General features: G+C 48.6%; 1 protein-coding gene across 2 annotated transcripts; it reads left to right on the top strand.

Moving 5' to 3' along the window:
* The first annotated feature begins 22,098 nt into the window (after window positions 1–22,098).
* On the top strand, window positions 22,099–160,928 carry PAX5 (paired box 5). Of its 2 annotated transcripts, XM_059492109.1 has the most exons (11): window positions 22,099–22,764; window positions 29,711–29,876; window positions 34,199–34,396; window positions 38,639–38,703; window positions 40,636–40,764; window positions 71,150–71,325; window positions 92,872–92,928; window positions 96,884–97,013; window positions 124,618–124,719; window positions 152,187–152,273; window positions 160,533–160,928. In XM_059492109.1, the coding sequence occupies exons 1-11, from the start codon at window positions 22,719–22,721 to the stop codon at window positions 160,607–160,609; spliced, it is 1,233 nt and encodes a 410-aa protein (XP_059348092.1). In that variant the 5' UTR covers window positions 22,099–22,718; the 3' UTR covers window positions 160,610–160,928. The 2 variants fall into 2 exon arrangements, with proteins under 2 accessions (XP_059348092.1, XP_059348093.1); XM_059492110.1 differs by lacking the exon at window positions 92,872–92,928.
* The last annotated feature ends 65,810 nt before the right edge of the window (window positions 160,929–226,738 follow it).

Here is a 226,738-nt window from a genome sequence, read left to right as displayed (position 1 = left end):
CATCATAGCAACTGCCTCTGAGCCACCCATTGCCAGTCACCTGTCCTGAGGGACTGTGTCCCACATTGCCCTAGGGCCACCACAGCTCAGGGGACATCATTCCCCCTGGGTGGCAGTGCCACAGCTCCAGTCCAGCCTTGCTGCAGGGCACTTGGCTGCTGCAGAGGAGCAGACAGAGGTGCCTGCATTCAATCCCGCGGGACTCAGGAGTGATCCTCAGGGCCTGGCACTTTCACCCTTGCACCCCTTTGTCTGTCAAGGCAGCTGGGTCGGGCTGCTGCCTTTGCTTCCGAGCACTATTTCATGGTAGGAGTGACAAACTTCACCTGCCACACACCAAAGTGTCCCGCTGCTCCCCTGAACACGCTGCCTTTGGTGAGCCAGAGATTCATCCATGGGGGGAGAGGAGCTTGGCACAGAGCCTGAGGCCGGGGTGCCCATGCGTGGCCGGGAGATGAGGCGGTGTCACTGCCTGGCACCCCGTTGGAAGTGCTGAGCCCGGAGAACGTCCCCTCTTCCGCACAGCTCCCAGCTTCCTGAGCTGTCCAGGGTGGCCGGAGGCATCTCCCGGGCCGCAAGGCTGCAGGACGGCTTCGCAACAGCTTTCTCTGCCTGCCAGCCTCTGCTGTGAGCTGGAGGTCTCGTCCGGGCTGCGCGGCACCCGGCTCGGGACAGCGGGGTCCCCGGGGAGGGCCGGGGGTGGTGTGACCGCTGGATGTGCTCGGAGCCACCAGGAGCCCTGTCAGCGCAGGGAAAGGAGCGTCCATCCTCACGGGACCCTTGCCCGTGCCCTGCCGTGAGCAGCGCGCCGTGGCCGCACCAATTGGCCCCGCGGGCAGGAGCGGGCCCGCCGCCGTGCTGCACCATGCCTGCTGCAGGGACAGGTGGCTTTGCAGCAGCCTCCGTGCCTGGCGACAGAGCTGAATCTCCTGCAGCCTTCCAGATTGCAGGAGTCGGGTGGAGAGCGTCGTTCTTCCCGCCGAAAACTGTACGTGCTCAAAAAAAGGAAAAGGAAGGAAGAGGGGCATTTCCCCGGGGTGTACCCTGTCAGGTCGCGGTCCAGGTGCCGGCAGGTGGCACCCCAGAATGCGCGGCTTTTCTGGAGCCCGATGCTGCTCCCCGCAGCGTCTTCAGCCTCGGCTCGGCTCCCAGCATCGGGGGATCCTCGGTGGCTCTGAGCTGGGGCCAACAGCCGTCAGAAACGACCCCGAAATTGTATTTTCGATTCGATTCTTTCCAAAGTATTTTTCTAAATGCTGAGGAAGACAGCGTGAAAGTTCTGAGGGTAACAGCACAAAAAAGCACCCAGAATATGCCTCGGAGGTTTTAAACATCAATAAAGTGTCTGTGTCAGGATGCTGGCTCCTGCTCCTCTAACTTTGCTGGACACCAGCCCTATGAGATGAAAGGCTTATGAGAGATACAGCTTCACCTGGCATTCCTAGGAGAGTTCACAGCTGGAAGGTGATGCCCTGTCCAAGGGGGTTGCTGAGGAAAGTCTCAGGGCACTTGGCCATGGTGGAAATATTGGGTGATGTTTCTTCCACTCTGGAACAACATGAAGACGTGATTGAAAATTGTAGGCAAGCAAGGAGTTAATTAAATCTATTGGGGCAACGATTTTCTTTTTAGGAGCCTAATTTTATGGTCTTGTCAAACACACTTTTTACCTAGACTTGTTGAATTGAGTGGGCTGTACTTGCTTCTGGCCACCTCTGCCCAGGGGAGTTGTCTTTGACTTGCATAGACTGTGTCCTGACAGTCACATTGTTTTCATCTGGAAGCTGCAACTGATGGGCTGTTGTGTGTCTGGGCACATGAACTCCCTTTTCATCGGTCCTGATCCAGTAAAAGAGGTGAGCTTTGAGGTGATGAGCCACTCATCCTCCTTGAAGATCAAAGATGGACCTGCCCCACTCTGCCAGGCAGGAGCAGGCAGGATTCTCTGCGCTGGCCTTATGTGGAACCAATACTGGGGAGGTGGCAGGTGCAGGAGGGCTGAAACCGCTCAGGAAACGCTGGGCAAGAAGGCAGGGAGAGGCAGGGCAGAGCCCCAGGCCATGAGAGGAGGACCTGAACCAGGACAGGGAGGAGGTGGCTGACATTTCCCTCTGCAGATAACATTTACCCACCTTGCCTCCCACTTCATCAGCAGCAAATTGCTTTGCCCATGTCACAGGAATGATGCTTTAAAAGGCCTTTCCTGTGAAATGACTTGAAAATCATCACTGTGGTACCCTGGCAGACCTCAGGTGCTGTGCCCTGACAGGGTCTCCCTTCATCACAGTGTGGAAGTGATGTGCAGCTCCCAAAGCCACTGGGTCTGGGCACAGACCACAGGGACATCAGTCACCACATGGTGTTCGGACCTCTGCAACCTCCTGAGCCACAGCCCATCATCATCCTCAGCTGTCTGCAGCAGGAACAGGAGCACTTCAGAAGTTAATTAAATTCCCACCCCCCACCTGATCCGCTCCTCCTCTTCCCAGTGCTCCACTTTGCTGCTTCAAACCGAGCAGCGGGAGAGAGGAGGGAGTGTAATTATTTAGCTCCTTAGAGCCAGCTCTACAGTGCTTCAAAGCTTGTTAATTACAGTTTCAGCCGTTTGAGTCGGTGGAGGACGAGAGGAGCATGTGGGGAGTGGGGGGCACGGGTTGAGGGAGGGGAAGGACTCTGTGAAGTCACAGCCACCAAAGCTGACAGTCAGGAGAACCAGGGTGAAACTGGGCAGAGAGCCAGAGGCTCGGGCATTTAGGAACCTGAGAAAGGCACAGGGAGTGGGGGCAGCGGGCACGCAGAGGGAGGTGGAGAGAAGAGGGTGAAGATGGAGCTGTGTGTAGGGGAGCCGCGCGGAGTGTCCATGGAGGGTGACAGCGACACAGATTAGGCTCCAAGGGATGTTGTGCACTGGTGTCACGGCAGCGTGTCCTTTGTGCCCACCTGCCTTCTCTGGCAGAGCAGGTAACTGCCGGGCACTGCGTCAAAGCGCTGACAGTGCCATTGGGTAGGGCATGCTTGCTGGAGGACAGAATGAATTTTACAACGTATTGACCCTTGTCAGAGAAAATATTTCCTTTCCTCAATCACTTTAATTTTCTCACTAAATGAGCAAAATAATTGCAACAATGTTCTGTCTCTCTCCCAATTCCATTAGATAAGAATCCCCAGCATTTTAAGGGCAAAACCTGTAACATCACTCCTCTGATGAAAAGAGCAGATAATAGTCCTGAGCTCCTCTCATTCCTGAGCCAGCCTCTCCTAGAGAACAACACTTCTGCTGTAGTTCCTGGGCTGAGGGTCCTGGGGTTAAGGGGAGAGCTTAGCTTTCTGAACATTCACAATTTATGAATGTAAGTTATTGAAGGCGGTGCTAGTGGTAAGAATGTTCAGATCCTCCATGGGAAACCATTTAGGGCTTATCTGCAGCTTCTGAAATGAATCTATGTGTATTTCATCTTTGACAGAAGTGAAAAAATTCAAAGTCAGAAAAGGTTCTGTGCTTGAGGACTTGGTGCTGCACTGCCAATAGTTCTTAGCTTTGACTTAATGATTTAGTTTTTCTTTTGGCTGGGCCCAGTCTCTATTTCTCTCTTTTACTGGAAAATTTCCCTTAAGGAACCACTGGTGATGGCCCAAGAGACAATGTGTGAATGCTTTGCATTATGTACTGCTTTGACATTTGGCATTCCCATGGCATTTTCCCCATTATCCCCCATCAATGTGAAATAAGCTGTCAGAGCATGAAATTGGTACTTTTACATATTCTTAATGTACAGATGTCAGTCTGAAAGCCATGCACAAGCGTTATGAATAAATTCTCTGTTTCATCCCTTCGCTTATGCATGGATCTCTTTGGAAGACTTCCTTCCTTTTGGGGGGTTGTTGCAAAAAAGGCACAACCTTAAAAAGCAATAATCCTGCTTAGTAGCACTATCAGGAGGTGAAAGATAAGTTTAAGACATTGTACACTGAATGCACTATAGACATATAAATGCAGAGCAGTAGTGTTCAAATTTTAGCACCTGTGTTCCTGGCATGGCAGCAGAAAGTGAACAACAGATACCAGATGCATAGAGGGAATATAATCAGTGACCCACTTTCTGATGCCAAATGCATCAACATGTTCCAAATCAAATCTGCTCATAGTTTACAAGTTTGTTATTCTGTGTTAATTAAAATGTAAGAATGGCAGTGCCTTATGGGAGGATGATTATGCCTAAACATAATGTACATGGAGAGAGAAGAAGGGCATTACAGAAGACCCACCCAGGACTCCAGATTGCTTGATTTTGTTGGTTTGATCACAAATACAAAACAAAGAGGAGTAAAGTCACCTGCCTGAAAGTAAATCAGCTGCTCCACCCTCTGCTCTCAGCTGGTCTCAAGGATTTGCTCTGCAGCAGCGGCAGCTAATATTGGTGCTAAATGAGAGCAGAATGGTGGTGTTCCCATCGTTAGGAGCTCCCAAGAACAGGATGGGTAAAGAGCACAGCATGCTGATCTGGTCTCATAGCTGGCCCTTCTGTGAGCAGAGGATTGTTTAGAGAGTGCTTGAGGTCCCTTACACCTGATTTGTCCTGTGACCCCATTCTCTGTTAGGCAGAAGGTTGGAGCAGGAGGATTTGGCTTCTGTTGACCTTTCTGCTGGAGTTGTGTGAGTTTGTCCAAAGAGTCCTGAAGGCTGTGTGGAAGTGTACCCTGGATCTCTGCTCGCCATGCCTGTAGGTGTGGCAGGAGTCCCCAAGCATCAGCAGGGTAACATGCTGCTCCCCCAGATTTCTGGTTTGCAGTCAAATAAGGCGAGAGGCCAAAAGTCTGGTTTTTCTTCATGTAAACCCAAAACCAGCCCATGGACTATTTTTAGCTGAATTTCCCTAAACAATGAGTTATGCAACTGTGTCATCAGTCTTTGTTTGCTCCTCTTCCCTGTCTTGCTTTCCTCCCTACCAGAAGCTTGTGGTGTACAAGGCACCAGCTCCAGCCAGATGCAGCCAAATGGCTGGTGACAGCCCGTGCAACTGCTGCAAGGGCTGCCACATGGCCACTGCAGGGGCTCCAGTGCCTGGCCTTTGCATTGTCTGCAGTCACCATGAAACCTCTGTCGCAGTCAGTGGAAAGTCTGCTGTGGTCTCTTGTGCTGACAGACAAGCACTTTCAGTATGGGGTGTTCACCCCTCCCAGGTGCATAGCACCTTCCACAGCTCACCTGTTCATTTGGAAGGTGATGGAACATTTTTCGCTTTCTGTAGGAATTTCTGAACCCTAAATTTCTGAAATTAAGGGTTGAGCAGGGACTTCATGGAAGCATGAAGAGGACTTGTCCCAGGAAAGTCACTTCTTCCCCCAGAATTAGTATTTCTCTTCCTCAGCTCAGCTGCCAGCCTGAACATCAGTCTGACTGGGTAATGCAGCTGCCAGTTTTCCATCTGGACGAGTTCCATCAGGTGTGTGGGGCCCCCCAGCTGCATCCAGCTGCAGAGTCCTTTGGGCAGGCACGGTGCCTGTGGGGCACCCTGCCCTCGAGGGCATAGGGAGCAGAGCAGGATGGTCTGCAGGCAGAACCTCTGTTCTGCTGCTAAAGGCAGCCTAACACCAAGGCTGTCAATAAGTCTCTGCTGGGAAATGAGCCGAAGCCAAGCAGTTTCTGTGATGCCTAGGCAGTGCCCCGGGACTGTGGCAAGATCACTCCCTTGCACATTTTGTCCAGGAAACTACAGGCAGGACAGCCCTTCACTGTGAGCATGAGAGACAGTGATCCACTGTACAACCACAGGCTACCCTCCAGTGCACTTCACGGGACTGCAGGTCTCCTTAACCAGAACAAGACGTAGATATGAGCATATGTTATTTTTTATGGGAAAAAAAGGCAGTCTGGAGCTGATGCATGCAGAAGTCTTTCACTTCCAGGACCCTGGGGCCTTGTGACCCAAGGGGTTGCAGGTCCAGCTACAAATATGTGTATTGTCAGGAATAGGCCAGCAGAGGACAAAGTAATCTAGCAGTGATGGTAAAAGGCTATCCTGAGCTGGAGGACCACTTTCATTTACTGCAGAAAATGTTTGTTTTTCTAAACAGGGGCATGAAGTTAATCCTCATAAGGAGAAATCTAAGTCCTGTGCTGCTCTCTGCAGGATTTCTCCTACTTCATTAAACTCTGACATCTCAAAGGGCAAATCCACATTGTCATGTGCCACTTGTGCTTGAATAAAATGTGCGTATCAGTGCTTAATACAAGCTTATTTTTCCTTCTTATTTTGCAAGTGTAATTGCATAGTAAATGGAGCCACAGGCTTCTATTTACTTGTTAACATTAAGAGTGTGTCAGGCCGTATGTAAACAAGGGTATTAGCACAGATCTGGAGCAGAGTCAGTCTGTGCCAGCTGGAGACATGGTGCCTGTCTCTCCATTTACTGTGAGCATTTGAGGCGCCGGGAAGGAGTGATGACTTTAGGCTAGTAAATACCCTCACTAGCAAACACAGCTGTAGGATATTCCTGTCTGGTTATTTTACCACCAAGATTTTGGTGTTTTCTAATGTTGCTTTTTCTACAAGTTTTCTGTCTCAGATGATGAAATTTTAAGTGCTTGCAGAATAAATTTTCCAGGAAGTCTTGGAGCACAGTTCCCTGATGCAAGGTGTCCAGAGGTGTGCACAGCCAACTTGAGACATGTGCAGCCTTTGGTGAGAAATGGACTGTTCCTGCTGGGTGCCTGTGGAAGAGATTACTGCTTCAGACTGACTTAGCCTTGGCCTGAAATGCTCCAGATTCTGGGTCATGCTCTGAGGGTGTCAGCTGCACTGAGCAGCCCCCTCTGTGAAATTTCTTTTCTCCAAGAAGGTGCCTATAGATAGCATTTTCAATCTCTTGGACAGCTCCAGCAACCCACGCAGGCTGGGCCCACAGGTTTTCCAGCCCTTTACACCCTGTGTGGCTCCCCCCTGAGTGCCTTTCCCCGATCCCTGTCTGGCCTGGGCAGGAGGGCAGGACGGGACCTGGTGAGGTGGCACAATGCCAGTGCCAGCCCTCTGCTTCCGAGGCACTGCCCAGAGCTCTGTGCTCCCTCAGCAGGACACTCTGAGGTGTCTGCACGGCCCCAGTGCAGAGCACCCCTCCACCCCATTCTCCCCTTTTCACCTTGCTGTGTGACCCTGTTGGGAGAGGGTCTGGGCTGCCAGCCGCAGGGTCTCTCTGGCTGTGTCTCAGCTTTGTTTCTCACCCCCAGGTGATTCACCTAGCTCTTCCACTGCCTGTCTTCCAGGGATTCACAGATGTGCTCATCGCTCTCACCTTGGGAAGAGCATCTGCAGAGATTTTACCCTGTTTTGTCACAAATCTGGAACACACATCATCAATACATCTGCAGGAATGAATCACAGAGGTCTCACTCCTGGTAGGTGTAGGTCTACTTTTCATAGTCCAGATGACCTTCCTTTGGTGCATGAGAATTTGCAGTAAAATCCAGCCTGGCTAGTTTTCCACCTTACCCCATGGTTACTTCTGCAGCAAGGTGAGCCCCTGTTCTGTTTTCCTAGCCCCACCTGAGCCCTCAGTTTGGTCCTGAGCCCTGGCTAGCCAGGAGCTGTCGCTGTGGGAGGACAGACCCTGGGCAGCCCTGCCAGCCTTGGTGGGTGCCACAGCCTCTGCCATGAGCTGGCAGCAACCAGAGCAGTGCTGGTGTGGGGCTGAAGGTGGGGGTCCTCCAGAATGCAGATCAGGCAGCGCCCAGGGAGTGAAACACACTCTGCTCAGGCTGGGGATGTAAGCCACATGCCCCATTCCATACAATGCAGAACCTGCTCCCACACCGTGTTTCTTCTTGGCGGTCTTTGCAGTGCTTGTGTATGGGAAGAAGGTCCCAGCAGAGGCTGCTCCTCTTGCTCCAAGGATGGGTAGACCAGGAGAGTGATGCTGGGAGTTCAGGAGGGCAAAGTGAGCTCCCGGGTTCTGCTCTCTCCTGAGTGCTGTGGATGTTCAGGACTGACAACCCCCAGGGGCTATGTGGTCTGCATCCCCAGGTGGAACAGCAACTCAGACAGAGACACCTGCACAAACCCTCTTGCCTCTGGTATGTCACAGCTCATGGCATGTGAAGCCTCACCCCTGCAGCACCCCGAAGAGCTTGGTAACTGTTCCCCTGGGCATTTGTGAAGCCATGGCTGATCTGAAGGGCCTTTGGGGGCAGCTGGCTGGGCACAGGACCAAGCCCTAGATGTCTCCTGCAAGGCTTGCAGGAGGGAAGGGTAACACAGACTGTGCAGCCAGTGCAGGGGGAAAACCACCAAAAGCAGCCCAAGCTGAGCCAATGTGACAGCTGGAGCCAACAGTTGTTAGGACAGATGCGGCAACATTAGCCATGAGGCCACCACACATCCCACTGCCTCTTTCACTTTTCCCTTCTGGAGGAAAACCAGAAAAGGAATTGTGTGGTTAAAGTGTCCAGTTAGTCTCAGCCTGGCTTCATTCCTCCTGCCTTAGTCTGTGCAGATGCCTTCCAGGAGAACTCCTGCCCATCACCACAGAGCTGTGGGAGGGGCAGCCCATGGTGGCATGTCCAGACACCGCTGTTTGGGCACAGTCTGTGGCCCTTGTCACTGGAGATCTCTGGATTCACCGGGTCTATGCTGGTTGTGAACCAAAGAAGCTGCCATGCAAGTGTGTTTACTGGGCAGAGAGGAGCCTTCTGAGGAGGTGAGGCACCCACGTGAGAGCTGCTCTGTGAGGTGTTCACTGGGTCTGCCTTGGGGTAGTTGGTCCCTCTCTTAGGACTGGAGAAGCCCATCCCTGGGGGCCCTGCAGGAGCAGAACACCGTGTCTCCAGTGCAAGGACATATTAAGCCTAGGCAAAGCAGGCTCAGGGCAGCACGTCTCTGGGGAGGCAAAGCTCTGTGCCCTTTGCCAGGGCAATGGAAGGCCAGCCTGTGGTGGCTGCTGACCTGGCAGGAGACACTGGGGGCACAGGGCTGGCACCCCTCCTGAGCTGAAGGAAGCAGGGTGGCAAAGACCTCTGCCAACACAGGAGTGTCATGGTCATGGTGATCTGCATGGAGCAATTTTTAAACATTGCGATTTCAGCTAATTCCATCGCAAGCATAGGTAGTAGATAACTAGCTCAACATCTCGTGTCGCATCCAGCTGAGCTGCTACTTATTTCAGCAATGGAACTAGCAAAAATTGCTGATCTCTGCATGGTGACCGGGGCTGTCCAGGTATTGCACACAGTGGGAACAGAGTGGGCCAGAAGAACACAAGTGGCAGGGTTTCATATGGCAGTGGTGGAGTAAGGGGAGGAGTTTTCTCTACTTGGTTCTAGTAAGGGTCTTTTCTGACCTAAATGATGCTATAAGTCTAGGAGAAGGTGGAGGAAGCAAATAGTGGTTCTGTTTAGTTGAATTCCCCTCACACAGCAGACAAGAAATGTCTCAGAAAGCCTCTTAGGCTGCTCCTGTGGTGTAGGGAGGCAGACTGGTTGCTTGTCAGTGGGCAGACAGGCTGCACTATGTGTTCAGAATATGACAGCCCCTTGTTTAGGGAAGGATCTAAATTCCCTTGGCTGCCAGGCCTTGTTTCCTTCCCTGGGAGGCCAGAGCCTAAGCTGAAGGGCTCCCCATTCAGACCAGGCTGAAACACACTCCTCACCAACCTCATGAAGCCAACACAGCTGGGCTGGCGAGAAGTAGGAGGTGGAATATGAGATGCTGCTCAATGTGTGTGAGAATCTGGGGATTTGAACAGCCAGTGATCTAATGTCCATAGATCACACAGGAACCTGCAGTTCACAGTGTCCTCAAGCATGTACAGCTTTCTGTGGGGAAAGGTAGATTTGTCACCTGGAAGAGTCCCCAAGCCCAAAAAGGTGAAGTTCTCATGACAAAAATGGTCAAAGCAGTGTTCTGAAACGAACTTATTGTGAAAAATAAGTTGTCTTAGGATTGCACCAGTGAATGTCAGGAGCTGGACTTTACTGAGCCTTGTGGGTCTGTTCCAGCTTAGGATAATCTGTGATTCTGTGGTTGTTATATCATTAAGACATGACTAGTTGTAATCAAAACCTTTTCTAAAACAAACAGACAAGCAAACAGGAACCCCAAGAGGCAAGCTATGGTCTGCATCACATACACGATGTGGAAAATCTCAGCCCAGACTTTTAAAATCTCGTGAAGGCATCAGCAGCTGAAGATCTTGTGGGAAGTGATGGCCGTGCAGTTGGGCAGTGAACCTTGAGTCACCTATAATTAGGCAAGGAAACAAATGTACCGGAAATGATACAAACAAGTTATTAATAGCTGCCTCATTTTCACCACTCTCCATCTGCAGGCTAGGCTGGGCTGTCCTCGGGCCGTGCTGGGTGCCCTGGCGCCACAGCTGGGCTCACTTTGGCCCGCTTGCCCTGGGAAGAGGTGCAGGCTTTGCCTGGTGACAGGGGCTCCATCTGTGCAGGAGGTTTCCAGGTACCTGCCAGGTACCCACGCTGCAGTGGGCAGCGCTCAGCTGCCTTGGCTGTGAAACCAGGGGCTCCTGCCCTAGCGTCAGTACATAAACACTCGGGGATGAAGTGTCTGGGAGATGTGAGCTTAGCTGGGAGTCCTGGAAAAAGGGCTGTTAGGCCAAATCCTGGAGGTTTAGTTTCAGACAGGCACTGCAGAGTATTGGAGCGCTGGCTCTCCCATGAATATCCATCTCTAGAAAAAGCTACAAATGTCCCTAGTGTTTGTCCTGCTTAGTTAGAATTCACTAGTTTTGGCTACTGTTTCAATATTTTACTGATAGGAAAGCAAATTTCCCAGTTTGATTGACAAAAACAAGATAATTTGAGAGATGCATGTTATATGGGCAGGTCTTTTAAAATAAAGCATTTAAGAATTAGTTTGAAATCAGGCCGTGGGGGTGTCAGCTTTCTCTCTGTGGGGAGTTCACACAGTGAGGCCTCCTATTTAGCATACTGTCCGTTGAATCACCCTATAGCTTCCTGGATGTTTTCTGAGGTATTTAGATTTATTTCAATGTTTACAATGTATTTGTTGTTCATCAAACATATTTACCCAGGCTAACCCAACATGAAAGAAATTATCTTGTTTACAGTGGAACTTTGACAAAAATCATGCAGGAAAGATAGACAAACACACATAAACTTGGATTGCTGAGTGGAACATTGATTTGCTGCCACTTCCAATTTTTCTCATTAGAACTTATTTTATTTGAACATAACTCAGTACTCCGTGTAAATGTGAAGTTGTTAATCTTATTACTATACAGAAAACAAATTAATTATTATGCATGATATTGGAAATGGGTTGTTAGGTTGGCATTGTGAAAATTAGAAAAATACACTCATTACTTCAAATGATATCTGATATACACGTACAACTCTGTTTTTAAAATCATTTGCAATATTCAGATAGCAAATACAGCAAGTAGGAAAGTCACTTTTTTTTTTTCCTGTGTGGTTTTAAAATTTCAGGCCTCCATCCTGAAGGTTGGATTAAAGACTGCAGTACGCAGATGGAATTTTATATTTTGAAACGCTGGTATTGAACCAGACAAAATGAAGTTGTTAGGATTCACCATGTTCATACAATTAATTAGTATGAGAGCTGGGTGGCTTACCTGTACAGGACAAGGATCTGCATTTCAGGTCTGCTGTCTCACCATGACTGCTTCTTGAGAACACTTTGATGGGCGGAGAAAGCCTACTAGTGGTATTCTTTTGGGGAAAAAGCCAACGCACAGTGTTAGGAGCAGGAGAAGGAGTGTCTCTGTTGGCAAAGCTGGCACGGCTGCCGGAGTGCCAGGAAGGCAGGCTGTGGCCGAGCCCTGTCCTGCTGTGGCACCTCTGTGAGCCAGTGTGGATGTGAGGAGGGCTGGGAGGAAAGGGGCCAGGCTGCGCCCCTTGTGCTCTGTCTCTCTGAGCACGGCATATCCCTGCTGTTGGGGCACTGACAGGGCACACAGTGGGTCTGCTCCCTCACCCTGGCGCAGTCTGATGCCAGGGACAGGCACAGACAGGCTGGGCTCGCTCTGCCCTTAGGATGCCTGTGCTCCCTCCCGATGTCCCTAGCCATGGCAGTCATCAAAACTCCTGCCATGTGTAAGTGCCACCTTTATAGATAAGGAGGAGCCCTCAGCAGACAGAACTGTCAAGTCATCAGCTACAGCGTGTCAATGTAGTTAGCAAAAGTCAGTTTTCCCTTCCAAAATGGAGCCCCCTTACTTACTGTTAGCTTGGCGTGCCCAGAAGCTGCCACTTGAATCTTTTCTCTGCAGTCCTGCCCATGTGAAATGCATTGGTCTCTCTGTGGAGAGCTGGCAGTCTGAGGAGCCTCACAGGAGCCAAAGTGGCAGGATTTTCAGAAAAAGTGTCTCAAAATCTGAGACAAAAGGGTAAAATAATAGCACTGGAAGGCTTCTGATCTTTACCTTGCTCATTGCCTAGTTCATCCTGGAGTCTTTTTTTTGCCCTGATCACATGTACCTGGCAGACCTTAGCATGCATATAACCCTGCCCTCCATCGCAAATGCCCACCAACACCCTTTTCCATGCTAGACCCTATTTCTCCAGGCTGAACCCATTATTCTCCTTTAATTTCCCTCACTGTCCATCTGGTACAACCACACTTCTCTTCTGAGGCTGAGAGCTACTTTTGAGGAGTGGCACTGTGGTAGTTCTGCTGTCCTCTCTGCTGGACCAGGCAGTGAGACAGAGAGATGGGAAAGCACCCACTGATCCCCCATGCTAAGCTGCTCTGCACATACCAGCTGGACTCACAGGCCTCTGACCAGGTGACAAGTTCCACCTGTCCTGTGCTGTGGGAGCAGTTTGGACTGTGGTTTCTGTGTGCAATTTCTTTGGAAACTCCTACAGGCAGGGACGGAAAGGCAAAAAGGCAACCCTATCAAAAAACCAAGATCTTTGTCACAATTGGAGCATCCAGAGAGGACTTTCAGCAGGGCAACTGGCAGCTGGCAACAACTTGTCCTTTGGGAAACAAGTGTTTAATGACATCCCATGTGCCTTGCTGCAAAATTTCTGAAAAACCTTCTCCCAGATTGGTCACAATACTCAAAATAATGCATACCCCACAGGGCAAGAAATAGAGACAGAACTAAAATAGCAGCACTAATGAGCGAAGTAAATATCAGAGCAGAACGGTAAAAGCAGTGAGGAAATTCCCCTAAAGAATGTTTTGTTCCGCTTTAGTGACGCTAAATACGAGGGTTTATCTTCAGTGTCTCTCATGCCATGAGCCATGTGGAGAGGAACACACCTGGGCATTTTTTGGACACTGTTTCATCCCTGGAACCACAGTTCAAACAAATCTCTGAGACTGAGAAACAGAGGTGGTGGAAAGTGAATAATTTCTTGCAGTTTGAGCAGCTGAGTGGGCAGTGATACAGCACTCTCCAGGCAGCAATGTGGAATCACACAACCGTTTTGGTTGGGGATGATTTTAAGAACCATCCCATGCCACTCCTGCCATGGCAGGGACGCCTTCCCCTGTCCCAGTGCCCAGCCTGGCCTCGGGCACTGCCAGGGACGCAGGGGCAGCCCCAGCTGCTCTGGGCACCCTGTGCCAGGGCCTGCCCACCCTGCCAGGGAACAATTCCTCATTGCCAAGATCCCAGCCAGCCCTGCCCTCTGGCGCTGGGAGCCACTCCCTGTGTCCTGTTATATCATCCCCTTGTCTAAAGTGCCTCTCCAGATCTGTTCAGCATCCTTTCCTGCAGAACATATCATGAAGTAAATGGCTTTTCATGGTGGTTATAGATATATATTGAGCAAACAGGGTGTTATCAAACCACTCCTTTTTAATTTTGTTCCTATTGATTTCAAAATTTGCCTAAAAAAAGGTTTCAATTACAAGACAACATTTTTATATTTCACACTTGGTAATTTTCATAGAGCTGTATAATTGGAGGTAAGCAGAATCTGGAGTTAATGAAATAGATTTCTGCATTGTTCTTAAAGTCCCAGCTAATGACCATTTACAGTGTGATGAGAAAAAGCAGAGCTCTTTGTCATCTGCTCCAAACACAGCCCCCACCCCTGCAGAATCAAAGTGAATGCAAATAAAGAAAGAGAAATCACACCAAAAATACCTAAGGAGAGGAGAAAAACAGTCTTGTGTGGTGATTATTCTCAAAGGAATGCAAGAACTGAAAGCACCCTGACCTGTTGCTGTGTGCAGCAGGACCAATAAGAGTGGCTCCCGCTCTGCACACCCCGCATGCACCTTCCCCTTGCAGGCCCCTTGTGGGATGGATTCCATGGAGAAGTTCCATGCGTAGTTCCATGCTCGTGTGGGGGGAGCAGCTCCCGGCTTTGCAAGCAATGAAGGTGAAGGGCTGGGAGATGCCAGGACACAGCAGGATTGGGGCCCTCTGGAAGCTGTTGCTGCCACCTGGGACATTCTCCAAGGCCCAGGGGATTGAAATAGTACTCAGAAGCATTTCCATGGGAAGAAAGTGCTTTGTTTTATTGCATGGCAATGTATAAGATGCTAATAGCTTTGGAACAGGTGAGAGAAATGCTGCAGAAGCAAAAAGGGGAGTTAATTCTTGACATAAAAAGGCAAGAAACCTTCCCAACCTGTTAAAGTAAAATCACCGATAAAGTATAAATAATAAATGCCCCTTTCCCTTTTTTTTTTTTTTCATTTCCATGTAACAGGTATTTTTCTGACCCAGGTGGCAGGCAGAGGAGTGCCCTGCCAAACAATGCTGTGCCCTGCCAAGCAATGCTGTGCAACAGAACAGCCTGAGGGGCAAAAATCAGAGTTCAGCAGGGGTGGGAGAGGACCAGCAAGGAGGAGAGGTCTGGCCTGGACTGTGAGTACCTTGGCGGAATGCAGAACGGAGGAAATGGTCCCCAGAAACATGCTGGTGCTGGGCAGAGGTGGTGTTGTTGTGGAAGAAGCTGCCAGGCTGGCACTGACCAGTGCTGTGAGTGCTGTGTCCAGCTGTGGGCCCCCAGTTTAGGAAGGCCATGGAGGGGCTGGAGCGGCTCCAGAGAAGGGCAGCAAGGCTGGGGAGGGCTCTGCCGCACAGCTCCTGTGGGCAGCAGCTGAGGGAGCTGGGGCTGTGTGTCCTGCACAAGAGGAGGCCCAGGGGACACCTCCTCACCCTCTGCAGCTCCTGAAAGGTGCCTGTGCCCAGCTGGGGCTGGGCTCTGCTCCCAGGTGACATGGGCAGAACCAGGGCTGTGCCAGGGGAGGGCCAGGCTGGGCATCAGGGACAATTCTCACTGAAAGAGGGGCTGGGCACTGGGATGGGCTGAGCTGTGCCAGGGGAGGGCCAGGCTGGGCATCAGGGACAATTCTCACTGAAAGAGGGGCTGGGTGCTGGGATGGGGCTGAGCTGTGCCAGGGGAGGGCCAGGCTGGGCATCAGGGACAATTCTCACTGAAAGAGGGGCTGGGTGCTGGGATGGGGCTGAGCTGTGCCAGGGGAGGGCCAGGCTGGGCATCAGGGACAATTCTCACTGAAAGAGGGGCTGGGTGCTGGGATGGGCTGAGCTGTGCCAGGGGAGGGCCAGGCTGGGCATCAGGGACAATTCTCACTGAAAGAGGGGCTGGGCACTGGGATGGGCTGAGCTGTGCCAGGGGAGGGCCAGGCTGGGCATCAGGGACAATTCTCACTGAAAGAGGGGCTGGGCACTGGGATGGGGCTGAGCTGTGCCAGGGGAGGGCCAGGCTGGGCATCAGGGACAATTCTCACTGAAAGAGGGGCTGGGTGCTGGGATGGGCTGCCCAGGCAGGTGTGGAGTGACCGGCCCTGGAGGGGTTTAACAGAGCCTGGACGTGGCACTCGGTGCCATGGTTTAGCTGATGAGGAGCTGTTGGGTCACAGCTGGGACTTGATGGTCCCAAAGGTCTTTTCCAACCTGGGTCATGCTGTGATTGTGTGACCAGACTTTGTGGAGTCACCCAAATGATGATGCAATTCACAGGGCCTGTCCCACTGTCACGATTTGGCCATTTCCCCTTGGTCAGAGACCATTCCAGCTGGGTCTGAGGACGATGTGCTGGTGGAAAGCCTGAGCATCAGAACCAGAGAATGTGACCTCTGTGCATGCCTGCCTGACACTTGCTTCTTCCTGGCATCTGAGTGGGCCTGGCTGCAGGTGCTGTGTGGGAAATCCCCTGGCTGCCCCTGTGAGCTGCTCTGCCACAGCCCTGCACAATGTGTCACTGATGTCACACATCCCCTCCCATCCCTGCAGCACCTTGCTGGTCCTGGTCCCCAGCCACACGATCCCATAGGGTCCCTTCCAGCCACATGCCCTTTCCACCAGGGTCTGTGCTCATGGGCCATTTCCCACAGGACAGCCTCCTGTCTAAGGGTCATTTGATTGCCCACATAGTGAGATGAATATCCCAGTTGTTTCTGGTCCACATTGTGAAAATCTAGCAAAGTGCTGTTAGGGAGTGTGTGCTGCCCCAGTCCCTTATCACAAAACCCATTTCAGAGACAAACTGGCACCCCAGGGTGTACAGCCCCCTCATGCAGCCCAAACCCTCCCCCGACCGGGTGTCTAGTGGGGCTTCTACCCAGGGCTGCTGTGAATGGGAAACTTCCTGGGCTTTAGCAGCATGGTCTGGGGGTTGAAAATGTACAAACGTTTTCATCCCTCTTTCACGTACTTCTCTTCTTCTGAATATGTGCTGTGGACATGCACAAAGGCCCTCCCGACTAGCATGATTAAATGCATGTTTGCACATTCTTGCATCGTCAGACTTGTTTCCTAAAACCATGGATGGAAACCTTTCTATAGGCCAATGAAAAATGATGGTTAAAACACCTATCTAAAGCAGCTGATACGAGGTTTGTGGTAAATTCTCAAGTGGAAATTCAAAAACTCTTTGAAAGCAGAATATTGTAGGATGAAAAATCCTTTAGCAGCTGGGATTTATGGCGGCATCTATTTGTGTGTGTGGCAGAATGTCAACAAAGGGATGTGCTTACTTAACAATCAACCTCTGGCTAACTAAGGAGGATCAGGAGAATATTGTACTGTGCTTCTGTAGGCATTAAGCACCTGATCTGGAAAGATTCTAGACCCTGTTGGACTCTGATGCTACCCAGTTTCTGATCCTCTCCATTTATTTGATTAGAGTTAATTACATGTTTGGAGACTGTGACCCACCAACCTTTTTTAAAATAAGTAGAGGAGAATTACTTTAATAATAGGAAACCGAATCTAGGAAAGGTAATAGCTAATATATTGAATATGTCTGCTTTTGAGCTCTGAGAAATTTAGCATCCTGTCTTCTGCTTGCACTTTCAGAACACATCTATGTCTAGCGATGGGCTCACTTAATACACTGTATTTTCTTCTTGGTGGGTAATTTTTGGAAGCAGACTATTCAGTGATTTAAATTCTGGTCTTCCAAGCTATCTCTTCTCCCAGAAATTATCAAAAGCAAAGGAATCAATTTGACCTTTTTCAATGTTTTAATAGCAGCAAACACAGAAGTTACAGCAGGACATGGACCTGAGGGGATTCTTTAAAGTTTCTCAAGAGAGACTGGAAAAGCAAGCATTATGTAGTGAAGTCGTCTATTTCCAGCTAGAGACCCCATAAAAAGCCCCAAACCAAACGAATTATTGGTTTGTTTACTTTGCAACATGGCTATAACGGACCCCTCCTCTTAAAATGTCCATGGGAGGATGCTTTTAGGCTGTGGGAAGCGAGGCTTACAGCTTAGCGAGCTGTTCCGCCGAGCACAGCGGCCCGCAGCCAGAATCTCTGTTGTGTTTGAAGTAGAAGAGAGGCGACAGTCTGCCCCTCCGGGCACCCACTTGGATGAGGCACCCAGGGTGAACTCCGCGCACGGTGACAAAGGGGGGACCCCGAGGGTGCTGTTCCAGGAGGTCCCCCACCTACAGCGGCCACGATGCGATTCCTGCTGTGTGCTCTGCCCAGAGCTCTGCAGTCCCTAGGCGCTCCGCGGCACCTTCCCACTAGCCAAGGAATCAGCAGTTTGGCCCCTCTGCCCCTTTTCCCAGGGCCGCTCTCTGTCCGCAGAGCCCCGCAGAGCCTCAGGAGCCTCTTTCCCCCGCCGTGCGTTTGGTCACACAGGCAGCGCTCAATCCCACCGCTGCCACCGCAGCCGAGCGAGCGCATTTCCTCCGGGGGGCTGCCCCGAGGCCGCCCCAGCTGCCTCGCCCTTCCCCGCTGTGCAGGGGCCGGGGAAGCCCGAGCTGCCGGCCCTCCGATGGCCCGAGCATCCCGCTGTGCTCCCTGGAGGCCAGGCCCTCGCTCCGCCGCCTTCCTGCGGCAATCTCAGAGCATGCCGTGGGGCTCCACACTGAGCTCTCCGGAAGACATAGAAGCCTGCACCTGCTGGGGCTTGGCCTCCCTTGGATCCTGGCTCATTTTCAGCTGTGTATGCAAGCATTTCACCGGGCAGAAGGTTCTGCAAAGCTGACTTTTAAAACCGTGTCTTTTTAACTATCAAAACAACCACATTCGAGATCAGTGAAAGTGACTGAGGGAGGAGACTGAAGTGTTCACTGCAGCCCTGAGACCTTCCACATTAGGCTGATGAAATAGGTTTGGGCTATTCATTGCTATGATAAACAAGGTTAGCCTTCTGCTTCGACACAGGTTTATATCCAAAACCAGGCAGGCCCCAGTCAGAATGGTGGTGGACTGAAGAAAAAAAGTTGCTAAGGGCCAGCAAGGGGAGCAGGCCTCCGAGTGCCAGACAGAAAAGCTGCGTGCAGGTCTTTCAGAAAAGCATTTCACTCAGTCATGGTGCTGGGAGTGACTCTCCGCGGACTACGCCACAGAAAGACCCCTGGGAATACACCAACGAGAATGAGGCAACTGGCAGCACAGCTGAGACAGAACTTACTGGTAGGCGAGGGGAAAGAAAAATAGTTATGAATATTGGCTGAAAAAGAGAAGTCTCCCATCATTTCCTGCCCTCCTCTCATGCTCTCAAAAATAAAACCCGCTGCTTTTTTCAGCTGTGCCGCCTCGGCTCTGGCTTCTCTCTGTACTGACTAGGCAGGACAGGGGCACGGAGTCCTGGCAGGACACTCAGCACCTCCCGTCGTTCATGTCTAGCGGCAAAATCACTGTCTGAGGGCACAGCACACTTCCTCCGTGTGGACCAGCTCCTCTTTCAAACCTCTTTCTGATGGCTTTCCGTGCACAGCTCTAGTAAAGATCACTCACGATATTAGAGTACCTAAGTGCTCTCAACTTTACAGCACTGCCCACCGAACACCTTTTAAATTGCTTCGGTCTAATTATCATGCGCATCTCAGATGTGACTTTTTCTCCAGGAACACACTGGGCCAGGATCGCTGATAGATCTCCTCTGCTTTGAATTTAAAACGACCGACATCGGAGGAAAAAGAGACTGTAGTGCTGCAGAGGAGCACTGGCAATTTCCAAATCAGCAGCACTCCCCGCCGCGCCTTCCTTCCTCCCTCCCCCCTTCCCCTAATTCTGCCAAACCGAACCTGTATTGGTAGAATCTGTAGCAGCGCTCCCCGTCTCCCGTCTTTGGTGTAGATGTGCTTTACACAAATATGAGAAAATGCAGGTAACTGTTAAAGTGGTGCGGGTCTTGGAGTGCTCCCTGCAACCTGTGCCACTCCAACCCCCTGCAATGCGGGGAGAGGAGACGTCTCTCGGAGCAGCTGAGGCCGGTACCTGGGGAAGCGAGGCGCTCTGCTCCGGCCGCTCCAGGTGTTTTGGGTGACAGGTGTTAGGCCAAGCCCCCCGCAGTCTCGGGCGTCGCAGGACGAGTGCGAGCGTTGAGGGACGGGAAGACAACACTTCACGTCCTAACGTTATGCATCAGATATAAAAGGACAAAAGGTTGGCCCGGGTTCGCGATCTCCCTTCTTCAGTGGGGGCAGGAAACAATAACTGTCCTAGGAAAACTCCAAACCCAGAATTCTGCTGAGCCACGTTTTTCTTTTTTTTTTTTTTTTTTTTTTTTTTTTCCCTCTCTGCTGTGCTTTTACCCTTCCGGGTGCAGAAAGCACAGCGTCGCTCCAAAGTGTGCTCCGGGACATGCCAACATCGGGGGCCCTCGGCTGCGGCCGCAGCGTCGCGGTGCTCTGACCCCGAGACCCTCTTCCCCGGGGATTTGTGCCGTGGCACGGCTCTGTGCCCCCTCAGAGCTGCTCTGGTGAGAGCGGAGCATTTTCCGGGGGCTGTCCTGGGGGGCTCCTGGCAGCCCCCAGCCCTGCCGGCTCCCGAGGCAGTGCCCCTGCCCGGACGCAGCAGCGGCTGCTTCCCGGCGTCCGTGAGCCGCCGGCTCCCGCGCCGGGCCTCGGCTGCCGCCCCGGTCACGGCGCCGCGGGGTCGGGGCTGGGCGCGCCGGGGTCCCGCAGCCGCGCTCCGGGGGTCACGGCGGGGCGGGCAGAGCGGGTCGCAGCCCTGCCCGCTGGCCAGGGGCGAGGAGGGTCGCTCCCCGCCGCAGCCGCCGCCTTGCTTTCGTTAGCGCGGCGGCGGGGATGGCCGAGGGGAGCGGGGGCGGCCCGCGCGGCCCCGGCCCGCGGCCCCGCGGCTGGCGACGGCTCCTTCTCCTCCATCCCGCAGAGCTGCGCACCCCGCAGAGCTGCTCAGCCCGCGGGCCCACGCGGGCCGGTGCTCGCACGTCTCCGCAGCCACGGCCGCGCTGGCACACGCGTGGGGCCTGGCCTGCCCCGCTGCGGCCCCGCCGCCGCTCCCCCATGGTCTCTCTCAGGCCGTGCGGGGCGGCGGGAGGGGAGGCGGGAGCCCTGCAGCCTGTTTTTAGGACAATAAACTGGTTTTCGTTCCTTTCCCTACGTGAGGTCAGAGGAGCTCTCCCGTGCTGCTCGCGTTGCCGAGGCCGGCTCGGCCGGGAGAGGCGATGCGAGCGCCTGAAGGGACCAGAAATGGACTCGGGGTCTGCCCTGCATTTGCGCCGCTTCTGTGGGGGCACCTCCCTCAGGGAAGAGCCCCCTGCCCCGGAGCGGCAGGTCGCGTTTCAGGGCGAGCCGGCAGAAAGCTCCGCCGAGGCTATTTCCGTGTAAGAAAATGAGAGCGAAGAGAGCTTGGTGGGAAGGGAAGCAAAAGGGAGAGAGGCCACAGTCGGCCTCACTTTGTAGCTGGGCGGCCGGGGGTCCCGTAGGGCCGGGTCCGGCCCAGCCGCGAAACCCCGCGAGGCCGCCGGGCTTAGGATGCCACTGCGACGAAGGCAGAAGGATGGCCGGGAGGGAAGAGACAGAATTTGGAAACAGAGTTGTGTCCCGGTTAGCGCTCAGCGGGGCCGGCGTGTGGGGTGGCAAGGCTGTGCCGGGCGAGTCAGCGGGAGAGAGCCCCTTCGTCGGCCTCGCGTCTCTACCCCCGGCACATCCCCCGGAGCGGCAGCACCCGGAGCGGGGCTCCCCGGGCCGCTCCGCGCACGGGCACCGGCCGTGTCCCCGCTCCCGAGCCCCGCTGCCCCTTGCTCGACATCACGGCGCCCGTGGGCCAGAGGGGGAAGCTCGGGCAGGGGAGCAGAGCGGAGCCCACCTGCGCCCACGCCAGCGGATCGGTTCCGTGTCGCGGCGGGTTCCGCGGGAGAGGGGCTGCAGGCGCCGGAGGGCGCGAGAAGCGGGACTGCCCGCCGCGCTTGGGGCCGAAATTTGTTTCGGCCTTTGGGAAAGGCCACTATTTCCCGCTTTCCCCCACAGTCGTTTTGCTGAAAAATAAACCAGTAAACTAGGGAGCGGTCGAAGCCGAGTGATTTTTTTCCCTTTAACTCTCCCCACCCTCACTCGCGGCCATGGGTCTGCATCCGCCACGTGAACGGGAGGTACGGGGGGAGGAAGCCGGAGTGAAGCCCCCCGGGCCGGGAAAATCCTGCCAGGGCCCCCGCGCTTCCACTGGGCCGCTGCTCCCCGGTCCCCGGCGCAGTGCAGGGGCTGTCCCTGCTCGGGGGGCGCGGGGCAGGGCAGGCCCGGAGGGATGCGGGGCTCTCTCCCGCAGACGGCTCCCTGTCCCGCCCCTGCGGCAGCCCGGCCCGGCGGGGAGCACTGCCCCGGGGGCGGCAGCGTCACCCCGGCCCGGGAAGGGGAAGTCGGTCTGCTGAAAAGTTGGTGACAGGTTGGGGCAGCGGAGGCAGAACGGGCAGGTGCCGCCGCCGCTGCCGGGGCGGCGGAGCGCTCGGGGGGCGGCCGGTTGCGAGCAAACTTTGATTCCTGCTACAGAACATGTCAGAGTTTTCCTGGGTTTTGGCTGCGTCTGGGGACATCTTGTGATGTTTTAGAGAACAGGACATGATCTCACATGGCGAGGAGCTCTTTAGTTTCTTAATCATTTCACGGTTCCTTCAGAGGCTTTTTTCCACCTAAAACGTTTAGTTTCAGCTCAGTGATCAGCTGCAAAAGCTCGGCGGGGAGCGGAAGAGTTGAATTATTCCAACCTGAGAGAGCCCCTCACCAAAAAAAAAAAAAAAAAAAAAAAAAAAAAAAAAAAAAAAAAAAAAAAAAAAAAAAAAAAGGAAAGGAAAAAAAGAGAAAAAATAAAGAAGGAAAATAAAGAAAAGAAAGAAGGGAAAAAAAAGAAAATAAAGAAGAAAAGACAAGAAAACAGAAAGGAGGAAAAGGAAAACGGAAAATACAAGAAAAGAGAAAAGAATACAAAACAATAAAAAGAAAAGAAAAAAAGAAAGCGGGAAAAGGAAGAGGTTGCAAAACGACGTGCAAACTTTTTCTTGCCTCCGTTTCCCCAAGTCCTGAAGAGCCGGAATGGAGCTGGAGAAAACCTACGCGACACCCCGAGCCGGCCGCACAGGTGGGACTCGGGCCGGGGGCTGCGGGGAGCCCGGCGGCTCCGCGGACAAGGGGGGGTGAGCCCGCGTGAGCGGGGACGCGAGGCGGACCGGGCGGGGTGGGAGCAGCTCCCAGCGAGCCCGTCGGGGCGGCGGCGGGCTGCCGAGTGCTCCGCCGGCCGTGGAGAGGCACCCTGGTGTCCGTGTGCCCCGGGCTGCGGCCAGGCGGGCAGCGGCACAGGCACCGGGCACGGCCGGAGGCTGCGGAGCCCCGTCACGGCGTCCCCGCGGGCGGCGCGGCGGCGGCGCGGGCGGCGGAGGGCGCGGAGGCGGCCTGGCGGCTCGGTGCCGGAATGCAATTTCGAAGCGATCGATGGGGCCTTTTATTAGTTAAATCGCCTGAATAATCGTTTAATCGATAAAGCATTTCATGGCGCGGCGGAGGCGGCCGGGAGCGGGGGTGGCCGCAGGGGCAGCAGCACGGACAGCGCTGCCTGGGCCGGGCAGGATGACGAGGATGGGCCGGGGCCCGTGACAAGGCGCTCCAAAGCCTCTGCGCCTCTGGCCCCTGTAGAGAGCAGGGCCGAGGGGGCTTCACCTCAGTACCGGGTGAGCGACAAGCAGGAGGAGGACGGGGGGATCACGGCAGGAACGGGGGCCGGGCAGGATGTGAGCCCGTCTTGCCTGCCCGCTCGTCCCCTCCGCGCCGGGCCCAGCATGCCCGCCGTCCCCGACGGCCGCCCCGAGCCGAGGAGCCGAGCGGCAGCAGGGGGAGCCGCCCGACGGCCCGGGCTGGGCTGCGGGGCTGCGCGGCGATCGGCCCTCGCCGTGCTTCGGCCGGACTCCGTGCCGGCTCCGCGCTGCGCCTCGGCCGCGCCCCGCAGTTTCGACTTCAACGAAAACTCGGCCCGCGCCCGCCCGTCGGCAGCGGATACCGGCCCCGCGCGGCCCAAGGACGGGCCGGGGCACGGCCGAGCTGCCGCCGTGACCTGAAGGGTTCAGCGGGGCCGAAAGGTCTCGCCCCGGCTGGGGCTGAGCTCTCCCGCACCCTCGTCCCCACAAAGATCCCCGTGGGGAGAACATGCGGGCGGCGGGGCCGAGGGCAGGCCGCCGGTGCAGCGGGCTGTGCCCCGCCGCCAGGGTCACCGTGAGGCGAGGCAGACTGCCAGGGCCTCCGTCAGGGGCTCGGCCGGGGCAGCACCGCCGTGGGGCGAGACCCGCGGGCGCGGCGGCCTGAGGGGGATCTCGCCGCTGCTGGGCGCGGCGCCGCCGAGCCCCGGCGCGACCACGGGCAGGACGAGCCGGCCGAGAACCTCCCTGACCGCGGCCTCGGCCCGGGGCTCCCACGGATTCCGGGACCCACGGACCCGACACGCGCCGTCCGGGCGTCGGGGAGACCAACGGCCACGGGGAGCGGCGTCGGACGCACGGGCCGGGCCGTCGAAGGTCCCGGGCCCGCACCCCAGCGGGACCCACCCACGGCTCAGTCACGAGTGGCTGCGCCCCCGCCGCCCCGCGGCCACGCCCCCCGCCCTTTATTGGCCCGCGGCCCGCCAATAGGCAGCGCCGGCGCTCGGCGGCCAATGCGGGACGCCGGCAGGTTAACTTTGCGATTGGCCGCGGCGCTGAGTGACGGGCGGGCCCCGCCCCCGCCGCTGTCCGCCCGCGCGGTGCTGAAGCGCCGCCCGCCGCCCCCTCCGCGCGCGCTGCGCGGGCCGCGGGGCCGCGGGGCGGGGCCGGTCCCGCGCCCCCCCGCCGCGCCCGGCCCCGCCCCCGCCGGCCCGGCCCCGCCCCCGCCGGCCCGGCCCCGCCCCCGCCGCCCGCCACAACCCCCGCGGCCGCCGGCGGCCGGCAGCGCGCCGGGCGCACCGCCCGAGCCAGCCAGGCGCCGCCGCCCCGGCGGCCCACGGCGGGCGAGGGGAGGGACGGACGGACACACGGAGGGGAGGGGGCGCCGCGGCCCCGGCGGGCGGGCAGCGATGGTCGCGCCGCGCCGGCGCCCCAGGTCGGACGGCGGCCGCTGACGGGGCGGCCCGGTCCCGCGGGGCCGCGGCGAGCCCGGCCCCCATTCACGCTCCCCGCCCTCTCGCACACCTTCCCCCGCCGCTCCCCTCGCCCACCGCCGCCGCCCCGCCCGGCGCCGCGAGTTGCTGCGAGCGGCGCGGCGGGGGGCGGCACAGGCGGAGCAGCGCCGCCGCCCCGGGACCGAGCCCCGCGGACGGGGCGCCCGCCCCCGCCGCCGCCCGCCTCGGCCGCCGCCGCCGCCGCGCAGCCGCCGGCACCGCCAGCACAAAGAGCCGTCGGGCGGGCAGCGCTGGGCTCCGGTCCGCCGGACAGAGGCGCTCGCCCCTCTCCGCGCCCAGTAACGCCCCGGAGCCCGGCGGCGGGTGCTGCGCATCGGCAGCCGCCCGCGGAGCGGCTGAGGCCAGGGGCTGAGCCCGGGGCGGCCGCTCCGCGCCCCCCCGACGGAGCCTCCGGAGGCTGCGAGCGGCTCGGGAGCTGCGTTCGACCGGCGCTCTTGGATACCGCGACCCGTCACGCGGCAGGACTCTTCGCTTTTTGAGGGATTTTGTTCTATTTTATTTTTCACCCCTTTTTGGTTGTCTTTCTTTTTTCCCTTTTTTTTTCTTTTTTCTTTTTTTTTTTTTCCTTTTTTTCTTTTTTCTTTTTTTTTTTTTTTTTGGTTTCGTTCCGTTTGATTTTTTTTTTTTTTTTTCGTTTTTGGATTTTTGGCTTGTTTTGTTTTATGCGTTGGTTTGGGTTTTTTCTATTTGTTTGTTCGGTTCTGGTCGATTTCCGTCCTTTTTCGCGGGCTCCCTCCCTCAGCCCGAAACCCGAGCGCCGCCGGCGAATCGAGATCAGCTCAGCGAGGTCGCCCGGCCCCGGACCGCTCCGATGGAAATACACTGTAAGCACGACCCGTTCGCAGCGATGCACAGTAAGTGCCTGCCCTTCAACTTGTCTGAGCGGGCGCGACGGGCTCCGCGCGATCCTCTCCGTCCGCGGCCGCGCCGGGCCGGGCTGCCCGCCCACGTTCAGCCCCGGCGGGAGCGGGGCGCCGGTGCCGGGGGGCTGCGGGAGCGGCCGGTGCGAGGCTGCTTTCCCGCGGAGAGAGAGCCGATGTCGCCGCGCGTGTGTGCGTCTGTACGGATGGGTGTATAAACACGTCTCTGGACGCAGGCACAGCCATCAGTACATACGGACGCGCGCTGGTGTACATGGATGAATACACAGATGTTACATGTATGTGCGTATGCTTGTTTCTCTCCGTAAATCAAATATCCGGGGAAAAAGCCGCCAGGTATTTCCGACGAACGGAAAAGTTTGCTGCACGATATTCTTTCTTTCTTTCAACATTTTGAAATTCGTTAATTGGAAATAAAGAAAAAAAACCCCAAAAACCAAAAACAAACCCTCAAGAACTAAAACCCCTAAACAAACAAATAGAAGTCCCCCCAAACCCCGAACAAATTGAACTGATGCGAAATGCGAGGAGCTGGGCTGCAGGGAAGATTTTTGTCTTTTTAAACCCCGAAGAATGGCGTCACGATCGCGGCGTGGGGCGGCGGAGCGGGCAGCCGGTGAAGTTAACAGGTCGTGCGCGATAGGTTCGCCCGAGATTTGTTGTGCTTGAGAGGTCGGGGAAGACTTATCCATTAGCACAGTGTTATGTGAAATGACATCTTCTCTCACGGCGAGTTAAACGCTGCATTACGGCGAGAGATTGCGAGGGAATTTAAGGTAGAACTAATCTCATTTCCCGGTGCACCGCAGCCTTTCGGCTCAAAGAAATTTGTTAGCAAAATAAACCACCGAGCTCCGGAGCTGCAGATTCCCTCCCTCTCTCCCTTGTCCTCTCCGCGCTCGCCGTTCATCGGCCCATTTCCCGTCCCCTCTTGCCGCCGCTCCATTTCTGGGGTCGTGCGGGGCTGGGACGCTGGCGCTCTGCCGCCCCCGTTAAATCGTACTTTCCCTCTCAGGCAGCGAAGCGCTCGACCTCCGCGCTTATTCATTTCTCTGCCAGCATCAAACCGAATCGCTTTTTTCCAAAGGCGAACTTTGGGGTCGGGAAGCGCGCGGGGGGCGGGCGCGGAGTCCCCACCGCCGAGCGCCCCTTGCCCCGCCGGGCTGCGAGCGGGCACGCAGGCCACGGGAGCCCACGGGAGCCCACGGGAGCCCACGGAGCACGGGCCGGACAGCCCAGGCGGCAGCGGCCGCGGCGGGTCTCAGCCGCGCCTCTGCCGGCACTCGCGGCTCTGGAAAATCCATGCCGTCCTCAGGAATTTCTGGGCAAACAGAAGGAATAAAACCAAAACGCCCGTGCCTTTTTTCCGGTCCGGACCGCGGCCGGGAAGCCTCCGAGGTCATTTGCTGCCAAGCGATCTCCGGACCCGCGGCTCCTCGGGGGCGTGAGGGTGGACGTGGGGTCGGGACCCCATTGAAAAAAAAAGCAGAGGAGGACGGGGAGCCGGCCGCAGCGGAAGGAGCGAGGGGGCAGCACGGCGCGGGGAACGGTGGCCGGGGCAGTCCGGAGCGAGATTTCGGTACCTCCTGGCGCCGGTCCCGCTGCTTCCTCGTCCCGCGTGGGCAGAGCCGCCGGCCGCCTCCGTCCGGGCTACGCGGGGACGGCGAGGCGGGCTGGGCATGGCCGGAGCGGCCCCGACCCGCTGGCTCGGCGGGTCCCCGGGACGGCCTCCCTTCGCTTCCCCCCGCTGCCCGGCTGCGCCGCGGCTCTGGGTTGGGCCCCGCGGAGCCCTCCTCGCGGCTCCCGCTCCCGAAACGGCCCCCGAGTCTCTGCCCGTCCCCCCTCCCTGCGCAGGGCAGGGGCGGCCGCCTCATCCCGCACCGAGGCGCGGGCGGAGCTCGGCTTCCCCGCCGCTCCCGCAGCCCCCGGCCCGACGGGACCCCCGGTCCGCAGCTGCCGGGGAGCGCGACCCCGGCGGGGAGGCCCCGGCGGGCAGGAGCCGCGCTCGGCGCCGGGGCCGCTGCCCGGGGCTGGGGCAGGTTTGAGCAAGGGGCGGCCGGGGCCCCAGCCTTTGTCTCCGGCGCCTGGAGGGTCGATGCTCCCGGCCTGGGCAGGCCCGGTTCCCGCCGGTCTCCGGGGACTGGGGACGGGCTCCAGGGATAGAGTCGGCCCCTTCCTTGAGGAAGGCACGTCTTAATGACGCCTTCTCTACCATCTTCTTCCTGTTCTTTCCCTTTCTTTTTGTTTATTTTTATTTTTCTCTAATTTCCTTCCTTCCTTCCTTCCTTCCTTCCTTCCTTCCTTCCTTCCTTCCTTCCTTCCTTCCTTCCTTCCTTCCTTCCTTCCTTCCTTCCTTCCTTCCTTCCTTCCCTTCCTTCCCTTCCTTCCCTTCCTTCCCTTCCTTCCCTTCCTTCCCTTCCTTCCCTTCCTTCCCTTCCTTCCCTTCCTTCCCTTCCTTTCCTTCCTTTCCTTCCTTCCTCTCTTTCCTCTCCCCCCTTGCCGGACCACCGCCACTCCAGGACCTTCCCACTCAACCTGTGCGCGATTCCTCGCACTCAGAGCCCTGCGGGGCGGAGGTCCCGTTGCGGGCAGGTCGCGTTGGCCTCGGCGGCCGCGGAGCTGTCTCACCGAGTCTCGGTGTCCCGGGCGCGCAGCGGGGCAGGCTCCCAGCGCGGCTGTGCGCTCCCGGGCGCGCAGCGAGGCCGCGGGCACAGTCCGCCTCTCCCGCTCCGCTGAGCGCACAGCCGGCTCCGGTCTGCTCGCCACAGCCCTGAACATCGCCTGTTTCATGCGGGTTCATTACGTGCCCTTACAATGGTAAAAGGTGCTTGCGAAGTTTGACGGCAGTTTGTCAATAGTGAAGTGACAAGGTTAAAATAAAAATAGTGCTGTATAAATTGTTTTTAAACACTGAGGCGTTTGGCTTGCGAGCTTAGTCAGTAGACTTCCGATCCTGCTTAAACAGAGACATTTTCTGTATTACTTTTGTTCCAGAATTGGCATCTGTACTATGTCTATGGCTTGTTTTTAGCTTCTCTATCCCTCTGTAATATAAGTAGTCGGATGAATAACAACATAAGGGTTAATTATATTACCTTCTGGTACGGGGGATTAATGTGTCTTCATGGGGTTGACACAGCTTCGCTGCTATTCCTCCAAGTGGGTCCTGGATCCCATCAGATATATAATTCACTTTTTTAAACGTGAACAGTGAAAATCTGCTCAAAAAGGAGTCATACGCCGGGCTTGCCCAAGTGTTCATGTTTTATTTGTGGGGTCACAGCATTAGCCAAGAGAGCAGAATCTTTCTTTCTTTCTTTCTTTCTTTCTTTCTTTCTTTCTTTCTTTCTTTCTTTCTTTCTTTCTTTCTTTCTTTCTTTCTTTCTTTCTTTCTTTCTTTCTTTCTTTCTTTCTTTCTTTCTTTCTTTCTTTCTTTCTTTCTTTCTTTCTTTCTTTCTTTCTTTCTTTCTTTCTTTCTTTCTTTCTTTCTTTCTTTCTTTCTGTCTTTCTTTCTGTCTTTCTTTCTGTCTTTCTTTCTGTCTTTCTTTCTGTCTTTCTTTCTGTCTTTCTTTCTGTCTTTCTGTCTCTCTGCCTCTCCTCCTTCTCTCCCTTTTTTTCTCTTTCTCTCTCTCTTTTCCCCTTCCCCCACCTGATTAATTCAAGGCATCTGGGGAAAGCCAAAACCGAAACACGGCGTGTTTAATTTCAGGTGTCTCTCTGTGCTTAGGCAGAGGCAGTACGTGGGCTGAGGGACCCCCAGCCCCATTTGCGGCTCCGAGGAGCCTCCGCTGCCCGGGCCGGCTCCGGGCCTGGCAGCGGCTCCGGGCGGCACCGAGCGCTGCCCCGTGCCCGCTCCATTGCGGCGCCGAGGGCACCTGCGCGCTGCTGCGGGGAAACCGGGCCGGTTCTGGGGAGGCGGCTCGGGGGAGGCTCTGCCCTGCCGGGACTGCCGGAACTCTCTCACCGCTCTTGTCCTGCCCTTCTCCCCTGCCCGTGTGTTGCAGGACACGGAGGCGTGAATCAGCTGGGGGGTGTTTTTGTGAACGGCCGCCCTCTCCCCGACGTCGTTCGCCAAAGGATCGTGGAGCTCGCCCACCAAGGGGTCCGGCCGTGTGACATCTCCCGGCAGCTCCGCGTCAGCCACGGCTGTGTCAGCAAAATCCTCGGCAGGTAAAGGGGACGGCGAATCCTCCCGCGTCCGTCACAAGTGTCGGGGCCAGCCCCAGGGCCAGGGGCTGCAAACAAACGGGGAGGGGAGCGACTTCCCGAGGAGTCGTGTTTCGTGTGTCTGATCTGCAAAGAAACAGCCAATATCCGTGGGTCTTGTTAGCCCCTGTTACAGCTTCTAATCCTGACGCAAAGTGCAGAACGCCATGAGTATTTGCTGTATATATATATAGATATAGATATACACAGCGTATATCCTGCACCTGTCTGCTCTGAACAGGAAGGGAAATCTGGGAGTAATATTCAGCAAAATGTGAAGAAAAAGTAGAAGTTGTGGAAATTACTTGTTTTGCTTCCTGAGTAGAACTCCTTTTAAACAATGTTATCATGATATATTTCATCAGTGTTACGGCACGTGGGTTCATGCAAGCTATTCTGCAATCTATCCCGCTGTTTATAGTCAAACATATTTTTCCAGTCTTCTACTGGATTAAGGGAGAGCTGAACACCATGAGTAACTAGTAACCCTCTTAAAGGTATTTTGGCTACTTTGGGAGTAGCTCTCTGTTTGGCCGAAAGCTGCTCCAAACACTATGGCAACAGAATATTAAACTCTGAATTAATATTATTTCCTGATGCTGCTTAAAATGTGGCATAAATTCAGCTAAAAAATGTCAAGCTTGCTTTTTCCCTTTTTGATTTCTTAAACTTCTGTGCAAACCTAAACTTAATTTGTGTAAATTACCATTTTTAAATGGTTTTGAACCCCAGGTATTCTTACGGACTTGGGCAACTTATATTAAGGTTTTTTTTTGTTTTTTTTTAAGTCTTTTTCTTTATGATCTGGAAAAGTTATTATTGAGTTGTTTGTTGTGATTTCACAGTTAATTTCATTGTTTAGCATTTTACTATTTTTATTTGAAATTGTTTTGCAGTTCCTTACAAACATAGCATAGCTGCAAAGACAATTGAAGGTATTTAATTTAGAGCAGCACACAGGGGATGTGTTGGTCGATCAGTGCCCGTGTCAGTGTCCAGGTCTGTCAGGATCACGGGTCCCAGTTTTGCACAGTTTTGTTGCTGTTCTCCCCACAAGCCTCTCACTCTGCCTGCCCCGGCTGGCGAGCAGCAGCTCCAGTGCTGGGGCTGCCCTCGGTGCTCCTGCTTCCCCTCTCCTCCCTCCTCGCAGGGATGCGCCTTCCCTGCAGCCTACGTGCGCTTCTGGGCTTTGGGAACACAAACGCCTTGAGCTGGTGTAGGGAGGAGAGCTTCCCATGGGCTTTGTGCTGCCCACCACGGGCTGTTTCACTCAGCTACAGCTCCTGCTCCTGCCTGGCTGCTGTGGTTTGGCTGGTGGTGCTCACTGTTGCACTGGAGCTGCCACCAATCCCATCAAACTAACACACAGCTTGGAAACAGGCAATGTATTCATCCACCAGGCAGAAGTCGGATGGTTTTACTCCTGGCAGTTAGGTCTGCTGTTAGATATATTTGCACTATGGAGCTCAGAGTGAGGTTCCAGAGCTCTGTCATTAAAGTTGTCAGCAATAAATTGGAATTTCATAGCTCATTATTTTCTTAACTAATAATTACAGTGGGTAAAATGTCTCTGTAATTGCATCTCTGCGTGTGTATGTTTTCTTGCATGTGTGCATGTATGTGAAAAGTGGGAATCCTTAAGATAGATCCTTGCGTTTGGAATTTTATTATCGGAATTTTTCAGTACTAGATGCAGTTTAAAAAATCCATCCAGAAGCAGGTAACCAGCTGTTGCAGGGCAAGTGAAGCCCTTAACCCTCAGAGGAGGGTGCTGTGGTGGTGCCCACCCTACACCTGCCTTTGCAGCTCTCTGGAGCAAAAGGCCCTGACCTGGTGCACATGGAACAGTGCTGGCTGCAGCAACCCCTGCCCTTAAAATGAGGATGGGAGTCAGAAATGCTGGAGCCATGCACCCTGCAGGCTTTGTGACTGTGCAGTTTAGTGCAGTACAACACGACTACGCCCAGATCCATTGCCGGGGAGAGGAGGGGGATGCCTGCGACACAGGGCAGGGTGAGCACTGTCCCCACGTGTCCCCAGCGTGGTGCAGGGAGGGATGTGGGCTCAATCCTGCGCCTCCCTTCGGGTGAGTGCACCTTCCTGGGGCTCCCCCGTGCCTGGGCCGAGCCATGAGAGCGGGCAGGCGGGCAGAGCCCCAAGGCTCACAGAGGGCAGGGCTGGCTGCTCTGAGCCCCCCAGTGACCCACCACAGCTGCAGCACTGCGTGGCAGGGCCCTCTCTGGCTCTCCTGCGTGGCCCAGCCATGAGAAAGCCGTGGCTGGTCTGCACAGGCACAGCACCCTGTCCTGTTGGGAGTGCTCCTCTTGGCCAGGCTGCCCTGGACTGCAGGGCGCTGGCCCTGGGCTCTGTCGCAAGAAAGTGCTAAGAAACATTTGTGAAATCCACAATTTTGACTAGATCTCAGAAAATTGTGGGTTGCTGTCTGGTAGCATCTGTAGTGTTGCCTGGCTGCATTCTACATCCTCCTCAAAAAAGCAGTGCCAGCAACCTCAGCCTCAAGGTTTTGAGGGAAGAGGTGCAAGCTTTTAGAAGGTTTATGGGCCATGTTTGCCATTATTTTGTCATGTCCTCATGGAAGTGCAAGGGGAGCTAAATTTTCCCCCTCTGCCTTAAAGCTCACAGCATTTAGGGGCAGAAGGAGGGTTAGTCCATCTCTAACACTCAACACTTGCCATTATTGATATTGCATGAATGGCCCATGGAGACTGGTGTTCAACATTTGCACACAAAGTATCTGAGAACACATGTGAGCAATTTGGTGTGAGTCTCTTAAGAGGAGCTTTAGGCCCTGCACACAGAGCTCTCCCAGAAACACTGAGAACAGGTAGCCAGGCAAAAATTTGATGAACATGATTGCATGTTTCAGGGAGGCAGGGAGGCAGACTTTGGCTGTGCAGACTGTTTGTGCTCTGCTCAGGCTCAAAAGATGGGAGAAATTTTTTTTTTTTTTTTTGTATAATGGTTGTGTCAGACAGTTGCAGGGAAAATACATAAATAAGCATTCTTATCTTCCAGCTTGTGAGTTTTTCCTGAGGTAGGAATGGGGGCACAGGGCAGTGATCAGTGGTGACTGAGCTGCTGCAGGCGCAGCTCGGTGGGCACCTGGTGGGTGAGAGGCTGCTCCGTGTGAAAGGGGGCGCAGGATTAGGGCAGCTGGGGTGGCAGCTTATTGTTGGGGTTTATTTTTCACTCGGTCATGTGAAAATTCACAAGATGCAAATAAGTTGAGGGCTGTGAGAGAGCTCCTGTGTGGAATGCCCTGACTGCAGCACGGAGGAGCAGAGTCTCACTCTGGGCTCCGTTCTGGCCCTTGGCACGCGAGGTGTGACTGCTGCTCCTCACAGCGTGGGCAAGACTGCACTAAAGGGGGACACTGGCAGGGCCCCCGGATCCCAGCTGCCAGGTGTTGTGGCAAAGCTACCAAAAGCTGCTGATCTTGCGTGATGTACATGTGGAAAACCGGTCAGATTTATATTGCTTTGGGGATCTCATTCTTCACCTTTTCTGGGTGGAGAGGGGTGGTACCAGAAAGGTGGTACCTTTTGTGGCATCAGCAGAGCTGCTGGTAGTGGGGAAGATGCTGCACCCGAGGAAGGGCTGGTCACAGAAACCAACCCTGCCTCAGCTGGACCCCTCTGCAGCGTGAGCAGCTCCCTTTCCCTCAAAATTTGTTATTGAAACTACTGAAAACATAATGATGAAAAGAATACATTTTGAAAAATATGAACGATTAAAACCATAATATGCATATTGAAATCGTAAAATAGGAAAAAGATATCCTGGTGTATTTATTCCAGAGGTGCAAATAAAATATAACATCTAGCCTTCATTTCACTTTGAATCATAACAAACTGTAGATATTAATGACAGCATTTCTGTAAAAACAGTAATTTGCTACAAAAGAGTCCACTGCAAAAAGTGGTCTTTGGTGTGATTTGTTTCTATTATTGCCAGCACTGCTGATTAATAACACACATTTTCAGTTAATTTTGGATCTCAGCATGCCCTTTAATCTTGCGTTGTTTCTTTTGTCTTGCTATTACAGAAAAATATATATTGTATCCTGAGGCCAAATTCCAATTACTATAAGTTAATCTATTAGGTGATAAAGAACCACACGGGCAGGAAATGTGTATGTGAAAGTGAAGATGTATCTCAGGATTTGCTGGGGTTTGGTTACCTTGAGATGATGTTCTCTATAAATCTCAGAGCATGTTCTCTGTCTGTGTGTGATAACCAAAGCTTTGTTTTGGATGTTGTCCCAGGTATTATGAAACCGGGAGTATTAAGCCTGGAGTGATTGGAGGATCAAAACCAAAGGTCGCCACACCCAAAGTCGTTGAAAAAATTGCAGAGTACAAACGCCAAAATCCCACCATGTTTGCCTGGGAGATCAGGGACAGACTCCTTGCTGAGCGAGTGTGTGACAACGACACCGTGCCCAGTGTCAGCTCCATCAACAGGTAAAGCTGGTGGCTCTGGGGTGGGATGCTCCGTGTCACCATGGCTTTGTCTTTGATAGCACTGGGGGTTTGGGGCTGTTTGTAAGAAAAGCAGCCTCACCTGTTTGCCCAGGGCACTTGGGCCTGGGAGCAGCTTAGGCTGACCTGAGTGCTGAAGCACCACGGGTGAGGAGGGTTTCCTAGGAGTGGGCAGGTTCTTCTGCCAGCCTTGGCTTCTTTTCCCTGCTTTCCCCTGTTTGTGAGTCCGAGTACCTTGCTGGGAATGACCCTATGTGTTTGCAGCAGAGCAAAGCCCCTGCTCTGCTCTGCTCTGTGGGGTGAGGGTCCGGTGGGACAGGCCTTGCCCAGGGGGGAAGATCAGATGGCCATTGAGTAGGGTGGCAGTCATCTGGGTAAGAAAGAGACCCAAGGCATGGGGCTGAGGTTCCATTTTGTCACCTGACACCCGATTGGTGACATTGGCCCAGGCCTGTGTTCAGTGTGAATATCAATGGGGGAATTCAGTTGGTAGCGTCTGAGGGCCTCCACTGTCTGCTTTTTGCCTTGGAGAACTTGAGTGGCCTGGAATTGCTTTTGTGAAAATGCAGGGGAATCTCATTTGGAGACAGAGTCCCGCGTTTGGGTGCTTTGCCATGGCTTTGCAAGTCAGGGCTGGGCTCATGGAAGGCCTGGTTTTAGGGGCTCTGACCTGCTGCCTTGTCCATTACACCTTCTGCGGCCACGGTTTCCCCCTGAGTCAAGCGATGCATAAGGCTGGAAAAACCCAGTAAAATACCACGTGGCATCTCCAGCCCTGCCAGAGCAACAGTGAGAGATGAATACTTGAGCAGCAGAGCTTTTGGGCACCCACGGCCCTTGCAAGCAGGGTTTGTTAATTTTCACTCTGTTCTGGGCTTCCTCCTCACCACGCCGGTGAGGTGATTTTCACTTGTGCAACTGCATGCAAATTCTTTGAATGCAGCTCGCTATAAAATCTCTCATTTGCGTCCAGACGTGAAATAAATTGATGCAATATTCCTTTATTGGCTATCCCAACCTGATTTGCATTCATGGAGTTGCCGCTTGAGTAGCTGGAGTGGCTTCCCCAGCGTTGGGGGAAAGTGCAGCCTCTGCCCTGATGGGCTGAGTGTCGAGTCATGGGTTGGTGGAATTGAAAGAAAAAATGGGTCAGTTCATGTGCAGCCTTGCTGGCTCCAGAGCACCATGCAGTAACTCTGTGGGCATGGTGTCTTTAAAGAGAGTTTGAGAAATATTACAGACATTAGGAAAACCAAAGGAAAATATCAAATACCTAAGGAAAAGCTCTACTTCCGTTAACATCAACGAGTCATGAGAGAAGCATGGCTGTTACAAGCAGTCTTCTGCTTGTGTAGGAGGATGTCACATGTCCTCCAAAAAACTACCGAAAAGGCAGTCATAGCTCTAGCTAAAAGGGAGATTTAGGTAGCTTCCAGTCATATTTTGAGCCAGTTTCTGTGTTCCTCTTGCTGTGTCCTTGTATGCTTCCACACTCATAATGCCCACACCGCTGCTGCCCTTGTTCAGAAACCCAGTTCATAATCTGTCACCAAGTTTTGGCTGTAAATCTAATTCTTTCTCATCTGCTTGTGACTCTGGCTAAGATCTTCTCCTTTCCTCAAAGGTTTGCAATCCCTTTTAAGAAATGCATGCAATCTGTTTGAGTCAATCTGTTTACCCAGAGAATTGTTTTTGCCAGCTTAGGAGCTCACTGTGAAAACCCAGACTGAGCAATAATGTGACAAAGAACCTGGAATTCACATCAAAACATTTGGCTTTAATGCTAAATCCTACAGTTTCATCAGTCTGTGGGGTTTATCCTCACATTTAACACTGAGTGTGTACTTTGGGGCTTTGCTGGAGGGAAAGGATGCAGCCCCTGCCCCAGTACCCTTGTTCACCACTGAGGTACCAATGAGGGGCTGCCTGGTCAGCACAAACCCAAGCCTTGCTCTCGCTCAGTGGTTCCTGCCCTGCTGCAGCTGGGTTTCTGCATGGGGAGGACAGAGGCCCTGAGCTGGCTCCCTGTTCTCTGTGCCCACGGTGTGGAAGTGTTCTTTGTCCCTGTCCCCACAGTGCCAGGTGTGTGCTCTCTGTCCCTGAACCCACAGTGCCAGGTGTGCTCTCTGTCCCTGTCCCCACGGTGCCAGGTGTGCTCTCTGTCCCTGTCCCCACAGTGCCAGGTGTGTGCTCTCTGTCCCTGAACCCACAGTGCCAGGTGTGCTCTCTGTCCCTGTCCCCACGGTGCCAGGTGTGCTCTCTGTCCCTGTCCCCACGGTGCCAGGTGTGCTCTCTGTCCCTGTCCCCACGGTGTCAGGGCTCCATTGTTCCCTCCCATGGTGCTGATGCTGCTCCTGTGGAGCATTGGGGTTTATGGGGATGGACTCCTGCAGCTCATCCCTCCTATTGAGGGGGCCTTCCAGCAGACAAATCTGAGCTGCTGCCTCCATGTAAGAGTGAATAATAATAATAATTATTAATTAATAACATTAATTTTAATAATAGGTCACTCTTCAATAGCAGAAGCAAGTCTGTGCGGTTAAGACTTAATTAATCATTGTGATTAGCTTTGCTCAAATCAGCTGAGAGCTGTCCAGCAGCTTTCAAGTGCTCCAGTCTCCATTCCTGCAGGGATAAAGATGTTTACGTGTCAGAAGGCCCTGGACACCCTTTCTTCACCATGGCAGCCGTGTTCAGTGGGCCGCTGGACCCTGCAGGGTCTGTCTCTTCGGTGTGCTCCTGCCCCTCTCACTGGGCTGGCGGCTCTGGGTGCGTGGCTGACACCATCCCCTGGCTGTGCCTGACACCCAGCAGCTCCGCTCTGGGGCTGGCAGCTGGGAGATGCCTTGTGGACAGACCAGACCTCTGCAGCCTCCATCAGACTCCTCCAAGGATGGGAGGGGAAGGGGAAGGCAGTGCATCCTTCCCTGGGGTGGAGCTGGGTGTCCCTGGGCCTGCTTATGGGGGGCTCCTCTCCTCTCCTCTCCTCTCCTCTCCTCTCCTCTCCTCTCCTCTCCTCTCCTCTCCTCTCCTCTCCTCTCCTCTCCTCTCCTCTCCTCTCCTCTCCTCTCCTCTCCTCTCCTCTCCTCTCCTCTCCTCTCCTCTCCTCTCCTCTCCTCTCCTCTCCTCTCCTCTCCTCTCCTCTCCTCTCCTCTCCTCTCCTCTCCTCTCCTCTCCTCTCCTCTCCTCTCCTCTCCTCTCCTCTCCTCTCCTCTCCTCTCCTCTCCTCTCCTCTCCTCTCCTCTCCTCTCCTCTCCTCTCCTCTCCTCTCCTCTCCTCTCCTCTCCTCTCCTCTCCTCTCCTCTCCTCTCCTCTCCTCTCCTCTCCTCTCCTCTCCTCTCCTCTCCTCTCCTCTCCTCTCCTCTCCTCTCCTCTCCTCTCCTCTCCTCTCCTCTCCTCTCCTCTCCTCTCCTCTCCTCTCCTCTCCTCTCCTCTCCTCTCCTCTCCTCTCCTCTCCTCTCCTCTCCTCTCCTCTCCTCTCCTCTCCTCTCCTCTCCTCTCCTCTCCTCTCCTCTCCTCTCCTCTCCTCTCCTCTCCTCTCCTCTCCTCTCCTCTCCTCTCCTCTCCTCTCCTCTCCTCTCCTCTCCTCTCCTCTCCTCTCCTCTCCTCTCCTCTCCTCTCCTCTCCTCTCCTCTCCTCTCCTCTCCTCTCCTCTCCTCTCCTCTCCTCTCCTCTCCTCTCCTCTCCTCTCCTCTCCTCTCCTCTCCTCGTGTCCCAGGGCTGCAGACCACAGCCGGCTGGGCCTTTGGGCTCAGAAGGTTCTGGCTCCCTGGGGAGGGGGCACTGGCCTGCAGGCTGCCCACACAGAGTGGGTTTCTCTTTCCTGGCAGTGAGGACTGGATGCTCAAAGCCACCAAACACCAGGCTCTGGAGCATGCTGAGAGCCATGCAGGTGCAATCCTGTTTGGTTGCTCTGGGATGACCTTGCTTGAGCAGGGAGGTCGGACAGGTGACCTGCTGTCAACTCTTGTGTCTTCCAACCCAAACCATTCTGTGACTCTGTGGAATGTCACCCTGATGACTCTAACAGCAGGGGCTGGGGACACAAATGTGCCACTGGGTCCACCTGCCAAACTTTGGTCTTTCAGCGAGTGGTGAGGGGAACATATGCAGAAAGGCATTTTTTGTGTTGATGTTGGTGTCCTGCACCGAACAAATAGTGTCTAATGCCTCCTGCCATTGCACGGCTAATGCTAAGTGGTCATGTTTCTCCATTACTCACAGGATCATAAGGACCAAGGTGCAGCAGCCACCCAATCAGCAGGTCCCAGCTTCCAGTCACAGCATAGGTAAGGAAAACTTTTTTAAAAATACATTAAAAAATAATAATGGATTACAAATATTCTGAAGAACTTTTAATCATTCTTATGGACAGATAATTCTGCATAAAACACTTCAGCACACGTGCTAATGTGCCTTCTTTGTCATTCTCCAAGGGCTGAACATAGTAAATGAATTTTATAAATACTGCTAAAAGGTTTTGAATTTTACTGATTATTATGATAAATAGCTTTCACCATGAGACAGAAAATTGAAATCTAAACCAAAAAACCCCCACTAATAGGGGTCTATAGAATGTCAGATAATTAAAGTAATAAATCAAGAAAGGGATACTTATTCATAACATTTTCTGCATCATTAGTCAGTAAGTAGTTTTGAATGTGTTTTTTCCATCTATCAACCATCCCTTCCATAGTTCTTTGTGCACTTGCAGTCTTGAGTGAAGAGGTAGCAAAACTTTGTGAAACTTTTAATTCATCCTCAGAGCAGTGATGCTGCAGCCTGAGGGAGGTGATGCTGGTGGGGGGTGACCCAGAGGGGACCCCCAGGCTGCTGAGACCCCTCAGCCCTGCTCGTGGCTGAGTGTCTCTGTGAGGAGGGTGGGTGTTTGTGTGCTGCAATGCAGCAGGGATGCAGGAGGGGCTCGCTCAGGGCTCGGGGCTGCTCTCCTCTTGTCCCTGTTCCGTCAAACCCATCGGGGCACTGGTCAGCCCTTGCTCCCTAGGAAGTGCTGGGGGGCCCTAGTTTCTCTCTGCCTTTGTGTTGTCACCTGTGATACGGTGAGATGCTTGCTGCTTCTCTCTTGGCAAGGGTGTGCTGGCACTGGGAGAAAGGGAGGGGAGATGCAGAGCAGCCTTTTTCAGCTGCCCTTTTTCAGCTGGTCAGAGGAGTCATGCTGCTGACCCTGTGCCCTTAGACCTTTCTCTCCAGAAAATGCCGACACAATCTTGGGGAAGAAAACCTCCCTTTATCTCACTGTGCTGGCTTAAGTGTTTCTCTTCCTGAAAAAGTCAAGAACAGAGAAGAAGAATCTTTTTTCTCAGGAGTTGATAGAGGGAGCATGGATTCCCGACATGGCTTTGCTCCGTGTGAGTCCTGTCTGGGGATCTTTGGTGTGGTCCCACATGTGTAACCCCCATCCTGTCCTTGGGGTCTATGGGGACTTCTAGGATGTAGGGACATGGCAAGGCAGGCTCAGCCTGTAAGCTGATGGAGCTGATGGTGGTGCTCCCTCCTCTGCCTGTTCCTGTGAAGCCATGGACACCCACAGCATCACAGGGGCAGTGTTTGCTGTGCAGTCTGGCACATCCACACTGCCCTTGATTGACTGCCCTTGCTGGACACAAACAGGACCCTGTTCTGAGGGCTCTTCCAGAGCAAAAAGGATTTGGGTCATTTTTCTGGGAACCTCAGGGTCTTTCAGCCATCCATCGCTAGGCAGCTGCAGGTGTGCAAGGTCTCCGTGGCCAGAGGCCTGTGGTGTGGTCTGACAGGATGCAGAGAGCACAGTGCAGCAGGTGTAGGGTGCCCTGCTCTCAGGAGGGTCCTGACCCGGGTACCCTCTGTGCCAGCTCCTCTCTCTGCGTGACTGTGCTCCCAGCAAGCTCTGCCCACCTCGCTGGGCTGCTGTGTCACTGGAGGGCCTCTGCTGTCCCAGGCAATGGGCTTTTGTGTGACATGGGGCGTCTGACTGCTAAGGAAAAGCATCTGCTGTCCCTCAGCACACAGAGCCAGCCCCTTGTGATGGGGCAAGGGCTGGCCGTGCCTCTCCTGCCACCCTGCACTGCTGCGGCATGCTGCTGTGGGGATGGGCATGGCGGGGGTGGGCGAGGGCTCTTCCTGAGCTGCAGGGGCCACGATGGCCAGCTGAGCCCCAGCCCTCCTCCTTCACACCGTGGGGGCCATTGGTGGCTGACTGAGTGCCTGTCCTTGCCTTGCAGCCTCCACGGGATCAGTGACCCAGGTGTCCTCTGTGAGCACGGACTCTGCCGGCTCGTCCTACTCCATCAGCGGGATCCTGGGCATCGCCTCGCCGGGCGCCGAGAGCAGCAAGCGCAAGCGGGACGAAGGTAGCGGGGCTGGCTCTGGGGAGGGCGGTGCTCGGCACGGCGCTGGGCACTGGGGGCTGGGGGTGTGCTCTGCGCAGCCCCTTGGCGCGTGCCACGGTCACGGACGGGCCAGGGCCCGTCCCAGTGCTGCCTCCAGTGCTGACGGCCCAATGGCCGCATGCAGGACCTTCTCCCGGTGCTATGGAAAGCTATGGCAGTGTGTCAGTTTGGAGCCAGGCCTTCCTCCACACCGTGGAACTTTTCCCTCCTGCCAGCAAACAGGGGAAGAGACACAGTTGTGCTGACTCTGTGGCCACCTGAATTAGGAAATATCTGCAAAGTGACAGAAAATTAACTGCATGGACATCTGCTGTGCTGCTTCTCCCAGGACTTGCTTCACCAGGGACATTTGTCAGTCTTGAAGGGTAGGAGTAAGCACAGTCCAGCTGGGGTTGGATATTGCTGATATACTCCTCAGATCCACAGGGTGTTTTGTTCTGCATCCCGCTGAAAACAATGTTTTGGACAGAAAGACACCAGAGGTGGAGTGGAAGGTACAAGAGGAGAAATTCTCTGCTGGTGTCTTTTTTAAGTACCTTTAGTTTAAGGCATTACTTTCATTTTGGAAGAACCTACATAGAGAAACTGAGGCCATGGCTGTGGACACAATTTGTATAGCAGTGGGGACGCCAGAACTGCAGTGGGGCTTTTTCAGCTGAGGATGCAGAGGGCATGTGAGGAGGGGTGACTGCCTTTCCTGCTGAATCAGCCCCCTGCCTCTTGCTGAGGAGCATCCACGTTCCCCAGCTCCTGCTGCTGGTGCCGGTCCAGCAGTGCCCTGCAAGCAGAGCAGGTGCAGATCCCCGTGCTGCCCAAACCCTGCTGGAGGCAGGGAGGGGTGGTGGGGGTAGGCTGGAGCTGCAGGGGCACCCCCAACCCACCCCATCCCCTGGGGGACACACAGCTGAAATCAGCAGCCGGGTGCCTGAGCTGTGCAAACAGGGTCAGTGCCAGTGCATCCTTTGGTGGAAACACATGGTCAGGTTGCAGAGTAGACCCAGATTTACTGAACTGGGAGAAAAACTGCAAGAGGCTGGGGGGTCAATGTCAGCCACATGGGAACTAATTTGATGGTGGAAGTATAAAGCTCTTTGTGCTCAGGTTCCTGCTAAATATTCCATTGTTACTTAACTCTGTGATTATACACATGCCTTTTTTTTTTTTTTTTTCCAAATCCAGGTTATAAATGCATAGTTAAATGTATGCATTAAAGCAGGTAGGGTAGAAGTTTTATGTTTTATCAGCCAGGTCAGGACACAGGCTGTCTCTACTGATACCACATGGCTCCTCTGCCACTGAGACATTTTTTGGGTGTCTGTCAGAAGACACTGCTTTAACTGCAGAGAAAAGGATTAAGTGTTTTGTTGGAAAGCAAAAGCAGTTCCAGAAGGAGAGCTGAGAACCTTCTCAGCTTTTCTCAGCTCATGTTCAGAAATGTGCATGTGATTGCTGAAGCAACCCCCCTCAGTTTGGCAGGATGAGTCATGGGGTTTGAGCTCTTGGGCTGGACAATAATGCTGTCCTCAGCAGGCTGCTTAAACTGCTTTTGTAATAGGCTCAGGGCTGCAGGTTTGGAGAGGCACAGTCAGGAACATCTTTGTCTGTTAGAGGGGAGCCCCAGGAGCATCCATAGCACCCTCCTTACTGTCCTGCTTACCACAGGGTCCTTCTGCGTGGGTCTGGGTGGGGGCATGGTGCTCCTGGAGGAGTCCCAAGGCTCTGTGCGTGCCACACTTCCCTCTGATATAAGGAGGAGCATGTCACCCGAGTTTGGCCTGTGTGACGATGTGGGTGCCCAGGCGGCAGAGCTAATTTAGCCATTTCCTGGCTTTGGGGGGCTCTGTGTCCTTTGTCTGCAGCTGTGGAAGGTGAGTGCTCTGCCTCCCTGCACACGCTCCTGGAGCCCCTGGCTGTGCAGATGTCCTGGCTGCCCTCGGCCTGGGGCTGAGGTGCGGGGGACTTGCCCTTCCAGCTGCACCCAGCACTTGATATAATTCAGTAATCAGTTTTGTTCTCCTCACTCGTGACATTTTATTAGCAGATGTCACCAGTATTTAACCCAGTGGGAAGCTTGCTGGGTAGCAACAGGGGCAAACCAAATCAGACAGTCTTTATTGGTTTTTATAGCTGAAGGTGTCATTTTTCCCCCCGTTGCAATAGGGACTTGGAGCAGATGTGCCTTGGTGGGGGATCAGTTGCTTTCACTTTTGGTTAAAGGACAGGCTACTGGAGACTGGCATGCGGAGCAGGCTGTCCTGCAGGGAGCCCAGGCAGCTGCTGCAGCCCCAGCAGCGGAGGATGCCATGCAGCCTCCTTGCTGCCCTGCCTGCCAATTGCCTGCTCAGGGGCACTGGGGCAGGTTTGCCCGGCCCCGCGCCTCAGGGAGGCTCGCAGAGGGGCGGGTGGGCAGCAGGAGCGCACAGAGTGACCGTGGCGGGGGGCCTGCTCTCAGCAGGGTCTGCCTTCAGGGCAGCAGGACCCCTGGTCAGAGCAAGCTGAGTGCTGCATCCACGGCTGACAGCCAGCCTGTGTGTGGGGCTGGTTTCACTGCACCAGCAGCAGCTGCTCGGGGGAGCAGTGCTGATGTCAGGATGGACGCTTGACGCATCTTGGCAAGTGCTGAGCATCTCCTGTCTGAAAGTTAGAGCTTTCTGAAGTGGGGCTAAACAATCCTTGTCGAGCACTGAGAAAAGAGCAAAAGACACTTCTGTCCACAGGTGGGTGCGTGGGAGACTGGGGTCAGGACCTGTTTTGGGGACAAGAGAGGTTGCTGGGCCATAAGTGCTCTGGGGGATTCACTGAGGATGATGGGGGAAGAAGGGCCAGGCAGAGCCCAACCCTCCTTCTCCCTTCACTGCTCCCTTTGCTAGCCCTGGTCTCCATCCTGCAGAGCTGTGCAGGTGTGGAAGAGGTGTCACAAGGGCTCGCGCCCAAGAGCAAGCCTAACTGTGTTTGTGCCATGCCAGCTGAGAGGGATGCTGCAGCAAGAATGCAGGCCTGAGGCATGAGATGTGCTTCTCACCTGGATCTCCTCGTGTGCTGCGCCCGCCTCAGTGGGAGAGTGCCACCTCTCCAGCAAAGGACTCTGGCATCTCAGGGAGCCTGTGCTCTGTGGGAGCCTTGCTGTGCCTGCTGGCTCCTGCCAAGAGGGTTCACGGAGCAAGGGGAGGGTGTGGGGGGGTGCTGGCACCGACATGTTGGGTGCAGTGATGCTGCACCCTGTGCAGAGCCCTCTGCTTGCTGGTGCCAGAGGGCTCGAGCTGCTCGGCCTGGCCATGCCTGGGCTCAGCTTGGGCTCAGCCTGGGCTCGAGCTGCTCAGCCTGGCCATGCGTGGGCACAAATTCTGCCCTCGGTGCAGGCAGCTGCTGTCTGTGCTCTGCTGCAGCTGGGGCTGCTGTCAGGGCTGGCCTGGGGCTGCAGGAAGAATCTTGATCCTGCACTCTTGCAGAGAGATGAGACTGGCCGCTGGTGGGCTTGTGAGCACAGTTGGAGCACTTACAAGAGTTTTTGGCACCTCCTTTGTTTATGCAAAGCACTGTTTCCCACAGGGCAATAATGCCTTTTTGGAGCAATTGCTTCAGGTTGTGTCGGGGTAGGAGTGCCTGACCTACCAGAAGGATGCTTGTGCTTCACTTCTGACACAGAAATGTGCAGAAACCTTCAATACCAACAGGTAATAGGGGCAGCAGCTGCATTAACAGCAGCTAAGTCAGTCTGGAATCTGTTTGCATACAGTAGTTTCTCTGGAAGTGCAGGACTCTGTCATGTCCCTAACATTACCTGTATGCTGTTAAAATAGAGACTATCAATGGGCACAAGTGTCCCATGGCCCATCCTGCTGTGGCTAAAATCACAGAATGCCCTGAGCTGAAAGGAACCCACAAGGATCACCAAAGTCCAACTCATGGAAAAAAGAAACACAAACCCAGAATCCCACTCCAGGGCTATCAGTGCCCTGGCACAGTGCTGCAGTGTGCAAGCTGGCACCTTCCAGCCCGTGTCAGGTAATGCAGGGGCTGGCACACAGACCAGCTGGGCTGTGTGCTTCCCTTTTAGAGATGCAGCTGATTCAAAAGGCCCTGTGCAACCATGAGCAAACTGTCCGTGGCCTGGTCTGCCCAAGCTCAGCAGAGCATCCTCAACAAAGTGCCACTCAGGGTGCAAGTGTCTGCTCCTTGCTGCAGGGAAGGTTAGGCAGATTTAGATACATGCAGCCAAGAGCTGCAGGGAATCTAATATTCAGTCTTAACAGGGACTTCCCAGCAGTGGAGGAGTTTGGGGAATTGAAAGCATTGTGGCAGGAAATCTCCTCTTGTACCAGTTGTTGTGTTTTGTTTCCATTCTCACCAGCTATAGTCCAACATTGCTGTCAGCATCTGGTGTGATGATGTAAGTGCTGGCGCTTTCTTCCCTTGACTGAACTCTTTGAGAAACTCCTTTAATCACAGATATGGTGTGCTCCTAGGTGTTTGGGTCACAGCCTTCTGTCTGAGAGAATAGGGCTCCAAGAGGGGCTGGGACACTAACAGAAATGAGAAGTAAATGAGAAGGATTGCACACGGTGGTGGATTGTACATGAAGGATTACACACAGCATCTGTAAGGCATTGCAGAACCGTCCCATTCTGCAGTCACTGTGTTTTCAGGAAGGGATGCCCTGGGTCAGGCATGTCTGGGTTCCAAGCAGGGCTGGCCAGTGCATGGAAGCTGATGTGGGATATAACACAGGGATATTTCCAATGACACCAGCACCACAGCCGCTGTGGAGATCAGCTGGAGAAGTGCTTGGCAGTGACAAAGGTGGACAAGAGCTCACCAAGTCAGTGACATGTCAGCGACAGAGAGACAGAGAAAAGCAAAGCATACCACTCAGAATGAGTGAGTGTTTCTGTATTTTGTGTCTTTGCTCCATAAGAGGGCCCATGAGCTGTGTTTTCCCAGATGGACAGAAATAAGAAAATACGCTCACAGCTAGGCAGTGGTTTGAAGGGCTGCGAGCACAAATGCCTTGGAGGCTGCCTGCCCACACTCTCAGCATCAGCAGGTGATGGAGTTCAGTGCACAAATTAGCCACTGATGAGGTCCAGTGCTGACATAAGTCCCTATTATTCAGCTCACTTCAGGCAGTGACCAGAGCCTGCTGGTATTGGGGATTGAGGGTATCCTGCCCAGAACTTTCTTGGGGTCTTCTGCACCATGCAAGTGATGTGCAAAGGACTGAACCCTTTGGGAATCTTAACTGCAAGGGAAACAATTAAAGCAGACAAACACTGAAGGGAAAAATGCAGGAGGTTATGGAAGGAAAAAATCACCTGCCAATAGAAACTGCAGGTTTATTACATCAAAAGAGTTAAGTGTCAGTCTGGGCAGTGGTGAGTAGGAAGGACACATGGAGAGAATTCCCTAAGGAATAGAAAGGGGCTGACTAGGCCTCCAGGCTCCCTGGCACACTGGGGAGATGCCTATGTGGAGCACCTGGGATGCAAAATCCCACTGCTGAGTTAGCAATAGCTGAAAAGAGGCAGTGGGAAAATACATAGAAATCAAAAAACTCACTCCGTGCTGCAATCAGGTTAAACAAGTGGAGATGTCCAAGCCCACACAGAGGTGAAAGAGAAAGAAACACCCTCCAGAGTCCTCAGGAAGTGCTGGGGTCCCCTTTAATGACTTCTGGCCCCACTTCAGCAGCACTAACTCACTGGCGCTGCTTTACCCCAAGGAATGAGTCCAGGGTGAGATGAAGCTTGTGGAGGGCAGGAGGTTTTGCAGGGCTGGCAAGTACTGATCTGAATTTCTCCCGCTGATGTAGACTGTCCTTATCGTTCAGGGCTCCATTCCTGGGCTTGCACAGTGGCTTGGGCTATTTGTCCCATTATTTCTTTTTCTCTTCAGAAGAAATGGTTTTCCCTCACCACACCGACACTGACATCATCATTTTAAGTAGGGTTTCATGTGGGCCTTGCTGTTACATTGCAATGATGGCTTCATCTATGCTATATCCAAAGGAATCTGCTTTTGGGGGAAGTTTTATTTATTTTTTTTATATTTCATTGGAAGCTAATTTTTCAGTTCTTGGACATAATTTCTGAGAACCGTTGTAGTTGTCTTTCAGCTTTTGCATTTGCCTTTTGTGTACCTTACATGGTCCATCCTGAATGTGCTGACATGGCAGCAGGCTCTGGCCATGCTGGTGATTTGACACCAGCAGTGATGGTGTCGCACGTAGGTGCTTGTGGATGTCTGAAGGAGGAGTTTAATTTAAGAATTAAGCCCTTGAGTGTTCCACGACACCCTTGAGTGCATCTGGGGGCTCATTGATGATGGTCCAGCCATCCCAAACATTAGCAGGAGCAGCTCAGCTAGCACAGGATTTCTCCTTGAAATTTCATTCCTCATGAAATTCTAGGGAAGAGAAAAAAAATGTAGGTCAGCTCAGATCTCCACTATAGCAGCATTAAAATAATGTAGCCTCAGTTTCTGAAAAAGTTCTGCACGTCTAGATTCACAGAAATTAAGCAAAAAGCCATTTCAGCCTCCAACTGGAGCTGTTCTGATGTTTGAGGGCAAAGTGTTTGCCAGAATTCTGGGGAGGGAAATTCCAGGCTCTGCCGAGACAGATGATGGAGCATGTGGGCTGAGATCCTCCTCGTGCCACCTTCAGTTCTGCCAGACAGGGGAGCATTCCATGTTCTTCACTGTCAGTGTGAGTCCCAGCCTCCCTGGCAGGCTGGACACGGGGTTTGCCTGAGCTCTGTGCACCCCTGAGCTCTGGGCTCTGGGCACGGGGTGTGCCTGCATCCCTGAGCTCTGGGCTCTGGGCACGGGGTGTGCCTGCATCCCTGAGCTCTGGGCTCTGGGCACGGGGTGTGCCTGCATCCCTGAGCTCTGGGCACGGGGTGTGCCTGCATCCCTGAGCTCTGGGCACGGGGTGTGCCTGCACCCCTGAGCTCTGGGCACGGGGTGTGCCTGCATCCCTGAGCTCTGGGCACGGGGTGTGCCTGCATCCCTGGGCTCTGGGCACGGGGTGTGCCTGCATCCCTGAGCTCTGGGCACGGGGTGTGCCTGCACCCCTGAGCTCTGGGCACAGGGTGTGCCTGCACCCCTGGGCTCTGGGCTCTGGGCACGGGGTGTGCCTGCATCCCTGAGCTCTGGGCTCTGGGCACGGGGTGTGCCTGCACCCCTGGGCTCTGGGCACGGGGTGTGCCTGCACCCCTGAGCTCTGGGCACAGGGTGTGCCTGCACCCCTGGGCTCTGGGCTCTGGGCACGGGGTGTGCCTGCATCCCTGAGCTCTGGGCTCTGGGCACGGGGTGTGCCTGCATCCCTGAGCTCTGGGCACGGGGTGTGCCTGCATCCCTGGGCTCTGGGCACGGGGTGTGCCTGCACCCCTGGGCTCTGGGCTCTGGGCACGGGGTGTGCCTGCATCCCTGAGCTCTGGGCTCTGGGCACGGGGTGTGCCTGCACCCCTGGGCTCTGGGCACGGGGTGTGCCTGCACCCCTGGGCTCTGGGCACGGGGTGTGCCTGCATCCCTGAGCTCTGGGCTCTGGGCACGGGGTGTGCCTGCATCCCTGAGCTCTGGGCTCTGGGCACAGGGTGTGCCTGCATCCCTGAGCTCTGGGCACGGGGTGTGCCTGCATCCCTGAGCTTGGGGCTCTGCTGCCAGCTCACGGCCTCTGTGGGAGCCCAGTGCACATGGCCACAGCTGGCTAGAGGGCAGTGCCTGGTGGGCAGCTGTTTGCAGGTGGGGCTGTCCCCATGCCTCCTGTCTGAGGGGTTTGAGGGATGAGCTGGTGCTGTCCTGGCCATCAGTGGTGCTCACCTGCTCACAGCTGAGCACAGGAAAACTCCCTGCCAGCGCAGCTGCCCTCTCTGAGCACACAGGTTACCAGCTGTCTGGTGTGCACATCAAGCATGTTTGTCACTCCTCTCCTAATGTGGTCCCCGGGGCCCCTGTTTTCTGTAGAGCTCTCCTCTGGCTCTGAGGTGAAGCCCTGCCGGTTTGCGACTGGCTTCAGTGGAGCAGGGATTTTCTCAGAGCTGTGTTAATGAAAAGCCCAGACTTCCACCACTCCTTACAGCCCTGCTGTAGCTCCAGCTGTTCTCATCAGGAGCTGTCAACTGCTAGATGCTTTTCAAGGAACAACCTCTTCATATAAATTTAGCTGAGATTCAGTTTAGGGGTAGGTGACTTGTCAGATCATCCTGATGGTGCCAGTGCTGGGGCTGGCCAGGATTCTTTCACAGGAATGCATTTTTGAAAGAAGAAGCAGTTTTGTGGAAAAGCAGGACTTGTCAGTTTTGATGGATGTTTGTTATAAATGCTAATATAAAGTAAGTAGAAAAGTCATGAGCAAGATGAACAATTCTCATTCATCAAGGAATCAATAGAATCCAGAGAGGAGGAAATGCTGAGGTGCAGTCACAATGCATGTATGTATCTATGTATCTGTACAGAGCATGTATCTGTGTGCCTCTGATGCATCTGCCACATATATGTATAAGCAGAGAGGTGACCAAAGTTTTGCCTTAAAATGGGTAAATTATATTACTCAAAAACATTCACAATTAGTACTCCATTTTTTAAATTATGGCAGGGCTTTCTGAGAGATCTGAAGAACAAAATCAAGAAAAGATTGTTTGGCTCTTTGGTGGTTAGTTTCCTTCATGTGCCACTCTTGAACAAGGTGCTTCTGTGAGAGGAGGGTCACACACTTCAGATGACGGTGTGTGATTTTCCCCCTTTTCCCTGTCTGTACCTCAGTGCCTCTTGGGTCAGCATACATCTGCACTGTTAAAACAAATGCTTGATTTTCAAACGTGTTTGGGATGAGGGGAGCTTAGAGGAGCTGCAGTGTCTCAGCCTCGTTAGCCTGGAAGAGAGATTTGGCCAGTCACAGGTGGTGGTTGGAAGGAGGCAGGGCGCTATTCCTACACAAAAGGTCCGACCCCAGAGCATAAGGTAAATGATTTGGCAGCTCTGTGACATCAAGAGCTCTCCAAGCATCGTGTGTTTCTGTGTCAGGCTTTCTCTGTGTCCAAAGCAGTGATGGGTTTTCCATTGCATTGTTCCATCTGTAAGGTGGGGTGACCACCACGGCGAGGGTGTGGCTAGGCCAGGGTCTCCCTGCGCCCCCAAGTGTGCTTCTGCCCCTAGGGAAGAAGTAAGGAGTTGTGCAGGTCGTGTCAGGTCAGCTGCCTTCCCACAAAGTGCAGCCCTACTACCAGGACTGTCATGTAGAGACTGAGATTCGCTGCTGTTGCAGCGGGTTCAAGCAATTCAAGCTTACTGGAATTTTAAAATCAGAATTATTTCCTTGACTGAAATGAGAGCCTCATGAAATCCTGAATGACAGTGGAAAACCAGTTTGTGTTGGTGCTTTGGGAAGCTCTGGAGTTCATATTGTAAGCTGTAATTGCTGTTGTTGCCGGTCGCCGAGTCCCCCGTGAGCATTCAGAGCAAAAGCAGGGAGAGGCAGAGAAGGGAGGTGTCCTGGGACTGGCAGCTCTCTCCAGGTCCGTTTGTGTGACCGTGGTCACAAGGGTTTTCAGGATGAGAGAGAGGCAAGAATGTCGATTCCATGTTCAGAAGGCTTGATTTGTTATTTTGTGATATATACATTACATTGTGACTATACTAAAAGAAATAGAAGGAAAGGTTCTCAGAAGGCTAGCTAAGCTAAGAACAGAAAAGAATGAATAACAAAGATCTGTGTCTCAGACAGAGAGCGAGAGCAGCTCTGCCGTGAGTGGTCAGTAAATCCAAACATCCACAGGAGACCAATCACGGATCCACCTGTTGCATTCCACAGCAGCAGATAACCATTGTTTACATTTGTTGCTGAAACTGCAGCTTCTCACAAGGAAAAATCCTAAGAAAGGATTTTCCACAAAAGACGTCTACGACACATGTCCTTTTTGTGTCTTCTTCACATTGAGGCCTTTGCATTGCCGGAGGTGGTTGTGCAGTGTTGATTGAATCCTGCCCATTTTGCCCTCTCCTGGTATTTGCAGAATGGTCCCATTGGGGATTATCTGCATCAGGCTTGGTGACTGCATTTTGCAGTCACTTGGTGTAGGTTTTAGCTAATTATATGAATAGCTGGACATACCTGTGTGCAGGAGTATTGGATTCATACCTGCAGGCTGTCTGTATTTCCTGGATGTGCCAGCCCTTGAGAAGAGCCCCTTGAGGAGTTTGTCATGGCATAGTGATGGGTATGGCAGAGCTCAGGGAGAGCCGTGGTGCCCACCAGAGGTGGTGGTGTCCTTGCTGGGTCCTGTGCTGAGGGCTCGCTGTGCCGTGGGGTGGCAGATGGGCACGGGGAGGATGTGAAGATGTGTGAGGATGGGCACAGGGGAAGATGTGCTTCTCAGCAGTCACACAGTGGCTGAAGCACGTGCAGGGCATGCAATGTGCCATCAGCCCTGTGCTCAGGCTGTGTGCATCCCTGCACGTCCTGAGGCTCAGGCAGCCTGTGCCTGCCCAGTGAGGCTCTAGGTATCCAACAGCTCAGGCAGAGCAGCAACAGCCATCGTCAGCAGCACCAAAGGATGTATTTTAGCTCCACCCAGATGTGCTGAAAAGAGCCAAATCCCTATTTTTATTCTTTTTTTCCTTGAAAAGATTTTGCAGATGGAAAAGGAAGTCCTAATTGGGAAAATCTAGAGATGGGTGTCCCTACCTGCTCCAGTAGGACTTATAAGTGTCTGATAGATGAAGTATTGCGCTGGTGTTTTCCTGAACTTCCACAACAAGACCGATTTCAGCTTGTTTCCCCATTTCATGTCCGTACAATCACACACTCTTGGAATGGTTTGAGTGGGAAGGATCCTCAGAGGACACCTAGTTCCAGCCCCCTGCCATGGGCAGGAACCTTCAACTGCACCTGGTATTCACCTAGATACTCAGCTAGACCCTGTCTGTTTTGTGTGTACTTGTGTGCAGTCTGCCCCAAGTGGTCTGAGGTCTGTTTCTCTGTACTCCAGCTCTTCTGTCATGACAGGAGTGCACTCATGCCACTGCACTCCACCTATAACGCTGGAGCAACTTTTCTTGAGCTGGGAGTTAGTTTCAGAGCCGTGGCCTTTGTTGTCTCCATTTCCTTCATGAGCCCTATCTAGGGAGGTGCCTCCACAACTTTTTCCTTGGTCTTGTGGGCTGTTCCTTCTGGAGCAGTGGCTGTCCCCACGATGGTGCCCATGACTTCAGAGATGCAAACAGCAGCTGCTCCTCTGAAAGCAAACAAGGTCTTCTCTTCAGATGACTGTGAGGTGAGTGTAGAGCTTGCCAATGTTTTATCTCATCTGAGATTCTGCTAAGAGATATTTGTAGTCAATGTGTACCTATGATAATTCCTGTAAGATAACAGTTCTAGCTGGAGACTGATTATCCTTTGCTCCTGCAGATCCATATTGCCAGTGGAGGTTAGGAACCAATGATTCTTGCCTGAGATGTCTTATAGTGAAAGGAAATCCAGTTAAAATCCATAAGCTGGGCACTGATCTGGCTGATTTGAGCATGGCAAAAAGGATGTCTACAGTGGAGGTCAGGTATTGAAATTCTGTCAGATGTCAACATCAGTGCAATGTGATGGTTTTCTGATCACAAGGACACTCCATCTTCATAAAACTGCTTCCCTGTAGCTCTGTAACGGGGTGCTGGCTGCAGTGACACATTTGTAGACTGCATCAGCTGCTGTCTGGTTTTCTTTGGTGGCAGACTGAGTAGGGATGTGCATCCACCATCAGCGCCTTATTTGTTTAGAAACTTCCTGCAGCCTGTCATTATGGTTCTCTGACATCTCACAAAATGTCTCAGAGGCAGGGAAAGTACATCCCTCACAGGACATGGAATGATAGAATCACAGAATGGTTTGGTTTGGTTTGGTTTGGAAGGCCATCTCTAAAGGCCATCTAGTCTGACCCCCCTGCTATGGGCAGGGACACCTTTCTCTAGATCAGGACTTCAGAGATGCTGATTAGCAGAGCAGACAAGGTCTGTAGAATGCTGCTTTTGTGGGAATGATGCCATCACAAGGTTCTTCTTTCAGGTGCTTTACATGATTCACATCAACTTTTAGTCAACAAAATATGAAGAAAGCAAACTTGCAGTGAGGAAACATCTGTAAGAACAGCTTTGGTTGAGTGGTGGCCATCTCACACGGCAGAGCCTCATTTCCCTTTGATGCTGCAGTAACTGCTGGGCTGCTGGTTTTGCCTGATGAGCTGTCACAGAGCTCTGCTGGAGTGGGCACTGCTCACCCCCACGCTGCTGCATCTAATGGCCAGGATACATATCCTCCTTCTGCATTTCTGTGCTTCAGGAGGGAGAGAAGCACAGCCCTAAGGGACAAGCTGTGAGCAGTTGATGCACAAGTGTGCACATCAAAGGCTTCCTGGTGACTGAGCATTTCAGGTGAAGACAACAGAATATCTTATATTGGCTAAACTGGCTTCAGCCTCCCCCCTTATAATTCTGAACAATTATTGTTGAACTTTGCAGTCAAGGTACTCCTTCTGTGTTCACTTTCCCTGCAATGCAATTTTCTGCACCTGCTGTCCCTGGGACATTTGACTGTCAGACTATTCTTTGGAAGGTGTCCAAATTATCAGTTTCAGGGCTTATTGGACTCAGCTGCCACACTGCTCTGTATGCAATTCCTTTGAGTTAGACAGATTTGGTGGTGGAGGCTTTTAAAAACTCAGACCTTTCAGAAGTGGTTTCTCAGCAGTCTGATAACAGGGCTCAGAGTGCCTCAGGCAGGCAGATGGTCCAATATCTTGCATCTTGCCTGGAAATAGTTAAGCAATACCGTCTGGCTGGATGTCAGAGCCTACAGTGTGAGGAGCACGGCCCTGCTCCCTCTTTCCCACCTTTTTTTGGCTGGAGGTGATGGGAAGCCCTCAAACCCACAGGCAAATCATCTCTCAGAGACAATGTTTGCAATGTGCTTTGGCTGCAGAGCACTCAGGAGCCTCCTGCTGTGCCCGCTGGGCTCCTCTGCGTTTCCTTCCATCCACCTGTAATGGATTTTACACCTGAGAGGTTGTTTTTGGTGGTACAACTCCTATCTGTCCCAAATGGGATATTTTGCTCTTGTTACAATTCGCAGAGCTAGATGGGGCTGCTGGTTTCATGCTGTGCAGCATCGACGCATCATGCCCTTGTAAACATTGCTGTCAGCAGTAGCAATTCCATCTCTATTGTCCCAACAAGATTTCATGCTTGACAGTGCCTGACTTTTTTTGTCTGAACGTCAACTAATAAGAAATAGTCATGCAGCAGTCTTTTTCTTCTCTGGTTCCTTGGGTTTCCAGTTGGTTCCTTGAGAATGAGCACCTACCTATCCTCTCCCCATTCTCACACTGATTTTCTCTCGGGCAGGAGGACGCAGGAGTTGGCATTTCTGGAAGAGGGAGGTTTTTGGTAGAGCAGAGCCTGTGTTTTTCTGCCTAGCACCAGTTAGGGGACAAAGAACAGTCCCCATCTCTCGTGGCCTTGGATGGCAATGGGGAGTGGCCCAGAAATGCTATGAGTGCTCAGAGATGGGAGGAACATAATTATAGGCATGCCTGAATCCAAGGAGGATTGTTTTGGTACAGTTTAGGTGTGTGTCTTCGAGTTTTAAATTTGTGCGACTGTTCAATTTACCTGTGCTCCCTCTCTTACACCTGCATGTTACTTGTTGCAGCAGCACTTGTTACCTGATGGTTTGAGCACCACAGCACCTTACAGGGCCAGTTTACTCCAAAGAAGGATGTGGGGATGCTGGAATCTGTCGTGGTTCCACATGAAGTTAGTATCTGGTGTGTCCAATCAGAGTAAACCTCTGGAACTCCTTGCTCTTGTTTCTGAATGCTGAGTTGCACTTCCAGATCCTTGTCACAGCTGAATCAAATTCCCAAGAATGCTTCCTCTTGGAGGCTATGGATGAAAATGGAGCTGTTGAGCTGATGATTTGACTCCAGAGTGTGAATGAAGCTGGTGCCACTTCACCCCTCAGAGAAGTGGAAATTTATTCGCAGTGGGGTATCCATGTGTGGTTCCCCTGGTCACCACAGGGGCAGAAGCCTCTGGCCACCAAGGACAAGCTCTTGCCAAGCCTTCCAAGGAGCTCATGCCCTCTGTCCTGCCCCTCTCTGGGCAGAGCCGGGGAGCTGGCACAGGCTGGGGGCTGCCCTCAGCACAGCCACCAGGAGGAGTGGAGCTCTCAGGCAGCAGAGGCGTTGGGCAGCTCCAGCCAAGCCAGTCTCACCCAGCAGAGGCTGCTGGCACTGTCCTCACCCCAGGAGTGACAGATCTTCCCCTGCAAGCTGTGAGCTTCAGCATCATTTTGCACCACCAGCCATGACCTGCTGTGTACCTGTTTGCCACCCTGGAGATGAAAACAAGCCAAAATTGTTAATCTCTGCTCTGTCCTGTGACTTGCCCAACCAGGAGCCTTTCCTCGCCCGTGATATTTAAAAACAGTAATGGTGGTACTTGAATTTGCTTCCTGACACCCATGCTGAGTTTGTAAGCTGGTCACATCTAACCAGTTACCACAAAATTGATTCTGGAGCCTTCAGTTTAGAAACCTGCAAGGTACATTCCAGGCAATCACACTATCTCCATCAGGAACTGAATGAACCAGTCAATAATCAACACTGCCAAGGGTGAAGAGGTCTTTTCTAGTACCCTTGATTTTTTCTTTATGAACATCTCTACACAGGTAATAGCTATATAGATGGACAGATGGAATATAAATGGTCACTATGCCTACATATACATACAGAGTATGTATGCTTTAACTGAAGACACAGTTGTAGGTGTGTATGTGCTCATTGGTGCATTCCTCACTGTTTGTTCTCCTGCTCTCTGACTGCAGTGTTCAAATACATGGGCCCAGGTTTTTAAAGCTCGCTAAACCTTTACAAAAAGGTCCAAAACCTTGTTGCAAAGATAATTGGCAATGATGTGATAATCACCCTGATACCTGGCAAGCCCAGAATAAACTTACCCGCATTTTTCTAAATTGCCAAAGATTTTTTCACTCATTTCAGACAGTTGTAAGAGGTAGGACTTGGCTGATAGGAGATTACAATGTGTTCAGTGCGTGGCAATGTGTGTGCTGTCATGCTGTGCCCCTTCCTCTGCCCCCGCTCGAGGGCCCAGTGTGTGAGCACAGCGCAGGTAAAGGCAGAAAGGCTGCCTCTGCATCTGGAGAGGCTGTAGATGAGTTTTCTTGGACTTGGGATCTGATTTTTCCCTTGGTGAACCCATGCACTCTGGGGAGTCAGAGGCAGTGTGCTGCTGGGTTAGCTGTGGTCTACACCTGAAGGTCCCTCATTCGTGGTTGGTGTTCTTCTTCCCATCCTGGTTGCATTTCAGCTGTCCTTACCCTTCTTGGTCCCCCTCCAATTCTCAGTGCTGCTGTGAGTCTCTGCCTGCCAGAGATACTTGATTTGGTCACTGATGCTCCCCTCAAGGCGTGCAGCCCCATCAGTGTGATGTGGTGCCATTCCCTGTCTGTGTCCCACTCTAGAGGTGCTCTAGACGCTGTGGTGGGCCGTGTGTTTGCCCGTGAGCTGGGGTGCTCTGGGCCGTGTGCCAGAGCTCTCCATGGGCTCTGGAGGGTCGCAGCACTGAGAGTGTGAGGTCTAACACATCGCCTTGGGGCCAGCAGGTCCCGTGCCTGGGTTAGCCTTTCCCCAGGTGCTGCCCCAGGTGCAGCCCCCAAGGCCACGGCAAAGTCAGGTGAGCCCACCTGCAGCCCCTGGATAGGTTCCTGCTCCCGGTGCTCACCACGTGTGAGTGCCCGCTGTGCAGCTGTTTGTCACGGTACAGCTTACAGGCCCTGGCAGCTCGGGCCACCCTGTCACCTCGTGAGACACAGCAGCCTGAGCCAGCAAGGGCTCTGACAGTGGGACAAGCAGAAAGCTGCATCAGCAAGATGATAAACGTCTTGGGACAGGAGCGGGCTGTGGCAGGAAGGGGTGGGCACCCTCTGTGGGATCTGAAACCCATTCATCTGGTGGGTACTGGCAGCTGTTAAAAACAAATCATAAATGGAAATACCAGATACAATTGCATTGGAATGGCAGAGGTCTGAGGAGTCCTGATGGGCTGGTGATAGTCGGCTGAAACAAATTGCCCACTGCTGTGATACCTCAGCTCCCAATAACAAAGGGCAAATGGCCTTCCAGGGGGAGATATAGATTTTCCTTTGAGATATGGAAAGGGAAATAAACTAAATTATGTTTGAACATAGGGTTCTCTGGTTCTCTTTCCCTCTCTCTCTCCCCCTCTAAGAAAAGGAAGGGGAAAGAGAGAGAGAGAGAGAGAGAGAGAGAGAGAGAGAAAGGAAGGAAGGAAGGAAGGAAGGAAGGAAGGAAGGAAGGAAGGAAGGAAGGAAGGAAGGAAGGAAGGAAGGAAGGAAGGAAGGAAGGAAGGAAGGAAGGAAGGAAGGAAGGAAGGAAGGAAGGAAGGAAGGAAGGAAGGAAGGAAGGAAGGAAGGAAGGAAGGAAGGAAGGAAGGAAGGAAGGAAGGAAGGAAGGAAGGAAGGAAGGAAGGAAGGAAGGAAGGAGAAAGGAGAAAGGAGAAAGGAAGAAAGGAAGAGAGGAAGAGAGGAAGAGAGGAAGAGAGGAAGAGAGAAAGAGAGAAAGAGAGAAAGAGAGAAGAGAGAGAAAGAGAGAAAGAAAGAAAGAAAGAAAGAAAGAAAGAAAGAAAGAAAGAAAGAAAGAAAGAAAGAAAGAAAGAAAGAAAGAAAGAAAGAAAGAAAGAAAGAAAGAGAAAAGGGAAATGAGCAAAAATAGACATAAAGTAAGCTTCAGCAGGCATTTGCAATTTAATTGATATTTGGCGGCAGGAAGCCAATCAGTATAAGTAAATTGACGTTATAAGATAAAAGTGATGGCCTAATGGCGTGCCTTCCCCCACGGCTGAGCAGGCCAAATAAATAAACACGGTATCGCGTGTCAGAGCAGCGTGGCGGCCGCTGCGGGCGCAGAGCCGGCGGCGCTGGCGCGGGCTGCGCATCATTTTTATGGCATCTGTCTCTGCTCCCCGAGAGCAGGCAATGAGGGGTTGCACGCTGATTGCTGCTCCAGCCAACAGCGGCTCAGGGAAAGGCTGTAATTAATGGCTTTATTTGCCGGAGCACTGCTGAGAACAATTGAGCGCGTTACGGCAACAACTGGTGCCCGCGTTCCGGGCGCGCAGGGAGGCGTTGGAGCCGGCGGGCAGCCCGGGCACACAGGCTGCCCTCCGGGGCCCGGGCACAGGGCGGGACAGGCATTCCCCGGGGCCTGAGGGGCTCGCTGGTGCAGGTGGGCATCGGGCAGCGGTGCAGGCGCTCCCCGGCAACCCCAGCGCTGCGCGGGCCCTCGGCCATTGCTTGCCACAGCAGCCGCCAGGGACGGGAAAAGTGGCATGCGTGACCCGGCAGGCACCCCTCGGCTCCTACGGGGGCAGCTAGCAGCCCCCTGTGCCAGCCCCTGGCCGCCCTTTTGCAGCAGTAGCAGAGTCGCATGTTACGAGTTTTCTCTTTTTCTTTTTCTTTTTCTTTTTCTTTTTCTTTTTCTTTTTCTTTTTCTTTTTCTTTTTCTTTTTCTTTTTCTTTTTCTTTTTCTTTTTCTTTTTCTTTTTCTTTTTCTTTTTCTTTTTCTTTTTCTTTTTCTTTTTCTTTTTCTTTTTTCTTTTTTTTTCTTTCCCTTCTCCTTCTCCTTCTCCTTCTCCTTCTCCTTCTCCTTCTCCTTCTCCTTCTCCTTCTCCTTCTCCTTCTCCTTCTCCTTCTCCTTCTCCTTCTCCTTCTCCTTCTCCTTCTCCTTCTCCTTCTCCTTCTCCTTCTCCTTCTCCTTCTCCTTTTTTCTTAGAAAAGGTCTCTTTCAGAGATTTTACCTAAAAGTACCGTAGTGCAATCCAGTAATTTTTGTGAATCCTGTGTGGTTTTGTCTTGCCCTCTGGGCTGCCTTTGGCTGGGATGTGGGGAAATGGACATGGTCCTGCATGGTTCTGTGAAGAACACATGGCTGCATGTAAATGTTTATGTATACACATGTGTCTTGTAGGTAAGGAAGAAACATTTTAGGCAGTGTGCATCCTCAGTGTGCTGCCTTCCTTTCTAAAGAGAATAAAGTCAAAAAGAGATGGGGAAATGAAACCGTGAAAAATAATAATGAACCTCTCTTAAAGATTTCGTAAACCTTTCTAAAGGAAAAGTTTTTGTCTTTTACATAAATAGCAGGAGTAGCTGGTGGGTGAGGACAGACTGGTGCTTGCCCAGGCTTGGTTAGTCATGAGAAGTGATGGCTTGTTTACCTTCAAATACTTCTAAGTGTAGATGATAGATAGATAGATAGATAGATAGATAGATAGATAGATAGATAGATAGAGCACAGGGGGTGATGTCTTCAGACTCACAGAGAGCAGAGTTAGACGGGACCTTGGCAATGAGGAATTGTTCCCTGGCAGGGTGGGCAGGCCCTGGCACAGGGTGCCCAGAGCAGCTGGGGCTGCCCCTGCATCCCTGGCAGTGCCCGAGGCCAGGCTGGACACTGGGACAGGGGAAGGTGGAATGAGAGGAGCTTTAAGGTCCCTTCCAACCCAAAGCAGTTTGGGATTCTGTGACAGGGTGAGAGAAAATTACCTTCAGCTGTGGCTGGTTTAGATTAGATATTATGAAAAAATTATTCACAGAAATGGGTGCCAAACATTGAAACAGGCTGTCCAGGCCAGTGGTGCAGTCACCATGCCTAGTGGGATTTAAAATATCTGTAGACATGCTGCTTAGGAACACGGACTAGTGGTGGTCTTGGCAGACCTGGGTAAATGGCTGGTCTTGACAATCTTAGAAGACTTCTCCAATGTAATTGAATTTGTGATTCTATGATTCCATATAAGCTGACTTCTATTTAAGTGCTGAAATGATTTTGAACTGTAAAACTAAAATAAATTTCCTTATAAAGTCTCCGGATGAGGTCTACCCACATGTTCAGTATTTTCCCAGTAGGGCTTTGTGTCACACAGTTCTTCAGAAATGCTCTCTGCTTGAGAACAAGACTCAGTTTCAGTCTACAAGTGCTTTTGTATTGAATGAAAAGTCTTGACAATTTCCCCATTGCTGCAGCTTGGCAGGTGCTGTGAGAGTTGTGCCCTTGGCTCCTGTGGCACCATGCAAACACAGAGAGAGACAAGACTTTGTCTGCCAGGCCAGGCCACCTTCACTGAGTCATGGAAACCACTGGTTTGCAACGTCTGGCTGCTGGGAAACGTTGGATACAGTGGTCTTCCAAATTTATTTTCTGAGATCTAGCCATCTCTCTCTTTTTCTCTCTCTCTCCTTCTCCATATATATTTATATATATTTAAATTAAATTAGTTTTTTATATATATATATATATATATATATATATATATATATAAATAATTATTCTTTTCCTGGAGCAGTTATCTGATTAGATGATATGGAAATAATTCCTCACCTGCTGGTGTGATGAGGATGTTCCTGGAGTCTTTGTCTCAAGTGAAGCTGCAGGAATGAGCACAGATCTGTCTCTCCAGCTCAGGAGATCTTTGCAGGAATTTCTGTGATGTGGCCCAAACAGTGATGCCCTCAGCCTCCGAATGAATGAAATCAGGTTTTGAAATAGCACAAATACATGCAGGGTGATTCACCCACACGTGCTTAATAAGGGCTTCTGTGTGATAAGCACAGCATCAGGGGAGTTGTACTGTAGATTGCTAAGTTTACTGCAGGATAAATAATTAATGTTTAGGTGACACTAATTAATTGCAGCAATTAGAAAAGGGCTACACTGTTTTTCCTTAAAAGTAAAATCTTGGCTGTTCAATTTTGTTCAGTCTGCAGAGTGTCAGAGCATTTACAGCAGAACCATGAAACACAAGCATATACAGAGGCATGTTTTTGTTGGGTCACCATTGACCTTTTTCATGCAGAATCCTACAACACAGGCTGGAAGGGGCCTCAAGCACTGTCTGGTCCAAAGGTTATTGGCAAAAGCATGGTGTAGATGAGACAGTCCAGTACTCTGCCTGGCCACATCCTAGGAGTGCCCAGCATAGAGGAACCCAGCTCTTCCCTGCCCAGGTTATGCCAGTGGCTGCTTGCTCTCATTGCAAATCATTTTCTTTGTGTGTCCAGCTGGAATCTCCCCAGGACTCACTTGCACCCATTACCCCATACCTTTTCCATCTCATTCCTTGTAGAAAAGGGAGTCTTCATCTTTGCAGGCACACTTTTACAAGTGGAATGTGACCATAAGGTCTCCTGTAAACCTGCTTTTCCTAAGGCTGAGCAAACTCAGATCATTCAGCCTCTGCTCTTACGGCAGCTACCCAGCCCTCGGTTCATCTCTGTGCCCTTCTCCAGCCTGTCCACACCTGTTTGGCACAGTGCTGTCCAAAACCGAGCACAGCACTCCAGATACTGAGGGAAGAGTGGCGATGACTTCTCTCTCTCTGTTGGCAGCACCTTTGTGGATGCAGCCCAGCATCCTGCTCATTCTCACTGAGCTGGGGGCCGCCAGGGCCCTCAGGGCCCCTTCAACAGACCTGCTTCCCAGCCAGGCTGGTCCCCCTCGGGATGCACTCCTGGGTTCTGCTTTCCCAAGCGCCAGACTTGGCATTTGTCTTTGCTGAATTTCAGGGGGCTGCTGCGAGCCCGCTTTTCCTCCTACCAGCTCCTCCAGGAGGAGGTGGTGGGAAACCACGTCAAAAACCTCAGAGACGTCGGGAGAGACCGTGTCCACCGCTCATGCCCGCAGATTCTGCTCCGCACGCCCGTTAACCCTCAGCACCTGCCGTGCCAGCGGGCGAGCGCGAGCCGGGCTGGCGGCAGCAGCGCGGTGCCCTCGCTCCCGCCGGCGGCCGCTGGGGCTGCGGGGTGCCAGGGGCTGCCCGGCACACGCGGGGGCACCGGGGGCACCTCCCGTCAGGGCCGCGGCTCGGGCGCTGCCGCTGCCCTCCGTGGCCCTGGCAGCTGCAGCAAACTGCGCGGGTGCCTCGGGCCCTCCCAGCCCGGGTCTCCTACCTGCGCTCAGGTGGGCAGGAAATGAAGCCAAAGAGCAGCACTGGCTCCTAGGCCTAACAGGTACACAGAAATTTAAGTGTTAGAGCCGCATTATACAGCTGTGGAGGATTTTTAAAGCATAATTTCTCCCAGCTAATGCATGCAAATAAAATAAAATATCATTGCACTTCGTGTTTCTTGTAAAAATCTGTAGCTGTATATTACATTTCATAACGATGGTTTTTCCTGTGTATTGCATTATGGCTGCAAACCATTGTGGTGGTGTCATCTGTGCTTTTGGTTCATTCTGTGTTTCAACACTTGAAGGCTTGAGACCGCTGTTTGTGATTTTGTAAAATCAGGTGATATCTCATTTATGCTCAAGAAAAGCCTGCAGGTATTAAGAACTCCTTATAGGTCCTTGTGGATAATTGCCCAGGAAATGTGCAAGGACACCCCTCATTTGTGAGACAATGCAGAACACTGCTGCTCGTAGACCAAACTGCATCTTCCATGGGCTTTTTCTCTCCTTTGCTTTTAGTAAATCTCATCTCACCAGCCTCATCATATCTTGGTGGTACAGCTTCAATGTTCTGCTAGGAATTTGCATTTTAGGAGGAGTAGCATAGCTGTTTGGGAGTCCTCTGCATTTCTTAGGAGGTTTGCCTTGCTTGAAGGCTTCCCACCTGCAGCAGAGCTCCAGAGCTGGTCACTGCTTGTGCAGACCCCATCGGGCTGCCTCTCCTAATATCACTTTTCCTTCGGCTGTCAAATTTCTGTCTCCTAGTATTTTTCAGAGCTGTAAATCCTCTCCTGCTCGTTTGAAACGAGAGGCCATTTTAGCATTTCCAGGCCTACACAGAGCACAGTTTCATCTGCAACTTGCATTAGCCCTTGTCACCCAGGCATATATAGAAAATATTTTTTTGAAAGAAGTGACAAAAATATATGCTATGACATGGTATGGAAGTAGGCATAAACTATGTTAAAATTGTTTAATTAAGCTTTTAACAACCTTTTAAAAATGCCCTTTGAGCTGGGAGTACATGATGTAAAGTGCATGTCTCTAAAGCTGAACACAGGTGACAAAAATGGATTAGGAAAATAGTCAGTTTCACATAATGATTTTTTAAGGAACTTGTCATGGCATTTTGTGTATAACTATTGGAGTTACAGCTCACCTCAGTTACTACAGAAATCACAGAAATACAAGCATGTTTCCATGTCTCACTGCAGCTGGCCAAGGGGTGCCTGAACCTGGAGGCTTTTCCAGGTGGCCGCAGTCTCCTGTGGCCCAGGAGCCACGGAGGGATGCACATTCCCACTCTCTGTGCCAGGCGTGGGTGCCTGCTCTGCTCTGCTCAGCCTCTTCCTCTCGATCCTCATCTCTGCACTTCTAAATTCCCCACCATGCAGGGGGCTGTCACTGACATGATTTTTGCTGTTGTTTAAATATGAAACGGTGGCAGAAGAGCAGTCACAAAACTTGCAGTGGTTCCATCAGTCCCCCAGCCACTGCTCTCAGGTAGATGCTGCCGTCTGGCGGGGCTGGTGCCCATGGGCATCCCTGTGGCTCCCTGAGGATGCTGCTCGGAGGCGGAGGAGCTGCCAGGCGGGGGATGGCCGCGGCCCGTGCTGCTCCACACATTGCTGCTGGTGCCTGTGCCCGGATCCGCGCGGGGTGGGCACCTGTGCAGCAGGGCAGGGCGCAGTGCAGCTGCTTGCTGCAGCAGCCAGCAGAGCTCCTCGCTGGAGCTGTGGGGCAGCACAGCAATCCCAGCCTGCTCTCCGGGGAGGGCCCCAACCCAGGGGCACTCTCTGCACCCTGGTGCCAGCTGTGCACGGTGCAGGGCTGTGTCCTGAGTGTGCAAAGTCCATCCCGATGGTATCTGGGCAGGTGCACAAGCAATCCAGCTCCACTCAGTGGCACTATTTGCACAGATGTTTGCTCAGATGTATGTGCTGTCAGATTCACAAGCATCAGGGCTGCTGAGGTGTGAGGCCCCACCATATCTTTGTGGAATGTGGGACGGTGGAGATCGCAGGTTTTCCTTGGAGATACGTAAAAGCTTTTCCATATATGGCTACAGTGGGATTAAAATAACTGTAGGAGGAGGACAGCTGTAATCTCATGGGAAATGTGTTCAATAAATAAAGCCCACTTTGTTGGTGAGTCCCATAACCAGCTTTGCTGTGCAGATGGGCAGCAATGCTGTGGGTGGCAGCTCGAGAGTGCACTGGCACAGCTCCAACTCATGTGTCTGGTGGGCACACAGCCTGACTGCACCTTGTGCACCAGGGAGGACCTTCAGAGAAGACACAAATGTTCCCTTGGAGGAGAAGGGCTGTGTCACTCACCAGTGAAGGGCCAGAAGTGTCTGGTGACACAAGTGCTAGTTGCTGTGCCGCTGAGCATTTCAGGAAGAGCAGCACTGGCAGGCCAGTGGCTGGCAGAGCTCCTTTTGTGTCGCTTCTTCCATTGCCCAGAGCCAGCGCAAGCCTGGTGCCGGAGGCACAGCGCCGGCTGGGCCTGCTCTGCAGCCAGAGGGGAGCTCTGGAAGGAGCGCGGTGTGCTGAGGGCTCCCTCGGGGGGCTGCAGGGCTGTGCATGGCGGGAGGCAGCCTGGGGAGGGCCAGGGCCCTGCAGCTCCTGCTGGCTGGGGTACGGGCAGCTGGGAGCAAGGTGCAGCAGGATCCACAGGGTGCCTGTCTGCAGCAGTGCCGGGACTCTGCAGGAGCAAAGGGCAGGAGGGAGGCCAGCTCAGTGAGACGTGGGACGCACTCAGGCCGGCTGTGCGGTTACATGGCAGATGGAACACCCTGAGCAGCCCTTAGCGCGCGGGGCTAGCCGCAGGCGCGGCGAGCTGTGAGCAGCCTGTGCCTCGGTGTGCCGGCAGCGCTCTGCTGGGGCTGCTCGGGGCAGCCTGCCTGGGTGCTGGGAGTGTGCTCCACCTGGGCTGTACTCAAGGCCACAAACTGGCACTGCCCGTGCTTGTCCAAGCGCTGACAAGAGGGCACTGGGTTTGGGCCGTTCAGATTCCTCGTGCCCTCACACATCCTGACTGCAAATTTGGTAGAATACCTGCAAAAACAGAATATGAGAGTGTTCAGCAGTGCTCCCCGGAGTTTTCCTGTGCTTGGAGGCAGGACAACGCACTGCTGCTAGCAGATGTGGGTCTCCGTGTCTCCAGAAGGAGCTGAGCTGGTCCAAGTATATCTAACAGGTCAAGGCTTGAAATGAAGAAGCAATAAGCCACTGAAATGGTACTATCACCGAAACATGATTGATCAATTGAATTCTATCAGAGACAGTGGGCAGTGAGATTAACTCAGGCCTGATGGGTTCAATGAGTTAAAGCATGATGTTCATTTCAGCTTCATTTCACCAGTCTTTGCTTGTGAAATTGGTCAATCAATAGAGGTTGAAGATCAGATATATATATATTGGTGACCATCTTATAGGGAATATAATCTAGCGTAGTCAGCTCCTGACTCCGGCTGCCTTCAGGGGTAATGGAGACAGAGCAGAGACTCTATCAGTGCCACAGAAATGGCCTGATATCTCCTCCAAATGAAAAGTATTTTTGGATCTCTGATGATTTATCATTTTTTTTCCCTTCTTTCTCACTTTGATCTACGATAGAACTCATACCTACCTTTGTGAAATACAGTGATTTCTCTTAAAAATATTTGCCCAGTGATCAGCTATATACTTCAAAATATATAGACCCTTTTTAGTGATATTGTCCTTCAGAAAAGAAAAAAACCCAGGACTTAGAAAATTTGAAAAGTGTAAATACAAAGATCTCTCTTCACATATGTGGTCCTGAAACTAATGCTTTGCTGGGAAGAGCATTCTGGGGCAGCTGTCTGCCAAATGTATGCAATTCTGAGGAGGTGGTGTGAAAATTCAGCTTACGTTTCAAACAAAACCTTCCATGTGGTAATTAAACAGAGTCTTTATCTTCTCTGGACTAATTTACAGGCATGCTACAAGAAAACAAATCACCTTTTTGCCTCCTGGTAATATTTCATTTGCTTCATAATGTTTTAAATGTGGTGAATAACATCCTCCCTAATTAGCCTGCATTTCCCTATGAGGTGGAGTAATTAGGTATGATAACAGGTAATGAAGTTGGACAGTACAAATTAGAGGCAGAAATCATGTCCTTTATGAATGTAGGTTGTTCATGGCACTAGCTATGTATTTCCTTGATTTGCCCTGTATAAGCATATTGCTCAAAAAAAGAAAACAAACAACCCGAAAATCTGAAGCCAGTAGATTCCTTTTATCTTCAGAAGAGCACTGCATCAGATGAATGTACCATGGAGGTGCACACCTCATGGCACACCTTTATTATTAATAGCATTGGAAATACTAGTCCAGCTGGGTTTGTGGTTGGCATCTGTTTCTCAGCTACAGTCACCTTGCTGACACTCTCAAGTGGAACTGCACCAGGGCAAGGTCTGTCCCAAACTATAACACAGTATTTAAACAGATTCATAGAATCATAAAGCACTTTGTGTCGAAGTGGGCCTTTAGGACCACCTTGTTCCATACCCTGCCATGGCAGGGACACGTCCCACTGTCCCAGCGCCCAGCCTGGCCTCGGGCAGTGCCAGGGACGCAGGGGCAGCCCCAGCTGTGCCAGGGCCTGCCCACCCTGCCAGGGAAGGATTTCTTCCCAACATCTAATATAAACTCTCTTTTTTCAGGTTAAAACCATTCCCCCTTGTTCTATCACTATCTGAAATTGTGATGACGTCCTTATCAGTATAAAAAAAAGGTGAAGCTGAACCATTTCTATATTTCAGAGCTTTTTGCTGGTCTTTCTATATTTTGCCTTGTTTTCATACTAAGCTTTAAGGCTTTTAAATATGCTTTAGTATTTTGTGAAGATAGTGTCTTTTGTAGTCTTAGAAATAGTATTTTAAATCAAGTGAATTGTCTGGTGAGGGTTGCTAAAATTCCGATTTCCTTGTATTTAGCAATTTCAAATATTCTCCTGCTGTCTCAGAAGGCGTGTCATGGACGAGTATCTAACCACAGAAATGAATCAGAAAAATGGTATCTCAATTTATCAAATCCTTTAGACTGATCTTGCTATTTGCTTAGGTCCTTGGAAAATAATTTGCTCTTAATTAACAAAGATGGTTTAGGTGAAGTGTCCAAGGACAGGTCAGACGGGACTTTAGGCAGCCTGAGTTGTGGAAGGTGTCCCTGCCCGTGGCAGCTGCCTGGAAATGGATGGAATGTAAGGTCCTTTCCAACCCAAACCATGCAGTGAGTCCATCTTTTCAGGGTGATTTTCACATCGCCTGGGCAGACTTTTGTCAGCAGGACTGTGGATGGTATCTCTCCTCAGAGGCAGATGTCTTCTGTGACTAACTCTTCCCAGACTTCTGGTGGCTTGTTCAGACTTTGAGTAGCCACAGAAAATCTTTGCTTGTGTTTAATACCTAAATTATGTCCAAGGCAGTCCAGTTTCTATAGCGGCATGTCTGCCTTTGGTTGTGAAACCACAGGTCAGTTTTTCTGGGCAAGGTGTGAACAGAAGGTGTCCGTGCACTTCAGAGTGGGAAAGGATTGCGTTTTCCCTGCCAAGAAAATGCCTGTCAGTGAGTTGGGAACCGGGGAGGGTGCTGTGCAGACCTGGAAAATGCTGATCAGTAACTGTTTTGCAGAATGGGTAGGTATACACGTACTGCTATTGTCAATAAAATATGTGAATGCAACTCTATGTGGATGCACTGATTATATGAAAAATGTTTTTATCGCTCCCTGGAGCCTACTTATAATTAAAATTGTTTCAAGCCTTCCAACAGTACTTTAATTATCAAAGATATTCTAGTTAAACAATGTATAATGTTAATGGTATTATTTATATAATGTCAAACAGCCAAACACATCCTGAAGACCTTCACGAACTCCTGTGTGTTATATGCCATGTACAGGAAGTCCTTTAGTTCTACAATGGAATCCAGGACTTGGTGGAAATTAGTCTGAACTTGGTGCAAATTCCCACAGTGCGAAGGCAGAAGCTTTTCCTGTGCTCGCGGGGAGCAGAGAGCAGTGCTAGCCGCAGTGAGGGGGCTGGGGGGCTCCTTTGGGGCAGCCCCTGCCCTCCCTCCCTGGCAGCAGTGCTGCGTGCACTGTTCCTCATCCCAGGGCAGCCTGGCTGCTCTGATCCCGTCTCTTGTCCTCGCGACACTGAGTGGAGGTGTTGGCAAGCAGGGATGTGCAAGTGGTGTGAGCTGGCAGCCCGTTGTGGCTGCAGCAGATGTTGTGCTTCCAGCAGCACACCAGTGCTGACTTTGAGACCAAACCCCTCCGGAGCCCCTCTGCCTTCATCCTTTCTTTGCTTTGAAATACGCTCCTCTTCCTCGTGCTTTGGGGGCAGTGCCTGAGGGCCATCCCTGCCCCAGTGCCCCCGGACGAGGGGACAGACGCTGGGACGGACGCATGGGAGTGATGGCACAGGCGCACGATGCTGCCTTTACTCCTGGATTCACACTCTGGGGTGGGAGACCCTTCCCAGCACCGGCCCCGGGCCTCTCTCTGCCTGGGCCTGCTGCCCAGCATTTCCTTCATCGGCCTCCTCTTCTCCAAGGTGCTCACTCCCGAACATGTGCATAATGAAAGGGCTGCTGGTGAAAGGTGGGACTACTGCTCCACCTTCAAACACGAGGGGATCTCATTGAACTTCTCTGGATGCACAATCAGTGCACAGACTGTACTGGCATCTCCAAGAACAGTTTTCAGGTCATGACCGTCTTGTATCATTTCACTCCCTTTTGCCATCCCCTTTATCCCAAATCTGCATAAGGCTTTAACTTTGATGCCAAATTGTGAATATCAGTTTAACTTGAAATTTAAAGCGAGCATCAAGCATTTCCATGCTCGAGAGACAGGGTCTCCCTGGCCCTGTGATACCATATACCTACCAAACAGATTTTTAATTCCATAAGCCACGGTTGACTAAACTCAGCACAGGGTCTATTAGATACTATTTGATTTAGAATAGTAAAAAAAAAAAAAAAAAAAAAGAATACACTGCTTTCTTGTATCCCTCTGTACCTTTTCACACTTGGACATCCTACTCAGACCACAGCTTCAGGTTTTTGTTTCCCTTCCTGTGTGGAGTAAACTGATCCTTCCACTTCACAGAAGCCATAATCTACCCTTGATAAAATTGCATTACTTTCTCCAGGAAGGGTATATATAATGTTGTTGTCTTTGAAATTGCTGAGCTCAAATTGAGAAGGGAGTTTCCAGCATTAACCGCTAACATCAAATGTCTGTTCAGTATAAGGAGAGTTTGGCTTAAATTCAGCATTAGCAACTGAGGTTGAAAGCTATTTCCCTGTGTTGGTTCCCCAGTCCAAGGACTCTGCCTTAAAGAAGCCTCGTTTTCTGGATAGACAGCATTTTCTGCAAAATCCATCTCTGCTGAAGGATGATCTTAAATCAATAGTCCTTTGTAAAAAATCTTGTCCACCAAGCATCCCTTGTATTCCTGGCGGCCAGCACGTGCTTGTGGTCACAACTGATGTCTACAGCAATGAGCTGTTTTTGTGCAGATCGCCTCTCTCAGATCTCCTCTCTACTTGCAACCAAAAAACTTGATGCAGAATCTGCCAGAGGAGGTCTTGGTGATGTTATTCCTCTGCAGACTTCTTGGACTGTAAGCAGCTGCAGCACTCATGAAAATCTTGCTGTTAAGGATGCATTTAAATTCTGCTCCTCAGAACTACTCTGGCAGCTAGATGCTATTTTTAAAACATTTCCTCCCTCTGTCTAGTTCAATGTTGCCATCTGGAGAAGAAATCTGATATTTACTGTTGTTCTTGGAGTTCCACCTCCTGGAGTCCTGGGAATACTGCAGATCTCAGTTTTCTGTGCATAAAATACGTATTTCCAGCACTGACAGGTGAAGAGAAAGTAGGAAACCACTGTGAATCTGCAAAAAGCAAATTGGAACAAGTCCATGCAAGATCCTTTTCAGACTGCCAATCAAACATTTTCTGAACTTGTCTCATGGCTTTTCAGCCATGGTCAGTCACTTGTGACTCCTGCTAAAAACCTCTGCCAAAGGGGAGAAGGAGGAAAATGTGCTTTGGAGCCCAGGTTTGAGTCCTGCCACTAAGCCGGAGAAACACAAAGTGAATTGGAGGGTCGGGAGTGCATCTTGGGCTGGCTGAGGATGCTGCAGTGGGGACTCAGCCCAGGGGTTCCCCACCTTAGCACAGCACAGCACAGCACAGCACAGCACAGCACAGCACAGCACAGCACAGCACAGGCTGGTGCTGCTGACAGAGCTGCACAGAGAGTCCGTGCCAGAGCCAGGGCTCAGAGCTCAGGGCTCAGAGCTCAGAGCTCAGGGCTCAGGGCTCAGGGCTCAGGCTCAGGGCTCAGGGCTCAGAGCTCAGGGCTCAGAGCTCAGGGCTCAGGGCTCAGGGCTCAGAGCTCAGAGCTCAGGGCTCAGGGCTCAGGGCTCAGGGCTCAGGGCTCAGAGCTCAGGGCTCAGGGCTCAGAGCTCAGGGCTCAGAGCTCAGGGCTCAGAGCTCAGGGCTCAGAGCTCAGGGCTCAGAGCTCAGGGCTCAGGGCTCAGGGCTCAGGGCTCAGGGCTCAGAGCTCAGGGCTCAGGGCTCAGGGCTCAGGGCTCAGAGCTCAGAGCTCAGGGCTCAGGGCTCAGGGCTCAGAGCTCAGGGCTCAGGGCTCAGGGCTCAGGGCTCAGGGCTCAGGGCTCAGGGCTCAGGGCTCAGGGCTCAGAGCTCAGGGCTCAGGGCTCAGAGCTCAGAGCTCAGAGCTCAGGGCTCAGGGCTCAGAGCTCAGAGCTCAGGGCTCAGGGCTCAGGGCTCAGGGCTCAGGGCTCAGGGCTCAGGGCTCAGGGCTCAGCGTGGATGGAGCTGCTCAGGACGTGCAGGTGGCACAGGAGGGGGACAGAGAGTGTGGGTGCTGACTGCACAGAGCATTCTGCAAGCTGACCATGGCTGTCAGCATCAGGCCATCCACTCATCCTCTGTGTTCTCTTACACGCAGACCATGAGCCAGACGGCTTCCCAGGTGGTACAGGAAACGTGAAGCAGGAAAAATGGGATTGTTATCCTGCATGCTGCCTTTAAATATTGTGTGAAGCTGTTGATGGGTTAAAGGTTGCCTGTAATGCAAGACTGTACAGTGTATTTTCCAGCAAACTGTAACCTCTCAAAAAGTCTTCATGACTTCACCGTATTGGTACCTACATCTGTTCAAGGGATAAAATAAGACACTCTGCTGTAGGCTGTAGGTCACATCATGAGACTACTCATTTTTCCTCTTCTCTCTCCTCTTTGAAAGGTATTCAGGAATCTCCAGTACCAAACGGCCATTCTCTACCAAGCAGAGATTTTCTTCGGAAGCAGATGCGAGGAGACCTTTTCACCCAGCAGCAGCTAGAAGTGTTGGATCGTGTCTTTGAGAGGCAACATTATTCTGACATTTTCACAACAACTGAGCCCATCAAACCAGAGCAGGTACCAGTGCAAATATTTCATGTTTTCCTGATCTGCTTTCCAGAGATCTGTTTGGTGTACATGACCAAAGGCGTTTCAGTTTCAGTTGACAAATATGGAGACATGTCTTGTCAAGTTCATTTCAGCCAAGCCCATGTTAGCAACTAAAACCTATTAGAAAATTAAGGTAAACACTCACTGTGCAATCATCAGCAAGTGTTTGGCTATGAAATGACACCGGATCTGGACCAGTGGCATCAAAAGAATCTCTAAAGAGCACCACAGCTTCTGATGTTTTTTATTAGATCAAGAGCAGGCAGTGCAGGTAACAAAGAGAAGACTTGCAAAACTCAGTGCCTAATTTTGGTACACAGTGAGCATGACTGTGGACACAAATCAAATTTTTGTATCCAGAAGTGGCTTATTAGACATGTAACTGGCTATTTGCTGCAGCATCCGATTAGTATGTGAAGATAAATTAATTGCACCTATGGATCTAGAGTGTGTTTGAGGAGGACTTGGCACTAATATTTTGGAAAAATTCAATTTTTGCAGGCATAGTATAGAAGCACATGAAAAAACTGATTAGCTATGTCTCTCTGTGTTCTTCTTCTTAGGTGGCAGTATTTAATTTAGCTCTGAGAAGGAGGTAGAAATTAATATATTGCTCTCAACACCGATATTGGTCTAGCTTGCTACTTAATGATGTATTCAGCCATTAATCTTCAGTGTTCTTAATATCAAACATGCTTTTTAGCAAGGTGGATGGACTTTTCTAACACTGATTCCCCTTGGAAGAGTCTATACATTTGAGGGCCATTGGAGACGCTCTCATGGCTGCCTACTGCCATTGTGGCTTCAGTTAAGGAATGCGCATACTTTTTTAAAAATGATTTACCTATGCTGCAAGTGCTGTGGTAGAGTAGGAGTTGCTGATGCCTTGGAGCTCGGGCCGTGGCTGTGTCGGGAAGGTGAAGTGGCCTTCCCGTGCCACTAGATGGTGGTTATCCCATCCGAACCCAGGGATGCTGGCCAGGGCAGGCTCCGTGCCCTGGGCCTTCCCAGCACGGGGCACCTGGCAGCTGTGCCTTGTTAGATCTGTTCCTGCAAAACTCCAGGGGCCAGAACAGCAAAGGCAGCGGCGATGGGAGGGGGCTTTTGATTTGTTTTTCTGCTCTGGAGCCTCGTAGTCATGGCCAGCTGCAGCTCATGGGAGACCGTCCAGCAGTGAGTGAACATTTATTCAGACATAAACTTTTACTGGTTTTATAGGAAGAATGGGAGATTTGAATAAATTTCATCAACAAGTGGATTAAGGGTTGGTGTCATCGGCAAAATTTTGGATTCTTTGATCATGGGGAAACTTTTACAGCATCTTCTCTGCTGGAACCAAATGGGGTACACCTCTCTGTTAAGGGCAAAAGGTTTTTAGCTTACGAACTGGCAGACCTCATTGAGAGAGCTTTAAACCAGGATTGAAGGGGGAAGGGGAACCAGCTGAGTTATCTGGAAACAGGCCCAAGAATTGCAAGGCTAAGATAGGGGTGAACTTAGTAGCCCAGCTGAGGTGCATGTGTACCAATGCACGCAGTTTGGGCAATAAACAAGAAGAGCTGGAGGCCATGGTGCAACTGCAGAGCTATGATGTAGTTGCCATCACGGAAACGTGGTGGGATGACTCACATAACTGGAGTACTGCACTGGGTGGATACAAGCTCTTCAGAAGAGATAGGAAAGGAAGAAGAGGAGGAGGGGTGGCCCTTTATATTAAGCAAACTTTTGATGCCATCGAAATTGAAACAAAGGAAGGTGGAGTTGAATGTCTATGGGTAAGAATTAAGGGGAAGGCCAACAAGGCTGACACCATACTGGCAGTCTGTTATCGTCGACCCGACCAGGAAGAAGAAGTAGATGACTTATTCTATAAGCAGCTAGGTAATGTCTCAAGATCATCAGCCCTTGCTCTTGTGGGTGACTTCAACCTACCAGACATCTGCTGGGAACTTAATACAGCAATAAAGAGGCAGTCCAGGAAATTCTTAGAATGTATGGAGGACAACTTTTTGTTGCAGCTGGTGGATGAACACACCAGGGGAGGGACTATGTTAGATCTGCTATTTGCAAATAGAGATGGGCTGGTGGGAGATGTGGTGGTTGGAGGTCACTTGGGGCAGAGTGATCACGAAATAATAGGGTTCTCAATATTTGGTGAAGTCAGGAAGAGCACCAGTAAAACTCTTGCATTGGACTTGCGGAGGGCAGACTTTGGCCTGTTTAGGAGACTTATTCAGAGCATCCCTTGGGAAGCAGCCCTTAAAAACAAAGGAGTTCAGGAAGGGTGGGCATACCTCAAAACAGAGATCTTGAGGGCGCAGGAACAGACCATCCCTGTGTGCCGAAAGATCAGTCAACGGGGTAAACGTCCAGCCTGGCTGGGCAAGGAGGTTTTGGAGGAACTTAAGAATAAAAAGAGGATGTATCAGCATTGGAAGAAGGGTCAGGTCTCTAAGGAAGTATTCAAGAAGGCTGCTAGAGCATGCAGAAAAAAAATTACGGAGGCCAAAGCTCAGTTTGAACTTAGAATGGCGACTTCTGTAAAGGATAATAAAAACTGTTTTTACAAATACATTAATGGTAGAAAGAAAGGTAAGACCAGCCTTTGTTCTTTATTGGACAAAAGAGGGAACTTAGTATCTGCAGATGAGGAAAAGGCAGAAGTGCTTAATGCCTATTTTGCCTCAGTTTTTAGTGGGAAGATGACTTGCCCTCAAGACACCTGCCCTCCTGGACTGGTTGATGGTGTCAGGGAGCAGAATGGTCCCCACATTATCCAAGAGGAGGCTGTCATAGAACTACTGAAATGCTTGGATATTCATAAATCTATGGGACCAGACGGGATCCACCCCAGGGTAATGAGAGAGCTGGCAAATGAGTTTGCAAAGCCACTCTCCATCATTTACCAACAGTCATGGCTTACTGGTGAGGTTCTGGATGACTGGAAGCTGGCCAATGTGATACCCATTCACAAAAAAGGTGCAAAGGAGGATCCTGGTAATTATAGACCAGTCAGCCTGACCTCAGTACCTGGCAAAATAATGGAACAGTTTATATTATGCGACATCACGCAAAATTTGCAGGATGGCCAGGGTATCAGACCCAGCCAGCATGGATTTAGGAGGGGTAGGTCATGTTTGACCAACCTGCTCACCTTTTATGACCAGGTAACCCGCCTAGTGGATGCAGGGAAGGCTGTAGAAGTTGTTTACTTGGATTTCAGCAAGGCCTTTGACACTGTCTCCCACAGCATACTCCTAGACAAACTCGCAGGCCGTGGCTTGGACAGGAGCACTCTTTGCTGGGTTCAGAACTGTCTGGATGGCCGGGCCCAGAGAGTGCTGGTGAATGGTGCTGCATCCAGCTGGGGACCAGTCACCAGTGGTGTCCCTCAGGGGTCTGTGCTGGGGCCAGTTCTGTTTAATATTTTTATTGATGACATGGATGAGGGTTTAGAGTCTTTTATCAGCAAATTTGCAGGTGACACTAAACTGGCAACGTGTGTTGATCTGTTAGAGGGACGTAGGGCTTTGCAGAGGGACTTGGAACGGTTGGATGGATGGGCAGAATCTAATGGGATGAAGTTCAATAAGTCCAAGTGCTGAGTCCTGCACTTTAGCCAAAATAACCCCCTGCAACGATATAAGCTAGGGACGGTGTGGCTGGACAGTGCTCAGGTGGAAAGGGACCTGGGGGTGCTGGCTGACAGTCGGCTGAACAGGAGCCAGCAGTGTGCCCAGGTGGCCAAGAAGGCCAATGGCATCCTGGCCAGTATCAGGAACGGTGTGGCCAGCAGGAGCAGGGAGGTCATTCTTCCCCTGTACTCAGCACTGGTGAGGCCTCACCTGGAGTATTGCATCCAGTTCTGGGCCCCTCACCTTAGGAGGGATGTTGAGATGCTTGAGCGTGTCCAAAGGAGAGCAACAAGGCTGGTGAGGGGCTTGGAGCACAAGGCGTATGAGGAACGACTGAGGGAGTTGGGGTTGTTCAGCCTGGAGAAAAGGAGACTCAGAGGTGACTTTATCACTCTCTTCAACTTCCTGAAGGGTGGCTGTGGTGAGCTGGGGGTCGGTTTCTTTCTCCGGGCAACAACAGACAGAACAAGAGGACACAGTCTCAAGCTGCGCCAAGGGAGATGCAAGCTAGAATTAAGGAGGAAGTATTTTACAGAAAGAGTGGTCAAATACTGGAATCATCTACCCAGGGAGGTGGTAGAGTCACCATCCCTTGAAGAGTTTAAAAAAGGACTGGATGTGGCACTTGGTGCCATGATCTAGTTGGGGTGTTAGAACATGGGTTGGACTTGATGATCTTAAAGGTCTCTTCCAACCTAGAATTTCTGTGATTCTGTGATTCTGTGAATAAGGATATTGCTGAAGTGCTATCCTAATTATCAAATATGGGATATTTGTATTTGCTCTTGATGGAGAAATGATCTCCCAGGGCCACATAAGGAGTTGTGACTAGAATGGCTCAAAGCAGCCAGATTATTAAAATAGGAGATATGCTGATATTAATATGATGAACAGGATACTCCTTGCATGCTCATCAAGTAAGATGCTGAGAAATCTGACATTATGAGATCCAAAATGTGCTTTGTAGAACCATGTTGCCGGGCATTTTTACATGTAATTACAAAAGAAATCTTTAGTTGTTTGTTTTCATATTTCTTGGAGTATGGTCTTTGCTTTTCGAAGGCTGGACCATGGTTAAGGTCTTGTGGCTATTTGGGGTCAGTTTCTGCTTTTTGATGGTATGTGAAGGGTAACATTCAGCATGACCAGATGTGATCTGTATGACTTGCTGTGGTTCACAGAGATGCTGTGTGAGCCCCAGTTCTTGCAGAAACAGCCTTGTCTCACCTCCTTGGTGAGTCAAGCAAAGCTGGTATGATGCTCAGCCAAAGTGCAGAAGCTGTCTGCATCAATTAGTAAGGCCAAAGAAATCAATGAGAAATCAAATACTGAGGATATTAATGACATGCCTTGGAAAACCAGAGTTGTCCCTGGATTAGATGCTGTAGTAAAGCAAGATCTGCCGGTGACATTTGTCTGTCTAAAATGCTGCTGGACCCCAAAGTGGTGTTTTAGGAGCTAAATCAGTGGTGGATGTATGGAGCTTTAGGCTCTTTCTGTAGAGGAAAGTACAGAAAAGATACTCCTTCCCATGGAGACAGGATGTGGGAAGAAGACTGGTATGAGCTGCTGACCCACTTTACCCATTTTATTAGAGATGTGATCCAGCAGCAGCCAGCTGAACACCACTAATTTTGCTTTGGCACAAAACTTACTGATGCACCAGTACTATTAACTTGGGGAGGAGCCCAGGTATTTTATTGGAATAACTGTTACTCTATACACCCTGTAGATCCCTTTTCCTTCCTGTTTTGTGGCTCCTCACGTGCGTGCTGGTGGCAGGCCCTTGGCAATGGTGAGGGAGAGAGAAGTCCCTCCTGCACAGCACAGTATTTGCAACCTCATCAGGCTTGGCTCCCAGGTGCTGCCCAAAGCCTTCCCGGTGCATTTTCTGCGCAAAATTTGTCCTTGCCTTTTTTGGGCCCATTGCCCTTTATGTAGGTAGAGGGGCTGATGGGCTGTGTGGGAGTAATTGCTCAGCAGTGTGTAACCCTCTGCTTTGAGTTCTTCCAATCCACTTCCTTCAATTCCCCATCTTGATGTTTCCCTCAGTTAACCTGAATAAAATGGGGGCTCTTGAGTTATTTATCATCTTATGACACGGCGAGACTATGATGCTAATAACACCAAGACTGTGGGCTCAATTCCTTAAGAGTTGGAGTCAATTATCCTTGTGGGTCCCTTCCAACTCAGAATATTCTGTGAATCTGCGAATCTATGCTGTACTGTTGAAAACAGTCATATTAACTTTCACATCTGCTGTAGACTGTGGTATCTAGAGAGAGACTGATGATGAATGGATAGTTGTATTTGGGGAAGGGCTCATACTGTGTTGGGAGAGAAGGCAACCACTGGACAGTGACAGGGAAATAAAGCATCAGACAGTGCTTTGAGAGAGACAGTGGTGGTTGTGTGTGCTGGGTGAGGCAGGGATCCCACCGTGTGCTCCTACCATTGGACTGTCAGAGGTTGTGCATCAAGGGGCAGCAGTAAGGCATCAGCCGTTCCTTGCCTTGCCCTGCCGGTAGTGCAGCTGGGCACAGGTACACGTGTGCTCTGCAGCACAGGTGTGTTCCCTGCCTGTGCGGGACATGAAAAACATGCAGTTTTCATGGCAGAGGGAGCCAGGGGCTGAGGGGTGTCTGTGCAAACAGCACCAAGTCCTTTCATGTCTATGTGTCGTGGGGAGGAACCGTGACATAAAGCCAGTACTGAGAAGCACTCTGGCCCACCTCCCCTAACAGAGCCCTGCTATAAAAATGAATGCTTCTGTTAAGGGAATTCATAAGAATGAAGGACTTTCTCTTATGTTTATGCCCTTTTGTGCTAATTTTCTGCAAACAGGCCATTATTACATTGCACAGGCTGCAAATGCTCACATAAGAGTGATTTCACTTATTTCTGGGCACAGGTATGGAAAGGCACATAGTGGTATGTTTGCAACACCAGGGTTGCACTGCCACTCTGTACACGGCTGCTGTGTGCCAGCTCTGTGTGTCTCATGCCTCTGCAGGAACAGTGCCTGCCAGCTTGTGATGCCAGACCTTGTAATTGTTAGACCCTGGGAAAGGCGAGCCTTCACAGCAGCTCCCACTCTGTGCTCTGTGCTCTGTGCTCTGTGCTCTGTGTGTGTGCATGGGCCCTGTGCTCCGCAGTGCGCTGGCTCTGCAGTGCCCGCAGGGAGGGCTGTTGGTTGTGCCAACACCCCAGATTCCCTTGGAACAAACCAAACCAGGAGTGGCTTTTCCCCGTCTGCCTGGCCCGGGGTTGTGCTCTGCACCTATACCTGTGTCAGACCAGCACACTTCAGCCTGGCCTCTACTGCAGGCAACCCCCATTGTTCATGGTCAGACTTTATCTGCAACTGGCACTCATCCTGTGCAGAGAGTTGCAACACTGAGTGGCAAATTTTCCAGTGCTTATTGTCCATGAAGACCTGGAGGAACGGGAAGCAGTGGCTGTCCTCAGCAAACCCCTCTGTGTGACTGTGTGGGGAGGATTATCCTCCAATGGCTTCCTGTGGTTCCAGCCAGAAGGAACCTTTGGGAAATTGTCCCGGACTGCCAAGGCTGTGCCATCTGTTTTGTGAACTGTTGACTCAGGCAGTTCTCCAGTCAAAGCACTGACAAAGACAGGAGATGTTCTTGGAGACCCAGGGCAGTCAGGGGGACCTGCGGCCCTCAGGTCTGTGGGGCTGGACAAGTGCAGGAAAGCCCCATTGGAGCAGGCAGGGGGCAGGCCCAGGGCCAGTGGACCAGTGTGCTTGTGAAGGCTGTGAGACTGGGATTAATGCATCTACAGGTGAAAAATGCAGGGTGAAGGATATGCAGCTGCATTGGCTCAATGGGAGAGACAGTGCGTTAATTTTCTCAGAATAAAGAAAGGAATTATCCATGCTGGATTTCTGCCCACAACAGAAATGGATTCTTTTGTACTTTCAGTTTCTCACATGGGTCCAATCGAATACTCATTGAAGCCAAGAGGAATATTTCTATTGACTCCAATAAAGTTTAGATCAGGGCCATAATGAGGCATAACATGATGTGACCAGATTCAACACTATGTAGGTCACCAGCTAAGAAGATAACTGCTTGCTGCTAATAGCAAATAATTCCTAGGCCTGTGCTGGTGCTTTCCCACTTCTTTAAGCTTGAACTAAACAGAATATCTGTTCTCAGATTGATTTCTGGATAAAATTTTTGGTATTTTCACATATCCTGTGCTCACACAGAAACCAGTAACCTGGCAAACACATAGTAACACAGGTATTCATGACACAGAGTGTAGATAAATGTGACTCTGGAGACAGGCAGATGGAATTTGGGTAACTAATGAAATTTAGATAGCCAAGGAATCCCCCCAGAATTACTTATGATTTGGAAGAAGTGGAAGAACTGTATGAAGTTGAAACCTGCTGCAGAGAGAGCTGCACCAAAGAAGTTCTCTGAATTGACCAAGAGAGGGGCATAAACTTCTTTTGAAAATCTTCATGTTTTGCTTTCTGCCTAAGTACACTCCAACTTCGAAAGAGGAATCTTGGGTTTTTTGCTAGGAGCAGCTGGAATGCAACTTCTGAGAGGAGTGAGATCTACAATCCTCATTACAGTACAGGAGTTTGATCTTTGGGAATAATGGAAAATTCTAGTGAAGCCAGAAAATATAAGGCATTTCTGTTTTAGGAGGACTCACTCCCAAAGTGCAGCTATTGGACAAGCAGAAGGAAGGAATTAATCCACTAAAATGAGTCCCTGCCTATGCCAGGGGTATTGAAATAAGATGATCTTGCTCCCAGTGCAATCCATGCAATGATTCTGTGAGCTGCAGGACTGCATGCCGGATCCTGGTCCCCAGAGCATGAGAAATATGCTTTTTCTTGGGAAACCTTTGGGTAGATAGAGGCTGTTGAGCATCTGAAAATACTCTGACACTTTTATTGAGAAATGCAGAGCTATGATTTGTTTGTGTCTTCCCAAAACTTCGTGTTGTCCAGAAACACTGAAAATTATGAAAATTATTCATGGATAGTTTGAGGAACTAAATATTTTCTCAACCTGCCACTTGCCGGAATGACTTGAGCATTCCGAGGCAAGCTCTTCACCATGGCTGCATTACATGGTGTGCTACATGAAAAGCAAGTTGAAAAGGAAAAGGAAACAATAATATGTGGCTCAATAAATGTACACAAATATAAAATTGAGAAACAATGAAGACAAAGAAGGGTGAAGCAGCAGCTGGCAATGCTCTGCCCACTCTCCAGGAGTGCAGGCTGCAGTGGGGAGGAGGACACGGCGCTGCAGGGGCAGCACCCTGGGCCATGGTGGGATGCAGCCCAGCATTCAGGAGTGGTTCTGGGTGGTGACAGGGGCTGAGGGATGCAGGATGGGTCTGTGGGTGGTGACAGGGGCTGAGGGATGCAGGATGGGTCTGTGGGTGCTGAGGGATGCAGGATGGGTTTGTGGAGGGCTGCGTTGCCCCTGTGCCTTCCCTTCTCTCAGGCCATCCTGCTGGCAGCCCTGGCTGCTGGTGCTGGGCCAGGGGCTGCCTGCTCATCCCCAGTCTGCTGACTCTGTGATCCTCTGTACCCACAGAAGAGAGAATGAGAGGGAGGGTGGAGAGGAGTAAGGGCAGTTCTATGGCTTTTGCAGCTGAAATCTCCCTTGTTCCAGGCTGCAGCCTTACTGGTGGGAGGGGAAGAAAATCCCAGCTCTAAAATCAAGCCTAGGAGAGCACATCAGGAGGCAAAAAACCTTCCCATATTTACTCTCAGTAGGCTATCAAACAACACCAGGCTATTAATTTGGCTTTTGAGTCTTCACTAAAGGCCATAAAAGCGCAGTTGTCAAATGGAGTTCATTTTAATTTCCTTTCAATCACAGTAAATTATTCAGGTGATAAATCAGCTGGGGCAGCCTCCTGGCTGTAATAGAAACCCTAATTCCTGGCTAATTATCCAGGCCATTGCTGCCAGCAGATCAATAGCTCTCCCGAATGGAAAGGGCGTGGGGCGCGGGCGGGCAGGAGGGCGCGGGGACCGCAGCTGGAGCGCCGGTACCGTGACCCCTGGGGACGCGTGGGGACGCGTGGGGACAGAGCCGCGCTCCCGCTGGCCGCAGGACGGGCCCCTCGCCGCCGTCGCTGGGGCCCCGGGCGCTGGGCTGGTGCCGTGCCGGGGCAGCGAGCCGCTCCCGCCGGGTAATGCACGGCCGGGTGTGCTGTGGGAGCGTGCCCGCGCCCACCGAGCCCTCTCTGCCGGCCGGCTGTGCCCTCTGAAGGAAATGTCAGGCTGGCAATAGCTTTTCTTGTCCAGTAGAACCTTTCAATAACAGTAAAAACTAAACAGGTAAAAGATGAGAGGGCCAGTACTGAGCTGCAAAACGGAGTGCTTCACTGTGACACTGCAGCAACGTCAGGAAGATGACAGTGGCACTTACCCCATCTCCTTGCAGGAGGTGTTTTCCTAGAGCTGCTCCATGCACAAAGCACTTTGAGCCTGAGGGCTGTGCTGTCAGCTGCTGTCTCCAGCTCAGCATCGTCGAGTTATTCTGCAAAAGTGTCTGATAGAGCTCCACCGTCTGTCTCAGATGCTTCCATGCAACCCCTGTGCTGCTGTGGAGGCTGAAGGCTCCTCAGGACAGTGTCTTCTCTGAGCCCTATGTCCCTTCATTGCACTGCTGGGGATGCAGAGGGGTGCACCACCTTCTTTGGCTCTGCTCTGGTTTACATTGAAAAAGGAGAAAGAAGCCCGCCATAGTGTTTCTTACTGCTAAAATCAACTTTTTTTTTTCTTTCTTTCTTTTTGAGTGAGTGAAAAGGCTTTTCTTCTAAAATAGCAGCAGAAAGCACAGCTCCTTTGGCCAGTCCCTCCTCTTTGCACACCTACTCCTTCGCCCTTCCTTGTGAGCATATTTTGTGCATGAGCTGCTGAAGACCGCAAGGATTTCTGTGCGTGTGCCACCGCGTTATGTCAGGCTGTGCTGGGCGGTGACAGTCACAGCAGATTCTGTGGTATGACACCTGTGTGTATTCTGCGTGACGGTAGGGCTGTGGAGGCAGAGTTTTCTGGGGAAGGAGCATGACAGGAGCCGTGTACCCAGCAAACGTCTTCCTGCATCAACATGATCCTTGTGAAAAGCAGCCCTGCCGCTTTCGGGGCAGCTGAGGATGTTGAGGGGGTCTGCAATTGAAATGGCTGGTCTGGGAGTGAGCAGGAGAGGTGGGAAGAAGGGCAGGTGGGCAGTCCGGGGGTTGCCCACTCTCCTGTCTGGCACAGAGACAGGGGTACCCTTCTCCCCAGAGCACACTCCTGGTGGGACCAGGTGCTGACCAACTTCCCCACTTGGTCTGGAAGTAATGGGAATCCTGGGGTCAGGATTTCTCCTGCGGACCTTTCCAGAAGGTGACAGGGAGCATTTCCTGCTGTCTGCAATGCCTTGGGAGCATGACCATGCTGAAGAGAAGCTCTGGAAGAGGAGAGAGCTGGGGTTTCATTGCACACAGCCTGCTGTGGTGGCAGCCAGCTGGGGAAGAGTAACAGCACGCACGTTTCCGGGATTTCAGGGTGAATTTGAAAGGCTGGATCTCTCAAAGTGCCTGTTAGGTGTTAGGGAAGCCTTAGTGACAGCTGGAGCTGATGCAAATGATGCTTCTCTCCTAGTGTGAGCAATGGGGTTGCTGGGCTACATCCCCCAGCTTACATGGCTTTTTCTGGGGACTGCCGCTGTCCCCAGGGTTGCTAAGTTTGAGTTCTTTTCTTACACAGGGGAGTCCTTGTCACCTCCTCCTCCCTTTGACCCATCAAAGAGGAGGAATCCCAAAATACCAAGGTAGACAGCTCCTTTGAGAATTGCATTGTATTCCTGGTTATTACCTTGCCCTTTTTTCCTCCTGACTGCTCTCAAATATGACTATATGTAAAAATACAAATTTGTAAGTTAAAGGAAAGGCCAGCCTTGCTGTGGCTTGAGCTCCCACATCTCCTTTGTCCTTGTCTCTTTTCTCTTTAGTCTGCATTAATTGGAGGGATGTCTTCTCCCCCTGGCAGGCTCCCACATTGTGCAGAGGGAATGTGGGTGGCATGTGACATGGTCAGCAGCTGGCAAAGGCACACCAGCTCTCCCCTGCTCTGGAAGCTCCTCAGGGATGAGGATGCTGCTCAGGAGGACAGCTTTTTCCCTGAGAGCCTGGTGTCTTGGTTTGAAATACAGGTGTTTGCAAGGAAGGCAGAAACCTCCTTCAGAATAGAAATAATATTACCTCCTTCCCTCCAAAGTGTTAAAACTTTGAAATTAAGGGGCTTTCAGACAAAGATATGAGAAGAGGAATAGCAGTTCCTTTATGTGTATAACAAGGCAAAGCAGTTCTATGTATGTGTATAACAAAGTGAACAAACAACCCTGACAACAATAATGAAAAGAACCAGACACACAGTCCCAGCAAAAATGTCAGACCCACTGACACAGAACCTCAGACCCAGTCCCATTCCCAGTCCCATTCCCATTCCCAGTCCCATTCCCATTCCCAGGCCCAGTCCCAGTCCCATTCACATTCCCATTCCCAGTCCCAGTCCCAGTCCCATTCCCATTCCCATTCCCACTCCCAGTCCCATTCCCATTCCCATTTCCATTCCCATTCCCAGTCCCATTCCCATTCCCATTCCCATTCCTAGTCCCATTCCCATTCCCAGTCCCATTCCCATTCCCATTCCCATTCTCAGTCCCATTCCCATTCCCATTCCCATTCCCATTCCCATTCCCAGTCCCATTCCCATTCCCAGTCCCAGTCCCATTCCCATTCCCATTCCCATTCTCAGTCCCATTCCCATTCCCAGTCCCGTTCCCATTCCCATTCCCAGTCCCATTCCCATTCCCAGTCCCGTTCCCAGTCCCATTCCCAGTCCCATTCCCATTCCCATTCCCAGTCACATTCCCATTCCCATTCCCACTCCCAGTCCCATTCCCATTCCCATTCCCATTTCCATTCCCATTCCCAGTCCCATTCCCATTCCCAGTCCCATTCCCATTCCCATTCTCAGTCCCATTCCCATTCCCAGTCCCAGTCCCATTCCCAGTCCCATTCCCAGTCCCATTCCCATTCCCATTCCCATTCCCTTTCCCATTCTCAGTCCCATTCCCATTCCCATTCCCATTCCCATTCCCATTCCCATTCCCTTTCCCATTCTCAGTCCCATTCCCAGTCCCATTCCCATTCCCATTCCCATTCCCAGTCCCATTCCCATTCCCATTCCCAGTCCCAGTCCCATTCCCATTCCCAGTCACATTCCCATTCCCATTCCCAGTCCCATTCCCATTCCCATTCCCATTCCCATTCCCATTCCCAGTCCCAGTCCCATTCCCATTCCCATTCCCATTCCCAGTCCCATTCCCATTCCCAGTCACATTCCCATTCCCATTCCCAGTCCCATTCCCAGTCCCATTCCCATTCCCATTCCCATTCCCAGTCCCATTCCCATTCCCAGTCCCAATCCCATTCCCATTCCCATTCCCATTCCCATTCCCATTCCCAGTCTCGTTCCCAGTCCCATTCCCATTCCCATTCCCATTCCCAGTCCCAGTCCCATTCCCATTCCCAGTCCCGTTCCCAGTCCCATTCCCAGTCCCATTCCCATTCCCAGTCCCGTTCCCAGTCCCATTCCCAGTCCCATTCCCATTCCCATTCCCATTCCCAGTCCCAGTCCCATTCCCAGTCCCATTCCCATTCCCATTCCCATTCCCATTCCCAGTTTCCGCCTCTCTCGGCCCTTTCCCCCCCTTGCAGTTCCGGCCACGGCCAGCAGGGGCGCCGGTGGCTCCCGGCCGGCAGGGGGCGCCGTGATTGCCCCGCGCCTGCAGGGGGCGCTGTGGCGCCAGCTCGGCCGCTTCTCCCTCATGGGGTAATGGCGGGCAGGCTGGATAGAGGAAGGGAGTGCAGCAGAGCCTCGTGGCAGCTGGTGGGACGGCATGGAAGAGCTCACTCCAGAGTAGCAAATGAAATGTATCAGGTGTTGGGTTACACTGTAGTGAGAAACCCGGAGCGGGGCTGGGCTGCCGCAGCTGCGCTCGCAAAGAGGGCAGGGAGAGGCTCCCTGGGAGGCCTCAGGGTCCCCGGGTTTCCCCTGAGGCGCTAAGTGGGTGGTGAGGGTCTGTTCTTTAGTGAGGTTTGGTGTTAATGAGGTCCCAGTGCAATGGCTGTTCTTTTGAGCAGCGCTTCCCTCACGGTAGGAGAACCCCGTGCGAGCGGTGAATTCTCCCCACAGCAAGCAGGGCCTGTCTCCCCTCCAGTGTTGAGAGTGAGAGGGGCTGAGCCCAGTCCCCAGCCCCCTGCCAAAATCTCACATTTCTGCCCTCCTAAGAAAAACATCCCCCCCCCACCCCAGGTAAGAAAGTAGCCAGCCACACTCTCCCCCACCTTGGCCATTTCTTTTGTTTCTTAAATACCACTCGTTATTCTCTCTTAGCAACAGTTGGGGTAAAATTCCATGAAAGAAACAAAAGGAAAAAATCCTAACCCCCAACACCTCGAAAAAATGTTTGGAAATTGCAGCCACAGCACTGTTCTTGTTGGGTAATGCTGGAAGGGGAGGTTTTTCAAGACACAAAGTTTCATCTCAGCACCTTCCACCAGTTTTACAGTCAGAGCTTAGTGACTGCATAGAAGACGACATCTTGCAAAGGCAGCAGGTGATCTCCTCCAGAAGATTTTCTGTGTCTTCTAAGTGTGATAGAGAGGTAGGAAATCTAAAAAAAGCTTTCCCCACTTGTTATCTTGATAGAAGTGTTCACATTGGTATGAAATTTGGGAACTGGCATTGAGCAATTTCATCTCTTTGTTTATTATGTGTTTCGCAATAAATACTTTTTTCTTTTTTAGTTTAGAGAGATAAACAAGGTCCTTCACCAATCTCAGACAATGCCATGTAACGGCACTAGTTGGCCAGTTATGTCAAAATGGACCAACCTATCTATGTTTATGTTAGCCTCATAAAGAAGGAAGGACAACTCTGGGAGTTTTGAGGGATCTCAAAGGGTGGTAGCATTCCCTTTCTGCTCACCCACTGTGTTCGTTCCAGTTGTTATTATGTGTTTAAGGAAAACTTTGGTGTGCCCTCAATGAAAACTGTGGTTAGAGGAAGAGCAGCAGGGTATAGGATGAGATGGAGAATTGTTTTGCATGCAGTGCCAAGGAGTCTGAGAAACTTGCACAGTGCAGAGGCTGGGTTTTCAGAAGAGTGCCATAGTTTTGGGGTGCCTTTTTTTTTTAGTATGGGGTTGAACAAAACAACCTACACTAGTGTCTGAATGATGACAAAAAGCAGCTGCAGAGCTAAGCCAGTTCCAGACAAAAGGGACTGATTCAAAATTCCTCTCTGCCCATATGAATAGTGGCTGCTTAGATTTTGTTTTTTGCAGCAGATTTTCCCAAACAAAAAACAAACAAACAAATAAACAAACCCCAAGCCCCAAACCTGAAAGGAGAGAGCTCCTGCACTAAGAGAGTAGATTAACATGTAGGGGCATGATTTCAGCTCTGCTCCTCTCACCCTGAAAATGGAATGAAATAAGGGCAACATGGGAGAGGCAAGGGTTTCTCTTGCAAAATCCCCTTCAGGCTCAAGGCTGACCTCAGGTCCCTGTCAGTCCAGACAAGTCACTTACAAAGGGCTGAGGGAGAACGAAGTGCTGGAGGTGAGGAGTGCATTTGTGGAATAGGAGTTAGGGATTGGAGCCAGGCATAAGAACTGCACTTGTCAGATGCTCTATTAGGCTTGGAGTATTTCACTGCTTGTTAGGACCTCTCCAAATAATTGCAACACAGGACTAAGTAATGAATTAAATTATGTTACACAACAGATTGTCATCAGATTATGTACCTGATGAATTACTTTCAGGCATTGTCAAACTGTGAGGCTTGATAACAGTGGGAGATTTTGTTGACTGCACAGCTCCTGTGTCTGTCTTTTTGTTCAAGTTCTGCTTCATGCGACTGGAGAGGAAATTTTGAAAATATATATATTAAAAAAAAAAAATTTTTTTGAAAAATATATATTTGAAAATATAACCCTAAATACCTCTCTGGCATAAGAGCTGAAGTAGCTTTTCGGGTGGAAGAGGTGCTCAGGTCATACCGGCGGTGAGTTCCCTTCTGGTTGCCTGATGCTGTCTGCTCGTGGTGATTCTCCACGGCGTGTGTGGTGCCCAGGTGTCTTCTGCAGTTTTAGCACAAGAATAGTGACTTTTACAACGCCAGTGTCTTTGCAATAGAAAATGCTTTGATAGCAACTGAAATGTTTCACTAAAATGTGTTGTCTTTGATGATACTTCTGTATAGAGGGTCCATCACTGAAGCCTGTCATGCTGATGGGGTATCCAGCAGCAATAGCTCTGTGTGCCATCAGACAGTGTCTTTACTTGGAACCAGCACCTCATGGGTACCCTGACTTGTCAGCTTGTCTCCGTTTTGCTTAATTTTTCATACCAATATGCGAAAAATTTCTGTTGTTCATAGGTGTATTTCTGAGGGTGAGGAGCCCATTTCCCTGCCCAAAGCAAGCACTGCATCACTCCCCTGATGCTCCCTTGCCCGGGGCCTCCATTTGCATGAGGCATGCCTGCAGCATGCATGAAGGGCAAGGGGCATCTCCCCCACTCCACATTCCTAGCAGCCATCATGGCACTTTCTGTTTTCAGGACAAAACACTCTGGTTAAGATATCCAAGCCAGTCACTTTGCCTGCTGTCAGTGCCTGGTTTGTTCAGTTCCTGCTGCCTTTCTAATCCCATGCCTTCAAGGACATATAATCAGAAAGTGATGCCTAAGGCTTCTGAAAACAACATTTGCACTTATAGAATCACAGACTTGTTAAGGTTGGAAAAGACCTTTAGGATCAAATGCATCTGTCAGCCCAGTGGCACCACCATATTCGTCACTGAACCCTGTCCTCACCCATACCCACATGTTTTTGAGCACTTCTGGAGATAGTGACACCACTACTTCCCTTGGCAGCCTGTTCCAATGACTTATAAACCTTTCTGTCATATTTTTTTCCCCTAATATCCTACTTTTTCCTATATTTCCTACCTCCCCAGACACAGAACCACACAATCATGCAGATTGGAAAAGATCTTTAAGATTTCTGTCTTTTCCATAAACACACTGTACTGGAAACTGGCCTGCAATACTGTGGCCCTTTACTATTCTAGTTCAGGTGAAGGTGAAGAAATGAAAGGAAAGCTTTGGAAAACTATGGGGGTTTTGTTTAATGTGGTTTTTTTTTTGTTTGTTTGTTTTTGCCTTTTTTTAGAAAATAAGATCAGTTCTATATTGATGAATTTGATGGGGATTTAATGGGGGAATTCAGCATGGTAGGGAAAGTTTACCCCCCCCAAAAATCGAAGGCAGAAGGCTCCTGACCCCCACGGGATGATGAGACTCCAAGGAGCACCAACAGGAAAAGCAAAAGTCTTTTGGAGAACGAAGAATGTGTGTTGGCTTAGTGTTTGGCTTTGAAATACAGGAGTTCATGGGTTGACGTGGATTAGTTGAGCTTGGACTTTGTGACGTGCCACAAAACAGCAAAGTCTGTGGCTTTCTCTGTTGGCTTTCCCCTGCGTAAGGGTTTGGTGCCTTTGTAGGTACAGTGACTGCAGGGGCTTGGCTGCCTGTGAGGCTTGGACCCTGGTAATCTACCACTTTGAGACCAGTTTATTGTACACAATGCTTAGCATGATACAAAAAATACTATAACAGGATTCTCAGATGGCATTTGTGAAACACATTTGGGTAGTTCATGTGAAAGCATTACACAAATACCAAGTGTTCTTGAAAGGCTTCTCAAGTGTCAAGAGCCATCAGTGGGATGGATTGAAGGTCTGGCAATATTGGTGCCAGCCTCATGCATTCTCAGAGGGCATTCACATTTCTGATTCATATTTCTCCATGAGGAAATAATTCACTGTGCTGAGGGTTGTGTTTTCTTTTCTGCACAGTCAAGCTTAGTGCCTTCAGTGGAAGTAAGTAGAGGGACCACCATGATCGAGGATTGTACCTTTTCCTTCCTCCTCTGGCTGAAAATGTTAGTATTGAGAGGGAAAGTGTCCAGTTCCCGTCCTGACAAAAAACATTTTTTGGACAATATCTTGTAGCAAGTAGCAGCATAAAAGCCTGAATTTTGTGCTGGGTTTACAAAAAGTAAACTACTTTTCCACCAGGGTGGGTTGTTCTACGCTTATTTCAGTTGTGTGTCTCACCTCTTGCTTAGGTGCCTCATTTTTAGCATTGCACATAGGGTGGTGGAGGCTGCTGAGAAATTTCAGTTTGTGCTGGGCTGAGAACAGGTGCAGGGAAAGGGCAGGTGCTGAGGAGAGGGCAGGAAACAGGGGAAGAAGAGAAATGCCCCATGTAAGTTTACCGGGAAAGCAGGAGAGGGTAGCTGAGGGAGGAAGAGGAAGGCTGGAGAGAGGAGGACTGGAGGGAAGAAATTGGAGGGCCTTGGGGCAGTTGCGGCACTGGTGTTGCAACACTGAAACTGGGAGCAGGCTTCTACAAAATCTGGAGTTTCTGCTTTTCTCAGCAGAAACTGAACTGGGAGACTCTGGCATGGAGACAGAAATGAAGGGCCTATGCAGGATTGGGCAGTGCTGATAAGGATGGGTGGAGGCTTGGGTGAGTCATCCTATCATTTTGTGTCCTGCAGGAGACCCAGCAATTTTTGGTGTTATACAGAGAGGTGCTGGAGTTGTTGAGAATAAATATGTGATGTTGAAACTAGTAAATCCTGGTAGAAACAGAGGTTGGCTTTGGCACTGTTGTGGTGTTGCTGTTTCTGTTCATCCAGGTGCTTGTTAGTGATGAGGTGAGGCTGAAATCTGGAAAGCCACCTCAGCTCATTGTGTACATTTACCACTCTTGGGCTGGCCTTACATGGTTTTCAGTGGAGGCTTCAGTTTGGAACCAAAGGAAGTTTATGGCTCTTGAGGACATAGTTTAGTGGCAGCCTTGGCAGTGTTAACAGTGGGACTCAATGATCTTAGAGGGCGTTTCATCCTCAGTGATTCTGAGAGAGTCCACTGGGCATTTCTGCCCCTGCTGGGCATTGGGGACTGCAATGGCCCATGGAGGGCTTGCTTGGAAAACACCCACATAGGCATCTGCAGGTCGGAGCTCTCTTCCCATCAGACTTTCCCAGAGATCCAAGGACAGCAGGCCTGAGGCATTGCCCAGCAGGGATTTGGCAGACTGACAGGTCCATCGAGCACATGCCCAGGCACTGCACACACTACTCAGGCATTGCTTTTGTTCAGCCTGCTACCTCTGACTAAGAAACAATATTAAAAACATATCCAGCAGCCAGCACGGGCAGTGTTCTGTGCTGCTGCTCCACGGGGTTTTGCTGTTCACTGTGGGCAGCCTCACTGGCACGTGTGTGTGCGTGACTGTGCGCGTGGGTGTGATTTACTGGCCTGTGCAGTGCCACATGTCTTTAAAATTATAGTGCCCGTTTCCTGCTGAAATAATTTCTACGTGGAGAGGCTCCTATTACAGCAAGAGGAGCATGGACGTCATGATTTATTATTATTTATGGTCCCAGGGTCTTGTTTATGCACGATGGGTTAGGTGCTCAGGATAGAAATGCCATTATGCAAATGACATTGAATGTCCTTACTGAGCCTAAATAATTTTTGTGTTGGACGATTAAACCTCATCTGTTATTGATATGGGCTGCAGTCGGGCTATTAAAGAGTCCCAACAGTACTTACTCCCAGTAATGGGAAAATTGAGAGGAAGAGGCTAAACAATTGCCTCAAGTGTGCTGTGATTGTCTGGTAGGAGTGGAACATAACGAACCCCCTGAATGGAAATTGTGTTTACTACTTAGGGATAAATAAAAAGAGAGAACATGCAATAAATTGTGCTTTGTGATCTGAATTGGCGCACCAGAGAATTTGCGTACTTTCAATTTACTTATTTATTTGATTTTTTTTTTCAGGAGTGGAGAGGGCAGTGTGATTGGGATGTAGATACTGCAGGCAGCTGGGAAGGATTCCTGCAGAGTGTGCCCCTGGCTGAGTGGCTGGGGAGAGCTGTCCTCGGAGCTGCGCCGGTGCTGCGCTGTCCGCTTTGACACAGCTGTGCAGTCACATTTTGATCAGTGTTGATAGCTTATGAATTCCAAAATTGACAAAATTTACAGAAAAATGAGGATAATCCATCTTCCTTAGCAGCCTGTCAGGAGCTGGCTATACTTCATAATCTTCAATTACAGATGCTATTTTCAGACATTTACATGCAGATATTAGAACAAAATGAAAATGAGAAACAAAGAGTGAATGGAAATGCAGCTATTTATATGTATAAAAGAAAAACAACAGGTAAATTCTTGGCATTTAGATTGGATTTGGGTGTCCCTTTGGAAAATCTGAGAATATCTGCACCCACTTATGAATTGTACTGTGGAAATGTAAAATGTATTATACCGTTTCCCTTATGCAGATAATGTGAAGATTGGGTCAAAAACAGGTCAGTTATTTTGAAGTATGAGGGTAAATGTGTTCATGGCAGGGTGCACAAGCTAATTCTCACTGCCTTCAAAGGAATGTCTGGGGATGTGTACAATCCTAATTGGATTTGGGCTAAAATGAAGCACAGCTGTTAACTTTTTATAAACATATATGTATTGTGAAAAGGAGGTTCAGAAATACCCTGTTTAAACTTAGGGAAAAAGGTTGAAATCAAACTTCCATGTTCTGTGAGACAGCAATGAGCTCAATGTGGCTGAAAACAAAGAGGAACTGGGGTTTGGTCCCAGTTAGACATGTAAATAACATTTGTTCCAAAGTAGGATTGGGTTTGGTGTCAGCAGTGCTCAGTACATGGAATGTAATGTAAATTATTAAATGGGGTGGTGGTTGGAAGGCAGCAGTGGTGAGACTTTGATGTATAGGTTTCCAGGAGCCTTTCCCACCCATATCTTAGGTGGCTGAGTAGGAGGGCATTAGGCTGGATTTCCCATTCCCATGAAATTCCAGGCAGAGCAGCAGTGGTGCCTGCAGCTGCAAGCGCTGCTGGGTTTCTGAAAGCCTGGGGAGATTAATTACAGCTGCTTTGGATTAAACTCTTCGAACCATATCTAACATTACAAATTTTTTCCCGTTTTTTCCCTTTCAGGCTGCTGTGTGGGTTTCTGTGGACAGCCTGCCTGGCATGTGCCACTTTTGCCTCTATTTATTAATTAATTTTAAAATATTAAGATGTGATAACTTGGAAATATTTGTTGTGAGGTCTGGCTTGCTGCTGCCATCAGGGATGACCAGGGGATGTGGTGGATGTGATTTGGGGGACAACATTGTGCCTTTCAGGGACCTCAGGGTTTTCTTTGGCAATGAAGGCTCTTGATGCACCACCTCTATCAGGAAGGAGGCAGAGACATGGTCAGTGAGGAGGCAGACTAAGCCCTGAAACCCCAAGGTGGCACCTTGCACTGATGGTCTCAGCTCCTGTTGAGCTGCTGCTGTTGCTGCTGCTGCATCCTGGGCAGCCCTGTGGGCCTGGGGGCAGCTGTGCCAGGGGCAGGAGAACACAGAAGGTGTTATTTCATGCCTGCCTGGTGTTCTGATTTGGAATATATAGCAGATGCAAAAAAGCAACATGTGCAAGTCCCAGTGGACCCCAGCTGGCTCATTTTAATGGCCATTTGCCCTGTGCAGCAGACAGCTCTTCTCTGTCTTTGCTTGGTCCGCCAGAGCTGAGCCAGAGCACAGTCGGATAGGGCAGGGGAACACACAAGATCTGGTCTTGCCCCTCCTTTCAGTTTGTCCTTCTCAGTCTCTCTTTTATATATACCTCGTTTCACATGTCTGTGTTTTCTCTCCTCCATGCTATGGCAGTGGTGCTCCATGCTGATGAGACAGTGCGTGGTACAACCGCAGGCAGTCATTTTTCAGGTAATTTCTAGGGTAATGAACACCCGTCTCTTGCTTTTTCACCTACCAAGCAGAAGGTCAGGCATCCTGGCTGTGCAAGGAGGGACCCCTGGCCATGATGGTCATTCCGGGCTGTTTCTCAACAGCAGCAGTGAGAGCACACTAGTGCAGGAGCCAAATCAGATATCCCTTCTGCTGCTCCCACCCCAATTAGCTGGAGAAGCTCTTGGAAAGGGTCAGCAGAAGGGTTCAGCAGAGGGGTCTCAGTGAGGCCGTGGGGTGAGGGGCTGCTCCATGAGTGCTGCCTTCCCCTGGGGTTTCCTCTCCTCTCCAGATGGGATGCCTGAAAGGAAGAGATCTGCCTGGGAGGAATGGGAAGAGGGGTCACCACTGTACCCCTCATGAGTGGTTCAACACCAAACACTGTGACTCCACAGTGTAAGAGAGGGTTTTGCTTTTTCAGGGGGTTTTAGAGTCTCCTGGTCCCTCCATGGGACTGAGGAGAGCTGCGGACAGTACCCATAGTGTGGTTTTAGGGTGAAGGCTTCTCTGCTCTGCACTCCTGATGCCCCACTCCTTGAGGGCCAGAAGATGCCTCTGCTGATCATCACCTCTTGCAGCACCTTGCTGTTGGCAGCACTATGTTTCCTTTTCTGCCCACAGGCAAGTGCTGGTCACGGCCACTCTGCCAGCCCAGTGCTGGCCCTGACCCCGCAGCTTTGTGGTGCAAACTATAACTGCAGAGGTGGATGTGATGTGATGGGGTTGCTCCTCCACTGGGAATGCATGATGAGAGGGGAGTCAGCAATCAGAAGGGCTGCCCCTCAGCCTGCACTTCTGCCTCAGTGCTGGAAGCGGTGGTCAGTGCTTGCTCCCTGTGGCTGTTAACTGATGCTCGTTCCAAGAAGGGAACTGGGCACAGCAAAGTAGTTGGGAAATCCCTTAAAATCAGAAAATCCTTTACAATCCCGCTATTCTTACCTCTGAGAAAAGTTGCTGGGCCATGGCAAAAGACATGGCAAAAGACTTCCTGCAGCTCCCATCTGCAGGAAGTTATTGGGACCAAAAGCAGGGAAGGACCCCAAATCTCCATTTTGCACATCTTCAGCTCATTCCTACCACAGTGCTGCTTGTCTATGGGCTCTCCATCCACACTATGCTGAGCAACCATAATGCTTCCAGTCCCTCCTGCAGATGTTCCATGGTTTGGGACTGTGGCCCTGTATATTGCACCAACTCACTATGGTGCAGTGACATGGAAGAGCACAGGCTACCTGTGCCACAGTCTGGTTACTGCTTGGTTGACACTAGAAATGGTCACTTTCTCCAAGCTCAGAGGGCTACTCATAGCTCATTTGCATGGTGCTTCCAGGTCTTTCCAGGTTAAAAGTCCTAACTCTGGTCCCATTTCTCCCAGGGTCAGTTCCTTGAACTCCTGAAGGGAAGCAAGCTATGGAGTTATGTATTCCTGTGTCTGAGAATTGCAGTTGAGGGCTTAGGCTAGTTCCAGTTGGGTTTGTAGTTTGAGATGTGCACCTCCTTCCTCAGTCCCCTCATGTGACCCGTGGCAAGGGTCCCATTCCAGCTAGGTGCTTCCTCCCAAACTACATGTGTGCAGCTCTCACGTAATTGGGAAACCACATTCACTGTCTGCCTGTTGGAAGGGGTGGATCTTCCTCATGAGAGGATCCAAAGAGATTTTCTAGTCTTCATAGAGCAACATGGGTGAATTCAGGCATCCCTCCCCAGGGATTTGTGTGCGCTCTTCTAGAGATACCGGAAATTCCAAACAGCAGCATGCAAGGACAGGTTTTTCCTCTGCTGTGCTGCCAGCCCATCCATGCTTGTGCATCCCCAGCTGCTTGGGTTGTCTCTGCAGGGCTATTGTTTCTGTGATGTTTTGCCAGATTAGGGTTTTGGGTAAAGGAAAAATCTAGCAGTGCCTCCATATGTGCATGTACCCTGCATAGGGGAGAGGTGGGGTTGGAGACTCAGGAAAACATGGAATGGTGTGGGAAGGCTGAGAAATGCATTATAGTGGCATGTTGAATGAGAAGAAGGAGCTTTGATTACACTTCCAGGGAGAAGGAAGGCTGGGACCATTATCAGCATCCACTGCAGAGGAGGGAGGTTCCCAGGGCTGTCCTCTCCCAGGAGCAGAAGTGGGGATGAGTCAGAGGTGTGGGAGTCTTTGAAGCAGTGGTGGTAGGCAGGACAGTCTAGGTGAATGATGGCAAGGCAAAAGTGAGGGCACAGAGGGTGTTGGAGGAAGCGTGAGCTGAAAGAACTGAGGAACAATGCAACTTTAATGCAAAGGTTATGTAGGATCCTAGGAGACAAGTCAAGGGACTCTGATGCATGGACTGGGTGCGGGACAATGGTGGCCAGCAGCTAGTCCCTGGTAAAATGTATTTAGCTTGCTCATTTGCAAGAGGTTTGTATGGGGGATCCTTCAATGTGACAGGCTGTACTCCTAACTCATGCAAATGGTGTCTGCAGAAAAAACATATTTATTACACAGAACTGTTAATACAGGATTATCCATGTAAATTACCTTCTGTTTGAGTGAGACCTAAGCTACAGAGATACCAGCATGTATTCCTGGCTAAAGTACTGAGTTAGTGGCAAGCACCAGATTATGTGCTGGGTTGTCCGAGAAACTTGTGGGAAGGAGGAGGATGTATTCCCTCAGATCAGCTTTTGTTTCCTTAAAAAAAAAAAAAAAGAATTAACTTATTTTGATGTCACATCCCTGGGGCTGTACAAGGCCTGGTTGGAGGGGGCCTTGAACAGCCTGGTCTAGTGGAAAGTGTCCCTGCACAGTAGAGGGCATATATAGTAAGCTTTAAGGTACCTTCCAGTCCAAAACAGTCTGGGATTCTGTGTTTTTCTGAGTTTTGTTTTGGTTACCCAAAAAACCCCCATGTGATCCTGGGTTCATCTGCATTTCTTCACCTCTGCACGGCTTCTGCATAGACTTAATCGTCAGGAATTCATTAGAGACTGGCATCACAGTGGCTGCTCTTCAGTTTACCTGTTCCCACTGTAGTTCTTTATTTGAAGTCAATCTCCAGTTGATATGGGCATGACTGCCGTCTCACAAATAAGGGAATAAAACTTAAAGGGCAGATAGCAGGGAACAGAGAGCTTTGAAAGAGAACTTCACAGATTTGTGGGAATGATCCTGACAATAAGAAATCATTGAAAAAGGGCAAATGAAGATAAGCTTTGTGCCATATGCATATACATCCTTTAGATACATGCATTGGCCTCATTGGCTATAGAGTGCTGTAGCAATGGAGACTTAAACAGGGTTATAGGACACAAACACTCTGATTTCTGAGATCTGTGCTTGCTTACCATAGCCTCTTTCAGGTAATGAGATTAGGAAATTATTTGGAAATGACACAGTGTTCTTACTACAGTCAGGTGCTTTATTTTTAAATAACTTGGATTTAGAAACAGTTATCTACAAATGCATCCATTAAGCAAACTCTTTGTATATACATACCTTTTTCCTGTAATGATGAAGAAATGCAACATTCCTCAGAAAAGAGGAATGGAAAACCTGTTCCCACCTTCTCATTAGTGCATGTCCCCTCAAGTGCCAGCACTGAAATGTGGAGGTTAAGAGGCATGACCATTTTCCTAACAAGAAAGTAGCTTGTACTTGGCAGGTAATCTACAAATTTTCCTCTTTCAGGAATGCCTTGTTACATATTAATGAGTTTGTCTTTGGTTTTATAAAGAAAACCTATTTTTGTGTTCTCTGAGAACACTGGTGATAAGCACAGACCTGCTTATTGAACAGTTTGAATGTTGAAAAGCCCAGAGTAAATGAGCAGTGCCTTTAACACTGGCTGAACAAAGGATTTTTGAGTTCTGTATTGCATCTACTTTCTGTTGGCACAGGCAAAAAAAAGCTCTTGATTAGTGAATTTATTTAAACTGAAATGTCTTTTGTTTCTTTTTCCAGGCAACAGAATACTCAGCCATGGCCTCACTAGCTGGTGGATTGGATGACATGAAGGCCAATATAACCAGCCCTACTTCGGCAGATTTGGGAGCAAGTGTTCCTGGGCCTCAGTCCTATCCTATTGTCACAGGTAAATGATTTTCAAACACTGGTAAGTAGTGTGAATTGTCTGTACCTTCATATTGCATGATGAGGTCCTTTATGGAAGAATTGTGTCATATGTGGAGTAATTTGCTCAAAAAGTCTCTTTTTGAATGTGATTTCATAGGAGCTCTTGTTGAAAGAGAGCTGAATGGCTTGTGTAAATCGTTTGTGTATGTTTGTAGCTGACAGATGGAGCCTCCATACCTCTTGTTCAGGAAAGGATGTGCCCCTCCACCCCAAAAGTACATCTTGAATATCACCGCATCACTGAAAAGCAGAATGCTTGCCTCTGCTTTTGGGCTTTGGAGCTATTTTTTCATAAATGCACCTGGTATGTTTGACTGGATGGAGTTTTTATGACAGTTCAAACTGGCCTGAATTTTGGAAGCTCAATTTATACCATTTCTGAAGTGTACCCGTGCACTAAAGTTGAGCATTTAAATGAAAACCAAAGGCTGTTTGCTCAAGGAATGCCAAATCATCTGCATTTATTCAGCAGGTGTAGAGCAGGAGTTAAGGAACAGCTAGGGTCTGATAAATGCTTTGGTCACCTATTTATTTGGGATTGACCCCATTGCTTGCAAGGGAATTGTCCAAAGGGTAATCTAATTATTAAATTGTATCCCAAATTAGTTGTGCAAGCCAGAAAAAAGGAGGACTTTTAAAATTTAAGGCTCTGTGTTTCATAGGAATGTTAGCTCAGTGTGTTACTTCTATGTCCAATTGGTGCAAATTTCATTGGATAGTCTCTGTTTTGACAAAGATTGGATGTAATGCTTTATTTTGTAGCTACTGTGGAAGATTATACTGTTTTTTATAAAGTATTACTATGTCTTTAATGCCTTAAAATCTCATCCAGCAGAGGAGAAGTTTTGAAAACAAGTGTTGTTACAAAGTTGTTTTAACCCAGTAAAGTATCAGTCTTCAGCTTTTCTTGACAAAGTTTAGGAGAATTCAGAAGAGATTAGAGAGTGAAAGAAAAACATGTGTAGCTTGAAGTGGGACGGGAGAGACTTCTTTCAATATCTGTCTGGTTCTGAATGGATGGTTTGAGTGTTGGACTCATAGATAAGAAAGGTGTCTAGGGATGGATGGATGGATGGATGGATGGATGGATGGATGGATGGATGGACAGAAAGAGGGACTTCTGGAGGTGTGTGGCTTGTAAGATGTGAGGAGATATAGCATTGATACAGATATATCTATATGTCCATCAGGGGTCTGTGCTGGAACCAGCATTATCTAATATCTTCATCAATGACACAGACAGAGGGATCATGGGCACCCTCAGCAGATTTGCAGGTGACACCAGGCTGAGAGTGTCATGACACCCCTGAAAGACAGAGCCATCCAAGAGGGACTTGGAAAATGCCTAGAAGTGGCCCATGGGAATCTCATGAAGTTTAAAAAGGCCAGATGCTGATGCAGCACCTGGGGTGGGGCTATTCCCAGGACTGATCCAGCCAGAGGACAAACAGACTCAGAGCAGCCCTGGGAGGAGGGCTTTGGGTGCTGGTGGGTGAGAGCTGTCCCTGCCCTGGCCACGTGTGCTGGGAGCCAGAACCCCCCTGTGCTGCCTGAGCCCCCAGCGTGGGCATTCTGCCCCCCTGCCCCGCTCAGGTGAGACCCCACCTGCAGGGAGGGGCCGTTCTGCCCCCCTGCCCCGCTCAGGTGAGACCCCACCTGCAGGGAGGGGCCGTTCTGCCCCCCTGCCCCGCTCAGGTGAGACCCCACCTGCAGGGAGGGGCCGTTCTGCCCCCCTGCCCCGCTCAGGTGAGACCCCACCTGCAGGGAGGGGCCGTTCTGCCCCCCTGCCCCGCTCAGGTGAGACCCCACCTGCAGAGCTGCCTCCAGCGCTGAGGCCCAGCACAGGAAGGATGTGGAGCTGCTGCAGCCGGGCCAGAGCAGGCATCCTGTGTGATCAGAGGGCTGGAACACCTCTGCTGTGAGGAAAGGCTGACAGAGCTGGGATTGTTCAGGCTGGAGAAAGGAAGGCTTTGGAGAGACCTAACTGTAGCCTCTGTCATGTTCTAAGGGACTGCTCATCCAGGATTTACACCTGGCCAACATGAGGTTCAGCCAAAAGCTATTTTGGCTGGTAGTTCTTTCTTTACCCTGGTTTAAGCACTTACATGTCTCACATTGCTACTTGCTTAGAGTGTTGAGAGCTGACTGATCACATTTGTTAGAGTAAAACCTATTACAAAGGTGATGCTGCAGAATTCAGTATGGATTTCACAGAGGTTCTCCCTGTGATGTTACCTACACTTGAGCAAAGGTTCCAAATATTAAATTTGCTAGTTCTCCTCAAAAACATGGAGTGGGCTTTATGAACAGCAGCTTCTAGAAAAAAACCTGCCTTAGTCTTAAATGTGCCAGAGTGACAGCTACAACAGAACACAGTTTTCAAGACCTTGGGTATTTATATCTTTAATTTGAAAGTGCTGTAGAGTTTTCTATCAACAGCATTCATAAAATCTAGATTTACATGAGCATATCAGGAGTCTTCTAAAGCCTATGCCTTTTGTTAGGTTTGTGGAGGAAATTGTCTATCTGCTGTACTTTTGTATCCTCTTTCTAATAGCCATAGGAATTGTTTTGTGCAGGTCATGCACTGGAAGCACCCAGAAATCCTCATTACAGTCTGGGCCCGTATTGTATGCCTGAGTCATAGTGCCTGCTCTGAGGCTTCCTGAGGAGCTGAAAGGGCTGTGCAGGCTGTCAGGAACAGGAAGGATTCCGTAGCAAGCTACCCTTTGTAATGTGCAAGGCATGTCCATTACAGTACACTTGCTGGTACATTTCCCACTCTAGTTCTGGACAGATTCCTCTATCTTCTCCTGTAATATAAGTCATCTTTTCAGTCACAACTCTTTACCCAGCCTGTTTCCTTTGTGGGACAGCGGATTTGGAAAAGGACACACATTTATTGACCCTATTTCCCTTGTAAGCATAAGGTACATATTGCCATGGGACCTTAATCTGTGGTAGATATCTCTGAAAATCAGGAGCTGGGAAATGGTGCACAACAGTGGTTATAAGTGCTGGGTCCAACAAATGTCTACAAAACCACCACCTATTCTGCCTTCTCAGAGCTTTTTTGTGGTCTGTGGCCTGACCAAAGCTGTGGTAAAATCCAGTTACTGGTTTAGTGTTCTGTGGCTGGGATGGGCAGGGGATGATAGGCTATCAATAGGGTAACAATCTCTGGAGAAAGGTCAGCTTTGCATCAGCCCCACTTCAGTGGTAATGCCCTTATTCATCAGAGAAATCCTGCCAGAACCACCTCCTGGTCCTTGCTCCCCTCAGTTCAGAAGAGCCTCAGCCTCACAGATCTGTGATGGCATTTTCAATGGGAACTGCTCCTTACTGGAGGAGGAATGGCCAGCCTTACCTCTGGTCTTCTCTTGACATTCAGAAAGTTGCATTGCTTTTTTTTTTTTTTTGGGTGTTTCCACTCTTCCTTGTTTCATACAGGCTGTCCAGAGAATGAACTTGAAAGCCTTGGGGGCAACATATTTCATATATAACATATTTCAGTATGCCAGTGTGTTTTCTACTGGCATACTGAAAAGTAAAAGTGAGGGTTAATTGGATAAAAGTCCAGCAAATGTCCTAAGTTTGTGTTTGGTGCTGTTATTGCCTTGAGGTCGATCTCACTTCTGTGTTGACATTCCAAATTATAAACAATTTTGTAACAGCTTCAGTATAATGAGACCAAGAGCTGCTTAAAACATTGCCACATGAGTTATGGTATCCAGAGCAGCATTGGTGGGAAACATCTCTTCTACTGGGAACTCTTCTGGTTGTGTTTGTGGAGCAGAGCTGTGAACACAACTGCATGATATTTCAACACAGAATGGGGCTATTGGTAAGGCTGAAAAGTGGGTAAATAACTTAAAATATGAAAACCATGAGTTTGTGCCAGGAACACTTGTGCCTTTCTATAGCTGTATCTGCTGTTGAAGCTTAATCTTTATGAGAAGTTCTGAAGTAGTCTAGGCTGCCAGATGTGAAGAGAACTTTGTCTCTTTCATGGTGTCAGTCTTAAATCTGTAAGATTATAAAATAATTCATTGGAAATATGTCTGAGAACAGAACTATGATTACAGTTTTTCATTGCTCTTGTTACTAGGTTGTGGTGCGAATGGCAAAGCATTGTTGAGATTTAAGATGGCAAAGATCCTCTCTGCAGTTGTTTGTAGAAAATGTAACATTTCTCTCTCTTAGCCAGCTGGCAGATCCAAACATACGGGATAGATCTTGAAAATTAAGGGATTGCTTAAACATTGACACTCATGCTAGTACTTGCTGCTAAGGAGAAATGTAGTCACAACTCAGTACCACTTCATCCACCACCTCTGTTGTGCTGTGAATCACCAACGAAATCTCTGATTAGAGAACCATTTGCTTTCTTTGCATTGTTTTTATGCCACATTATACAGTAAGTTTAAAAAAACCCTTCACTCACTTCATGCTGCCACAGCCTGTAAGGGCTCTCTCCATTTACAAGCCAATGACATAGGCCCAGCACATTGCTGCTGTTGTCAGCAGTTTCCAAGCATCCTGTGATTGTTACTAATTAACTCCAGATGCATTTTTCCTGCTTTGACTTGCTGATTTCAGCATGGTTGGTGTCACTTTGAGAGGATAAAGCCATGTTAAACTGATATCTTTATATGGCTCTCCAATGCTGCGCTGGGGGTGGATTGATGAACCTGCAGCAGCCTGGCTGTGTCCAGCAGCAGGGTCAGTAAGTTCTTACAGAGCCAGGAGTGGCTGTTGACCAGGCTCACCTCTCCAGAGGTGAGAAGGGCACCTCAGGGCAGAGAAGCATCATTTACTGGACTGGGGTGTGATGGGAACTCTGTATCACTCCATTAAAAGAAGTGTCACAGGGCACAGTTTTGTCAGTGAGCTTTTTGTCTAGCAAATGATGGAGTAGAGGAGCCTGGTCTTCTTCCATGCTGGGACATCTCTATCACCCATGGCTCACCTGCTCTTCCTCACATGCAAGGGGAGACCAAGACTCTGCCAAGTATGGACAAGTTATGTCTTATCTTCTGCATTCAAATGTGCAGCCACAGCTTGTAGTGTTATGTTCCTGGTTTCTTTTTGTGGTCAGCCTTGTAGACAATGGCTCTGGAGAGCCAAATCCATGGACTTTCCTGCCTGTTTTGTATGCACATCAAAAAGGTGATAAAAAGAGAACAAGAGCAGGATCAGCATCCGTTTATTATTTGGAAGAGATGGAGAAGGAGAGACATTCCCAATGGCTGTCATCTCCATTACCTGCTCTGGCTTGCATTGCTGGACTCTGCCACTAGACATAAGTGATCCCAGATGTGAAGCTGAACTGAACATAAAGCAGACTCCTCCACCCCTGGGAAGATCAGCCTGACCTTTTCATTACTGTAGATGTATCCAACATCTTGGGTGTAGTACATTGTGCCAGGTAGTTAGTTATTCATATGTGGCACAGATCTGTGGCTAATGCAGGTAACAGGGATATGTTTAGCAATCCATATTCCTGCAATAATGTTCTGTTTTTTTTTAGTTAGGGAAAACAGTTGCTAAAATGGGATAAATGCAGGCCAAAAGATATTTCTTTCTACTGTTCTGTGGTGAAATGCAGTGCTCACTTAGCCTCTCAGTGTGTTTTTCCTTAGGAGTGCTCAGTCTCATCGGCTCACTGAGTCTTCATGCTACTTTGTTTGTGCCATCATGATGTAACAGCAATTTATGAGACAGGGTTTTGTTGAATGGAAGGTATTATTTGTCCCTTCTGAATCTACGTGTGAGATGGTGGAACTGCATGAATTCTGATGCCTTCAGTAGGAGGAAAGAAGTCACTACTCTAAAATCCCAGGCTGAGCTCTTGGTAGGATTAAAGACTAATGTATTTCAGCATTTAGCTCAATGCAATCCAAAAGGACTTGTTTATTTTAGCAAGAAAACTGGTGGCACTAGGATGCAGATCACTTCCAGAAAAGTGGTAACAGATCATTCTCAGTCTGTGGATAGAGGATTCATCTCTAGAAACCAGACTTTGGCTGGAGGGGTCTGGGGAAACCCCCCGATTCCACAGGCTAGAGTTTAGGTATTGAATTTGGACTCGACACCTACTTTTTTGCATAGCCAAGTTAGCTGGGCTGGGTGAACTCCAGAACTTCTTTCTAATCTCAGCTGCCCTGTGATCCTGTGGTCGACTCTGTGGTTCCATGCTTCTGGGTAGAGCTGTGTGTCATTTCTTCTTTGGTGGGATTGAGCCCAGGGTGGCTATGGGACAGCCTGCAGTCCATGTTACTAGGACCATGGTACCTTCTGGGTCTGCCTGTACCAGCCTGGGCATGAAAGTGGAGTAGATGGGTAAGGAAGCTTTCTTATATTTTATTTTGCTTTTTGTACATGATTTTAAGGGAACGTTTTAGAGATACCACAAAACATGGAAGGAACATATGGAGGTTTTGCTTTCCATTGTTTCATTTTTGGGGGTGGTGGTTTTGAATCTTTGTGTTCTTTTCCTTTTTTCAGTCAGAGAATCATTAATTTGGGAAAGGTCTCCAAGATCATCAAGTCCAACCATTAATCCAGCACTGCCAAGTCTATGATTAGCAATGTCTCCAAATGCCTACATGTCGTTTAAATCCCTCCAGGGACATCACTGCTGTGGACAGGCTGTTTCAGTGCCTGACAGCCCTTTCAGTGCAGACAATTTCCCTGATGTCCAATCTAAGGTTCCCCCCTGGTGCAATTTGAGGCCATTTCATCTCCTATTGCTTTCTAGTGAGCAGGAAAAAATACCTGCCTTCAAAATCCTTCCCTGGGATTCTTGACTTGATTGAACCTCTCTGATGAAGATTGTAAGGGCTGTGCTCCTCTGGAATGGCTGGGAGAGTGTAAGCAGAGGAGAGGACATTTGGGTTGTGTAAACATCTTGAAATGTGGCCTATTTCTTTTTATGGCTTTGGAAATTAGCAGTCTTAGGGGTACACAAGAAAAATTAAGAGTTCAGTCTTAAGAGTATGTGGTGAGGTGTGCACATCCAGGTAGAATTGTTGTGGTGCGATGTCATGGTTTGCCTCAGATACCCTGTGTTTCTCCCTGAAGATTTCTTCCCCAGGTGTGTCAACCACCTCTCTCTCCCCCTCCCAGCACTGTCTGTCACTCCTGGCATTCCAGAAGGGCGCTGAATTCCAAAGATGCCCTCCACCCCTGGAGGACCTTGGGCCATCCAGGTGTCCTTTGTCCCTTTGTCCCTCCCCTCCTGTCCCTGCTTGGTGGCTCCCTGCCCCTTCCCTGCCCCTCTGCCCAGGGTTAAAGGAGCAGCAACCACGGGCCCAGGGAGTTCTGCTGGAGCTGGTGCTGCATTCAGAGGCCTGTGGGCCAAACAAAAGCTCTGGATCCAAACCCTCCATCAGAACCGACTCCTTTCCTTCACCATGGCCTTGAAGCTTCTCCACCAAGGGAAACCTGAGCTCCTCAAGCCTGGACTTGTCTCCACGTGCTCAGCTGCAGCATCCAGCCAGCCAAAGGTGTCTGTGGGGTGAAACACCTCACACCCACCAGCCAAAGGTGTCTGTGGGGTGAAACACCACACACCCACCAGCCAAAGGTGTCTGTGGGGTGAAACACCTCACACCCACCAGCCAAAGGTGTCTGTGGGGTGAAACACCTCACACCCACCAGCCAAAGGTGTCTGTGATCTAAAACACCTCACACCCACCAGCCAAAGGTGTCTGTGGGGTGAAACACCACACACCCACCAGCCAAAGGTGTCTGTGGGGTGAAACACCTCACACCCACCAGCCAAAGGTGTCTGTGGGGTAAAACACCACACACCCAGCCAGCAAAAAGTCCCTATGGGGTAAAACACCACAGTGCTGCTGTTTGGTTCAGCAGCAAGGGCCAGACAAGCCATCGCACATCCCGTCTGGCTATATTGGTAATTATTCCAATATATAGAATATTTAACCAGTCTAGATAGGTGAGGTGGAATGTGGTCGCAGACTGAACTCTTTGGCCAACAAAAGAAGCAAAGGCTGACTTTCTGTGCTGGGTCTTAGCGGGGTTCTGCGTACTCATCCCACATCAGAGCAAAGTCACAACCTCTTTCCAAGTTCCACTTCTCTTTAATTTTTAGTTTCGCTGTGCTTAAGACTAAAGTTTAACTCTGCTTTATGAATGTAGTGCTGGCAGGAGCCAAGGAAGGAATGCTTTTCCTCTGTCTTGAGCTGTATTTGATCTGCCTTTTATGGAGCATTTTTTTTGGGCATCTGAGACAACTACGTATTTTTTGTGTCTAGTTGAAACAATAATGTGACATTTAGGGGCAAAAAAAGCTCTGAATAGATGCCTTTGAGGAATACATATTGAAACAGGACTTATCTTTCTTTCGTGCACACCTGATGTTTACAGTGAAGACTGCTATTATTTTAGAGGTGAAAAAGTGTGATACACGGTTAGTAGTTCATTAACAAGAAGTAAAAATATGCCTTAATAATGATGGGAAAAGCATTGTGAAATCTGCTGGTGGCAGTTCCTGGGGGAGAAAGGGGATGCTTATTTTAATTTGTACATTACGGTAGTCAAAAAGAATGAACCTAAGAATCTCCTATCTAGCTGATTCAGCAGTTGTAGGTTGTTTATTACCATGAATTCAGGTCTAAATCCAGATCTTGCTGACCACAATGAGAAACCCGGTTTCATTAGAAAATGCTATTTGTCCGTTAAACAAGTAGCGGTTACTACTTTGTATTTTAAGAGTGACTGAGGCAAAAGTGTTGTAAAAAGAAGATCTATTGAGGAGGATGATAATTTAGGTGGCTTTGCAACTGGAAATGCCAAGGTCTGGAGAATAACAGACCTTGGGAAAACAAACCTGTGGGAAAACATAAATTATCCTCTATCCTTTATACTCTGTCTTTTCTGAGAAGTAGAATTTCTGTGTAGAGATAACATAGATGTTTATAGAGATTTGAAGACCATCTCTCAGACATTTTTGAGCTGCCTGTCTTGGGAGAGAGAAAAAAGCAGAGATCATAAATGCACAGAGGAAATTCACACTGTTGTGAAGTGTTACACAGGCCTGTTGATATGTGAGGCTGGGAACAGCCCACACACTTTTTGTCTCTGCTAAGATGAAAGCTAGCAGTGTATTTGTCCCTGTAGTGCCAGCGTGGTGATGGAATAAATCTACTTTTTACACTTGAGCTGTGGATTCTGGCCCCCTTGGTTACCTGCATGTATTTGATTCTCACAGTGGCACAGCACTGGGCTGTCTTTGCTGATGTCTCGCCATTTAGGAGGTCTGTGACTGGTCATCCCTGTAGCAAGAGCTCCAGGTGGAAAGAAGAAAACACCTGCAGAAGGTGACTTGTCCAAAGAATTTCTGCATATATGGTTGGGGATTCTCATCAGATGTGCCTGTTTCTTTCCAATGGCTGTTGAGGGAAGGAGGAGTGCTTAGTTTAAGCTGGAGAGAGAAAGAAGGGTCACCTGAAGATACCGGGGAGAGTTGTTATCCAGCTGGTAGTCAGCAGCTGTTTTACAGTTGTGCTTTCACCAGCAGACTGAAAGGAATTGCATTATTTTGATTCAAGATTAAAGTTTTTTTTCAAAGAAAAGTTATTTCAGTTTGTACTTCCTGTTCCAACTCTCTGAAATAAGAGTAATGTAACTTTTCCACAACAACTTCTTTCCTTCTTTTTTTCCTCCCCTCCTGTCCCTATCATCAAATTAGCACAGTTTTGAAGAAAGTAAAAAGAAAATTTGGATTTGTTAATACTACGTTTTTCTTCTGGAAAAATGCTTTGGTGTTTTTTGTTATTGTTGTTGCCTAGTTGTAATAACAATAAAAAGTCTTCTTCTGAGGCTATATACAGGTCATATAACCTGTCATATAACCTGTCCCTACTTGGAAATGTTGACCTTGTTTAAACATGGAACATAATCACAGAATTGTACTTTAAGTTTTGCAGGACTGTTTTGAAGTGCAGATTGGTGTTGGGTGGATGGATGGTTTATAGTGAAGAGTTATGCTAAGAGTTACAGCTCAGTTTCTACATTTAATGGATAAAAGTGCAGATGCATTTCCCAATAATCTATTCCTCACTCACAATAGGATCTGCCATGTTAAAGACTTGAGAAAAGGCCACATAAACTCCTGTGTAAAGCAGGCAGTCTGAAAAACAAAAGTGTAATTTTTAATGAGAAGACAGAGTCTAACTGCGACACTGTTGAGTTTTTCCATTTTTATGAATCCTTATCTTGCTATTAAAGAAGAAGTGCATTTGAGAAAGCAAACGAGGGCACTTGTACCCCACTAAGACCCAGGCTATTAACTGCCTCTTTTGATGATGTACAGCCTGACTCTGTTGGGAGTTTGGCTGTGGATTTAAATGTTGAATTTAACTATGGTAAACATATTTTGGTGCAAAGCATGTATAATAACAATTTGCATTTACATAGCATTTTTTACTTAAGGATTTTGCAATGTCTAATTAATTAAATCTGTTTCCCCCTGCCCCAAATACCACTGTGGTATGGATAATAAATGCAATTTTAAATTGAGCAGCTATAGCAGGAGGATTAAGACAAGAGGGTTCTGGTGCCTTTGTGGTGGTCCTTATTGTGGCGGGCCTAGGGCTTGTTCTGCAGGCATGCTGAGCAGCCTCATCTTGTGCTCACAGCGGTCTGAAGCACCCTGAAAAGAAAAGGGTGTCAAGCCAGCTCCATATTGCTGGGTGCAAAGTGCTCTGCAGGCTTCATGCACAGTGTCTCATGCTGATGTTTGGGTCCTGGGGATGCTCACACGCAGCTGTGCCACCCACCCCATGGCAGCTGGGGGGCTCGGGTGCTCAGGGCTGGCTGGCAGCCTTGGCAATGGCTAGTTCAGCCGGCAGGTAGAATTTCTCACTGCCAGATAAATGCTGAAATCTGTTGTAGATCTCTAATTTGGAAATAATTTTTAAAAAAGAAAATAAATAAAGGAAAGCAGTCTAATTAGCTTAAATGCTTCCTGAATTGCTTTTTCTTTTGGCCCACAACAATAACAAAACATTTGAGAGTTTCTGTGCAAGCCACCAAAATGGTATTTCCAGGTGAGTAGCAGGATGCATTGACATCTGTGCCTCTGCACACTACAACAATGAAATCCAGTGGCAATCTGAGTGAGGCTGCAGAAGTTGTTTCTAGGACAAGGTAATTGTTTTGATGGCAGCTGTTGAAGACCTCTGAAAGATATTGAGGTGCTGGAATGTGTCCAGTGACAATTAATGGAGCCAGGAAGGGTCAGGCACTCAAGTGTTATTAGGTGTGGTGAGGGAGCTAAGGGGCTCATACTGGACAAGAGGAGACTTGGGGGGACCTTCTGTCTCTCTGCAGCCTCCTGACAGGAGGATGGAGCCAAGTCAGAGTCAGGTCCTGCCTCCAGGGAACGAGAACAGGACAAGAGAACACGGTCTCAAGATATGCTGGGGAAGGCTTACACCAGATTTGGGGAAAACATCTTCAGTGAAAGGGCTGTTCATCCCTGGCACAGGCTGCCCAGGACAGTAGTGGAGTTGCCATCCCTGGAAAGATTTAAAAGCCATGTGCATGTGGCACTTGGAGCACTGCTGGGGAATGGCTGGACTCGGTGATCCTAGAGAGCTTTCCTGATGTAAACAGCTCTGTTGTTCTGCCACTGATGATATGTGGCCTTTATTTGCTTCATAGCAATTAATTCTTGAATAATACCCGACCAGTTAGAGAGAGATTATGTATTTGCAGTGAATTGACTATGAGTTATCAGACCAGTAGTATTGGGAAGTGAGTAGAGGAAATCGTAAAAGAGACAATTCTGGGGTTTTGTGCACCCTGGAGCAATGGAGAGCATGCCAGGAGGATACCTGCTGTCTGCTGTGTCCTCACACCTTCCTACCATTAGCAAGGTGTGAGCATAATTTAATTTTTTAATCTAGGAGAAATCTGGGAGAAATCTAGGTGAAACTTAGGATGACTCAAGGAAGAAAACCTGCAAAGTGTAAAATGTTTGAAGTCGTGTTTTAATAATGCTGCAATGTATTTTTTGAGGAAAGTTCTTGCTTGCATTCTCTATTCTTTGAAAGAGCTCTTCCTGTACTTCTGTCCCTGGGAAACACTGTGTTAGCCAAGAATAGAGATTTTATAAGCCTACGGGTTTTTTGTTTTGTTTTGGTTGGTTTTTTTGTTGTTGTTTTTTGGTTTTGATTTGTTTTGTTTTGGGGGTTTTTGCAATGAACCATTATTTCTTTAGGATTTCATGTTACATTAAGGCAAAAAATTTGTGAATTTTGGGTTTTGTATAATTTCTCCTAAAAATGTTGAACTGTAATAAAAATATACACAAAAAGAAAAATCAAGTAGAAAAAAAGAAGAACGTCACTGGCACTTCATCAAAATACAAGTTGCCTGGCTTTGAGCTGCTTGATAGAATCGGCACATTTACCAGCAGTGAGGAATATCAGTTGTGGAAATCCCACAAGAATCAGCAGGGATGGGGACTGCCTGTGCTGCCAGAGACTTGACACCTGGCTTGGGATTTTCACACAGATGTGGCTCAAAAGTAAATTCAGTAAAGAGAGTGAAAGGAGTGTTGGGGTCCCTCTGGAATTTTCCTTCTTTTCTCTGTACATTCGTTACTATCTGAAATCCTTGAGCACAGCCCTGTGATGACATTATACCTTTTTTGAACACTAACTTCTGAAAAAGGCTCATGTATCAGCAGTATCCCTCTAAAGAGGGATGTGTGTGTTATCCCCTCCCCAGCTGGCTTAATCTCTGGCACTTTTGGGTCCAGGCCTTGTGGTCTCCCCAGATGTTAGCATCCTCCTGGGCAAGGGATGGTCCTTAACCCCTGGGACTTAAAGACTGCAAGAGTATGTAGTGTGTGGAAGAATGTGGTGGGGAGGCAGCAGCTGCTGCTACAGCTGCACTAATTGCAAGGTCCATAAGAGGTGGGGTGATGCCTGGGGCTGTGGATAAGGCTGTCAGCAAATCCGGTGTTCATTGCTAAACAGAGGCCTTGTTTTTGCTCCGTCTGTCCTTGTTAATATAGTTATGTGGCACATGGACACAAGCTATCCCCAGGCCTTGGTGTAGCCTTGAACAGGTCTGGTAGCTGTTCACACTGTAGGAAAATTGTGTCCTCTGCTAGCCAGTAAAAGCAGCTGCATCTGGCCCCGGAGTTCTCTGCAGAGCATTATCCTTCTCTCCCTGTGGGGCTGCACTAGGGATGGTCACGGTAGGAGTCAGGGAACACTGGCAGTAACAGAGACACACGGGACATGCATCACCCCTGCCGCATGAACATGCGGTACAGGGTTGCAGAGCACACTTCTGCTTTGTGTGTCTTCACTGCAGCTGCTGAGGCCATACCAGGAGGCGCTCCATGAATCCCTGTGTCCTGCCCCAGAGCATCCCAACGGCTTTGTCCACTCTAGAGAGACCAGTGTTCATTCTGCAGTCAAATTTTTGACCAAAAGAGGTACAGCTGCTGTGGCCTTCCACTCATCCATGAGTGCATCCTCCCTACTCAGGAGACAGATTTTATCCATCTCTTCTGGGGACTTCACTACCTTTGAGTCTTGATATTAATTCAGGTTTCCATGAGACATGATCTTAAGTTCTTAACATATGACTGGGATATCATTGGGCCCTACTGTGACATGCATAAAGCAGCTCTGTGGTGCTCTGTGTGACGTTGTCTCTCTGCCCTGACCAGCATGTGGTAGACAGGAGTGGCTATCTCCTGTACTTGACCCCTTGGAGAGATGGAAAGCCCCTGCTCCTGTGCATCATGTCACCCAAGGGCTTGTAGACCACAGAGTTATTTCTGTGCTTTCCTCTGCAAGACACTGCCTGCAGACCCTCAGCACAATTCTCCCCTTCTGTGGTGGCTGCTGTGAGCTCTTCTGGCTGCAGCAGAGGAGGTCCCTCCTGTTGGGTGGATACAGAACGAATTTGCAGTCCTCGTGGAGGAGAATGCACTGCCATGGTTGTGGGCATGGTGCTCCACCAGCACCAGCCGCTGTCGTCTCCTACATTCCTCTGTCCCCACTAAGTGGCATAAAGAGCTTGTAGGCAGCAGGGATCAGCAGTGGCACCACAGGTCTGGGAGAGGAGGGGAGTGAGTGTGAAATCTGGCTATCCCTCTGGGACACTGTCCCAGCCCCTCCTCCCCGTGGACCCATAGGAGTGGTAGGGGCACATCAGCTTTGCTCAGCATCACATACACCCTGCAGAGAATAGAGCAGCTCTGCCCCATCAACCAAAGTGCTGTCCTGAATGTACTCCTTTCTCTGACCTTTCTAATTATTCCTGCCCAATATTTCTTCCTGTTTTCTTTTAATTATTTTCCTCCTTTATTCTCTCCCCGTCTTTCTTCTCCCCTAAAACTCTGACACTCCTCTCTGGTGTATTGAGAATGTGAGTGAAATTGAAGGCTGGAATGTCTCAAGTCTTTATGATGATGAATTACTTTCACTGCCAAACCTTTTATTGTCTGTGATTTGGGAAGAAGGGAAGCTGATTTATTGTGGCCAACTGTCATGCCATTTAATACAGTTATAAATCCTGACACCACGATGGTCACTGTTGGCCAGGGACCCCCTCTGGCCACTCTCCTATCCTGTTTTTGTCCATGGTCGCTGTCTTCAGCTGAGAAGCAGGCAGGTCAAAATGTGAGCTGAGAGTTCTCACTCAAAGGATAATAGCTGAGGATCAAGCAGGCCCCAAGTGTCTCACCCAGACACAGGCAGGATGCACAGCCTCCAGGTCCTGGGGTGGGTGGAGATGTCCCATGGTCCTGGCCATCCCTACAGCATCCCCCCATCCTGGTGCTGGCCCTCATGGATTGCTTCAGTCCTGCTTGAATGCGGCAGGAGGGAAATATCACATGGGGCTTGGAGCAAGATGCCTTTCCACAATCCCTTCTGTTCTGTGGCCTGAACTCACTGGAGGATCCTTCCCATACAGTAATACACACGGTTGTTATTTTTAGCTACATGGTGCATCAGCTGAGATACATATCTCACTATGTTATGAGATGCTATCTACCCAATAGAAAGCTGGGAAAGAGATGGGACTTGGAAACACTAATTTGGTTCTGCTGCTTGATGGGCCAGATGAAAAATGCAGTTTTGTCTCAAAGTGATTTCAAATGAGATGTTTCAGGTTCCTTCAGCTAAACAGAGTAAAACATTTCAAACTTGACAACTGAGAATATTTGCTGGAAAATACTGAAACCGCCAATGTGTCAACATTTCCGTAGCTTCACTATTTCACAGCATCACAGAACCTAGGTAAAGTCCCTGATTTCAGCTTTTTCTCTTATTCAAGGATTTTAAAAAAAATTATTTCAATAGCAGAAAAATAGCATATAGGTTGTTGGCTTGGACTTTGTTGAACCCTAATGAAGATGTAAAAATTGAGGGTGTGCATATTTGTTCTGTGAGGAGTAGAAAAACACTCATGACATTAGCAATGATGCTTGGATTGGAAATGCCTCCATCTCAGATGAATTCCAGAATCAGATCATAAATATTGATCTTTGTGAGATGAAAAATTTCAGCATGAGTTTAATGGTTTAATGTCAGTGCAAAACAGACTGGTGGAAGCTGTTGGATTTTGTTTTCCTCTGTGCTTATCTAGCAAGCTGAATAGCCAGCTGTCAATATACTTATGTCTTCCCATTTCTGGATGCAGCAGCAGGCTGCTGGGTCCTGATCACCCATGTCAGCATTGACAGGGCTCACCTGCATAGGAGCAGGTAGGACAGTGGAGCCCCGGGTTGCCTGGCATCCGGCTGAGCATTGGCACTCCTGGCACAGCAGCACTGCACTGAGCCTGGCTGGACACACCGTGGTCCTGAGCAGGGATGCGATCTGCCAGAGCATCATCAGTCCTTGGATGCTGGCAAGGGGTGCAGTGGTGTGGCTTGGGACCAAAGGGATTCCCAGTGAGGCAGGGTTGCATGCTGTCTGGGCTTCTCCTGCTGCTCCCAAAAGCTCTCTGGGTGTCAGTGCTGTCCTTTACAAGGTCCCTGGAAAGTCATGTCCTCCCCTCTTTCCTGGTTGCTTGGCTGGATCAGCTTACCTGCTTTCCCACACAGGGCTGGGAATCATGAAGCTGGGGATCATCCCAGCCCACCAGGACGTGGCAGGGACGCAGGGCTCTGCAGCCTGAAGGCTTGCCTGGATACACCCTGTGTAGCTCTCAGACCTGGGTGCAGTGTCACCCCACCTGCCAGGGAGGTGGAGGTGGGCTGCCCTGCCCCTCCTGATATGACATAATATATCGTATCGTATCATATCAATCATAACATAACATAACATAACATAACATAATATAATATGTAATTATAGTATCATATCATAACCATATCATATCAATCATATAATATAATTAGTCATACAGATGCTCTGAAGCAGCACCTGTACCAGAGGGACCTTTTGATGCAGTTCATGTCACAGCAATCACAGCACAGCACATCCCGGGTAGTGGCAGCCCCACTCATGGTGGAGTGGGGTATCAGGTCATCAGCATTCTCAGTGCCCTTCATGGAGTGGCCATGGTGGCATCTGGTGCTTCAGAGGCCATCTCCATTTTCCCTTGCACACTTTCCCAGTGCCTGGGAAGGTCCCAGAGGTGGCTGCACAGTCTGGTATGAGCCCTCTGTGCTATCTATGGACAGCAGGGTCTTTTAGCAGGTGTGTGGGATGAATCCTGAAGATCTGAGCCCTGCTGAAGGAGGCCCTCCCTTGAGAGCACTGTCTCTGTCCCCAGGGCAGCTACCAGCCTGAGCCGAGGCTGTGCGCCCCAGTAATGTGCAGGACCGCTCCTCAGGGCTGGCATGTCCCTTTTTGTAACTGTTAAATGTTTGTTAAATGGGCTGAACATGTGGGGTTGGCAAAAGTCTGGATTTCCATCTTGTGATGAGGCAGAGGTTGGAGGCCAGCCACCTCTTCCTTTCCCCATACATGCCGTATTTGTGGTGCATGCCATTCATTTTTGGAAGCATCCATGCCACCACATGAAATGCTAACAATGCTACTTTTCGTACTACAGGTCCTACTGTTTGGTTTTTCCCTTGTACCTCCAAGGAGTTGTCTGGAGTCCTGTTACAGTGAGAGGAGTTCATAGTTCTTGACATACTGATGGAAGTTTCCTTCTAGTCTTCTTGACTGCAAAGAGAAGCTAGAAAACATCTTCTGGGCATTTGTAAAAATCCAAACAGTGGAAAAGAAGAAAAGGAAAAATGTTTTATTTAAATATCTCTTGGTAACTCAGTCCCCCTACTGATTTTTCTGGGGTGTTTAGCATGTAGCTGTGTATTTACATGAACAGGGATCCCCCAGACCACAAACTTTTCATGCTGCTGATCCTCTTGGTCATCCTGCATCTTTCCAGCAGCACAGTGATTACTGTGGAGACAGTCTCACCAAGCCTGCTGTGCTGCTCTTATTAGAAGTATTGCTGTGCTGCAGAAGGAAAACAACAATAAAGGGAATATGTTGCTTTTGCATGCGTTAAGAGCACTGATCAAACCACAAGAGATCCCATTTCAGATATAATGTGCATTGGAGGGCAAAATTAGATTGAGGAGTAAATGGAGCCTAAAATCTCCATAGCTTTATTTGTCAGAAAGCTGTTTCATTGCGTGGTTTAATTCTCCTATTTCTTTCATTCACTGCATGTAGCATGCTGGCTACAGTACATTTTAGAAATAAGGCAAAGAAAAAACCCTTCTTTAATTTGGCAGTGGTTGTGAGGTGTGTAAGGCTGTTCAGACCAAAGATGTGAGGTGATATGAAATGCAGAAGCATGTTACTCAACAGCAGAAAACCAGCCAAACTGGCACTTCCTACATTTTAGCAGGAAGAGGTATTTTGGTTTGGAATTGTTATTTTATATTTTGGCTTTTGAATTTGGTTTCTTTTGCATTTATTTAATTCTGAACTCTTTTGAGCTGGTTTTATTATTTCTATTTAAAAGTTTTATTTCATTGCTGCTTGTGAAATACACTGCATGATGAATGGCACTCAACCAAAATATAACATTTTGTAGGCTAAAGCCTGCCATGATGGTAAGCCCATTCTTTTTATGTGGGATTTCTTTTCTGTCTGCTTCAAACATGTCAGTTTGACAGGAGGAGGCTAACTGGTCTCTCAGATAAGTAGACATTTTTAAGGGTTTTTTTGCCTTTGTAGGCAACGCTTGATGTCGTTTTCACACTAATGCAAATTTCAAAGAAGAGCACTTGGTGTGCAGGGAATCCCTTCTGAAACACTGAAAACTGCAGATCAGTATAGCTGGCACCAGTGGAATGACCAGAGCAGAAGGACAAGCCCACGTGTGTCTTGGTCCTATACACACCTTTGTGTATCTGTGCTTCCAGTCCACATTCACTGCTCCATTTCTTTTCCAGAACCTCTGGAAGCTCCCTTGGCTTCCCTCACACTGCTTCAGCAGTTCCCACATCCTAACTGCCTGCAATTTTGGCTCTTCCTGCCTTGCATTGTGAACCATGGAAATAAGAAGGGGAAGAGTGAAACTTTGACCAGACCTGAAACTCAGTTGAAGAACTCCATCAGTTTCAGTGTTATGTAAGCAGAGTCTCATCTTTGAGATCTCGACTAACAGAAGATCCCATCTTGTGAGGGCCAGAATGAGCTGCCTTCCCCTGCTCTTTAAACTTGATATCCGTGAAGGTGCTTCTGTGCCACACTGGTGGAGGGACAGACCCCTGGACCAGGAACCAGTGGGGGTTTATTCAAGCTTAGGCTGTTGGGTCCTTGTGCCTCTGTAGCCTTTTCTGTGCATCCCTGCTGAGCTCATGAAGGTCCATCCTTTTGGCTGTGGCAGGGCCTTGCAGATCCAACAACTGTGAAAATATTCAAGATTTTTACTTTGTTCAGGTCTATTTCATATTTAAAAAAACCCAACAAAACCAAACCCACAACAAATAGACAAACAAAATACCTCCTTAAAGAAATCCAGATCTGAAGAAAGTTTAGCAACAGAAAGTATTAAAGGTACTTTTTTACCTTTTTAAGGTAAAACCAGCCCAGAGCAGTGTGCACTTCTTGGCTGTATTTGTGACGCCTTTTGTATCAGTCCTCACTATCTTAAATTTTACATAGCAAAGTAATTTTAATCTTGACATTAAGATTTAACTTCTTTTTAAAGAGGAAAATCAAATGTTGTAGCATCTTCAGAACTTTTTCAATACACACCCATTAACTTCTTGGCATTAAAATGGCAAATGAACAGCTCTCTGCTTGCATAAATGCCAGGTTTATACAATTCAAGTTGTTGGGGCATTTCTGTCTCTTGGTGTAAAGGTTTCATTATTAAAGTTCTTGTCTGGCACTGGCACAAAGGCAAATGTGACATGAGCTCTGTGGTGTGCCACCTCCACCTCCCTGTGCGTCTGTTTGGGCCCTCCTTTGGGAGGGACTGTGCTCTCCATTAGGGGAGCATTCCCAGCGTGTAGGCGTGCAGTAGCTGTGCAGGGACACGGACCTGTGTGGGCTTTGCAGGCTGTGCCAGGCAGACTCACCCTGCCCCAAAGAGCCTTCTTCTGCAGGGCTCTGCTGCAGCTGCTGCAGGGTGCCCACGCTGGCTGTGACCTGATGCTCCTCTGTTGTTCTCCAGGCAGGTGTGGGAGGGGAAGGGCCTCACTAAAGGAATTTAATGGATCCAGACCACCACGTGTCTGCCTACAAAATCTCATCACCCTGGCTCTCACCTCCATCTGCCTTTTGGTGTCCCCTTGATAGATGATAAAGTTGTGGTGGTGTGTATATGTAATGTGGTGGGATTGTTTCCATCATTCTGCCATGCATCCCATGCATACCGACACTTCCCCACATCCCTGCACACACAGAGCTCTGAGCACCTGAGACCCCTGCCCTGCCCCAACTGCTGGTGGGCCTGCTAGCCTCACCTGGGCTCAACAGAGAGAAACCGTGCAAGGCCTGAAGATGTCATTTATCATGGGTGAGGGAAAGGCTAAATTATGTGTGTGCATTTTAATGTGGCTAGTTGTTGGCCACAAAAGAATCAGGGTGAGAGTGGGTTCTTGCAAAGATGTTGTCTGCCTGGGGTATTTTTCCCTATTTTCCACGCAGATGCCCTCTCCAATGCATTGTGTGTGCATTGAATGAAGGAGTCAACCTGTGGAATTCTAACCTTGCATGTGTTACAGGAGGGATGAGAGAACCAGGTGGTCTTTGAAGATCAAGGTGGATTATGGTGCATCTCATATCTGCAGAAAAAGCTTTCTCATCCTAGCAACCCTAAAAAGAATGTGACAAGCTGGAATATTGAGTTGTTTATAGGGTGCAAGAGCTCTGTTGCTGCACAGAAGAAGAAACAGGAGTTTTATGCAGCAGCATAAAAGAGATTGTCCAGAGGAGATGGGACTGAGGGCAGAGCACTCTGTAGCTCCAGGACTCCTTCTTAGGAATCACAGAGAAAACATACTGGGGTATTCATCTGTACTTTCTCACTGCATTTTTGCTCTGACAGAAAGCATTGGTCTTCCTATCTCTTTTACCTGCCCTGGCTCTCTTTTAAAAGTGTAATTGGGTCAATGGAAAGAATAACAGAGACACCAGCTATGAAAGGCAGCTTTGGAGTCCTGTAAACATCTGCTGCTGCTTTGCAGATGAGGAGAAAAACAGACCCACATGTGCAGCCCCTGTTTCCGTGCAGTGTGCTTAATCTGAATTTTATGGCTGTGATAGCAGATTACAGTGCCACTGTCATGAGCCCTTGCAGCCCCAGTCACAGTGGACACTGCGCATTTCAATACCTCCCCCACTAATCTTTCCCCCACTGCTCCCATTCCCTGGCTGCTAATTTCACGCAGGCACTTAAACATGATGGATAATTGTGTTCTGCTTATCAATGTTTAATTTAAGGGCTGTTCCGTCTGACCTGAATGCCCTCTGCAAGAGCTGTGCCTCATTATTGATTTCATGGTCATACCTGTGACATTACCTGCTTTGTAGGAAGTAGACTTTGACGTTCCTGTGAGGCTTTGGCAGCCAGAGCTAATTGTCAGAAGAATAATCGAGTCAGCAAAATCATTACAGGTGATCTGTATGTTACCACTGTTTTATCTGCCTCTAATTAGGTGCAGGAGAGGTAACTCATCACGATAAGCACACCACACTGGTTTGATGTCCACAAATAGAGCAAGATGAGCACAGGAGGGGAGTTATTCATTAACAGCAGCGATTCAGTGTGTTGGAGTCCTGTGCTGGTGACATCTCCTTTCCCAGTGGAATGGCATGAAATGCTGTACTGCAGGCATCCATGGGATGCAGAGTCTGAGTGACTTTCGGGCAGGACTGAATGTTGGGGCATGTGCTCAGTGGCCTTGGACCCGAGGCAGTAATGAGTGTGCTGCTCTGTGGAGCAGTATTTTCTGTGTGAAAACCGGACAGCTCTTTCAGGACATGCTTTTCTCCTGTTTGGGTACTGCAATGCCCCATGCTGCTGCCTGGGCACACCCTGGGTGACGCACACACATCCCCAGGTGGCAAAGGGATCAAGAGCCAATTGATGGAACTCATCAGGTCTTTTCCTGATGACAGCCTTGTGCATTTGACCAAGACATTTTCTTTGTGGTAACAGCTGAAACAAGCAGGTTAGCATGATCAAGTTCTTCACTGGGCAGAAGAAAAAGAGCTTTTATAAGTGGGAACCAGATTTTTCAGAATAAAAGTCAGTGTTGGTAACCAGTTTCACTGAAATAGGTCAGAAATTTGGACTTGCTGCCCAGAGATGAAGTCGTACCTAAAAAGTATCTCTGCCAATTACTTTTTCTTTCTGGTGTTAAGCAATGACTTCCATTCCTGTAAGGCACCACAGCTTCTTCATATCTGGGGTAGCAGGTGCCTGCTGTGGTAGGACGGCTGCCAAAGCCACCAAAGAGAGAGCAACATGTGCAGGCACCTGGGGCCAGCAGCTCTCTGGGGTCCTAGCAGCAGAGCAGCACCAGTGCAGGTCCCTTCCTCTGCCAGCTATGTTTGAAGGCACCTGATGAGGGAGGACCAGGAACATGACCACATCGGGGGTGCCCTCCTCCTCCCACCACACTGAGGACTCTTAGACACCATGCAAGGTCATTTTGAAGAGAGCACAGTCTAAAGCCAAGTTAATCCATCTGGAAGGCCTTCTGGAAGTAGTTTATCAATTCTACTGGAGCCTTGCTGCAGCTGCTTCGTGGCATCCCTGCACGAAGCCAGCATAAGGATTCTTGCACACAGAGGCTGCCAGGCAAGGAGCTGTAGAACCCCACATTGAATGGGGTGGTGCTTGGAAGCACCTGCCCAGCTCATTGGGCAGCTCTGTGGGGTGGTGTGGTAGCATCTCTTCATTGCCAGTTTGCCTAGTGCAAACCTGCATCTTTAAGAATAGTTTTCTGGAAAGACACAAAGAGTCAGGTGAGGCAGCAGGCTCTGTGCAGATCTGGGAGGGAGGACTCTGATCTGTGCTGTGGACAGGTCTGTGGGGGACCTGGTTTGGGCAGGGATGCCTGAGGTGGAGCCTAGGGCAGTGCTGGTCTCTGCTGGGTGGTACCTTGTGTAATTCAGACAGGGCTGTGTGCTACCTTGGCTGACCATTTCATGTGCTCTGATGTCTTGTAATGGTACCTGCAAAGAGCGTGGGAGGATTCACCGACGCTGCTGGGCTGACTTTCTCTTGGTGTTGAACCTCTGACTCTGAAGAGGTGGCATTACCCCATTAACCCAAAGTGCTGCCTCAGTCTTGACCACGCTCCTGAGCTGGTGGCAATCACACACCTGCTGTGAGCACGGGGCAGAGGCAAATGCCTGGTTTCCCTCAGTGCAGACCGTGGTGCGTCGTGGAAAGGAAAATCACCAGCCCTGCTGGTGGTTGTGAGACAGTGGCAAAGGGGCTCTGTGAGCCCCCTTCCACCACCTGAACCCCATACATTTTCTGATGTATCCTTTGCTTTAATTAATTACATGTCCAGTGGGCTCATTTCTTTCATACTGTTACTGACAATCTGTTAGATAAAGGGAAAAAAATGCATTAGTGCCCTGTGGTATTGAAAGTGAAGGGTTTTCACACTGTCAGGGTAATGAATTCTGCACGGGTTTGAAGCACCTGAGCTTGGGGGAGTCCTTGTGTCATGTGTCTGGGAGTGACAACCCCCAGTGGTTAATTACTGCCATGGATGAGAGCTGAGCTGATAGCAAAACGAGATAATTTCATTAGTAGTTAAATTTGAAGTTAATTGGATTCACGTTTACACAAAGTAGTGTACAAAGACACACTTGGAAACACTCTTTGCTGCCTTTTGATTTTTTTTTAAGAAGGTGGATGGATTGAGGAATGCTTCTAAACTGCTCCCTTTTTTCCCCTGTGATTTGGAGGGAGGAGAGCCCTTTGCTGCTGCAGGCTGCTCTCTGCCCCAGCGCCTTTGTCCTGCAGCAGGGACATTTGCTGATGCCCAAGCGCTGCTTGCTTCACCTGTGCAGGGGTTGCTGCTGAGCTCTCCTGTAGCTGGTGGCAAAATTTCTTTTATGGAAGAAAATTACTTATTAACACTTTCTTTGCAAAATGATAATTTGCTTTCATTGTGGGTGTTGCCAGCTCCTAGTGAATGGAGGGATGGACATTTGTTGACTATCTTCTGTGTGCAGAGCCTTTGACATGTGCAGGCGTGTCCACAGCAGAGGTGTTCGCTCCTCTCTCCACAATGACAACACTTGTGCTCCCCCTAAGACAATTTCTCTCTGGAATTCAGATGAGTGTTGGGTCAGCATTGCCTTGCAGATGTTCACCAGGACCTGAAGGAGCCTGGTGAAGCAGTCTGGAGGAGGTGATGCAGTAAAGGAGATGTTAGAGTCCAGGCTGAATGGGCACTAGAGCTGCTGTGTGCTCCTTCTGTCATACAGGTGTGCCAGTTTCAGGTCAGCAGATACCACTGAAGGTACCAATGCTCCTGGGGCTACCAGCCTCTCCATGAGGAGGCCACTGTAGGACAGGCTCAGAAAGGTATTTCAGTACTTGGAGCTTAAAATTGTTGGCAGAGGCTGTTGGAAAAAGGTTGTTGGTTACCTTGGAAAATCCTGCTAGGCTCTGCTCTAGTTGAGCTTCTCTATAGGCTGGAGCTGGCAGCTGAGCTGCTCTGTCCTGCACAATACCAGCAAAGCAAGGCAAGGAGGCAGCTCTGCCCAAAGATACTTCTGCCCCATCTTTAACTCTGCACAGGACAAAGACATTCAGGAAAAAAAATGTCTTGAAGTGACCTAGGTTCCTATGTCTGTGTGGCCCACTGCTAAAATGCAGGTATTCATTTCCTCTTGAGTGCTTTACCTGTATGAGAAAGGCAGAACAGCCTGGAGCAGAGGCTGCTTCTTAATCTCTCTTTGTACTAGGTGGATTAGTGTTTTGCTCTTAAATCAATTGTTTTAGTGCAGTTGAAGCTTGCCAGCATGGGGGGAAAATCTTGTAGAGAATGGGATGGCTCTAGTCTTTCTTTCTGGTGAAAGCAAATTGGATGGAATCGACAGGATGAGGTTGGATTGCAGCACTTGCAGCTATGCCCTTGGTCACCTTTGGCCAGCCCCCTCAGCCTCCCCTCAGGCTCTGCCTGAGACCTGGCTGTGGGAACCCTGCAAGGAATGTTTGTTGACACATGACAGAACATTTCATTTGGAAATGGGACGCAGTGGAAACCAGCCCAAGCCTGTGGAATAGATCATGGGTGATATTTCTGTATTGACTGAGGAGCAGAGGTCCTACTTGTTATACTGTTGTTTGTGATGGCTATGTTGCTCAGTACCCTTGACAGTGATCCTGGTCATTCTGGGTGTGGCAGTGGTTTGGAGCAAGTGAATTATTTGTAATATTTCAAAGTACCGAAGTAAATGTCAAGGTTTTTAGGATAGCTATGGAAAGTGAGGAGTGGGGTGTTGTCGGTGTGGGGCAGCTTGGGAGGGGGAGCTTGCCCGCAGGTCAAGGCACCTTTGGGAGCAGACGTGTTGTGCCGTTCTCTAGTGACACCATACAACCAAGGAAGGGAGGAGCCCTGTTGTCCCTCCTGGGTCTCTGGAGGGCTCCTAGATGGCAGTAGTCAGCCTGTGAAATGTTCAATCTGCATTAGAGACAGCTGTTAGCTGAGTCCCTGCTAGCTCTGGCAGTGAACTTAGCTTCTGAGACTGACTTCATGTAGACTGCAGATACTTTTGTATTCTCCAGACTGTAGAGGTGACATAAAGCATTTAATTTTGTGTGGGAGAGAAGGAAGCAGGGCAGTGATGAGGGGAGAACATTTTAATCTAAAATAACCATTTTCTGCCTGCATTGAATAATTAGAATTCATTATGCCCGTCCGTAAGGGACGGGACTTCTCCCTAGCACTGGAGAACAAATTAATCAATTGTTTTGAAACTTAAATTCTTTTAGGATGTGAATGCACCATAAATATACTGTAGGAAGGGCCTGAGAGGAACAGCTTGCATCCTGATTTGCAGATACTGAGTGTGAAGGAAAGTGGGGCATGTGCTAAGAGATCACTGCAGCAATGCTAGAGTTTTGGCATGTACCCCTTCATCTGAGGGTAGGGGGAGGCAGTCTTTGTGGCCATGACCCAGAGATTGTGACCCACAATTTGAAATTACTTGTGTACCTGTCTCTTGTCTCATCAGATGAAGTCTCATTTCTTTAAAGATACCATAAAATGAAGATTTTTAAGTTTTAGTTTTAGATCAAAATTAATTTAGGACTCAAAATCTTTACCAAAAAAACCCCAACCAAACAAACAAACAAACAAAAAAAAAAAAACCCAAAAAAACCCACCCCAAAAACACTTTAAAAGGAATTGTTTTGGCTTTTGTAAAAATGTTCAGTTTCAATCTCTCCAAGCTCTGGAGACCTGAAAAAAGTTCTCTGTCTTAAAAACAATTGCCTACAGAACGCAATGTGAAAAAAAGAGAACCTGTGCTTTTTTTGCTTGTCAGTAGTGCTGAAATCAACAAAGTCACATAACTTTTGCTGATCCAAATGCTACCTTTTAAGGAAGGAACTTGATTTTTGCTAATGAGCTGTTTTGGGCCAACAGGATCTTGGGGCTGACTGGTGCCAGATGGTCCCTGTCCTGTAGAGGCTGGAAGAGGGGAAGGGCCAGGTGCTTCATGCAGCCCAGACTCCCTTTCTCTTAACTGAGGTGTACACTCAGCTTTTCAGAGATAACCTCTCGTGCATAGCCACTGCCTCTGAGCTGTGCTTTGGCTCCGAGGGACACTTTGTTTTTCCCTGCCCTGAAGGAGCCACTGGGCAGGCTGGCAGAGGTGGTGGCGGAGCCAGCAGGGCTGGTCTAAGGGGCAGGTCCCTGAACTAAAGTGGTGCCTGAGTAGTGCGGGTGATGCTCACCCTGGGAATGGATTGCAGGGCCCACGTCCAGCTGCTGACCAAGCCATGGTGCTGCAGGGTCAGTGCTACCAGGCACCTGTGTGTGTCTTGAAAGCAGCTTGTCCTTGGCTGAGTGTTCTACCCAAGGATGCCAAGGGAGCCCAGATGACCATGAGTGGGCTCCAGGATTTCCTCTGGGGTGAGGAAGGCATCCTGCCTGATGAGATCACAGGAGCATCCCTTTCTTCTGGAGGGTCTCTTGTTGCCACAGCTGACAGTGGTTTACCCAAAATCTCACTGCGGCAGCATGGTGACAGTTCCAGAAGCTCCACACGGGAGCAGAGTCCAGGCATGACTGAGGAAACACTTCTGTGGCTCTTTGTGAGCCATGATATCTGACCTTCTGTCTTTGCACTGCCAGCAGACACATGTCCTCAAAGGTGATAGGAGATGTGTCTGGGAGAGGGTGAAGGAAGGAAGAGGGGGTAGCCCAGACCCCTGGTCCAGGGGCAGAGAGAGATGGGAGACATCCCACTTTCTGCTTTTGTGGGGTTATTTCCATGGAAGTACTGTGGGTACTTGACTAAAACCCACATTTCTGTGGCTAAATGCAGAAATGCAGTGCAACAGGCTCTGTCTGTAAATCTAAACTCTTCCTCTGGCACTGTGACAAACTATATTTTAAACCATCTTCATGTCTCAATGCCTTGTGTTTGTTCCTTTTTTTTTCTTTAACAAGAGATAAAAATATGCTCTGCATTGTACTTAGATCTCAAACAGTCTCAGCCTTTGCATGTGATTTTCTAGGGAGTTTTCTGGCAAAATGTCATTAAGATCTGTGTTATTTCCCATTTCATTGCTTTTGACTTTACAAATCTAAGCTTTAGAGGAATTTGGGAGTAGGGGTGAGCTGCTGGAGTTCAGGCGGGTGTGTTCCTCTCCCTGCAGAACTCTGCTCTTCACCTTCCAGTCTTGCACTTCATTGGAGCTTTGTGGCAGCTTATAGAGAAAACAAAACTGTGCCTGCCCTCCCTGCCAGGCTGGAAATCTCACGCTGGTCCTCACAGAGCAGATGACGAATGCATGGCTGTGTTCTGGGTGTTTGGGGAGATGTAAAACCATGTCTGCTTGTCGTAATGCTCACGTGGTGATTTGTTGGTTTGATTCCTCAGGTCGCGAGCTGGCAAGTACAACCCTCCCAGGATACCCTCCACACGTCCCTCCTGCTGGACAGGGCAGCTACTCCGCTCCAGCACTGACAGGAATGGTGCCTGGTGAGTCTTCAGAGTAGGGGAGAAAGAAAATGTAAAAGGAAAACAAACAGTATTTCAGGAGAGAAATGCTGTGTGCTGTAAATGCTGTGTGCTGAGGTAGAAGCCACAGTGCCGAAGGGTAGGCATGGAGTGATCCTGAGTGAAGGAGGACCAGGCTCCCCAGCACAGGAGGCTGCATAACCTGCAGAGTGCCAAGGCAAAGTGTTGGCACTGGAATGCTGAAGGAGCTCCAGCCTCCCTTCTGTGGAGATTGCTCCATATTGGGCTGTGCCAGGCTCTGCTCACCTGGCTCAGGCTTTGCTCTAACTTGCCAGGCTTCTCCCAGCACTGTCCCTCTGTGCTGCCCCACTAGTGAGGCCATTGGGGCCTGGACATGTCCTGAGCTCAGACTTCCTCCATGCAAACCTGACTGATGGGGACACCAGGTTGTTCCCAGGACACTCTACTTCTGTAGTTTCCTTCCCATTTTGGAGCCTTGCAGTCAGAAATGCCAGCAGCTGCTACGGCTACTGCTACATGAGCCAGCTGCTGGCTACTGCTTGCCTGTGTGGCAGCAGAAGCAGAAGTTGTGCAGGTGCCTGGGGTGGGCAGAGCATGTTCTGCAGGTGTCACATCACTGATGCCATCCCTTAGCACTGTTGGCTGCAGATCCACACTCAGTTCAGAGTAGGACGGTGACTTCTGTGTACTGGCAGCAAGGAATGGTGGGGCAACAGCACTCCTGTCCTTTCTGGGCAGTTACCAATTCTTTGGGAGCACCTGCTAGGGTGGGTTGGCAGAGCGGCAGGATGTGGGGCTTAACGGTGCTCAGCCAGAGGAGGTGCAGTATAGGTTCAGTGATGTAGAGTCATCGGAGCTGATTTTCCCAGGTAATAGATTTTATTTTTAACTACATATAGGCTTGTGTGACCCGTTATATTGAATAACTGCACTGTTCCTCTCACTGGTTCCTTTAATAACAACCTTCTGCTCCAGCTAGTGTGAAGGTCAGCTGCAATTCCTGTAGGTTCTCCGTCTCATTTAAGTGAGAATTTGCTAACTAGCATCCAAAATGCCTTCTCAATCCTTCTTTGACTCCTGTCCTTTGCAGGACCAGTTTTAGAGCCTTGCTAGGGTAAGCACCACAGTCCCTGAGGGGCTGACAGTAAGGCAGGTGACAGACACACTCTGCTACCATTGGCACATCTCTGCTTGCTCCAAAATGGCCAAATTCTCATGCCCAAGCACTGGCATGTGTTTGTTCTGCTGGCTCTCAGGAATTCATCTCACGACCTGCCTTTTTCTAGTTTTTGGAGCCTTTGCTAGAAATGTGCTTCCTTGATAAGATTTTTAATCATTAGCCATGAATTTCTGCTTGTAATTAAGCAATTGTGTGAGTTAAGTGGTTAGAGACATGGGAAAAATGTATACATGATAACACATAAGCAGTGTTCTGTTGCATGCTTGTTGCTACTGCCGTTGCCCCTGCTGATGTGAGTAAAGCCAGGCCTGACCACGCTGGGTGTACCACAGCTGCTGGGGTCTGCAGCTTGCCTGTGGGACACGGGAGACCTTCACACTCCCTTGCAATTGCCAGATGTGTGGATTCAGCTTCATGTTCTGTCCTTATCTTTTCTCCAGCCCCCATCACAGCTCATCCTAGCAGGAGCACTTTTGCCTCCTGCCAGACCCAGGTCCTTCCTTATCTCTCCCACAGGAAAGGAGGTACATAGGAGCCTGTTTCTGCTGCATGTCCATGACTTGTTCAAACACATGCTCAAAATTTCACATTTCCTCCTTTCTTTCCTGCAAAACAAGGGACTTGCATATCAGCAGTGAATTTCCATTTTTATGTGGCTTGTCTGCTATGGCAGAGAATAAACTATTCAAATGCTTTTCTCTGAAGGAACCAAACAAGCAAACACGTGGTTTGATTTCAGTCTGGAGCTTTAGGGACTGACAGCTGGCATTGTTCGAGGCTCCCATGAATGTGTTTCCTCTGCAGGCCACTGGCCCTGCAAGCCTCTCCTGCCTTTTGGTGGCTGTCACCCTGTAGAATTGACTGGAGGGGAGCTGTCTGAGCTGTGCTGAGGTGCCAGCACCCACAGTGCTCTGATGTCACAGGGTGCAAGTGAAATGCCACGGTGGGGTCATGTAGGGGGAAAACAGCAGGCTGGGTGGTCAAGCTCACAGGCAGTGCCTAATGGCACACTCCAGGTGGGTGCTGGTACCATGCATAGAACTGCAAGGTACCGCTGGAGGTTTCATCCACAAACAGAAGAGAGCCCATCTTATCAAGGGTTCAGAGGCTGCCGACCTGCATGATGCTATCAGCAGGCTCTAGAGCAGAGCAGTGAAGTGGAGGCACATAGACAGGCTGGGGAGGAGCAGGAAACCCAGCAAGGACAAACCAAATCATCCTGCACCAGGACAAGGAGCACTTTGCTACAGGCTGAAAACTGTTTAGTTCCTGGAGGGGCTACAGGGATGAGGCAGACTGAGACCTGAGCATCAGTCTGTTATCTGCACTGCTTGTGAGAATGGTCGGCATTGTCCTGTGCAGGAGCTGGAGAGAAGAAATTATCCCCCCTCACCTGGAACTTATGGACCCACAATGGAAATAGTTCTGGTTTGAGTCCCCTTTACACAAATAAATGACTGGTAGAACTGAAAACAAGCAAGATGCAACTGGGCATGACAAAAGTCTCCAAACTTTTCCCCCAGGAGATGAGCCCAGTGGTGGAACAGGTTGCTGAGGGGTTGTGCAGTCTCCATGCTCGAGGATTTTCAAGGCCATGGTGGGTGAAGCCCTGAGTATTCTGCCCTGGCCTTATTGCTGATCCTGCACTGAGAATGGTATTGAGACTGCCAGAAGACCTTTCCATCTTGAAATGACTGGTCATTCCATGACTCAGTGTTTCAACTGAGGCACTGCTGGAAATGTGCTGCAGAAATTCATATGCTTCTGCCTGATACTGTGAGTAGGGATGGAGTCAGGAAGCTGTTTGAGGATGGAGATCAGGCCCCTCTCTGTAAAGGAGAGGTGCCAGCAGTCCACACACAAGAGACACTTTTGCTCTTGTTACCTTTAAATGACTAAACCACGAATCCCACTTTGAGGCTGGAGGGAGCCCTATAGACATCTTTTCTGTCATAGGGAAGATCCTAATGTCTACCCAGAGACTGGGAAAAATTTTCACATTGCTCTTCCATCCTGTGACCATGGTCTCACTCTGCAGCAGCACAGTGGAACCTTCTTCCAGCCCCTGGCTTGGCATCCTGTTTGCCTGTGCTCCATGCCCCACGCCTGACTTATTTTTTCCTCTGGGAGACTATTAATGATGGGAGGAAGGTGGGTAGATCCAGCATAAGGTTGGTGACTATTGCTATTCCTGGACATGCTGGGAGCAGGCATCAACATTGACTCTATCATGTGGTATGTCGTGGGAAGCCACAGGATCCCAGGAACAGCCACCAATCTCACCTGGGGAAGGGGACATAGAAGTGCCTGGAGCACCTTGCACAGAATGAACACTTCTCTTTAACCCTCATTTTCTGGTGGCTGATGCCTTGAACATGGAAGTTTATATTCCTTGTAAATGTTCATTTTGTCTAGTGCAGCTCTCTGTCTATTTTCATTATCTGTTTAAAGCTTTAATCCACTGTTGGTTCCTACAAGATCCATGCCCTCAGCATCATCTTGGGGCACAGGATACGACAGGTTACTAAGATGCTGTATGCAGAAATTATCCCAAATAATTTGGTACTGTGGGTACTATTTGTTCACATTGTGACTGTGCCCCTAAGGTGCCGTTGCTTTGGAAACATGGAGCAGTGTTTTCCCAGCAGCTTTTCCTTTCTGGAGGAAAATCTCTGGGGAAGAGCAGGCTGGAGCAAACCGCATCTTCTCCACCCAGTCATGTACTTACAACATGAAGCCTTGTGCCACCTGGCAGTGCTTGCTCCATTACAGAGATATGGTCCTGGGGCTGTTTTCTTCTTTGGATGGAGATGGTGCTGTCTTCTGCTTGCAGTTTCTGCCTCCTCTGCTCCTTTTACTGCCTCAGATCTCACTTTGGGAGCTCAGCAGAAGCAAGCTGGGTGCACACTAGGAAATGCAATATTTCCAGGGGGTTTACTCTGTGGCCAATGTGGGGCCCTCAGAGCCCTTTCCTGGGGTGAAGTGTTTGAATGAAGCACAGCTTCTGAAGCAGCTGTTGGCTGGTCACAGAGACCATACAATTGCCACATCTCCCTCACCTCTGGAAGGCTGGGCTTTCTCTCCAGTGCTGTTAGTCCTCCTTCATGGGCTCTGCTGTCCTGCTGATTGGAGCTGGCATGGTGACAGGGACCAGTGCTGCTTGCCTGGGGTCTTTTCTTGATCCTTTGTAGCTTCACAAACCACCAACTTGTTTCCAGCACCGGCTCAGGTCTCTCTTTCTTCACAGATCACTACTTGTGTCCATGGGTCTACTCCCAAGATGTATCTGAAAGTCAGTGTTCCTGCATGTGTGGGGTAGATGGTGGCCATCAGCAAGGGTACAGAGGGGAAACATGAGGGCTGGTGCAAGAGCCACAGTATGTGTGCCTGCTCCAAGCAGCCCATCCCAGAAGCTGTGCCCCATTTGAGTCCTGACGGCACTGGGGCAGAGGGGCTTGCAGCAATTTCATTGCAGTGACAGGGGTTTGGACAAACCACACCTGTGTTCACCAGCGTGTGTGTGCCCTTGCCATCATGCTTATAATGCTGCAGCTGAGCTGGACACTGGTAATATGCAAGTAGCCATGATAACTTGCTTAAATCCTTATTCCAGTTCTTGTCCCAGTTAGAAGTGCTGGGACAGCAACCCCTGTTTCCCCTCAGTTTCTGTCTCCTTTCCCCATTCCTTCTTCACCACTCCAGGGGTGAAGCCGCTGCTCTGCCACCCCTTTTCCTCTCCCCAGGGCTGCTGTTCACCCCCTCCCCTCCTCTCTTGGCAGGCTCTGCATACTGGGTGACAGGAAAGGGTAGACTCTCCAGAATAGTGATGCTGAGAATATAGTCATTAATGGGACTCTTGAAACCCAGATGTCCTTTCTGAACACCAGTAATTTGTTTTTAATGAAAAACCATGCAGTGACCCTGAACAAATGAATTTCCTTTATAAGAAGTCTATGTGCAATTACCCGACTAAAGGGACCTGAAAACACTGACATTCAAAACTGGGCTTTGAAAAGAAAGGCATAAAAAATAGCAATGCTGTCATTAGCAATCTTTTATCTAGGAGAAGATGCTTACTCTAACGTGTGAAGGGGAAGGAGATGATGTTGCCAACAAAACACGTGGCTTTCAAATGCATTTTTTAATTGTGGCTGGCAGGTATTGAGGCTGAGGAGCAGTAAGGCTGTGTTGACTTCTTCCTGTTTGGGTTGTTCCTCGTACTGAGTCTGCAAGGGATAATATCCTTCCTCAGTCCACTGGCAGCCAGCCTGCAGCAAGGGGTGCGGGGGGCCAGAATGCCAGCCTTGTGTCCTGGAGCGTTAGGAGGCAGACCTTTGGATGAGAGGGACTATCAGGATCCAGTCTGTAGAGACTGGTGGAATTTGGATACACTGGCACACTGAAGACTTTATTCATAGTTTTTTTTAGTTATTTTTAAACTATTTTTTAGGGTTTCTTAAGCTATGTTTTTTTAGTTATTTTTGATCTGGCTCTACCTTTGCCAAAGTTTGGCAACACCATGTTGTAATCTCGTGACAATATTTAGGAAAGAAATGAGAAGCAGCTGAGAGATAAAATGCCTAAAACCAGGGGCAGAGAACCAAATTGCAGTATGTGGGATGTCAGAGGGCATCAGAGAACCAGGTCCTCTTCTGTTGTCCAGCATAATGCTGGAACTGCTTGGTTACTTGAACGCTGACATTGTTCTGGCCAGTGAGAGTAAAAGGAGATTCTGGCCCCTTGTGTTAGATGGACCTGAAGCAAATGAGGAATAAACCTTAACAATTCTTTGCTGAAGCAGAAAGTTTGCAAGCTACCTCCTCAGAGCTTAGAAGTGACGCCCAAGTGTGCCATTGTTTCCACCTGCTCCATGCTGCTGTTGTGACTGGGATAAATATTTCTGTGTTTGGGTTATAGCCACCTGTACCTTTTTGAGAGTTCATGCAGCTCAAACCCAAACCCAGATGTCCCCTGGTGCATCCCTAAGACAACTTCAGCCCCTGCAGATGCTCACAAAAATATCCAAGGCTCCAATGTCACAGTCAGAAGGCCTGCTACCAAGGGGCAGAAGTGCTGATGTGGCTTTCTCTGGTTAAGCAACTTTTTGCATTTTTTCCCAAGTCTGAGGCTATTTCACAGAAGTGTCTCCCCACCCTTTTGTAGTTTTGGGAGAGAAATCTCAGAGAAGTTTCATCACCTATGATGGAGTATGCAATGTGCCATCACAAATATCTTGGGGCAAATCGCATACCATCTGATAAATTATTCCCTTAATTAATAATGAAACAGTCAGGTAAATGGTATATGTTTATACTCTGCTTGTGTACGTTTTGCATGAGGGTCTGCTGGAATCTTGGAAGTCTAGAGAAACGTTTTGGTTCTCATCTGTCAGGAATGTAATTACTGTTCTTGCACAGAATATAGATAAAATCTATATTGTTTTCAATATGATGTTGTCAAATATTATTTCATTGAATTAACTTAGAAATTATGCTGAAGAGGGCAGGCAGATGAAATGCTGGAAAGCCTACAGCCTTTGGATCTACTGATCCACTTTCCCCTTGCACAGCAATCCTCACCTGGGGTCACTTAGGCTCTCTGCTCTTTACTCTAGCTGAGGATGTGGTCCCCAGTGTCCCACACGTGGCAAAGGCAGACCACTCTGCTTTGCTGGCCCTCTCTGCTCTGTCCATAGTTTCTGCCTCCTCCTGTTGAGGTAAGACATTGTGCATATCTAAACATAAGTAAGCAAGGTGAAGTGTGTATAAACAAAGAGGTCTGTATTTAGGAGTGAGGAGGAGGAGAGAAAACATATTGTATTGCTCTACTCTTTGGAAATTTCTATGCATTTGTAATAACAAAATTACCATAATTTGCTCGTTAACGCAGCTAGATCAGTCAAGCATTGTTCCAAACATGCAGAGGCTGCCTCTCGCTCTAGGTCTGCCAGTGAGTAAAGCACGGTGGAAATTAGCATGCAAATAGCCCTAATTCGGCCGAGCTGTCAGATCCCCACTCAGCTGCTTGTTCCCTTTGAAATCCCTGACAGGAGGGGCTCAGGCAAGCCCATCCTCCAGTAGATCCAGCCAGAAGAGTACCGAGGGGGCACCTCCTGAGTGACAGTTTGGCTACCTTCAGTCAAATCCATCTATCTCGTCAGCCAGCAGTGGTGACACGGGGGGCTGTGGGCTGGGGTGCGTCTTCCAGCCAGACCTCCATGCCAAAACTGTCCCCTCCCCAGCCCAGGATGGTGCCAGGGTTTGGGGCTCCAGGAGCTGAATGACGCTCCCTTGGCATAGGGGAGTGCTCTGTTCAGATACCAGTGTTCAAGTTAAGCTGCGCTTTGGATCAGTGTTGAGGTTGGGGTTTTTTAGTATTGAGGGATGGAAACCAGGGCTTGTGGTAATTTCTTCTGGAGCCTCAGCCAAGACTTCTGGGTTGTCTGTGGCTGCGAAGCTCGGGGAGCATTGCTGCAGAGGAGGGTGCACTGGGCAGTGATGGGATGGTGCTGCACAATGTCTGCCCATGGTCCCTGAAGATGGGCGGAGAGAGAGGGGCATGCGGCTGGTGGCACAGGGCTCTGTCCTGCACCCCCAGAAGGGAGCCATGGCACCACTCCCTCTCCAAGGTACCCACAGAGGGACCCCGGTGGCAGCTGGGGGTCTGTTAATGATTGTTCAGTGTTACAGGTCCGATGTGTTGCCCACCTTTAAGCAAGATCGTGGTTATTAAAGCAATAGTGAGAATTTATGAAGTCTTTTGTTGCTGATTTGTTTCTTACCTTTTAAGGGGAGGTTATGTTACTAAACATTTTTCTGTCCTCTACAATACAGTAATTTTGAGACCCCTTGTGCTGGCAGCTACAGTAAACTGCCCCAAAATATCTAGAGGTGGAAATTTAAAGATGATGTGTTAAAAGCTCAGTAATATGCCGTGTAGGACCTGGCACATGGGTCTGATTTTAAGAGTTTGCCTTATGCAGGATCAGTTTGCCCCTACCCAGGCAGCTCCCAGGGTCCCCTCTGGGCACTAAGGACACTCTCCCTGTATGTAGAGGGTGGAGGGGCACTGCAATCCTCCTTTGCAAAGGCAGGAACAGCTTTACAGAGAGTTTACTAATAGATCATTGTTCCGCTGGCTCTCAAAGATAGCGCTCATAATGGCTGACCAGGTAATGCATCCCCAGTGTGCTGGCTGAGACAGCTTGGTGTCCTGCCAGATGTGGCATGCCAAGGGTGAGGCACACTGCTGCATCCTCTGCATTTCATGGGTCCACTCCTGTTTGGTCTTGTTTATTCATTACAGACAGCTGTCCTTTGGTGAAAACACGATAAGGAAAAGATAAGTGTAATCAGAAAGCCATGAGACCTACAGTAGTTCTGATTTTGGAAAGCTGCAGTTTGGATTAGTGTAGCAGAGCTATGAGAGTGGTAAGACATTGCACATGTTGCCCAGAGATGCTGTGGGCTGTCACATCCCTGGAACTGTCCAAGGCCAGGTTGGAGGGGTTGGAGCAATCTGATAGTGGAATGGTACAGTTCCTGGGGTAGTTCCATGCCAGGTGTTGGGACTGCATGAACTCTAGGTTCCATCCAACTCAAACCATTGTGTTATTCTGTGGTTCTATGAGTCAGGCACCACCTCACACAGGTGTTGCTTGTGAGCAAGGAAGGAACAGCTGGAGCTGACTGGGACTTGCAGGACTGAACTCAACTGCCTTGCACGTAGTGTGGTTTCTTAGAGAAGAGAAATAGCCATGTGAGATCACACAACACAGATTATGATTTCATTCTGTTTTTCATGCTTGTGTCTCCTTTGTGTTATGTCAGCACACAGAGTTTAAAAAAACTGGAGACTACAAAAGTGTCGGGGTGGAGCACACCAAGTTGTCAGAGCTTTGAGCCCTACAAAGTGCCCAGCATCTATCAGGGTTGCCAGCTGTGGCTCAGGCACCAGATGACCTTACGTGTGGGGTGTGTGAATCAGCCAGACTAGCTATCAAATCAATCAGGCAGTTCCCAGACAAATTGTGTTTGACAATGAGCAAATGCGGAGATCCCCAAAGTAAGCAGAGTGGAAAGCACTTCATGGCCCACTGTGTCCATGGCCAGGAATGTGACACGGCTGCACTTTTTCTGCCGTACCTCACAGCATGGCAACTGGTAACAGTGATGGGAGAGTAAAGTCTACGTTCCCATCACATCCAAGCTCAATGGCCCAACTGTCCAGTGCTTCTGTGTGGTGAGGGTTGGCATGATGTGTTTTCTTCCTCCTGAGCGTTAGACCCTGGCTAGCCTACCTCTTGCTGAGATTCTTGTCTCAGAGGGGGCTTCTCACACACCATCCCCAGCCTGGGTTTCTGTATGCACTGAGCAGTGTGCCTAGCCCGGGGTGATAGGAGTTCAGTATCTGCCCAGCTTCACGGTGTCAAGAAGTTATCCTGTAATGAGACGGAAGCCTCCTGCTTCCAGCATTTCTGTGGCCAAGGGAATGCTGCAGACTAGATCCTGAACCCAAGCATCCCCAGCTCCCTGAACGTTCCCCTCTGCCATGGGAGGATGATCCCTGTAGAGGTTTTGAGGGGACTTAGCAGCCATTTTCTTGCAGGCTGTTGTTTATGAATTCAGTATTTTTGCTACTTGCTGGACTTATTTTCTTAGATGGTAGGTTTGACTTCTTTATGATTGTTGCTGGAGAGGGGTTGCTTGCAGTTAGGACTGTCTGAACATAGAACATCTGCTGTGTGGCAAACTGCAGCTCTCAGAACTTATGCCTATGGCACAAATTGAAATGCTATGATAATAAAGTATTCTCTTCCCAGGATTTCCTGGATTCCTTGAGACTTTATCAAAACAAGTGAAAATGCTTGGACATTACAATAGATTGCAGTGTAGTGCAATTCAATGTAATGTGATCAGCGCAAAAGAAATAAAATGGGGTAACAGAAAGAAAGAAAATCAAGTGAGAACTTTTAATCAAAATTACATACTGTAGTAAAAAATGAAGGAAGGTGCTCCAAGAACTGCCCTTTTTCCACAGCAGAAATTTCCTCCGAAAACACAGTTTAAAGCAGAGGCTATTAATCTGTAGGAATCAGTGTTTGTATTGGAAACCTATTGTGTGGTCAGCTGTGTGAGGCAGGTGTGAGCCCCTGGACAGGAGATGCAGGAGCTGGGAGTTTGAGGATGTGTCTCCTACTCATGAGAGGCATGTTCTGGGCCAGGAGAAGAGAGACTGTCTGCATGAGGAAGTGAGAAGTCTCCAGAAAGAAATATGTGTTCATTTGTTTCTGTCAGCAAATATGGCACTGGCGCAGATGAGAAAAAGATGAGAAAAAGTCACCTGTCTCTTATGACCTCAGTAGGTTTGGGATAAGGCTCTGCAGTGACTGTAGAGTAAGCTGGGAAGTTTAAATATCACTTCCTCAATTACTACATAAGAAGACTAAAAGCTGCACTCTTGTACTGACTTGATGTCCCTCCAGCCTCAGTTGCATTAAATCCTGTCAGTCTTGGGAGCTTTACCCCACCAACAGTTTGTCTCAAGTGACTGCTGGTTGAACATGGGATGTCTTACTCATGTGGACAGGTGTGCACAGACTCCATGGTGGGACACACAATGCCCAGGTGGGAGAAGGCCTGCTTGCTTTGTCTGTTAAAGGTGTGGCTACAGGGTGTTGGTGTGTCCCCATCTTTTTCTCTTACCAGCCTTCTTCAGTGTGAAGGAGCCATGTCAGCTCAGGCTAGCTTGTCTTTGATTCTCGCACATTTACTAAAGTCAGGAAAAATAATGCCAGGCGGCAATGAGGAGCCTGGTCCTGGTAGGGTAAGCAGGGCTGTTGGGAGCCACGTGTCCCCTGGGGCATGCACCATGACAAATCATGATGCCCTCAAGAATTAACTTGCTAAGTGTGGAAGGAGACTTCCTTCTCCTCCTGTGTCTTCTCTTCCTTGGTGCCATTTTTGGCTGATTCAGCTGGATTCAAGTCAGGCTAAACAGCTGCAGACATTATTTGGAAATGGTGTACGCTACAAAGCATTTGCCAGCAAAATGTCCCATCCGTTGTGCCAGAGGACCGAGCTGCCACATTCCCAGACATCTGAGATTGACTGACAAGATTTTATTCTCTGCCTTTAATGGATGACTGTAATGTGGATGTGATGTAGAAGCAAAGCAGTGCAATGGAAATTAAGTGAGAAATTATCTGTCTTCTGTCACTTAGGCATTCATTTGCATCGTCTCTGGTGTCAGAAAGAAGACCTGACATCATCTCTTCTGGGGATGTGTGTCTGTATTTCAAGCTTCCCACAATCACAAAGTGGGGAAAGCAGACCCTGCTAGTGTGCTAAAGCCCCAGACCAGGCATAGATGAAGCCTGCAGTCCAGCTGAAAAGCTGGTATTGCAGATAGCTGAGATGCTGAGATTTGTGTGTCTCAGCTTGCAGAGTTTATCCACACAGGAGGTGAGCACAGGGGACTTTTCCATCTCTCAATGATGCTGCCACCTTGGCAGAAATGGCAGGACCTGGCCCTCTTCTGGTGCTGCTGTACCAGTGCCAGGTGAGCCATGGCCAGTCCCTGGTGGGCTCTGGGAGTCACTGAGGACTGGGGCACTAGAGGAATGCCTCAGACAGTGCTGATGTGGCAGGATGCTCCCTCAGTCATGCAGATGCTTTCCTGCTCATGTTCCCTGCATTGGAATATAATTGAAGACAGCCTCCATATCAGCAGCAATGTGCATGTATCACACTGCCAAAATGTTTAATTTCCAGGCTTTACAATATTTGTAGGCTATGTTACTATGGCGTGTGACATTATATCTTCTGCTATGAGGTAAATTATTGTGTAATTCCTGGAGGTGGCTGCACATTACAGTGTCATTATGAAGGTTGAAGTTATAGAAAAAGCTCAAGTCAGGATGAAGCATGGAGTGGAATGTTTTCACCTGATCCAGCTGCAATATTTCTGCTGCCTAGCTCAAATATTTTAATCCCGCAATATACTTCTTGTGACCTTTTGCACCAATTTGGGATGAAACCATATTGCAAAACTTACTTTCTCTGAGTCAGTTGTTTACCTTTCATCCCACCTGCATTACCAAGCTGGTAAGTCTGGAGCAAAGAAGGTAAAATGCTGCCTGCCCTGCTGTGCCACGGGGCTGCTTCTGCTCAGGTTGGGAGTGCATAGGCACAAAGGCATGGAGTGATGTTGTGTGTGGATGCATCCCCTGTGCTGCTCGTCTGCTCCATGGCCGTTGTCCCCTCTGTGCTTCACATCTGCCACATGTCCCTTGTCTGCTCTGTGACCCTCCTCTAGCCGGCCCCTTTGTGTACTCAGTGCCCTGCATTCTCTCTGTGGTGTTCATCCACCTTTTGCCACTCACCTGTACTTTGTGCAGGGTGCAAGGGGGCTTTGAGAGGATTGCAGCAGCCCCACCAACCAGGCTTAAGGAGAGACAGTGTGGTATGGGCAGCTGCAGCAACCAGACAGAACAGCAGTGTGTTCTCAGCCCCATTTCTGGCAGCACTGGTGCTGGTGCTCTGCACATGGCCAAGTGCGGCTTGCTGATCTTGATATCAGTGTTATCACTGACAGTTACCACAGTGCAGCTTCCTGATGCTAGGTCCACCTGGGATCCTAAGAGTCTGCAGGCTAGTGGCTGGTGGAGAGGGGAGATGACTCTGCAGGCAGCTGAGAGGCAAGGGGCAAATCCCTCATTGCAATTAATTGCAATGCCATCTTATATTCAGATGAGTTGGGCAATTGTCCTCCTGTATAAAGAAATGAATCTCTCCCAATGCAGTTCCAATATGGTTGCTCTGTGGCACCACCTACCTTTGTTGTATTAAAGTTAAATACCTTTGTGTACAAAAGTTTAAAGTGCATAGCCAAAACCTATGTGCTTGCAGTAATTGCAGATGTAAATCTTTTTGTCATCCTGCAAAGACTAGGTGAGGTATTTCATAAATATGTCAGAAGCAGCATTAAAATTTTATGGCAGGCAGCACGGGTCGAGAATACTACAGTGACTTCTCAGCAAGGTACGTCCACCTTAACCCACAACTCATTAGTCATTGATGGGATTTCTGTGCCTCACAGCTTCTTGGAAATGCAGTAGTGTTACAAAAATCTGCATGTTACTGTTTTCTTACAATATGGCAGCCCACTCAGAGCTGTTAAAATACTACATCTTTGACCAGTGTTGGCTAATGTAAAGATAAAATAAGGGAGAAAGACTGGCCAAACTGTGTAGTCACATAATTATATTCAAATGCATTAGAAGTTAATTGGCAGTCTTGTTGGGACTTGGAACTTTGGAGGGATGCTCTCTGAATGTAAGAGAATGTTTATTCTCAACTGTAATAAACTTCTCCTTGCCTGATGTGCAGTAGCAATTAGCCAAAGTAGGGACTAATTTCATTTTGAAATCACACGGGTGAAAATTTAGGAGATGGCTGCACCAGCCACTCTGTGAAGGGTTAATCAATGACTTCAAGATGGGACAGACATGGGCTTGATGTGCTTTTGGTCAGTGTGAGTGTATGAGGGATCAGAGATGATTATAAGTGATCTATTGATCCACTTACAGCAGATTTGCCAGTGGATTTACAAGCCTGCATGTGTAAGGAGCATGTACATGTCTGTGTGTCCATGTTGGCAAGTCTTGTTAGTGTGTGTGTGTGTGTCTGTCTGTCCTTATATGTGGGGTGTGTTTCTGTGTGTGCACCCTGCTGCTGCAGCCCCTGACATCCCAGGAAAAGCATGCCTGGTCCCCTTGCCAATGGCACTGTATGCAATACCCCCCTGCTATGGGAGCAGACCCTGGCTTTTGCCCCCAGCGTTTCTCCAGGGGGCATCCAGCTGGATTGCTGTGATAGTGTCTGTAGGTAAATGAACATGAAATGTATAGTTTTGTATATTTATTTATGTAAATGTATATATTGTAGCTTCTTGGGGAAAAAGAAAAGTGTGTTATTCCTCATGTTTTTAGGAGAGAAAATAGTTCTTACAAACAAAAGAATTCCTCTGTTTGTTCAGATTTGTTTAAGGAGGATGTTGCAGATGCTCAGCAGCCAAAGTAGAGTCTGGCTTGTACTACTGGCCCCTGTAATTAACAATTATTGCCACATTTTCTGGCAGTTATTCCTACAGGCAGAATGCTGTCTAATTATTAATACAGATTAGTGGCACTGCCTAGGATCCTGTGAATGCCAGTATCTCAGGGCTGGCCTGATGGTTGCAGCACATCACAGCTCCAGACACTCCATCTTGGCTAAAGGTGGATGAAATATTTGATGTAGTTTTGTCGTGTTGTGTTGAAAGAACATGGGTAAAGGGCTTACTGCTCTAAGGACTCACTGTTTGTCAGGGTTTTTTTCATGTCAGATCAACAAGTGAAGGTTTTGTCCTCTCTAAGAAAAGTTTTTCTTGAAAAACATCTGTGAGGGCTGTTCGTCTGCTGAAATCTATTCTTTTCAATTCCATCATTGGAATAAAAAAGGCTGATGGTGGGATATCAATTGTATAGAAAGCATTTCCACTTCTCCATTATAATGCTTTTTTCACTTCTTTCCTGTGAGAATAAATAGATTGCTCGATACAATGCCAGGTAAATGCAGGTTCAATCAGAGCAGCTTCCCATTTTGATGCAGAGGACCTCAGGTGTGTTGAAAAGCATCTCCCTTTTTTTGAATCTACTCAGTAAAGAGGTTTTCCAAAATGACATTTTTCAGCCCCCTTTGGAAACATTTCTTTTTACTAGAGGTTCTTTCCACCATGACCCATGCTAGCCCAAGTAGCATGTGAGCTCAGGGGATTCCATCATGCGTCACTCGGCTCAGAGTGAAGATGTGTCTCTTTGGGCTGGCGTTTGCATTGCTTGCAGGAATGGGCACAAGAGGGGCATCTGAAAGGGGTGTATTGGGCCCCCAGGCTGCCACAGCCTTCTGGGGGATCTGGCTGCAGCATCCATTGACAAATTCTGGATGTGTCATTCATTCTGGCATAGTTTCTGGTAACACAATCTTGAGAACATTCTCCAAGCCTGCCCTTCAAAGATTCATCTATGAATCCCACCAGCTTGTCCTGAGTGCTAGTTGGTTATGACCCTGAGTATTTTCATTGAAACAAATTGCTGGGATCATGGAAGGCTTTTGCTAGATACAGGGTATTTTTCTGCTCAGCTTCTTCCCGGCGGGGGGGAGAGGATGCTATTTCGGAAATACCTGCTTTGTTACAGTAGAAGTGTAGTTTGGCATTTTGCCCCATTTTTTGGCACTTCTGCAGCATGTCTACTGCTCGGTGTAGAGCAGGCAAGCGTGCCTGCTCTGCAGAGCTGAAAGCAGGGTGATCCATTTCCTTCCTCCAGTGGGACTTCTGCCCAAAGAGCAGGTGAGGGACCAGAACACCTGGCAGATGACTGGTGGCTGGCCTGTGGCATGCCCTGGGTTGCTACTCCCCCAGGTTAAATGCAGCTGATATTCTTGGATTAGAGCAATGTATATCTCTGGTCCTGCTATTTCCTAATGAAAGTTGAAGTTAGAAGAAAGTCCAAGATTCAATCAAAACAAAAACCAACAATAAAAATTACTGTGGTCTTTTCTTCAAAGGTAAAGTTCTTTCTTCCTTTCAAAGGTATGGTGAGTTTACCACTGGGACTTTTGGCTAAGTTTTCTTTTTTTTTTTTAGCCTCACTGACCTCAATTTGAAATTTAGTATTTAGTATTTCTCTGAATTTAAAAGGAAAATATTTGTTTGGAAAACAACTGATTAAAAAAAAAAAACAAACCCAAATCCATGACTCTCACTGAAGTATTTTGTCTGAATTGTCAAAAATATGTTAGTGATGTGAAATTACCTTTTTTACATGCGATGTGGAGTATCAACTGATCCCAGCTCTCCTGTTCATGGGGAAAACTTCTAATGGAGTGACTCCTGTGAGCTTCAGAGGCAGCAGCTTCCCACATAGGACTGCAAACCTCATTCTCTCTCACCCTAAACCACTGCAATAGCTTGATGTGGAGAGGAAAGTTTATTTCACTGAGGGAAAACCATGCTGTTGTTCTCTGCTGAAAGCCCAGACCCTTTTCCTGGTCTGTACAGTTGTTTGTCCCTCTGACTTTATGTGGGATGTTGCCTGAGCTGCTGGATCATGAAACTCTGGGGTGGTGTTGGCCCAGGGTGACAAGAAGCTTCTGCTTTGATTTATACCCTCCAGCTCAGGCAGTGACTGGCCCTGTGGCCAGCAGAACTTTGGTGTAACAGATTTCCAGGCTGTATTTGGATAGCTGCTGCCTCACAGAGTCAGCCAGGGATGTGTGGGTGTGAACACATGGCTCAGTGCAGTGCTTATGTCTGCTCCCCATGCATCCAAGCATGTCTTTGCTTACCAGGGTAATGACGGTTATTGGAATTTGCTGAAGAAATTTATGACCCATGTGATTACTTCCTCAAAATAAAACTATAGAAAACAAATAGAAGTCATGAGAATGTTAATTTTGAAAAGTAACAGTAAGATCCCTCAGCAGAAGAGAAAGGTAGAGGCAGCAGGAGTATAGACATACAGGGAGATGGGTTTGTCTGCAGAAAACCAACCTAGGGACAAATACAGCAGATAGTTTTTAAACTTATCCCAAACCCACAGAAGGAATGTTGAAGATATTGCTGCTCTGGCCTAACTCCGCATTTTGTCCCCGAACTTCTGTTCTTGTCTCTTAAACAGTTGTGTTTATTGAATACCATTTCTCCTGGTTTCTGTTCATTTCTTGCCAGATGGAAGGGCTGAGTAACACATTGTCCTAAATGCAGAGCTTGATTAATGAAAAGGCCCAGCAGTGGACACTAGTGGAGAAACCAGAGGCTGCAGCAGCTCTGGCTGGAGGGATGGCATGGCTGCCTGATCAGGGTCACTGTCCCTGTTGGTGACACCTAGGAGCCATCACATGGCTGTGGCAGGGAGCAGAGTCCATTGCATTCCTTCATGTTATAGCACCTGCAGTTGCATAACCTGCATTACTAGTAACTGTTACATGGAGAACAAACTTCTACCCCCATGTTCCTGATGGCTTCTCCATGTCCCAAATGCTTGCGCAGAAACCTGGCGTCTGAGAAAACTCAGCAAAAAGTGTCCAGACCTGTGTCTGTCTGCATGTAGCTGGTTCTGTCTTGGTTTGAAGGGCAGGTGCCTGCCAAGTAAGATGGGAACCTCCCTTGGAATGGAAAATATTACCTCCTACTCTTCAAGTTATTATGACTTTGAAATGATGGAGCTGTCAGGCAAAGATAAGGGAAAAGGAATAACAGTTTTTTAGACCCTGCCCCAGCCCCGAGCACAGTCCCAGTCCCATTCCCATTCCCAGTCCCATTCCCATTCCCATTCCCAGTCCCAGTCCCATTCCCAGTCCCAGTCCCAGTCCCATTCCCAGTCCCAGTCCCATTCCCAGTCCCAGTCCTAGTCCCAGTCCCATTCCCGTTCCCAGTCCCATTCCCATTCCTAGTCCCATTCCCATTCCCAGTCCCAGTCCCATTCCCATTCCCAGTCCCAGTCCCATTCCCGTTCCCAGTCCCAGTCCTAGTCCCATTCCCAGTCCCCTTCCCATTCCCATTCCCATTCCCGTTCCCAGTCCCATTCCCATTCCCAATACCAGTCCCAGTCCCATTCCCATTCCCAGTCCTAGTCCCATTCCCAGTCCCCTTCCCATTCCCATTCCCGTTCCCAGTCCCATTCCCATTCCCATTCCCAGTCCCATTCCCAGGCCAAGTCCCATTCCCAGTCCCATTCCCATTCCCAGTCCCATTCCCTTTCCCATTCCCATTCCCATTCCCATTCCCAGTCCCATTCCCATTCCCATTCCCAGTCCCAGTCCCATTCCCATTCCCATTCCCATTCCCAATACCATTCCCATTCCCATTCCCATTGCCAGTCCCATTCCCATTGCCAGTCCCATTCCCAGTCCCAGTCCCATTCCCAATCCCAGTCCCATTCCCATTCCTATCCCCATCCCCATTCCCAGTCCCATTCCCATTCCCATTCCCATTCCCAATACCATTCCCATTCCCATTCCCATTCCCAGTCCCATTCCCATTCCCAGTCTCAGTCCCAGTCCCAATTCCAGTCCCAGTCCCAGTCCCATTCCCAGTCCCATTCCCATTCCCATTCCCATTCCCATTCCCAGTCCCAGTCCCATTCCCATTCCCAGTCCCATTTCCCATTCCCAGTCCCAGTCCCATTTCCAGTCCCATTCCCAGTCCCAGTCCCAGTCCCATTCCCATTCCCATTCCCATTCCCATTCCCATTCCCATTCCCGTTCCCAGTCCCATTCCCAGTCCCATTCCCATTCGCAGTCCCATTTCCATTCCCATTCCCAGTCCCATTCCCATTCCCATTCCCATTCCCATTCCCATTCCCATTCCCAGTCCCATTCCCAGTCCCAGTTCCATTCCCATTCCCATTCCCAGTCCCAGTCCCAGTCCCAGTCCCATTCCCATTCCCATTCCCATTCCCATTCCCAGTCCCAGTCCCAGTCCCATTCCCATTCCCAGTCCCAGTCCCTGTCCCAGTCCCAGTCCCAGTCCCATTCCCATTCCCATTCCCATTCCCATTCCCAGTCCCAGTCCCATTCCCATTCCCATTCCCATTCCCGTTCCCAGTCCCATTCCCAGTCCCATTCCCATTCGCAGTCCCATTTCCATTCCCATTCCCATTCCCAGTCCCATTCCCATTCCCATTTCCATTCCCATTCCCATTCCCATTCCCATTCCCAGTCCCAGTTCCATTCCCATTCCCATTACCATTCCCAGTCCCAGTCCCATTCCCATTCCCAGTCCCATTTTCCATTCCCAGTTCCAGTCCCATTTCCATTCCCAGTCCCATTCGCAGTCCCATTCCCATTCCCATTCCCAGTCCCATTCCCATTCCCATTCCCATTCCCATTTCCATTCCCATTCCCATTCCCATTCCCAGTCCCATTCTCAGTCCCATTCCCATTCCCATTCCCATTCCCAGTCCCATTCTCAGTCCCAGTCCCATTCCCATTCCCATTCCCATTCCCATTCCCGTTCCCAGTCCCATTCCCAGTCCCATTCCCATTCGCAGTCCCATTTCCATTCCCATTCCCAGTCCCATTCCCATTCCCATTCCCATTCCCATTCCCATTCCCATTCCCAGTCCCAGTCCCATTCCCATTCCCAGTCCCATTTCCCATTCCCAGTCCCAGTCCCATTCCCATTCCCATTCCAAGTCCCAGTCCCAGTCCCATTCCAATTCCCATTCCCATTCCCATTCCCATTCCCGTTCCCAGTCCCATTCCCAGTCCCATTCCCATTCGCAGTCCCATTTCCATTCCCATTCCCAGTCCCATTCCCATTCCCATTCCCATTCCCAGTCCCAGTCCCATTCCCATTCCCAGTCCCATTTCCCATTCCCAGTCCCATTCCCATTCCCATTCCCATTCCAAGTCCCAGTCCCAGTCCCATTCCCATTCCCATTCCCATTCCCATTCCCATTCTCGTTCCCAGTCCCATTCCCAGTCCCATTCCCATTCCCAGTTCCATTCCCATTCCCTTTCCTATTCCCATTCCCAGTCCCATTCCCAGTCCCAGTCCCATTCCCATTCCCATTTCCATTCCCATTCCCATTCCCAGTCCCAGTTCCATTCCCATTCCCATTCCCATTCCCATTCCCATTCCCAGTCCCATTCCCAGTCCCATTCCCATTCCCATTCCCATTCCCAGTCCCAGTCCCATTCCCATTCCCATTCTCGTTCCCAGTCCCATTCCCAGTCCCATTCCCATTCCCATTCCCAGTCCCAGTCCCATTCCCATTCCCATTCCCAGTCCCATTCCCATTCCCAGTCCCATTCCCATTCCCATTTCCATTCCCATTCCCATTCCCATTCCCAGTCCCATTCCCATTCCCAGTCCCAGTCCCAGTCCCATTCCCATTCCCATTCCCAGTCCCATTCCCAGTCCCATTCCCATTCCCATTCCCATTCCCATTCCCATTCCCAGTCCCATTCCCAGTCCCAGTCCCATTCCCAGTCCCATTCCCAGTCCCAGTCCCATTCCCATTCCCATTCCCGTTCCCAGTCCCATTCCCAGTCCCATTCCCATTCCCATTCCCATTCCCAGTGCCAGTCCCATTCCCAGTCCCATTCCCAGTCCCATTCCCATTCCCATTCCCAGTCCCAGTCCCATTCCCAGGCCCAGTCCCACTCCCATTCCCAGTCCCAGTCCCATTCCCAGTCCCAGTCCCAGTTCCATTCAGAGTCCCAGTCCAATTCCCATTCCCAGTCCCATTCCCATTCCCAGTCCCATTCCCATTCCCATTCCCGTTCCCATTCCCAGTCCTAGTCCCATTCCCAGTCCCCTTCCCATTCCCATTCCCGTTCCCAGTCCCATTCCCATTCCCAGTCCCATTCCTATTCCCATTCCCATTCCCAATACCATTCCCATTCCCATTCCCATTCCCAGTCCCATTCCCATTCCCAGTCTCAGTCCCAGTCCCAATTCCAGTCCCAGTCCCAGTCCCATTCCCAGTCCCAGTCCCAGTCCCATTCCCATTCCCATTCCCAGTCCCAGTCCCAGTCCCAGTCCCAGTCCCATTCCCATTCCCACTCCCATTCCCAGTCCCATTCCCATTCCCAGTCCCAGTCCCATTCCCATTCCCAGTCCCATTTCCCATTCCCAGTCCCAGTCCCATTCCCATTCCCATTCGCAGTCCCATTTCCATTCCCATTCCCATTCCCAGTCCCATTCCCATTCCCATTCCCATTCCCATTCCCATTCCCATTCCCAGTCCCATTCCTAGTCCCAGTTCCATTCCCATTCCCATTCCCATTCCCATTCCCATTCCCAGTCCCATTTCCCATTCCCAGTCCCAGTCCCATTCCCATTCCCAGTCCCAGTCCCAGTCCCATTCCCATTCCCATTCCCATTCCCATTCCCATTCCCGTTCCCAGTCCCATTCCCAGTCCCATTCCCATTCGCAGTCCCATTTCCATTCCCATTCCCATTCCCAGTCCCATTCCCATTCGCATTTCAATTCCCATTCCCATTCCCATTCCCAGTCCCAGTTCTATTCCCATTCCCATTCCCATTTCCCATTCCCAGTTCCATTCCCATTCCCATTCCCAGTCCCATTCGCAGTCCCATTCCCATTCGCAGTCCCATTCCCATTCCCATTCCCATTCCCAGTCCCATTCGCAGTCCCATTCCCATTCGCAGTCCCATTCCCATTCCCATTCCCATTCCCATTCCCATTCCCAGTCCCATTCCCATTCCCATTCCCATTCCCAGTCCCCTTCCCATTCCCATTCCCATTCCCAGTCCCATTCCCATTCCCATTCCCATTCCCAGTCCCCTTCCCATTCCCATTCCCATTTCCATTCCCATTCCCATTCCCATTCCCATTCCCAGTCCCAGTCCCATTCCCATTCCCAGTCCCATTTCCCATTCCCAGTTCCAGTCCCATTCCCATTCCCAGCCCCAGTCCCATTCCCATTCCCAGTCCCATTCCCAGCCCCAGTCCCATTCCCATTCCCATTCCCATTCCCATTCCCATTCCCAGCCCCAGTCCCATTCCCATTCCCATTCCCATTCCCAGTCCCAGTCCCAGTCCCGTTCCCGTTCCCATTCCCATTCCCATTCCCAGTCCCAGTCCCAGTCCCATTCCCACTCCCATTCCCATTCCCATTCCCAGTCCCACTCCCATTCCCATTCCCAGTCCCATTCCCAGTCCCATTCCCAGTCCCATTCCCATTCCCAGTCCCATTCCCATTCCCATTCCCATTCCCAGTCCCAGTCCCATTCCCATTCCCAGTCCCGTTCCCAGTCCCATTCCCATTCCCAGTCCCATTCCCATTCCCATTCCCATTCCCAGTCCCGTTCCCAGTCCCATTCCCATTCCCATTCCCAGTCCCAGTCCCATTCCCATTCCCAGTCCCAGTCCCATTCCCATTCCCAGTCCCGTTCCCATTCCCATTCCCAGTCCCATTCCCATTCCCAGTCCCGTTCCCAGTCCCATTCCCATTCCCATTCCCATTCCCATTCCCAGTTTCCGCCTCTCTCGGCCCTTTCCCCCCCTTGCAGTTCCGGCCACGGCCAGCAGGGGCGCCGGTGGCTCCCGGCCGGCAGGGGGCGCCGTGATTGCCCCGCGCCTGCAGGGGGCGCTGTGGCGCCAGCTCGGCCGCCTCTCCCTCATGGGGTAATGGCGGGTGAGCCAGCGGCAGAGAGGGGAAAGGGGCTTCCAGAGACCGAGCTTCCCGAAAAGGGGCTTCCTTGGCAAATGCATGGGCAGCAGCCGGTCTTAGTGCCTGACTGGCTGGTGAAATGCACTGTAGCAGGAACCTCAGGCTGGAACAGCAGGGGTAATCATATCTAGGGTGGCAAAACAAAGTGTAGCAATAACTCGGAAGCCATGCCCGGAGCTGTGGGGGTCTCGGCGGACACAGGCTGTTGGGTAAAGTGTTGCACAAAGCCCAAAGCAGTGGCAGGAAACAGCGGGACTGTGCAGTGGCAGCCAGGCTCCTTCTGGAGGGGGGACGGGTTGGAGTCCCAGATTTTCCCCTGAGGCACCTGAGCAGATGGGAAGGATCATTTCCAGTGTTGAAAAAGTCCCACTTCAATGGCCGCTTCTACAAGCAAAGGCTTACCAAAGAAGAAGGAAGGAGAAGCAGTGAAGAACAGAACCCTGCAGTGGTGGCAAATTCTCCCCACAGCAGCAGCCTGGCACCAAGCCCATGACTGTCCCTGCTCTGATCCCGAGAGTGCGCGAGAGAGCTAAGGCCGGGCCCAGTCCCTCACCCCCAGCCAAAATCTTGCAATATCTGTGCACTTCCTGAGAGAAAGCCCGCCAGCTTAGAGGTGGTAGCAAACTGCACCTTCCTCCTCTTCCTCCCCCAAGCCACATCTTTTGTCTCTTAAGTATTGTAGTTATCATCTCAGAGGAAACAAATGGGAGAAAATTCCCTCAGAGAAGGAAGAAAAAAGGAAAAGTCCTAACCTCCAACATTTCTGTTGCACTGTACTGGCTCTGGAGCTTCTGATTCATGAGGTCTTTTGAGACTTATGTGTTATACTTAGAAATGGCATATGAAGCTCCTTTGCACTGTTTGCTCAAATTCTGCATTTCAATCCAAAAGTACCACCAGCTGGACAAAAACGTTTGACTAATCTGCTGTTTTCTGCTGGTGCTGTCACGCAGTCCCAGGACTCATGACTGCTGTGCTTCATAGGGCTGCAGCCAGATACTCTACATGTTGAATGATGAAGTGTAATGATAGTGGTCAGGCTTTTTCCATCCTGGGAAGTTTCCACACCTTGGCTGAACATGGCCTCTGTCTGAGCTGGTCATGCTTTGACATGTTTCTGCCTTTCTGCAGAGCAGGAAGTTTTTCCTTACCCTCCTGGCCCGTTCCCACTGCTGGTACATAATGTGCCTGCAGCAGCAGTTCTCTAAAGCCACAGGAGTATGAAAAACATGGTGATATCTTTTCATTCATCTCTTTGTTCTTGAAATTTTTATACTCATGCTTTTCAGCTTCTCTGCAAATCAGAAAGAAAACTTTCAGGAAGCTTACCTTAAAATCAAGAAGACTGGTAAAGATGAGTTGATGGTCCCCAGAGAAGGAATGCAGCAGAGTGGACAGTACTGTTCTGCAGCGGCAGAAGGCCCATCCACCACCATCCGACTGTCTATCTCTGTCCCACTGTCTCAGGGTGGAATGCATCTCCTGGGGCTTGCCACTGGTTTGTAGCAGCAGTGTTATTTGGAATCAGTCTTTGTTCTTTCCCCTCCTTACCTCTACTTCTGGGGGCATGATGGAACGGTCTGACTCCTTTAGGGCTAAAGCTGTATGTGGAGTGTAGAGACAGGTTTGTGGCAAAGAGGTGAGCTAACTCTCACAGCAATCCTTTGTTTTGTATCTTTGTGTTTCATGGAGGTGAGAACTACAGAGGAGAAAGCTTACTTCATATAACATGAAGGAGGGATGTGTGTGATTCCCACTCTTTCCTCATGTTGTGACAGTCAGTGTGCGCAGCATACTGCGCGCGTGTGCATCCTTGGATGGCTGATCCGTGGTGTTTGTTTTTGAATGGGGCGAGGGCTGTCTGCTAAGAAGTGCTGTCAAGAACTGTAGTTGATGGACGTTGGAATATCTGGTGAAATTTGTGAAGCAGTCATGCAATGTTCATTCATCTACCTTAGTTTCACTTAGGGCTATACCATTTGTCTGCCCAAGTCTTGTGGTGATAATAACAGGGCTTGAAATTTTCTCCCCCACTTTTTCCCCTCCCTTCTTCCATGTTTCTATGTTTCTTTCCTCTCATTTTCCTTCTTTCCCTCCTTCTCTCTCTCTCTCTCTCTCTCTCTCTCTCTTTCTTTTCCCCCTCCCCCCGCTCCAGCAAGGCTGATGGATATGCAGAGTATGTTAAGAAGCGAGCAATACTGTCACTGAGCTGATGGTGCTCAGTGACTCCTCGGGCTTCTGGCTGGTCTGTACTGCAGGAGCTTGACACCCTGACCACTGAGGCATAAAAAACAGAGAATTGGAAGCCTCAGCCTGACAGGCACTGGAGCATCCCCCAGAGAGGGTCCACGATGTGTGTCTGTGTGTGAGTGTGGGGAGGAGGGCAGTGGGGATGGTGGGGGAGGAGGGCAAGACAGGAGAGGATGAAACAATGAAATGTCAGCCCATTCCCACCCACAGCCCTGCTGCCGCAGTGATAAACGCTTGCAAAGTGCTGCTGCCCACTCCATGGCATGCACAGCATCAGCACGGAATGGACCGTGTCTGTGCAGCTCAGGGAGACTAGGACAGAGGAGGGAGAGAGGGATGGAAAAAGGGAGGAAAGGATCGAGGGAAAGGAGAGTGCTGGGAGAGCTGAAAATGAGGCGTCATGTTGTCCAAGGGGAGAATGCTTCCCCTTGGGATGAAGCTCTTGCAGGCATAAAACAGCTGATAGTGAGCTTTGTTTCAAGCCTGGAGTGCTCCTGGTGCAGGAATGACAGGACAAGCTTTTCTGTGCACTCTGTGCAAAGAGCCCACAGCAGCGATCTACATCTCCTGTCCTGTCCACTCTGTCCCTGGCTCCATGCACTGCACAGCGCTCAGGAAGGATGTAGCAGCAAGGCGCACTCCCATCTGCTTTTGTGTGTCACGTCAATCAGGCAGCAACTGTTCGGCGCAACTAAACCAGAGCTAAACCTTTGAAAATCTCACTTTCCTGTGGAAAGGAAGAAATGCGACCCCTGGGGAAGGTGGTGTGTGATAGCCTTCTTGTAGAACAGGCACCCAGCGAATGAAAGGATTTCAGTGTGCCACACATTGGCAGGAGAATGTGACTGCGACTTCAGGCCTGGGAAACGTTGTGACTCTCACAAGTGAAGTTCCCAGACAGACCTCTGCCTGTGTGCTTTGCAGGCTTGGGCAAATACCAGAAACACAGGCTGGGCCAGAGATGAGCAGGATGCCCAGGAGCTGTAGAAGCAGGGAAAAATCAGGGAGGACTCTGGGTCAAACAACAGCCTCAAGTGCTTTGATGCAGAGGCAGAAAGGACCTAAGAGAGGCTGCTGTGTCCTGCAGGAGAGAGATGGATTGCTGTCTGGTGGAAGGCAATGGGGATGCTCTTGTCACTGGCTGCAGTATGTCGAGTGGCTGCAGTATGTTGAGCATCTCTTTGGGCATTGTCAACTTTGCTATGCCTTACTCTTTTAGAATGAGCCCTCTGACAGAGGTAACCTTCAGGCACTGAAGTCATCCATCAGCCATAGGGACAGGAGCAGAGAACTGTAGGTACTGTGTACTTCCCTGTGAAGAAATGTTTGAAACAGCTCCATTTTTCCTGGCACAGGGTGAAATACTGCCATTCCTTAGAGGCAATAAGGAAAACTCTGAGCTTGGGAAGAGATGTTGGCACAGCAAGGTGTGCTAAGTGTGGAAGCACTTGCTGCTGCATATTTTGGAACTTCTCTCTATGGAAACTGTGTTGGGGGGAGAGAGAGCTCCTTGTAAGTGTCATGGGTCCAAAGGGCTGCAGAAAAGAAACAAGGAAGAGATGCTAAAAGAGACTTCCTGTAGCAGAAAAATGATGGGCTGGTCTGGCCGTCAGCACACTCGGTCTGTTCATCTCGTGATGCAGGCAGAGAGGCAGCTTGTTTTTCACTGAAGCAGAATCATGTGGAGATCAAGCCATCCTGGACCTTACCATATGTTTTGGTGACCAGAGCTTCATCCCCTCTTCCCTGGCACCAGTGTGCCAGCAAATGGCCTAAACCATGGCTACTGACTGGCCAGGAGACCCAGATGTGGTTTCCAGGCTGGATCTATAGATTGTACGGGACAAGGGTGCTTGAGCTGCTCAGGACACTGCCAGGGGTCCACTGCCTAGCTGGGGTTATGGCAGCTCCTGGATGTGGGGTCATGGCTATGCCAGTGCCGAGCACCAAAGCAGGCAAAGGTCATAGCAAGCATCTGCTGTGGCCTGTCAGCCCTCAAATCTTGCCTTAGGAAGCATGCCCTTTCTCCTGCTGTGCTGTGCTTTTATATATTTACATGTGGGAGAGGGAGAAGGGAAGGAGGAACAAAGAGAGAGAGGAGGAAATCTGTAATTCAAGGAACATTTCCTAATAAAACAGCAGCAGTGTTGGCATTTGTGTGGTGGAGGGGCCAGGTCAGAGCCCCATGGTGTAAGGCTCTGTTCTGAAGAGCTTGCAGCTGAAGTATGAAGCAGGTGACATATGAAGAGAACAAACAGATGGGAAGAATGGGAGCTGATGGGGAGATAAATAGCCATAATTTTTCAAGCTTTTTTTGTGCTTTTGTCTGGAGGGTTCAAATCTGTCTGAAACTAAAGCAAACATCCATCTCCTTGGGTTACAGTGTTGGAGAAATATCTGGGACCATGACAAGTTTTCCATGAAGGGTATCCAATATCTAGAAACTGTCTGGTACATCTTCTCCTGCAGCAGAGACCATCTGGACAGCCCTGTCCTTGTATTGTGCTTCTCTCCTGAGTCCTGTAGGGCTGGAGAGGCAAAGGCCAGCCCCATCAGTGTGTCCCAGAGGCCTGGGCTGCAGCACAAAAAAGCCATGTAAAAGATGTTTGCACCCATTTACTTAATCCTTTATTCCACATTCCCCTTCCTCAAGGCAGAGTGTCCACCAGTGCTTTTACTGTGGCTGTCGGTAGAGCAGAGCACACACTGGAGAGCCCTTTTACCTCAGAATGGTAACTGTCATCTCAAATCAAATGACCTTTTTTTCTGTCTTTGTCTCCTTAACTTAGGGAGCGAGTTTTCTGGGAGCCCATACAGCCACCCACAATATTCAACATACAACGACTCCTGGAGGTTTCCCAACCCTGGACTCCTGGGTAAGTGTTCACCCCTGTCTAGAGAGATCGTGCAAGGTGTGCAGTGTTTGTCCAGCCCTGGGATGGGCAGAATGCGTGTCCCAGCTTGTCCTCAGTCATGTTTACACCCAGAATGGGACTGCAGGTCCCCACTGGGATGCATGATTGCTCATGGTTCACTTTGCCAGCAAGATGGCCCAAATGTCTTGTCTTCCTGTTTCTGATAAAAATCCTTCCAGAGACATATGGCATGGCTGGAAAGCTGAATCACCGAGTTTTTTGAGGGTATGGGACCCTCTTCAGACAAAACTTGTGGTGCCAGTTTGCTTGCAGCCAATTGTAAGCTCCCCTGCTTCCTATGACATTGCTGCTGGCTTGTGTGTGTGCTTTGCATTTCTCCCTGATCTCATGTTGTGTTTGCTTCCCAGTTGTGTGTATGCCCACTCCATCTCTCCTCAGCAAGGGACCACTGGTACGGCCTCACTGATGCCAGCATGGTCCTTATGAGCAATGGGAGACAGAAGCCCTGTAACTCCTGCAGGATCATGGCCCTCATGTGAAGGATAAACATAATCTATTTTACACCCCGTCAAAAGCTGGCCCACTTTGACCTTATATACATGTAGCATGCAGTAATTAGAATTTTTCCCTGCATAATTTGCATGGATGAGGTAAGTAAAATACCAATTAATTGTCATCTCTCAACACAGGAGTAGCATGCCTTAGAGATTTCCAGATTTATGGATGACAGGGCTGTTATATGTGACCTCCAGCAGCGAAATAATTTTGAATTTTTGTCATACTTTTTTCATCCAGTTTCTTTGTTTTAAGTAATTGAGTCCCCATGTAATTGAACCACCCAGGCTGTATTCATCATGGTTCTTGTCCTTAAACAAATCCTTTGGGAGCAATAGACAGCCTCTGCCTCTCATGCCATGGTGCTGGTATAATGCTGTTATTTGCTGTGCCACATTTAAGGGTTTGTTAGCGCTTCCATCATAAATCAACAGACAGATCTTCAGCTAATATGGATGGGCATAGCTGCACAAAGCCAGGGGAGTCCCCGTGCTTAAACCCACTGTTTCCATGGCCACAGCCAGTGGTGCTGGCAGAATTTTGGTTGAGCAGCATGGGGAAGATGCTTTTGCCAGAGGCAAGAGCACACACCATGCTTTCTTCATTTCTCATTTTCAACTCCTTTCGAATCAGTAAAGCTGCTTCAGCAATGCTCTGCATCATGGATAGGCCTGGGAAGCCAGGTTTTGTGTAAAACAACAACAACAACAAAAACTTAAAAAAATAATTTCCTTCTGAAGTGTTAAAGAAATTGGCATGATACTAAAAGGAAATGACAACCCAACTCTCATCCTGCTCTTCTGCATGAAGACAGGACTTCTGGAGAGGCTCCTGGGCTGTTTACTGTGCTCCTGCCTGGGGATATTCACCTCCATTAGAAGGGTGTGCACTCTTTCTGGAGCCATGCCAAAGCCATTCCTGAGCCACCCCAGCAGTGCGGGCAGTGGCCCTTCCGCTCTGTCAGCAGTAGGTTGGAGCCATGGCCTGCTCAGCTCTTTATTGGAGGCGATGGACCTGTACCAGCTCTGAGCATGCTGTCCACAGTGCTGGGCAGGGCGGGTCCCTGTGATGCCTTGAAGATGCTGAACATGGATAAGTCTGGGTCAGCAGAAGACTTTACACAGAGGCCAGCCATGAGACAACTGCTTGCTGCCAGGACCTTTTACCTGTGCCATATCCTTTTTTCTACATTGATCCTCTTTTTCTCATTTCCTTTTTGGATCATGCATTTTGGGGGCAAATTCTGACTCATCTTTGACATATGAACAGTTATGGGCATAGTGTGCTTCTTACAGCAAAGCTTATTCTCTGGCTGGAGGGGATTTCTTCAGCAGATTTCTTCATGCATTTACCCAGAAGCATGCTGTGAACATGTGTTTACATGAGGCAAAGGCAAAAAGAATCAGAGGCTATAATATTTTTCAAGAAACTGTAGCTTTCTTGAAATTGAAGTGCTTCATGCTCTACTGTCAATGCGTTTTTTGGTTTTTTTTAAGGAAAATGTAAAATATATAATCTTGGCTTCCTTATTTTTGTCCTCTTCAATATACTTTGTTTCAGCATTTAAAAAAAAAGAAGAAGTGTGAGTTTTTGTTCTGCAGTCCTAAAGATGTATTTACCATTTCAGTTCAGTCTGATCACAGAACTGGGGGGGCTGGAGTTTCCTGGAGAGGGAATCCCCTGTCTGACCATGGGTAGGTCCAAGTACCATGGTGTGATCTGATCAAGAATGTGTCTGCAATCAACTGCAGTCAATGGGTCAGATGTCTCTTGTGCCTTACAGAGATCCCTCTTATCCGCAGCTCTGCCTTTGACACTCGAAGCCTGATCCTACAATCCCTTCTCCCTAGTGCCTGCTAATCCCACTGGTAGTTTAGGGCAAGGAGGAGTCTGCGGCAGGGCCTTTAAACCTGCCCCAAGTCTCCCTGCACACTCAGAAGGTGCTGTGTGATGAGCCTGGGCACACTCAGTGGAGAATAGGTTAATTTGAACTATATCCAGGATGCTTCCACTCCTCTCAGGAGTACACGTGAGTGCATTTAGTAATTCCCTCCCGAGAACAAGCTCTGGCAGTATCAGCCTCAGAGCAGAAACCTTGACAAAATTAATCAGGACTGGTACATTGCCTGACACAGTTTGTTTTACAAAGCCCTGCTCCTTTCACTGAGATGAAAGTGTAATACTGTAAGCACTTAGCAGCACCTACGTTCAATTAATTCCCTGTGCTGAGAAGGAAGAATTGCACTACAGCAATCACACAAGTCTGAGACCTGTGAAAGAGGAGCTAAAAGCAAAAATGCCATGATTTGCAAGTGGAGGAAAGGATACTTGGATTGAAAAATTATATTTGGGTAGAGTAAAAAGAGAGAGATGAGAATAGTGAGAAAGCTTTGGTTTTTCGTCCCCAGTCTTTGTCCTGTGTGTGTGGAGTAGCAAGGAGGGGTGTGTGGTGGTGTCTTCAGGGGAAGGCAGAACCATGCTCATGCAGACACTGGGACTTGGTTGTCTGGCCCCAGCAGAACATCAGCTACTCACCATTACCCTGCTGTCTGCTCTGCCCTTGCTTTGATGCTTCTCACCTCTGCACCACACACCAAGCCCCTTCTGCCCCAGCTGTTGTGAAACCAGTGCAGATGGGGGAATGTCCTCCCTCCTCTCTGGGCAGTCCCAAATTCTGTGCCCCATGGCTCCTGGGGAAGAGCAGACAATCAAGCCACGGTCCTTTAGAATGGTCAACAGAAGCAAGGGCAGAAGAAGTCAGTTACCTGCTGCAGCTTTGCAGTGTCTTCATGCTCTTGCATCCTGATCACCCTGGTGGCGCCCACACCTCTTTGGTGTCAGAGAGAATGTTTGCTGTGGGGAATGACTCAGTCCCACCTCAACCACAGCAAGAGTGAAGGCAGTCCCCAGGTTCCTGGGGGAATGTGCTGGGAAGAGGACATAAACCCTGGCTACTTGTGTGGTCTGGCTCAGTGGCTGAAATGGGTATCTCCATCTCTTAGCCAGACAAAGAGTTCAGGGAAGGAACATCTTTTTCCTTTATTTTTTTCTGCATATTGTCCTGCAAATGACCTGCAAGCAGTACAGTGCAGGGATGCACACGGAGGCACATGCATGAGCCCACGAGAGGCAAATGTGCATGTCTCGGGCTCAGGCTCTTGGCACATACAGGTGAACACCAGCATAGGATCAGCTCAACATGTGCATGGTAAGGACAGATAACAGCACCACTGTCTAATGAAGAAAAAAAGGTCAGTTTTTGTTGGCTTGTAGCATTTGTCTCAATCCTGCTCACCGTGGGTTGTGTCTGATGCAGTGTCCCTGCTCACACACAGATGCGGTCCCTGTGCGCGGGCTGGGAGCGTTTGGCTGCACCATCACTGGGCCCTGTCTGCCAGTTCTGGCAAGGCATCGTGCAAGGGCAGGCCTTGGAGCCTCTCAATTAGGATTAGATTCAATTCCTCTGTGGGATTCTGTGGAAAGATTAGAGAACAAGTAGGCACTAGAAATGACTGTGTCAAGAAGTAAATTGATGATAGTATGAATTAGAAAGGAAAAATGACAGAAGGATGGACTAGTCTGCTCTGGATGGGGGCATGGTGACAGGAAGAGTGAGTGATTTCATTTTTCACTTTAAATACAAGCTTATTTGATTGCACAGCTGAAAGGCAAACTGGCAAAATCTAACTTGAGAGAAATGTAAGGCCTTTGGAATGCATGGGAGAAATATTGGGCTTTTTGTAGCTGCATTGAGTCAGAACAGATGTAGAGGAAGAGGGAGTGTGAAAACAAAGGCTCTGACCGCCAAAAGACCCCAGTTACCCGAAAACTTTAGAAAGCACTGCATCCAGCTCTGGTGGGACCCACACACTGCTCCATGAGTCAGAGTGAAATTGTTTGGGGCTGCTGGATTCCTCCTGTGTGTTTCTCCTCCTGTCTGAGCTGAGCTGCCATGACTAGTGCCAGTGCTGATGCCAGTGGAGACTGGGATCTCTGATGAGCTCCATCACTGCCTGCTCCACACTGAGCTCCTGGTGCTGTGATGGGTGAGGACAGCATTCCACCTGCCTCTTCACTGGCCTGTGAGCTGTTTTACCTCCAGGTACTGCCTGCCATGATCCCCAGGGACATCTGTGCAGCTGGACTGGCCATGAGGGGACATGGGCCAACAAACTGGGCATCCCAAGAGGGCAGCTCCCAAAGAACATCCTCAAAACCCCAGATAGACATGGCATGCACATTTCAAGGTCTGATCAGCTGTTAACTTTTGCCTTTGCTCATTCAAAAGTAGCCGATTCAACCAGGGAAGTTTTCTCTGCTTTCAATGTCTTGAGTTTGGCTGGGATATGAAGTATACAGCATTTTATTTTAGGCTACCCATGAGAATGGTTTTCACTGTCCTTGTTAAGCTTTCCAGTATTCTTCAGGAAATATAGCTCGTGAGGCTGGGGCTCCTTAGCCCGATGTCAGTTACCTGAAAGAAGACTATCTGTCCAGCCCAGGATAGCAGTTGTGGTGCCCTCAACAGATAACACAAGACTACACTTGTGTAAACATAAGTGGAATGATGACCTGCTGAAGGGATCTGCTTTAACACCATTGACTATGGCTTAAAATATTTTTGCTTTTAGTAAATAAACCTAGGTCAGATTGGCTCCTGCCTAGGAGTTTGTACAAAGACATCTTTGCAAGTGTTTATCCTGGTCAGTGATTTCACGGACTCTCTTGAGTATTCTTGTGTACAGTAAAACTGTCTTTCTAGTCGGCTAGACCACACTCCTGAAGATTGCTTTACTTTGTTTAAACCCTTCACAGTGGGTTTGTCTGATTTTGGATGTCTGCATCAGTAAGGATGCAACTGAGGACAATACAGACCCACACACTGTGTACGAGCTCCTGTTTTGCCACAGCACAGTGCAGGAGACACATTCCAGCAGCCAAAGTCCTCTGTTTCTGACCTCTCAAGGTTCCAGAATCAGAGTGCCACATGCTGTGGTAGGATACTGATCATGACGAAGTTTTCTTCTCTGACCAACTGTGCTGAGCAGCACATTGCACATATTGGGCAAGAGCAAATGCTGCCTGTGCTCTGTTTTTTGGATGCATCAGCTTGTGCTCCCTTGGAAATGAAAAGCTGGAGGCTGGTGATGAAAGCTGAGCTGATCTCCTGATGTGGCACTCTGGACAAAAGCAGCCTAGAAGGAACAGCTGGGCTTGCCTGTCAGATTGAGCCTGTTGGATCCAGGGCAGTGAGGTAGCCCTGCATTTTGCTAATGGTTATCAGCAACTTTCCCTGATTTTAGGGATTAGGGTAGCCTAAAATCCCTGTGTGATTCTTACTCTGTGCCTGGGCTTTTGAACCAGCAGTCCTCAGGTAATCACTCAGGTAATTTTGGAGTGAACAGCAAAGTGTTCCTTGGGAGGCTATACAATAAGAGGAGACAGCAGGAGGGTCTCCAGCCTCCCAGAGGGGAAGGCTTTTGACTCAGTTCAGAGCATGTTACCAACAGCACCAGGCATGCCAGCTGGGTTCCCCTTGCAGCTCCAGAGGATGTGCAGGGCCATGGTGCTAGAACAACTGGGGCACTGCTACACTCAGGCCATGCCTAGGGGCTGGGCAACTACTGGACCTGTAGGGACAGTGTTTGCTAGTCTGGGATGGGAAGTGAACAACCAAAAAATGCACCTTTGGCTTCACTGCCATGGAAGCTTTCCTAGGGGGTCCGCAGTCCCCACTGAGGTGGTGTCACGATCCGTCCTAGTGAACGGATGTTGTGATGGTTCGTAGGGGTGATCTCAGGGTGCAAAAACCAACACGGTACAAGGGGGTTTGCAGTGATAATCAAATCAAATGCACCTTTATTGAATGACCACAGCAAAATGCGATGGAGAGATTAAGGGAGAGAAAAAGATAGAGAGAGAGAGAGAAGAGAAAGAGGGGTTATAGCTACCAAACATAGAGACAAAGTCCTTTGGTCCAGTCCAGTCAAGGATCCGCCTGTTACGTTGGGGGAGAACTCAAAATCTCTAGCTAACTCAGAGGTTTTTATTATGACAATTCTGTTGAAAACTGTGAGGGGGGGAGGAGACAGATACAATAGGGAACAGATGTAACAGGTAGTCCATGTTCTCAGCAGTGAGTGAGAGCCATGTTTTCTTGCTCCAGTGGTCACAATCTGCAGGCAAACATCTCGCTTTGGTCAGCTTGCCTCCCCACACACCTCCTCCGGGCTGGGGATTTCAGTCCCAGTCCTTGGAAGGAGCAGAGGGGCCTTTCAGGAGTGTCATGTCTCAGTCCTTGGTGGAGAAGCTTCTCACATCTCCGTCTGTCTGTCACGGTGGTTGTAAAACAGGCCAGGGTCTTCTGTGGGAGACCATCCGAAACTCAGGAGAAGTCCAGCCAGGCCGAGAGCTGGGCAGCTTCCAGAGCTGCTATTGTTGCAAACGGAGCACGGTGCTGCCTTCTTAGCATACAGCAAACTCTCCTGTGAAAACAACAGCTTAACACTGAGCTTTCAGCTCTCAGGGCCCGTGGCGTGTGACTTTTCTCCTTCAGAGCCAGAGATTCTAGACAGGGTGGGGGTCTTCTCTTCAGTGGTCTCCCAATGACAATCGTGAGGCAGAGGAGGGAAAATTCGGACAGACTCTCACAGGTGGTGGCATCACCTTTTCCTGGTGGGGACAGCTCCTCTGTGTCACTGAAGCAGCAGAAGTCACTGCTGCTGCAGCAAGTCACATCCAGGGCTGTGAAGACCTTTGACAGTGTCTGATAGACTGCTGTCCCATGTGTGTTGCAGGCAGAGAGCTTAGGATGGAAGGCAGCTCTCAGACAGGGCCACTCATGACAACAAACCCGGCAGCCCTTACTGCTCCGGAGCTGTTACTCGCATTGGCTCATTGTTGGTCATTCAAACCTCCCTGGTAGTCTCAGATGAATGTGGCTGAGTACGAGTCCTTCGAGGGGTTCTTCCACACTGTGATGTGCCTCACGTCCCTTGCATGTGACACTGGTGACTTGCAGACCAAACTGGTAGCACCCTGAAGAGAGAAAATTCCCTTCTGAGGATGGATTGGAGTTGCTTTCATTGCACGCGTGCTTGGAAGGTTTCTTAAAACTGGTGCTGGCTGGACAGATTGGTATCTCTCTGGATACCAAAGACTCTTCCTCATTAAAAGAAATAGTCCAGGTTCCTGGTGATCCTTGGATAATCATCCTATCCACCAGTGCTTAGCCCTGCAGGACAGGCAATTTTCACAAATATTTTTCAGGCCTTTTCTTGGTAAACAAGTGCTTTCATTGAAATACTTTGAATACTTTGGGGGTCAACCTCCTCCTTCTAAAAGGAGGGGGAAAATTAAAAGAAGTCGGAGCATGGTAGTATGTTGGGGTTGGAATATCTTGATTTTCAGTTGTGAAAAGTAATTAACTTCTTTTCATGAAGTAAATGAAGTTGATGTTTTGAGTGAAGGAATGGAAGAAGGTATCGAATGGCAAGCAGCAATGCAGAGCAGCGGTAGCCTCCTTCTCATGCAGAATGAATGAATGAATGAATGAATGAATGAATGAATGAATGCAGTTTCCATTCTATTTACCCAGCCTTTATTGAGGCTTTGGCTGGATTGCTCTCTGCCACCCATTGTCAGAGCACTGCGAGCTGGCAGCTCTCCGCCCTTGTGTTCCTCACGGTGTCCCATGTCTCGCAGGCTCCCCGTACTACTACAGCGCCACGGCCCGCGGAGCAGCCGCGCCCGCTGCGGCCGCCGCCTACGACCGCCACTGACGCCGAGCGCCGGGCACCGACGGCGTCTGGGACAGCCGCGACCGCCACTCTCATCTCGCCGCCACCAGGGCTGCCTCTCCGAAAGGGAAGCAACACGATCATTGAAACTTTACTCTTAAAGCTTGTTGAACTGATTATTGTACTCTTGAATCTGGTTGGGTCCTGAATCAAACAGAGAAACAGGAGGAAGTGGCACTCCTGAAGCTCTGTGTGGTCAAAAACGTGTGGTAGCTTCATGTTCTTTGCAGCCGGCTGGCTACTGCTTTAATCGCCTGCGGGTGCCATGGCTGTATCTGGGGATAAGGAAGAGGTGTGAGCAGCTCCCTCTGGGGCAGCTCCCTCTTGCTGCACACTGAAACAGGCTGTGAGACTTAAGGCAATTTTCTTTTCTTCTTTTTCGTCTTCTTTTTCTTCTTCTTTTCTTTTTTCTTTTTTTCTTTTTTCTTTTTTTTTTTTTTTTTTTTTTTTTTTTTGGTGTGTGACAAAGAAAAAAATCAGTCTGGCAAGCACACCACTGTAAATATTTGCTTGTTTGTATTACTGTAAGAGTAGCTTAAGCATAAACAGCAACACTGTACAAGAATGAAGTCAAAACACATCCAAAAGTGTGTTTTGAAATTGGTGCACTGATTCAAAGAACTCAGTAAGCTTTAAGCAACTTTGAACCAGGTTAACACTTGTTGTGGCTGTATTTTGGGCTGATGTTGTTTCTATATAGAGCATCCTATTTGACAGTTGTGTGTGATCATGCTATATGCTGGTATCAAACACATGGGCAACTGAAAGACATAGGCAATTTTGTGATACTTTACTGCTTAATATTAATTTATGTTCATTTGTCATCATACTAAACACTGGAACAAATTTACTTGTTTCAAGTTAATTCCAGGAAGGAATTCCTAAATAACAGTTGACACCTTACATATATCTCTACAGATTGTGTGCTAAATCCCAGTCATGAAAACCCCAAGGGGAAGGCAGAGAAATATTGTGGTTACGATTTTAGTTAAGTGCATATATTGAGTGGGGGGTACCAGGCATGAGAGCAGCTGCACTCACATTCCAAGCCAAGCAGAAAGGGAAATTTCTTGTTTCAGGGTGTCTGTACATTTCTGTGAAGGCATTGCAGATTGTAGTCCAGACATGCCTGAGGGGACTTTTGCCCTGCTAATTCTGTGTTTCTTCCCTCCTACTTGAATAGGAAGCACTAATAGTCACACGTTTCAATATGCACCTTGTGGGGGGCTAAATTAGGAGAGCAGAGCAGCTACGAATGACCACTAAGCCAGCTACACCAATCACTGCCTCTCCACGGAGCCAGGAGAGCTGCTGATCTCTCCCTGAAGCCTCCCCTAGCCCAGACCAAGGCACAGACAACCCCAGCCACATAAAGGTGATGGGCACGACCCCATCCCTTCCCTCCTGAGGGCAATGGAGAAGCCCCCTGGTCCTGTAGATGAAGACCTGGCTGTAGCCTCCTTACTCCCAGCCCAACCATCTTCATCCACCCAGAGCTGCCTGGGCTCTTGTGTTGGTGCTTGCCTGCAGAGGAAAGGCTGTTAGTGTCAAACTTGAGATGCACTCCTGTGGAGGAACATTCAAGCAGGTATTCACCCGGTTCCAGCTGTACAAACCTTTCTCTGGCAGCTGCTGAGTTAACACTATTCTCTCTTCCCTTCCCACCTCATCACTTGTGCTGCATATCTGTATCTGTAGTGGCTACTGTTGTGCTGAGAGATTCCTTCTCCCACTCCAGTGGCACCTTCTCATGGTATGGAAATGCAGCCATCACTTCCAAATTTCCTGGGCAGATGTGTTCCAATCCTCAGCATGGAGACATCCAGGTCCTACTAGCTCAGTGACATTTCAGCATGATGTTCATAGACCCCATCAGGGATTTTAGCCAGAGTCTTTTAAAATAACTCAGAAATAAGTTTTGTGATAAACTTATCCATGAAATGAGTGCTACTTTTATTCTTCCGGCAATTAATTACTGACACACACTCGTTTTTAACAAAAGAAAAATAACAACATGGAAAATTTATACAAGGAATCTTCTGAAGCCCTGATTTGGGTTCATAACTCTCTGCATACCCCATGATTGCTTTCACTCCTTGGACAATACTGGAAAGGCATTTTTGTCCCTGGGACCCTGTGCACGACCCTGGCCAAGGGGTGTGCGTTGTCTCCACTCCAAGCACATGCACCTTCTCTGTGAGCTCAGGAAGGGCTGTGTCTGCCCAGTGCCTTTGCTGAAAAGATGACAAACAAGGGTTTGACCACCATTGCTGGTGATGTATCTGGAGCAGAGGTGTGCTGAGTTACACTAGCTGTTGTGACACCGTCAGGCTTGGCTAAAAAAGTGTGTGTGCCCAGTGAGGGAACTGCAGCTCATTGGCACTGGGTCCTTCACCCACTCTGCCTACTCTCCTGCAATCACATTACTTTTACTTGTTTCCTCAGCAGCATGAATTGTGTGACCTACATTAATTCAGATAATGTTGAGAGGATCAAACATGAGATTTCAGCAGATGTTATATCTATATTCATGCCAGAAGTGCTTGTAGTTGGGCTGGGGACTTTAGAAAGACATGACAGGTGTGTTTCCTCCAGGTGATGGATGTGTGAATGTGCTCAGGCCTGACTGGTCTCAAGGGTTTCACCAGGGCAGCCCTTGGCCTGCCAGGCATACTGGTGGCTCCATCCCAGGTACTCTGGGTGCATGGGCAGCTGCTGAGGGGAAACCCAAACTCCCACCCTAGCACATGTGAAGCAGGGACTTGTGCCTGACCCGTCTCCCACAGCATGGCAGCCGTGGCTCACTCACATCTGCTGGGACATCTTTCTGTCAGGAGCAGCCAGTACGAGTTAGACCATGGAGTATTCATGCCATGCTGCTGGAAATGGCGCTCCCTGAAAGTACTTTCTGGTTTTGGGAATATTTCACCTGAGATTTACGAACTGATTTCTTCAAAAAGACTTTCTGTCCATAGTCTTCTTAGTGGGAATCCTCCTCCTTGGGGAGCATCTTTGAAAGCCACTGTTGGTAGAAGGTGGTTATCTGGGGAGGACAGAGGATTGCCTGCCTCCATCCATCCTCTGTGGCCTCACTGTTTGGAGATGGGAAGCAAATGATCCTTTGGGGCTGCAGGGAGGGGAGGCAGCCAGTCCAGTGCTGGGGTTTGGGGTGCCCTGCTAATCCTTTACTTCAATGCCCTGTGGAGCAGTGAATCATCACTAAACCCTTGCAGAAATCAACCCCATGAAGTGCCTTCAGGCAGTTTCAGCACTGAACTCTGTGATAGGCTTGCTTAGATGGAGGGTTTTCCAGTACTTGACACTCCAGCAATAATTTTATCAAATACATTCCTGACACAGGCTAAGAAATTAAATCTGAAAGGTGAAGAGGAAAACTGCTGCTGTGAGACTAAGTCAGTAGAGGCCAGAATCAGGATTGCATGAATGAGGGGAATTCTGTCTTGTCGAGGAAACCTTCAGTTAAATGCTGTCAGACTGTGATAACAAAGAAGACACAAAATGTTGTGGACACAGAGTTTGTTTATCATTGTGTCTGAAGGTTCAGTTATGGAGATATTATTGTTAGGCAGCTCTACTGACTGCAGAGCTCTGGATGTCTCAAGACTGGATCAACAGATCAGAAGTTTTCTTTGATCACTGTTGAAGTAGAAAAACAATCGGGGCTCTGGCGTCATGGGGCCAGAGAGCGACTGTTCTTTCCAAGATGTCTGAGAAGTTTTCTGATTGGACTGGCAGTTGGTACAACAACATCAGTGCTTGAGGCACTTGGGAAGGAGATGGTGAGGAAAGAAATATCACCAGGGTACATGGAGCTCACAATGTGTCACCCCTCCTTGACTCCCTGTGACTGAGTCCTCTTGGTTCTGCAGCGAGGGCAGTGCAATGGGAGACAGCAGCATGGTGAATGAGGGAGGTGTGATGGCCTCACTGTGCCAGGTCTTAGCGGTTACCAGATGTTGATAAATGCTTTGCTATGCTGGTCTTAGCTAATGGGGTTATATTCCTGGTTTTCTTTTTCTTTAATTTATGTATTTTACACATCCTTCAGTTTGAAGGAGAAAGAAAGCCATGTAATGTTCTTGCTTATTTCCAGACGTGGGTACCCACAGCTTCAAGAGCTGTGGCCTGTAGTAGAGTCAATTTGTGTAGCTGTCACTGCTCCAGCATAGCTCTGACCAAGTGTCCTTCCCAGTACCATGCTCTTCTCTGCATGCATGTGCCGCTAGGAAGCATGAGGCCCAAGAGGTAGCAGAGCACTAGGCTGACCCACCCCATAACTCTGTCCCAGCAAATTCTGGAAAAAACTGTTTTTTCTTCTGGATTCATGGATGAAATGCGAGCTGAGCAGCAGCTCTTGTCTGAGGTGCCCTGCAGTGTCGCTGAGCGTGCGTGGTGGTCCCGTGTGGTGCTGCTGGGCAGGGCTGGGCCGGGCAGCCGGCACTGGCAGAGGCGCTGGGCACTCGGAGCCGCAGGCACGGTGCTCAGCAGCAGCAGCACAAGGCTGGGAGCCCTGCGCTGTCTCAGATCTGCTCCTGTCACAGGTACATGTTACCACAGTATGGCAAACAAACGGATCTGAAAGGATCAAAAGCAATTAGTGTTCATTTTTGGTCGAGTTAATGAGCCTTGACATGCAAATGCTGAGTGAAAAGCATGTCAAAGTGGTGTTGGGATTGCTCACCTTGGCAGCACAGCTGGCATAGGTGTCAGCTCCAGCAGCGGCCTCCCTCACCGGTCCCTGAAAGGCTCACAGCGTGCAGGAGCTGCATGGGGGGAGCCACACCGAAAGGACTGAGCTGGACACAGCTGCAGCATTGCTGGGCGAGCAGGCATGCGTGTAGCAATTTCTGTCTACACACCTGTTATGTGTAGGCACACTTGAGTATCTCAGAAGCTTGCAGGGGGTGTGGAGAGGTGGATCCTAGTCCTGCGTCAGCCCCAGACCCCACCCAGCCAGAGCCCTGTGTCCAAGGTTTCTGGCTCTGCCTTCTCTAAATTAGGTGGGAAAAATGGCCAGTGGGCATTTAGACCTGCCTTTCCATTTGCTCAGCCTCTTGCGGGAAAAAAATCTTGTCCTGGTTTTTCACTTTCTGTAGTGGCCTTTGTACATTTTGAAATTACAGAAACTCATTTCATTGCAAATGGAATTCCTTTCCAAGAGAAAAAAAAAGGACAAACTTTTTTTTCTTAGAGACAAACAACTATGTATGAGGGAATTCTAGCATCAAAGAAATACATATCTATTGTATCCACCAAAGTCTGCAATGCCTGCATTGAACCTTACTTCTTTTGAAAGAGAGGAAAAAGAAAGAGAGGGAGAAAAAGAAATGCCTCCTCACCTGGAGAAGTACATACAAACAAAAAATAACTTACAAAAAAAATCCTAAAAATAACAGTTGAATTGCCTTTGAAAGTAGGGGATAACATCTGTTGCAAAACAGATGAAAAAATGCTTCTTAAAATGTGTATGTTTTGTATTCTTTTTTTCTAGTAGGAAAAGAACAAACTTGAAATCTTGGTGTTTTTTCCTTAGTGCTGTGTGTTGCTTTTGTGTGTTATAATATTTGAATGTAATTACAGCAGTGCCAATTTGCCAAAGATGTCGAACATTATTTTGGGGATTTTATTTTGGGTTTTGTTTTGGGTAGCGGAAAAGGGAGGTGGGCTGGGGACCAGGGGTGCTAAGGCATGGGTCAAAAAGGAGGGGCCATTTGAAAGGGGTTTTTTCTTCCTTTTTTTTTTTTGGGTGTTTTTTTTTTTTTTTTTTTTTTTAATTCCTTTTCCTGTCAATACTGGAATTTGTGATTTTATTCTAAGTTAAATGGTTGACTGCAACACTTTTTATTTTTAGATTAGTTGAAGAAACATGCAATAAGATTGGCGTAGTTCAATATCTGTGTGTCTTTTCATGAGAGTGACTGTTACTTGTGGACATTTGGTTTTATGTAACCTTTATGTGAGATAATTATTTGTAAATATTTACCATAATTTTATTGGTTCCTAAAATAAAAGTAATTTTTTTAAGTTCGAAATGCCTGATTTCACTCTTGTCCTCACCTTGTGTCCTGCCTTTCTCGGGAAAAATCACCAGGTAGTTGCATGAGAAGTGGGAGATTGAAGGCCCTCAGGAAAAAGCATCCATTAGACATGGTCATTGGCTGCAGCCCAGTGTCACCAGACACCCTCCCCAGTGCAGCTTGGCTGGGCCCAGGGAGGTGCTCCAGGCTGTGGCAGAGCCCAGGCCAGCACAAAATCGTGAGGTGAGTGTTGGTGAAGAGTGTCAGGTTCTCAAGTGTTCCCGTGGGCTGATTGTTCTCCCCACGGAGCAGAGGCACCCTCCAAGCCAAGCCTCGGCGCGGGACGGAAGGGCACTGGGCACTGGCGTCAGGCACTGTTGAGAAGAACCTGAGGGCGTTCTCCTGTGTGAGGGCCACAGTGCTTGGGCCGAGGAGGCCTTCCCTGCCTCGGGGCAGGGCTCTGCTCCATTGCCAGCCATTCTCCTGTGGGACAGGGTGTCGGGAAAGAGGCTCCCAGGCATGCGGATTCTGCCCCAGCAGCCTTTTTGTTCAAGCCAAAATCTCCTGTGGAATGTAGGACAGATGGGAAGACCTCAGCTTCTGCCCGTGTAAGTGCTGACCACCAGATGAGCACTGGGCCCTGGAGGGTGGGAGAGCTCACCCTGCCCCTGACCCGGGACATGTTCCTCAGAGTCCCAACAAACCCATGGAATTGACACAAAGGGAATGACAGTGAAGGTGTCCAGGACTTTCACCCTCACACTTTGTGAATCCCTAATTATTTACTATTCCTGAATTCCTAATGGTGATCTGTGTACCCCATTTAGCTGGGATGGAGTTAATTACCTTCATAGCAGCCGTATGGTGCTACTTCGTAGTATGGTGCCATGCTCTTGATTTGTGGCTGAAACAGGGTTGGTGACACACCAAAATCTGGCTCTCACTGAGCAAACTAGCATAGTATCGCGGGTCAGAGAGATGTTTTGGGTGGGAAAAAAGCTGGTAGAGGGGCAACTCGAGAGCTGACACCAACTGACCAAAAGGATATCTGTAAAATACAGTGCCATACTCACCAACAGAAACCGTGGAGGGAGTTTTTCAAAAGCAAATAGGGACTGGCTATCACTATCAGTCTGTTTGTGGGAGGTGGTGAATGGATGCCTTTGTTTTTATTTTTCTCCATCCTTTGGTTAACCTGTTTTTGTCTCAAGTCTTGAGTTTTGTCACTACCACTCTTCCTTTTTTCTCTCCCATTCTGTTTTGGTAGGATTAAACAAAAGGCTACCTGAACACTGAGCTGATGGCCATGTTAAATTCTCTACAGCAATACACTCCTTATAATAAACATTGATATTGATTTTGAGAGTTGAAGTCCTCTAGGAAGCTCAGGACAATGGGTCTGCATCCCAGTACCATACATTTCAGTTTTAAACCTGACAAGCAGAACTCCCAGAACTTTTCACAATTCAGTAAATAATTGCAGATAAATAAAATCATAGTCATTGGGCTCATAGACAATGGGCAGAGAGAGGCAGAATTAAATCCACCAGCAGCACACATCCTGGCCAGCAAGCTCCCCTTTGGGAAGGAGCCTGCATTCTGTGCTGGCAGCATAAAGCAGGGATGCTTCAAGGCAGTTGTATTTCAGAGTGGAGGGGGTATTCTTACACTTGACCCTGCAGTATAACGGAGTGCACTTCAGAAGAGCAGGTGTTCAAAAATCAGTTTTCCATAATTGCCGAGTTCACACAGCAGTATTTGTCCAGCCAGGCTGGATTTGTTGCATTCTGTTCCACCCCTGTTGGTCCTCTCCTGGTGTCCTGATGCATTCTCCATGCACCACGTGCACCTTGCAGCTCTTTGGGATGCACAGCTTTTGGAATAGCCCTTCACATCCCACATCCTATGTGGACTGAAGCAACAACCTCCCAGTGCCACTGCCCATCTCATTGCTGCAAGCTGGCGTTCGCCATTGCCATATTTCACTGTGGAAAACTGCAGGAGTTCTTTTTAAAATGAATGGCCAGGAATGAAATTAAGCCAAACGAGGCAAGCATTGTATCTGAGAACAAGAAATCAAAAAGACAAAGTAGTTGCCCAAAACAAAGAGCTAAAAAAGACAGAAAAGAAGGACGGAGAATGGGAAAGGAGTCCGCAAGAGGGGAGAGAGAGAAAGAGAGGCAGAGGGAGAGGGAGAGACAGAGACAGAGAGGCAGAGAGAGAAAGAGAGGCAGGGGCAGGGGCAGGGGTAGGGGCAGAGGCAGGGGCAGGGGCAGGGGCAGGAGCAGGGGCAGGTGCAGGGGCAGGGGCAGGTGCAGGGGCAGAGGCAGGGGCAGGGGCAGGGGCAGGGGCAGGGGCAGGGGCAGGGGCAGGGGCAGAGGCAGGGGCAGGGGTAGGGGCAGAGGCAGGGGCAGGGGCAGGGGCAGGTGCAGGGGCAGGTGCAGGGGCAGGGGCAGGTGCAGGGGCAGAGGCAGGGGCAGGGGCAGGGGCAGGTGCAGGGGCAGAAGCAGGGGCAGGGGCAGAGGCAGGGGCAGGGGCAGGGGCAGGGGCAGGGGCAGGTGCAGGGGCAGAGGCAGGGGCAGGTGCAGGGGCAGAAGCAGGGGCAGGGGCAGGGGCAGGGGCAGGGGCAGAGGCAGGGGCAGGGGCAGGGGCAGGGGCAGGGGCAGGGGCAGAGGCAGGGGCAGGGCCAGAGCCAGAGCCAGAGCCAGGGCCAGGGCCAGAGCCAGGGCCAGCATCACCGCGGCAGGTCGGGGGCCGTGCACGCTGCCGCCCTGCGAGGGGCGCTCCAGGCCGAGGTGCAGAGCCCCGGACAGGGTGGCTGCAGGAGTGCTGGGCGGGCTGGCTCGGAGATGGGGGAGTTGCACACAGGGGGCTCAGGCAGGGACGCAGAGACGAAGTAGCCAGGACGTTGGCCAGGGACACGGGGAGGCAGGACAGACATAAGAGCAAATGAGCCAAAAGGCAGTGTGGGGCCAGGGCAAAAGGCCAAAACACGGGCTGGGCCCAGGGCAAATGAGTAGTGAGCCAGTGGGCAAGCTGGAGCCAAAGGAAGAGGCACATGACCCAAAAGGCCCCTACACTCAAAAGCCCAAAGCCAAAAAGTCTCCAAAAAGCTCCCAAACGACAACTCTCAGAAAATGGCCTCCAATCAAAAAGCAAGCTTCAAACAGCCCCAAACGAAATCCCCCCCAAACCAGAAAGCACAATTTCCACAGCCCCAGGCCTTGTGATGCAGTTAGTTTCTATGCCCTGGCCCCTGGCCTGTCTGCTGGCAGGACACCATTGGCCCAGTTCAATGTCCCACTGCAGTCCATTGGTAGGGATCTTTTGCCGTCTGACAGTGTGGTACAGTGTCTTTGGTGATCTCCTGCTGACTGCCTGTCCCATGTGGGACATGGACTGGTTGCCAGGCAAAGTCCCCCCAGAGACAAGGCTTTCCTCCATCTCCTCCTAGCTCCAGCTTTCTATGCTTCTAAGATTGCCTTAATGCATCCTGCAGCACTTTTTGAGGATGGCAGTGAGCAGATGAGCCAAACTGATTTTTCTTTGCAGAGCCTGTGCCAGTGCCTGGTCGGCTTTCAGTAGAGATTCATGGCTTAGCAGCAAAGGGACTTAGGAGAACACTGGGAGCCATGTCGTGGCTGTCCTGTGCAATGGCAGGGATTGCCATTTCTTGCTCTGTTTTTTATACTTTTTGTACTTCTGCTGTCTTTCAGCCTTGCTAGGTTAAAAGAGAAATGAGTCATCTGTCCTGCAGCAGGCAGGCAGTGCCCGTTCCTCATTAAGCCTCTCCACGTCTGGATGTGAAATGCCGTGGCAGCCTGCTGGTAGCAGAACAGTGGGATAGACCTGACAAAATTGCACTGAGAGGCATGGAATACTCCTGTCTCTTCAGGTGTTAGGCCCCATACTGCTTTCTTCAGTGAGAATGCCCTTCAAGGATGCAAATATGGTTTTAGCTCAAACCTTCATACAAATGGCCATTCTTCAAGATGCCCGGGAATTGTCATCTATACTTTTAATGAATAGAAAATGCAGACCCTTGGTTAAGCAAAGGAACGGCTCTGCATTGTAACAGATTTTGCAGACAAGGGCAAGATGCAGTCCAGCCAGGAACGACAGGAGCAGAGGTGGTGGGTACACAGGAGCTGGTACAAAGAGATCAAAGTGACAGCTCCTTTGCCAGGATTCCTGCAGTGGGCCAGGATGGCTAAGAGCAGGAACATCTGGAAATAATGTCACAGACAGCTGGTGACAACTTATGGCTTCTGTCCTAAGATTTCATGACCTATTTTCCTTCCTTTAAAAAAACCACAAAAAATTGAAATGCCCTAGGAAGAAAATTCCTTATATGTACATGCACTTTCTTGAAGCCTCTAGGAAGTGTCTTTTTACAGCAGTGTTTCCAAAGCAGTGGGGCTACTGATCATACCTGAACAGTGAACTGACAAGCTCCATGCTCCAGCTGCCACTCAGCTAGATGGATTCTTTCTGCCTACAAACTTGTAGTAACTCTCAATTTTTCACCCTCCAAAGCCCTGCTGGACAAGAGGCTTTGGGCCCACCTGAAACTGAATTACATGCCCTTGCTTCAATGCAGTAAGCATTGAAAATGTAGCCAAAACTGCAGAGCCAATGTTTGTTACCATACACATGGAAAACTGAGCCACCAACAGCAAAGTAGGGAGAATCTGGCAGTCTGCAGCAACCTACAATACAAGTAAAGGCTAGTAATTAGCACTGGGACATGTTTTTCAGAAATATCAACAGAATAGGAATGAATCCCACAGAGAACTTCCAAAAGGTATAAATTTATGCATTATGCTGTGCAATCTCATCTGCATGTGCAAAAAGACACGGTGGTGCTAAAACATGCAAGAGCCCTGCGGAAGGAAGGACTGGTTCCTGGCTAGCTCCCCTAATTTATATGCTGGACATGACATTCTGTGGTGTAGAATATCCCTTTGAGCAGTTTGGGACAGTTGCCCTGGCCATGCTTTCTCCCAACTGCTTTCTCACCTCGTCTCTGTTGGGAAATTGAAAAATTTGTGGGCAAAAGAAAAGTCCTTTATTTAAGATAAGCACTACTTAGCATCAACCAAACCAAGTGTGTGTTATCAACTTTATTCTCATCCTGAATCCAAAACACAACACTGCACCAGGTACTGGGAAGAAAATTATTTCAGCCAAAGCCAGGGCCCTCCATCCCAGCCAGCAGGTCACACATTTAGATCATGAGGGTGATGCTCCAATCACGCCTTCCATCCTATGTTCCTGTTAAGCCTCTGCCACCTCACAGCACCAGGAAAGCCACACCTGATAGAAGATCGCTTAATTCCGACTCCTAACTCCATTAACCCCCTTGTAAACAGCCTCTTATAACTCTTTAAATTGTCCATTATGGCAGCAATGCTTAATTAAGGTGGAACTGACAAATGGAGTCATTGTGATTAATGTTATTATAGTGAATATATCTGCAGTTTGGTATAATGCATAGAATGTCTCACTTCCCAGGAAATGTCCAGATAGAGAGATTGTCTTTTATATTCATAGGGATAGAATAATTCCTCTGAAGGAATGTCTTTGTAATTTAGCATGAATTAATGTCTCCTTATCACAATGTGTTACCCAGAGCAGTAATTTATCTAAATCCTATATATGAAATGTGGAGTCTTGTCTAAGAACACCCAATAATGGAGAAATCTTTTAAAAAAATACATTTACTGTAGATCATTAAGGCTTAGTCTACTAAGTAAGTGGCCTTTAAATTAAATAAAGTTAAATAAACTCTTCTTTAATATACTACTGTAACTTTTTCATTAACAAACATATTAAGGTCTTTTTCATTTATATACAGCTGATGCAAGCATAGGATAACTAAAATCTAATTCCATTAGCACAGGAAAATGTAATTCAGAGTGTCTATATGGTAAGAAAGGGGAGGAGTGTGGCACAGCAGCCTCACATCTGGATGTCTGTGTGCCAGTCCTGCCCTAGGTTTATCTGCACAGCCTGGCTCTGGAGTTAGCTGCAAGTGTTGGAGAATCTTAGAAGGTCCTGGAAACATTCTTAGTTGGAAGGGACCCCAAGTTTCATCAAATCCAGCTCCTGGAGGTCTTTCACACCTCAGATCTCCAGACTCAGCTTGGACGTTGTCTCTCCCTCACACATAATCTCTGCTGGTTGATTCACTGGATTTCTCCCTCAGCACCTATTTAGTAGGTGCCAGTGTGTGGATGATTTTTCAATATACTGTTATAAAATCAATAAAAATTTAAATGAGAAGACCTTGGCTGATTCTTTAAAATATTTTATACCTAGGAACATATTCTGTAAAATAAAGTATTTTAGGGCACAACCACAGCATAATATCAAGATGCTTTCTAATTTTTTTACTTCTTGTGACTTATGTGTTTTTTGAAATTATCACTACAATTTTCTGTTTTATGCCACGCATTTCATGAATAGCATGCATGCTGCCCCAATTGTGCTTCCCTCCTTGCTATGTCACAGACAGTTGTACCTGGTTCCATTATTTTCATGTTCTTGGCACACCTGCACCGTGCCCTTTCCTTCTCAGTGCCATGTACCACCACATTCTGCCCCTTTTGTAGCCTGAATCTAAATGGAAAGCTTTTCAGCTGTGTCTCCCACAGATAACTGCCAGGACAAAGCCGTGCCTGGAGCTTGCCCCTGACGTGTGGAAACTTGTATTTGCACCACGTTTCAGGGGCTGTCCCCTTTCCTTCACAGCTCGCAGTGCTCTCTGCCTGCTCCTTCTCAGCTGCAAGCACCACCATGCACACGGAGCCCTGCAAGGACCACAGATCTGGAGAGGCCTCTCGCATAAACCCCATAGTCCCAGCTAAAATAACAATTCTCTGCCTGTCCATTTCTTTCACAATCACAAAAGGAAGGCTGAAAACTATCACATGCATATTGCTTACTAGTCCATAACTAATGTGACCAATATGAAACTCTGACTCTGTATGTCCACATACCATCACTGGAAGAGAAATGTGTGTGCAGCAGAAGTTTTCTTACTGCATGGGATAAAAAAAGCAAATATAACATTCAACTCCGATGTAACAACTAAAATAACTTTTAATTGTTTTCCCTTCTCTTATATTTTATGCTTGGCTGATTCTGCTTATGGGCCCTGGAAAGGCCAGCTCATCAGTTTTTGTTGTTAATCAAGAAGAGTAATGGTGTAAGTTATAAAGACATGAGATGATTCTTTGCTGAATAGGACAACAACTTTCAGAAAACACAAAGTAGTTTGTTAAACTTTTTTGATTAGGGAATTATAAGACTGCTATCTGAACAAACAAGGACCCCAAAATGTGCTGAGAATCCATAATGGAGGAAGGGTTTCTCCTGTGTTCCTGATGAAGCAATTGCTGTTGTAGAAGTAGGGCTCTCACAGGGCATTAGTGGCTCAGAGCACTATAACTACTCTGCTAAGGATCAGAAAACACACTGCAGCTAGAGAAAATGGCAGGAAAATGTTCCACATACCCTTGATCCCATGATAAGTACTTCAGCAAGGACTGTGAGAGTGGCATTGACACTCCTCAGAAGCTCTCATTGGTTTTCAGATGTGGGGCAGGAAGAGGGAGTGCATCACAAGCCCAGTTGACCTGAAACATTAATTCCAGTTTGTGGCCCATGGCCCACTCAGTGCACCCAGTGCCTCTGCTGGGGCAGGCTCACACACGGGGCTCCCTGTGTGCTGTGCTTCACCTTCTCTGCAGGACGGAGCTGGGTGTCAGGACCTCGACTACGCCAGTGGCCAGCTGCTGGGGCATGGGAAAGGGGCACCTTCTCAAGGATAAATGCAGAGAAGTGTTCAGCTTTCCGTGAAAACAAGCCCTGGAGTCACTTTGGAGCCCTCTGGCTGCCTTGCAATGGCTGGTGGCTGCCCCTGTTTGGAGGGCAGGTCCCTGCCCCTGTTCAGGGGGACGAGGGGCGTTTTTGGCTGCTTGGCAGAATGGCAGTCAGGGATGGGAGGAGCAAACCCTGACACTGGTGGCACTGTGCACTTTGCCCGAGATCAGTGTGTCAGCTCCTCCAGGGTCCATCTCTGAGAGCTGCTCACCCCAGGCTGCCCCTGATCCTTCCATCTGGCAGGAAAGCATGGACATGCCTGCAGCTCTTTCTCAGCTCAGTGAGGCAAGCAAGGCCCCAAAGAGAGAAGGCTGGGAGTGTTGTGAGGCTGGGAGAGAGGCTGGTGGGGAGAGGAGAGGAGCAAGGACCTTAGTGTGGTGCCAGGAGCTGGAATGTGTTGCTGCCAAAGAGGGATGAGAGCAGTGTGGGACACGGGCAAGGTCTGACTGCTGAAACAACTCCTTGTAGAGCTGATTGGTCCTTAAAGCCTTCCCATCGTGGGCGCAACACTAATCACAGTGTCTGTTTGTAATACACTTCATCTAGGAAATAAAATGCAAAAAGCAGTGCCTTATTGCAAGACAGCATTTGACAAGCAACAGCTAAGAGAAAACTCTGGGGGAGCTTTGGGCAGGATAACCTCTGCCACACAGCAAAACAAAGCCATTTCTAGTAAGTATTGGTAAAATTCAACACAAGCCTACAAATTGCTGAGGTAAGTGAAGTGGCACAGTCTACCTCACTCTAAATATCAGGTCTGATTTGAATTTTGTTATTAGCAGTAATTTACTTTTCCAACCAGGAAACTTTGAGGAAAGAAATGGCTAAATTTTTAAAGCACAGCTAGGAAGTACCATTGTATCATGAAATCCTTTTGCTGTGTATGTACTGAGTTCTGAAGTGGATTTAAGTGGATTTAAATGGATTTAAACTCTGGCACAGCCTGCTCAGCAATGCATGAAGAGAAAAGAGAAAGCCAAATACCTTTCTCATACGCATATTAGACTATTAGTAAAGATAAAATTATCTTTGTGTTTTCAGTTTGTAATGTCTCTTTTGTAATAGGAAGAAACAGCATCGATTATGATTTGCTGTTTCCACTGCTTTGTGTGATTATTGGGAACAGGTAAAGAATCACATCCAGAATGGGCAATACATGGAGAGGAATAAGGGGAAAACAAATAAAAAAAATTTTCACTTTTTGAAGCCAGGGCATTGCTTCTGTAGGGATCTTGTCACTTCTGTGTGGGTGACCCAACATGTCCCAAATGCAGGACACAGGGTGAGGAGAGGGAGATGCCAGTTGATGGGAATTCCCAAAGCCGAGGGGGTGTTCCTGGGGCTGGTTTGCACTCTGGTCCTGATGGTATTTGTGCGCTTTGGAAACAATGTTGAACAAAATCATTAAATGTGGCAGACATTATTGCAGTTTCTTCTATCCATCTCTACTTTGTAATTAAGGTATTCTGAAGTGTCACACAAATGGGAACCAGGATGCCAAAACAAGATACCCCAGATCTCCTGTCTTCTGCAGGCCACCTCTGGGAGGTCAGATTTCTGTAAATATGAGCATTTGGAATAATTAATGGAGTAAAGTTTTATTGAGGCAAACTCTAACTTTGATCACAACCCCTATGCACTGTCTGAATCCAGAACAGGAGCCCAGAATTGTGAAACTCAGAAGATGCAGCTGAGTGCATCAGACACAGACTAAACCAATCCCTGAAGAGCTCTGTCATCTGGCTTTGCTCTTGACATACATCCATGGCGCCCATTCAATACCCACTTGTACAAGCCCAGAGGAGCACAGGGGAAGAGAAGCAGTTGGGAACTCAAATGTGAACTCATTGGAAATAACATCTCACACAGGACCCTTACAAGTTTGTCCCAGGGAAGGCTCAGGGATACAAGGGCAGCTACCAAGCGGACAAAATCTGTGCTCTGCTGCTGGAGGGATATGTATTCTTGAAGAGATGTATATGTACTCCCACTGATGGACTCTGTCCTACTCAACAGGAGAAGAACTGGTCTTCTCTGTTCATGTATGTGTTTTATGAGTCTGGGTTGATCTGTGTGGCTCACTCTCTTCACATGTGTGAACATAAATGTGTGCTTGTGCACACACCTCCTTGGAGCACATGCTCAAAGCTTCTTCTGGCTGGACCTCACCTGGGCTGCTGGATCCCGTGCTTAATGCCACCATTCATCACCACCTGCCAGCTGTGAGATGTATCCCGTATTTCATTGAAACAGCGCTTCATTCTCCAAATGTATGATTCTTTCCACAGTAAAAATTGTCTAAAATCACGAGATGTGCAACATTTGCATCTGCATTGTTTCTCTTGCCTGGTGTAAAAGCCACATAATGGACATTTTATCTATCACTGACAGGAAATTGGACCTCATGTTCAAACAGGAGCAGCCCTTTGGGAGAAGAGCAGCAGTTTTCCTGGGGGTGTGCTTCAGCCCCCACAGATCCTGTGCCCTTTCTCCAGAGCTGCTAATAGCTGAGAAACACTTTCCAATGAGAACTGGAGCAATGAGGGTCACCTGCCAGGGCAGGTCCCATTCTCCTGCACCTCTGAGTAAAATGGCATGGGATCACAGAGCATCCTTCTGCCAAAGCACTGCAATGGCATAGCAATGCCTCTCTGTTCTCCTTCAATGCAGGATTTAAAGCACTCAATCTTAAAATATGAATCTGCCCCTCTCTGTCTCAGATTCCTGGATTTCTGTCCCTCACGTAGTGATTTTCAGAGTTTTGTTAGAAAGGCAGTCCCCAGAAATTCCAGACTGACGTCTGTATTAGAGGTACTAAATACCCTTATGTACATGTGTAGAACTGCATCCCTACTGCGAGGAAAGAACAGGAAGATCCCAGGACCTGGCCAAGTCTGTAAGGAACACCCTCTGCAGAGTGAAGAGTTCAGATCATGCTTTCCAGGTCTTATGTTAGCAATAACTAATACACCTCCTTGAGCCACATGGTGCTGGCAGCTCTCTATTGTACAGAAATGTAAACAATTACAATACCAAAGCTACTCACTTGTTTTGACTTTAACTTACTAAGTAAGCTAAATTACTGGTTGAGTTAAAACAACAAATGCTGTGGATTACTTTTACTATATAAAGGTGGCAGTGCCCAAGCCCATTTTTTAACCTGTCTAGTCTGTGCAGGAAAGTGGAAGTAAATAAGTATTTTTTAAAAACTTGCCTTGTTCCAATGAATTTTGTTCATTTGGCCATGCATGTTTTGCAAAAGAAAGGATGCTGGGCAGAAAAAATATCTGACACATTCAAATTCACATTCCTCGAAGGACTGGTAAAAAGGGTCATCAATTCACCCAGTTAATTTTTGGTCTAACTAGGGAAACCTAACATCCCACTGGATAGCCAGCAGTTGCTGCTCATGGAAATCTCCCCTGCATAAAATGAATGGCTTATTTTCTGACCATCAAATCCATTTAACAGGGAGGTGAAATATGCAATTAGTATCATAGAAATGAGCTTCAGTTCATGATACATCTTAATTAGCTATGTAATTTTATTTATGTTCCATTTGTAAAATACAATCTTGTAATTACTGCCTGAATGTTGAGTGAAGTTGTTTTTGGGTGGTTTTTTTTAGCTTTGAGTCATAAAGGAAAGAGAAATGTTTGGCAGATGGGGAGGGAAGTTTCCTGAGGTTAAATGAGGTTTCAGTACACGCATGCTCCACCACTAATTGAAAAGCTGTGGATTACATGTTTGCTTTTGGGTCTCAAATCTAATAAACAAGTAGAAAATCACAAGTAGTCCAAAGAGCTGTTCTGCTGGGATCTGTTCACATAGTATAATTTCTGCTAGGAGCTGTTGGCTTTTCATCTCAGGTAAAGGGGAACAACATACACCAGATTTTATTTGTCCTGCACCAATCCTGTTTACTTAGGGTCAGGATTATTATTTGATGGAAATCTGTTTTCTGAGATGGGAAATCACTCTGGTTTGTCCACAATTCTTTGGGAAGAAGAATGCTTGAAAGACTGCTGCTTAGTGAGGAAAATCTCCTTTTCAGATGCATCTATGAGTCTAACATTTTCTACTTACTCAGAATGATTATCCATGGCTAAACACTTAGTAAATTAAGCGGTCTAGTTGGTGTGCCCCCAGGACTCATCATGCTTTTTTGGATTTGATTGGACAGCAGCATCATTTCAGCCTCAGCAGACCTCAGACAACCTTAAAATAGGATTCGCAAATTGTCCCCATGTGATGTATGTGACCATGCAAGATGCTGTAGAATGTGTTTTGCAAAGGGTGAGCAAAGGCAAATCCTGTAGAAAAAACAAGCCTTGGAGAAAACCCCATATTTCACAGTAGACAAGGAAGGGTCACATCTCCGAGGCAGGTGGGTGTCAGTACCACAGCAGATGATGGAAAATCACTCTTTCATAAGTACCCAAGAGCACTGCTTAGCTCACTCCCCACAATCCTGCTCCATGCTAGCTTGGAAAGAAGCGAATTATCATGGAACTATAAAGTCATTTAAGTTGGAAAAGCTCCTTAAGATCAAGTCCAACCATGAGGTCAGCATTGCCAAGGCCACCACCAAACTGTGTCTACAAGCACTATATATATATATCTTTTAAATCCTTCCAGGGATGGTGACACTACCATTGCCCAGTGAAGCCTCTCAGCCCTTTTAATGAAGAATTTTTTCCCTAATATCCAAACTAAACCTCCCTTGGCATAATTTAAGGCCATTCCCTCCTGAGCTATCACTTGGTACTTGGAGCAAAGTTCAGCCTCTACCTCCCTAGAACTACTTTCATGTAGTTGTAGAAGCTGCAGAGGGTCAAGGGGATGCAAGTTTGAGGAAGCATTGGTACTTGACAGACTAAAAATCTTCCCCAGAGTCATTCACAGTTCATACAGAAGTGATGTGTTGTAATTCAGAAGAAAGAAGTCATCTGAAGAACTCAATATGTTGTCTTGGGGCTTACTCCCTGGCATTGTAAGTGTCATGTTCCTGCTTTTATTCAAAGAGGCATTTCATTAGGGTGTAAAAATATTTTCATTTAGAAAAGCTGTCTTGCAAAATTAGAGCGCATGTAAAGCCTTCTAAAACTACTCATGGTTCCTTAATAGCTGATTAATAATTAAATGATATCTTGTAATTAATTACAATACAGACAACAATTCCTAGTTCTCCGCTAAAGGAGAAGAGCCAGAATGGATGAGGGAAGTGCCTGCAAAACTAGCAACAAATCGTGATGCTGCTGATCAGGGTCATCTGTTCTGCACTTGGTCAGTAACTGCCCCTCTCCAGAAGAGCCAGCGCCTCCTGGAAATGGAGCAGAAAAATGCTGGAGATAAGAGCTTTGAAAACTTAACATTTGACAGGTGGCTGGTGGGGAAGTAACTCCCATTCTGAGGCATCGGCTGGATTCACGTGTGCAAAGCTGACATTTCATCAGGATGCACTTGTTGTCAGAAGGCATGCCTTGGGTTCATCAGAGCCCAGGAACTTGGTGATTCCTAATAGATGGTACTGGAGAACAATCCTCTGTTGAACCATCTGCAAAAAAGGAGACTACTGTGTGAACAGTGGCACTGGCATCTTGGAAGATCCAATTCACCTCATTACAAAGTCACAGGCATTCCAGTGGAAGTGATGTCCAAAAACCTCTAGCTACTGAACCATTTGTTAAGTCTGTATTGTGATTGAAATGGTGGTGCAGGAAATTGGAGATCGGTGAGTCCTACCTCCTTACCAGGAGCTTTTCAGCACAGCCTGGGAGGTTGGTTTTCAAGTGGTGACACAGGTCAGAAACCACATGACCTAGGTGTGATTATAGCTCCAGCATTCCTGCATTGAGTAATGTGGCTTCAGAGAAGTTATTCTTTTAGATGCATTCAGTAATGAATGGAGGAAGGTGCCTGGGGTAGCCTGGAAGCCATCCAGGGAGCAGAGAAACACTAGCTGCACTGCTGGGGAAGAAGCTCTCTAGATGGAGGGACAGGCAAGCTGGAGGACCTTAAACCAATGTATTTTCTTCTGTTTCTGAAGGCCTGAGCCCTCAGGGCACCCTGGGGCTGACCCATCCTAGCAGGGCAGAAGCCTGCAGATGGCTGGGGACTCCGAGATCCAGCTCAGCCAGGAATGTTCTGTCTTTTGCAGAACTCTCAATTTCCAAGAGTTCTGCAATTTCCATTAAATTTCCAATAAAGAGAAAAGCACCCATTAATCACTCCGATTGCCTGGTCTCCCATCCCCTCCCTCCCCGATATATCTCATTCTGGCTTTTCCCCCCAGAATAGCTCCCCCTCCCACTGACCCTGGATCTCTTGCAGTATACCCTGCATTACAGGAAGATGTGGTCTCCTGCTGCATTCCCAAAGATCTTCAAGGGTGGAGTCGGACAGAGAAGAGGAGAAATCCTGAAGGGGCTTTGCAAAGCGAATCTGGGGTGAAAGGCTGAGATTTGTGCCAGGGTCAAGCCAGGACCTTCCCCTTTGTCCCAGACGTGCTGATGGAGGAGCGGGACAGTGGCTGCACTCCGGCTTGCTGGTGACGAAAGGAAATCAGCTGCCTCTGGGCTTGACACGGACCTGTGAGCGCTTTTCATTAAGGGAAGCAACCAGCTGCTGGGGCCCCCAGGAGAGTCTCAGGGTTGCAGAAGAGAGAGGGATAAATGAATTGTGTCACTTTGCAGTGACTTGGAAAGGGATAACAACGTATCACAAGCAGCACCTTGGAGATCTTACTGTGCAAAGAAGGAAAGAGCGGGAGACAAGCAAACCATGGTAATGCCAGTGATCACATCCAAAAACAAAGTTGCCAGCATGTTCCTTGCAAGAAGTTCTCCATCATAATTGCAATTCCAGAGATAAAGAGCACACCTATCTCTAACTCCAGGGAATTTAGGCAACTTCCATTTAGGAAGGTTTGACTGTTTTCTTATTATATTTGTCAGTGTCTCCAAATGAATTAAAATAAATATCTGAAGAACTTTCTGGGTTTTAGTGATTTATTGTGCTACAGCACAGACCAGAGTGATGAATAATCAGAATTCGCCCAGAGCAGAATTTGTGAACGCCACTTAGCTCTATCAGGGAGCAGGAAGGAATTCCCAATACCATAGTGATAATGTCAGGTGCCACAGGTTAGTGGAGTGTCTGATTTGGTAGATAACTAAAATCTGCAGAGTATGCTGGTTTTACTTGACAAATAAATCTTTCACATGATGAAATGCAAGCTCAGGCAGGTAAGTGTATGAAATGTTCTCAGACTTGTAGGAAGGAGGGAGGTTGAGTCACCGTCCCTGGAGGCATTTAAAAGCTGTCTAGATTTGATACTTGGAGACATGGGTTAGGGGTGCCCTTGGTAGGGCTTGGGGAACTCTGTTCTGAGTACCACAGCAAAGTAAAGTGTTTCAGAGCCAGGAAATACATAGGCAAACTGGGCACGGCTTTTTGAAAGTCTCCTAGAATAACTCACAGCCTGGAAACCTTGACCTGAGAAACTGAAGGAAGAGCAGCCCCTTTGGTTCTTCCAAGGGTCAGTTTGAAAACAGCTTGACCTATCTGGTCTGAAAAGGCTGAGCTTTGAGCACAAGGCTGCAATCTAGCAGAGAAGAGCTCCTGCACTGAGCAGAGACACAATGGGAATCAAGAATTGTGTTGGACAAACACAGGATATCTTGAACACATTTAAGTTGGGGGGATAACTGTATCCTTTGCAAAAAAATGAATTTTTCACTATTGACTCCTCTAGGTGTAGCTTCAAAAGACAAATGTGGTGCTGGCCTTGGACTTGCTGAGACAGGCTGATGGTATAAAGACCTCTCTCATTCTGGGAGACAGGGCAGGTGATATTGTGTTTCTTCCTGGCCTTCCCACCTCAGGTACTATGCATTGAACTTCAACAAGAGTGCAATAAAAGCTGTGAAGGTTTGGGGGTGGAGGTCCTGCAGCATCACCTTTACTCCTGGGCTAGAAGTGGCAAACCACACTTTTCTCTAAACACTGGAGACAGTCATTCTATTTTTGACGCCTACAGGGCAGAACCAACATGGTAGTCAGAAGCCTGGGAAACAGAAGCTGGAAGGCTCAATAAATGTGCTGTGCTGCTCTGCTGCAACATCGTAGATGAATTCCACCATGCGGAACAGACCTGTCCTGAAAAGGTTCAGGTTTGGAGTCCATAGGTGCATCTGGCTGGCAGAGACTGACCTCCAGCAGCTCCTACAGCGGAGGCTGTGTGTGCACAGACCTTGGCCCCTGGACACCTGTATAATTGCTTTAAACCTCTTCTTTGGGTCAATAAATCCCTACCAACTATTTTCTAAAAAGGCAAGTACACAGGTGACAAACTGCTTACAGTAGAAATAATGTGAATATTAAGTTAATCAAAGCATTCACATTGGAAGGGATTAAAAGAGGGAAGGGGGAAAAAAAAAGCCAGCTCGTAACAAGCAATCCATGTCACTTTTTTCCCTCCTGTATACTCTTGCTCTGTCCCATTTGTCTAGCAGTAATCTACATTTCAAATTATTACATGGGAAGCTGAAGTGGTAGTGACAGGGATAAACGAAGCTTGTTAAACTAATAGCTGCACTAATGCCCAAATATGTGAACTTCCAGAGTCAGGCAGCATCCAAGGCTGCCGGAGCTGTCAGCCCCGCTCCCCCTGGGCTCGTCCGCCAGCCGCTGCCACATGATGAATGGCCCTGTCGAGTAAATTCATCCGGGGCCCAATTAAATAGGCAGAAATGAACTAGAGCCGTCAACCAGGGAGAGAGAAAAGGAGAGGGAGGGAGGAAGAAAGAGAGAAGATTCAAAAAAAAACAAGGGGTGGGAGGAGGGGAGAAATATTCCTCACAAAGTCAAGGAAGCTCTGGCGCAGTGAAGTCATTCTGTCAGAAAATGGCCATTTAATGCTTTGCCGAGCCCACGACAGATAAGTCATCTGAGGAAGCTTTAGTGGAGTCCCAGGGCATTTCATTTATTAATTATCAGCTTCGAGCGGGGATTGTAGCCGCCTCTGTCTCTTCCCCATCCCTTTTCTCCACTGAACACTGTCAGACCCATGCCTCCTCTCTGTCAGGTGGGAGGCAGCTGAGCAGCCACGGGCGACTTGGGCACACAGAGGTGGGGACAGAGGAGAAGAGGCACTGTGAGCTCTTCATGTGTCCTTCTACTTCATCTTTGTAAAAAATCCAGCCATGGCATTTCAACCCTAGCTCCAGCCCTCTCCTTTCCCTCTCGGTCCCAAAAACCCCCAACACCACAGCAAGGGCTGCTCAGACCGCACACAACAGTCCTACCTGCTCCACCATGTCCCCTCCCATGCTCCATCCACTCCCCTTTAGGCAGGCCAAGCCTTGAGGAGACGTGTCCTCTGCTGCGGGTGGGCAGGGACAGGGCCCATGGATAACGCAGCCCTTGGAGGCCATGTTCTCCCCCAGGAAGCCAGAGATGTGTTGGGTGGCTTTGAATGAGCATTTCACCTGCTGCATGCAGGACCTCCTGTGCCACTTGTCCTCGCTTTATCCCGCCAGTCCTGCTCCCACCCACATTTGCCAGTTCAGTGCTGACCCCTGCCTGATGTGGTGCTGCCTATCACCAGCAGAAGCAAGCAGTGATGGGTGGGTGAAGGCACGCCAGGCAGAGTTGCTGACCTTGGTGAGTCCTCAACCAATTTTCCCTGGTAGACTCCAGCACAGTGGATGACAGCGAGTGTTTCTGTCAACCTTCCCAGAGCCATCTCCAAATCCATAGTTTTTGTCCTACTCTGCATACAGGCATGGCCAGCCACATCTCAAGGAACACTTGGCACTGCTTTTGCTGAGGTAGCCCCTTCCTCCAGCCTCAGTCCCTAAGTTCTTGCTAAAACACCAAGGGGTGAAACCCAAAGGCTGTTATTCAGCACTGCTGTTTCACATCACAAAGGACTTGCTCCATCTCTCTTTCCGGCCACACACTTAGAATAATTTCTAAAAATAACAGATTAGTTATTTTTATTGACAGGGTGCATGCCATGGTGTTTGGCGAAAGCACCTAAATTAATACAGGAGCATTCTCACAGCCCAGGAAAGTGATGTTTACCTAGTGAGAAGCTGGAAAAAATGTCCCGGTTCATGGTGAGATACATGAAGGAGGAACAGTCTGGCAGGGTGAAGAGCGGCTGGCAGCCCAGCTGGGCTGTTCTCCAGTCCATACTAACTGCTGGTCCTGATTCCTGATCCATCGAGGCTGCAGGGCTTGTGGCACGCACAACTATTCAGCTGTGCAGAGATTAACATCTTGGTCCTGGTCCTGGTTCTGCTTCATTTAGTGGTTCCCCTGTTAGGGACAATTTCTACAACACTGAGACTTTTGTTCACCTCTGCCAGGTTTCTCTAGCCCTATAGATGCAAGTTCAGGGCATCATCTAGCCATAGATTCATAAAATCATAGAATTGCCTGGGTTAGAATGGACCTTAAAGATCATCTTATTCCAGCCCTTGTCTAACCTTGTCTGGAACATTTCTGGGGCTGCGGCATCAACAGCTTCTCCTGTGCCTCACCACTCCTAAGGTCAAGAAATTTTCCTAATATCTAATCTAACCCTACTCTCTATTGATTTAGCCCTCCCCTCTCATCTGAAGAATCGCTTCAGTTTGAAAAGCCTTCAGACACCATCATGTCCAACTGTACCCTCAGTATTTCCAAGGCCACCACTAACCCATGTACCGAAGTGCTGCACCCACACGGCTTTTAAAATCCTTCAGGGATAGGGATTTTAGCACTGCCCTGAGCAGCCTGTATGCCCGTAATTAGGGCTGAACAACCCTTTCAGTGAAGATATTTTCCCTAATATCCAAACTAAAACCTCTCTGTTGCAACTTGAGGCCATTTCCTCTTGTCCTGTTGTTGTTCTCTGGGAGCAGAGCATCACCCCCACCTGGCTCACCCTCCTGTCAGGGAGTTGTACAGAGACAGAAGGCTTCATTTTGCCCAGGCTGAGCCTCTCCAGCTCCCTCAGCCACTCTTTTGCCTACGACCCTTCCCCAGCCCCATCCATTTTTCTGGACATGCCCCAGCACCTCAGTCTGTTTCCTGAACTGAGGGGCTCAAAACTGGGCACTCAAGATGAGGTCTTAGCAGTGCCCAGAGCAGAGAGGCAATGACTGCCCTGGGCCTGCTGGCAGCACCATTCCTTATACAGGCCAGGTGCCATTTGCCTTCTTGGCTTCCTGAGCACACTTGGGCTGTCAACCAGTTACACCCAAGTCCTTTTCCAACTTTCCATCCACTCTTGCTCAGCCTGAAGCTGCCTGAGGCTGCTGTGACTCAAGGGCAGGACCCAGCACCTCTTGCTGAACCTCATCCCGCTGACCTCAGTCCATAAAAACAGCCTGCAAGAAAACTGAAACTCCCTCCATGTCCTTAAGCTTGCAAGGCCCAAAGCTTTCTCTGCAATAGTTGCCCCAGTGCGTACCTGCCAGTATTGTCCCGAATTAGGGGTCCCATCCACACTGCTCTGGTCTCATGATGCAGCCCCCTGCACTACGGGTAGCTGTGCAACACCACTGGCACAGCTCAACTGCCATGGGGTCCCCCAGAAACGCTGATCTGCCACCCACACAGGAACCCACCCTCTGCCTCACCTCTGTGTACGGCACAAGACATATCCCATGATAATAATATGTAAGTGACTGTGTAAAGTTTTGGCATAATGTCAGCATTTGCTTTCAGAACATTGGACCCTCTGCTGGAGCACAACAGAACCACTCACTGTGGCACCCAGTGCCTGGAGGATAGCTAAAGGAATAATTAAAGAGAAGTTCTGTTTGCACTAAAAATGTCAGGTTATTTGGTTCTCTTTTTTTCACAGGGCAAAGATTTTTCTTATCAAAAATCTATTCACTAAAATGCTAATGATAGTCAGTGATTAGAAACTGCTGCTCAAGTTTTGAAAGTTCCCTGTGGGTTTCCTAGACACGGCATGTAGCTTGTCAGTTTAGGAAATGCTTTCAACAAATCAAACTTCAGGCTATGATTTTTTTTTCTTTAATATTTCATTTCCTTAATGCTTCACTGTGCTAAAGCCAATAGGGACTTTTGAGTTAAGTGATGAAGACTACATTATTAGTAGCAAAGTCAGTTCTGATAGAAGTCTCTCATGGCAAGGTGTTCTCAGATAGGCATAGAGGAACTGCTAGCAAATGTATGTGACGCTTATCTTAATTAAAAAGAATAATTGTTTTATTAAAGTGAATTATGAACTTCTTATTTATTCGTGTCAGAGAAGTTGTCTGCCAAGAAGCACAGACTTCCAAGAAACAGAGGACTTATCTTCCTCCAACTTTAGCAGGATTTATGAAAACATATTTTGTTGCAGGCAATACCATATTTATGCCAGCACCTGACATTCAGGATAGACACATTCAGGACAGTTTGTGGAGGCTTTGTAGGGTTCCAAAGCATCACTGCTACCTCTGCTGCAGGGTGAGAGGAGAATGTACGACGTAGCCAGTCAGTCTGCAGTTCAGATCCTGCACCCCAGCACACACTCTTGTGGAGTGCCCTGTTACCCCACGACCTGCATTTCCTCCAGCATTTCCTTAAACCCTGACACAGTTTAGTTTAGTTTACAGTTTCTCTTCTGCTAAATAGTTTAATCTCCTAACCAAAGTTTAGTGGAAAAATTGCATTTAGGTGAGATGGTTCCCTTTTTTTCTTGGACTTTGGAGTCACAACTTACTACTTTCCAGTGAAAACCACAACCCAACAGCTTCTGTCAAGGAAGCCATGTGCAAAGTGAATGAACATCTTTGTGTTTTATATCAAGACCCCCCTGAATAAAGTTGGTTGGGCAAAGTTACCAGCTGAACTAAAGAAGCTCTCTGTATGCACACTTGCTCTTCAGAGTGGCTGTCCCATAGCACAGAGCTCTGCCAAGGGCTGTGTGGGATCTCAGCACCTCAGGACTGAGGTGCAGAGGGACCGAGACCACCCTTGGGGGGCTCGGGAATCCTGGAATGTTGCCAGAAGTGTCTGGTGGCAGGGCTTTGATCCTACACGGGAGACGACACCTGTATGAGGATGGGAGGATTTCACTGGGGTAAATGGTGAAGGGATAAGTTAATTAGAGTGTAAGACACAGGGTTTAGGATTTCTGTACAGGGGGGTCTAAAGAAGTAAGATGGAGGAATTGGGGCGTGTCCTGTTCTTCTTCTTCTTCTTCTTCTTGGCCTCCATCTTCTGTGGTGATGTTGGCACTTTGGGATTGGTTATTACTAAAAATGCACTGGTTAATAAGGGTAAAAGGCATTGGGGAAAAGTGATAAATATTGTATACATAATTTTGAGTATAAAGATAGGTGACCGCCCCAGGGGCTCGCAGTGTGCTCATGGCTGGCTGCTGTGCAGACTTCTGTCGGGCCAAGAGAAAATCTTTTAGATAAACAATTAATAAACACCGACACTGAGAAAAGATCTGGAGCCTCTTCTCGTCCTTTGAAGTGCGGGCTGTCCAAAGCCACCCCGGGCCTTTCCAGGTCACCTAAACAGCCGAGAAACCGGCAGGGCTGTTCTCCAGGTTAGCCACTCCATCTTTATAAATTAATTTATAAATGAATCCGGCCTTCATGAGAAAAAAGTATGACTGAGATGGTCTTCATTTCTTGTGGAGAAAGGTGGGAAGCACCATGCAAATATTTATATCTGATTAGAGAATGGGAGTATATAGATGAAGGAACTGCCATGGGAAATGAGTGGTTGTCATCAATGAAGAGCAGGAGAAAATCTGCTGGGCACATCCATGAGTGCTTCTTTCATCACAGGGCTTGCAGATTAGGAGATCCAAACAGAACTGTAAGTGTGGAAATTAAATAACTGAACTATTTTGATGCCATTTAAGCTTCTCAAGTCTGCTCAAGCTGCTTCACTGCATGAAGCAAGAGGGCAACTTTAAAATCACAGGGAAAAAAAACAGCAAGTGGTTATTCTGATGAGGGGATCAAGGGGAAACAAACCCATCATATTTTGTAAGAAATTAGTTATAGACACATTGCTTACTCAGTGTGCCAGAATTTGTTAAAGTATGGGTTATTGTAGAAATAAGACAGCAGGAGGTATGTTTAAAATGTTTTCTTTGCTGTTGCAAACAGCAATGAGGAGCAGCAGAGGAATTAAGTGATAACATTGCGTGTCTGCAGCTTTACATGTACATAAGTAGTACATATACACACATCTCCACGGGTTAACTCAGCCCATGGTCTGCAGTGGTCCAACGCTCTTGAGGATTACATCAGAAACCCTGTCCTCACCACACAGGGCCAGCCCTCAGCCTCCTGGTGCCTGCAGGACAGACAAGTCCCTGTTCACCCAGCAGCACCTGCTTCCCCTGGCTCTCATCCACTGCATGCCCTTACAGAAGCCACATCCCTCAGCCAGGGTAGACAAGTGTTCTCCCAGCATGAGGCTCCACTTTAGCAGGATTCATGAAAACATATTTTGTTGCAGGCAATGCCACAGTTATGCCAGACAAACTCCCACACTGTGAGCAGTTTGTCTGATGTCTGCATGGCAGAACAATCCATCATTTTTAGTGTCTTGCCTGACCTTGGGTGGGACGAAGAAGAGAAGACCCATACAGGCACTTCAGCTGGATGGTTCATATCCCTTAAAGAAAAGGAAAATAAATAAACCATTAGATTGAAAACCCTTCCCTGCAATTCTTACCATACAAGGGTCCTAATGAGGTAAGATGCCCTCTGATATTCATAACCCTCAAGATCAAAGTAAATTTCAGAAATCCCAAGGAAGGACTGGTGTGTGACCACAGGTGGAGATGAAGGGGAGCTTTTGCCTCATTTGTATTCCTGCAGAGCTGGGTCACAGTTTATATCTACCCTCAACACTCTGCAGCAGTACCTCCCTACCTCTGGCACCACCCCTGGAGAAACTGAGGAAAAAAATGTGGGATGGCAATGTGTTAGAGGTAGGATTTTTTTTTCTTCTTCTTTATCTCAGGGAATTTTCTACCATTTGTTGCCTAAGAGACAATGATGAAACTTAAGAGAGATACAAGATGGAGCCAGGGAGGAGCAGGAGGGCTGCAGCTGGCTGCACTCTCATATCTGAGGGGCCTTCCCTTGGGAAGAGCAGAGATAGTGCAGGATTGGGCTTGGGGAGGTGGGGGGACAGGGGGGACGCTGTTAGAGGAACAGGGTTGCTGGTACTGTGTGGAAAATTCACTGTGACCATGGAGTCCAGCCATTTACTGCTTCTCCTACTTTGAGTGAAGCTTTGCTTGAAAGAGTGGCTGTTGAAATGGCACCTTTTTTCACCACCCAGTCTCACTGAAAAGACCCTCACCATCTACGTGGGTGCCTAAGGGGAAAATCCAGGACCACAACCCCCTCACCCCCACTCTGAGGGAGCATGTCCTGGCTGTGCGCAGGAGCCTGGCTACCGCTGGCCAGCCCTGCTTTTTCTGCCACTGCTCCGGGTTTTTCACGGTACTTTAATCCAACAGCCCATGCCTGCCAGGACATCCCCCACACCTCCTGCTATGGCTACACATTATCTGCTACATTTTGGTTGCATTTTGTTTCAGACTGCTGCTCCAAGGTTCCTGCTGCAGTGCATTTCACCACCCAGAGGGGCACTGAGACCAGCGGGTCTCTGAAGTTGTAAAGAAAGTTCCTTTCCCCTCTCTGCCGCTGGCTCACCCGCCATTACCCCATGAGGGAGAGGCGGCCGAGCTGGCGCCACAGCGCCCCCTGCAGGCGCGGGGCAATCACGGCGCCCCCTGCCGGCCGGGAGCCACCGGCGCCCCTGCTGGCCGTGGCCGGAACTGCAAGGGGGGGAAAGGGCCGAGAGAGGCGGAAACTGGGAATGGGAATGGGAATGGGACTGGGAATGGGACTGGGAATGGGACTGGGACTGGGAATGGGAATGGGAATGGGAATGGGAATGGGAATGGGACTGGGACTGGGACTGGGACTGGGACTGGGAATGGGAATGGGACTGAGAATGGGACTGGGAACGGGACTGGGAATGGGAATGGGACTGGGAATGGGAATGGGAACGGGACTGGGAATGGGAATGGGAATGGGAATGGGACTGGGAATGGGACTGGGACTGGGAATGGGAATGGGAACGGGAATGGGAATGGGAATGGGACTGGGACTGGGACTGGGAATGGGAATGGGACTGGGAATGGGACTGGGAATGGGAATGGGACTGGGACTGGGAATGGGACTGGGAATGGGAATGGGACTGGGACAGGGAATGGGAATGGGACTGGGAATGGGAATGGGACTGTGACTGGGACTGGGGATGGGAATGGGACTGGGACTGGGAATGGGACTGGGAATGGGAATGGGACTGGGAATGGGAATGGGACTGTGACTGGGACAGGGAATGGGAATGGGAATGGGAATGGGAACGGGACAGGGACTGGGACTGGGACTGGGAATGGGAATGGGACTGGGAATGGGACTGGGAATGGGAATGGGACTGGGAATGGGAATGGGAATGGGAATGGGACTGGGAATGGGAATGGGAATGGGAATGGGAATGGGAATGGGAATGGGACTGGGACTGGGACTGGGACTGGGAATGGGACTGGGACTGGGGCTGAGACTGGGAATGGAACTGGGAATGGGAATGGGAATGGGAATGGGACAGGGAATGGGACTGGGAATGGGAATGGGAATGGGAATGGGACAGGGAATGGGACTGGGGCTGGGAATGGGAATGGGAATGGGAATGGGACTGGGGCTGAGACTGGGACTGGGAATGGGACTGGGAATGGGAATGGGAATGGGAATGGGAACGGGAACGGGAACGGGACAGGGACTGGGACTGGGACTGGGAATGGGAATGGGAATGGGAATGGGACTGGGACTGGGAATGGGACTGGGGCTGGGAATGGGAATGGGAATGGGAATGGGACTGGGAATGGGACTGGGGCTGGGAATGGGACTGGGAATGGGAATGGGACTGGGGCTGGGAATGGGACTGAGAATGGGAATGGGACTGCGGCTGGGACTGGGGCTGGGAATGGGACTGGGACTGGGAATGGGAATGGGACTGGAAATGGGAATGGGACTGGAAATGGGAATGGGAAGGGGGCTGAGACTGGGAATGGGAATGGGAATGGGGCTGGGACTGGGAATGGGACTGGGAATGGGACTGGGGCTGGGAATGGGAATGGGACTGGGAATGGGAATGGGAATGGGAATGGGAATGGGAATGGGAATGGGACTGAGAATGGGAATGGGAATGGGACTGGGAATGGGAATGGGAATGGGAATGGGACTGAGACTGGGACTGGGAATGGGACTGGGAATGGGAATGGGAGTGGGACTGGGAATGGGAATGGGACTGGGAATGGGAATGGGAATGGGACTGGGAATGGGAATGGGAATGGGAATGGGAATGGGAATGGGAATGGGACTGGGAATGGGAATGGGAATGGAACTGGGAATGGGAATGGGACTGGGCCTGGGAATGGGAATGGGAATGGGAATGGGAATGGGACTGGGACTGGGAATGGGAATGGGACTGGGGCTGGGACTGGGGCTGGGAATGGGACTGGGACTGGGAATGGGAATGGGAAGGGGGCTGAGACTGGGAATGGGACTGGGGCTGGGACTGGGAATGGGACTGGGACTGGGAATGGGAATGGGAATGGGAATGGGAATGGGACTGGGACTGGGACTGGGACTGGGACTGGGAATGGGACTGGGACTGGGACTGGGAATGGGAATGGGACTGGGCCTGGGAATGGGAATGGGAATGGGAATGGGAATGGGAATGGGACTGGGAATGGGAATGGGACTGTGCTTGGGGCTGGGACTGGGACCTTGCTTTGGGCTGGGTCTGTGCTTGGGTCTGTGCTCGGGACTGTGCTTGGGGCTGTAGCTTTGTTTGTTTGTTTGTGCTGCTTTTTTGTTTTTATTTGTTTTGTTTTTTAGTTATACATTTATATTCTAGTAATGGACTATTATTCCTTTTCCTATTGCCTGACAGCCCCGTAATTTCTAAGTTTCAGTAATTTGTAGAAATGGGGGTCATATTTTCCATTCCAAAGGAAGTTCCCACCTTCCTTGGCAGACACTTGTCCTTTAAACTAGGACACAATCCTTGAAACTAAATCAAAGTATAAAGAGAGGGACTGATTGGTTACAGATGGTAATGGTCAGCAAAGGGATTTTCCAACAATGTAACAAATTTTCTGGGTTTGTCAAAAACCGTAGCTCTAAAATTAACTAGCTTTAGCCCAAACAAATTAAAGTTCTACCATGAAGGATCAAGTAAAAGATAATGATAACATTTTTTAAAAATTGAAATGTTAATGACAAAAATTTGTTTATTTTTGCAGGAAGAACTGTATAATCCTTTGTCAGTTAGGCTTAGATTAATCTTTCTGTCACTTTGAAGTAATACTCTTTTTCCTTATATGATACAGACCAAATAAAATCCAAAATTTTTAAACCAAAACTGAACCAGAAAGGCTAAAAATGGGCAGAATTTCTTTCTCTGTGCTTAGGGTTTCATAAAGGGAGGACTGCATTTGCAGACCATCCTTTAGCTTCTGGACAATCCAGTTTAAAATAAAGCTGAAACCTGACATTTCCTAAGTATTTGGGAGATCTCATGCTTTACTGAAAACAACAATCCGCAAGGAAGGTCATGTAATGCTGGAACAGGGAAGGAAACAGCTTTGTGTGCATCAGACTGGGGCTGAATTTGAGCACCGCTTACTCTGCTTTTAGCTTTCAGCAGAAGGGTAGCAGAGCCCACCCAAACCAGCCACAAAGCATTCGTGAAACCAGAAGCACGAGAGCACCCTCCCTGACCTGAAGAAGGATTGCAAAAATTTGGCTCAACAGACAGAATGGCATCTTGTCTGAGGAGACACGTAGCACATTTTGGAGGCATCACACTGGTCCCACTGCAGGTTTGCTGACAAGAAGGGACTTTGCAGCTGTCAGACATCCTAAGCTCAGGACATCTTAGGAGGTGGCTGCTCCCTGCCATGCACATGAACCAGATGGTGGGCAGAGATTTCACTCCTCGCCAGGAGACACCAAGAGCAGCTGAGCTGTGCTGAGCCCAGACAGGGCAGGCAGAGGATTGGTTAATGCCTGTCATTTCAGCTGTTCCCAGCCCAGCACTGTGTACACACCCTGAACTACATTTCCTCTTGCGAGCTCTTCAGCACTGATCTGTCTCCTGCGCTATCGAAACTGGCAAATTTAAGCAAATGCCAATAATTCCATTTCACCTCTAAATTTCTTTTGTCATCATCATTGAACTTGGCCTACTAATGATTTCTTAGAGTTTCAGGTTGAATGGGCATCCATAGATTTTCCTTCTTTTTGGGTTATACCAGGAGGTATCATCAGCTGTGTTTCTGTCAGCTCCTAACTGTTCATTTCACTTGCCCATGGCCAAGACGCTACATAAATCTGAGGATGCAGAAGGGATGCCATGGGGAAGGAAAAGGGCTTTATATCAAGGCCACATTGTTGCATGCACTATGTTGTGACACCATAGCAGATTCCAATTACACCTGGTTGACAAATACCTAGCCCTTTCAACTGGAGATAGAGTGTTTTTGACTGAGTCCATCTGGGCTTGTAATTTTTGACAGTTTACTTTGCCAGTTATCTGCTTATACTGATTTTTTTCCCCTGCTAAAACCAACTTTTATGTAACAGCAAGTCTGGGTTCATTTGCTTTATGTACAGGTCCCATAAGAGGCAGTCGAGTGAATTATATTCTCCTTCTTGGTCTCGTGCAGTTACTAAATTACATTTTTAGCACCTGAAATTAACAGCTAACTGGAGGCAGGCTAGGAAGAGAGTAGAGTTAATGAATCAACTGAATATGATAGCAGAGGATAGCAAAGATCCATGTTTCTTCTACGTATATTTTTCCAAATTTTACTGAAACAAGAAACCAGCAATTACTTGCCAGTCCCATGGTATCCATGAACTAACTAAGCCAAACTGCCTGCCATGGATGTCACCACTTCCCTCATCAGGCAGGTGGCATTACTTTGGGAAGCAATAAGTCAGTCACTGGCCAGCACTGGTGCTAGTGATGGGTAGACTGGGAAGTCCTTTCTCTTCCCAGTGGAGCTGTGTCAGCCAGGTAGCAGGTGGACTTGCAGACCAACAGCAGTTTTCTCATCCCGATGCTCCCCCATCAGTGGCTGGAACCAGGACAGCAGTGTGAACCTGGGGAGAAAAGAGGTCACACAGCATAAGCACAAGTCTGCAGGTCAAACTCAGGCTGATTTTACTTTTCCACTCGGTGTGTTTCCCAGCAGACGAGTTACTGGAGACACTCTCCTGGGCTTCCTGCAGTGATGCACAGGACTGAGTTCAGCACATTACAAATGACATTTTTAAACTCCTCTCTTTCTGTTTTTTTCTCAATTGCACACAATCTTCTGCCCCACCTAGCCCCACAACACTGTCAGCCCTGTGTCCTGCTGAGGCTTGGCTCTCCCTACACTGATGCATCGGGACAGTGTCCTGATCAGGACAATGGATGTGGCAAACACAGGTGCTGGCTGCAGGTGTAAGGTGCCCCCCAGAGAGGAGGGCTTTCTGCAGGGGCTGCAATAGGGACAGCCTGCTGCCTTTGGTCCCTGTGAGAGGAATATTTGCTTGTCCCTGCCTGCAACCCTTGTAAGGAACACTGAGTTAAGCTTTGCCCATCAGCATCACCCCTTGGTGCATCCCACAGACATTAAAGTGGCTGGACACACAACACAGTGCAGTCAAAATGTAAGCTACTGGGTTTGTGCCTTTGATCTGGTCAAATTGTTTTCCTTTTGTCCTTACCATTGGTGCTCCAATGCCATAGCTTCTGTTACTTTGGGGACAGAGTCATAGCAAGGACTGAGAATCAGCTTGGCATCTTGTATTGGGGTCACAGCAGCAGCAAAATGCTGCAGGAGATCAGATCAGCCCTTTAGAGAGGAAATCTTGAGGCAACACAAGAAAACATGGAAACTTAAATAGCAAAGTAGGAAGTGGAAGAAATATTTACTCAAGCTGCCCCTTACCAGCGCCCTTCTGGCCTGATCAGCATTGTTGATATGAACAAGCAAACACATTCAGCATGTTGAATGAACAGCAGGCGGAGTGTGGAAAGCTGTTAGCCAGGCAAAATCTACAATTTCTAGCTTAAGAGAAACACCGGGGTTTCAAAATTTGTCATTCTGATTTAGGGTGAAATAAGTATTTCTAGAATTACTATTCAGAGTGATTTGATTCTGAAAGGTGGCATTCCACAGCCCTGGCATTTCATGGGAGAACTGAAGCCTTTTCAAATATGTTTATTTTTGCATTCTTTATAGCAGTTCAAAATATGGCAAGCATGAAAATGGAACTAAGGGAACCCCTCCTCCCCCCTGCTAACTCTCTGCTCCCCCGTCTCCCAAGAAACCAAACCAAACCTCAAACTGATGCTCTAGGTTGTTTTAAAAAAAAGATTTCAAAATAAAAAATATCTTTTGGAAGTTAACCCTATAGCAGAAATTTCTGATTTTCTGAAAATTAACACCTATACTGAGACCTCCCTCTTTGGGCAAAATGAATGTTTTAAAACACAATGTGCTGAAAAAGTTCATGACCCACTTCAGTTGGTGAATAGCCAGATCAAGCAAAAAAAAATTATGGCACAATGACATAAAGGTTCTCATTAAAGCCAGAAATTAATCTAGGTCTGTCCTCCTGGATGAAGATGGATGGATGAAGAAGATGGATGAAGAACCATCAGTTGGTAGCACTGAGAAACAGAATCACAAAATAACAGAATCACTTAGGTTGGAAAAGGCCTCTAAGTCCAGAAAGTCCAACTGTTACCCCAGCACTGCCAAGGCCACCTCTAACCCATGTTATTAAGTACCACTAGGGATTATGAATAATGAAGGGGGACTATAAATAAATAAATGAATGAAATAACCTGCATTTCATCCATCCATCCATCCATCCATCCATCCATCCATCCATCCATCCATCCATCATCCATCCATCCATCCATCCATCCATCCATCCATCCATCTATCCATCCATCCATCCATCCATCTATCCATCCATCCATCCATCCATCCATCCATCCATCCATCCATCCATCCATCATCCATCATCCATCCATCCATCCATCCATCCATCCATCCATCCATCATCCATCCATCATCCATCCATCCATCCATCCATCCATCCATCCATCCATCCATCCATCCATCCATCATCCATCATCCATCCATCATCCATCCATCCATCCATCCATCCATCCATCCATCATCCATCCATCATCCATCCATCCATCCATCCATCCATCCATCCATCATCCATCCATCCATCCATCCATCCATCCATCCATCCATCATCCATCCATCCATCCATCCATCCATCCATCCATCCATCTATCCATCCATCCATCATCCATCCATCATCCATCCATCCATCCATCCATCCATCCATCATCCATCCATCCATCCATCCATCCATCCATCCATCCATCATCCATCATCCATCCATCATCCATCCATCCATCCATCCATCCATCCATCCATCATCCATCCATCCATCCATCCATCCATCCATCATCCATCCATCCATCATCCATCCATCCATCCATCCATCCATCCATCCATCCATCCATCATCCATCCATCATCCATCCATCCATCATCCATCCATCCATCCATCCATCCATCATCCATCCATCCATCCATCATCCATCCATCCATCCATCATCCATCCATCCATCCATCCATCCATCCATCCATCCATCCATCTCCATTTTGTTAAAAAAAAAAACCAATTCTCTGAGAATACACTTGTTCCAGACTTCAGAACATTTTGGCCAAGCACCTCCTGATCTCCCTGTGTGTGGTGGGCACCTCTGACACCAGTGTTTGAAAAAAATGGAAACTGACAGTGTTGAGACACTGAAAGGTCTCAGCGACAAAGGACTCATGCAATTATCTTCTGTCGGAATTCATCTTGTCAGCCTTGCACGGTGTTAATATTCTTAGAAACTCTGAAGATGAAAACTGAGTAAAAAAAAAAAAAAAAAAACCTGCCACATAGAGCAGACTGGTCACAGTAGCATTTTTGGAGGTCGGAGAAATGACAGCCAGGATTACCAGTGATGCCAAGAAAAAGTAACAGGCTGGAACATAATTTAGAGGTAACATGGTGGTGCTGGTATTGTGGTTGGGATGGAAAACCCTAGAACTCGTGTCAAACTTTAACAATTCCATGATTATATGAACCTGACTGCTGGAACCATGGGGTGTGGTGCAATCATGCTTCTCCAGGAAGCCTGCTTGTTGGCTATCTTCTACAGATATCAAAGCACATCAGTGAGTGAAACCGCTCCTGGCTCAGGCAAGATGTTACCTTAAATGGGTCAGCCGTCATTAGTTAAAAGGCAGAAAAAGTGAAAGATAAAAAACTGCTGGTAAAATGTGTAGAGATGTTGTCAGAGAGGTGACCTGTAATTCTGGAGGGAAATGCATCAACACACCTTTGCTAGATCAAATTTTCACATATAGTTTTCTTTGGTATTTGTATATATAGCTTTTGTAAAAGACAAAACAAAACAAAACTAAACTGAACAAAAACCCCAAACTCCTGTCCATCTAGTTTTAGTAAGCTAATTCCATGTTTCATGCACTTCTTCTTTCAAGGTTTCAAAATTAGTTATTTCAGCAGGGAGTAAATTATATCTCTGAAAATGTTAGTTAGCTGATGCAACCAAAGTATTCTTTTTCATTTTGATAATAAAATTTTCATTCTTTGAAGAAGCACCATTCCCTGTTTAACATTAATGAGTTACATGTAAGTTGGAAAGATCTCTTGTTTCTGAATATTTAGAGTAAGGTTCTACTGGCAACAGAATTTATTTCAGAATTTCTCAATTAGATGAAAACTTTACTGTGCAAGCCTTTCAAAAGCACTTTCCAAACACCTTCTGTTTCAAAACATTTGCAGAATCTGAGGCTCTTTGAGCAGGGACTTACAGAAAAAAAATCCATGTGACCTTCACTGCATTTTAACAGATCTTCTGTCTGCTCAGGGTCTCATCCCAAGTCTCCACAGCCTACAATGACCAGTCTTGGATGATCAGTGGCTGCAGCTTTTTGCTGGCAAGAGAAAACACCTAATTATCCGGGGCATGGAGCTGCAAAGCAGCATTGACTTGAGGAAGAAACACATCAGATCACCAAAGGAAACCTAAGAGATTAAAAAAGCAAGAAGACAGCTGGAGAAAAGCTGGAGTGAGAAGAGCTAGTAAAAAGGGGTGGGACAGACTTGCAAGTCTGACCATGCATGTCTTTCTCAAGTGGCACTCTTTGATGTCAGGGATGGAATATATGCAGATGCAGAACCAGGGCTTTGATCTGAAAAATATGCATATTATCTGCCTCTTGCATGCCGGGAATTTCTTACAGGCCAACATCCCATCATTTTGTCTGCAGCTATTAATGAAAGCAGTACAGAAAGCTAGAACATTTGATAGGAAATGAAGATTTTTTTTTAAAGCATCAATGGCACTACCTTATTGAAATTAGAATTGAACAGCTCATTTTCCATCACAAAAAGCTCCATAAAATACTTTCCTTTGCCTAGAGTCTTTAATTCCTGAGCTTTTTTTCAAAGGACCAAGAAATATGTATCTGTCTCTACCAGCTGCTGCAAGATCTGACATATCTGTAGCCCTCAGAGAGTTAGTGAGTTCATGAAGGCACCACCAAACTATCATTGTTTAAGCAAACTTTTACAAGCCAAAGGTTGGTATTGTAAAGGAAAGGAAAGACAGAAATTTATCTTACTTATCATGACCTCTCTCAGGATAGGTTTGAATTACACTTCAGGTGGACTTCAGAAATCTTTTCTTCTTTCGCTCCATTAGGTGGTGCACTTAGTGAAAACTGGGTCATAACCAGATGTACTCTTCTCGTCATGAGCAAGACACCAGCACACATTTGCTCTTGTGATTTCTACAATATTCCCTTCTCTGTGTGAACAGCATCACCTGGTTCCATCCCAGGCCTGGCTGCAGCCCTGAGGTCAGGCAGTGCTGATGGGCATCCAGGTCACCATCACCACCATCAGCATGAAAGGGAATGAGCTTCTTCCTGAGGATTCCCCACCATCATGGTCAAGGCCAAAGCTTGCATTGTCCATTAACATCCAGAAGCAGGAATTGGTTGAGAAGGGCCCTCAGGCAGCCGGTGTAGAGTCATAGAATCCTAGAATGTTAAGGTATTTGAATGGACCTTAGAGATCATCTAGTCTGAACCTCCCAATATAGTCAGGGTCACCTGACACTAGATTGGGTTGCTCGAGGCCTTATGGCCTTGGACACTGCTAGGCTTGGGGCATTCACAACCTCCCAGGGCAGCCTGTTCTTGTATCTCATCACCCTCAGAGTGAAAAATTTCTTCCTAAGAGCTAACATAAATTGGAATAACCTCTTTCAATTTTCCTTCATTTCTGCTTGTCCTGTCACTGCAGTTCTTGATGGAGAATCCTTTTTCAGCTTCTCTGTAAGTACCAGAAGTATGCTTTAGATACTGGAGGGTTGTTATGGGGTCTCCACACAACTTTATCTTCTCCAGGATGAACAGCCCCACCTTTCTCAGCCTGTCTTCATAGGGGATGTGCTCCAGTCCTCTTATCAACTTCATGGCCTTCTCTGAACTTGCTCCAAGAGTTCCATGTCCTTCTTATGCTGGGTGCACCACAACTATAGGCAGTGCTCCAGGTAGTCTCACAAGGCCAGAGGAGCAGATTCCCCTCCTTCAGCCAGCTGCCTACACCTCTTTGGACAAAGCCTGGAATTCCTTTGGCTTTCTCAGCTGCAGGTGCACACTGATGGCTCGTATTGGGTTTTTCATCAACCATCACCTCCAAGTCCTTCTCCACAGAGGTGCTCTCAATCACTTCTCTGCCCAACTGGTAGATGTAACTGGGATTGGCCCAACGCAGGTGTAGGACCTTGCACTTTGCTTTGCTGCACTCTGTGATGTTTGCACTAGCCCACCCCTCAAGTCTGTCCAGGCCCCTAGTCAGTAAAAGACCTGACTTCCTGGCTCTCGCAATAGAAGGATTAGAATATAAGGTGCTTAAACAGCAGTATTGCTTTTACCATTTGACCTAAATTTGTTTGCTAGTGTTCTTTTTTAAACTTGTATGTGCCAGAATAGCAATGAGAAATTGAAACACTGGTTTTCACTTTGTGGTTAAGTGAGAAAGTTTTTCCCCTATCAGCAAAGAATATTTCCAGGACTAGAAGGCAAATCTAGAGAATGCAGTGAATTTATTTTCTTTTATAAATCTCTGTGTAGAGGGTTCTGAGCCTCAGGGAGGGGGAAGAAGTCAGAGAGACGCATAGATAGCTGCTGCTGGAGTCAAAACTTCAGTTTGTAATCACTGCAGAGTTGGGCAGAGAGAGGGAGAAAAGCAGACTTCTCCCTGTTGGAAAAATGTGTTCATCTACTGACATTCACTCATTGACATGATTATTCTTCTTAAAAGTAATGAAAATTCCTGGGGTAAAGGCCAGCACAGGCTTGCAAAGCGTTTTTCCAGAGAAACATGATGACTTCCCTTAAACTTTCTCATTTCAGGTTAGTTGTTGTAACATTTAAATTAAATGGACTTTATAGACCAGAGTGGACCTGCTCTGGTAAGACCAACCTGCTTGCTCTATGTTGGAATGGCAACATCTGTCCCTAAACTAGCAAAAAAATTAAAGCAAGAGTGAAGAAGATAAGTAAAGCCAAATAATCAAGAAGAGCGATTTAAACTCATAGTGGCCCTAATAATGTGCCTTGATCCATATTTGATCTTCAGCTATTTCTAAATTACATAGATAATAAAAAGGAAACAGGATCTACTACGCATTCCTGTGCCCAACAGGAGTCTACAATTAGTAAGCTGAGGTCTATGGTTGATCAATAGTGACCCTCCATGGCAGCTCTGAGTGTTTTTATGAGGGAAAGATCATTTCCCTTACTCTAGCTGCACAGAGAAGAGGATTCCCCCAGAAAAAGGGACATTGTTTCTTCCTCTTTCTAGTGCAGGACTGTGCCCACATGGATTTTTTCCTCCAGCTTCCATCTTTTGACACTGTGGTCAACAGGATGTAGACTCCACAGGTCAGGTCTTCTGTCACTTGTGTCTCAGGAAGATCCTAGGATCACAGCATGGCTGAGGTTAATGGAGAACTCTGGAGGTCATCGTGTCCAGTCCTTGTCTCATCACAGCTTCACCTACAGCAGGTTCCTCCAGACCACGTTGAGTCTGGTTTTGAGTATGCTGGAGGCACTATGACTTCTCTTGAACAAACCCGTTCCAGTGCTTGATCACCCTCACACCAAAGATTTTTTCTTGTTGAAATGAAAATTATTTTTACAGACTTACTGAGTCAGGTTGGGAAAGGCCTCTAAGACCATTAAGTCCAACCTATGACTGATCATGACCTTGTCAATCAGACCAGAGGACTGAGTGACATGTCCAGTCATTTCTTGAACATGTCCAGGGATAGTGATTCCACCACTTCTGTAGGCAGTCCATTCCAATGCTCAACCACCATTTCTGTGAAGGAATTCCCCCTGATGTCTATCCTGAAGCTCCCCTGCCACAGTCTGAGGCTTCTTGAATTTTTTTAAAATCTTCTGTCAATATACTCTAATTAGCTCGTTGCTTACCACTGTGAAATGCCTGGCTCTGAAGTCTTTGCTCCTCTGCATCAGGTATTTATGCACACTGACAAGATGTCCCCTGAACCTCCCTTTCCCCAGGCTGGACAGCCCCAGCGCTCTCAGCCTCTCTCTGTATGACCACACACTCCTGTGCCTCCAGCATTTTAGCGACCTTTTCCAGTAAGTCTGCATCTTTTGTACAGAGAAGCGCAGTGTTGTAGCCAGAAGTCCAGACCAGTGCTGAGCAAAGGGCAGAATCCCATCCTGCTGGTGACATCTCCAAATGTAGACCAAAGACAACCAGCCCTCTCTGCCATGAGAACACATTACTCGCTCACTTTCACCTTCTATCCAACAGGATGCTGAGCTTCTGATCTGCAAAGTTACTTCCCAGCCCATTGTTCTGCAGCCCATCCAGTGATTGTTCCTCCCCAGAAGGTTGGTCCTCCCCACATTTCTCATTGTTGAACTCCATGAGACACCTCTTTGTCCAGTTTTCCAGCCCGCCCCCTCTAACAGGCAGCACATTTACTTGGTCACACCTTTGTATTTCCTGAGAACTTTTTGAGGATGCACTCTACCTCATCATCCAGACTATTAGCCAAAATTTTGATATTGACAATGATAGGGGTCCCTGAGGTGCACCATTAGTCTCTGCCACAAGCAGAACTTCTTGTCACTCATAACATAATCCTGGACCCATAGTTTCATCAGCTCTCATTTAATTTATCCACTTCATCAGTTTCCCTAGGAGTATTTTATGGGAGGTAATGTTCAAAGCCAAGGAAACAGCCCTTTTTCTCTCCCTCTCCACTGAGCCTTTTCTTTGTAGAAGCTATCAGGCTGGACAGCCATGGCTTTGCCTTTGCAAATCTATAGTAACAACTCACGGTCACCACGTTCTTCTCCAGGCATTTGGAAATGGCTTTCTGGAATATAGGCTCTATTACTTTCCAACTAATCAGTGTGAGGCTGGTAGGTCTGTAGTTTCCAGGATCTTCCTTCTTCTCCTTCTTTATAAAGGAGTGACATCTGTTTTCTTTTTTTCATCTCTTCATATCACCACAACCTCTCAGAGTTAATCAACGAGGGTGCTGCAATGACACTAGCTCACTCCCTTATCTCTTACAGATGCATCCCATCAGGTGCCATGGATTTAAGGTTTTATACAGATTGTTTAACAATTCCCTACCTTTTCCACCCTACCAAAATTAAGTACACCCTGCCCTGGTTTTCCTACTGGCCTCATCACCTGTCACAAGTCAGAGACTTGTTTTCTCTTACATCTCTCCTCACCTGCATTCCCAATTTGTCCTTTCTGAAGAGCTCATATTCTCTCAGTGCAGAAATTGTGAGATATATCACCACCTTTCTATGATCCCAGTGACAGTATAACTCTGCTAAAGCACAGCAGAGCCCTCATTTCCCCTGGTCATATCCCATGTGGAAACATGTTGGTGTAGGACAATTTCAGAGTGGGACCCCCACATGCTGGTCTCCCAAAAAGGACATGAAAGCTTTCCCCACAACTCTCTCTAGTTTCTTTCTTTATGTGGGTACCCCTGTGATGGACCCCCTTTAGCCCTGTTTTGTTGATAGCAAGTTCCCTTCATTTGCCCTATACTCTTTGTTCATCTACCACCTTCTCACCTTGTTTTGGTGATCCCCTCTCCACCCCACAGGTCCTAGCTGGCAGTTCTCTATCAGACTGACCACCCTGCTGCCAAAGATACTTTTTCTGTGCTTGGTCAGGCAGATCCCATCTCTTTCAAGCAGGCTTCAGTTCTCTAAGAGAATCTCATGGTCATAAGCACCAGAGCCCTGTTGCCAACAGAAAAGGCAAATATAATTGTTGACCTGCAAGGCGTCCCTGCTTCTCCAGCCCTTGTCTATCACACATAGGATCTAGGAGAGAACTCCCCTTGGTCCCCAATGACCATTAGCCCTTGACACTTTGCAGGTCTGGATGAGAGCTGTCAGCCAGAAAATGCAGTTGTTCCAGCAGCAAAATGTATTACAAAGTGGATCCATTTTTTAAAATCAAAAATACAAGCAACCTTACAAAAAACAAGTGATAGTTCAACAGAATCAAATGAATTTGTGCATTTCTAAGGAGATAAAATTTGTTTTCACTTCCTCAGCTTTATTCTTGCTTTTTTATTCTGTTAAGCCATTTATAAAGCTGTGTTGCAACTTTCTGATAGAATCATAGAATAGCAGAAGTTTGGGTTGGAAGGAACTTTTACCAATCTTCTGGTCCAATCCTGATGTGCCCAGTGACACCTTTCCCTAGATGCTATTGACCTTTTACAGGGTTAAAGATGTTGTGTGGTTTTTTTTTCACCTGTTAAATTTGTAGCTTGAGTTTCGCTTTATGGAAATATAAATTTAAAAAAAAAAAAAAAAACCACAGAAAAATAGGGTTCTTCATCCCAGTTTGCTCAACATGTTTCTTCAAGCTGAGGAACACACCAGCACCAATGGGAAGTTTGTAGCCACAAGTCCATGGGTCTGTCTGAATAACGTAAAACCCCATCAATTACCCTGGACCAGGAGTGCTTTTTTGACTTTATGTCAGCAAAGACTGAGCAGTAATGACTGACTAGATTTCACATGGCTCAGCTATCAGCAACCACAGTAGCAGTGCAGGATAGACACATAAATGTTTGCAACAGAGAGTAAGCTTCATAGGGTAAGTCAGCATAAACCAGCTGTAAAATTCAGAGGTCAATATATTGCAATTGCAGGAAATGAGAGAAGATGCTGCACTGAGTATTTAAATAGAGGAGAGCAGTTTTTCACAATATGACGGTAAAAAGAAATTATTCACAGAAAACCTGAGAAAGCAGATGATAGAGTATGATGGCTGTGGTAAGTTATGAGGGTGCCACAGACATCTTTTCATTAAAATCCCTTCATTAGGATTTTTCCTGCTGAAGCTGAGAAGTTTCAGAAACAAATGTAAACAATGGTTATCTGCTGCTGTGGAATGCAACAGGTGGATCCGTGATTGGTCTCCTGTGGATGTTTGGATTTACTGACCACTCATGGCAGAGCTGCTCTCGCTCTCTGTCTGAGACACAGACCTTTGTTATTCATTCTTTTCTATTCTTAGCTTAGCTAGCCTTCTGAGAACCTTTCCTTCTATTTCTTTTAGTATAGTCACAATGTAATATATATATCACAAAATAAGAAAACAAACCTTCTGAACATGGAATCGACATTCTGGCCTCTCTCTCATCCTGAAAACCCTTGTGACCACGGTCACATGACAGTGCTGGTAAAACTGGCTGAAAACAACCCTGCAGCCTGGACAGCCAGGGTCAAACACCAAACTTTGGGTTTGATGCTGTCTGTTTAGGCTTCCAGCTCTGGGCAGCCATCCCTTCTCTGCCTTAATTCTGGTGTCCATGGTGGACACAAGTTCAGTGTGCAAGTGTTTTGTGGAGAAAAGAAGAGAACCCCACAACTTTGTCAAAGTTGTAAAGCCGGTATGTTTATTACAGCGCTGGACACATGCTGAGATTGCTCTCCTCAAAAAAGACATGTGTGCCTCTGAGAACTTCAGGTCTCTTTATATCTCTCTCGCAAATACATAAGCATACAGTTTCACAATAGGTTCATACATATTCATTTTTATAGGTTTCCTGTGACTTTTACCACTAGTTCCTTTTTGTCAGAAAAAATTCCAAGGTCGGGTTGACGTGCCCTTACAGCAGTCCCTGTCTCTCTCTATCATCTTCTGTCTCCCCCCCTTTATCTCTGTCCTTCACTGAAGTAACTTCACCGAGCTTAGGCCTTGCAGTCTGGCTAAATAACTATGGTTTCTAACCACAGACTCAACTCAAAAATGTACCTTTCACCTAAATTAAAATGGATTTCTATCCTGGAAAATGTTCACTTTGCCTCACAAGCACAGGCTCTCTAGCCACACAGGGACTGTCAGGCAGCTGAGGGGCTGAGGCAGCGGTGGCGCAGCCCAGCTGTGGAGCCCGGATAGAGTTGGAAGGCCGAGCTTTCAAGGCCACAGCAGGAAGCCTTGCTGCTACACGAGGGTAATAAGGCGGTGTGAGCGCGCGCGCCTCCCACACGGCCATGTGCACCGGCTGCATCCGCAGCAAGGCCTCTGCTCCGTGCGCCGGTTCCGTCACATTAACTCATCCCGCGTAGCCATGGCAACGCGTGTCAAAAACACGCTGCTGGCAGGTCCGGATCCAGCTCTGCCGAGCTCAGCCCTGGCGCGCGTGCCAGTGGGGAGCAAACCCTTAATGAGGCCCCTTAATTTCATTCATCAGGAACACCCCTGCTCGCACACTGCCGGTTTGAAAGGGCTTGGACAAAAACATCTTCAGAATGGAGGGGGAGACAAAAAAGAAAAACAGGCGAACCTCTTCAGCCCAATAGGAAGATTTCAGGCAAGTACCAAAATGCTTTGCTTTGTATGAGGAGACACCAGTGCTGTGTGGCTGCCCAGCTGCACAGTTTGCAGATCCTGAGCATCCGACACATGTGCTTGTGACCAGCAGAATCACCCTGTCCTGGCACGGACCCACAGCCACCTCTTGCAGCAGCACCCGCCCTCTCCAGAGCCCGAGTGTGACAGATTTTGCACTGTGACAGGCCAGTGACAAAGGAGGGACAATGATCTGATAGGAGGCATTACTTCAATTAGAGAGGCAAGGCTGGTGGTGGCAAGGATATGGGAAGTGGGAAGGAAGGAGAAGAAAAGCACAAAACTCATCAAATTTGTACTTCTCTCACTGGAAGTATTTTTAATTTATAAGGTCCTGGAATACAGTTGTCACCCACTTCTGCAGTCATCATCATGCTGCCTCTCATTTTTTTTTCCCCAGCTCTCCTGTCCCACCTTACTTGGAATGCCATCAATTTCCTCCCATCAGCAGGAGTTACAGTAAATATATTTACTTGTGGACACTCAGAGCCGAAAGGTGACAATATAATTAAGGTTTTTAATTCTATCCCTGAAGAGTGGTCCAGAACTCATAATAATTGACTGCTATGAAGGATATGTAGTTGTTATTTTGCTTTGTTTCATGTAATTGTTCACTTTGGCCAACTACATTTTTCCTTTAATCTGAATCCTATTCCCTGGGGGTGCAGGAAGTGTATCAGTAGTGCAGGAACATATGAATGGTAAACACGGACACTGGGCAGCACCCTGGGCTGCACGTTATATCTGGTGCCGTTTGCAAGGCACCAGATATACTTGCAAGGAGGGAACACATTAGTGGGAGTAGTTGAGGAGTAAGATAATGGAGAAACAGGGAAGAAGGGAAGGCTTTTGATGTCACAGTATCTAAGACAAATCAGGCATTCCTCTCAATGTGCCTGACTGGATCTGCACATACCCTTGATATTGCTGATACTCAAACTAGAGGAATGGCGATCACAAAGTATCAGAAATACTTCCTCACAGTTTTTTACTTTAAAAAATGAACAACTGTGGTAATTGCCTGGTTAGCCTGCTAGCTGTTTCTATGATTCTGTATTCCATAACTGATTCAACACATGTGGCTGAGGCAGTACACTGGGTGAACAGAGCAGTCTCACCAACAGCAATGCCACCAAAAGCCTTTCCTTTGAGGCATGAAGTCAAAAACCTCTGCAACTACTTCTTTAGAAGGAAGAAACAGGACATGACAATTGTTTTTTACTACTGGTAATTAATATATAACAATGTCTGCCTCCTCCTCACAGGCTGGATCACTTGAGTCCCACTGGTGCCAGCAGAAAACCTTCCTGCCTGTTTCTGACCTTGCAGAACTGGACTACAGGAGCTGTTACCACACATTGGCTCAATCTTCACCCCAGATAAATCAGCTCACAGTCCTCTCAAATGCACAGGGGTATTGTCCAACACATCATGCTCGGTCTTGGCTTGCTGGGTCCTGGGAACTGGCCCAGCAGCACACTTTACCCTTCCTCCTGGCCTAGTCCTGAGCATTTGTTTTCCATCAAGATCTCCAGACGGGTCCCACAGGCTCTAGACTTCTAGGTCTTTTTGGTCCCTATAAATCAAATATCTTACACTTTTTAGGAGTTTCAAAATGACTTTTCTATTAGCCTTTTAGGCTAATAGTCATTAGGCTTTCAGAATTACTTTTCTATTAGATTCTTATTCCTCTGAATAAAATTACATTTTATTATTATAAACATATATATTTATATAATATATATTTATAATAATAAAATGTAATAATTATATATAAATTCACTGCATTTAATTCAGAGAAATATCATCAAGGAAAAGTGAGCACATCTTGGTTAAAGAGGAAGGAACAACAAGCAGGAATTAGTGAACAATAAACCAACACATGCATTTGGAAAGTTTCAGCAGAAACCAGCAGCAGCTTTGCAGAAAGTGAGTCACTCCATGTACTGCAACAATAACTACAAGAAGTACTGGAAAATGTTATGCAACACTAACTTTGACTTATCACATACCTAATCACATAATACCAATAAGACCCTTCAGAGAGACTATTTTGGCATGTAATTTGCCCTCCCTGACCTGCCTGTAATCTGTGATAGCACTCTCATTGTTTCACTGTTAAGGGGACTGGAAAAAGAGACAGAAAAGATATCTTTGAAGAAAAAAAAGAAAACATTAAAAAAAAGTTGGTCTTACATAAGACAATCAAACACTGATAATGCATAAAATGGGTAAGTAGAAATGTTTCTGGCCATCTGCTCCTTTGTTATGTCCATTGTTATGTCTGGGTATGGCATCCTCTCCTACCATTCTTGCACCTATTCCTTTGCTTTAGGATAGAATTTTTTCCAGGGTGATAGAGCTATGTTCCACAGGAATTCCTGATTTGGTTATCTCCTACTCTTAGGCATTGTGCATGGTTTTCCTGAAGCTCAAAAAGCTTGCATGCAGTGTCTTGCATAAGCTGGACAAAATCTGGCAAGTAAGGGGAGATGTGACACCCTGAGATCTAACTTCACACAGTCAATAAACAGTTCATCCCCCAGATGGTGACAGAGAAAGGTACCTAGGAATAATAGCAATGTATTCTGTGAGAAACATTTAAATTTGCAGAATTTAAATGTTTAGCTGCTGGTTATCCCTGGCATCATTCCCAATGTCAGGGTTAGTGACTCATCTGGATGCGCCAGTTGCTTTGCTTTAAACCTGGGGTTAGTTTCAAAGGAACAGGGGCAAAACCTGAGGGACTCCAGCTTCCACACCAAAATAACCCTTAAGAGCCCTACACATCAATCTCAACACACCAGAAATATAATTATAGTCCCCAATACACTTCTCCTTCTCCACTAGCATTTTTAGGGAAGCAAACACCTCTTGGGCAAGAGGTCACGGAGAGTTTTAGTTTTGATTTGGGTCAGCTCATTTTGTTACAGATTTCACTTCAAATCCGTGCAGCTTCTTCTCCTAAGCTGGAATGCCACAGTTTGGGGAATGTGAACCCTTGTAACACTTTACTTTAAGCCTGTAATATTTGAGCTGGCAGCTTGTTTCCCATTATGCTTTTATAAGGGAAACTCCACAAGCAGTGCATGCAGAGTCACGGGCAAATGGAGGCAAGCACCCCATTGATAGAGCCACCAGTTGTTCCAGATGGTGACTGGGAAAGGATGTGGTCAGTAAATACCACTGGCTGCAGATGCCATGATGTTTAATATCACTTTACAGCAGACTTCATTATCGATGTTCATGGCCATGGACAGTGAAGAGATGCATTGCTGGCTGCACTTTTCGGTGCAGCTGAACTCTCTGGCCATCCAATCTCAGCATCTGTCAGAGCATTTCAGCCAGCAGTCTATGGGACCAACATTTCATTGAGGCACAGAACAGTGACCTCAAGACTTTGATTAATGACAGGGAGGACAACCCAGGAGCAACTGTAAAAAACTCACACACACCACTTATGAGCCACTGAGACCAGCTGCACCATTTAAACCTATGGCATGCAAGTCAGCTCACAGGCTGTCCCCATGGTTGATGAGCTGGAGGGAGACTTTGGACAAGGGCGTGAAGGGAGACAAGAGAGAATAGCTTCATACTGGCTGAGGGCTGGACTACATGGTATATTAGGAAGAAATATACCTGTGAGGGTGGTGATGGACTGGCACAGGTTGTGCAGAGAAGATGTGGCTGCCTTACCCCTACAAGTCTTCAAGACCAAGTTGGAGCAACCGGATCTAGCAGGAAGTGTCCCTGTGCAGGGCAGGGGGTGGAACTGGACAATCTCTAAAGAGCCCTAAGGACAGGCAGCACAGCATACAAGGAACGACACAGAGACAAAGCTTCTACTGCCACATGAGTTAGAAGCACCCTTCCTCTCACTTGGACATTTACCAAGCAGTAGCAGAGATAGCATGCTGCATGCTCTTTTCCCAGAGGAATTCCATTAGTTTTGTTGCTGTCATTCTGCTCCCCTCTGGCTGAGTCTGGGCTCTGCTGGGCATCCCTCTGCACCAGCTGCTGTTTGCTGGTCCTTACAGGTCTAGGAGATGCGCCCACACAAGTATTTGCAATCCTTGGTGTTCAGCAGGTGTTTGCACACTGTCTGACCAAACCTTTCATGCCAACTATCTACTTAAGCCTTTGCTTTTTCCCCTTTCCTAACCTCATTCTTGAAACTTGTAGCATGAGCTTATGAACGTGTTCCTGTGCCCTTGAATCCATTAACTGCAGCAAAGTGGTTAATTATTTTAGCCTCTTTATGGCATCACTGTTAACATACCACACATTTATACTTCCAGTCATATAAATGGTAGTCTTTAAATAAAGAGGACGTGTTATTGAACTATTTATATTCAGAGCTGTCTGGAGCAGAAAAAGATTCAAGCGGGCATAAGAAAGCAACAAAAGTTAATGATTCAGAGATAAAATACTATGTTTTAATCTACAGGGTGCGTGACAAATCCAGGAAATTAGAAGTTAAAAGGGTACACGACTAAGGTGAGAGCCTCAGGACACATCTTCAGCTGCTGTAAAATTAGCGCCATCTGGGAGGAAGCCTTGCTGTAGCTAAAACAGATGAAGGAAATGTAGAGGCTCTCTGTGCCCACAGCATGTATCCTCATAGCTGCCTTGTGGGGGGACCAGGGGGACCCTGATAGCTGCCTCTGCCCCTCACAGTCAAGAAGAGGGATTACCATGCACGAGTCGTCCCTTGAGCACCGCAGAGCCAGGGGTGCCCCACAAGGGCTCGGCACCCCAGGGGAACACCAAGGGGTCCATACCCTGACTTGGCATGGGGCTATCTTGCCACTTCCATTTGTTGGGGGTTTTCTATCTCCACCTGTTAGTGCCAAACTGTTAATCGTGATGGCAATGAAATTCTTATATCCAACAGAATTCTCTCCTGCGTGCATGCCCACTTGCAGGTTTTCCTCTCACCAGCTATCAGTGAACTCATATCATGGACAAGGACGCACATCTTCACAGTCTCCTGGAAAGCCCAGCGCACTCTCCTGACCCTCAGCTGGGTCTACAGCTCCCCACAAGATACCCAGATCGGGACTTCTCTGCCAGATCAGCATATGGGCATAGTGGGACACTTCTGCATGGAGATACCAGGACTGGAGGTTGTATATGAGATCCTCCACTCCCTGTCACTACCCAGTTCCCTCCCTGCATCCTGAATCCAGAGACCATCAACATCCAGGGCACCCTTGGGGCGCTTAGCTCCACTGTCTGCAGCTAGGGAGGTCAGTCAGCTTTGTGCTGACAGACAGTAGTACAGACAATAGTACAACAGAAAAATAAGGTGAACTTGGGTGTGTTAGAACAACTTACCTCTCAGGGGTTTTTAGCCCACCAATCATTCAGCATATCAATTATTCAGGTTAATTCACCTTAAAATATGAGGGGAAATGAGGGGGAAATATGAGTGAGGACCAGAAACATTTGGTTTAGGAGCATGAGCAGCTCTAACATGCTACACTAGGAGCTTTGTTCAGTGACTAATTACTAATGGAATAAAAAACATTGATTCCACTAAAACAGAGGTGGGGGAAGGGGAGGGGAAAGGTACCTACAACAACCATCCAGTGCAACAACCTGCACTCTTCAGGGCAGTATCTTCTTTCTCCCAGCCAACTGCTTTTAAATCTCTATTACATCTGCACACAGAAATCTGGAGTGAAATCATTAGAGTGATTCAGAAGAAGTCTTTTGCTCAGGTGTTAAATGGAAACCACAAGTTTTTGCTGATGTTTAACTTTTGTAAGTAATGACTATAAAATTGACTTTGTCCCTTCATCCCATTCATCTCTAAAAGGGAGAGCTGGGAAGGGTTCTTTTTGATAGATTTCTCAGACAGAAATAAAGTGCAAGTGCAGCCATATTACATCTGAGAAACATTTACTGATAAAAAGGGTAAATGTTTTTACTAAAGGGAGACAGGAAAAGGAACAAGGAGGGAAAAAGAGAGATAGAGAAAGAAACATGTAGTATATGATAGAGATAATTCATGGTATATATGTGTATAAAATATTGTGAAAGTCCACAGTTTTGTCTTTGACCACTCTGGCTGGGAGCAGAGTCCTATTTCTACTCAACTAGCTCCTGGACAACGTTAAGATAATATCAGGTCTGTTAAAGTATGAATGGGACTGTCCCGGCCATGATCACTGACTTCACTGCCATCTGCACCTGGGAAGATAGCATCTAAACCTTCCGGGGCCACGATTGCTGGAATGTCTCAGCTACTTACAAGGTCTGCATCTGAGATGATTACATCTACTGTGCTCAAGAACTGGCGTCACTCTACTACATATGTGCTGTATTCATATTTCTAGAGCTTCATACTGTTGTTATTAGATTTCTAGAGTCCTATACTTTCTCTCGGTGTTTTCTTATAGCTGCAGATCTTCACAGCATGGACTCCTTCTTTTGCATGTGGCTCCTTCTTAGTCAGAGCTCCTTCAAGGCTCTCCCTGACTGGCCAACCCACCCCCTTTTATCTCAGTTATCTTCACTAGCCACAGCTGCAGCCCAATGAAAGACATCGCAGCTGCAGCCCATCAAGAGCAACTGGGACCCACCAGGGCAAGGCCTATATTCAAGTACAATACTGATATTTTACTAAGACTCAAAAGCCACTTCTACTATACATATGAATACAGAGTCTGCCTAGATGCTCAGACATCCGTCTGGATCCCTGGACCTATCTTTGTCTGTTCCTGCACATGTATGGACCAAGTTGTACATGTGAAGAGACACAAAGAAACGTTCGGTCACCCGTGCCTCAGGCAGAATAAACTCTATATAAGCTGGCTGCTTGAAGCAGTCGGGGTGAACCCCTGGGGAAACGCTGTCACTCTGTCAGTCAGACCCTGGTTCACCCAGCGCCTGCACCTGGGGCTGATGCTGTCTTGGCTGTGGTGGTCTTTCAAAATTCTATTTTTGTTATCGATATAATAAATCTTTGTTAATTTTTGTTACTGATTTGGCTACCAATTTGATCACTTACAACAAACAGAAAACAGGGACAGAGTTACCACAAAAACGTCAGCTCTTCGTCAGCATCAGCTTAGCAGCTTGATTTCCCCAGCATTCTTTGCAGCCATCTGGGCATTAGCCCCACCAACAAGTGGGCAAGTGGACAATTGTGGGGGGAGGGAGAGGGGTAGTGTGCTAAATGAATGTGATTCATGCTAACAATTGTAACTACATTGGTATTTTAGAAAATATCTGTTAAAAAGTAATAAAGGAAAATGATACGTTATTAGTGTCACAAAACACGTGTTTTCAGATGTTCATGAGAAAATAGGATACAAGATGGAGAACTGAGATAAGCAATATCCTGAAACAGAATCAGCCTTGAGGATGAACAAAGTTAGGAAAACTTCCAAAGCGGAACTGGCAAAGTTAAGATGACTCCCAAGGCAGGATCAGCCTTGAGATGAATAAAGCTGGGACAATTCCAGATAGGGAATCTAAAATAGTAGTACTTACATAACACAAAGCATAATGCATATGCACAACTTGCCAGGTTATTCAGAGGACAGTGAGGAAGACTGTCAGCCTTCCTCTGGAAAGACCCCCCAAAAGCCTTAGCAACTGGCAGACTGTGCACTGTGTAGTATAGTGACATAAATCTCAAGAATCAAAAATAGGAGGACATTTACAGGAGAATCTTGATGAATATGTATTAGCATACAGTAAGTAAGTTGTGTTTGGATCCTTCTGCCTTTTGTATGTGAGGCAGGGTGGGAAGCCTTCCCTGTACCCCTGTCAGGTTTGTACCCTGGTCATTTTTACTTATGCTTTATCTGAACCACTGCCAAATTTCTGTTTTGAACTACTGGACTTTTATTTTATCTCAATTAAAACTGCTGCTAAATTTTAAGTTTGTGGTTTATTAAATTGGACATGGGGGACCTCATTTATAAGAGTAGGAACTCACAGTCTAATCATGGAGGCTTTCTCTGCCCTGATGGCTGCGAGGAGAAGCCTCCCTGGGGACAGGGCTGCAAGCCCATTTATAGCCACTATAAGAATATAACATATGTTGAGGTATAAATAAAAATCAGACTGGTCTCTCTCTCTCCTCCTGAAAAATGCTGTAATGAAGTGCATCAAGGTACAACTGGATTCAGATTAGTGACGGAGACTATTTTTCCACATCTCTGCTTGAGCTTGAAAGATGTTGATTTTGTGATAGGCCCAGATAATTATTTCTTCTTTTCTTTCTAAAAGTGATAGTTATGAGATATCATCTGAAATTTTAAGCTGAAAAGGGATTCTATCTACTCTTATTCTTCATTTTCTATGCTCTTCTATGTCCAAGGATAACTCCAACCTTGAAAACACCAAAATACCTAGGTGTGAGACCTATGGAAGGGCTCTGAGATGAAACTTAGTTGCTGAACCATCTTTACATTCAATCTCTGCACCAAGCTACAGTAGCTATTGCAGCCCCAGAATATTGCATATAAAAGGCCTGTCCAGGACAGGTTTTCGGTCAGTCTTCCTGTCCCTCTGTCATTTGCTAAGAATAGGTGAGAAATTAGAAGCTGCCTGCTGCTGCTGGGCAATTCATGCTTTTCCCTTTTTGCACTAATATTCCAACCAATAGCAAAGGAGCAAAACGGGTGTTTACAGAGAAAACTAGACTTGGTTGAGGTGCAAAGGCTCTACTCTTGTCAGGTCCCCTCCAAGGTGGTTGTCAGTTGTTGCACATCTGCCATCTCCCATGGATCCCCTGAGAGCTGTCACTGCTCTCATCTGTTGTCACCAAAGAGGATCTCCTGCTTTACTGGATGTCTCATATATAGTGATGCTTGGACTCAATAGATACATCTGGTCACCTCTTTGATTGTTTTGGGTTTTGATCCTTTAGAGGTCCAAGACAATGTTATTTGTTCCTGAAGATTCTGGGCACCAGTGCCTACCCTCTGACTTGGTGTAGGGAAGGGTTTTGGGCACTGTGTTCCTTACTGTTCTTGTGCTTATAGCCATGTCTGATGGCAGGCAAAAGAAATGTGACCTAGCTGAATGCCTTTCATGTCTCCAAGACAAGTGACAGTATTTCCATGTCACATATGAACATAAAAAGGGGCTATGTTGTCCATAATAAGTGTCTATTTTAGACTCTGAAGCTCTGATTTCAGACCGCTGATTTAACAACTCAGTGTGTTGATGACTTTGCATATGAAGCCAATTTCTTCCCATAAAATGACATTTTAAAGCCTCTGGACTCTCAGGATCTGCCTGGTTTTGGCATGTTAGAAGCACTTTTGTTATAAATGATCAAATCTGCAGCCAAATTATCAAAAATCTGACAGAGATTTATTAGGTCAATTAAAAAAAAAAATTGAATTTTGAGCAACCACCACAATCAAGACAGTGTCAGTCCTGGGAACGGGCGCTGGGTGCGACCAGAGGTTTGTCCAACAGAGAGACGGCGTCCCCTCAAAGGTTCTCCTCGAGTGTTTCCAGCATCCAGTTTATATACAGTTTATTCTGCCTGAGGCATAGACGACCACATCTTTCTATTCACTTATTGGAATGCAAATCTATTTCTATACAAATGTTGAAATAGACAAAGATGGGTCCCAGTTTGCAGACAAGAGTCTGAGCACTCAGGCAAGGGTCTGTTTTCATATGTAATGCCTTGGTATGGGTTCCTGAGTCCTCCAGATGCGATCAGGGCGAGTCCAAGTCTCGTGAAATTCTTGGGACACTGCAATTAATCATGGGCCAGGAAGGCCCTGATTTTACCTCCCAGGTGTAGGAGACAAGGAAATCACCATTGATGGTCCAGGAAGATCCCATTCAGACACTAAACTGGTCTGGTATTATCTTGACACTGCCAGGAATTAGTTACAATTTGAATAGAACCCTGCTCCTGGCGGGGGATGGGGGGGGGGGTTTAAAACATAACTTCTACAATATTTTATACCTACATATATCTACTTATATAGCATGAATTAATTACATATCACACTTTGTTCTACCTCCTGTTTAAGAAAAAATCTTGAAAAAACATTTCTACAAAGCAGATTCGTAGTTCAACCCATTGGTCTGTCCCTCCATGGGCTTCTGTGAGAGTCTGTCCGAATTTTCCCTCATCTGCCTCACGATTGTCATTGGGGGACCACTGAAGAGAAGACCCCCACCCTGTCTAGAATCTCTGGCTCTGAAGGAGAAAAGTCCTTCAGACACACCAAAGGCCCTGAGAGCTGAAAGCTCAGTGTTAAGCTGTTGTTTTCACAGGAGAGTTTGCTGTATGCTAAGAAGGCAGCACCGTGCTCCGTTTGCAACAATAGCAGCTCTGGAAGCTGCCCAGCTCTCGGCCTGGCTGGACTTCTCCTGAGTTTCGGATGGTCTCCCACAGAAGACCCTGGCCTGTTTTACAACCACTGTGACAGACAGACGGAGATGTGAGAAGCTTCTCCACCAAGGACTGAGACATGACACTCCTGAAAGGCCCCTCTGCTCCTTCCAAGGACTGGGACTGAAACCCCCAGCCCAGGGGAGGTGTGTGGGGGAGGCAAGCTGACCAAAGCGAGATGTTTGCCTGCAGATTGTGACCACTGGAGCAAGAAAACATGGCTCTCACTCACTGCTGAGAACATGGACTACCTGTTACATCTGTTCCCTATTGTATCTGTCTCCTCCCCCCCTCACAGTTTTCAGTAATAAAAACCTCTGAGTTAGCCAGAGCCTGTGAGATCTCCCCAGCGTAACAGGCGGACCCTCGGCTGGACTGGACCAAAGGACTCCATCTCTGCGTTGGTAGCTATATCCCCCTCTCTCTCTCTTCTCTCTCTCTCTATCTTTTTCTCTCCCTCAATCCCTCTATCGCATTTGTGCTGTGGTTATTTCAATAAAACTGCATTTGATTTGATTATCACTGCAAACCCCCTTGTACCTTGTTGGTTTTTTGCACTCTGAGATCATTCCTATGAAGCATCAGGTCATCTGTCCACTAGGAGGGACCCTGACAGCTTCCACCAAAGTTTTCTTATACATTTGCCTCTTTACATAACATTGAAGCCACACACCTTTTTAAGGTTCCCACCCCAGTTTTATAGAACAGCATATAATATTTTTGGAGGTAAGCATTTCTCCATTTGTTTTTTCTTTCTCATAGGAATTTCCCCCCATTTTGCTACAGAACAATAAGAATTGGGTACTTAAAAGAGACAAAAGAAGTTGCCAAGCTTAGGGGAGGAGGGCATCTGGCTGCACTTCTCTTATCTGATGGTTTATCTGTCTTGGAGGGACAGAGATACCTCGAGAACTGGACTGGGAAAGAAGGAGCTGGGGCAGCTGCTAGCTCGCTCTCTCAGCTTCAGAGGGGAAGGCTGTGGTCGCTGTGGGAAGAATTCACTGCAGGGTTCTCTCTCCTGCCACCTTCTACCGTGAGTGGAGCTCAGCTCTAAAGAGGGGCTGTTGCACTGGGACCTTATTGACACCCTGCCTCACTGCAATATATGGTAGGGATAATTCATGCTATTAATGTATGGTATAAAATATTGTGAAATCCAAAACATGTCTTTGACCATCCCGGCATGAAGCAGCTGTCTATTTAGATTCAACAAGTTCAGGGACACAAGTTAAGATAACGATCAACGCCTTAACGTAAGAATAGAAGATTCCAGGACGATGATCACTGGTTTCCTGAGTTGGGAGCCACCCTGAGAGCGATTATCTCGTTACCAATTGCATCTATCAAGATATTCAGCAGCGCCAAACTGATCCATCTGAATACACGGCTTCCCCGGAGCCAACTGACACCAACGGCACTCCTGGACTCAGCCTGGACGGAGCCTGGTCCAGCTCTGCACATGGAAAGAAACAGACATGCATGTGAAGAGATACAAAGGAAATTTGGTCATCTTTGCCTCAGGCAGGATAAACTGTATAAAAGCTCACTGCAAGAAGCAGTGCGTGTGAATGGGGGAGACTCTGACACTTGAGGGGTCAGGTTCACCCAGCGCCCAACCCAGGCTCGACGCTGTCTCTTTGGCTGTGGTGGTTTTGAAGACTGAAATTCAGTCTCACAGAGAAATTAATAAATCTTTGCTAAATTTTTGATAATTTTGGCTCATGATTTGATAATTTATAACACTCACCAAATAAACAACCCTTTCACCAGCTTCATGGGTGTCTCAGGGGAAACCCCTGGGACACCCAATCCCCTTTCCCCTCACAGAGAGTGCCTCTCTGTGGTGTTCTGGAGCTGGGTTGTTGATGCCCAGCGTCCTTGCTGTTCCTTGGCCGCTGCTCTGTGTTTTTCACTACACTGCAGCCAGGCAACACCAGCCTGCTGGGAGGGTTCTAATACAGCTTCTGATAGATCTCATCTGCCTCTCCAGGGCTGTGCTCATCCCTGCCTTCTGTGATATGTAATGTAGTTAATTCATGCTGCATAAACAGATATGTGTGGGTATAAAATATTGTAGAAATAATGCTTTAACCTCCCAGCCAGGAACAAAGCTCTATTCAAATTGTAACTAATTCCTGGCAGCATTGAGATAGCATCAGACCTGTTTAACGTCTGAATAGAACCTTCCTGGACCATCAGAGATGATTTCCTTGTCTCCTGCACCTGGGAGATAACATCAGGTGCCTTCCTGGCCCATGATCAATTGCAGTGTCCCAAGAATTTCACAAGATTCAGACTCATCCTGATTGCATCTGGGCACTCAGGAAACGATATCATCTTATTCAAACTTATCCTGTGTGCTCAGACTTTTGTCTACAAACTGGGACCCATCTTTGTCTATTTCAACATTTGTATAGAAATAGATTTGCATTCGAAGAAGTGAGTAGAAAGATGTGGTCATCTGTGCCTCAGGCAGAATAAACTGTATATAAACTGGATGCTGGAAACACTCAGGGTGAACCTTTGAGGGGACACCATCACTCTGTCAGACCAACCTCTGGTCGCACCCAGCGCCCGTTCCCAGGACTGACACTGTCTTGATTGTGGTGGTTGCTCGAAATTCTATTTTTTTGTAATTGACCCAATAAACCGTTGTTAAAATTTTTCATAAATCTGGCTATCGATTTGATCCTTTATAACACTTCCCATCTAGCAACCTGGAGGTTCCTATTACAAGTCCTTTTGCTATTCAGACAGGACACCAGGATTGGGTCCCTCTGTGAGTTCCTGAAGGAAGTTCCTTCTCCATCCCTTTCCCCTGTCACTGTGGTCACAAGGGTTGCAGGATGAAGAGAGAGACAAGAATGTTGACCTCATGTTCAGAAGGCTTGATTTATTATTTTATGATATATATTACATTATAACTATACTAAAAAGAAATAGAAGGAAAAGTTCTCAGAAGGCTAGCTAAACTAAGAATAGAAAAGGAATGAATAACAAGGGTCTGTGTCTCAGCACAGAGTGAGACCCAGCTCTGCCGTGAGTGGTCAGTAAATCCAAACACTCACCCAAGACCAATCACGGATCCACCTGTTACATTCCACAGCAGCAGATAACCATTGTTTACACTTTGTTGCTGTGGCCACAGCTTGTCAGAAGGGAGAAAAATCCTAAAGAAAGGATTTTAATGAAAAGATGTCTGTGACATTCCCCCAGCAGCGTCCAACATTCCCAACCCACTCCACAGCACCCCCTTCCGCCCTGGGGAAGCATCGCACCCGCCCTGCCCGGCGAGGCGCCGCTAGCGCCCCTGCCGGCCGTGACCGCAAGCACACCAAGAGGGAAGGGCCTGCAGTCAAGAAGGCGGCTGCTGGGTTTCCAGTTTTGTTTGTTGTTACTGCCACTGTTGTTGTTTGTTTGCCTTGTTATACAAACTAGTAAAGAACTGCTATTCTTTTTCTCATATCTTAGCCTTAAAGACCTTAATTTCAAAATTTTAATAATTCAAAGGGAAAGGGGACATATTTTCCATTCCAATGGAGGCTCCCGCCTTCCTTAGCAGACACCTGTCTTTCAAACCAAGACAGGTGAGTTATTTTATTTCCATTTATTTCCAGCAGCTGAGCAGTTTCGATTAGATTTGGTAAGATGTTCAAATGCTAATATCTGTAATGAGTCCTGTCAAGGCCCTTCTGGAAAGCCATGTCATTTTGGGGTTTCCTCCCTACCCAAGCTGGGGTGTTTAGTTGATGCCTGCAGGCTCAGCCAGTGAAGTGGCAGAATGCCTTAAGAACTTGACTCAGACTAAACAGTCATATGGGCACTGAGAGAGTGCTCACCGGATCTTCAGAACGTACCAAGGCCCTGATTTTCTCTTTGACAGGTAACACCAGTGTTATCTGCTAACTTGCATTGTTTGCATATCCCACACTGGTAGAGACATACATTGCACCAGACCAGGTGCTAACTCCACAGAAAACAACCCTGTCCTGGTTTCACAGGTATCTGAGGACATCCCGCCCATACATCTCCTTTGCTTGTATGTAGACTCCACCCCACTTATGACCACCACCAACCTCTACGGTGACAAGAGGTGAATTCAAAAGCTGAAATATAGTGGACTTGAAAATGTATAGGGTACTTGCCCATGGCAGCAAGCATGCAGCCCCCCACTCCATTCTGCAACAGCAATGCAATTGGTAACAACAGGTCTCCCCTCACTCCCCACTTTCTGCAGTTTGCATACTTTGGAGGTATTCTGCATTCCATTTGGAGCCCAAGAACCTGTCCCCAGTGAGTGGACTTCTTCGCCTGCCTGAAAATATCCCAGGGACTCCAAATGCCACAGACCTGCATACTTCAGTTGGTCCATAAATAAAAGGAAAGGGGAAAAAAAAAAAAAGAAAGGAATGTTCTCCTTTTCTCAGTGTCTGCTTTTCTAACACCTTATACTTTGTGTATTAAATACAAAAAACAAAAAACTCTCTGAGTTATGTAAAGGTCTGTAGCTTTAGCATCATGTATGTCCTCTCCCACTGTAAAAACAGGGAGCTGGAGAGGATTATTTTTAAAGATTTCTCAGATGAAAATAAAGTGCAAAGTCAGTAATATTATATCTGAGAATTGTTTATTGATAAAAAAGTTAGTGTTCTTACCGAAGGGGCATAAAAAAAGAGAGCAGAGAGAAAAAAGAGAGACAGAGAGAGAAACAGAAGACACAGACAGCATTTCCCCCAGAACGCCAGCCACTCTGTAAGCATCAGATCAGCAGGCAGAGTGTGTGAGATGCAAATAACTCTTTTTAAATCACTTTCTTTTAATTACTCTTTTTCTGTTGCTGAAGTTTAACCACTTCAGGATATAGAAACGTATCTGAATTTCTTACTTTATCTCATTGCAACTAATGAGATAGAAAAATGCATGTTGTTTTCATTTCTCCATTTTTACCACTGAGCACTACATTAAAAAATTTGAGGTTTTGTAACAAAATCCTCAAATCCAGGCAGAGAGTAAGAAATTACTTGCCCTTTTTATGTACCACACAACATAACAAGTCAAAAATCAGTTGCTGAAGTGTAACTAATGAGTGTCCTTCTACACCTTCTACACAAAATGCAAGACTTAGGCAGCACACAGGCAGATGCTGCAATTAAGGCCCACCATGGTCCTCCCAGACAGCACTAGGTCTTCAGCCACGGAGATTGGCAGCATAGATACCCATTTCTTCCATAATAAATTAATAAAACACAGCAGAATTCGGTCTAAATTTACCTGTCATAAGCAAAGGCACTGCCTGCTCAAGACAGAGGACAGAACAAAGTGTGTCTTGCTGAGCATTTCTGACGGATTAAGGAGCTAATGCTCTTAATCTGCAAAATAACAGACACCCACAAAAGCAAATCTTGAGTCACAGGTGAAGTTTCTTGGGCAGCTGTGATGACTCTTCTACACCACTTCCCCTCCTCCCAGTTTGGGAAAGATTTTTGACAATGCAGAAATAAAAATTAAAAAACACATGAGAGGGTATCTGACACAAGCTGAAGACCAATTAATGCAGAAGGTAAAAAGCACGTTCCTGAAAATTGTCCATAAGTCTACAGATATTGCCACCTCTGTACAGCAAAGCTGTGTTGCCATAGTTGTCTTCAAACTTAATTAGAGCAGAGAAAAACAACTGGGAAAAGAAAAGTGCTAACTAGTGTGTATGACTGAGGCTTTTATTATAAACACCCAGCCCAGTAAAGGCAGGTCTTCCTGTTACTGCTGTGCATTTTGCATCAGGCCACACTGAAGTGTGGTCCCTCTGTCCCCAAGAGCATGATGGGCTGTGATGCTAAAAGTGCACCCTCTCATCATCTGTCTGGCTCTCAGAGAAGCTATGGGAAGGCACTGTAGCTGACTGAAAGGTCGTCCTAGGGACAGAACAGGACTACGCAAGCCAACATTATCAGAAAACTGATGATGGGCTACAAAATCCCTTCTGGAGCTTAGGAACAGAGGTTGCAACTGCTGTCACACACTGCTCCAGCATGAGGTGGTGTGGAGCACTGCACATCAGCACCGCCCATGCCATTTGGGGCAGTTCAGCACCCTGAACCCCACGGCAGCAGCCTGTGAGACCCGACAGCAGCAGTTGTCCAGGTGACCTGAAGGGCACTGTATCACTGCCACACTGGATGCAGCAGCATCTCTTTCAGGAAATCAAAGACAAATCAGACTAATTTCCACCCAAATCCAAGCTGCATCTCTGTACTGGTTTTGGCTAGGATAGAATTACTTTTCTTCCCAGTAGCTGGCACAGTGTTGTGTTTTGGATTTGGTATGAACAATGTTGTTAACACACTGATATTTGCTAGGTGCTCAGTAGTGCTCACCCCAAATCAAGGACTTTTCTGCGTCCCGTGCTCTGCCAGTGAGAAGGTGCACAGGAAGCTGTGAGAGAGCATGTGAGAGAGCATGGCCAGGACAGTTGACTCAAACTGGCCAAAGGGACATTCTACACCATAGAGCATTCTACCTGATGTCTATAAACAGGGGGAAGTTGTCCAGGAGTCAATGATTACTGCTTTGGGAACAGACTGGGAATCAGATAGTGTGAGGTCAACAGTTGTATTGGGCATCACTTGTCTGTCTTGGGTTTTAGTCCTCTCTCACTTGCTTTCCCTTTTTTTTACTAGTATTATAATTATTGTAAGTCGTATTGCTAGTATTTTATTTCAGTTTGTTTTGATTAGTGAATTTTTCTTAACTGACAAAACTCACTATTTCTTTCTGATTCTCCTCCCCACTGGGTTTGTGATGGGGGGTGTGAGCAAGCAGCCGTGGGGTACTTCGTTGGTGGCTGGGGAGGATTAAAGCATCACAACATCCTGTACAGTTCCCATGCACCACCTGTGCCACTCTAAAATCTCAACAAAATCCATGAAATGTAATGTACACAAATGTGGGAGCAGCAAAATCTTGGAGAGTCTCTCAAAGACTGCACATTTGTTTACCCAAGTATTCTCTGTAAGGGGTAGGCACAAACAGACAGAAAGCCGGGAAATATTTGCAGAAGCAGAGGCAGAGGTAGCACAATTTGACTCACATGTTACAGGTCCATTCTCTCTGAATCTTGGAATTACAAGAGAGTACCCCAAGCTTCTACATTAAATGACAGGGTTTTTTTGTATCTGTAGCAGTTTTCAGATCACCTGAGTTCAGTAGAACTCCCTATAAAGACTATTCACTGGATTTTGCCTCTTGTAGTGCTGGAGTTTTTACCGTTCCACTTAATTTAGTCAGAAGTACTGGTAATCTGATACATATTACATTTTCCCAGATTTATATTGCTGTATTAGTCCACTTCATTACTTAAATATGTACTTGAACAACTACTCAGTTCTGCTACAGGATACCCTTGGATATAATACAGGGGATCAGAACAAGAAAAAGCCCCAATAAGTTGCTTTCTATTTTTGCAGAGACTGTGACAAGCTTCCTTACAGCCATCAAACAGAAATGGCAGGCAAACTACATTCTTGTCATCAGCCCATGGCATTGCATCACAAACCTCTGAAAAAGCCTGGTAATGTTGCTTTCCAGAGGGGTTTAAACAGAAAAATTTTTTGGTGTAAACACAAATATTAGTGCAGTCATGCTAAAAACTGTTTCCTTGATGAAAAGGTAGTTCTGGCCACTAGAAGAAAAAAAGACAATACCACTGCATGTTCCTGGCAGGTTCTGTAGCAGAGGAGAGAGTTATTAATCCTGTGTAAATTTGCTAGAACCATAAACACATACAGGCATAAAATATAATCACTTGTGGTTTTTTTTAAAGTTCCAGGAATCAAAGTGTTGGAAATGATTATTCACAAATCATTGAACAATGACATTTGGCATATATAAAACTTCTGATCTTTTCAGAAAATTAACAAAATCAGATATTCAGTTTGTGATTGAACAGCAATGGTGTAAACTGATGTAGGTTTTGCCTTTATTTTAAGGAAAATTTAGGTCTCATTCTGAGGAAAACAATGTGTTTTTTCCAAGCTAGACATATGTTATATTCGTAACATTTTTTCTTAATTTAATTCTCAATTCTTTCCTTCAATTTACCAATGCACAGCTCTTGGACTGGCAAGGGTTTGTCTTTTCTTTCCTTCAGAGCCCATACCCTGTCCTCCCTGCTGCTCAGAATGGGTCTCAGTTTGCTGCCTTGGCACTGCCCACCCTGTCCAGGCACGCTGCTCCTCTCACAGCACGCACCTTGCAGTGTGGGTGGTTTCATGGTGCACAGCGAGCTACTGTGGTTGGCAGTGGAGAGGCACGGGCAGCTTCTCTACCCCACTACAGCCTGCTGCTGCACGTCCCAGTGCCTGGGAGAGCTTTTTCACCTCAGTGCTCACATGTACCTGCTGTGCTTCAGTCTTCCACACCAGTGAAACCTCCCAGTCCTCAGCCTCTGCCATGCAGAGCAGCCACACTGAAGTCATGGTAGCCACACAGCACTCATGCTACTTTAAACATATTTGTGTGCCCCCTACCAGGCTGTTGCAAAGTGAAAAGGCAAGAAAAATCACTGAATTGTTTAATTGTGCCTCTACAAGGGATTTCCAGGGAATCTGAGCATGCTTTAACCAGTACAGCCCAGTGGTGTCTTTCACACGGGAGGGAGGCTCCAAGAGTGGTTTTAACCGTGCTTTCTCCTCCACAGGGTGGGCATGTCCAGGACCCCTGGCCCCTAGCTGGGGTGGCAGCCAGTGTGAGGGGCCACAGCACAGTGCTCCCCAGAGGTGCTGCAGTCAGAAAGCACAGACCAGTCCCCTCCGACAGGTAACTGATTGGATTAGAGTCCTGTCTGACAGCTTGTCTGCTCAGCCGCATGGGCTCATCAACCTCTCTGTCCTGCCTGCTAATAAACGCAGCTCGTGGGACCGTTCTGCTTGATGATCTCTCCTTGGGGAGTTTTTAGGGCTTTGCTCTGTGAAAACTACTTGGAGTCTATTAAAATTGCAGCTCTGCTGTTGTCATGTTGTCCGGGAGAGTCATGGGAGGTGCCTGTCACCCAGGTGGAGGTGACTATTACATATTCGAGTGAAAAAACAACCCCTGCTTTGGGAAGAGGCACATTCCTGCCCGCAAATGGAATGGAAGGTGCGTATCTGCGATAAAGGATGAGCCTTTAAGGGAGAAGCATGAGGAAAGGAGACACGGCAGTGTATCACTGTACCCTCGCTCTGCTGCTGAAAACACCTGTGATGCCTCTGCTGAACGGATTAAGAAATGGGCTCTAGGTCATCAGCCCTATGCTGCTGCTTCTGCTCCTCACCTGCAGGTGCTGCCAGCTGGCTCTCCAGGCTGCAGGAATTCAGTGACAGGCACCTGTTGGGAAAACTGCCTACTCCACAACTTTGGAATTTCGCCATGGCAGAGTTTTCTGCTTTCAGAATGGGATTCTGCTTCAGTATGTCTGCAGATACCAGCAATCATCTCAAAAAGGACACCGCCTGAATAAATCAGAAGACAGCAATTGTGGGATCTGTAGAGGACATATAAAAAAGTCACAAATTTAGTTTTTTTCTTGGATTCACCATTGGAGAGCTAAGGGGAGGCAGTCTGAGAAGAGCTGGATGCAGAAAAACAAATTT

This window comes from Ammospiza nelsoni, chromosome Z (assembly GCF_027579445.1).
Source record: "Ammospiza nelsoni isolate bAmmNel1 chromosome Z, bAmmNel1.pri, whole genome shotgun sequence".
Classification (NCBI taxonomy): domain Eukaryota; kingdom Metazoa; phylum Chordata; class Aves; order Passeriformes; family Passerellidae; genus Ammospiza; species Ammospiza nelsoni.
The sequence above is the reverse complement of the archived record's forward strand: the minus strand, read 5'-3'. Positions and strand labels throughout refer to the sequence as shown.

Bases quoted from the DNA above. Each gene is read 5' to 3' on its own strand.
- PAX5 (XM_059492109.1), top strand. From the start codon at position 22,719: ATGGAGCTGGAGAAAACCTACGCGACACCCCGAGCCGGCCGCACAG. The intron at 34,397-38,638 runs GTAAAGCTGGTG...CATTACTCACAG, and splicing joins AGTGTCAGCTCCATCAACAG to GATCATAAGGACCAAGGTGC. The intron at 38,704-40,635 runs GTAAGGAAAACT...CTTGCCTTGCAG, and splicing joins AGCTTCCAGTCACAGCATAG to CCTCCACGGGATCAGTGACC.